The 288,358-nt window shown below is 43.9% G+C and overlaps 1 protein-coding gene across 7 annotated transcripts; it reads right to left on the bottom strand.

Moving 5' to 3' along the window:
• Window positions 1–52,957: 52,957 nt before the first annotated feature.
• IQSEC1 (IQ motif and Sec7 domain ArfGEF 1) lies at window positions 52,958–282,651 on the bottom strand. 7 transcript variants are annotated; one of them, XM_044300549.1, is made up of 14 exons: window positions 282,126–282,651; window positions 116,992–117,271; window positions 110,559–111,811; window positions 99,993–100,154; window positions 92,791–92,913; window positions 89,748–89,914; window positions 88,302–88,441; window positions 82,417–82,446; window positions 79,064–79,189; window positions 77,629–77,728; window positions 72,155–72,328; window positions 69,369–69,545; window positions 57,636–57,685; window positions 52,958–56,780 (listed from the first exon to the last, which is right to left on the bottom strand). In XM_044300549.1, the coding sequence occupies exons 1-14, from the start codon at window positions 282,209–282,211 to the stop codon at window positions 56,226–56,228; spliced, it is 3,423 nt and encodes a 1,140-aa protein (XP_044156484.1). In that variant the 5' UTR covers window positions 282,212–282,651; the 3' UTR covers window positions 52,958–56,225. The 7 variants fall into 7 exon arrangements, with proteins under 7 accessions (XP_044156484.1, XP_044156487.1, XP_044156485.1 ...); XM_044300552.1 differs by having other exon boundaries at window positions 72,167–72,328; XM_044300550.1 differs by having other exon boundaries at window positions 282,135–282,651.
• Window positions 282,652–288,358: the final 5,707 nt, after the last annotated feature.

Genomic DNA, 288,358 nt, shown 5'->3' with positions numbered 1-288,358 from the left:
TAGGATGTTTTTAAAGATATCCCATTTTGTGGCTGTATTTTTATTTTTGAGGACTTTGTCCCAGTTAGTTTGGCCTATGGCCTCTCTTAGTTGGCTAAATTTAGCTTTTTTGAAGTTTGGTATTTTTGTTCCTCCCTGTAGAAACGCTCTTTTGAATGATAATTGGAAGGTTATTACTTTGTGGTCACTATTTCCCAGGTGTCCCCCAACCTGCACGTCTGTTGTTCTGTCCGGCCTATTGGTTAATACTAAGTCCAGTATGGCCGTCCCTCTAGTCGGGTCCTGAACCAGTTGGGAGAGGTAATTGTCTTTGGTTATTGCCAAGAACCTGTTTCCTTTATGAGATATACAAGTTTCAGTTTCCCAGTCTATATCTGGGTAGTTGAAGTCCCCCATAATAACCACCTCATTATGATTTGCCGCCTCGTCTATCTCGTTTAGTAATAGATTTTCTGTGGTATATTAGGTGGTTTATAGTAAACTCCTATTAGTAATTTATTGTTGTTTTTAGCTCCATGTATCTCTACCCACACTGACTCCACATGTTCATGTCCCTTACTTATATCTTCGCGGAGTGTGGGCTTTAGACCGGACTTTACATAAAGGCAGACCCCTCCCCCTCTCCGGTTTTGACGATCCTTTCTAAACAGACTGTAACCTTGTACATTAACCGCCCAGTCATAGCTATCATCCAGCCATGTCTCAGTTATTCCCACTATGTCATAGTTCTCCTCACACATCACTAATTCCAGTTCACCAGTTTTATTAGTCAGACTTCTGGCATTAGTATACATACATTTGAGAGGTTTATGTATATTTTTTACCCTACACCTTTCCTTCTGAACTGTTCTAGTCCCTCCTTCCATTCCTCCCCCAGTCCCATTACCTTGCCCCCGGTCTCTATCTGCGCTATCTTCCCATCCTATAACGTAATTACCTTCCCCTTCAGTCCCTAGTTTAAACACTTCTCCAACCTTCTAGCCATCTTTCTCCCCAGCACAGCTGCCCCTTCCCCATTGAGGTGCAGCCCGTCCCTACGATAGAGCCTGTAGCCGATAGAAAAATCGGCCCAGTTCTCCAGGAACCCAAACCCCTCCTTCCTACACCAGTTCTTGAGCCACTTGTTAATCTCCATAATCTCCCGTTGCCTTTCTTGTGTGGCTCGTGGTACAGGCAGTATTTCGGAAAATACTACCTTTGAGGTCCTTGCCCTCAGCTTTTGACCTAAATCCCTGAAATCATTTTTAAGGACTCTCCACCTACCTCTAACTTTGTCATTGGTTCCGATATGGACCATGACCGCTGGATCTTCTCCAGCCCCTCCCAGTAATCTGTCAACCCGATCCGCGATGTGTCGAACTCTAGCGCCAGGAAGACAGCACACTGTTCGGCGATCACGGTCTTTGTGACAGATTTCCCTATCTGTTCCCCTAATAATGGAGTCGCCCACTACCAGCACCTGTCTGGCCTGCCCTGCTCTCCTGGTTCCCTGCTTACTGGAGCTGACATTCCCCTGACTGGCAGAGGAAGTGTCCGGCTGCAGCAGTGCCGTCCCCGGACTGACATCCCCCTCATCTGCCAAACGTGCAAACTTGTTGGGGTGTGGATGGACAGACTTGTTATTTGGTTTAAGTCACCATCGGATGAAGAACAGACTCGGGTCGGTAAGCCAGATCGTGCACGCCCCGCAGTATATTGTGGGAACCTGGAAGAAAACTAGAGACTGTGATCTAGCCTGCAGTTAGTTAGTCAGTTAGGGACTGTGGGTAAGACAGGCTGCAAGGATTGTGCTGCAAGGATTGTGCTACAAAGATTCTGAAAGTACCCAACACCAGGACCTACTACTAATAAGTTTATAGTTCGCTCCTGGATCAACAAGGGTCTCCACGGCAAACTTCAGCTACTCCAGCGTCTTGACTGGGAGTATTACGGAAACGTGTCACAGTATCGGTTTAGGAAGAAGGGAAGGGAAACTATTGTATAAACCTGTAAGATTGTGAGCTCTTGTACTGCACTGTTGGCCGCCTGCATCTCGCACCCCACACAATTGTTGCCGTTCTCCTAGGGTTATAAGCGGTACAGCGGGGCAGTGTGTCACAAAGAGGGGTAGAGGGTAGTGACCACTGGCTCCACCCACACCCCTGTCCCTGCCTACTTGCACCACTCGTCCTAGGCAATGAAGTACAACTGGACGACGTTCCCTAGCCTGGGTAAGTGCGGAAGGACATACAAGACAAACAACAGATATGTCAGCAAGCCGAGTCAGAACCAGGATGTCGCCAATAAATGCAGGGAGTAACTGGGGACGAAGTCGGGAACGGAGCTGGGAATCAAGCCACATGTCACACAGAACAAGTTCAGGAAGAGACTGAATTCACAGGCTACCTGTGGCCAGCAGGCTGCCTGTTAAATAGTGGAGAAGAGGAGTCATGTGACGTGGCCAGCGTCACATGACTCATTCTCCTGAATCCAGCCGAGCACCGAGTGATCAGCTCGGCGCTCAGGCTTACCGCAGTTGCCATGGACACGAAGGATGCTGACTGCGCCGAGGGAATACGCGCGGTCAGAACTTCCCCGTCCCTCGTTGCTGTGGGCGTAGCGCACGTCCTTGCTCCGTATGAACCGCAGAGCGCTGACGGCGGTGAATGGGGGGAACCTGCCGTCGGCGCCCTGTGACAGTACCCCCCCTTCTACGTGGGGCCAACGGACCCAAAGCCGATGGAGCAGGCTTGTGAGGATGATCACGATTAAACCTTTGAATCGGCCTATTGGAGTGAATTTTATTCATTGGTACCCATGATCTTTCCTCAGGTCCGTAACCTTTCCAATGAACTAAGTATTGAAAGGAATTTCAAACCTTCCTAACGTCAATGATCTTAGAAATGACATACTCCTCTTGCTCATTCACCAGCACTGGGGGAGGAGCACTTTGCAACGGAACCACGGGTGGAACATACTTTTTAAGCAAAGATTTATGAAACACATTATGAATGTGGAACGAATCTGGCAACTTCAACCTAAAAGACACGGGATTAATAATTTCAAGGATTTCATACGGACCAACAAAACGTGGTGCAAACTTCCTGGAGGAGACTCTCAGAGAAAAATTCTTAGTGGACAACCAAACTTTTTCTCAAACCTAAAAGTCCCCTCCTTTGGAACGTTTTCTATTAGCATAGATTTTCAGCCTCAGGATTAGGTGATGGAACAGATGAAACAGAACTAAATCTCGGAAAAAAACTAAATTGCAGAAAAACTGAGAAACCCCTGTGGAGGAGTTCACCCTGTTGTTGATGGCAAACTCCGCCAAAGGGAGATATTTCATCCATAGTTTCTGGTAATCAGAGATGTAAGATCTTAAAAACTGCTTAACGGCTTGATTAAGGCGTTCGGTTTGTCCATTCGACTCAGGATGAAAGGCTGAAAAGAATGACAAAGATATATCACATCTCTGACAAAACGCTCTCCAGAACTTGGAGACAAACTGAACACCTCTGTCGGACACAATATTTTCAGGAATACCATGTAAACGTACCACCTGTTCAATAAACGGAACGAAGTGTACCATCTTACTGAATCTGTCGACCACTACCCAAACCACCGACTTCCCTTCCGAGGGAGGTAAGTCAGTGATGAAATCCATCAAAATATATGACCAGGGTTTACTCGGAATGGGTAGTGGTCGTAGTTCACCAGCAGGACGTGATCTGGGCGTTTTGGACCTGGCACATACCTCGCATGCAGAGACATAAGATTTGACATCCCTGGACAGTGTGGGCCACCAATAAGACCTGGACACGAGTTCCTTGTTGCCCTCAATACCGGGATGTCAGCACAAGACTGAGTCGTTACACTCACTCAGCAAACGGAGACGAAACTGCTCAGAAACAAAGAACTTATCAGTAGGTGTTTGTGGCGGTGCTAGATGTTGCTGCTCTTCAATAAGAGAAGCCAGTTCCTCAGACAAAGCTGCCACAATAATGTTAGCTGGTTCGATGGGTACAGGAGGAATGTCAGGGGGTTGAAATGCACAGAAACTTTGAGACAAGGCATCAGCCTTTACGTTCTTACTTCCTAGTCTAAAAGTAATCAAGAAGTTAAAACGCGTGAAGAACAAAGCCCATCTGGCTTGACGTGGATTCAGGCGTTTAGCAGATTCGAGGAACAATACATTTTTATGGTCAGTGAGCACAGTGATACAATGTTTATCCCCCTCCCAAAAATGTCTCCATTCCTCAAACGCCCATTTGATGGCTAACAATTCTCGATTACCAATGTCATAATTCCTCTCAGTGGGAGAGAATTTCCATGAAAAAAAAGCACAGGGTCTTAAATTGGTGAGATTAGAGGGTCCCTGCGAAAGCGCCGCCCCACCCCATCCTCAGAAGCATCAACCTCTACAATAAAAGGTCTCTCTTGATCCGGCTGAACCAAAACTGGGGCGTTCCTAAAATACCTTTTATGGGTCTCGAAGGCCTCAATAGCCTCTATAGACCAGTTCTCCAGATCCGCCCCCTTCTTAGTGAGGTCGGTCAAAGGTTTGGCAACTACCGCAAAATTTTTGATAAATTTACGGTAATAGTTGGAAAATCCTAAAAAGCGTTGTAAGGCTTTCAGGGATGATGGTCTTACCCAATCTAAAATGGCCTGTACCTTACCAGGGTCCATTTTAAAAGCGTGAGGAGTGAAAACATGATGCAGATACAAGATTTCCTGAACCCCAAAGACACATTTTTCCAAATTAACAGACATTTTTTCTGAGAATCTCCAGAACTTGTCTGGTATGCACAACATGAGATTCCCAACTCGAAGAAAAAAATCTAAATGTCATCGAGATATACAATCATAAATTTGCCAATAAGTTCCCTGAAGATGTCGTTCATGAAATTTTGAAAAACTGCAGGAGCATTACTAAGCCCAAAATGCATGACCAGGTATTCGAAATGGCCCTCCGGAGTATTAAAAGCAGTTTTCCATTCGTCCCCTTCTTTAATACGAACTAGGTTGTAAGCTCCCCTCAGGTCAAGTTTGGAGAAACATGAAGCCCCTAGAACTTGATTGAACAGATCGGGAATCAAAGGAAGAGCGTATTGATTTTTAACAGAAATGTTGTTCAATTCCCGATAGTCAATACAAGGCCTAAGCCCTCCGTCCTTTTTCTTGACAAAAAAGAACCCTGCCCCCATAGGAGATACAGAGGGCCTAATATCTCCTTTAAGCAAACTTTCCTTGACATATTCTCTCATGGAATCACGTTCTGGACCAGATAGATTATATATACGCACCTTGGGAAACCTGGCACCTTCCACCAATTCAATAGCGCATTCATAAGGTCTATGGGGTGGCAACTCCTCGGGTCAGATGAGGTGAATACATCCACATAATCCTCTATGAATGGAGGTAATATTTTAGATTCTGCTGAGACTCCCGCATGGACAATAGACAAACATGAATCACATTTAGGGCCCCATTTGACTAGTTCACCTCTGGTCCAATCAATCACAGGGTTGTGTAATTGGAGCCATGGCATACCTAGCACCACATCAACAGGTAAATTCTCTAAAATTAATAGGGCACAACTTTCAGTATGACACCCCCCCACCGTTAGCGTAATTGTCACGGCTGAGGATGGGGAAAACCCTCAGCCGTGCGATGCCATGAGATGTAAGTCACTGCTCGGCCAGGACAACAGAATAAGGGAGCAGGTCACCTCCTAACGCATCCCTGATCCGACCCTGACTCCTAGCTGCATTAGCCGACCTTGAAGGCAGGAGGGCTCATGCTCAGAAACCTCGGATCCCTACTCACCCTTCGCCGATCCCTGAACTAGGAGCTGGGTAGACCACCTGTTCCTTCTGGATGCGGAGAAACAAGAGTTTAAACTGGCCGAGCTGCAATGGGATATAAACTTAAACAGACTATGGATATGGCAGGAGAGTGAAAGACTTCCACCTCTACCTGCCACAGACACACTGACTGGATCCCTGGACACAAGCGCTGAAGTCCACACACAGAAATAAAAGGACACAGCACACATAAACACACAGGAACCCAGAACCATAGCTGCAATAATAACAGACACCACATAGACATAAACTAAACATCACATAACAACATTTATGACCACAAGGGTGGCCCTCACTGGCAGATGGTATTAGAGACCAGGAGGACACCTCCAGCTACATGCCTGGAGTACCCCTCAGACATCAGGTCTCAACTGAGGTTAAATAGCCCATGTAGCCACACCCACGCAGACACACCCAGTGCTCACAGACTAGGACGGGAATTAACCCTTCAAACACCAGGGAAGGGAAGACAGCAACTTAAAGGGGAATACACACACAATAAACCCTGTGCACACCAGACAAGGAAAGTGCACACATATAAACACACGTTGCAAAGTGCAACCGCATGCACAACATAGCAAGCTGCCTCGCAACAGCTCAGGCTGCTATGCTGCCACATAAATAATGTTGCCAGCGCCAACCACAGGTGAGGCAACATACTACAGCCCTCACCTGTGATTGACAGCCAAACCTAGACCGCAGGCAACTGCCTGCGGTTACAGGAGTCACGACCATGACCATGGTCGTGACAGTAATCTCGGAAGTAGAAAACCTCACGGTACCTCCTAATAATGGGGTAGAATCAATAGCAACAATGTATACAGGATCAGGAAGGGTCAGGAATTCCTACCTGGCGGGCAAATTTGAGATCAATAAAGCTAGCAGCTGATCCAGAATCAATAAAAGCTTTTCCTGAACCCTTATTGAGCCCTGCAGAAACAGTAACAGGCACCGAGAATTTACCTTTAACAATATCCGGGAGTACCTTGTCATTAGATGTCCCAGGTTTGAGTGATTTACTGGGAGGAGGCTTCTTGGGACATTGTCGGATCCAATGGTCAGAACCGCCACAATAGAAACATGTTCCCTGATGGCGTCGTTGTTCCCTTCTGGTCATACCAATCTGCATGGGTTCTTCGGCACCAGGTTCAGATTGGATACCCACGAGACTGACCTTAGATTTAGACGTCACCTGGGAAGAAAGCAAAACCTCCTGCTGTCTCTCCCTAATACGTCTGTCTAGTCTTACAGTAAGTGTCATGGTCTGCTCTAAAGTCTCGGGAAGGGGGTAACCTATAAGCATATCTTTAAGTCTATTGGACAAGCCTGACCTGAACGGACACTTGAGGGCAGGTTTATTCCAGTCGGAGGGAACACACCATTTCCTAAATTGAGTACAGTACTCCTCTACTGGTCGGTCACCCTGTACCAAAGCCTTTAACTGCGTCTCTGCTACGGAGGCTCTGTCTGGTTCATCATACAGAGCACCTAGGGCCTGAAAGAAAGCATCAACTGACCCAAGACACAACGAATCGGGGGGTAATGAAAACGCCCACTCTTGGGGGTCACCTTGTAACAGAGAAATAATAATTCCCACTCGCTGTGGCCCTGGACCAGAAGAAAGAGGTCGTAGCCTGAAATATAATTTGCAGCTTTCTTTAAAAGTCTGGAAGCTCTTGCGGTCTCCTGAAAACCGCTCTGGAAGTGTAACAAAAGGTTCCGTCTGCATGACGGACGGACATGGAACCGTGAGGTTACAGCCCGCTTCTTGGACTTGTAACCTTTCCCCTAATTTCTGAACTATCTGGGCCAAGTTCTGGACATGATCCTTCAGGTGTTGTAGCTGATCCATAGTTGTAGTATGGGCCTGTTAATCTGTCACAAAGAGGGGTAGAGGGTAGTGACCACTGGCTCCACCCACACCCCTGTCCCTGCCTACTGGCACCACTCGTCCTAGGCAACGAGGTACAACTGGATGACATTCCCTAGCCTGGGTAAGTGCGGAGGGACATACAAGACAAACAACAGATATGTCAGCAAGCCGAGTCAGAACCAGGATGTCGCTAACGTACAAAAGGATAATCAAAGAGCAGTCAAGTCCACGCCAAAGGTCAAACCAGGAGGAGCCAATAAATGCAGGGAGCAACCGGGGACGAAGTTGGGAACGGAGCCGGGAATCAAGCCACATGTCACACAGAACAAGTTCAGGAAGAGACTGAATTCACAGGCAACCTGTGGCCAGCAGGCTGCCTGTTAAATAGTAGAGAAGAGGAGTCATGTGACGTGGCCAGCGTCACATGACTCATTCTCCTGAATCCAGCCAAGCACTGAGTGATCAGCTCGGCGCTCAGGCTTACCGCAGTTGCCATGGACGCGAAGAACGCTGACTGCGCCAAGAGAATAAGCGCAGCCAGATCCTCCCCGTCCCTCGCTGCTGTGGAGAAGAGGAGAAGAGGGCGTAGCGCACGTCCTTGCTCCATATCAACCGCAGAGCGGTGAATGGGGGGAACCTGCCATCGGCGCCCCGTGACACAGTGATAGTTGTGCCCGCAATAGGTAAATTATCGCAAGTGGTGTCTGTCGGCCATCTTGGGGTGCCGTGCTGTGTAGCACAGGGGTCTCAGCGTCCAAGCTGAGTGTATGTAACGTTATTATATGTTTACTACATTTGAGATTGTGTTCAATACTACTGTTCAGTAAAGTTTCTGTTTTCATAAAAGCTGGTGTTGCTTTCCTAGTCTGTGACTTCGCTGTATCCTGGGGGGCCCTCCCCGGTTCACGGTCTTACAGAGCCGCACCTGGTTTGGGCTCAAAATCATTGATGGAAATCGCTAACCAAATACTGACGTGTGAATGACGCATATATCTTAGAAAATTCACTATGAATTAAAGGGGTAGTACAGATCACCAATTAAAGGTTATTCTCTGTATAATATAAACTTGTACTATTATACTTTTTGCGGACTGTATACAAAACCATTTATTTCAATAGGTGTGCATTCCGTTTCTGTGTGTCCGTTCTGCAAAAGAATAGAACATGTCCTATTATTGTCCGCATTATGGACAAGAATAGTACTGTTCTATTAGGGACCAGCTGTTCCGTTCTGCAAAATGCGGAATGCACACAGACCGACGTCATCCGTATTTTTTGCTGATCATTTTTTTGCAGACGGCAAAACGCATACGATCGTGTACATGAGCCCTTACCAGAGATAGTTCCTGCATGGTCATCCTATGACCAGATTTATTTATTTACTAGAATTAGTGCCTATTGAAAAACTGCAGAGTTTTTGAAATTGTGAGGAAGTATTCACCAAATATGGTTGGGTTCCTGGAACAATGAAGAAGGGAAAAGCGTTTTTTTCCTCTCGCTGAACTGGGTTCTCTTGTGTTTTTGGTGAATTGTGATTGACAGAACAGATAATATGAATCTTTACAATCCAGACATGCAACATTTCTTCTTCTAAAAAATATCCTTGAACATTTCAGTTTAACATTGACCCTGACAAGAAAAATTACAGAAGACTGTCTGACTTCAAATTACATCAACTACTTGAAATTTTAGCAACGGCTATTCAATTCTACTACTTTATTCTTATAATAATACCCAATTTTGTGTAATTTGTCAGCTTGCGAGAGCACTAAGTAGGTGATCGCAGATGGTTTAAGAGGCTGAAAGGGACTTTATTGAGGCCACAATAGCTTTCAGGAGAATTTTTTTTACTTTGTTATATGTAACAGTAAAAAAAAAAAAATATATTGTGGGGGGGGGGGGGGTTATCTTTATTCTGCATTATTGTAATATGCACCAAAGTTACCCCCTCGCATTTTTAAACCTAACACTTTACGGCTCCCCCAGAGTAAGATTGTGCCTTATTTTGTGATTTTTTTTAACAATGGATGTTGATAAATCTGGCATATATTCAGCTGAACGTACGGGCTCCATGCCCATACTGCGGACTGCAAATAGCCGCCCACAATATATGGGCACTGGCCAGGAGCACCGCGGCCTAGTCACTATTTACCGCAGGCCAAGTGACATCACGACTAGTATCACTGGCTTGGACAGGGCTAAGCCCTGTTCACTTGAATAGAACTCAGCTGCGCCCAGGCCAGTGATACTAGTCGTGACATCACTGGGCCTGCGGTAAACAGCGACTAGGCCGCGGATCTCGGACCCCGCCAATCAGATCCTGATGATATCTAGAGCAGGGGTGCACAACCCGTGGCCCCCAGAGACAAGGTTTGCGGCCCGCGTCCTCCTGGACAGAAACACAGATGGTCCTTGTTGCTACACAAAGCTAAAATGAAGACAGAAGGAGATGCCGGCTACGCGAGCAAGTGGATTAAGGTGAGTTAAATATTTTTTTATTTTTTTTAACCCCTCCAGCGCTATTTTACTATGCATTCTGTATTCAGAATGCTATTATTTTCCCTTATAACCATGACACAAAATAGGGAACTAAATATAATCATTTATTTTGTTGTCGGTTTGCATATTTAAAGAATAAGAAGCTATAGTTTGAAAAAAATACTTTAAAAAATGTTTAATACCGTTTTTTCCCCAAATAAAACAAAAAAATAAATTATATGTCAAGTAAAAAATTGTTACAAAAATTATTTTGGTAGTCCCAACACATAAAACATAAAAAAAAGTTCCAACCGTTTGAACCACCACATGTGCTAAATCACAAAAAAGTGTCTGTTCAGGCCTGGTTATTAAAGTGTTAACCAATAAGTGCTTACTGGTTATTACATAGCGCCTGTCTCTGGGGGGCAGGAGGTGGTAATGACCAATGAGCGCTGGCCTCTGAAGTGAAGAAAAGCGCTGATTTATAATTAGGAGGCAGGATGGAAGGAAATGTCGCCACTTTTCCGTTTTGTTTCCTGTAAAAATGATTGTTAACAAATTCCTCCATCTTCTGGTTCCTGCGCTGTTTACACCTGGCAGTGCATGACCATGGTCACATACACCGCTCCAGTCAATGACTGGCTTCAGCAGTGACTTGCTGCTTGTGGCCACATCAATGGTGGCCACCTGACTGTATAGGGAGGGTGGACAGGGACTGGTGGTCCTTCCCCCCCCCTTTTTCTCCCTCCCTGTTAGCCCCTGCGGGGGTTGTTTATGTCCCCTAGTGATTTTAGGGGTTCAGGAAGATATGAAGGGGTTAATTGCCCGGGAGATGGAGGAGGAGGGGGCTAGCGGTTACTTAAGCCCTGTTCCCGCCTTCCCCTTCCTCTTCGAGTGGAAGCGTGGTGCCCCACCCTCCCTCCCTTTTGGATTGCAGCGGTATAGTTGATGTTTGATTGTTTTGGTGTTTCCTTGGGCGACCCAATTTATGGAAATATTACTACCCGGTTGTTATATTAAGTCACAGCTGGCGGCAGTTCAAGACAACGGAGAGGTATCGGAGGAAACGAGCGGAACTGCCCGCTGGGAGTCCAGCGGCTGGCAGATCGCACGGTTCAAAGGTTTTATGGTTGCCGTTAAAATTATCAGCTGTGGCCAATTACCACCCAACAAAATAAAGGTGTTGAAAGGAAGAACGGTGTCTGTGTCATTCTGTAAAGGGGTTGGTGGTGTTGTTATGGGCCAGTAATAGGGGCGGTCATTTACCCCTCCCTTCCCCCTGGGTTAACCCTAGTTGTACCAGCAGTCTGCTGAAGCCAGTCATTGGCTGTAGAGGTGCATGTGACCATGGCAATGCACTGCCAGGTGAAAACAGCGTGGGGACCGCAAGATGGAGACAGCAGGGGCAGTTCAGAGGACCGAAGCGGTGGGGAGCAGGTAAGTTTAACTCTTCGGTTTCAGGGTCCATGCTGCAGGAACGTGTTAAAAAATCATTTTTACTGGGATATCCCTTTAAGCCCCTAATACAGTGTGAGATATTCAGGTCAATTACTGGGAACAAGTCTTCAAAGGAACGCTCATTCATGACAACTGGCTGCTATAATCGTGCCGCACATCTCTCTGTGTAATTAGGGATATGCTACCGATAATCAATATAACTAAATGAAGGAGAAATGACTGATAGCGATCACTCCTCTCCAATCACTTTACATTGGCCTGTGTAATAGGCCACTGCAAATGAGCGCCGATCAACATTTTTTTATTTTATTTGCGGCCCCTTGAATAGAGCGATGTGACAATGAGGCCCTCATACCAAAAAAGGTTGTGCACCTCTAATTTAGAGGATAGATGGTTGGTGAAGAAGAACTACAGAACCACTTTAAGTATATACTTTGGGGTTTGAGGCTTTTTGTAACAAACCTTAATAAATAATATTTTTCATCAACATATTTATGAAAAGAACTGATTTGTTTGTCTTTTAAACGACAAAATACACTGCTCTGTCTACATCTGATTTAGGGTACTTTCACACTAGCGTTGAAGTTTTCCGGTATTGAGTTCCGTCATAGGGGCTCAATACCGGAAAAAAAACGCATCAGTTTTGTCCTAATGCATTCTGAATGGAAAGCATTCCGTTCAGTATGCATCAGGATGTCTTCAGTTCCGTCCCTTTTACGGTATTTGGCCAGAGAAAATGCCACAGCATGCTGCAGTACTTTCTCCGGCCAAAATTTCAGAACACTTGCCGGATCCGGCATTAATTTCCATTGAAATGTATTAATGCCGGATCTGGTACCAAGTGTTCAGGAAATTGCTGCATTGACGGATTCGGTTTTCCGATCTGCGCATGCGCAGACCTTAAAAAATGTGAGAAAAATTTATACCAGATCCGTTTTTCTGGTATTTCAATGCATTTGTCAGACGGGTCCGGTTCCGGAAACAAATGATATCCGGTTGCATAGGGATTTCTGGATCTGGCAGGCAGTTCCAGCAACGGAACTGCCTGCGGGAATCCAACAACGCTAGTGTGAAACTAGCCTTAGATGCTTTTTGACAAAGAGCAGCAGAACATGCGTTTAACAAGGAGATTTTGGCTTTCGCAGTTTACATTTGACATATATAATGACAAAGCAATAAATAGAAACAATCCATTGAGCAATACAGGTGACATTTTGAAAATCGCTGTTCTGTTGAGTGCTACAATATGTAATCATTTTCTGAAATTTTATTCCAAAATGCAGCAATTTACTAAAATTGTATGTACGTCCTACTGTTCATTGTTTTCTACTTAGAAAGAAGAAGAATCACTCTAAAAAAAAAGAAACAGAAAGCAAATGACAGGAGAGAAAATACAAAATTGTAGAGTATTTCTTTTTTATGTGTTTTTGTAGTTTTCATGTTTGTTTCTCTATATTTTAGAGCAGTTCTCCCTAAGCTTTGGTTCTACAGCTTTTTCAAAACTACAACTCCCTGCATGCTGCAAAGAACATGCTGGGAATTGTAGATTTGAAATAATGTAAAAAAGGCAAACAAAAAGAGGCACTCGTAGGGTATGTCAGGTGTGATGATCCACACAGAGATATGTTATGCTCACCTGTGGAGTACGGTGGTCACTGCAACACTACTGTGAACTGCTGCATTTGAGTGAGGGTTTGGTGCTGCCAAGGTCCTTAATAATCCTCCAGGTTGTGGATGCCAGCCCACCGGAAGAGTACAGGATGAATACTGGATGGTAGGGAGTAGTGGACCAGACTGGTTCCACCATAAATACTCACCAATAAAGTACCTTCGTTTTTCAAATGGTCGTGTTTTGCACCTACTTGCCTACCATTTATGGTGGATGCAATCTGGTCTACTACTCCCAGGTTGGAGACAACTGTCTTAGAATGTAAATTATAGTTTTTGCTAGCACAAGCTTATATATAGTCCAGTTCCATTCTGTATTTTCTATGGCAATGCAGGACTGGAATAGGTAGAAGGAAAGATTTACCTAAAATTAAATTTCTTCCTCTTCTGGTCAGTATCCATATGTGTACTTATAGAGTTAGCTAAAGTATATACTTTTAGGGTTGTCCAACCCTTTACAAGTTATTGCTTATCCTCAAAACAGGACTTCACTATGTGATGGGTGGAGTGTCTAACAACCCGCACCCCCGCTGATCAGCTGTTCTGCAGAAGCTCTGGAAGTCGGCGCTGGTACTACATAGATCTATCCATTGTGCGGTGAACACAGCTAATTACTGCAGAACTACTCCCATTCATTTTAATGGGTGCGGTGCGGCAGTAACCACCTCCAGCACCACCTGCAGTTACCACCTCCAGCACCACCTGCAGTTACCACCTCCAGCACCACCTGCAGTAACCACCTCCAGCACCACCTGCAGTAACCACCTCCAGCACCACCTGCAGTAACCACCTCCAGCACCACCTGTAGTAACCTACCTCCAGCACCACCTGCAGTAACCACCTCCAGCACCACCTGCAGTAACCACCTCCAGCACCACCTGCAGTAACCACCTCCAGCACCACCTGCAGTTACCACCTCCAGCACCACCTGCAGTTACCACCTCCAGCACCACCTGCAGTAACCACCTCCAGCACCACCTGCAGTAACCACCTCCAGCACCACCTGTAGTAACCACCTGTGTAGTTCTGGCACCAACTTCCGGAACTGCTGCAATTGCTTAATTATAACCCTCAATGCCATTTGCTATTAGATAAGCTTCTGGCCCTGCTTTAACCCCTGACATAGTACTTGTCATTACTACCTCTTGGAGTTTGACATTCCACAGTTTGACTACTCTAACTATAAAGAATCCTTTCCTGTATCGATGTCTAAATTCCTTTCCTCCACATGCAAGACAAGACTTTCCCCTAGTCCTTTGTAAACGTTAATCCTTTGCACTGACCACGCATGGATCTGTACATGTAAATTAGGTCACCTCTAAGGCGTCTTTTATCCAAGCTGGACAAGCCTAGTTTTTTTAAGCCTCTCATTATAGGAGAGACCTTCCATCGCTTGTAATAATCTGGTTGTCCTTCTCTGAACCCTTTCTAGCTCTCCCATATCCTGTATATAGAGTCCAAAACTGAATCTTATATTTAAGAAGTGGCCCTACAAACGGTTTTATAAAGAAGTAATAATAAATTCGGATCACAAGATTTTATTTCTTCTTTTAAACACCCTAAAATCTTATTTGCTTTTGCAGCTGCTGTTTGACATTGAGTACTGCTGCTCAGATTACTTGTAACCATAATACCCAAGTCCTATTCTTGTTCTGTTGTCCCCAGTTTTTTACCATTAAATGTGTATGCTGTAATATGATTACTGCAGCCCAAGTGTATTACTTTACATTTATCAACATTAAAATGCATCTGCCACATTCTTGACCATGCTGCCAACTTAGGCTACTTTCACATCTGTGCTTTCCTTTCTGGTATTGAGATCCGTCGTAGGATCTGAAAACCAGAGGAAAACGCTTACATTTTGTCCCCATTCATTGTCAATGGGGATAAAACTAAGCTGAACAGAGTGCACCACAATGCATTCCGTTCCGTTTGGTTGCGTTCCCATGACGCACACAAAAGTGCTGCAAGCAGCGTTTTTGAGTGTGTCATGGGATAAAAAGCAAGACGGATCCGGCATGAAACACAATATAAGTCAATGGTGCCAGATCAGTTTTTCGGACACGAAAAAACCCCAGGTCCAGCGCCCATTGACTTACAATGGATTTATTGCCGTCTTGTTTCTTTGGGAGATAATACAACCGGATCCGTTCTGAACGGATGCAGATGGTTGTATTATATACCGGATGCGTTTTTGCTGATCCCCTGATGGATCCAGCAAAAACGCAGATGTGAAAGTAGCCTTATCTACAGGTGAAACTCGAAAAATTTTAATATCGTGCAAAAGTCCATTTAGTTCAGTAATGCAAATTAAAAGGAATTGCATTACTGGAGCTTAAAATTTGAATTTTGTGAAAAGGTTCAATATTCTAGGCTCAAAGTGTCACACTCTAGTCAGCTAATTAATCCATACCCCCTGAGCAAAGGGGACCTGAGATTAGGACTTTGGGGTTTCATAAACTGTAAACCATAATCATCCAAATTATAACAAATAATAGGCTTGAAATATCTCGCTTTGCATGTAATGAGTCTCATATGTTAGTGTCACCTTTTAAGTTGCATTACTGAAATAAATAAACTTTGAACGATATTATAATTTTTCGAGTTTCACCTGTAGGTCTGTCTGTAATGTATAATGTGCAAAAAAAGAGAATAGGGCCTAAAGACCCCTTTACACTGCCTGATATTCTGGCAGACTATCACTAAAGAGCGTTTGTACAAATGCTTGTTAGTGATAATCTGCCGGTGTAAAGGTGCCGCCGATTTCCCGATTAATGAATAAAACACTCATTCATCAGGTAATAGATAGTTGGTGCAATGACCTAAATCATCATTTTCTGGCAGCAGATCGTGCCGTCTAAACAGCCTCTGCTGTCGGCAAACAATAATTCTGTATGGGGACGAGCGATGGCATTAATGATCACTTCTCCCCATACTGTGGAGGAGATCACTGCATGTAATAGCAGCAGTCTCCTTCACTGACGAGCAGATGATTGTCTAAAAGTACCATCCATTTAAAAACTTGGATCTGAACTCAGCTTTGGTTCCGATTGGTACCTTGGAAGCCGAGTTCGGATCCAAGTTTTAGAATGTTTTTTTCAGTTTAAAAATCAAATACCGAAGTTATTCACCGAAGTCTTGTGAGACTTTTGAAATAACTGATTTCGCCTCATCGGAGGCCGTATAATTTAATGCTGTACTGAGATAGATCCCAAGTTTTGAGCGAAGCGACTTCAGATATAGGATCCAAAGCTCATTTTGCTCATCACTATTCATAATCATTGTATTAGTCTGGAAAACAACTTATAAAATGAACCTGAAGTCATGAATACGGTCTTAGTAGAGTCACTAAAGCATGTCCATGGCTGAACCTTGCTGAGTAGTCACGTGAAAAACAAACAAAAAACAAAGGAGGTTATCCAAGGGCTTCAAAGGACTAGGCTTTGTCCATGAAGGAAAAGGGTACACACAGAGGCGCCAACAGCACCATAAGGTGAAGCAAATGATAGGGATGATGGTGATGTGATAGAGAAGGCTGCTCTAGTGTAGGATTCTGCTCCTGATGAAGGGGGTACTGTGACCCCTGAAACGCGTTGAGCTGTATACTATAGTTATTAAAGAGGATTGATAACGTATTCTTGGATTTGTGTGCTGATTTACTTCCGGGGCTGCACATCCAGTGCGTTAACATCGACCCCCACCATTCTACGCGCGATCCCGGCCGGGGGGGGGGGGGGTGACTTGCCCCAGCTGTTTTGAGTTTATCCTGGTGGCGACCCCCCAGTAAGGTGAGTGGATTACTAAGAATAATATTATCACCAATATTATTTTATTTTATTTTTATATTGATTTTATTTTGTGTTCCATTTATTATCCATTGTTTTATTATATCGTATTTTACTTCACTCTATAACATACAATTCACTCCACATGCGAGTTCCATGTGTTAGTGGCTGTTGCAATCTTTAGGCTATTCCGCTCCTATAATGCAAACAATGGTATCCGTTCAGAACGGATCCGTCTTCATTATATTTCAGAAAAAAGTCTAAGTCTAATTGTTAGTCAGACGGATCCGTCCAGACTTTACATTGAAAGTCAATGGGGGACGGATCCGTTTGAAATTGCACCATATTGTGTCAACGTCAAACGATCCGTCCCTATTGACTTACATTGTAAGTCTGGACAGATCCGTTTGGCTCCGCACGGCCAGGCGGACATGAAAACGCTGCAAGCAGCGTTCGGGTGTCCGCCTACTGAGCGGAACGGAGGCAAAACGGAGCCATACTGATGCATTCTGAGCGGATCCTTATCCACTCAGAATGCATTGGGGCAGTACGGATCAGTTCGGGGCCGCTTGTGAGAGCCTTCAAACGGAACTCACAAGCGGAACCTCAAACACAAGTGTGAAAGTACTGTACCTGCATTTCTAATCTGTTATTCTTGAGACTGGCGCTCACTTCCTCACGTTTTTAGTGCCAACGGTGCGACACTTGGGGTGGGTCCCTTCCCCTTGTTGTCCACCTTGTTGCTGATCCATTGAACCTTGCTGATACAGCCTGCCCTTCCATCCTGCATGCCCAGTGAGCGTTTAAAGCTCACGTGTATACACCGCCGCCCACTACGTATGTCTGGTTCTCGGCCGCCGATGAAGTGGCCCTGCTCCTGCGCGAGATTCGGCAAGGCCAGGTGCTGATGTACAGGATGGAAGGGACAGGCTGTAGCAGTGAAGCGGGTTGGATTGCCGGCAGTATTCAGTGACTTGGCTCGGCAATGACTCCACTAAGACTATATTCATGACGTCAGGCACATTTTATAAATTGTTTTTCCACACTAATACAATGATTATGAACTTCAAGAAAACCAGCTGAGGAAACAAGGCAGCGAGACCAGTGTGAACAAGAAACTAGCTCAATAAGGCTGTTCTGGTGACAAGTTTCCTTTAATGTATTCACCACTATATACTTTTGAAGCTCATCTCTTAGAATTCTTTCAAATATCTTATATGTAGATGACAAATTTACTGGATGGTAGTTTCATTACAATAATAAAAAATTAGGTTCGTTCTATTTTTTACTTTTGCAACCTTTTTACCCCTCATTTTATTAAACTTTACTAACATCTTTTTTTCCCGTCATGAGACTTTCAGTTTTAATTGAAGATTTTCCTAGGTATTGTAACGGAAACTATAGATTTTATTGAATACAGGAGGCGAACATTGTGCATAACTTTCTTTTTACTACTCCAATAGCAGCAAGAACTATTATTACAGGTGAATGAAAAGTTTTTTCAAACAGGTAATTAGTATGTAAATGAGGAATACAGGTAACCAATCGGTGAGCATCTCAGTGGATATAAGGTGAGGAGAGCATAGACCCCGCCTCTTTCTTGATGATGACCAGAGAAGAAGTGTAACCGGCTTGAAGTAATCGGAATATGGCAGCAATGGAATAAATGTAGGTATGGATGATAGAAGACTGGGATAACAGGAACTTCTGAGGATGGATGAAATGATGAAGTATCCAAGATGTTCTAGTATTCTGTGGAGAATAAATATATACAGTTAGGGTAGTGTTAATAGGGAGGGACAATGATCACCTCCTGTCTTAAATAAAATCTATATTTTCTGTTACAATAGCTAGGAAAATCTTCAATTTTATTGCAACAGGAGGCTCACATTGTGCAAGTTTAAAGCTAAATAGTTCATAAAAAACATGATAATAATATTGGTTTATAAAATGGACATAGAGACATGAGAGTCAGGTTTGAAATAAAACATTTTAAAAGTGGATTCTGAAGACCAGTCTGCGGCCTTCAGAATATCAGAGGGAGAGACACCTTTTTAGAAGGCTTTAGTGGATACTGCACCTCGGACTGAATGGGCACCAAAGATTGATGTATTAATCCCGGCCATTTGCATGGTAAGTTTAACCCACCTGGATAGTGTAGGTGAAGATACTGGAAGATGTGGTTTACAAAGGAGATAAGTTGGGAAGATTGAGGGGTGCGTAGAGATTGGGTCTTAAATTCAAATGTCTTTAGACAACGGACAAGACATAGTTTATCATGGAAAGGGAAAGCTGGGTAGAAGACTGTGTGTAGGTTGGTTTTGGTTCGTCTAACAATACGGAAGGTTATCCCGTTAGGGATCTGTGAGTAAAGTCCAAAGCTCTGACGTCTGACACTCTCTTGATGGAGATGAGGGCCGTGAGTTTAAAGGAAAGTAGTTTTAGGGGTAGATGTTCGTTGTCCTCCCAAGATAAGAAGAGGTTTAGAAGGAGGGTAACATCCCAAGTGGAGTGGTATCTAGGTTCAGGAGGTTTCCTAAAACGTATGCCCTTTATAAGTCTGCAGATCATTGGGTGTTTACCAACAGGAATGGAGTTAACGGGGGCATGTTTCATTGATATTGCAGAATGGTAAAGGTTTATGGTCCTATAGGCCTTCCCGATTTCAAAGGATGCAGATAAAAAGTTTAAGATTTGGGTAATACAGGTCCTTCTCAAAAAATTAGCATATTGTGATAAAATTTATTATTTTCTGTAATGTACTGATAAACATTAGACTTTCATATATTTTAGATTCATTACACAACAACTGAAGTAGTTCAAGCCTTTTATTGTTTTAATATTGATGATTTTGGCATACAGCTCATGAAAACCCAAAATTCCTATCTCAAAAAATTAGCATATCACGAAAAGGTTCTCTAAACGAGCTATTAACCTAATCATCTGAATCAACTAATTAACTCTAAACACCTGCAAAATATTCCTGAGGCTTTTAAAAACTCCCAGCCTGGTTCATTACTCAAAACCGCAATCATGGGTAAGACTGCCGACCTGACTGCTGTCAGAAGGCCATCATTGACACCCTCAAGCAAGAGGGTAAGACACAGAAAGAAATTTCTGAACGAATAGGCTGTTCCCAGAGTGCTGTATCAAGGCACCTCAGTGGGAAGTCTGTGGGAAGGAAAAAGTGTGGCAGAAAACGCTGCACAACGAGAAGATGTGACCGGACCATGAGGAAGATTGTGGAGAAGGACCGATTCCAGACCTTGGGGGACCTGCGGAAGCAGTGGACTGAGTCTGGAGTAGAAACATCCAGAGCCACCGTGTACAGGCGTGTGCAGGAAATGGGCTACAGGTGCCACATTCCCCAGGTCAAGCCACTTTTGAACCAGAAACAGCGGCAGAAGCGCCTGACCGGGGCTACAGAGAAGCAGCACTGGACTGTTGCATGTCATTCGGAAATCAAGGTGCCAGAATCTGGAGGAAGACTGGGGAGAGGGAAATGCCAAAATGCCTGAAGTCCAGTGTCAAGTCCCCACAGTCAGTGATGGTCTGGGGTGCCATGTCAGCTGCTGGTGTTGGTCCACTGTGTTTTATCAAGGGCAGGGTCAATGCAGCTAGCTATCAGGAGATTTTGGAGCACTTCATGCTTCCATCTGCTGAAAAGCTTTATGGAGATGAAGATTTTATTTTTCAGCACGACCTGGCACCTGCTCACAGTGCCAAAACCACTGGTAAATGGTTTACTGACCATGGTATTACTGTGCTCAATTGGCCTGCCAACTCTCCTGACCTGAACCCCATAGAGAATCTGTGGGATATTGGGAAGAGAAAGTTGAGAGACGCAAGACCCAACACTCTGGATGAGCTTAAGGCCGCTATCGAAGCATCCTGGGCCTCCATAACACCTCAGCAGTGCCACAGGCTGATTGCCTCCATGCCACGCCGCATTGAAGCAGTCATTTCTGCAAAAGGATTCCCGACCAAGTATTGAGTGCATAACTGAACATAATTATTTGAAGGTTGACTTTTTTTGTATTAAAAACACTTTTCTTTTATTGGTCGGATGAAATATGCTAATTTTTTGAGATAGGAAATTTGGGTTTTCATGAGCTGTATGCCAAAATCATCAATATTAAAACAATAAAAGGCTTGAACTACTTCAGTTGTGTGTAATGAATCTAAAATATATGAAAGTCTAATGTTTATCAGTACATTACAGAAAATAATGAACTTTATCACAATATGCTAATTTTTCGAGAAGGACCTGTAGATGTATGAACGGGATCCAAATCCCGTTGAGAGCACCAATGAAGCCAAATATTCCAGGCTGATCTATAAGCAAACTTTGTTAACCCTTTAGGTGTTCCACAAGAATTAATGAAAAATAGAGATACAATTTCAAAATTTCTCTTTTTTGGCAGATTTTCCATTTTAATACTTTTTTTCCAGTTACAAAGCAAGGGTTAACAGTCAAACAAAACTCAATATTTATGGCTCTGATTCTGTAGTTTACAGAAACACCCCATATGTGATCGTAAACCGCTGTACGGGCACACGGCAAGGCGCAGAAGGAAAGGAATGCCATACAGTTTTTGGAAGGAAGATTTTGCTGGACTGTTTTTTTGACACCATGTCCCATTTGAAGCCCCCCGATGCACCCCTAGAGTAGAAACTCCCAAAAAGTGACCCCCCCTGCACTGACACCCCACACCCCCCCGCTGTGCCCGCCGGCACATAACACAGAGGGCTTCAGGGGGGGGGGGGGGGTTAAACATAAAGTAAAGGCATTTTGAAGTTTCTGATCCCCGCGGTCCGCGGATCAGAAACCTCCCTAAAGCGCTGCAAACCGCAGGTCTGTATTGACCTGCAATTTTCAGCGATCACCGATACGGAGGGCTCACAGGAACCCCTGGGCATTGACCCTGGGTGCCTGCTGATTGATTACAGCAGGCACCGGGTTCCGATTGCCGCCGGCTGAGCAGTGGTGATCGGAAATACATAGGACTGGTACGCCCTGTGTTCTTAAGGACTCGGACATCAGGGCGTACCGGTACGCCCTATGTCCGGAACAGGTTAAGAGGAGATGCTCTGTAAATTAATTTTAAGTTGTGGAACACGGATGACACATGGAGAGCAAAAAATGGACACACAGACCAAACATGGATTCTCACTGACCATCTTATCATGGATTTGACTGCGGACATGGACGTGTGAATGAGGCCTTATAAGTTAAAAGAGTGCTCCTTCCTTTTGCTAATTTTGCAATTGCTATATATGGAGGCATTATGTGGGATTAAACAGACAAGATTGGTATCCAGTCCCATCGGTCATAACCACCGCCTTGCAGGTGACTGTGCGGGCAGCACAGGGTGAGAAGGAACTAATAAACTTTGTAGTTTTACATAATAAACTCTGTAATATAAGATAGATTTAGCTAAACTGCATTGTAAACGTCTCCATTTATTATTTGGGCAGATAGAATCTTCCAGTACATTGTACAGGATTTTTTAGTTATGGTATATAGTCAGTCCATAGAGCAATACCGAGCTCATTACAGTCATTTATTTCCTGGTAATTTGCTTGTAATAATACTCTCTCAATGTGAGTTTTACTGGCACCATGCTATTTCCCCCTTATTTACACTGCAATCGTTCTACAGAAAAAGCAAAAAAAAATCGTAAAAATGGTGTTTATTCTTGTAATGCTACAGTGTAAAAATAAGTAACTTTCTCTCTACGGTAATATTCAGAATAATATACAGGGGAATATAATACACAAGTCCCATTATTATCTGTATTAAAAGTAATACAAGTTTTAATTGTTATCAGCTCTTGTAGCTGAAGAAGCACTTTAAGTGTTATTTCCACAGAGCTGAAATATATACATCTAAGGCCTCATGCACACGTCCATATGTTGTCACCGCCAGACATCTGAGAAGCTCTGACAGACGTTCTTCAGAACCTCCTGCTTGAGGTTCTTTTGTTTTGCTTTCGTTTTGTCATCTCGTTTCCCTCTCTCAGCTGTCATCTAGTTGCACTGATTGCATCCCTTTAAATCCCCTCCCATACTGCATCACTTTGCGGTTTATACAACCTCCTGGAGTGTGTACATGCTGGATGCTACAACTGAGGCTTCTACAGATAAGTCTGTTCAATTATGTGTGTTTTCCTGTTTGCTTGATCCTAGGTGACCCTGACTCCCTCCGTATTAAGTGTAGGGAGCCGGTGGTCGTGTCCCCTCACTATTATAGGGTGTTCAGGTGTCATACAGTCGAGGCATGAGGGCATGCAATTTTCTATCATAGAGATCTTTGCAGGGGCCGAGAAGACAGGGAGAGTTTCAGGGCTTAAATAGGGGTCACCCTTTTGTTCCTTAGTTTCGGATCAAGCCAGTCGGATCCTTATTTGTAACTTCTTGTTTTCTGTTACACCATCCGTGACATTTGTATTTTGCAGTCCTCAAATTACGATACCGTCTATGTTGCATCTGCATTTTTTTGGGACCTATAAACTTCCATGGGTCTGTGGTCTCCATTATGCAGCCAAGTGTAGGACATGTTTTGTCTTTTTGTGGAACCGATGTACGGATGTGGAAAGCACATGGATAATCTGTGTGCTTTGTGCATCCGTATGTCCATTCAACAAAAAGATACAATACGTCCAGACCATGGACCCATTGAAGTCAATGTGTGAAAAAAAAATGGGACCGCATCAGCATTTTTTGAATCTGCAGTTTGCAGACCACAAAACGAACATGGTCGTGTACTTGAGGCCTAACAGAACAAGCATGCATAAAAATATGAGTTATGTATATACAATGTAATATCTTTACAGAAATAAATTAATGGTGGTAGATATATAGGGGTTGTGGCAGTCATAATTTATAAGACATGCAGCCATTTCCCCCCCAATTCTTATAAAGTGAAAAATACTGTATAGCATTACCACATAGAGATGTTTTTTCTATGCTTAGAAGCTAACACATACTACTGGTGTCTTTCTAATCAAATATTGTGCTTGTGAATAAAGCAGTGATATGTATATTAGCTTTCTGAGTAGATCTCAGTGTGGTGAAGCTATAGTACATAGAGTATATGATATGTAGATGCTAGGACACAGCTCTGCCCTCAGCATGTCTAGCCCTGTCAACTAAGGGGAGGGGGGAACGTGCAGCATAGGAAGTGTTACAAAGCAGTGCTCAAAGCATTCAGCCCCACCTCTTGGTGCTCAAACTTCTCATTTGCATATGGATTAAAACGAAGGTTTCTCTGCAGCTGTTTAACATACAGACAAAAGAAAGGTACAGTTGTAATCAGCATGATGAGCCCTACCAGGCAGTATGTCTGGTTTAATATAGCTTGATCCTGGTAACAGAGCCTCTTTATCTAATGACCTGCCAAAAAAGTGAATACCAATCTGCACCCATCCTGTGGTTATAAAGGTCTCTAACAGGTAAACAATTGCCCTTTTGCTCCTCCAACTTCTGTACAACTTTTAAAAAGAAATGTGCCTACTGGATGATGTCAGAACTTTTGAGTATAAAAAGAGTCCATCCTATAAGGCCTATACAGGTATATGAATAGGAACATTAAGAAAAGCCATTTTGATATGATTTTGTCTTATTCAAGAGGGTAATATAAGTTCAAACCCTTGTGAACTTAGAATCACTAACTGGATATTAGATATGTGTAAAGACTTTTGTTTATAAAACTTAGGAGGGTTTGCATAGTCTGCTCTTGTGTGAGAAGAAATGTAGACGGGTCTAATAAAATGTATTTACCCAGATAAGACATTGGAGTAGGAATGTGCTGAGTGTTGGTGATTCTCAGTGAATAGAAAGAATATAATTTTATTATTCATTGTAAGGTTTATATTAATCTTCATATGTATGGATTTTAGGTTATATATGATATATCTTAATATTGCATGCGTTTTAATAATTAGATGTGTGATATATATATATATATACTATCTACTACTAATGTCCTATAGGACTAAATTACACCACTTTCACTGCGCCTACCTACTTAACTAAGACTTAGCTTTTATTTCATATTATTAATACTTATGGTGTAAATAACTAATTGTATTAAAATTCTCAGTGATCACTGGCCATTTGTATATATCTTTGGTTTACCCTGTCAGAACTGTCATCTGGCTGGGTTTGAATATACACTTTTATTAGCAGGCTGCGCGCTTGCCTGTATTTTAGATGTGTTCAGTGCAGTTCATTTTAATATGCTGTTATGGCCCAATGATAAACTGCCATAAAATTCAGAGCCTCACGCTGCCCCCCGACATGTTTCGCCGTATCACGGCGTCTTCAGGGGTTAGGGCAGAGTGTGCACTCTGCCCTAACCCCTGAAGACGCCGTGATACGGCGAAACATGTCGGGGGGCAGCGTGAGGCTCTGAATTTTATGGCAGTTTATCATTGGGCCATAACAGCATATTAAAATGAACTGCACTGAACACATCTAAAATACAGGCAAGCGCGCAGCCTGCTAATAAAAGTGTATATTCAAACCCAGCCAGATGACAGTTCTGACAGGGTAAACCAAAGATATATACAAATGGCCAGTGATCACTGAGAATTTTAATACAATTAGTTATTTACACCATAAGTATTAATAATATGAAATAAAAGCTAAGTCTTAGTTAAGTAGGTAGGCGCAGTGAAAGTGGTGTAATTTAGTCCTATAGGACATTAGTAGTAGATAGTGTTGATTAACACACCACATCTCTGCTCTTAAAGGGGAAGTACAGTTATTGTAATATATATATATATATATATATATATATACACATACATATATGTATATATATATATATATATATATGCACTCACCTAAAGAATTATTAGGAACACCTGTTCTATTTCTCATTAATGCGATTATCTAGCCAACCAATCACATGGCAGTTGCTTCAATGCATGTAGGGTTGTGGTCCTGGTCAAGACAATATCCTGAACTCCAAACTGAATGTCAGAATGGGAAAGAAAGGTGGGCTACAACAGCAGAAGACCCCACCGGGTACCACTCATCTCCACTACAAATAGGAAAAAGAGGCTGCAATTTGCACAAGCTCATCAAAATTGGACTGTTGAAGACTGGAAAAATGTTGCCTGGTCTGATGAGTCTCGATTTCTGTTGAGACATTCAAATGGTAAAATGGTAGAGTCCAAATTTGGCGTAAACAGAATGAGAACATGTATCCATCATGCCTTGTTACCACTGTGCAGGCTGGTGGTGGTGGTGTAATGGTGTGGGGGATGTTTTCTGGGCACACTTTAGGCCCCTTAGTGCCAATTGGCCATCGTTTAAATGCCACGGGCTACCTGAGTATTGTTTCTGACCATGTCCATCCCTTCATTACCACCATGTACCCATCCTCTGATGGCTACTTCCAGCAGGATAATGCACCATGTCACAAAGCTCAAATCATTTCAAATTGGTTTCTTGAACATGACAATAAGTTCACTGTACTAAAATGGTCCCCACAGTCACCAGATCTCAACCCAATAGAGCATCTTTGGGATGTGGTGGAACGGGAGCTTCGTGCCCTGGATGTGCATCCCTCAAATCTCCATCAACTGCAAGATGCTATCCTATCAATATGGGCCAACATTTCTAAAGAATGCTATCAGCACCTTGTTGAATCAATGCCATGTAGAATTAAGGCAGTTCTAAAGGCAAAAGGGGGTCCAACACCGTATTAGTATTTTTAGGTGAGTGTATATATTCGATATATGTAAGAATTCCAGGTGTAAGTTAACGAATTACTTCAGAATTAAGGAATTTATAGCAAAATCCCTAGGGAAGGTCCTATTAGTTATAAAATGATGTCACTAGTTGTTGATTAAACTAGACCAGTCCTATTTTAGATAGGATAAAAAGATGGTATGGGCTGACAGAGGGATCATCAGTTCAGATCAGATCAGGAAGCAGATCATCATCATCATCATCCTCATCCTCTTCTTGAATCAGCTTGGGATGGTCATCTTGAAGAAGACATGTCAATCCATCAGATCCAGCCTTTTCAGCCATTGCAGGCAGCAATACTTTGTATATAGAGCAGTGAGACTATGGAACTCTCTGTCTGAGGAGGTGGTGATGGTGAGTACAATAAAGGAATTCAAGAGGGGCCTGGATGTATTTCTGGAGTGTAATAATATTACAGGCTATAGCTACTAGAGAGGGGTCGTTGATCCAGGAGTTATTCTGATTGCCTGATTGGAGTCGGGAAGGAATTTTTTATTCCCCTAAAGTGAGGAAAATTGGCTTCTACCTCACAGTTTTTTTTTGCCTTCCTCTGGATCAACTTGCAGGATGACAGGCCGAACTGGATGGACAAATGTCTTTTTTCTGCCTTATGTACTATGTTACTATGTTATTTGTCGGCTGAGAGAAATCAGGTATCAAATTGATTTAAAATATAATTGAGGGGTGTTGTTATACTAAGGCATAGTAGTGAATATATATATATATATATATATATATATATACTTAAGAATATTTTGACTTTCTTACTATTTTGCATATCATTGATTGAATTTCAATTGTCACCCATTTTCTTATATATTAGTTTGCACCGTATTATTGTTATTTAATAAATATATATTTTGATATACCACCGCCTTCTTTTTGTCGTCTAACTTAGCGCAGATCACAAGCTTGTTTTAGCTTAGTATTTATGATAGTAGATTTGAATCTCCTTCATTACAGATTCTAATTTAATCACTGGTTTTAAAGTCAGTATAAAACTGAGTCTGCTTATATAGCACCTACCAGTAGCCATTTGGCTCTAGGAGAAGTATATAGTGTGCTCAGTATGCATGTTGGTACTTGCATCCCTGGATACGATGAAAGCTGTAATGGCACCGGACAGGGTTAAAAGCAGAGTGTGCTTGGCGTGCATGCTGTACCTGCGCTCCCTGGACTTTGTGTGCGGCTGTCATGGCCCATAACAGGTAGGAACTAGTGTTAGGGACCACTAATGAAGGCGACCTTGACGTGGTGAGTGGCTTATTACGCTTTGGCCAAAATGTACACCAATGCCTTATTCAACATCCAGCATAGAGGCAGGGCAGAGTGCTGGTTTGCAGAGTGCGATTGCATTTGTGTTTTTGCGTTTGTATCTGCATTTCGCCATAGCAATGTGCACTTGCAAACAGGGTTGTGCGGGCTGAACCCCCCACATAAATAATAGACTGTCAATCGGAGACAGCATAAATATTCCGACAATGAAAATTGAGGATGGAAAAGTGGCTTGTCAGCAATACTTGCTACCAGCATATCTGAATTACAGAAGGTATCTTAGTATGTACATTTCTGAACCTAATTGGCTGCCTATAAATCCTGCCTACTCCCCGTCCCTACAAAATGATCTCTGCATAGATCATAGAGTCAATAAACATCTTGTGTGGCCTATGGTTCGTGTGGCTGTGGTAAAGCATATCTATAAATGTTGTTAATAGCAGCTCAGGGAACATGTCTGCCCCCATAATCATGTACAGAAAATAAAGTTAAAAAAAATCTACAATCAGAAAATAAATACAAATTAGAAAAATGGATCACTGCTTTTAACTAGTAAAACAAAGTATAGGTGATACCTTTAAATATTTTTCTTGGATGAAACTACAAGCTCAGTTTTCTTTTAATTATCAGAAGGTGACCATGTTTCCTCACTCCACAGAATATGTTTTACAAATTTATGAGCTTCAGCACTTGACAGTCCTTTATCAATGTGGCAGAGGTGTTTTTCAGAGACTTCTCAATAACAGCAGTTAAACTCATTTGGATCATCTCATCTCTTGAGTTAGCGTGCATGGACACTGACATACTGTATTATGGATCCCATAGAAAGCTATAACCCCATAGTTACCTCAGTATGCCTCTGATCCCATGCCATATTGTGCATTGCTTGGAGGGGAAAATACGGCGCTGCATGGAGGCACCATATGGCTATGACCATAGGCACTCTTTATGCTAACATACAGGCTCCATGTGACCTTATATATGAAATTATATGATCAGAGTCTGCAGCGCTCATAAGATCTATCAATGAGGTGTCATCTGATATTATATAAGAAATTAATTGAAGAGACTGAGGGATGAGATTTTTGTGATCAGGTCTGCCTGCAAAATAGATCTGTTAATCTAGGACAGGGGTTGGCAACCATTTTTGTACCGAATGCCAATAAAAAATAAAAAGAAAGCTAAAGTGCTCAAGTGTGATGTGCCATAGAGTCATATAACTGAAAGGCTTTTTTTGTTTATGATTGCATTTTGTTCATTTTTGGCTAAAAATCATATTTTTAATTGACCTTTATAAAAAATATTGAACCATTCTGTCAGAAAGGGTTAACTGTGGTCATCGAATTATCCATACCTTTAAACCACTGAGAGGTCATAAACACCTATTTAAGCCACATTCTTATCAGTAAGATAAGAACTGACCTATAATGAGTGTTTATAAGGTCAGAGAGCAGAGATAAGGAGCAGGTCAGCTCCCAAGGCGATAGAAGAGACAGAAAATCCACAGGCTGCTGCTAGAGCATGTCAGCTCTGTACACATAAAAGGGCTCCATATTTTTAATAAATACCAATTGAAAAAATGTTTTTTTAGATCAAAATAAGTACAATGCAATAATAAAAAAAAGGCATACATAGCCTTTAAACATGTGACTTAGGCTACTTTCATATTTGCGGCACTGGGATCCGGACGCCTGTTCCGGCAGCGGTTTGTGTCCATCTGATTCTTTGAGTCTGCCGGACTCAATTATACTTAATGGGGCTGGTGGGCATCTGGCAGTGACAGATCCGGATAATTCTGGCATGCTGTTCTCTGTCGGAACAGATGTGAAAGTAGGGCAGACTAGATGGGCCAAATGGTTCTTATCTGCCAACACATTCTATGTTTCTATGTAAAACCAGGTATTTACTAGGTACATCCCAAAATTCTCAACAACAGTGCCTAAACAGTGCCTTGGTTTAAAGGGGTTTTCAACTTTAGAAAAATTGTCTTCTGACAAACATTTGGATATTAATTCATGTCACTGCTCCACTGAATCCACCTAAGTGACCAGTATATGGGGGACCCGCCACCAACCATGCACTTACTGACGGTGGTGGAGAGCAGCCGTCACTCATTTTAACTGAATGAGGACTGCCCACCCCACCACTGTCCGCCATACACTGGTGCCCCCAACTATATGGTAATAAAATGTTTATCCTATCTAAAATTGGACTGGTCTAGTTTAATCAACAACTAGTGACATCATTGTTTAACTAATATGACCTCCCCTAGGGATTTTTCAATACATTTCTCAATTCTATTCTACCACTAGATGGCACCAGAGGTCCATGTATAAATTTTGGAATTAATTTGGATTTTACTTATTAACTGATTATAAAAACAGGATTTGGAATGTCTAACAGGGAAACAATAAACTGCTAACTCTCACCCAGGACTCATATATACACCTTGTTAACTTCCAGTCTAGTTACACAATCCAAAGTCCTACCCTATTTATGGTTTATCCCTGTCTGTTTAGGAACCACCATAAGTGTTACGCAGCCATTGTCTCTGTGTAAATCCATAGTTTGTTCTTGAACACTTGTGTCTACAAACCCAAGAACAGGTTTCCTAAGATTGAAGTAATTCATTAACTTACACCTTGAAGCTATGGAAGAAATTCCCCTAATTCTTACATATATTAAACATATATATATATATATATATATATATATATATATATATATATATCACACATCTAATTATTAAAACCCACACAATTTTAAGACATATCATATATAACCTAAAATCCACCCCCGTGCACAGAGTAATTAAATTCAGAATGACCATCCGCACCCCCTAAATTAGTCAGATCTTTTTCCCCATCCCTTCAGCAATCATTTTCAGGCTCCCTCCCCCCAAGCCCCCAAAGTAGTCAGAAATATGGCTTCCCATTGTAACCAGTCTCCCCCATCCCCCCAGCACTCGTTTAGGCTAACCATAATCCCGCCACTCTTCCCCCCAACAATCACATGCAGACTTGCCATTCCCTCCACGTCCCTAGTCATCAAAAAGCTTTTTCCTCATCATTCCCCCAGCAAAAAAATTTGAGGATCATCATTCTCAACCCCCAAAGTAGTCAGAAGTGTAGTCAGCTCAGCCTCCCCCCCCCCAGCCAAACTGTCCACTGTGCTTGTTCCCCCATTAGCCCAAGCTCACCATCCTTCCCACCATCACCAAACTGGTCACAGTGCTCGTTCCCTCACCCTTCCAAGCTCACTATCCTCCCCCTACTCTCAAATTGGTTGCAGTGCTCGTTCCCTCATCTCCCCAAGCTCACCATCCTCCCCCCACCCCCAAACTGGTCACAGTGCTTGTTCCCCCATTTGCCCAAGCTCTCCATCCTTCCCCCCACCACCAAACTGGTCATAGTGCTGGTTCCCCCTTCCTCCCAAGCTCATCATCCTATTCCCAATCTCCAGTCCATTCACATATCTATCTTATCTGTGGCCGTCCAGAGGAGGATCAGCACAGCAGCAGCGAGGTACAGCCAGTAGTGTAGCAGCTATTGCTCCTCTTTGGCGGCCAGGGCTGGAAGCGTAAAGGGCGTGCATAATGCACCTGAAACTTTTTCCATTAAAAGGCACAGTGCTGCGGGAGGGCAACTAGGATCTGGTGACAAGGCTGAAAAGTTTGGTGACATCTGGCGTGCCAGCAGAACACAGTCTGCGTCCCACCGATGGCAGCAGAGAAAATAGTGGTTTATGTTTGTTGACTCCTAATCGCTAGGGAATTATACTAACAAATAAGTCATTTCTTTCAGCTATTGACTCTGAACAAACAGTACAGTGTGGAAAGTCTACACGTTGTATATATTTATATTACTATGAAAGAGCCGCATTAAACCTGAGAGTTGACAGTGGGAGACGCCCGAGAAGGAAAGGCTTTCTGTTGAAATAATTGATTTGGCCTTTTCCAGACACAACAGGAGACAGCAAAATCTTTCCAGTGAATGCAAAAGGCATCACAAAATTCGAGACTAATGAAATGCAAAGGTTTTGTTGCCTCTTTTCTGAACCTTGAAGAATGCAGGAAGGTAAAGATCTCTGTTTTAAGAAAAGAATACAGAACCTGGCAGAAGAATCAAAAGACAAAGAATGTATGAAAATTAATAAGCAAAATTTTGCAATGCATTTAATTGGCTGTGCAATATTTTTAACAAGATAGGCGATAAGTATATGATCAACAGGGTGGGCTGACTGCTGGGACCCCCACCAATCTGGAGAATGACGGGTCCTGTTACCCCATTTGCATGCTGCCATTCCATTCATTCTCTGAGGGACTGCAGGCAATAGGTGAGCATGGTACTCCATTACAGTATCTCCTGCGGACACTTATTCCATATTCTCTGAATAGAGGGATGCGTTAAAACCTTGGCAAAACCCCTTTAACCTCAATAAAATGTTAGGCTTCATGCACGTGGCCGTGTGAGTATTTCAGTCGGCAAACAGGATCTGCAGAATACAGAAACCTTCCATGTGCACTGCATGTTTCTCGCTCACATCAATAGAAAGGACTATTCTTCTCCAGAAAATGCACTAGAATTGGACATGTTCTATCATTTGCAAAACGGCCACAAGATTCTGTAAAAATATGGATTTATGCATGTCCCCATAGAGAGGAACGGGCCAATATACTATCTGCAAAAGGTAGCACGAAAATATTGTGTGCATGAGACCTTACTATACTGAATTGAACTACTAGGAGAGTTGAACCCAGACATATCCCCTTCTTCACCCAGGCATCTTCTGCCCAGCAGTGTGCCCGGTGATGTCACTGGCCCTGATGGGCAGGCTTTAGCGCTGCCCTAGCCTGTAAAACAGAGGTGGGGGATATTGGGGTTGGAGCTGACTGATTTCCTTTAATACATGAACAGGAGCTTTTACAGAAAAGCTTTCCATTTCACTCAAGCAGCTATTAGTGGAATATACCAATACAGGCCACCAGGTGGCAGCACTGTATGGTTATATTGTAAATTAAGTGTTCAATGATGGCTATATAGCCATCAATGAACACAATGGGCAATCTAATGATTGCCAGACATAGTAACCCAGGGCGACTTAAAAAGAGTTTTAAAAAAGTAAAAAAAAAAAAAGTTTGAAAAAATATATATAAAAGTTTTTATAAAAAGTGATAAAAAGTCACACACACTTCAAAATGGTATCACTGAAAATCACAGCTCCATATGCACAACTAAAAACAACTTATAGGGGTCAGTATATGGTGATGAAAAACGAAAATTATATTTTTTCAAGTTTTTATTTTATTTTTTCAGTATTAAAAGGCAAGACAAACTATACAAGTGTGGTATTGTTATAATAATACTGACCTGGAGAATTAAGTTAACAGGACCAACAATCCACTGTCAGTAGTCCAAGTAGGAGTAACTGAGTGGTGGATCTTCTGTAATACTACCATAGATATCTGCCTCAGTAAGGTTGTCCACCCCTGGTCTAGAGAATGCTTCCTTTGTGGTGTTTTTAACATCTAAGGCTACTTTCACACTGGCGTTTCTGGGTCGCTTGTGAGATCCGTTCAGGGATCTCACAAGCGGCCCAAAACGGATCAGTTTAGCCCCGATGCAATCTGAATGGATAAGGATCCGTTCAGAATGCATCAGTTTTCCTCCGTTCAGCCTCTATTCCGCTCTGGAGGCGGACACCAAAACGCTGCTTGCAGGGTTTTGATGTTCGCCTGAGGATGCGGAGCCAAACGGATCCGCCCTGACTTACAATGTAAGTCAATGGGGACGGATCAGTTTTCACTGACACAATATGGTGCAATTGAAAACGGATCCACCTCCCATTGACTTTCAGTGTAAGTCAAAACAGATCCATTTGCATTATCCTGAACAAAAAAAACAAAAACAAAATTTATTTATTTTTTGTTCGTGGCAATGCAAACTGATCCGTTCTGAACGGATACAAGCGTTTGCATTATAGGTGCGGATCTGTCTGTGCAGATACCAGACGGATCCGCACCTAGTGCAGGTGTCAAAGTAGCCTAATGGAGATAACCAAGAAACCACATGTTTTACATACAGTACATGATTTTCTATAGCAAAGTACAGTAAAAAGTTCTAAAACACAAAAGTGGACCCACTGATCTATGGCCCTGAAATCCCCCCTTCCTCCAAAGCAGGGCTGGTTTTAGACCAAATGTGGCCCTGCGCAAAATCAAAAGTGGGGCCCCAAATCTTGTAATAATGTGCTAAAAACACAGCCCGACCCCCGGCACCCACGCGATCAGCTGTTTGAGGAGAAGGCACGTGCTGTTCACTGTTGCTGTCCATTAGACATACAGCAGCAGAGCACGAAGAGAGAAGGGAGACGGCACATGCGTCTCCTCAAACAGCTGATAGTAGGGGGGCCCGGGTGTCGGACCCCTGCCAATCTGAAATTAATGACCTATCCTGAGGATAGGTCATCAATATGAAAAAACCTGGAGAACCTCTTGAAGCTACTACTAATACTGTGTCTGCTGTGCTCCCCCCATGTCTTCAAACACTATACTATACCATAAACCCACACTGCCCTCATTAGTAATAGTGCCCCAATAGTGATAATACTCCCCAAGATAGTAGCAATGCCCTCAATATTGCATCAAATAATAATAATGCCCCTACAGTCCTCTAGTAGTAATAATATAACCATAATGCTTCCAGTGGCTCTAATGTCACCCTGTAGTGCCCCCCACTAGTCCCCCCCATTAGTTCCCCCCCATAGTGCCAGTATATATATATAATGTTCCCCCACAGTGCCAGTATATGATGCTTCTCCATCCCTACCCAGTAGTGCCCGGTATATATAATGATCTCCTTCCTCTTTTCCTGGTGCCCCCAGCAGTGCGGCCATTTACTGTACACCTCACTCCCGTCCCCCCGCCGCTGTCTGCAATGCAGACAACAGTATCAGGCTACTTTCACACTGGCGTTTCTGGGTCTGCTTGTTAGATCCGTTTCAGGGCTCTCACAAGTGGCCCAAAATGGATCAGTTTAGCCCCAATGCATTCTGAATGGATAAGGATCCGTTCAGAATGCATCAATTTGGCTGTGTTTGGTCTCTGTTGCGTTTTTGAGGCGGTCACTAAAACGCAGCTTGCAGAGCCAAACGAATCCGTCCTGACTTACAATGTAAGTCAGTGGGGACGGATCCGTTTTCACTGACACAATATGGTGCAATTGAAAACAGATCTGTCCCACATTGGCTTTCAATGCAAGTCAAGACGGATCCGTTTTGACTTAGACTTTTTTTTGAATGAATAATGCAAATGGATCCGTTATGAACGGATACAAGTGTTTGCATTATCGGTGCGGATCTGCACCGATCGCCAGTGTGAAAGTATCCTTATTTGTGGCTTGTGTTGCTGCGTCCTGATGCATGCCGTCCCAATGACATCACTGCTCCTGCTCTGGGTCTCACGTGATGACGTCATCATGCGAGACCCAGCGCAGGAGGTTGCTTTGATGTTATTGCAGCTTCTTGCGCTGTTCTAATGCCTCACAGGCTTGAGGCCTAGTGGCCTGAGGCTTGTAAAATTGTACGGCCATGGGTGCGCCCCCCTTCATGGTTAGCGAAGTGGCGCCCTAGGCGGATGACTACCGTCCCCTATCCATCGTCCCGGGCCTAATTCAGAACACATTACAGCAGGAGGTATAACAGGAGAGGACTATAACTCCCAGCATGTCTAAGCCATTTTAATATCAGAGCACATTACAGGAGGACGTATAAGAGGATGGGACTACAACTCCCAGAATGTCCAAATCGTTATTATGTAATAGAGTACATTACAAGAGGAGGTATAAGAGAAGACTACAGCCCCCAGCATGTCCAGTTATTATGTAATAGAGTACATTATAAGAGAAGAGGACTACAACTCCCAGCATATCCAGGGTGTTGCAATATACCCTGATATTACAGAGAGTTGTAGTCCTCTCCTCTGATACCTCATCTTGTAATGTACTCTATTACATAACAAGCTGGACATGCTGGGAGTTGTAATCCTCTCCTCATACCTCCTCTTGTAGTGTACTCTGATAGTAAATAAAAGGAGGTATAAGAGAAGAAGACTACAACCCCCAGCATTTCCCTGGCTCTTATATTGAATCCATCCTTCACTTCTAACCATGCATCTCTGGTCTTCTTCTTCATTGCTTTACTGCACTGCTGAGCCCCGCCTCCTGTTCTGGTCACATGATGATGAGGTCATCACAGGTCCTTCATCCCCTCTTCTCTGCTGAGCTCCGCCTCCTGCATGTGACATCATCGCAGGTCCTACAGCTCCAGTAGAAGGTGCTGCTGGTGTCCGGAGCTGTCAGCACTGTGGTAATGATTTATCTTATGTGAGGGAGGGGACCTTACCCTGCATTGTAAAGTGCAGCTGTTCAACTGTCCGCCCGCTCCCTTTCACAGACGTTCAACTGAACATCAGCACTGAAGCAGGGGGCCCCTTAGATGATAGGGGCCCTGGGCAATTGCCCAGTTTGAAACCCCCCCCCCCCCCCCCTAACGCCGACCCTGCTCCAAAGCTGCTGTCTTTACCGGTGAGGCTAGCAAAGCATTGATGTCAACCACATGACATCATCATCTGCTCTGAAGCTTTAAAGGTGACAAGCCACATGTGTTCCAATAAGGATCTGACACTGACCCAGGGGCGAACTGGGAACTTAAAAAAACTTTGAAAAAAAAAAATTGGCTCTATATTGTAGGTGGGTCAAAACTGACAAAAGGTGGGGCAACACAAGTAGACAGTGTCACCCTAACCATATACCACACTGAAGCACAATATACTGCCCCAAAATGTGTCTATCTGTGGTGACCATCAATAGATGCCATGTTCTGTCCTCCACGTTGTCTTTGTTTAAAGGGAACCTGTCACCTCCAACAAACATCCCAAGCCGGCAGCAGTACCTTAGAGTAGCCAGCAGCATGTTTGTAGCGATCCTTCTCTTCCTGCAGGCAGAGAAGCAGAAGCTGTAAAAACTTTCTTTAATCCCCTGCCGGCGCGCTTCTCTAGTCAGGCTTGAAGTCACGGGGGCAGCGGCCTTCTTGCTTCAAGTCACGGTAACCACGCCCCCTTCCCTGCCCCTTCGCTGTGACTGACAGCGCTTATGCACGACAGTTCGGCTGGCTTTGCCGAACAGCCGGCTGTCAGTCACAGCGAAGGGGCAGTGAAGGGGGCGCGAAGGGGCAGGGAAGGGGGCACGAAGGGGCAGGGAAGGGGGCACGAAGGGGCAGGGAAGGGGGCACGAAGGGGCAGGGAAGGGGGCACGAAGGGGCAGGGAAGGGGGCGCGGTTACCGTGACTTGAAGCAAGAAGGCCGCTGCCTCTGTGACTTCAAGCCTGACTAGAGAAGCGTGACGGCAGGGGATTAAAGAAAGTTTTTACAGCTTCTGCTTCTCTGCCTGCAGGAAGAGAAGGATCGCTACAAACATGCTGCTGGCTACTCTAAGGTACTGCTGCCGTCTTGGGATGTTTGTTGGAGGTGACAGGTTCCCTTTAAGATATGGAGTAGGGAGCCTAGAAGGCGAGATGCGGCTACAGCAGGTGAATTCAGCAGGGCATGTGCGGTCACTGGCTGGGTACATGAGAACCTGATTCTCACAGCTTTGAGAGCTTATTATGTATCTGGACAGCGGCAGAGAGGGCCTAGGCGGCCCCCTGGGCATCGGGGCCAATCCGCCCCTGCACTGACCCCACCATTGTCTCGCTTTATCAGAATACTTTCATTTATTAAAGGAAGAGCAAAATCTGCATATACAATTCCCTAATAGGGTATGTTATCAAGTGCTAATAGTAGATCTAAATGTTGAAGCTATTTCTACTATATTCAGAAAAACTTACAGTTAATTGATCCTTCTACAGAAACTGGTTACCACCATCGATGAAATAGGGGTTGGGGTTGGACTCACAGTCCTCCCCTGGTCTATCCCAGCCTCAACTTGACAAGTCTAGAGAACGTTTACCCAGATAGCTATAGCCACCCCAATTAGATGACATTATTTGCTGGCCAAATAATATTTATGTTACTTTTTTGTTGTTTTTGTCCCCTTTAAAAAGGGTTAAAATAGAGTTGAAAACAGCCATAAGAATGCTCCCCGGTCACGGTTGCCATGTATATGACAAAACACAAGACAGCTGAGAAGTCGCTGGTCACAACGGCGCATAAAGGTTTCCATGGCAACCCGTGACGTCAGGAGATGTAAGTGACTGACTCAGAAAGACGTTTCCCTGCCAGGAACACATTGCTCTCCATACATTGTGTAGGCATATCTGACTGCGAATCTGTAATGTACAGGCAGGGAAACCTTTAGCCGTGGCAATTTCACAGCAGGTCAAATTTATGCGGTGGACTTCTCCATGGATTTCACTATTTACAATTTGAGTATTTCCACTAGGAATTCCGCCACACAATCTGCACTGTTTGGTGCATATTTTGCTGCTGTTACGTTTCAGCAGATGTTCTACAGATAACCCGCTGCAAACCCGATCTGTGTGGACGTAACCATAAAATTGTCAGGAACAGATAATGCCTGTAATATTGCAGAATAAGCACCCTCTCTTTAGGGGACTAATAAATAAAGCCTGCCTCTTCGGAATCTACACCCTTGGGGTCTCACTAGAGGTGTTAAAAGGGGTTTCCAAGGACTTAAAATCTGATCTGAATACTTTTGTAATTGCATGTAATTAAAAATTTAGCATAGTCACTGAGTTATTCAATGAAATGTATCTGTATAGTGTCACCTGCTGTTAGTTTTTTTTCCTATTCTTTGTCCTGCTCACTGAGATGGCCGCACATGCTCAGTTTCATCTTTCAACTGCCCCCTGAGCTGTTAGAAAGAGATGGTCATGTACTGTATGATGTCTGATTTTCATTTTTTACATTAGTCATAGGATAACCTCTTTAAAGTGTAAGTGTAGTTCTGGTTTAAAGAGTCTTCTATCAAAACTGTAACTGAGCGTTAGGCTACTTTCACACTTGCGTCGCCGGAACTGCCTGCCGGATCAGGCAAAATGTATGCTAACTGATGGCATTAGTAAAACTGATCAGGATCCTGATCAGTCTTAAAAATGCCTGATCAGTCGAAAAAATGCATTGAAATGCCGGATCCGTCTTTCCGGTGTCATCCAGCAAAACGGATACGGCATTTATTTTTTTCACATTTTTTTTCAGTCTGCGCATGCGCAGAACGGAACGACGGATCCGGCATTCCGGTATTCTGAATGCTGGATCCGGCACTAATACATCCCTATGGGAAAAAATGCCAGATCCGGCGTTCAGGCAAGTCTTCAGTTTTTTTCGCCGGAGATAAAACCGTAGCATGCTGCGGTTTTCTCTTTTGCCTGATCAGTCAAAACGACTGAACTGAAGACATCCTGATGCAAACTGAACAGATTACTCTCCATTCAGAATGCATGGGGATAAAACTGATCAGTTCCTTTCCGGTATAGAGCCCCTGTGACGGAACTCTATGCCGGAAAAGAAAAACGCTAGTGTGAAAGTACCCTTACTCAGAACAGTCTGTCTTCAGTCATTTTACCAAGTGCTGAAGACACCAATGTGTAAGAAGTCAGATAGGCAGGGTGATGGACAGTGATAGGGAACATGTCCATAGTCAGGGACTGGGGTAGGGACAAGAGGCGGCTGGAAACCTCTGTATGTTACACACAGGTGTCTTCTGCAGGCTGAAGATAGATTCTGGCGCCGTAATGAATACCGTGTATGCAAGCAGAGCTACAGTACATCAGCGCCATGAACAGCACAGTATACACAGCCTTCTGCTCTGTCTACTATAAGTTTCCAGCACTGCAGCAGCCGGAGACAGCTGATCGTGGAGTTGCGCAGTGTTGGACCCCCACTGATCTGATGTTGATGACTTATCCTTAGGACAGGTCATCAATATAAGACCTGGAAAACCCTCATATTTAGAGTATAATATCACATTATGGGAAACAAAGTAAAGGTTTCCATGGGATTTCTTGATCTACATCCTCATAGATTCTTTAGAATTGTAAAAGACTGTGATGATATTTCACCTTGAGAACATCACACTTACAGTCTTCATTCTAATAATCCACTCGTACCTCCCGCTTACCTTGATTCTGCTATATTTTCTCACTGTTTTCATTCTGCATTCACATTGTCATTCCTCAAGGTGTTCTTCATAAATTTAACATACCCAGTTTCATCCACCGAACATTTCCCTTTTCGTACTCCGGCAGCACATCACGGGTTAATCCCATTCCCTTCAGGTTGTAGGACCGCCCACCTAGATAAATCAGAATAATTAATCAATTAATTAGCTCCCTAATATAGGGCGGCAACCAGAATACATCCTTGTGTTTTTTTATTGTCCTTCTGTAAGCCCACCTAGCGGCTGGTTACCTGGATCAGGTAGCCTGTTTTTGACTTTTTTTTTTTTTCTTTCTCTTTTTTGGCCATGTATATTCCCTGGCCCCTTGCGTTTGCGCCTGTGTTTTTTCAGGACGCACTTTCTGCATTAGAGGCCGGCGACCTGGGTTGGTGATAGTGGAGCGCAGAGAAGCGGTCGGTGAAACGCAGGCGCTGGGCGTCTGACGTTCTCTCACGTGCCTCCTCCTTCATCAGACCTTCCGGTTCGTGGAACGCAAGAAGCGCTGGGTGAAACGCAGGCGCTGGGCGTCCTGACGTCACCCCGGGTGCCTCCTCCTGCGGCAGCAGTATTCCGGTTCCGGACTTCCGGTTTCGTGGAGCGCAGAAGCGCTTGGTGGAACGCAGGCGCTGGGCGTCTGACGTCACCCTGCATGCCGCCGCCTACCTGTAGCAGCTGTGAGTATTTAAACTGGCTGTCTGTAGTGCTCCCTGCCGCATGTGCCTGGCAGCAGAGCTCTGGTATTGTAAAGGTAATTTCTGCCTGTCCTGTGTCAGGCAAATCCTTATATAGCTCCTCTCTTATTTACTGGTTCCTGTATTATGTGTTACAGATGTCCAGCTCCTCAAGCAGACCTGGGAAGAGGGCCAGAAAGAGCAGGCACAGGTTGTGCCATTTATGTGATCAGCCTCTGCCTGATGAATGTCTAGAGGATTGCTGTGAGCAGTGCAGTGGGAACCCTCCTAGGGTGTCTCAGTCTAGATCTGCTAAGAAACGCAAAGCTAAGCAAGCCTTGTGCATCTCTTGTATTCAGCCGTTGCCTCCTGATTGCTCCTCCAATATATGTAAGAATTGTGCTCATTCAGATGAGGCCTCTGATGCAGAGACCAGGAAGATGATGTCTCTATTTAAGAAATTTCTTGCTAAAAATAGGAAGAAGGGTAACAAGACACAGCAGTTATCTTCTGGGTCGTCCTCTGAGCAGTCCTCACGCTCTGAAGGTGAAGTCTCTTCAGACTCTGAGTCCGAGTCCAAGATTGTGGAGGACAACTTTCTGTTTAACAAAAGTAATGTTAACCAGCTCATTAAGGAAGTAAAAAGGAGCATGGAGTCTAAGAAAGAAAAGACATCCGAAAGGGAGGAAGAAAATCTTTTTTATTTCCCTAAAAAGAAAGCCTCTGTGTTTCCTAGTCACCCTGTCTTGAGTTCCATTATGTGTAAAGAATGGGAACAGCCGGTGGGAAAGATAAATCTGGGATCCAGATTTAGAGCAGCGTACAAAACGGATCCTGCTGAATCCACCAGCTGGGAAGTCCCAGCAAGAGTAGACCCGGCGGTTACCCGTTTAGCTAAGAAATCTCTGTTTCCTAGTGACGACTCCTCCTTGCTCAAAGAGCCTATGGAGAAGAAAGCAGATGGGCTCCTAAAGAGACTGCACACCTACCTGGCCTCCCTAAGCAAGGCTGCTATGGCGACTGTCCCTGTAGCTCGGGCTCTCAGGGTGTGGCTAAGCCAACTTGGCAGGGATATAGAGGATGGAGTGGCAAGAGAGGAGTTGCTGCAACAACTTCCATCGTTGAAAATGGCGGCGGAGTTCCTTTGTGACTTCCCTCTTGATACATTAAGGTTGACGGCAAAGAATATGGCCCTATCAAACTCAGTTAGAAGAGCCTTCTGGTTGAAGCTATGGTCCGGGGATCCTTCGTCTAAGAGTAATCTCTGCTCCTTGCCGTTTGAGCCTGGAAGACTTTTTGGCTCCCACCTGGATAAGCTTCTGGAAGCTAATATGGAGGAGAAGACATTGAATTTCCCTCAAACCAGACGTGGAGACAAACGGAAGTTTTTTCGTCCCTATAGAGGACAGGATTATAGGAAGCCAAGTTTTAGAGGGCGCTCAACCAGAGGAAGATCTGACCGCAGATTCAGACCAGCTCCGGAAAAGCCAGGAAAAAAGCCTGACGAATCCAAACAACCAAACATGCAGTTCTGACGCCACAGGTCAGAAAGTGGGAGGCCGTCTGTCAAGCTACTATCCAGAGTGGCTGCGGATCACCTCAGACAGTTGGGGTCTCCAGATCATCAGAGAAGGGTACGAACTGGAGTTCGACCACTTCCCAAGAGACAGATTTTTGACAAACAGAGGAGGAGATCCTCTACTAGGTCGTTTACTAGAAGAATTTCTAGGAAAAGGCGCACTGGAACCCGTTCCTTACCACCAGAGGGGAGAGGGGGTATACTCCAGAGTATTCCACGTACCCAAAGCAGACGGAAGAAGCCGTCTCATCATAGATCTGCGTTACTTAAATCAGTACCTGAAGAAAGTTCATTTCAAAATGGAGACTATAAGGTCAATAACAGCAGTACTCACAAAAGATCTGTACATGGTATCCTTAGACTTAAAGGACGCGTATCTACACATCCCCATAAGAGGGTCATCCAGAAGATTTCTAAGACTGGCTATTCAGAGGAAGGAAGGCATTTCTCACTTCCAGTTCAAGGCTCTTCCTTTTGGCCTCTCCTCGTCGCCAAGAATCTTTACCAAGATTGCGATCATAGTGACGGTGGCTCTTCGTCTCCAGAATATACAAGTCTTCCCCTACTTGGACGACTGGCTTCTGGCAGCCCAATCCAAACACCTTCTGCAGATCCATCTCCAGCAAGCGGTGAGGCTGCTTCAATCCCTGGGGTTTCTAGTAAATTGGAAGAAGTCAGAAATCATCCCTACTACCTCCAAGTCCTTCCTAGGGTTCACGATAGACACGCGCAGCATGACACTTTTCCTGCCAACTGTAAAGATTGGGACTTTAAAGAAGGAGATACGAACCCTGTTATCCTTACATCGTCCTTCGGTTCGCAGAGTCATGAAGACACTGGGACATATGACAGCGACGGCCGATGCCGTCCCTTGGGCCATGATTCATACCAGGGACTTACAGCAGGATATGCTACAAACGTGGCATCACAGCCACCACAGTCTGAAAGCAAGAGTGAGGCTGAAGCCTTCAACAATTCAGAGCCTAAACTGGTGGCTTCAGACCAAGAATCTTTCCTCTGGGAAGAGTTTCGAGTTCATGTCTCCGGTCATAATCACTACAGACGCATCCGGCCAAGGCTGGGGAGCACACCTCCAAGACAAATGGGTTCAAGGCCTCTGGTCCCCGCAAATGAAGAAACAATCTTCAAATTTCAAGGAGCTGAAGGCGGTCCACTTGGCTCTTCACCAGTTTGCAGCAGAGATAATAGGGAAGCCTGTGCTTGTGCGTTCAGACAATCTCCCGGCGGTTTTTTACCTAAACAAGCAAGGAGGAACGAGGAATGCAGTTCTCCTGAGCTTGTGCAAACAGATCTTCACCTGGGCAGAATCCCACCTTTTAGAATTAAGAGCCATGCATATCAAAGGTTGCTGCAATACTCAAGCGGATCGGCTGAGTCGGAGGATGATCAGACCAGCAGAATGGGAGCTGAATCAAGATGTGTTCCAGCAGATAGTGGCCAAATGGGGTCTGCCAGCATGGGACTTGATGGCGTCCAGAAGGAACAGGAAGCTGCCAAGGTTTTGCTCTCTGAACAAGTGGGAAGACCCAACTCGGGTGGATGCCTTTTCCTTCAGCTGGAAACACCTATTCGTGTACATCTTTCCTCCGGTCCCCCTCATTGTGAGAGTTCTTCGGAAGATCCTGGCAGAGAGGCCTCAGGCGATACTAATCACACCGTTCTGGCCGAGAAGGTCGTGGTTTCCCCTTCTTCTCCAGCTTTCCAAGGGGGAATTCTGGAAGCTCCCTCTGGTTCCGGATCTTTTAATTCAAGAGGGTCTGTATCATCAGCATCTGGACAGACTACACCTCACAGCCTGGAGGCTGAAAGATCTGCGCTAGAAGAAAGAGGACTCTCAGATTCAGTAATTAATACGCTTCTTTGTTCTCGTAAACAATCGACAAATATGAAGTATGCCAAGATCTGGAATAAGTTCTCAGAGTGGCTCTGTGAGTCGGGTGGTTCAGTCATTAACATCTCTTCTGTACTGCAGTTCCTTCAAGACGGTTTTCAGAAGGGTCTTAAACCCAATACACTAAGGGCACATATGACGGCGATAAATGCCATGACCGAGAATAGATTCATTCATCACCCCCTCATCGTCAGGTTCTTTAAGGCAGTAAAAAAGCTAAGGCCTATTTTTCGAGAACCCTTACCGGTCTGGGACCTGTCTTTGGTACTTAGAAGATTAACGACTTCTCCATTCGAACCTCTTCAGCAAGCGGATTTCAGATGGCTTACCTACAAGGTGTCCTTTCTAATTGCAATTACGTCAGCAAAACGGTTGGGAGAGCTACGAGCCCTTTCCTCTAAACATCCGTACCTGAGGATTCTTCAAGACGGAGTACTGCTTCGTACCATGCCATTCTTCCAACCAAAAGTCTCATCTTCTTCTAACATTAACAGAGAGTCCTTCCTTCCAGCGTTCTTTCCTGATCCTTCCGATGAACAACAGAGTGCATTACATACACTAGATGTTAAGAGGGCAATTGAAATTTACCTTCTCAGAACCAAGGAGTTCAGAAAGGCAGAGAACCTCCTCCTGTTATATGCCGGTTCAAGAAGAGGGCAGTGTCCATCCAAGGATACCATTGCAAGATGGATTAAGTCTACAATTATGGAAACATACGCTCTTGAGGGAATTTCTCCTCCGTTCCCAGTCAAGGCACACTCTACAAGATCCACTGCAGTATCCTGGGCAGAAAAGGCGCAAGTTTCCCTAGAAGACATCTGCAGCGCAGCATCCTGGTCTTCAACACTGACCTTCGCGAACCACTACCGCCTGGACATCTATACCAAGAGCTCGGCCTTCGGCACTGGGGTATTGAGTGCAGTACTAGATGCAGAAGCCCCCCCTTTTGGATCTATGCAAATCCCGTGATGTGCTGCCGGAGTACGAAAAGGGAAAGGAGAAATACGTACCTGGTATTTTACTTTCCTTGAGTACGGAGGCAGCACATCGATACCCTCCCTAATAAATTTTTTCTCTTTGGAATTGTTTTGTGTCTGGATCTATTTTTTCAACACAAGGATGTATTCTGGTTGCCGCCCTATATTAGGGAGCTAATTAATTGATTAATTATTCTGATTTATCTAGGTGGGCGGTCCTACAACCTGAAGGGAATGGGATTAACCCGTGATGTGCTGCCTCCGTACTCAAGGAAAGTAAAATACCAGGTACGTATTTCTCCTATCTGCAGAAAGTTATTTCATAAACTTCTCAGGAAAATGTAGTAAGTATAGCTGAAAATCACTAGAAATTGTATAATCTCTATTACAGATCCTGCACTTAGTTTTAAGGCGTTAGTTAGGACTTTAAGGGCTTGTCTAGGGACATCAAATATTATTTGGTTAATTTACAAACAGCATTTAATAAAACTTAAATTTTATATATTAATTATGTAAACTGCACCATGGTCACAAATAGGGATGGACTGGCCATATACCCTACAGGGAAATCTCCGATGCCCAGGGAGCCGCCCGAGCCCCCCTCATGGCAAGATACATAACAATCTAACACTCTCAGCATTAAAGGGGTTCTCCAGGCTTTTAATATTGATGACCTATCCTCAGGATAGGTCATCAATATCAGATCAGCACCCGGCACCCCCACTGATCAGCTGTATGAAGGGAAGGCGCGCGCAGTGCACACGTGCCGTCTCTCTTATCGCTCGCTGCTACTATGTCTATAGCGAGCAGGAAGAGAGAAAGGGGATGTTACACGTGCACAGCTCATGCCTTCCCTTCATACAGCTGATCGGCAGGGTTGTCGGAGCCCCACCGATCTGATACTGATGACCTTTCCTGAGGATCAGGGCCGTCTTTAATGTGGGGCAAAAGGGGCAGCTGCCCCCCGGGCCCAGTTGCTCCTGAGGGGCCCAAGGCAGCTGCCTCGTTAGCCCCGCTGGCCACTGGTGATGTGGGGGGCGGCGGCAGGGCACATGGAGATGAGCGCTTTCATTGTGGAAGCGCTCATCTCCATAGTCATCTGTATCACCGTCCTCAGGACAGAAATACAGATGGAAGTGCTGCGGCGGGTCAGGGGAGGGAGAGGCATCTCCCTTCCCCGTTCATCTGATAGGCTGCAGACCTAGTGCCTGCAGCCTATCGGAGGCCAGTGCAGGCCGCGCAATGACATCATCGCATCGCCTAAGCCGTACAGTGCGGTACACAGGCCGGAAGAGGCCTGCATCGCATCACTGCCAGCCTGATGGAGGTAAGTAGAAGTGTTTTTTTTTTTTTTAATGGTACTACTACTGGCACATGATTGGGAGGCATCTATGATGGCACTTGTTACTGGCTTCTATGATGGCACTTGTTACGGGCTTTCTCTCTTCCTGCTCACTTGTTACTGGCACATTATTGGGGGCATCTATGGGGGCACTTGTTACTGGCACATTATTGGGGGGCACTTCTTACTAGAACATTATTGGGGGCACTTTTTACTGGCACCTTATTGGGTGGCACTATGGGGCATCTATGGGGGCACTTCTTACTGGAACATTATTGGGGGCATCTACTGAGGCCACAAAGAAGGGGTATTTTTATGGGGGAAAGGGGTAGAGGAACACTATGGGGGCTTCTACTAAGGCCACAAAGAAGGGGTATTTTATATGAGGGGCTCTGTATAGGGGCATTTTATACTGGGGCACATTATGGTAGGTACTATGGTGAAGGGGAGAGAGGAGTACTATGGGCTCATCTATGGGGGCACTAAGAAGGGGTATTTTATACTTGCAATTATGGGCGACACAGAGGGCATCTACTGGGGCACTATATATGGGGCATTTTATACTGGTACATTATGGGGGCACTAGAAAGAAGTGGGGAGAGGAGCACTATTGGGTATTTACTGGGGGCACTATATAGGGGTATTTTATATTGGCACATTATGGGGGCACTATGGGGACATTAGCTCAACTAGGGGCATTAAAAGGGGGTATTTTTTGTACTGGAACATTATAAGGAGAATTATTACTACTGGGGACATTATGATTGGCTTTATTACTACTGGGGGTCTATGAGGAACATGATTACTAGTATGGGCACTAAGGGAGCATTATTACTTCTGGGGCACAGTGGGGACATGTTGGGGGCACTGTAGGAGCACTATTACTACCATGTGTGCTCTAGCAGAGAATTATTCCTATTGGTGGGACTTTTGGGAGCACTATTACTGTGGGGGCACCTTGGCACAGTATCAGCTTACCACAATTATTTTTGGGGGACGTTATGTTTACACTATTAGTTTCAGGGGCACTATTTGATGAGCGCAGTTATTTTAGGGCACTGTGTACCAATAATTATTGAAGGGCACTTTCTGCATGGTACTACTATTATCAGGGGGTTTATCTGTTTCTGCAGTATAGTATTGGGAAGCACAGCTGCACAGTATTGGGAGTGGTAGGATGATTTGTCCAGAAGATGAGAGGATGATGGAAAAGTAGTAAACTAAGATTTTGTTTGTCAAACTGCAGAGACGAGAGATGGCTAAAAAATCATCATGGCGGTCTGGTCTGAAAGGAGATGAGGAAAAAGAACATCTACATCAAAGAGACGTCACTGGATGTAAGAGGTATGTGGCGCTGTATGTAGGGATGGATGGAGGGTTAGTAGTACAGTACTATCTGCACATTGTAAAAAAAAAAGTAATCTGCAAAATACTATATATCTGTGTCAGAAGTTGTGCTTTTTAATTTTTAGAATAATGATACAGCCATTTTATTTGATACTTTTGTGCTGATTCTTTTTTTTCCTCTATATTAAGGGACACTATAGTCACCAGAACCACAACAGCTAAATGTAGTAGTTCCGGTGTCTATAGCAAACTTTTTCATGTAAACACTGCCTTTTCAGAAAAAAGGCAGTATGTAAATACTGCCAAGGAACACCTCTAGTGGCCACTCATCATTATTAAAGTTTACTACTCTATGAGGTGTGTGGATTTTTTTTTTGTGTGTTGTGGTGGAGGGCATGATTGCATGCTAGGGTGCGGGAAGGCGGGATCCAGGGGGCCCAAGTAAATTATTGCCCAGGGTACAATCAATATTAAAGACGGCCCTGCCGTATAGGCTATCAATATTAAAAGCCCGGAGAATCTCTTTAATGCAAGGAGCATCAGGTACTTATGCACCTGGCTGGTGGCCAGATGCCCTTCTGAATTAACTGTATCGCCGTCCATAGGATAGTGATACACTTGAATACTGCAGCGGGGACGGCAATACTTTTAGCGGCAGTATTTTGTGCTGCACCATAGTATTGTTGGCCCTGCCTGCTTTTGTTGCCTTTAGCTTGAGCAGCCGTGTCTTGTCCCATCTACAACATAAGCTGCTGTACAAGGCGCAGCTACTCATGTGAACTTCACTGTCCTAGAAATAGGCCTCCAATGTTAATGTCCTGGAGCACCCATTGAACACCTAAAATATTTGCAATAAATCTTCAGTTTATTGATATGGGACTATATTGTATGTTACTCCTATGAGGAGTAAAGTCTATAGGAGGAAGGTTCTGCACTTGAATCTATCACTTTGTTACCCAGGGGTGTAGCTATATTGGAAGCAGTGGAAGTGGCTGCTATGGGGCCCGAACTCAGAAGTGGCCCACCCAGGAGGAGGAATACATTTTATGGTCAGGGACCCCTCAACAGTATTATACAATACATTATATACAGTGACATGACATACAGTATATACGTTTAGGAAATGGATGGAGCAGCTGCTGGGTCTTGTCTGAAAGAGCAATCTTGATCACACTATTAGGGGTTGCATGGAAAGATGGGATTACAAAACAATTGCTGGGGGGTGCACCTTTCAAATATTTGTTGTGGGGCCCAGTCATTTCTAGTTATGTCAGTGCTATTACCCATCACTGCTTTGAGATATCCACTATATTCACAATGATCGCCACTGGAGGCATGGACGGTTCCCAGGGCTGGTAGTGCTACAAGCGATGATTACTCCACAAGTCCATGGTGCTGGCATCATCAGAAGTTCATTGATGTTCTGGATCCATACGCATGATCTATATGATTTTTTTGATGTTTTCCATCTGTATAGCTGAATTGTTGTGCTGCAAGCCCCACAGTCTAAGGTCACGTCCACGTGGTCAGATTTCCTGAAGCAGTTTTGGAAGCCAAAATCAGGACTGGATCATAAAAAAAGAGAAAGAATAAAAGCTCAGGTATGACTTCTCTTCTTTTTTCACTTCACCCCTGGTTTTGGCTTCTAAAACTTCATTAGGAAACCTGACTGTGCGGCCGTATCCTAACAGGACCATAAGAAAGAAACATAATGGTCACAAAGCAGTATCCACCATATGTATCATGTGTACCATATACAGTGCCTTGCAAAAGTATTCACCCCCCTTGACTTCTTTCGTATTTTGGTACATTACACCCTTAAATTCATTGTTTTGTTAATCTGAATTTTATGTGATGGATCAGAACACAATAGTCTAAGTTGGTGAAGAGAAATAAGAAAAATATATGAATAAAACTATTTAGAAATAGAAAACAGAAAATTGGCATGTGTGAATTTATTCACCCCCTTTGTTAGGAAGCCATAAAAAGCTCTGGTGCAACCAATTACCTTCAGAAGTCACATCATTAGTGAAATGATGTCCACCTGTGTGCAATCTAAGTGTCACATGATCTGTCATTACATATACACAACTTTTTTGAAAGGCCCCAGAGGCTGCAACACCTAAGCAAGAGGCATCACTAACCAAACACTGCTATGAAGACTAAGGAACTCTCCAAACAAGTAAGGGACAATGTTGTTGAGAAGTACAAGTCAGGGTTAGGTTATAAAAAAATATCCAAATCTTTCATGATCCCCAGGAGCACCATCAAATCTATCATAACCAAATGGAAAGAACATGGCACAACAGCAAACCTGGCAAGACATGGCGGCCCACCAAAACTCACGGACCGGGCAAGGAGGGCATTAATCAGAGAGGCAGCACAGAGACCTAAGGTAACCCTGGAGGAGCTGCAGAGTTCCACAGCAGAGACTTGAGCACATAGGATGACAATAAGCTGCACCCTCCATAGAGCTGGGCTTTATGGCAGAGTGGCCCGAAGAAAGCCATTACTTTCAGCTAAAAACAAAAAGGCACGTTGTGAGTTTGCGAAAAGGCATGTGGGAGACTCCCAAAATGTATGGAGGAAGGTGCTCTGGTCTGATGAGACTAAAATTGAACTTTTCGGCCATCAAAGAAAACGCTATGTCTGGCGCAAACCCAACACATCACATCACCCAAAGAACACCATTCAGTGAGACATGGTGGTGGCAGCATCACGCTGTGGGGATGTTTTTCAGCAGACGGGACTGGGAAATTGGTCAGAGTTGAGGGAAAGATGGATTGTGCTAAATACTGAGATATTCTTGAGCAAAAACTGTACCCCTCTGTGCGTGATTTGAGGCTAGGACGGAGGTTCACCTTCCAGCAGGACAATGACCCTAAACACACGGCTAAAGCAACACTTGAGTGGTTTAAGGGGAAACATGTAAATGTGTTGGAATGGCCGAGTCAAAGGTGGAACAGTTTTTCAAGGAGGAATGGGCACAAATCCCAGTGGTAAGATGTGACAAGCTCATAGAGACTTATCCAAAGCGACTTGGAGCTGTGATTGCCGCAAAAGGTGGCTCTACAAAGTATTGACTTTAGGGGGGTGAATAGTTATGCACATTGACTTTTTCTGTTATGTTGTCCTATTTATTGTTTGCTTCACAATAAAAAAAAAAAAAAACATCTTCAAAGTTGTGGGCATATTCTGTAAATTAATTGATGCAAATCCCCTAACAATCCATGTTAATTCCAGGTTGTAAGGCACCAAAACACAAAAAAAGTTGAGGGGGGTGAATACTTTTGCAAGGCACTGTAAATTAGGGAGAGAAAATGTTATATTACTGAGGTCCATTTACAAGTGAAACGTTGCAGGAACACATTAAAATGCAGTCAGGAAATAACGTTGTCGTCTTTTATGGTTTATTGAGTTAGTCCACATGATCACAGTTATAGTTGTACATCGATAGGGTTTGTTACTACTTACAAACAGAATGCATATTAAAATGAAAGCACTCCTCTCTTTGCAACTTGTGTCCCATCAGAAACCAGTCCCTCTAATGGGATTCTAACAGTCTACTCATTGGAACTAACCCTCTTGCTTGTTTTCTACGATGCAAGTGTTCTAGTCAGGAATCTAGTAAGAGATAGGTACTGTATGCAACCTCGGTATGACTGCAGACGGAATTGTAATATACACACTATGTACAGTAATCAGACACCTAGCTCTCACTTGGTCCTTAAGCCGCCAAAATGTCACCTTGCAGTTAGTTCCTTTTTTTTTATTTTTGTATATATACAAAGCAACTGCTTCTTTATTTGCAGGCAAGAAGTGCAATGATAATTACAATGAAAACATAACAAATTCATGCGGAACTGCAGGAGACACAGCAAGTCAACAAGTAGAGAGTCAATATACATATATGTATAAATATCGGCTGCCAAGTTCAGCTTATATTAAGAAACCAGAGGTCTCCGCTACATGCAGCACCATGGGGAGTGTCATTCTACAATACATGTACAGTATATAATTATCTTGTTATTGTTTACAGTGTACATTTCATTCTTAACTTAAAAAATACATATACATTATGTGGTTATTCCAGGATAGAGCCAGCATTTTCATATTGGCGGTGTAATATCGGAATGCGGTGTATTGCCACTGCTGTGCCAGCCATCTGGGAGGCAGATAATAAATGTGATATAAGAATTCTGATATTCATGTATCATTATATTGATGTCATTTTCTTAGCCTATTACTACATCCTAAATCAATGGTAAATTTACAGTATAACACTTTATTAAATACCAGAATCTAGTAGACACAGTTTGTGCCAAAATTTGCACTTGGTGTTGGTAGATGTAGCATCAGACAGAGCTCTGCAGGTACATCCTCAGACGTCGTATGGTTGCTGAGTCAATGGACCGCCATGTATGAATTGCACATTTTGGCTGGAGATACCGACTATCAGTTAAAGGGCATTTGTCCCTATGACACTGGCTGACCTGTTACATGTGCGCTTGGCAGCTGAAGGCATCTGTGTTAGTCCCATGTTCATATGTGTCCGCATTGCAGAGAAAAAAATAATGTTTTAATATATGCAAATGACCCTCTAGGTGCAACAGGGGTGTCACCATTACACCTAGAGGCTCAGCTCTCTCTGCAACTGCCTCGCCCTCTCCACTTTGATTGAAAGCGCCAGGTGTGATCACGTTTTCACTGCCTGGTCCTGTCAAGTGCAGAGAGCGCGGTAGTTGTAGAGAGAGCTGAGCCTCTAAGTGTAATGCCAACGCCCCCGTTGCTCCAAGAGGCTCATTTGCATATCTGAAAACATCATTTTTCACAGCAATGCGGGCACATATGAAGATGGAACAAACACAGATGCCTTCAGATGCCAAGCACACATGTAACAGGTCAGCCAGTGTCATAGGGACAAATCTTCTGACAGACGCCCTATAAATTACAACCTAACCCTTTATCAAGGAGGCCTTCAAACTACTGTGCGTAAAATTTATTTTTGATCCTCGCAATGTTTTGAATATGCTTATGCCATTGGTTAGCAACCTGTGGTGCAGACTCTTAAGGATTTCCAATTGGCACCAGCTTGTTTGGATCCTCCAATTGAGATATGGAGATGGCCAGCAGCTCCTACTACGGGGATATAGGTTTCAGGACTAAAATTCTCTGGTTTAGTGTCCTATGTTAGCATTTTCCATATGGAAGTAGTGTGCTTATGGAGACATAAATTAAAAAAAAGAATAGTGTCTACGTTAATGAAACCCCACCCTGGTTTTGTGCCATGTACAATTTCTTTTAGCCTTGTTCACTTTAAGGGACCCTGTCATGTAAAAGGCAGCATGTTATAAGCAGGAGGAGCTGTGCAGACTGATATATAGTTTTGGGGGCCAAAAGTTTCAGTAGAGATCATTAAAATGTCTGCACCATTTGGGGTTAGGAGTCCAGTGGGAGGTCCTACTCGGTGACTGACAACCTTCTGTGTACACACAGATAGCAGTAAGTCACTGATAAGGACCACCCACTGGACTCCTTAGCCCAGAATGAGCAGGAATTAGACTTAAAAATGACAAGTTATTCTAAATATTTTCCCTCAAAACTCTGCATCTGCTCAGCTCCTCCTGCTCTATAACCTGCTGCCTGCAGATCAGACATGACAGGTTCTCTTCTACTGGTAGGTGTTTGAATGAACCCTTATTACCAGTATAACCAATATGCCATGTCTCCTCTTTCCTGGAATAATATATAAATTACAGATCATTTCTACTATAAAGTACAGAGGTAAGAAGGGAAGGCTACATATCGTAATATGTTATCACCTTACCTCGGCTAATATGAACAATAATACTGATATATTCTGCAAATATACACTATTTAGAATGTAACATCAGAATATGTACTATAGATTACATGCAAAACTGGTATTTTTGCCTTACTAGTAAGTTCTATAGCCTGTGAGGAACAGAACGGAGCCTTTGACGTGAATGGGAGCTGTGGATTTAAACACGCGATCAATTCAGGAATATTTTGTAAGGGAAATGACCTCTGCAGTGTACAATGTGATGGGATAACCTGCGAAGAACGGCCTCTACAGGTAACAAGCAGCTTATGATTTGCATGTAACTCTATAGACTACCGTGACGTAGGACCGGTAAGGGACTGTAAGTGTGCAATTATAAAGCTGTTCAATCAGCCAATCAAATCGAAGCTTTTATTTGGTTTATTGGACGAGATGGGCAACACAATGACTTCTCTTTTCGCTATGCAGCCAATCAAAATAGGTTTTATCCTTGAAGAACCAGATTGTCTTCTCGGAGCAGTCCCTAGTCAATAAGGAAGCAGCGAGCAATCATTAAGGCTCCACTGAGGTGTCTTTCTCTACATAGTTCCAGTACTCGATACTTTGCTGTTCTTTAAGGGTCTCGATGAAGATGTCATAAATGCAAGATATTAACCTAACCAGGCTGTTTTGGTGAATTGGAGCCATTAAATGAAGATAATGAACAAACACTGAGGTTTATGCTTAAAATCCTTGTAACATTCCCTGGAAATCCAGGACTATGGTTTTATACAGAACATACAAAGTAAAAGTAACAGTCTCCACCTCTCACAATAGCATTGTATAATCTACAAGGCACTGTCTCTGCTTCTCACAGGAACAGAAATTAGGCCCAAACTGTTCTAGGAGTTAACCTTTTAATGGCAGGAGGCTTAGCAACGTACATGTCAGACATGTGCAGCTAGGTCCTCTAAAAGCTCTATGCTCTTACGGGCCTACGAAGAGTGACACAAAGTCTTTCGCTTCTGCTGGTATCAATAAGGAATAGGAAATGGGCAAGGTGCAGAAAAGAAATCCATTGGTTCAGTTGATCCTGTCATCACAGTGAAAAAGATTGGTTTGTGATGTTAATATCCCGGGAAATGTGTCTAAATACAATTTACTCCTGGGGCCACAATGAAATGCGGGAAAAAGCAACGAGATGACACCAAGCAACTCTGGATAGAAGAAACTGTAACGGGGATGGGTGACATAGACCAAGAGCAGACACTCTCAGGAACTGAGATCCGTAGGGTTGGTGGGATAAACCGTTGTACTGAAATCTCCATTCAGTAGCACTTGCCAATTTGAAAATAAAGACAACTTAGAAAAAAAAATAACAAATGAAAAAACACTGCTAAAAAAGTCTGAAAATACATTCTCTGCTATAAAAAGGTTTCAAATGTTTTGCTCATAGTTTTAAAATCAAAATGAACGGTGACAGCAAGACACTGCAGACGATGGAGAGAGGGTCCATGAACGCTGTATTATGCAAGTACATGAAACACACATCTAGTTTTATGTGTTTACAAATCGTATGTATATATATTTATATATATTTATATGTATATAAAAAGGTAGGTAATGAAAATTCACAGTTCTTACAGCCGTTAAAGTGTCCGAGAATTGGGATGGTCAATGGTCAGTTACTCTATAAATTGCAGGGGGTTCTCTGCTACCTGGAAGAAGACAGCATAATACTGATCGGTAGTAGGGTATTTTGATTTTGTTTTCTCTTTTTGCAATAAGAATAATTTATCCTTTTGTACAAGCGAACTGTAGCATAAGACAGATACAGAAACTGTTATGATAATTGGCACATATTATTAGGGATTGCTTGATTTTAGGAAAATACTGCAACCGCTTCATATATTTACTCTTCCTACAAACTAGATGAAAGTGAAAACGCCTTCGAGTCAATATTGCTAGAATTGAAAATATATTTAAATATTGGTTTTTCAAGTACAATAATTTAAGGTACTAATGTGTACACGCTACGCAATATACGGTATTAATAGGATGCTAAATGTACCTGTGTACACACACGCAGTATAACTAGAGTATTAGCTAAGTAGTAGTATGAACCAGGCCAGTGCTGAGAGTTTTTACTTGTTTTTTATGCAGCTACTAGACCGTTCTTCTATTGACTTGCTACCTCTATATTGTAATTAAATAATAAATAATATGCCTCCTCTTGAATTCTTCTTTCCTAATAATTCTAATTCGCCCCTGACGGAAGTTCTTTTAAAATGATACACCTAAACTATTGTGCTAATTCCGCTGTGTTTGGGTTTCACGCTTGTGGACGCAGATGGGACCTGCTGAGAGTGATGGTGCTGTGCATGCTGGGAATGTGCTGAGTGCCCAGAGTGAGGCAATGGTTGGTGGCTGGAGTGAGGGTGCTGTACGTGAGGGTGCTGAATGTACGATGCATGGGAAGAATGTTGTCCGTGTGGGTGGTATTGATGTGGTTGGATGTGTTGGGGAGGATGGTAGTGATGATGGTGGTGATAGGGTGGTGGGTTTTGTGGCATGTGGCAGTACTGTGAGTGTTGTGCGTGTACTTGTGCCTGCGTTTGCCCCTCAGCTTGTGCCGAGTGATGACTTGTTGGATGTTGTTGATGCGAGATCAGTGTAGGATGTTGCTGTTGCGCTTGTCCACCCACGAGATGGCTTTGGGAAGATGGCTTCCCCCTCTTACTACCAAATAAAGAACCTAGGAGGGAGGAAGAATTAGGTAAGCTCTGGCGAGAGGCACATTCCCGTGTTGAGGTGGCTCGTCGACGCATGTGAGGACTGCTAATGATGGACCCCTGAAAAGGAAGCATAGAAAATACAATTATACAAGTGGCAGTGATCTATTAGTATTATAAAAAATATATATATAATATAGGTATAGTCACTACTACAACAAGCTACGTACCTAATCTAACACACACCCACTACATGTCACTTGGTTGTCACACTGTCATTCTGAATAGCTCTTGTGAAAAGCTGAACCAAGCATTACAATTTTACTATGACACTGCAGCTGTCTAAAGGATCACTAAACTAGCTATAGAGGTGAGCTAATCCTATATATGTACTAGATCTAGGCCTGGGCTTAAAGGGACGGGCATTAGGCGGTCATGGGACACAAATTATTGGAGGTGAACACACAGAAGATAGGTGGCTGAGCACATGATCAGTGTAAATTAATGGTTTCAAGATGAATGAAATCTCATGAAATCCACATTGAAGTAATTTATTATATTGACATTGTTTTCTGTCTACCTGAGGACAATCTCTGCTTCCCTTTCAATATACTCAGTTAACAGTGTGGTCATATTATTCATCAAGCTAACAGAAAGGCAAGAGACAGTGAAGAGCTTCATTAGAAGTAAAAGGAAAGAGGGTTAGCAGCCAGTTAGTGGTCCAGAGCCACCAGGAGAAAGAAGCAGACAGTCATGTGTGGTGGAGTCATGCTTCAAGTAGCTGGTAGGGTTACGAGGAGCTAGGATCAACCTCACAAATCTTTAAGTGTTTGTCTGTTTGGCTTGGAATATACAGAGTGAGAATCCCAGGCATGCAATATCTGAGGCAAGCAGAATACAGAGGAACAAAAAAAGTGTTCAAGTGAAAGGAAAGGTTTCAAATGCATATCACATCCAACTAGGCATCCTACTTACTTCCATATTGCTGTCTAGCGATCCTGCACTGCTGCGCCGCCCACGCTTGCCTGCCCAGGACATGCAATACCATAGATTAGATTTCGACACAAGATCTGGGTAACACAAGTCTTCCCCTAGCTGACAACCTACTCATTTTATTCATTAAGCAATGAAACCTGACAAAGATGCTCCCCTAGCTCTGTCTAAGGAACATGGCCTTATACTTCTCTAGAGGTGTAATGCCACAAAACATGGGATCTACCAACAGTGCTGAGGTAGACATACTGTGCTCTCCAGCTGAACTCCATCTTCCAGAATGCTTTGCCAGATTACGTGACCTCTCAAGAAGAATTGGCATAGTATACTGGAAGCTGTTCTTATACCAGAGGTGGAAGGTTTGGGATACCCAACTCTACATAGGGGCTTAGGGCCTTGTGGCATAAGACCGTCTAGTAAATATGATGTCTAATAATTATCAAAACTGAATGGGAGGCCAGAGTGAAAAGCCAAATAGGTCATTTACATGATCAGAATTACATGTGAAGAGAATGCCACATCATCCCTCACTCTCCAACTTTTACGTTTTCTAGACTCGTTCAACATGTATCCTGTATGACTATAGTCAAGACAGAAATTCTGAAATTCTCGGGTTGTGGTGAGAAGATGATTGTTACACACTGAAATCGAGTAGACCATGAGGGATGAAACGTCTGGTTGTGATCTAGTATCTCTACATCAGCAGAACAGGAGCTATGAGCACAGTCCAGGGCCTGGGCTATGGGTAAGGCGGCTAGGCTACAGATGCCAACACATAGTAGCTTACTTGGACGGGTTTTGCCGTTTCTGAACAAGAACATAAAAGCTGCAAAATGACACTGGATGATTAGTGATGCAATGAATGGAAATGAAACATCTTATTCTCACAAACAGTATTTGTAGTTTTAAGCTTCAGTCTGTATACTGCAGGAGGCTAGTTCATACTGTATATAGTTACCATGAAATAAAGAAGGTACGATGGACGTGTACATGTGTGTCACAATGAAAGGCTAGTGTTTGGATGCAACGTCATACAATGTAGCCAACAGAAGTACGTCTCCTACTTATACATTTCATTGTAAATAAAATGTGAGTGATATATCCATTGGCAAAAATAATATTAATAAACCTTGTAACAACAAATGATTACAATACGATAATGTTATATCGCCTGAATATTCCGATTTTAAAGAAAACCTGTCATTAATAGGGCACTCATTACATTAATAACTAGCTATGTCTTGGACCTACGGATCTTCCTTGCCGTGATGGGAGTACTTCAAGGGCATCTGTCAGCAGCTTTGTACCTATGACACTGGCTGACCCGTTACATGTGCGCTTGGCAGCTGAAGGCATCTGTGTTGCTCCCATGTTCATATGTGCCCGCATTGCTGAGAAAAATGTAGGTTTCAATATATGAAAATGAGCCTCTAGGAGCAACGGGGCCAAGCAGGCGTGATCAAGTTTACACTGACACTTCATTTTTCTCAGCAAGATGAACATAGAACCAACACAGATTCCTTCAGCTGCCAAGATCACATTCAGAAGGTCAGTCAGTTTCATAGGTAAAAGGCCCTTTAAGAGTCCCTTTAAAAGGGTTGTCCCATCAGAACGACTATTCTCTATATGCCGTATTAAGGCATATGAAAATCATAGAGGGGGAGGGGGTCCTTATTTGGAACCCCAAATGAGCCAGAGCAAACTAGGACATCCATGTCTTATATACAGTAGGTGACCAGTCATTTGAATGACTGCATGCAATACTACTTTTGACCTGTAGTGGCCACTGCAGAGATAATGAGCAGTGATGGTCAGTTCGCAGTGTTTGCCAGCGAACACATGCAGACTGCCATCTTTAGTAAAGTTAGACTCACCCGTCTGGCGATGCACAGGTAAGCCCTTACCTGTGCCGTGAGCCGGTCTGAAATCAAATGCGGTCACCGGGAGCAGGCAGTTCCGAGAACAGCCCGATGAAGGCCCCCGGCGGCTGTTCTCGGAACTGCCTGCTCTCGGTGACCGCATTTTATTTCAGACCGGCTCACGGCACAGGCAAGGGCTTACCTGTGCATCGCCGGACGGGTGAGTCTACCTTTTTAAAGATGGCAGTCCGCATGCGTTTGCTGGCGAACACTGCGAACTGACCATCACTGATAATGAGCATCTGATAGCAACTTCCCTGGAAAAGTTCAACTGTTTTGTGCCGGTTCTCTGGAGCCAGTGGTGCTCATATTAAAGGATCTGTCTATCTGATAACCTCTTTAATGAGTTGGTCTCTTAAGTAGACAGTCATTTTCTTTACTTTATCTGCACATGAGCCCAAGCAAGTGTTAAAAGATGTCCACCACTTTCTGACTACCATGGTAAAAGTCTAGAGGTCCAAATATACCCAAAGCACCGTGAGAGTACTTCTGTGTTATATGTGTCCTAACATAATGGATGCTCTTCATGTTATGATGTTGTATCTCATGTAGGTTTAATGGCTTTAATTATATCCTATTGCCTGGTTAATATAATTGCTGTGCAAATATAATGAGGTTAAAGAAAGTCACAGGCCCATAATGCATTTTCCAAATTCTAATGATGCTTCATTATTTTTTTTGGGCTAATTTTAAGGATCACGCTAGACAAAAGTGACACACAGTGGTATGCTAGTGGGGCACGGCTAAGACCTCCTTTCTTTGTGTTCTTTAAAAGGGGTTTTCCAGATGTATAATATTAATAACTTATCCTCAGGACAGTTCATCTGTATCTGATCGGTGGAGGTTCGACTCCTGTCACCCCTGCCTCTCAGCTTTTTAAAGAGGCTGTGGCACTCAAGTGAGTGCTGCAGCCTCTTCCTAGGCAAGTGATGTCATGTTCATCGGTCACATGACCTAGACACAGCTCAATCCCATTCACTGCAATACTAAGCACAGCCACTATACAATGTAGGCCGCTGTGCTTGGTATGCACTGAGCCTGTTTGAATAGCTGATTGGCAGGGGTGCCGGTGTTCTGCCAGATTCCTATAACTGGCAGAATGCTATACCCGGAAGTGACGCGGCCGCACCAGAATTAGCTGGAGGAGGGTGTGTGTGGATTCGTAAAAATAATTGCACCTCCATGGGACAAGCACCTACTTCATTTGCATGCACGAAACCGTACACCGCGCGTGCTTGCGCAGATCCACACACCCCCTCCTCCAGCTGATTCCGGTGCGGCCGCATCACTTCCGGGTATAGAATTCTGCCGAGGTATAGGAATCTGGCAGAACACCGGGAGTAGTACCCCCAGTGATCAGATATTGACCTATCCTGAGGAAACGTCATCAATATTCTATTTCTGCAAAGGTTTAAAAGTAATTTCAGGAAGTATTACTTTACTGAGAGAGTAGTGGATGCATGGAATAGCCTTCCTGCAGAAGTGGTAGCTGCAAATACAGTGGAGGAGTTTAAGCATGCATGGGATAGGCATAAGGCCATCCTTCATATAAGATAGGGCCAGGGGCCTATTCATAGTATTCAGTATATTGGGCAGACTAGATGGGCCAAATGGTTCTTATCTGCCGACACATTCTATGTCTGTTTCTATGTTTCTGGAAAAACCCTTTGTATCCCTCACTGAAACTCAGAATGGAATTTACTGAAATCTGAATCAGGTCTTGGCGGTTATGGTACCATATACATGTACAGGTAGTAAAGGAGACCTCACAAGGCAAGGGGATGGGATATTGGAATTAAGTGCAATCATAGAGGGTTTTTAACAAATTTAGTCCACTTTAACTACAATACATAATACTTTACAAAGTATGAAAATATGTATTGTCATAAACAGCCCTACTATGTATAATAGGTGATAGCATGAGTACCCCAGAGGGTACACAACATATCTCTAGAGGGTCACCTGCACTGTTCTCATGCAGTGCTCTTACTACATAGTACAGTGTATAATTAACAGCTTTGGTGGTAATTTGATGCAATTTGTTCAAAGGGTAACTGTCATGTTTTTATCAAAAACATCAATTTTAGCATTGGTTACTGCTGCAGCAGCATTATGCATAAAGAAATCTTTAGTTTCTTCACTGCACTGTTTTCCTTGAGTTTAAACATTTACAATATGAGGACCTTCTCAAGATGGCTCCTCTGCCAGTTCTATGCTTTCCCTCACTTCCCAAACACACTTGTTGTAGCCAGCATCTCCCTGCCAGCCAATCAGATTGGATTACTGAGAGACACGCCTCCTCACTCTGAAGCCTTATGCAGGCATGCAGTGTGAAGGACCGCCCCTCTGTCTTCTTTTTACACTAAAGGCAAGACAGAAAAGACATAGCAACGGTCTTTTAAGGGAGCAGTGGAAAGGGACAGGGGACATTGATGAAAGCTGTTATTATAAGGTAATTACAGATCTTTTGACAATCACTGACAGACTAACTCAGGTATACATGCCTACTTCTAATAAACTAGCAAATAAATAAAAAATGACAGTTGCCCTTTAAGTAGGGGTGTACTTGGCTTAGCAACATTGAGAAACGCCGGTCTAGAACATGTAATAGGCATAATATCCAGCCATGTCTTTTTTCAGGTACAGATGTGTCCTCACCTTAGCTCAAATTTGATGACAGGCACCAATTTCTAATTATGTTAATTAAAGGGAACCTGTCACCTCCCAAAACCATCCCAAGCCGCCAGCAGTACCTGCGTGCAGCCAGCAGTGTGTTTCTGAGTATGTCTTTCTTCCTGAAGGCAGATCCAGCAAAGGTACTGAAAAAGTTGTTTTATTCCGTACCCGGCGCGCTTCTCCACACATGCTTGAAGTCACAGAGGCAGCGGCCTCCTTGCTTCAAGTCACGGTAACCACGCCCCCTTCCCTGCCCCTTCGCTGTGATTGACAGCGCTTATGCACGAGAGTTCGGCTGCCTTTGCCGAACAGCCCGCTGTCAGTCACAGCGAAGGGGCATGGAAGGGGACGTGGTTACCGTGACTTGAAGCAAGGAGGCCGCTGCCTCTGTGACTTCAAGCATGTGTGGAGAAGCGCGCCGGGTACGGAATAAAACAACTTTTTCAGTACCTTTGCTGCATCTGCCTTCAGGAAGAAAGGTATCATCAGAAATACGCTCCTGGCTACACGCAGGTACTGCTGGCGGCTTGGGATGGTTTTGGGAGGTGACAGGTTCCCTTTAAACAAATATCACGAGATGCTATCAAATCCCTTGACAGAATGCAATCTACATCATAACAGATAGTAAAAAAATAAAGGAGGTTGTCTTGTGCCACGCATCTTGGGATTTGTTGAGCCAAGAGGAAAGGTAAAAAAGGGCACATCTGTATACAATGAAACAATTTACACACTGAATACACACCATACCAGTGCATAATCTGTCTTATTGTAATATTGTTATGAATGTTTCAATGTGCACTGTATGTACTAAACATGCCTCACGGTCAAGGAGACCAGATCGGCAGGTGCTCCTGTCTCATGACTCAACATTACAAAACCTGTATTCATCCAAAATAGTAAAAGGCAAATCTGTATACAATGAAAGTACTTAAAGACTGAAAAAAAAACACCATACCAGAGCATCATTCTTCTTATTGTAATGTGCTGTATGTACTAAACATACCTCATGGTCAAGGAGACCAAATCAGCATGAGTCAACATCACAAAAACTGTAGCAAACATGTAATATTCATCCAACATAGTAAAGGTTTTTTTATATGTCATCTCTAGAGCCTTTACTCATTATTGAACAGTACACATTCACATTTCCAACAGCTAAAAAAAGACCAAGAAATGACAGGTATGCAATTATCTACATGCATCTTACAAATGACCTATGATGCAGAGTTCAAGCTAGTGCATTTTGGCCACACTCAACTTCTACCTCATGCTCATCATCTTTGCATGATACATTCTGGCCTTGGGATGTTGGGGTGGGACAAAGATGAGGGGTAATGAGAAATTTTTGCAAATCAGTTGTAGGCCATCCTCTATATGATTCTGAACATCGGTAGTACACCATCTTCTATTTGCTATAATTATTGGCAAAAATTAGGTGCATGAAATTTCTGCAAACCAGTAGTATTCCATACTCTATATGGCACTTTGGACTAGCGAAGATTTGATACTCTACATCTTCTTATGCTTGATATGTTATGGGGGGCAAGTTAGTGGAGCCCATTAGATCAGCTGCTTAACAAAAGGAGTAATCTGAAGCTCTTGAACACCAATAAAAAAGCTTTAATAGCCCAGTGTGCCATGTATAGAACTGGCATTTGCCTATGTAAAAGAGGGACCTTCCCAGACCAGGGCTTGGGGGGAAACTGCTACTTCTGCATCTCCTTTAGTTATGGAAATAAAGAAATGTGTTTGGGCGAGCACTCTACCATAAAGCACACATTTATTCCAAGTAAGTTGCGATAAAAAACAAGTAAAAAAACTGGTTAAAAACACAAATAAAATACATCAATATAACCACAGTGGGGTAGATAAATGTTAGTCAATGTCCATAAAGGGCTATTCAATCCTCTGGCGTGAGTGGTATCTAGAGTTCTTTGTAGGGCCTTCTGATGTGGCCTTAGTTTCCAGCAGAAGTCCACTATGACCACAATAATATGTGATAGGTGTTGTAAATGCCGATACGGCGCTGAAGGGGATTCCTGGAATCGACTAATACTTTTATTATGTCGGACTTCAATCCTGAGGTATTTTTATCAGAGTAAAAGGATAACGGTATTTTCGGCTAATCTGCCGCTTACCTCGTCTTTGTAGGAATGATCCACGTGTGTCCGCACGTATTTGTCGGGGAGCAGGTGATGTGGGAGACACTGAGAAAGGGATAGTTACAATTCCAGAAACGCGTCTGGGTAAACGCCATACACCTGTCGAAATTTCTTTAGTCGCATGGCCATGCAGACAGGACTTTTCGATTCGAAGGTTTAGAATTAGATTTTTCGAATATTATATAGGAAAGACGTCACTACCGGACTAAACAGGAAGCCACGTAAGTGCAATACCGCGAGAACTACTGAACGCGGCCATTGAGGAGAGCAACGTGAGACGCCGGTGTCTCCCACATCACCCGCTCCCCGACAAATACCGCGGACACACGTGGATCATTCCTACAAAGAGGAGGTAAGCGGCAGATTAGCCGAAAATACTGTTATCCTTTTCCTCTGATAAAAATACCTCGGGATTGAAGTCCGAGATAATAAAAGTATTAGTCGATTCCAAGAATCCCCTTCAGCGCCGTATGGGCATTTACAAGACCTATCACATATTATTGTGGTCATAGTGGACTTCTGCTGGAAACTAAGGCCACATCAGAAGGCCCTACAATGAACTCTAGATACCACTTACGCCAGAGGATTGAATAGCCCTTTATGGACATTGACTAACATTCATCTACCCCACTGTGGTTATATTGATGTATTTTATTTGTGTTTTTAACCTGTTTTTTAACTTGTTTTTTATCGCAACTTACTTTGAATAAATGTGTGCTTTATGGTAGAGTGCTTGCCCAAACACATTTCTTTATTTCCAATCTAATCCTGAGAGGTAGGGTGTCCTCTCCCTGGGTTCGCAGCACCATACCATAGGTTATATAGGAGAGTAGCCACCACCACTACTATATATCCTTTAGTTATGGCCCTGTTTAAGTGCCTCCAACCTCTGATAACATTTATTAAAAAAATAATTTAAAAAAGCTTCATCTCAGTACTGGTCAGTCCGATCTCAAGATACAGAGTATGAATTATATATATTGGTCCAGTAAATATTTGTGAGATTTGCATGCTGCCATCTGTTCGCATAACTCTAAGCTTAGTTTAGATAAATTCTCTATAACCCAGTATTATAACCTCTTTGATTTACTTCTTACAGTTCTGATTTGTAGTTATTAATTACCCACTAATCATTAAACTACTTATCTGGCTCTAGATCCTTAAGTACACATTTGCCATTTCTACTAATAAGTAACAAAACCACCATATCGTAAACTTCCAATTAATACTCTGACAAGATACGCAGATAATGGATGCTACAAAGACAACACTAGTCAAAGTAGATCTACAATTACAAACAAATTTCCATAAATCAATAGTGTAAGCAAAGATAAAAAAATATATGCTACTACAGAAAAATGCCTCATTCTACACTTATCAGACCCCCCCCCCACCTTCTACACTGATCACTCACTCAATTCACTGACAAAATCCATCTTTAGAAAAGAGACATGATTTTCAGATTTACTGAGGTATCAGGTTACAGCTACGGCCAAGTTTATAGAGTATGGGGGGGGGGGAGGGGGTTGAAGGAGAGAGCATCTGTAGAGAAAGAGAAACAGACACACAGATGTTGCTGCTTTTAGCAAGTTTTCTATCTCACCCAGTGCTGGATTCACAGCAACCCTACTCCTTTCTGCTGTAGACTCTCCAGCATAGTGCTGCTACTCTGCATGTGAGCGAGAAATAAGGGAGCAAAATCTCCTCTTTTCTCTGAGTTTGAAAAACATCATAGCAACTAGCCTTCTGTTTCCTCTCATCTTTCCTGTCTCCTCTCAATAGACATCTTTTGGCAGCATCTGTAACCTGATTTCTCAGTGTAGAGACTCCTGTGTATGAATTTTATCTGTGAATTCAGAGTAAGTGATCAGTGCAGAAGACGGGGGTTGGGGGTGTAAGGCCCTTCAGACTCAAAGCCAGCACATAGTGGACAGAAGTAACAGTACTATGGAGGACTGCAATCTTTCTGAAACATGTACCAAGTGTTTCTAAGACTAGCTAAGGGAGGACATGGAGACCTCCACTTTATTCCACTTTTTTAATGTTATATAACCAAGAAACAAGACAACCATTGTAAGAGAATGCAGAATATTAGGTTGCAAGACACAATGCACAATCTCTCGTTAGTCTTATGGTACATATTAATTCATGCTCCACGCTATAACCAAGAGACACGCGTTCTATTGGAAATACTGTTATTTTCGGTTACAGTTAACAAGAAACTAAAACCAATCAATTATTTTATGACCTTCCACATCACATGCATGCACTGCACTTTGTAAGCCTAAAACAAAAAACTTCAGACGCTTATATAAATATATATTTAGTATAATGTATCATTACATAGTGTATCATTCATTTCCAATGACACATCCCATAAACTGACTGATAATCTGAGAAAATATGCTAATATATACTCATTTCTGCCATGAGCAGTTACCGTTAGAGACCAACAAATGCTGCAGCCTTTAAACCCAACTTTGTTAAAAGCATACAGTATTGGTCTCCAGGAAAAATAAATACATCATTTTAACTACATTACAGTTGCCTTCTGTTTTGAGGGATATTGCAGAATTTATTTAATAATATGCCATTATTGTATTCTTTAGTTACCAGAGGGAGCAATTCAAATCTAATATTGGGGAGGCTGTGGTGGGGAATGGGGGGGGGGGATCACATTCTATCAGAAGAATACAGAATTTTTGACATTGTTTATAATATGCTTATAATGGGAAAGTAAAAATTCACACTCCTTATTGGAGATTCCAAAAAATAATACAATGTTGGAAAACTGCTCATTAACAACTTTACAAAAATATTCTGCAAGGTAGCTTCCAACAGAGATATACTGGGCATAACATGGAAGCACGGGCTGAATGGTTGTGTATTAGATAAGTGTTCATATGAATGTAGGTTGGGGGTGGGGGCAGGGTTTTAACATGTATAACAGGTCCAAATGCTGTTATAATCATGTTTATGGGATCATACAATAAAAATTAACAATCAGGTATGGAGGAGGATATTGTGTGAAGGTAGAAGTAAAACAATTAAAGGGATTTTCCTGGAAACATCAACCCACCTGCAGAAGAAGGTTTCCAATATACTTACTGTCCCGAAGTTGCGTTGATCGGCAGTTCTAAAACACACCTCTATTTGGACATCCTACATCTGCTGACAGCATGTCCATTGGTCTAAATACCAGACTTCCGGGCTGGTCTTTGGGCGGGCATGTCACATCCGCATCAGGGAAGGACCATTTGCCTCCCTGGCACATGCGCAAGGATGATGAATAGTTCTGGCCCAATCCACAGTACCTTTCCTGTCCTGGGCTGTGGAAGTGATGTGTCCTTCCATAGACCAGACTAGAAACCTGCTATTCAGACTGAAGGATTTGACATTGGTGGATGTAGAATTTCCAAAGCAAAGGCAGGTTCCAGAGCGGCCATTTAACACATCTTTGAGGCAGTAAGGAGATTGGAAAATTACTTCTGCAGGCAAGTTAGGATTATTTAAGATGGATTGTTGATGGATCCTGCTGGGTCTTGGAAAACCCCTATAAAAACTGTAACATGGATTTTGTCTTTCAACCAAATTAATTTAGGTGGAAAGGAGTTTTACAATAACATAGCATAGGAACTTGGGGAATGTAATTAAATTTTATACTGCAATAAGGCTTCATATACCTGGACTTCTTTTGCATTACTTTCTGAAAATATTCTTTTGCTTTAAGGGTTATAAACATTCCTTGGATGGGTCAAACTTGTATAAATCTGTGTGAGCCAAGTCATCTGTGACTTGGAATAAATGAGATTATACATGGCGGATAGGGTGGAATGATCTAGTCCTATGAGTCATTGGAGGGAGCAGCCATTATGAAACAGCGTATGGTTGAATGGGGACAAAGAAGAATGTTGAGTATGGACTGTTGAGTATGTTGAGGTTGGTAATATTGGATGGTTACACATAATGATAGAAAGAAAGATTGAATGATATACTATAAAATTGTTGGGTTGTAAAGTCACGGCTTGAATGGTAGATGGGGATTCCCTGTCCTAGTAATATCTCCTCAGATATCCCGTACTTTAGAGTTGTACATATCAGCGGCCACCTCAAAGAGGCTAAATTGCTTTAGTATTGGGTACAAGGTACTTTCCATCTCACAATGTCAAGGCACGCTGCAAGGCTCATCATCCAAGTAATATAATCTAGAATTTTAAACAGGGCTATTCGGGGCTATTGCGTTGCAAATTACATCAATAATACAAATAGTAATTTGGGGATTTTCACAGTTACAGCTCTGTGTGCAACGTTATTTCTTTTGATTCCTGCATAACTTGATATCTACCATAAAGATGTTGCATATTACATTGCTATCCTGGCGATGGGACTAACCCAGCAGGCCATTAAGGTGAATTTATGAACAGAATAATAATGCTGATAAAAGATAGTGGTCCGGTTTTCTTCAGTTTCGCGTTAACAGACCATGAGTATAAGTAGCTCAATGTCAGTCAGCTGAATTAAAGAGACTTTGAAACGGTAATGCTAAAGAAACATGGGAGAAACAGACAAATATCTAGTACAGCATTGTAAGGCAAAAGTAAATTTAGACGGGCTTCACTCCATTTCATTCATCTAATGTAATGCACGGGTACACGGAAGCACAGGATACACATGAAGCGATCATTACATGAACCTGGGTCTGTCTGCTTCTAAATCTACAAGTCCACTTACGCTTTCCACTGTCTTCACTTCAAGTATACATAGTAATCTATAATAGTTTATTTTCAAAACAAGTAGGCACAAAAAAAAAATAAAAAAAAGGAAAACAGCAAATAAACCAAATAAATATTCATATAAGGGTTACGGCTGGATACAGCACAAATTATGGTATATTTATATTGAATATACATATTTGTGTATATTAAGCTCATAACCAGGTGTACTCAAACCATTCTTACCTGCTTCTGACAGATCTCGGAGGGAGCTGCTGAGAGCGCTGCGCTTTAGTCCTTCGCCAGTGGCGTAGCTGTCATCTAGGCATGTCCTGTTCAATGTGCCGTTACCAGACTCTTTCTTCAAACTGGAGCATTGAGACATACTAGGACGCACCACTCCCTTCTGCTTCTCTAGCTCCGCTGAAGCGAACACAAAAAGTATATAGGAAAAATGAGCTGCATTATCAACTCGGAAATCGGAAAATCCAATACAGAAGAACCAGTAGGCACTGTAATCCATGATATCATTGACAGAAACCCATCGCTAGGACACACCGCGATTAAGGCATGAATAGCCTTCTAATGTCTACCTGGAGGTTGTAATCCAACGTAGCAGTCATCATATGGTCATTTTCATGATTTCCACCTAAGGCTATTTTCACAATAGCGTTAATATTTTCCGGTATTGAGATCCGTCATAGGGTCTCAATGCCGGAAAAAAATGCTTCAGTTCTGTCTCCATTCATTGTCAATGGGGACAAAACGTAACTGAACAGAACAGAATGCTCCAAAATGCATTCCATTCCGTTCTCATAACAGAGAGCAAATTGCTTTTCGTCCTGGGATGCGGAGCAAGATGGATCCGGCATGACCCCCAATGCAAGTCAATGGCGACGGATCCGTTTTCTCTGACACTATCTCACACAATAAGAAAACGGATCCGTCCCCCCTTGACTTTCAACGGAGTTCATGACTGATCCGTCTTGGGTATTTTAAAGCTAATACAACCGGATCCATGCATAACGGATGCAGATGGTTGTATTATCAGTAACAGAAGCGTTTTTGCTGAACCCTGCTGGATCCAGCAAAAACGCTAGTGTGAAAGTAGCCTCCAGGCACCAGGGCCTAAGTTCAACTGTGACCTCTGCAGCGCTATACATACATGGATACTACATATTTGCTAACATATAGGACAGAGGTGGGCAAACATTTTGACTCGTGGGCCACAATGGGCTCATATATTGGGCCCTGGTGCCGGACCAAGAGTAGATGGAATTTGTGTGAATTAATATAAATTAATATAAATTCAATTTAAATTTCGTAACATTAAAGGTTTAGTTTAATTTAAGGTAGAAAAGCATATAAAGAGTTATTGTACAAAACTTTTATGCAATGTATTTCTTTCATAACACAGTATGTATAACTCACCTTCAATTTTAGTGGGAACAGTGTTGTTGGTCTCTCTTTTTTGTTAATGCATCAAAGTCTGGAGTTACAGTAGCTTTGTTGTTGCAATTCGCAGAATAGATAATGTGCCAGTATATAGGGTCCCCCTAGTGCCTCCTATAATGTGCCAGTATATAGGGCCCCCATAGTGCCCCCCATAATGTGCCAGTATATAGGGCCCCCATAGTGCTTCCCCTCTTCTCCATAGTGCCCCCCTATATTGTGCCAGTATATAGGGCCCCCATAGTGCTTCCCCCTCTTCTCCATAGTGCCGCCCCATATTTTGCCAGTATATAGGGCCCCCATAGTGCTTCCCCTCTTCTCCATAGTACCAATCTATATTGTGCCAGTATATAGGGCCCCATCCCCCTTTTTGCCACAGTATACTATAAATAATAAAAACAATAAACACATACACTTACCTTATGCTGCTGTCAGTGATGCAATGCAGGCCTCTTCCGGCCTGTGTCCCGCTCTGTACGGCTAAGGCGGCGCGATGACATCAACGAGCCGCCTGCATCGGCCTCTGATAGACTACAGGCACTAGGCCTGTAGTCTACCAGAGGAACGGGCAAGGGAGATGCCTCTCCCCTGCTCCTCCACACCATTCATCTGTATCGCTGTCCTGAGGATGGTGATACAGATAAATATGGAGATGAGCGCTTCCACAATGGAAGCCCTCATCTCCATTTCTGCTGCCTCCGGACAGCTCTGCGGGCCGGATTAAAAGGTTTGCCCATCACTGATATAGGATCTTCACCACTTTTGGCCTCCAGCCCTCCATGCTTTTAGGCTATACAGCTAGATAGACAGGTAGATGTGATATGCTGCTTAGCAGTAGTCAAGAGAGTGGACCTGGTCCAGGAGTTCAGGGGGTTGTAATCAGCAACATTTTGCATCACTAAATCACCAAATTTAAAGAGCACTGTCCTAGTGAAAGCTTCCCCTCAAAGGGGCTTTCCAGGATATTGATAGTGATGGCCTATCCTCAGGATAGGTTATGAGTATCAGATTGGTTGAGGCACAGAACCCTAGCCAATCAGCTGTTTGAAGAGACAGTGGAGTTCCGATGAGTGCCGTGGCCTCTTCCTCTGGGGTGCTGAAGGTCGGACCTCCGCCGATCTGATATTGATGACCTATCCCATCCAACTCCTGGAAAACCCCTTTAATGTAATATCTAGTGCTTTTTATTCAACCACTGGTTAGACATTCATGATTTGTTTAGTTTTATTATTACATCATAGCTTTAATAGTTAAATGACATGACTTTCACAACCAGTTGATGACTTCCCAGTATTTGGCAATGTATTTATATCCCAAGTGGCAATTAAAATTATTCTGACACTTCTCATGCTGATTCATTTCACTATACGGTACGTCATTCACACTGTACAGAAAATGAACCAATATGGAATGAGCATAAAGCAATATCAAATATTTCCTTTTCTGGGACGGAAAATATTTTTAAAGCTTAGCCATAAGCTGGACTGAGCCGTGTCTTCCAGTTGTCATCCAATCTAAGGAGTGTGACCCTTACTTCAGGAAGATGAACTATTCACAAATAAATCCTGTATTGTATATACCTTTGTACTTACACTCTATTCTGTATTTTTCCATTTCTTGAACTTCTGCAATGGATTCTCTCAAGTCATCTGTGAACTTCTTGCGATCTTGAGGATTTGGTGCATTGAAGTTTATGAGCACTTTAATGTCTGCTCCTGGAATTGCTGATGTGAGTCGGATGCCATTTGGGTAGTCTAAAATGAACAAAAGGTAAAAGTCAGTGAATGAATCCAAAAATACAGCATGCAGCGAAGCTTGGCATCTTGTCTGTAATGTAAAATCTGTAAAGTGGAAGAACCATCAAAGGAGAAAACTTAGGGATTGTCTCACTTTCAGCAAGTGGTATTTATCATGTAGATAAAGTTATTACAGGGCAGTTACTAATGTATTGTGATTGGCCATACTGTCTCCTTTGCTGGCTGGATACATTTTTCTATCACATTATACACTGCTCGTTTCCATGGTTACAACCACCCTGTAATCCATCAGTGGTGGTCGTGCTTGCACACTATAGGAAAGAGTGCCAGCCTCATGGTGGCCAGGGCCGTGGGAGCGCACAGTTTCCTATAGTGAGCAAGTACGACCACCCCTGCTGGATTGCAGGGTGGTCGTAACCATGGAAATGCGCATTGTATAATGTAATGGAAAAACGAATCAAGCCAATATGGACAATCACAATACATTAGTAAGTGCGTTGTATTAACTTTAGCTACATGATAAATGCTATTTGCTGAAGTGAGACAACCCCTTTAAGCTTAAACCTGGTGTTTTATGATTACCAGTGTCTATACATACATAGAAGACCAGGTCTGTTACGTGGTTGTGCCCTTCATGGTGTAGTGTAGGAGTCAGACAGATGTCCAGTGGTTCCTCCTTCTCTATCACAGCATGAAATCTCAGGAAAAGACATTGAGGAGAAGACATTTCCACTGCAGCTTCCTCTCCCCTCCTCCCCATTTTCTAATCACTATTTTACACTAGATGGCTTTTTTGGTGACTGAGGAGGTGTTGGAACATCAGGCTGTTGAAAATGAGGACAATCCAGGTCCATGAGGACTTTCACGTGATAAGAATTAAAGATTTCACAGCTATTAATTTATGGCAAAAATATTTGCTTTAAAGGAGTCTTTCTGTTATAACAAGTATCCATAGGATAGGTGCTAACTATTAGATTGGCGGGGAAATCCGACTACTGGCTGGGATCCCCATGGTGAGAACAGCGGCCCCATACCCTGAAATGAACAGAGCAGCTAGCTGAGCATGCACCATGCCACTCCATTCATTGTCAATAGTGCTTGGCTATATCCAGCAATCCCATAGAGAATGAATGGTAACCAGGAAAGGGGGCTCCATATTCTATTCACTCCCCGTTTTATCTGCGAATTACAGATGACAGTTCCTGAGTTCTAAAGACAGAAGTAATGAGCCTGCCCGCTGTAATTCATGGAGGGCCATCGACACCTGCTTTTATTTTTAGAAATACAAGGTAACAGTCTTCCTTCGATCATAAAAAAACGCCATTTCTGCACACGTTAGTGTCACTTTATAGCACGATATTAATTCCTGGCTGATGATCATATACTATCTGATGGCTGTAAATCTGTCAGATATGCCCAGGGGGTAGCAAATGTCCTATAATGATGGTTATTGGTGTCATCTATAACTTCATAATCCCAAAAGAGAGATCTGTCGTAGAGGAGAGAAATATGTAATATTCTCCTGAGTAAACTGTCAGTGAGATATAACGCTCTGCGTGAAATAGCGGGCGCTCTGTATTGTGCTAAATAAACCTGAGTTATCTCGGTTTCAGCGGAAGGTCACGGGTAATATATATAATAGCCGTCCCGTTACTTGTGGGTTATGAGCATAGACAAGAATATATATGGGAAGCTAAATGAATCTTGCGGCTGGTGATGGTTAATCACAATCACGTAATAAAAGCGAGGCTTAGTATGGAAGGCTGCTGTTACAAACAATAACGTCACGCCTGCCAGGACTCCTTAGCATTTGCAGCCTAATAGACTCCACAAATACTCGGCACTGCAGTGACCTGACGGAGCTTTTGTGAATAATGCGGTTTAAGACTTGTGTAAATTGACATTTACTGGACAATTTGCAGCTTTCACACTTGTCTTCCCGAGAATTTATCTCATTTTCTTTCGTCTGTGCATTAGAAGCCAGATCCGAAAAAGACCTCATGGTTGCCTAGCAGCTGCACCCCTATAACCTAAGGGCAGGCACACGATGGTGCTGCCTACCAAAATATACAGCATATAATTCAGCTCTGAAATAAAAACAAAAAAAAAACATAACTGCTGGCAAATACAGAGAAGTAGCGAGAGTTTAATATCTAGGGGTCGCTGCACCAGGACAGAATTACACAGGGTTTTTTCCGTGCCGATTTTCATGCAGACAATCCGCAGTGTAAGGCCTCATGCACACGACTGTATTTTCGGGGCGGATCAGGTGCGGACACATCCGTTTGTTCGTTCCGTCGGACCACAAAAAACACAGAGCATGTCCTATTCTTGTCCAGCTGGGATATGTGTTTTTTTGGGATCCCTGGTTTGAGGGATTTAGGGCTTATGCACACAAACGTATTTTCTTTACCATGTCCATTCCGTTTTTTTGGTGGCCCATATGCAGAATCATTCACTTCAATGGGTCCGCAAAAAAATGGAAATAACTCCATGTGGATTCTGTTTTCGTATGTCCGCTTGGCCATTCCTCAAAAAAGACAGAACATGTTCTATTCTTGTCCGTTTTGCATACAGGGATAGGCACTGTAACAATGGATCCAGGCTGGTTTTCCAGGCTTTTCATATTGATGACCTACTGTATCCTCAGAATAGGTCATCAATATCTGATCGGCGGGGGTCCGACACCCTGCTGATCAGCTGTATGAAGAGAAGGCACGCGCCATGCTCGTGTGCCATTTCCGGTCTCTCTTCCTGCTTGCCATAGACATAGCAGCAGCGAGCAGGAGGAGAGACTTGGCGCATGCCTTCTCTTCATACAGCTGACCGGCGGGGGTGCCGGGTGTCAGACCTCCGCCGATCTGAAATTGATGACCTATCCTGAGGACAGGTAATCAATAAAAAAAAAGTCTGGAAAACCCCTTTAAGGAATGGGAAATAGGGAGCTGGCAGGGCCTATCCTCTGCATACTAGAGGCCACCAACAGGCCATAGTTGCCAGAAGGCTAAGGCCGCAAACACGGCCTAGGTCAATGGTGGCAAACCTATGGGACAGGTGCCAAAGGCGGCGCTCAGAGCCCTCTCTGTGGGCACCTGCACCCTGGAAAAAGTCTAAGGTGTACCAATATGCTTTACTCTTTCTCTGCCATTCATCAGTCACACTATGAACAACACAGGCAGCGCAGGGCGCACTATGAACAGCACATACAACGCAGGGCGCACTATGAACAGCACATGCAGCGCAGGGCGCACTATGAACAGCACATGCAGCGCAGGGCGCACTATGAACAGCACATACAACGCAGGATGCACTATGAACAGCACATGCAGCGCAGGGCGCACTATGAACAGCACAGGCAGCGCAGGGCGCACTATGAACAGCACATACAACGCAGGGCGCACTATGAACAGCACATGCAGCGCAGGGCGCACTATGAACAGCACATGCAGCGCAGGGCGCACTATGAACAGCACATACAACGCAGGGCGCACTATGAACAGCACATGCAGCGCAGGGCGCACTATGAACAGCACATGCAGCGCAGGGCGCACTATGAACAGCACATACAACGCAGGATGCACTATGAACAGCACATGCAGCGCAGGGCGCACTATGAACAGCACAGGCAGCGCAGGGCGCACTATGAACAGCACAGGCAGCGCAGGACGCACTATGAACAGCACATGCAGCGCAGGGCGCACTATGAACAGCACAGGCAGCGCAGGACGCACTATGAACAGCACATACAGCGTAGGGCGCACTATGAACAGCACAGGCAGTGCAGGGCGCACTATGAACAGCACAGGCAGCGCAGGGCGCACTATGAACAGCACAGGCAGCGCAGGGCGCACTATGAACAGCACAGGCAGCGCAGGACGCACTATGAACAGCACAGGCAGCACAGGGCGCACTATGAACCGCACAGGCAGCGCAGGGCGCACTATGAACAGCACAGGCCGCATGGGGCGCACTATGAACAGCACAGGCAGCACAGGGCGCACTATGAACAGCACAGGCAGCGCAGGGCGCACTATGAACAGCACAGGCAGCGCAGGGCGCACTATGAACAGCACAGGCAGAGCAGGGCGCACTATGAACAGCACAGGCAGCGCAGGGCGTAGTATGAACCGCACAGGCAGCGCAGGGCGCACTATGAACAGCACAGGCAGCGCAGGGCGCACTATGAACAGCACAGGCAGCGCAGGGCGCACTATGAACAGCACAGGCCGCATGGGGCGCACTATGAACAGCACAGGCAGCACAGGGCGCACTATGAACAGCACAGGCAGCGCAGGGCGCACTATGAACAGCACAGGCAGCGCAGGGCGTAGTATGAACCGCACAGGCAGCGCAGGGCGCACTATGAACAGCACAGGCAGCACGGGGCGCACTATGAACAGCACAGGCAGCGCATTGAATGTAGGCAGGTTATTATACATAAATGATAAAAGTACATGGAAGATATACTATATTGGTAATCAGATTAAAATTGCTGTGTTTGCACTTTGCCATAAATAAGTGGGTTTTGGGTTGCAGTTTGGGCACTCGGTCTGTAGAAGAATTGCCATCACTGTTCTAGGTGAAGGAAAGTCTAGAATTCTGATATAGTCTGGTGCTCCAACTTACAATGAAGGAATCCACCATATTTTAACATGGCTGCATTATAGATGCTGTGAGGTTAATTAACAGCATATAGATGTATAGTAGGCAGTAGTAAATAGTGTTAAGCCAGAGCCCATGGATTAGCATATAGGGTACTAAGATCTTTTAAAAGTACATTTTGGGAAAACCCCTCAAGCATTTTGGAGGTTGAATGGCTCAGGCCAGTATAAAATAGACTACAGGTAAACAAATTGTAACGATTTGATTCATCTTATCAACAGGACTTCTTCACCTGTGGTGGGAGGGGAGTCCCCGCAGGGGAAGAAATGCCCGCCCTCGGCTAAAATAACAGGGCCGGACATTTAGCCTGGCCCGTACAATTTCCTGCCTGCGACGCCGCTTCAATTAGCTGAGCAAGGGCAGAGGCTCTGCTATGGAGCAGTGCCTGCGCAGGTGTGGTAGCTCATCTCTAACACAGACAATTATGTTTCATAATAGAATAATACACAGATTACATGGGTTCTATGCAAGTATAAAAAGGGTCCATTTTTTTCCAGACACAGTACTAACGCTGTAACAAGTAAAGGGGCTTACGCCCAGTTGCGGCTCGATCACAAGAATGACACTGATATTGCTCTTAAATCCAGTATGGGACATTTACATTTACAGCCCACAAGAGTTAATAGAAAACTTACACTGATTTTCAAACAGCATAACTTGCATTCCATAGAGGGAGAATGACTGCCGGAAGCTGTAGGTTACAGAGTTTTTCTTCTTCTGGAAGATTTTTGTTACCTGGAATGTAGATAATAATTGAACATTCAGTGTCTGAAGGAACATTACTGGACCTTATGTAACAAAAAATGTACTCAGTTTCTAAACACTATTGGAAAAATGTAATGTTAGAAAAGACTGCCAGATTTTATTTGTTTAAATGGTCAAGCTGAAATATTAAAGTATTTAAAACTGATGACCTATCCCCAGGATTGGTCATCAGTATCTGAGTAGTAGGAGTTTGACTTCCAGCACCCCGCCGATCAGCTAACTGGAGCTCCGCGGCCCCATCCTACGACAATGACGTCACATACATGGGTCCCATGGCCTAGGAGCAGCTCAGTCCCATTCAAGTGAATGGGGTTGGGCTGCAACTCCAAGCACAGCCACCATACAACGTACAGCTCTGTGTTTGGTAAGCTGTGAGAAGCGCTGCAGCCTCTTCAGACATTTGATTGGAGGGTCGTGGGTGTCAAACCTCCACCAATCTGATAATGATGACCTATCTTGAGGATAGGTCATCAATATCAGAATCTTGGAAAACCTACAGTATAGGCAATCAATGTTTGATCTTTGGAGATCCAACCTCAGGTATCCATTGATCAGCTAACAACACACTTGTTGAAGATTCCTGGCTCTTCTTTGTTGTCTGGTGCATCCATACATACAGTATGGCCGTGCCTGATATCACAGCTCAGCCGTATTTATTTGAATGTACAGATGAGCCGCGGTGCCTGGAAGAACATCTAAGGGGCCCTGCCACTCGGGCAAGTGCCATAGACCACTCATCTTGTGGGGGTTCTAGATTTCAGATCCCTACTGATGACTAATTAATACCAAATATCTTAGTATAAAATCTGAGAAAATTTATATTTTCTGATTATTACTTTGTTAACTTCCAGCATTTCCATGAAAGGACTTAAGGCTGAATTTGTGCCTTTTTCAGTGATGTGATGTCTAATGATTTAGGAGTTCTATTAAACACAAGTATATGATTTGTATGAAACCCAAGCATCAATTTCACAGAGCTTCCTGCTTCTCCTATTTATCTATAGTTTTACAAAGCTGCATTTATAATGCCGGCAGCACAAGCCTTTCATAAGTGTATAGATTAAGGAGAAGACTCATCTCTTTGATCTCCAAATCTATTTTGGGGAAAAGATGTTTTGGAACGCTTCAAGCTGTACAAATAATACGTTGTGTGAACACCCCACCACTTCCATCAGTCCTAAAGAGAAGCAAGCCTATCTCCTCCTGATCCCTACAGGCAATCTGTATTAATAATACAATATCCTGACTAAATGATAAAATTGTCATTTCCTGTGATAGATAGGCTTCGCTTATCCCGGTACATACCACTAGCAGGTCATTGAACAGGAAGATTTCTCTCTGATGTAAACCAAGTTTTTGGGGTTTGTTTGGATCAGGGACTTCAAAAAGACGGCAATAGCAGACCAGCCTCCGGTGTGGTAAGGAAAGGACCTGTAGGCAGACAAGCCAAAATTTCACATGAGGTTGTCAGAATCTAAGGCTAATGTGTGTGAGCAACAGGTATAAGTGTATGATTGATCCAAAAGTGCATGATAGGTTAGATGGGGGTAGAAAAAAATAATTAGCTTTAAGAAGACCACTGACAGCCAGCACCAGAACATTGGCCTGCTATCTTTCACCTAACTTAAGGGCTATGTACACATTAAAGGGGCATTTGTTATGATTGCATGTTACTCATTTTGGGTAAAAATATTTTTTTCAATTGGTCTTTATTAAAAAAGTTCTGCCATTTCTGAGTGCAGGGATTAAAAATCAGTCTATTTTTGCAAGCTGTCATTTTCTGTTTTCTTTGAATTCAGTCATCTGACAGCTCATGTGTAGCGCTGATCTCATGACCTCATAAACACTTATTAAGTCTTATTATCAGTTTGATAAGAATTGAGCTACGTATAATGAGTGTTCATGATTATGAGGTCAGGAGATCAGAGGTAACTACACAGTTAGCCTTAAGATGATTAAGATGACAGGATTCAAAGAAAACAGAAAGTGACAGCTTACAAACAGACTGGTTTTTACCCCCTGTATCTCAGAAATGGTTGAACATTTTTAATAAAAAACAATAAAAAAAATAAGATTTTTAGCCCAAAATGAGTAAAATGCAATAAAAAAATCTGTCCATAGCCTTCAATCAAAAACTTAATTCACTAATTGATATATCTGGAATGAGCAACCATAGGCAAAACCATCAGCATCCATGAACCTACGTCAGCCAGCGCAGACTTTCCTTCTGATATGTATTCAGCTGTGAGAATATACCCCAACAAAGGCACTTTGGGGGAAAGTATTACGCCAGTCTTAATAACAAACCTCGCTGGCATACAACGTGCCAGAATTATTAAGAGGTAATAATCCTGGAGCTTCGTCAGGATTTCCATGCACCAGAAAATGAAACATGTGCCAGCAAGAGAGCTGGTGTGCGCCTGGCACACATATTGGTAATTGTGGGTAACCTATCCACAGACTGCCCCTCCTGCCCACTATTTGTAAAAGTGGCAAGGGTGGTAGAAAACAACAGAAAGTCACAAGTGTTGGTGCAAAATGGAACTTGCGTCAAAATGTGCAACTTTTGCATGTTAGAAAACTTGAGCATAAGCTACAGTATACAGGACAATTGTCCTTTTCAGATTCAGGACTACATCTCACCAATGTCAGGTATTTCTACGTCTACCCATTGAGACTTATTACTGAACCTACATAAAGACATGTAAACATGCACATTAATAAATGGAGCATAGAAAAATATCCGGTTTGACAGATGTAAGGCAGATATATATAGCCACTGCCGACATATACTTACAGAAAACAAACATAAAAACCATCCAATAGTCATAAACTTTGCTAAATGACATGGGTTGTCTCAACAAAAACATATGCCATCAATGTCCAACCGCTAGAAAAGTAAAGTGCCATTTTGTCACATGTTAATTATGTTTTTTTCTGGAGACATCTTTGCTGTTGTGATCAGCGGAGGACTAGCGGTCAATGATCGGACACTGATGGCATATCCTAGCAATATTCTATTCATTTTTATGCTGCTGTGATAGGAGCCAGACATTGGACATCTAGAAGCAGTCAGCACTGGCTGGAATACACAAGTACCACACAAGTATCTTCTACTGACTAAAAGAAGATAAAATAAAGCACTGCTCTTACAGTGTTGGCCAATTATAGTATGTACTCAAACAGGTGAATACAATTGTAATAATATCATTAATCCTTTGGGACTCCTGATCTAATCTGTGGCATGCAATCAGGGTTTTAACTGAGATGTGGTCTAAGAAATGCAATGTAGGTTACTAATGTCACAAGTAAAACTGATCATGATCATGGTGTGCCGTATTTTTAGACTGAAAATGTCTGACATGTTTTATGTCTGATTTCAGGCTTATGCCGTTTTCTAAGCATGCTATATGAACTTTTCTCCAAAGGCGTCTTCTGCATCTTTTCCGTAATACATCTCTATATATATTAAAAGACATGTTGCAGAATAACCAGGAAAAGTTTTCCAACTTCATATTCACACTGAACACTACGGGTATGTCCACACAGGGCGGATGTCCTGTGGATTCGCCGTCGCACATAAGGGTACGTCCACAGAGTCAGGTTTCCTGGTGAAGTTTTGGAAGCCAAAATCAGAAGTGGATCATGAAAGGAGAAAAATTATAAAAGACAGATACGACTTCTCCTCTTTTTTGAATTCACTCCTCGTTTTGGCTCCCAAAACAGCATCAGTAAACCTGACCATGTGTTTGTACTCTTAGTATCAGTACAAGAAAACATCTGCTGCATAATCTGCATGTAAAGTTGGCCATACACATTCACTGTCTCTCCCGTGTCCCTCCCGGCTACCCATACACATACAAATTCAGCTTGGCCGAATGTGTCTGTGTATGCTATGGGGAGAGCGGAGAAAGCCACTGCCAGACAGTTCTGGCGGCGGTGGCTTATCTCCCTGGAGAACAAAAGGAATCAGACAAAAATATTTATTTTGCACAATCCTTGTCTCCCTCGATATCATCTGTTGCGGGACAGCCAGAAGCTCCCCACACACATTAGGGTGTCGGCCGACCATGCCGTTCTCAGATGGTTTGGTCGACAAAAGAATAATGTGTATGGCCAGCTTTTCTCTTGCTTGCAGATTTTTACACTGCAATTCACATTCCATGTGGACATACTAAAACTGATACCATACAGCTTACTCTATGGATGAGTCTTCTACATAGAGCTCAATCTATGCAGAACAGTGCACGGATGAACCACAAACCAGCTGTGTACAGTATAGATCAATGGAAGTTGCTCACCCGTAGGAAAAAAACGTGAATGGGCAACACCGATTGGTGGGAATTTGGCTTCAGAAACCTTGACAGATCCTGAGAAGACGATGGTCCAATCTTTTTTTTTATGGAGCGTGACCATGAATGCGCATATACAGCTCACTGTTGGCACCAGGACTAACTTCTTCTCTGGATTGCCTGGGGTCTCAGCAGCTAGAACTCACCAATCAATATCTTACCGGATGTCCTAAGGACATGTATGTGGAAAACTCGTACACGAGCATACTTTTACATTAGACACATTTCGAACAGTTAAGAACAAATTCAAGACAGACGGGTTCTACTGGAGTTTAGCTAAGAAGTGTTAACAAAACAAATACATACACAGCCAAGTCCATGGTGTAGGGATCCGATCTACAGTAAAAAGACACACATAAATTAATTAGCAATAAAAAAAAAAAGACATGAGAAACAAAGAAAATGCAGTGACAAGACAACCGGGCTGTGAAAAACTCCAGCATGCATTATGGAGAATTGGACCAAAAAAAACGCTTTACACATTTTTATCTGAAAACTTTTAACACCACAAGTGAAAACATAATGGGTTTCAATATAATGCAGTGCACTTTACGAGCTAAAAGTTTCATTACGGGTTATAATGAGTCCCACGAGGAAGTTATTGCTATCACTTGGAGAAGCAAGGCTATGGAGTGATATTTTCAGGGATCTTAAAAAAGGACCCGCATCCTTGGCTTTGTGATATTAATACTGCAAACTAAAGTAGAGTCAATCCGAAAGCCAGGGCCCGAGGGATGCGGTCATTGCAGCGATACTGACATTTCAGAAGACACTTATAGGCAGGAAGCAATAAAAAAATTATCTTTTCATCATGATGTGTAGAGATGCTGATGACGTCACTTATTACAGAGATCATAAAATCATAAAGTCAACACATAAAACCCCACAAATAAAGCAAAGTCTATCGATGCATCAACAAAAAGGACTGATTTATCCGGGTAGCGGATGTGTTTGCTGATTGGCATCTCTCCAAATTTCCAATAGAACTGAGTGACCACGACCAAGGACAGAATCTTAATCACAATAAAAAATGTATATAACACATAATAGGACTATTACAAGAAAAAACTGTTGTAGCACAGATACTACAGATTTTGGGATACCCCTACTAACACTTACCATCGATCCGGTGGATAGGTGATCAATGTTAGAGTGCTGGGGGCGTGCTGCTTAGATGGTGATGAGAACTCATCTGAAGCCATACATGAGCCTGGGAGATACTTTGATAAGTGGACAGGAGTGGGTAGTTCACTTTTAACCACTTTTTGTTTTTGCTTTTTTGATTTTTCCTCTCTATATTCCAGGAGCCATAACTTTCTAAATTTTCCATTCGCATAGCCGATATCAGGACTTTTTTTTTTTTGCTGGACAAGTTGTATTTTTTCAATGGCAACATTTAGTTTATCATGACTTGTATTAAAAAAATAAATTTGTGGGTGGGAAATTGAACCCCCCCCCCCCCCCCCCCGCCCACACACACAATTCAGCAAATTTTTGGGTTTCGATAATATGGACTGTGCGCTAAAAATGACATAACCTCCTTATTCTGCGGGTCAGTACAATTACGGCAATACCAAATTTGTATAGTTTTTATTTAGCTTTACTGCTTTTAAAAAAATATTTATTTTTGCTTTTCTTTTTTTTTCTCGCCATTTTCAGACATAAGTTATTTTATTTTTTTGTCCACACAGCTGTATGAGGGCTTGTTTTTTTGCAGGGCAAACTAAAGTTTTTATTGATAACATTTTGGGTTACATATGACACTTTTTATACAAACATTTTTTGGGGGGACAAGGTGACCAAAAAAATGATGGATCGTGGATTTACATTTTTTTCCCATTACCTGTTATGTTTTTTTATTGTTTATTTATTTTTATATATGAGATTAGAAAAGGGGGAAGTTGGTCATTAGAATTTTTTTTTACCAGATTTTGCCGTAACAGGAGAAGGATTGCAACTTGTTCTAAAAGGTACCTAGGCTAACTTATCAAAAGTCCGAATGTTCGTGAACTTTTTGTGAATTATCTACGGCAGTGATGGCGAACCTATGGCACGGGTGCCAGAGGCGGCACTCAGAGCCCTCTTTGTGGGCACGGGTGCCAGAGGCGGCACTCAGAGCCCTCTTTGTGGGCACGGGTGCCAGAGGCGGCACTCAGAGCCCTCTCTGTGGGCACTTGCACTCTGGAAAAAGTCTATGGTCTACCAATATGCCTTAGACTTTTCCTGACATTCATCAGTGCAGGCGCACTATGAACAGCACAGGCAGCGCACTGAATGAAGGCAGGCTATTATAGCTAAATGATAAAGTACATAGAGGATATACTATACTGGACTGTAGTATTCAGGGTAAATTGCCGCGCTGGCACTTTGCTATAAATAAGTGGGTTTTGGGTTGCAGTTTGGGCACTCGGCCTCTAAAAGGTTCGCCATCACTGATCTACGGTATATCGGATACATTCATTGCTATACAAACAAGTGGCATTCAAAAGGACACGCAAAAAACTGTTACTGTTATGGACATAGACTAACAGAGGCTGGATTTCAGTGTGGAAGCATTGTTGCATTAATCGCATGTTGCAAGAGATACAAGAATATTATTGCGAATATATTATTTAGAATATACAAGGATTGTTTTACATGCCTATTGTTGCGAATATTTTATTCTGAATATACAGGGATTGTTTTGAATGTTTTTTATTTTTCCTTTTTAGTACAGATTTATCCAAAGTTGTGTACATATTATCTATATTATATTTTTATAGGTGTGTACACAATTACCGGTTTTATTAGGAATTAACTGTTATATTGGGATTGCATTTATTAATAAATTGACTTTATTTTAAGAACACAAGTTTTTTTTATATGAATCCAGAGAGAGTGTGAATCATTATATTAACTATTTTAAACTGTGTGTGGGTGAACCATACTGATTTGAGCACCTGCATCCTGCTGGTGAACAGGTGAGCCACCCTATTCATTCCGTTACATTGATTTGAATTTTTACCTGTAATTTTTTTTTTTACACAGTAACTTTTAGTCGCCATAGGGACTTGAATATGTGATGTTCTGAACACTTGTCAAATAGACTGCAACAGAATACTATTGCAGACTATAGGATTCTGAGAGACTGCCTTCCGAGCTGTGCCTCAGGCAGTTAGCCATGACAGACCTGGGAACGCAGAGCGACCTCCCTTCCTCTGCCTAAAGCCACAGATGCCATGGTCACTAATGACAGCTTCATCTGATGGGTTAAATTACCGAGTTCGGCATCATCATTGGAATTTCAGTTCTTGTCTATCAGCTTTTGCACAGTTGGTGTCACATGAGCCACTGCAGCCAATCAGTGGCCTCAACAGTGACGTGTCCTTAAGCTATACATGTCAGGATAGGCGCCACTTTTGAACATGTCACTGCTGAGGCCAGTCATTGTCTGCAGCAGCACATGTGCCCTTTTGCAGATGTTGACAGATGGGGACTGGAAGTCCAGTGAACAGAGCAGCATAGGCAGGTACGTATGGATTTCTTCATTGGTACCAATGGCTGTGGAGCAAATACAAAAAATAAAAATCGGGATAACCCCCTTTACGTATTGTGCATCCCTTTAATTAGGAACACATTTACTCATTGATTTTAGTACAGCTGGTGATCAGAAGAAGAACTTAAGAACATTCACTTACCTCAAAATGTTTTATAAATCATACGCAATTATGGTAAGGTACTGTACTATTTTGGTTTCCTGTAGTCTATAATATGGTGACTAATCTCCACGTTCTATATCTATAGTGCCTCCTTATGAGAAATATTCATTTTAGGAATTTTAGTCTTAAGCAATTGTCTAATAGTATTTGTGAAGTAAAGGAAGGATGTTTCAATAACGTCTTGGTGGCTATTGGTCAACCTATTAACGCACATGTATCCATTTATTTTCTTGTAAAGATGTACAATGAATTTGGAAAGCCTTCAGACCCTTTCACTTTTTTCACATATTGTTATGTTGCGGCCTTGTGCTACAATTAAAAAAAATCTAGTCTTCCTCCATCAATCTGCATTATGTACACCGTAATAATAAAAACTGAATTTTAGAAAAATTTTGCAGATTTATTAAAAAGGAAAAACTAAAATTTTGCATTGATATATGTATTCAGACCCTTTGCTATGACACTTGAAATTTAGTTCTGGAGGCCTCCCAATTCTCTCATTCATCTTTAAGATGTTTCTACCCCTTAATTGTGAGACCACCTGTAATAAATTCAGTTGATTGGCCATGGTTTTGAAAGACGCACTCTGTCCATAATGGATCTCACAGCTGACAATGCATATCAGAGCGAAAATCAAGCCATCTATCACCGTTTTCAAATTATATTGAGACAGGATATACAAGTCTATTATCACCATCAAAAGAGGATGCCCTCTCACTAAAATATAACTTTTATTAAAAACACAAAAAAAATCCCCCCCCAAAAAATAAAAACATATAAATAATAAACATAATGCTTCAACAGTAATCACTTATCATAGATACTCTGGATACTGTAACGATTAGCCTGGTTATTACAGGTGGGATCAAAAGTACTGATCCTTCTTACTCACTGTTTGTTGATCAGATGGGCTCGCACAGGTGGTTTAGGTGGACACTTAAGCGTAGATCACCAGATGGAGTCGAAGAATAACAAAAGATAGTTTAGGTATCTACTCTGGGGCGCAGATGATAGATTGTAGCCAGGACCACCAGTTTCTATCCTTATGGTTTCCCTCCAGTACCCCTGCCTACAGACAGAGCACCTGCCCCTAAAGTAGTCACACTACCTCTCAGTAGCTAAACCCTTACTGGTCAATACAGTATCCCTTAAAGACGCTGTCTCTGGGTGTCCTGATGCGTTTCCCTAACCTCCAAAACAAGCTGGTTCATCAGGGGAGAAATCTTCAGATGCAGCTGTGCATGATAGCACCATAGATATCTATAGATACTGGTGGTCCTGGCTACAATCTATCATCTGCACCCCAGAGTATGTACCTAAACCATCTTTGGTTATTCTGCGACCCTACCTGGTCACCTGAGCCTCAGATTGTCCACCCATGCAACCCTATCTGGTCAACAAACAGTGAGTAAGAAGGATCAGTACTTTTGATCCCACCAGTGATAACCAGGCTAATCATTACAGTATCCAGTGTATCTATAAGTGATTACTGTTGAAGCATTATGTATATTATCTATATTTTTTAATATTTTTTTTTGGGGGGGGATTATAATTTTTTTTATAAGAGATTAATAAAAGTTATGTTTAGAGAGAGGGGTCCTCTTTTGACAGTAATAATAAAAAATAAAAAAAGCCATGATGAGAAACAAAAAATGTCTATAGAGCTCAGAGACAGGTGTGATATGGAGAATGGTACAAGAAACTTCTGCTACATGGAATGTTGCCAAGAGCACAGGGTCCTAGTGGCTATACTAAAGTTTTAATTCCATGCAATTACAAAAGTATTCAGATCCAGGTGCTCGTTTCAAAACTGTCGAATATTTTTCGTGGGACAACCCCTTTAATGAAAACCTGATCCAGAGCACTCTGGACCTCAGACTGGGCTGAAGGTTCCCCTTCCAACAAGACAATGACCCTAAGCACACAGCCAAGACAACACAGGAGTGGCGTAGGGACAACACAGGAGTGGCGTAGGGACAACTCTGAATGTCCTTGAGTGGACCAGCTTGAACCCAATCAAATATTTAGGAGAGACCTGAAAATGGCTGTCCACCAACAGTGCCCATCCAACCTGACATAGCTTGAGAGGATCTGCAGAGAAAAATGGCAGAAAATACCAAAATCCATGTCTGCAAACCTTGTGGCAATAAACCCAAGAAGACTAGAGGCTGTAATCTCTGCCAAAGGTGCTTCAGCTGTCCTAAGAAAAGGGTCTAAATATCTATGTCAATGGAAGATTTTAGTTTTTCCTTTTCAATAAATTAGCAAAGATTTCTAAAATTTTGAATGAGTTTAAGATTGATGGGGAAAACACTTTATTTTTTATTTGCGACATGGCCGCAACATAACAAAATGTGAAAAAAGGGTCTGAAGACTTTCCGAAAGCATTGTACTATTTGGCATATTACAAGTAGATGAAACTAGTACACTGTAGCATTTTAGAGTGCATAGCAACATGCCGACCGCAAGCACAAATCATTTTCAATAACTTACCGGCTTCTTGCCTACAATAAGTTTTTCAACCTTCTGAACTTGAGATACATGATCTTCATTAGTCTTGAGTTCACGCTTTCGGATGCGCTCATAAATGCCTATCAGCATCTCTCGTGGGATGTCCTCACCATCGTCCACACCTGCAGAGAGTGACAGTTCTCATTACTGAAGGATGGGCCATTACAGCTTGTTACTGCTGAAGTCTCTGCAAGGTCAGATTCAAGGACAATGATCACACATATGGATGTTTTTCAGGGATGGACAAGCAGGTACTGAATCGACAATCAGCCCAGGCTCCACAACAGTGTTTCTCTGGATAGCTGGATCAGCGCACAAATGATATTCACACAGTTAACGGTTATGCATTAATTACCAGACATTCCAGCCTTCAAAGTTTAATTACCCAGAAGTATATAAAATCCACATTATGCACTGAAGGGGATTCTCTTTCTTTATCATTAAAAAAGGCTATTCATCTGCCCTGTGAGCCTCAAAGAATTACTTCACCAGATCACTGGAATATCCAGATAAATGGACTCATGTTCTTAAAAATATCAGTACAAGTTATGTCATCAACTTTTATGTTTCAGTTTCTATGTGGTCATGTTCCCAATAGATTTTAGTCACTTGTGGCATTGGTTAGGGAACAGACAGCCAATATCTGTCTATCTATCTATCTATCTATCTATCTATCATCTATCTTTTTATCTATCTGATCTCTCTATATATCTATTTTCACATACCACAACAATCATATTCATGCATTTTATCCAGTTTTTTTTGTATGAATTGTAATCATGTGACCACTTTGATGAATTGCACATGTGTATATATATACTCAGGCACATGGCTTGCTAACTATGCTTGACAAATGCCTCATTGTGCTCGGCTGAAACATTGCAGGGGAATAAACTGGGTCCATCACCCTTTTTTTTCCCACCGCATTTTTTGGAGTGCTGCCTCATTTTTCTCTTGGTTTGATATTGAGTGGACGTGTGGCCCAGGGCCCCTGAGGATTGCACCTGCTCTTCTACTAACTGTGCTGCTGTCTCTTGTGTTTAGTATATCTATCTATCTATCTATCTATCCTTTTCTCTTTATTCCATATGTCTATCTCATATCCATCTATCACATATCTACTTATCATGTGTCTGTACAGTTGAACATAGTATTGAAAAGTAAAGGCAATAACTAATCACCTATCCCCACGACTTCATCCATATCTATAGGACTGACAAATAACATGCTTGACTATTCTCAGCAGTCCCATAGAAGTAGACGTAGTCTTGCACTGCACCACCACTTCATTCACACAGGGAACTCTGGGACCCCAATTCTCCTGACCGGTGGGAGGTGCAGCGATCTGAACCCCCAGCCATCATACATTTATCATATTTCCTGTGGATAAACGTTGATAATGGGAGAAGTCCTATTAACAACTGATACCTCTTAAATTCTTCACAAAATCCTCCAGCTTCATCTTTCGCTCAGGCTTCACATTGGGGCTATACATGTCAGTGTTGAGAAGGATGATGGCAAATGCCAAGATGAAGATAGTGTCTGGATTCCGGAACTGCCTGACCACACCCGGGTTACAGATGCAATACCTCTGGCTGTAAAACAAGATCAGAACATGATGTATGTAACAAATCCACTTCCTTGTTTACCAAAAATATACATCGAATCAGTCATAACCTATTGAATTGTCTTTTGTTTTATTATTGTGAAACTGGAATGTAAAAGCAAAACATGGTTTAGTATGTACTGTATAAAGTTTCTGTGTTTTCCTGCAGGCCATGGTGGGGTCAGGTCTAGTGAGCAGTAGGGTCAGATAATTATACAGTAGGAGGTCCGAGTCTCCATGATAAATAGTCACAGTGGGAATCTCCAATGATTGCTAGTTTCCCTTTAAAGGGAACCTGTCACCTGGGATTTTGTGTATAGAGCTGAGGACATGGGTTGCTAGATGGCCGCTAGCACATCCGCAATACCCAGTCCCCATAGCTCTGTGTGCTTTTAGTGTGTATAAAAAACGATATGCTACATATGCAAATTACCTGAGATGTGTCCTGTCCCTGAGATGTCCTGTACGTGAGATGAGTCAGGGACAGGACTCATCTCAGGTTAATTTGCATATGTATCAAATAGTTTTTTTTACACAATAAAAGCACACAGAGCTATGGGGACTGGGTATTGTGGATGTGCTAGCGGCCATCTAGCAACCCATGTCCTCCGCTCTATAGACAAAATCCCGGTGACAGGTTCCCTTTAAGTATGGTTGATCCTTATGTCAATCTATGTAAGCTCCTGTGGTTTGTTGATATGTATCCACCACTGGGATGGCTAGTGAAGGAAAGAGTGACAGATTCGGAGCCACGTCCGTTGAGCTGAGCACTTTTGACATATATATTATGTCAGGGTCTCCAGTAAGCCCCCCTTAGCATTGGGGCATTCAAAAACAGGTATTTCAAGAGGAAGTAAAACCTAATGTAAACATACAGTTATTAAGTTAATAATTAGTGGAGGGAGAAAGCTGCTGCAGATGGTCTCGTCCAGTTGCCAGGTTGCACAGCCCTGCTACTTTGTATTCACTGCATGTTGAGTTGCTACGATAACTGGTATCTGAAGATGATGTCAAGCCTGATTTCAGGACAATCATTCTCCCATGTCTTGCCCAGTGTTCGAGGTTGATTTCTGTCCTTGCTCACATTCCATATGCTACTGTTCCTGATTTGACTCCTAACTAATCCTGGTCCTGACCTTGGCTTTGTTCCTGACCTTGCTCCTTCAGATTGTTTGCCTGCTACATGTTGTTTTAATCTGGGTTCTGATCCTTGGCTTTGTTACTGACTATCCTCACATCTACTCTGGCTTGTCACATTCTGACTGCTCTCCTGGTGATAATCTTGGCTATGTTCCTGACTATGCTACAACTATATCAGAGCTACTGCAGCCAATGCTTGACTTTTCTAGAGACCACAACTTGTGGATCTTCCTGCAGCAAAGTCCACACCTCCTTGCTGTGGTTAAAGAAGCACTCCCATAAAATCTGTTATTCTGTGGTGGTAATGTACATAAGTCAGGTTGATTTTCTTACCGGCAGTTTGAATTAATGTATTATCAGCTCCGTTCCAGTACTCAAGTGTATCACATGACCTGTATTCTAACTGTCCAAATCCTACAACCCAAATTACTGTGGCCAGCAGCAGAGATGTGTGAATCACAGAGTCTGTCTGTGGGTAATGTGATACACTCGAGGACCGAAATGGATCATATAATGCATGAATAAAAGTATTCTGGGAGTACTTCTTCATGGGTGAAGACCAGAAGTCCACTTAGACTCTGCACCCCACCCTAGCCCGACACCAAATAGATTATGGTTTAGTGTAAACTCACTCTAGCATGTGATTTTAAATTATACTGTATATCTTGAAGCCATCCCCCCAACCAAGTAGGGATCTTATTGAAAGTGGTTCACAGCTGAGGTTAGCTTTATTTCAGAACCTCCAAGGTCACTACACCTTAGCAGATCAAGCAGCTGGTGAACTAGCCCAAGATTTGCACCACATTCTAGTATGTGATCATAAATTATATCTTGCAGCAACTAGGGATCTTGTAGAAAGTGGATCCCAGCTAAGGTTAGCCTTCAGTCAGAACCTCCAAGGTCATTACACCTTAGCAAATGAAGCAGCTGGTTAAATAGTCCAATATTTCCACCACAATTTTCTCCTGGAAGAGGAACACATCATTTAGACTTCTGTTAATGGGGCCCTCTCTCTACCATGTATGCTCTGTCAGTTTCTCTTTGTTATTATTGACCAATATAAATAGTTATTCCGGTACTATGCAAGTACAGTTTACAGATGGTGGGTGTTCTATATGAATGCCTGCAACATCAGCATCTGCTAGTGGGCTAGTTGAGAGGGCATCATATGCCTTGTAGAGCATCTGGAAGAACATACAATGCAAGTTGTCCAATTATAGTCAGAGAACCCCAGATTGCCACATCTTGCTGTCATGACTTCAGCATATGTCCTTATCTGTGGTTTTTAGCTTCATGTTCCATGTTAAATGCACCACACATAGCAATTTATTCTACGCCAACTGTTTACAGTATCCGCCTGCAGTTCAATGCTCATCTTCATGCGAGAGCAGAGATCAGCCCATGAAATATATTCATCATCCCTGACCTTCAGATGCAGGCTCTTTATTTCCAGGGACAGCTCATCCCTCCCTAGTGTTTTCACACATGCTGTTTAAATTCCAAGCGACCGAGCCATGACCATCTGACTCTGCTTAAGTCAAACTGCAAGAGCTTAGTGAAGCTTAAATCTGTAACTAACTGTGTGCAGCTCAAAATATTCTGCATTCCTGAAGTGTTACTTCCACCTGCCAACCTGGTGTACCGGCTCCAAAAAATAATCTTACCCCTGTGTATATCACTGGAACACAAACAAAATACAGTGTAAAGTAAATCATGAATCCATACCTATAGGCTTCAATGAGTCGCTCCACTTTCTGGGCTTCTCCCTGGACCCGTATATGAGCTTGGAACTTCCTGAGAGCTTCATCTAACTCCATGGCTGAAAAATCCATCTCATCAACCACACAGCTGGAACACAGAATCACATTTGCTTTGTTTAGACTCCCAGCTGGGAAATAAGGCGGTTAGGAGATTAGGCAGTTTTAAGTATAATATTAGTATTTTATGCTATTTTGTAATTAACGGGAGCCAAATGCTTTATAAGCAATTTCAGGAGCTTTGGCCTATCCAAAAGGAAATATGGAAATCTCATGACACATGCAAATCTGTGAAAGTTTGATTGTTCAGGGATCTATGATAAGTATCATTTCAACCACCATACAGTACAATGAATGTGCTTCCGATACTGATAGGGTTATCCAAGACTGGTAAAAGGGTTTTCCAGGATTATTATATTGATCACCTATCCTCAGGATAGGCCATCAATAGGATATCAAACTCCTAGGACCTCTACCAATCAGGTGTTTGAGTAGACCGCAGTCCTCATCAGAGCTTACCAAGCACAGCTCTGTCCATTTGAATGGTACCTGAGTTAAGCATTGGCCATGTGACTGATGAATGTGATGTCATATGGCCTAGGAAGAGGCCTAAGCGCTCATCGAGTTCCGTGGCCTACTCATACAGCTGATCAGTTGGGCTGTCAGGAGTCGGACCCCCACCAATCTCATACTGATGATCTTTCCTCATGATAGGTCATCATTATGAAAATCCCAGAAAACCCCATGTACATGCACAGTGGGTTTGGCCTGGTATCTAAGTGAAAAGAGACTCATCTTCAGATTGGGTTGCAAACCAGCTCCAAGCTCCAATATACATTGTTTCCCGCTGGACTGAAGGTATGACGTGCCATCTACCTGAACGTCACCACTTCTTGCTAATCGATGGCCTCTGACGCGATCCATCTGTAACTGCATGTGACTGCTAAGTGGTGAAGTGCATGTTATATGGCATGCCACCCATCGGGTTCTGTGGTGTTGAACATGGGAACAATCTGAAGATGTGTCTTTAAAAAAAACATGGCCATGCCATTGAGGTGGGTCTGGGGCAAGCCCTTAAAAGACCTTTGCAGGCATAACGTCCCGCATGAACGTACATTGGTTGTGGAGAAATGCAACTGCACACTAGGCAGGACAACTGGTGAAGCAATTGTCCGACACCCAGGAAGTATCATGCACGGGTCCCATTATTTAGAATAGGACCCTTGCATGATACTTTCTGTTCATCAGACAGTTGCCATTAAGGCCTCATGCACATGGCCGATGGGTGGCCGTAGCCTTATTGCGGCCCGCAAATGTGTCACGGATGCGGACCCATTCACTTGAATGGGTCCGCAATTCCGGAGATGCGGAACGGAGTCACGGAACGACACCGAAAGCACTATGGAGTGCTACTGTGGTGTTTCTTTCCGTTGTTCCGCACCGCAAATAAATATGACATGTCATACTTTTTTGCGGTGCGGACAGACCACGGAGCCATTCAAGTTGTTGCCCGTGCATTGCGACCGCAACTGTGGTCCTCAATGCACGGAACGGCAGCACAACGGCCGTGTGTAATGAGGTCAAAGTTGGATGTAAAGTGGATCTATTACCACAAAGTGCTGCCCCGGAGACAGGTTGATGCAAATGGACTAAAAATATTGTAGCAATTTGGCCAACAGCAGCTATCAAAAAATACAGTGGAAGTATACAGTATGCACTGATGAGGGGACCCCCCGCCCTTCCTCACCTTCCCGGGCCCTTCTTAGCAGTGATTTCTGGATACTCAGCACTTGCATTTATTAATTATTATTATGGCAGCCATCAATCGCTGGTGAAAATGGTGGTGGTGGGGTGTAAGTGAGGAGGTTTGGGTAAAGAGGAGGAATATTGTGAACTTTATTTTGCCTACTAGCTCACCAAACACAATGTTGAACAGGCTGACTTTTGAAAGCATAGATTTTTGAAAGCATGGACTACAAATAAGGCTGACTTGCCCTCACCATGGAGAGTCCATATACAGGACAGGCAGTGAGCGACCTGTGCCATTTTAGGTTTTGTGATATGTGCAAGGACATTATTTAACGGCACATTATGGGCAAAATGAATACCGTGTGTTTGCCGAGTGCAGGTCCCGAGGGTCCCTGTGTCATGCACAGCCTGCTCAGGACCAGCGCTAGGCACAGCACCTTTATCAGCATTGTCAGGAATGTTCCTTTAAATACACAGGGTCATATTAATGATAACCAGCAAAAAACAGGATATATTACATATAATTAATCCTTCATGGTGCATTACAATACAGAGTGAATATAATACATAAAAGAAAAAGATGGGACTAATTACAGTGCATTGATCTGTTACCCAGCATTAAACAGTGATCAGTTTTGCTCTAAATTGCTGGTAATACCCATAATGAAGAGTTTCTAATAATCTCAGAGCAATAATGTAATTTCTAGTGAAACTATTTAACACCAGCTTACCTCTTGATAATATATTAATATATATGAATAACTTCTTAAAGAGGACCTGTCATCGCTCCTGACATGTCGGCTTTACTGAATACTTGTATTCACCGTGCAATGTCAATTCTGGAGCATCTTTTCTCAGAATATGGCACTGTCCCTCTGTTATTTCTCCTGGAAATCTATGAGTATTTCTCGTAGGGGCCTGTCTCCATTCACAAGGGGAATGGTAATGACCAGATGTCAATTTATTCATCCATGTCAACCATATGTCAACCAGGGGTGCACCTAGCTTTTCTGCTGCCTCAGGCAAAAACTGAAACAGCGCCCCCGTCCCATGCCAATTTCTTAACTTAACCCCTTTGCCACAATGAAAGAGCTCATTCCCCATGGCCCTTCTGCTGCCCCCCTCTTGCCCCTACCTGGTGCTGCCTGAGGCAGTCGCATTGGTGGTGCACCCCTGATGACAACAACAGGTCCTCTTTAATTTTTGGCTACTTGTATTATATACAACATGAAATGGATTTCCCTAGGCTGCTATTCACATTTCAGATGGCTGACACCCCTTAACCCTTCCCATCATAAACAATTTTCGAATTTTAGAATTTTCATTTTTTTTTACTCTCTGCCTTCCAAGAAGCTTCATATTTGTGGGACAAGTTGTACTTTCTTACAATTTTCTTACACGTCTTAATATTCTATATACAGTGTTGGGAAGCTGGAAAGAATTATTATTAGGGTGGAATTGAAAAAGAAACGCAACGGTGTATTATTTTACAGGTTTCATAGTTGGCGTGTTCACTGGGCAGTAAAATGCCTTACCTTTATTGTACGGGTCATAAAGATTACAGCAATGCCAAATGTACCGTATATGTTTTTATCTTTTAATGCAACAGTTCTTTGCATCTTCATATTCTGACACCCATAACTTTTTTATATTTCTGTCTACGGAGCAGTAACATTTTTTTTTTTTTTTTGTTTGTTTTGCAGGATGATCTGTCGTTTTTTTCTGCACCATTTTGGGGTATGGATTACTTTTTGATGACTTTTCATAATATTTTTTAGGAGAAGTGACCCCAAAAAAAGAGGAGATTTGCCCATTTTTTGCCTTCTGTTGTGGTGTTCACCACACGGGATAAATACATTTAAATTATGATTGTCCGGGCATTTTCCGAAATCGTGCAACCTTTAAATGTAAAAATGGCAGAAAGGGAAGTGTATTGAATTTGTAACTTTTTCTTAAAATATTTTTAAAAAACGTTGCCATGTTCACGGCTCAATAGGACCTGTATTATTTCAGGCCTGGGAGTCTTCACAAGACTTCTGGTTGCCATAGCAACCAAATGTCTCCTGCAATTTCACCGTGGGTGAGCCCATTCGGACGTTGGAAGCAGTCCAATCCCAGCTAATGACCTCTCAGATGCCTGGGCTGCAACTGACCACAAATTTTGAAGGGTTAAATGTCTGTGATTGGAGTTTTCTCCAATCACAGACTCTGCCAGCAGATGTGTAAAACAGCCAGCTATGGCACATGTACACCATATGTACATACATGTATAGGAGTTAACTAAATTGCTAATATCGGGAGTAGCTGTTGCAACTAGTTTTCTGCAGTGAGGAACAGGATCATGGTACATACCTACACAGCCCTATACTCAATAAGCTGCAATGTCCTGTGTGTTCTGACACCTTTCTATCATAGCCATAGTCTAGTTTCACATGTGCGTTAAAGCTACTGTATCAGGCAGGCTGTTGTGGCAGAGGAACAGCCTGCTGAAGTTCAGCCTATCCAGATACTGCCATGCACTGCCAGACCCCAATGACTATAATGGAATCTGACAGGGATTTGGCTGTTTTCCCGCATAAGCGCCAAGTTTGCGCCATATAAAAACTGGTGCACGCCTGAACAGCCTACCGGATAGCTTTACCACAATTGTGAAGCTAGCCTAACTATTCTGTGGGATTGAACTAGATAGGCTAAACTTCCTTCTCCACACACATCGATTAGCCTTTGGGCACACATGACCCTGCCACCATTTCATCGGTTGGACTATTATTGGTAGATACTAATCACTGCATACTGGGAATACCTCACAAGACCTGTGTTTATTATATATGTACAGTGACATCACAGTTTTTATTATCCCTGTGCTGTGACATCACTGTTTATTATCCCTGTACTGTGACATCACTGTTTATTATCCCTGCACTGTGACATCACTGTGTTTATTATCCCTGCACTGTGACATCACTGTTTATTATCTCTGTACTGTGACATCACTGTGTTTATTATCCCTGTACTGTGACATCACTGTGTTTATTATCCCTGCACTGTGACATCACTGTGTTTATTATCCCTGCACTGTGACATCACTGTGTTTATTATCTCTGTACTGTGACATCACTGTGTTTATTATCTCTGTACTGTGACATCACTGTGTTTATTATCCCTGTACTGTGACATCACTGTGTTTATTATCCCTGCACTGTGACATCACTGTGTTTATTATCCCTGCACTGTGACATCACTGTGTTTATTATCTCTGTACTGTGACATCACTGGGTTTATTATCTCTGTACTGTGACATCACTGGGTTTATTATCTCTGTACTGTGACATCACTGGGTTTATTATCTCTGTACTGTGACATCACTGGGTTTATTATCTCTGTACTGTGACATCACTGTGTTTATTATCCCTGTACTGTGACATCACTGTTTATTATCCCTGTACTGTGACATCACTGTGTTTATTATCCCTGCACTGTGACATCACTGTGTTTATTATCCCTGTACTGTGACATCACTGTGTTTATTATCCCTGTACTGTGACATCACTGTTTATTATCCCTGTACTGTGACATCACCGTGTTTATTATCTCTGTACTGTGACATCACCGTGTTTATTATCTCTGTACTGTGACATCACTGTGTTTATTATCCCTGTACTGTGACATCACTGTGTTTATTATCCCTGCACTGTGACAGCACTGTGTTTATTATCCCTGCACTGTGACAGCACTGTGTTTATTATCCCTGCACTGTGACATCACTGTGTTTATTATCCCTGCACTGTGACAGCACTGTGTTTATTATCCCTGCACTGTGACATCACTGTGTTTATTATCTCTGCACTGTGACATCACTGTGTTTATTATCTCTGTGCTGTGACATCACTGTGTTTATTATCCCTGTACTGTGACATCACTGTTTATTATCCCTGTACTGTGACATCACCGTGTTTATTATCTCTGTACTGTGACAGCACTGTGTTTATTATCCCTGCACTGTGACATCACTGTGTTTATTATCCTTGTACTGTGACATCACTGTGTTTATTATCCTTGTACTGTGACATCACTGTGTTTATTATCTCTGTACTGTGACAGCACTGTGTTTATTATCCTTGTACTGTGACATCACTGTGTTTATTATCTCTGTGCTGTGACATCACTGTGTTTATTATCCCTGTACTGTGACATCACTGTGTTATTATCCCTGTACTGTGACATCACCTGTGTTTATTATCTCTGTACTGTGACAGCACTGTGTTTATTATCCCTGTACTGTGATCATCACTGTGTTTATTATCCTGTACTGTGACATCACTGTGTTTATTATCCCTGTACTGTGACATCACTGTGTTTATTATCCCTGTACTGTGACATCACTGTGTTTATTATCCCTGTACTGTGACATCACTGTGTTTATTATCTCTGTACTGTGACATCACTGTGTTTATTATCCCTGTACTGTGACATCACTGTGTTTATTATCCTTGTACTGTGACATCAATGTGTTTATTATCCCTGTACTGTGACATCACTGTGTTTATTATCCCTGTACTGTGACATCACTGTGTTTATTATCCCTGCACTGTGACATCACTGTGTTTATTATCCCTGCACTGTGACATCACTGTGTTTATTATCTATGTGCTGTGAGATCACTGTGTTTATTATCCCTGTACTATGACATCACTGTTTATTATCTCTGTACTGTGACAGCACTGTGTTTATTATCCTTGTACTGTGACATCACTGGGTTTATTATCTCTGCACTGTGACATCACTGTGTTTATTATCCCTGCACTGTGACATCACTGTGTTTATTATCCCTGCACTGTGACATCACTGTGTTTATTATCCCTGCACTGTGACATCACTGTGTTTATTATCCCTGTACTGTGACATCACTGTGCTTATTATCTCTGTACTGTGACATCACTGTGTTTATTATCCCTGCACTGTGACATCACTGTGTTTATTATCCTTGTACTGTGACATCACTGTGTTTATTATCCCTGCACTGTGACATCACTGTGTTTATTATCCTTGTACTGTGTTTATTATCCTTGTGCTCTACGTTTAATGTATATGCTATGATGTATGCATTAAATAGATGCCTATGAATGGCATCCTTCACCCATAGGGTTCCATTATAAAAAAGTAACTCCGATGTTTTTTACTGGATGCTGCTGTATGGACCAGCGCAGTCTACTGCACTATTCCATACTGTATTTAGGTGGTATACTGATGCCTCAGATCAGAAGGAGGTGAAAAGTATACTCTTTCAGATTCCATCAAGGTAATGTAATCCTATGGACACATTGAGCATGTAAGTCGGAAGTTTTCCCAACGCAGACGGTAAATGAAGATACAAAACGTGATGTGAACATAGCCTAATAATTATGATAATGTTTTACTTACTCAAGGACATCTCTGTTGAACTGTTTCTGCCTGTTGCCCAGAAACTCTCCGATCATCTGGCGGCTGAGTCCCTTCCTCTGCAAGAGAAAATGAGCCACTCCGACTGGGGTGTCTGGTACAAAGCCTCGTTCAATGAGATACTGGATCCCCTTTTCAGGTTTTCTACAAAAACAGAAAAACGCCATTGAGTTGGAATACATTATAACTGGAATCACAGAGACGGCATGATTACATTGTTTTACATTTTCATATTCGACAGAGACCAGTCATCTTTGTAATCTGTAAGTAATATTGCGGTAAGTTTAACATGCGGCTGATACTGTGTTGTTTATGTTGTACGTTCAGCCATTTTCCCCGTTTAGAAATGACATTCCCAATCGACTTGGCTGATGAGGTAGACGGGAAAATAGCTGAAGAATTCTAAACACCAGTTTAAAGAAAACATAAATTGTTATCTCATTAAAACAGCAAACAATAAAAAAAAGCTACTGAATAAAAATAAACAATAATAATAATAATATAAATATAACTCATGGTTATAAGAACAGTCATTTCTATTGCTGAGGTGTATGGAAAGATCTGTAAATGGAATATGAATACAAGCTCTCAGTCTGCCCCTCTCCCAGCAGGAAGTCCCAGCATGAGAGCGGGCACAAATCAGCAGCCAATCAACTGTGTGTAAACACAATCTTGTCTGCAGCTGAGGATAGCTACTTTCACACTAGCGTTTTTACTGGATCCGGCAGGGTTCAGCAAAAACGCTCCCGTTACTGATAATACAACCATCTGCATTTGTTATGAACGCATCCGGTTGTATTATCTTTAACGTACCCAAGACGGATCCGTCATGAACTCCATTGAAAGTCAATAGAGGACGGATCCGTTTTCTATTGTGTCAGAGAAAACGGATTCGTCCCCATTGACTTGCATTGGGGATCATGCCGGATCCTTCTTGCTCCGCATCCCAGGACGGTAAGCAAACTACAATATGTTGCAGTTTGCTCTCCAGGCTGGGAACGCATTTTGGAGCAATCCGTTCTGTTCAGTTTAGTTTTTTCCCAGTATTGAGCCCTATGACAGAACTCAATACCGGATAAGTAGAACACTAGTGTGAAAGTAGCCTTATTCCAAACTATTTCACACATTATACAAGGCTCAGAAGTAGCAAACACTCTCTGCTCAGAATGTAAAGTAAAGCGGCTCATACACACTAGGAGAGGTGTAACTAACTCACCGGCTCCGGTGCAACAGTTCAGCCTGTGCACCTTTTCCATACCTTGCTGGGTCTTTTGACCCGTCGATTCGGTACTAGCAGCCAGGTTCACTGCTAGGGTCTTGAAGGGGTTGTCCAGTTTTCTCATATTGATGATCTATCCTCAGGATAGGTCATCCATATCAGATCGGCGGGGATCCAACTTCCGACACCCTCGCTGATCCACTGTTTGAATAGACATAAGCTCGCTCTTTGACATTTTAGCAGCCGAGCAGTGTAATTACAACTGCTCTGTCCCATTCAAGTGAACACCGGACAACTCCTTTAAAAGATCAGGGGCACAAGTCTCAAGGCATATGTTTTGACCCCTCTTCCCCCCCCCCCCCCAAAAACATATACAGTGGAGACATAATAAGATAATGTTTCTAATAGGACAGACCTACCTCTATGCAAAGTAGTATATCTCTACAATGCCGTCACCAAATGTTGGTCTGATACCAACCAGTTCTTCACAATGAAAACTGATTACATTTCTGCATTCTGGAAGGGTTCCAAATGCTTCCGCATCCGTGCAGCAAAAGATAGGACACGTCCTATACTTTGTTGCAAAATGCGGACCCCTGACCTATGGAAGTCACCTGGTGATGTGACATGCACACGTCCAGGATTCGTGTTTTGCAGCCTTGCCATCACTTTACTGGTTACAGTCCCTTTAATTACCAACAATTATTTCTGGATCGTTTCATTTTCAGGGGTTGTCCTAGTTATTTTTATTGACCACCTATCCTCCAGGATAGCTCATCGATATTAGACAGGCGGGGGTCCAACACCCAGCGCCCCCGCCAATCAGCCGTTTGAATACAAGGCGCGCACCGTGCCAGCGCTGCCTTCTCTTCATTGTTTACCTGCTCGCCGTCGCATCCACAGCGGTGAGCCGGTGTAATTACACCTAAGCTGTCACATTCATTTCAATGGGAGGGCTTGTTCCTATACAAGTGTGTAGGAACAGGCCGTCCCATAGAAGTGAATGGGGCGGCTTCTTGTAGTTACATGGGCTCACCGCTGTGGTTGTGACGGCGAGCAGGTAAACAATGAAAAGAAGGCAGCGCTGGCACGGCGCGTGTCTTCCCTTCCCCCAGCTGATAGGCGTCGGACTCCCATCGATCTGATATTGATGAGCTATCCTGAGAATAGGTCATCGATAACAATAACTTGGACAACCCCTTTCACAAGGAACACAAGTAATGGCTCATTTAGACTGGCCAATTAACGGGCAGATAATCGGATAATGTGCCACAGATCATGCTCGATTACTGGGTAAATTCGTCTTTTGTGCGGACACCAGTAGGTCGGGCTGGGTAAATAGCACTATGCCGCCTGGAAACAATACATTTGTATGAGGATGAGCGATGGCAGCAGCCACCACTCATCCTCATACTGTGGAGGTGATCGCTGCAGGAAAATGCAGCTCTTCGCCTCCACTGATGAGCAGACAATTATCGGGAAGAAACACTTCCTTCCCAATAATTGTCTGCTCATCGGCGAAGTGCAAATGCACCTTAACATTTCATTTCCAGACACTAAAACAATTGATTTCCAAGACAAGGTGACCTACAAACATCCACAGACTACGCTGAATACGATTTCAAGAGCGAGGATGACGAACTGAAGATTAAAGGCTTTTGTCTGCAGATAAGAATGCTTCAGCGTGATACTGAGATACAGGAAATGTGCTGAAATCTGTTCTATAGGAGGATGTTATGCCTTTCATTCAATGCCAAAAATAATATAGAATAACTAGTACCGACATTTAGCTTTTACTATAGGAAGAACACAACTTATGGTTGCAGTGCAGCTAGCTAAGAAGTCAGTTTAGGAGAATAGCTCAGACAGCAAAAACATAGGAATGGAGAATATACAGAAAAGTGTTAACATTTTTCAATATGATATGGTATAAAAGGCCAGGACAGGTTGCCTTTAAAATAATTCAAGTTTTGCACATGTAATTCCATGCCTTACCACACGGAGCGCTGTTACGCAGCGGTATGGCATACAATAGAGACTACACATATTTATTTGGTGCAGTAAATTACAGTTCTGCAAATGAAACAAACGCAACGTGAACAACTGATAAGTAATACCTCTGGGACAGGTTATGACTGAGTAAAAATTGAATTAAAGGCGATTGCCTAGGATTTAAGATTGGTGAAATGTTCTTAAGAAAAGCCATCATTATCAGACCAGTGGGGTTTGAGTCTTGGCACCTCCACCGATCAGCTGCTTGAATAGGATGGTGCGCTGAGTGGTACTGCAGCTCCGTCCCATTCAAGTGAATGGAGCAGAGCTACATTTAGCACCATGTATGGCTGCTGGCACTGTACCTGGTAAATGATAGGGCCACAACACTAACCAGAGCACCACAGCACATTCCAACAGCTAATCGACAGAGGAGCCAGGAGTCAGACCCCCCACCTATCTGATATTGGTGGACCATCCTACGGGTAAGCCATCAATATCATAGTCCTGGATAACCCCTTTAATTTGAGAGAGTTGAGCAAGTTTGACCTGTTGCCCATGTGCTTCACTTTTTCCAGACAATATCCTCTAACATAGACATGAATATATTGCTCATTGCTAGGCAGAACAAACTCAATAAGGCTTTATATGATACCAGACCCCAATGGTTGTCTGAAATAATGTTGTTCTCGTGGCACAGGGTGGAGTGGACATTTCGTCAATTCTGTTCATTTGCCTGGTCTGAACCAGCACAAAGGTTCCTCTGTGGTGATACAGCCCCTAACTGACTGCATGAAATTAACATGAAAATAATGTTCCTGAGAAAGGATGGTTCAATGTGAGCCTGAAGTGACCTGGAGAATGGCTTCTGGGTAATGTGACAAGAGCAGATGGTGAAGATCCTCTTTAAGCGGCCTGTCTTGCTGAGGTCTAATTGATGTTGTCATCTTCAGGTAAGACTGGTTCACACATTCAGCTTAGGAGGAGGCTCATAAAAGAGACACAAATCTACGGAGAGCTGCCACAAGTACTATTGGTTCCTTCCACGTCTTTATATATGGCAACCTGACTCAAAGTTTCCAGTTGTAGTACCAAAGCATTTAGATAATGAATGGGAAGTGTACAGATGTAAAACTGTGTTGGGTCAGTTTGACACAAGTGTATAACTGATGCAGTTTTGCTCCGCATTATGGCGGATGGTTTTGGTCTAACTACGGGTCTGCTGACATAAATTCCTATCAGACTTTGCATATAGTATTTTTCATGTTTTTTAACACCATGAATTTTGCCATTTTTTGTGTTTTTTTTCCGTGCATTTTTTTCAGTCTCTTTTGTAGTTTTCCAACTCACATATGCCCAAGGGAAAAAAACCTAAAGGGGTTTTCTGGGAGTTTCTGGACTGATGACCTATCCTCTGATTAGGTTATTAGTATCTGATTGGTGGGGGTCCAACACCCGGAAACCCAGCCAAACAAGTGAAGAATAGCGGTGGAGCGCCAGGAGAAGATTTTAAGGATCAGGTCGCACTTGTAGGTGTGTCAGGTATAGCTAGAGGAAGCCCCTTATGGGTTTGAACAGGAGATACCGAATGCCATGTGGTAGAGGATATCTTCATCAAGGTGGGACCAAGAGGACCCAGAAATGATGATTTATAGTGCAGATTGTGGACACAGGGATTTAGTAAATTTTCAAGAAAAAAAATTGTGGTGAATACTAGGTATAGAGCGTATGCAATAATATAATATTAGATTGATGAAATTACATCGCTAAGGAAACTGTCAATAAAATCCCAAATTATGTTCGCACAATATATGTGTCTTACTCACTTCACGAGGGAGGGTGGCGCAAGATAAGCTCAAGACACTTGTCGCTAAGCCCTCCTTCGCCTGTAGAGTGGTTATTCCCTTGTTGTCCTTCTGATAGATGACCCAGTGGACTCCATCATAAATACAAGGTACTTTTTATCCAAAAGAGAGATTGATGCATTTCGGGGTATTCATAAACCTCTTCCTCAGGAGCATAATATAATATACATACATTTACAAGAATTTATAGTGTGGAGAGAAACCTACCCTCGTGGTGGGGCTTTCACTTCCGGTCACGTAACCCCGGAACCGGAGGTGCGCTTCACTTGTAAAATATACATAAAAACCAGATTAAATTAAGGCAAGGTGCTGGGTTTAAATACATAAATAAATAATTTAGTTGTATATTGTTGCCCTGCCCGTCCCATATTAGCACTAATGCCTGAGCGATTTGCATTCTACGGTTGAAACGCATTTCCGGCTTCCGGGTGCACCTGACTGGAAGTCGGTGCACCGCTATCTGGACGCTCCCCCATGAGCACAGGATTGTAGGATAAACAGCCCCTACATGTGCCCCATAAGTATTTATTTATTTATGTATTTAAACCCAGCACCTTGCCTTGATTTAATCTGTTTTTTATGTATATTTTACATGACCACGAGGGTAGGTTTCTCTCCACACTATAAAATCTTGTAAATGTATGTATATTATATTATGCTCCTGAGGAAGAGGTTTATGAATACCCCGAAACGCGTCAAGCTCTTTTTTTTGAATAAAAAGTACCTTGTATTTATGATGGAGTCCACTGGGTCATCTATCAGAAGGACAACAAGGGAATAACCACTCTACAGGCGATCTCAGCGAGGGAGGGCTTGGCGACAAGTGTCTTGAGCTTATCTTGCGCCACCCTCCCTGGTGAAGTGAGTAAGATGCATATATTGTGCGAACATAATTTTGGATTTTATTGACAGTTTCCTTAGCGATGTAATTTTATCAATTTATATTATATTATTGCATACGCTCTATGCCTAGTATTCACCACTATTTCGATTCTTGAAAATGAACAAAATCACTGTGTCCACAATCTGCACTATAAATCATCATTTCTGGGTCCTCTTGGTCCCACCTTGATGAAGATATCTTCTGCCACATGGCATTCGGTATCTCCTGTTCAAACCCTTAAGGGGCTTCCTCTAGCTATACCTGACACACCTACAGGTGCGACCTGATCCTTAAAATCTTCTCCTGGCGCTCCACCGCTATTCTTCACTTGTTTTTCTCTCACTCAGTGTTTATTGTTACCTGCAAGTCAGGCCGGTTTGAACAATTTGTTCATTCATGTGTGAGCAGCCTTTCCACCAATACAATTTTCGTTTCTTTATTTTTTAGCCTCACCATCCCTTGGCGCCCTATATTCCCTCTTTTTTCTCTCTTATATTTCCACTCTTGCACCCCCTTCCTAAACCCTTCCTTCCAGCCTCCCCCCCTTTTTTTTTTATTTCCCCTTTCCACCTTTTCTTTACTAGTACATCTACTTATGCTCCTTTTTTGTATTTGAAAATTTATTTTGCAACCAGCTATTTGAGAAGGCAGCGGTGCTCCTGTGAACGCCGCGGCCTTCTCTCTGCTTTTCCTAGGTTGAGTGACGATCATCGATCACATGGCCTAAAAGTGGCTCAGCCCCATTCAAGTGAATGCAATACCAAGCACAGCTGTTATACGATGTACGGCGCTGAGCTTGGTAAGCTGCTCACAGGAGCGCCACCGCCTTCTCAAACAGCTGATCGCTGGGGGTCCCGAGTCACCAGACCCCCACGATCATATACGGATGACCTATCCAGGGGAAATTCTTGGAAAACCCTTTTAATATATGCCACACCCAAAGCATGGTAAAAACACAAAAATGTCTGTACTGGATTTCATAATTTTCTTTAGACGTCTCAAAACTGGTGAGAAAAGTAGGTAGGGCTTAACAGGAGGAGCATGTCCTCTAATGACCCACCCGAAACCGACATAATTTATAGTTAAATCTAGGCTAAATCATAGATGGGAAATCCTGGCACGGGGACTGCAGTCAGAGGTGCCAGGTTTATTAGGCATGTGCCCCGTAAAAGGGAATCTGTCCCATATGTGTAAAACAAGCCTCATGCTGTGAGGTCAGGTCAGTAGACCAGCAGCTGGGTAGGAAAAATTGTCTGTAAAAGATGGGCACAAATACGCCAGTGAACCTGGCCTAGCACAGATTTTTATAGCAGCATGCGTCTCAAGTGATTTACTAAATTCTTTGGTACTACGAGTGGAGAATTTGAGTCAGAGATATCCTGTATAAGGAGACCTAGTGAGTGAATACCATGCTTTGTCTGTCTGGAAATCAAGCAATGAGAATTTTAAATGATGGTTCCTGCCTGACCGTGAGTCTACTGTACTGTATGCGCGGCATTGTGTGAGCACAGTACAGTAGGCCTGCAGTCAGGCAGGAGCTCACACTATCATAAGTCATCATGATGCTGTGAGTTCAGGTCAGAGGAACAGTGTTTGGGTTGTTACAATACAAATAATCAGCTGTGTCCTCATACCACAGTTTGAAGAAAACCTGTGAACATGGTCTTTGATCTGTGGGTAGTGTGTTATTGAGAAGTGTCACTGTGCAGGTAGAAAAATCAGAAGCCCGAAGATGACTCTGCTCTTTATCTATTCAGATCCCAAAGGTAGTACCACCACCAGTCAGCAGAGGTGGCTACAGACATTAGACAAATGTTGGATCCTCTGGACTAAGTATACGAGGGGTCTGGCTTTCTCCTGACAGCAGATGCTGGTGGAAAGTTGGGGACTGGATTTCAACGCGGCTGTCTCTTTGTTGTCAATTTTTTTCTGAACATTCAGTGACCCTTTAAAGAATAGCGTATTGAAGTGACATTAAATCCAGCATCTTATAATGATGAGAGAACATCTTTAACCAAATGCAAAACCAAATCTGATATTCTAGTGATCATATTTTTACTTGTTTTTAGTCCGTCTCTGGGATTACGTGTCTGCTTGTATCCAGAGTGGTGAGATTCTCTGTATGCTCTAAGTCCTGTAAATATCCCTTTACAAATGCAGAGATATTATCTACAAAAATTGCTCAGAGGACATGATTTCATTCTTCAAACAGTCTTTTCTATGGACACAGATATTAACCCAGAGTTACTATGGTTCACACACATGAGTGCACAAGGTACGCAGGAGCCAGTCATCTGATAGCCGATGAGAGAATACGATTGTTTCCTCTTAGGCCTAGTTCACACAATCGTTTTTTTGCGAGTGTACGGGCCGTTTTTTTGTGTTCCGTATACAGAACCATTCATTTCAATGGTTCTGCAAAAAAAACAGAATGTACTGTGTGTGCATTCCGTTTCCGTATTTCCATTTTTCCGTTCCGTTGAAAGATAGAACATGTCATATTATTGCCCACAAATCACGTTCCGTGGCTCCATTCAAGTCAGTGGGTCCGCAAAAAAAAACAGAACACATACGGAAATGCATCTGTATGTCTTCCGTATCCGTTCCGTTTTTGCGGAACCATCTATTGAAAATGTTAAGCCTAGCCCAATTTTTTCTATGTAATTACTGTATACTGTATATGCCATACGGAAAAACGGAACAGAAACAGAAACACAACGGAAAAAAAAAACGGAACAACGGATCCGTGAAAAATGGACCGCAAAAAACTATAAAAGCCATACGTTCATGTGAACTGGGCCTTACTGTGCCATAACAGATAGATAGATAGACAAAGAGATAGATAGATGTGCTGGATCAGACTAGACTTATTTTTAGATGGTATGAACTTAGACTAGACAGTCCAGAATTGTGCCAGATTTATCTGATGATGGATGATAAATTCGGGCACCTTTATACTGTCCAGTCTAATTTTACACCACCTATTGGTTGGCTTACTTTTTGGCAGAATTGATCGCCTAACTTGCACGCATTGTCTGTTAAACCACTACCCCTTATCAGTCAAAAAATAACCTGTCACCACAAATTGCAGTGGAATCAGAAAAGACTATGTTATACAGCGGATTGATATATAGTTTTTGCGGAAAAGATTCAGTAAAACCTGTAATTTATACATTTATATCTCTGCCTTTTCCACCTCCTGAGAACAGCTATCGGTACAGGAGGGAGGTGTTACCAGTGACTGACCGCGTTGTGTGTATAAGTGTGCATAAGACATAGCTGTCAGTCACTGGTAGCACCTCCCTCCTGTACCGATAGCTGTTCTCAGGAGGTGGAAAAGGCAGAGATATAAATGTATAAATTACAAGTTTTACTGAATCTTTTCCCACAAAACTACATATCAATCAGCTCAGCTCCTCCTGCTCTGTAACATGCTGCCTGCAGACTGCACTGTATTTTGTGGTGACAGGTCCTCTTTAATAAAGCTACTTTCACACTCGCGTTTTGGGCAGATCCGTCATGGATCTGCAAAAACGGATCCGTTACAATAATACAACCGCATGCATCCGTCATGAACAGATCCATTTGAATTATCTGTAACGTAGCCAAGACGGATCCGAGATGAACTCCACTGAAAGTCAATGGGAGACGGATCAGTTTTCTATTGTGGCAGAGAAAACGGATCCGTCCCCATTGACTTAAATTGTGTCCCAGGACGTATCCGTTTGGCTCAGTTTTGTCAAGCGGACAGCAAAACGCAGCAGGCAGCGTTTTGGTGTCCGCCTCCAGAGCGGAATTGAGACGGAACGGAGGCAAACTGATGCATTTTGAGCGGATCCTTTTTCATTCAGAATGCATTAGGGGAAAACTGATCCATTTTGGACCGCTTGTGAGAGCCCACGACGGATGTCACAAATGGAAACCCAAAACGTAAGTAGCCTAAATGTGTTACAAAGCATGTAGCCAGTTTTTTTGGCTCCATTTGAGCCAGAATGTAAATGCAATTCCTTTAAAGGGTAACTGTCATGTTTTTATTAAAAAATCAATTTTAGCATATGTTACTGCTGCAGCAGCATTATGCATAAAGCAATCTCTAGTTTCTTCACAAACCACAGTTTTCCTTGAGTTTTTCCCTTAGTTACGGCTGTTTAAACATTTACAATATGAGGACCTTCTCAAGATGGCTCCTCTGCCAGTTCTCTGAGCCAAAACTGCTTTCCCTCACTTCCCATACACACTTGCTGTATCCAGCAGCTCCCTGCCAGCCAATCAGATTGGATTACTGAGAGACACGCCTCCTCACTCTGAAGCCTAATGCAGGCAAGCAGTGTGAAGGACCGCCCCTCCGTCTCCCTGTCTTCTTAGCCAGAGACAGACAAGTCATAGCAACTATCTTTTAAGGGAGCAGTGGAAAGGGACAGGGGACATTAATGAAAGCTGTTATTATAAGGCAATTACAGATCTTTTGACAATCATTGACAGACTAACTCAGGTATACATGCCTACCTCTAATAAACTAGCAAATAAATAAAAAAATGACAGTTACCCTTAACTCCTATTTGACCATGCTCATTGTACTTTGTACTTACTTATTGAAAAGGTTCAGCCCGATCCTGTAATGTCTTTTCCTGATCACGTCATTACTGAATGCCGGTGAGTCCCAGCTGTTGCGTGTCTCTTTGTGGTAGGTCTGTTTGCTCAGGGTCTGCTCCCGGATACTGTCTCTGGAAGACTCTGAGCTGCAGTTTATTGTATCGTTGGAATTAGAAGTGCTATTTATGCTGTCGTTGTCGCCATCCGAATAATCAGATTCCGATTTACTCTGTCTGTTTACAGTTCCATTAATTATCAACTGCGCATCAATAGGCCTTGGCCGGTGGCGGCTTTGGTCATCCTCCCTAGGGATGATTTTGGTTGGAATATGGGTGATATGTTTGGGACTCCCTTGCTGACTGTGAATCCCTCTTTCATACACGTTCTGTCTTTTTATAGATCCCCTTTCAGAACGATCACTAAGGTCTACTGAACTGTCACTAGGTGGCTCAATGGTAAGCAAAGGAAGATGGTCTATTCTTGACCGATGGTCCTGGCACTCCAGCGATGGGGTGCTCCGACAGCTAGTATCTGTATCTAACTTATCATCCTTATGAGTCATGGACCAATACTCTTGAGAAGAGTTCATTGATCTGAGTCTCAAGTCAGATTCTGTGCTGGACGGCCTGTCCACAGACTGAGAAAGAGGAAGAGGAGGGGAGAGTTCTTCCTCGTCAATATAGAGGGTAACATCACTGTAAGATGCCGTCATTTCATCAAGTTTCCTGTGATCAAGGTTATGTGCTGGCTTAATCTGACTACTTCTTTCTAATTCCCGACCTCTAACTTGTTCAGATGCTTGGACTTCATCACCATGTAAACTACGACAGTTCAAAGCATCATCGATAGATTCTGCAAGGGACTTGACCTGCCTGGAGAAAGCATCTTCTAGTTCTGTGATGGCATCAGCAAAATCGCTGGATGCAGCAGGAGATTTAAGTGACGTCTGCTCGGCGAGATCCCCACAATCCGATTGCACAATCCGGTGCCCTACTTTTGCGCCATCGTTTGACAGAGACATCTGCTTTCCTTCAAAATAGGAACTATGGACTTTCTCTGGTCCTTCAAAGGAGAACTGCATTCTCATATTGGACAAAACAATCCGTCTCGACATGCGGTTTTCGGACATGGAACTTCGAAGCCTCTCAAAATTCTTGTTCATCTGATATTGCCGGAAGGCAGTTTGGATAGTGCGTGCTGCATGTCTGGTTATGAGACGGCCTCCATATTTGCGCTCCAGCATTTCCACCTTAAGAAATTAACACAAAGTGATTATCATAATAGAGTGACAGACACAGAAAGTGTCCTAATAGCAAATCTCCATTAAAGGGGTTGTCCACTCCTATACTATTAATGGCCTATCCTCAGGATAGGCCATCAATATGTGATTGGCGGGGATCCGACACACAACTCCCCCCCCAATCAGCTGTTTTAGCTTTGCTCCACCTCTACATATCTCCACCCATTGTGCAGGGGACAGGGCTTGTAGCCTGCAGGATACTCCCATTCATTTCAGTGGGAGCAGCACTGCACTAACTGGCATCACTAGGATATGCCACCAATGTCAGATAAGTGCAGGTCTCTAGAACAGAGCTTCCAAAGTGAACAAGAGGGCAACCGAGCATGGGCGGCTGCCCTCCATTCATTTCTACGGGAGTGCCAAAAATTTCCAGCAGTTCCATAGAAGTGAGTGGAGCAGTGACCATGCTTGCGTGGTGCGCTCTCCTTCACTTTGGGGTCTACGTTCTGGAGATGGGAGCAGGTCATAAAGGTGCAACAAGTACCTATCTAAAATTGGTGGCATAGACAACCCCTTTAACAAGAAAGTTTCCTATTAAATGACGGCAAGCAGGGAACTATGGTATGACTTTTTATTATACAGTGAATAAGCCTTATACCTCTAAAATGTGTTCCCATAGCCATCACTTGGACGTGTTTAAGGCTCCTTTTCCTTTAAAGGGGTTTGCAAGTTACATTTGTAATAGGCCAACAGCAGGAACATTGTTAAATAATTTAAACAATCCCTTTAACACACCTTCCAAGCCTCCCCAATCCAGCACTGCTGCTCGGACTCCCCAGCCAGGCTGCAGCGGTGACATGTTGTTGTGGTTGTGCTATCCTGTATACCGCTGCAGCCAATCACTGGTCTTGGTGGTGTACGGCAAGAGACAGGTGAAGCCCAGTAATTGTCTGCAGCAGTGTATGTGACATCACCACTGAAGCCAATCACTGGTCTTGGTGGTGTATGGCAAGAGACAGCTGAAGCCCAGTACTTGTCTGCAGCAGTGTATGTGACATCACCACTGCAGCCAATCAATGGCCTCGGTGGTGTATGGCAAGAGACAGCTGAAGCCCAGTAATTGTCTGCAGCAGTTTATGTGATGTCACCCCTGCAGCCAATCACGGCGTTAGTGGTGTATGAGAAGAGACAGCTGAAGCCCAGTAATTGTCTGCAGCAGTATATGTGACATCACCACTGCAGCCAATCAATAGCCTTGGTGGTGTATGGCAAGACACAGCTGAAGCCCAGTAATTGTCTGCAGCAGTTTATGTGAAATCACCCCTGCAGCCAATCACGGCGTTAGTGGTGTATGAGAAGAGACAGCTGAAGCCCAGTAATTGTCTGCAGCAGTGTATGTGATGTCACCACTGCAGCCAACCAATGGCGTTGGTGGTATACGGCAAGAGAAATCAGAAGCATGGTAATTGTCTTCAGCAGTGTATGTCACATCACCCCTGCAGCCAATCACAGCGTCAGTGGTATACGGCAAGAGACAGCTGAAGCCCAGTAATTGTCTGTACATGACGTCACCCCTGCAGCCAAAACTATTCGTCACTGCTGAAGCCAGGCTGTGAGAACTGAGCGGCGGAGCTGGATCAGGACTGGGAAGGAGGGGGATCTGGATCTGGGAAGGTGAGTTGAGGATTTTAATTTTTTTATCATTTCAACAATGTCCCTCAAGTTGACCCATTAAAAATCTAGTTTGGAAAACCCCTTTCAGTCTTGTGGTTATTGGTGGATTGAGCAGGCACATTCTGAGGTCTCTGCTATATAACAATGACATCCCACCCTATGAGACGCAGATAAGAATGATTACTGCAGATTTTCTGTGGCAATAGTGAATTTAAAGTCGATGACATAATGTTATTTTCAAAAACAATCCTAAAATATCATTGGAGGCGCTGGGAAGTGTGCCACAGAGTGCAGTCACATTAGCTTTATAAAAAAATATTTCACGGGGAAAAAACAAAAACCATACTATTAACCCTATCATGACTAGGCCTATTTTGGTTTTAAAGGAGTTGTCCTATTACAAACAATTATTCCCTATCCAAATAGTTGAGGGTCTGACCTCTGTGGCCCCTGGATATCACATGAAGAGGAGCTCTGTGGTCGCCTGTTTAAATGGAGCAGTGGTCACCCACAATTGCACGGCTGTCTCTGGCAGTCTCATAATGTTGAACAGAGTGGCAGCACGCATGCGTGACCACAGCTCCATTTAAACAGGAGAACACAGAGCCCCTGTTCTCCTGATTATCGGGGGCCACAGCGGTCAGAACCCCGACGATCATACATAGAAACATAGAAACATAGAATGTGTCGGCAGATAAGAACCATTTGGCCCATCTAGTCTGCCCAATATATCTGAATCCTATGAATAGCCCCGGCCCTATCTTATATGAAGGATGGCCTTATGCCTATCCCATGCATGCTTAAACTCCTCCACTGTATTTGCAGCTACCACTTCTGCAGGAAGGCTATTCCATGCATCCACTACTCTCTCAGTAAAGTAATACTTCCTTATATTACTTTTAAACCTTTGCCCCTCTAATTTAAAACTGTGTCCTCTTGTGGTAGTTTTTCTTCTTTTAAATATGCTCTCCTCCTTTACCGAGTTGATTCCCTTTATGTATTTAAAAGTTTCTATCATATCCCCTCGGTCTCTTCTTTCTTCCAAGCTATACATATTAAGGTCTTTTAACCTTTCCTGGTAAGTTTTATCCTGCAATCCATGTACCAGTTTAGTACATGGATTACATACACTTATTTCCTACTCTGTAGATAAGAGATAATAGTTTGTAATGGGACCTGCTTTTTAAAAGGGGTTGTCCCACCTAGACAATTATGGCATATCGATAGGCTATAGTAGGTGTGAATGCTGGGTCACAGAGCAGTAAATGGAGAAAGCAGCTCATGCGGGTCTTGCTCTCCATTCATAGTGAGGCCCAGTTCTTGAGATATTAGCATGTCCCGCACATTTACGGCATATCCTATCGATATGCAGACTGGACAAGCCCTTCAGTGCCAAGCAACTTTCTTTTTTCTCCTTGCATTTCGAGAGCCATTGATGTGCGATTTTGCCATTTTTGCATTTTAAGTGGCATAAATAATGTTAACTTTATTCTGAAAGTCAGTACACTTCACTACTGTGCATTAAAAAAACTGCAAAATATAGCAATTTGTTTTTGTTTTTCCATATTTTGAAAATTGGTAGGAAAGCAGGCATGGTTAATTAGTTTCCTTATATTTATCATTGCAACTAAAAAAAAAAATTGCATAAAAAGTCACAAACTCAGAACTCACTCCAGTAGGCAGGCTGAGTTTTTTTTTTTTTTGCAGGATGAGTGGAGGTTTTCATTGGTACTGGTATATTGAGGTACATATGACGTTCGCCTTTTATTACATTTTTTTTCTGGAGGCGGGATGAACAAGAAAACCTATTCTGGAAGTGATATTTATTTGTTGTGCTGTGTGGGTTAAATAATAAGATAATCTAAAAGGTCATAAATGAGCACTAACCAGTATAATTACATTGATACATGACCCTTAATATGTAATATGATAAAACTACATAACCACACTATGTCCCCTGATGATTTTGTAATAAAATGTAATAAGATTAGTAGTGCAGTAAAGCCACTTTATAACATGTTGTGTTTTATCATTTCAAGATTTCTGTTTCCTTTCATTCAACAGGAAGATTTTTGCTAACATTCAAAGGATCCATATAGAGCTGATACTTCTCACAGCTAAAGCTCTGGCCATACACATTCAGCAGTGGTCGGCCAACCACTCGTACCTTTGGTGGCTTATCTTTGGTACGCCCCATACACATCATATAGACATCCAGTCCTGCTAAAATTGGCCAACCTTGTCTATGGGCAGCTTAAAGAGGTTGTCCAACCTAGGAGCCCAGGCCACTCCTGGTTCCTGCTGGACCAGGAAATGGCTCAGTCCCGTAACCGATGCAGCCAATCATAGGCCTCAGCGGTCACATCTGCTTGACCGATGCGTCACTAATACCTGTCTCGTTCACACAAGTGATATGGACCATGTCAAAGTCTGTTCAGCGAAAAATGCATAATTTTGCATGCACGTTAAATAAGTTTTGCCTGCAACTGCGTTTCCGGTTTCCATTTATCCTGTCCGACTCCGTATTGCACCAGTTTGACAACCATTTTCCAACCATGTGAAAAAAAGAAAAACACACAGCATGTTCTATTAACCATCAGGAAGAATGATGCTGTCCGTGAGCGGTCAGTTTTGTTTTTTCACTGACCCAATAAATTGAACGGACCAGTCCTGCGTGAAAATGGATGAAGATAGAACATGCTGTGATTTTTCCTGAATGGACAGATGGTTGGTGAAAACGAAGGTGCAAATACACCCACTGAAACAAATGGTTCAGGGTTCAGTCCGGATGCTGTCCGTTGTAAACATCCGAGCGGAAACATTGCTTGTGTGAGATAAGCCTAAGAGCTGAACTCCATTATATCCATTCAAGCCAATCCTCTGTGTACTATATACAGCATATGTGTACTATATACAGCTGGAGCACGAATCTCTCCCGATCCGATGGTTTGTTACAATGGATCGCTGTAGGTAAAATGTATGGGCCTAAGGTCCAGCCTGGTAATTATATAAGGGGTTATAAAGACTTGCTGCAGTTGTATCCACCTCTCAGCTGTATCCACTAACAGCAACCAGAGATCTTGAAAATGTTCATTATCCAATGCTTGATTTACATAAAAAAAGTAGAGACTGAATATTAAAGAGATTATCAGAGAGTCAGAAAGACCACCCCGAGTGGCCTATTCTCAGTGGAAATCATTCTGGTCTCCGCCACTGGGTTCGGTGTGTAATGTTCCATGTGTGTAATGCTTCATGGAGCAGGTCACTGGTGCAGCCAGTGATTGGCTGCAGTGGTCACGTGTGTCCCCCCCCCCCCCCCAACGATGGATGTTGATCTCAGTGCAGCAGAGAGAAGAAAAGGCGGCCTGGGAGTGACAAACAAACACTGAACCCAGCGGTGGGGACCAGAAAAGTATGATCTCCATCGTAGGTCAGCCACCCTGGGAGGTCTGTCTAACTCTTGGATAACCCCTTTAATCATATGTATATAGCATTACAACAAGAAACAGTGTTACCTGCTTGTCCTGCAAGTCTGAAGACAGCTCATAGCTCTCAGAGAGTGATCTTGAGCGTTTGATAGCCTCCTCCTCGGCCTGTTTCCGCAGAATAGATGTGGAATGCTGTAGTTTTGGTCTCCGTGACCGCTGTCCAGGGGACACTGAATAAATCCCATACGAAGGATGGTCGTACTGGTCGGGGCTTATAGATGAGCTGTGTGTTATAGCTCCTTGGTGGTAGCCCGATGAGCCGTCTAAAGAAGCGCCAGTTTCACTTCCAGGGACCTCTCCTTCAACACTAAACAGGAAAAAATAGAGAAAAACCCATAAGTCTAGGTGGGCCACCAGATAGTGGTCTTCATCCATTACATAAAACAGCAGCTATTACTGATCTGATCTATTTAGTACGGCAGGGTTTCATCGAAATCCATGTCCTCACACCTAGCCTGCAAGGAAGTAGAAGGTCACATTCACGGATCTCACCTGTTCCATTAACGCGCAGTGAAGTACCTGCCTTTCATCTTGCTCGTCAGCAGAACTACCTTCGTGCATAGAAACCGAATGCAGGCATGTACTGGGCGTGTAGGAGACATTTGTGTCAGTCTTATCCTGAGGTCAAAGTCCTGACTGATCACACACTGAACTGATCAAAGTTTCTACTGTCAGAGCCTTAAAGGAGCCTCCATGAAAAAAATAATCCTTTTCATTCTCTGTGACTAAATGACAAGAAAACTAAAACAAATGTATGGAGCTCCTTTCAAATACACGTAATAAAGGCATCAATGCCAGCGGCAAACTCCTTCCTTGAGGTGGTCCAGCTGGTGCAGGGGTCAGCAACCTCCGACACTCCAGCTGTTGGGAAACTACAACTCGCAGCATGCGCCATTTACTTCTATGGGAGGTCCTAAAACAGTTCAGCAAATGTTCATGCTGGGAGTCGTAGTTTCAGCGCAGTTGGTTGACCTCTGAACTAGAGGTTGATCAGACAGTCACGCTTACCATCAGTCTGAATAACCACAATTTTAAAGGGGCTGTCCAGTACTAAAACAAGGTGCACCCCCTACGGCTACGCCCCTGGTTGTACTGTATGTCCAGGAGTCAAATGCACATTATGTCCATATGAATGGAGTAGCTGGTCGAAGACACAGAAGACATAGATTAACCTGTAAGAAATAGACCCTGGTGGCACACGGCTCCAGAGTCAATACCTCATTGGGTTGTCTTCTGCTGAACCTTTGGGGCCCATTGTTGTGTTACAGCCTGGAGGATCCTCTGGTAGGACATGTCCAGCCCTGATTAATAATCCTATATCCGACACATATTTTTATATGTACAGTATATGTCATATCAAAGGACAACAATACTTTGTCACATGAGAGTTTTTATGCCATTCTCAGGCCAGGACTTAAGCCCCGACAAATTTACTAAGATTTATGTCTGAAAACAGGTGTAAAAGAAGAGTAAAAACTACCGCCGTCAGGAGCTTGATTAGATATTATATCAGGCACAAGGACTGCCAGAGGTGCGCTTAAAGGTGTTGTCCGGGCTTTTTCTATTGATGATCTATCCTCAGGATAGGTCATCAATATCAGATCAGATCAGCCGTTTGAGCGCACGTGCCACCTCCTTTCTATCTTCCTGCTCGCCGCTGTATGTCTATGGGGCAGCAGTAGTGGACAGGAAGAGAGAAGGAAGGTGGCACGTGCGCACAGCATGCGCCGTCTACTCAAACAGCTGATTGGTGGGGGTGCCGGGTGTCAGACCACCGGCGATCTGATATTGATGACTTATCCTCAGAAAAAGCCCAGACAATCTCTTTAATTTATGACGACAGGAGAGAAACAAAGACCAGCTTTTCACGCCCCCCCCCCCATTACGTTGCCCTATAACCACAGTATTTGACAGCAGTACTCGAAGTAATAGACATTATATAAGGGCACACCAGAGTACTGTATGGGAGAATGTCAGTATGCCTGAATTCTCAGAGTACCATTTTGTCAGGACACACCCAAGGCGTATATGAGTGCAGACATTTTTACAATCTTATTATAGAAAGTGGTATAAAAAGAAAAGAGGAAAAGGTCGCCCTGCGCTGTACACTAGACCCTGCGCTCACAATGACATGAAATATGAAATACCAGCCCTGAGGGTGATCGTGGCTCTGTGGCTTTGAATTTTTCTGAGAAGCTGCTCAGATTTATGTTTTTCCTCGCGGCTGAATTCTCACTTCAGAGCTAAAGCGCCGTGGGATTCACAGAGCGTGATAATGAAAACTTCACGGAAACATTTAATTCTGTAGTCACTGTAAAGCCGCAGAATATACAGATTTTCTTAAGAAAAAAAACAACCAACTAAACTGGTAAAGTTTTAGTGTGCTGCAACTGCTTTCCCCACTGATGGTACAGTAAAAAAAAAAAGTATACCGTATGGCTGATGCATTTACAGGGGCACACATCGGAGGCTTGTGTTGGAGGTTGGAGGTATACACTGGGGAATACTGGATATGAACTGAGCCAGAGCCAGTAACCTGTGTCACATCACTGTCTGGGGTAGAGGTGGTACATATGAATGGGTGACATCTTTGAACTGTGTAATTACACTTTTTGATTTCTTTAGGTTTCAAGCAGAAGTGACATTTTTCTCAAACTAATTGGACGAGAGTATCTTCTTACTTTCCAGAGGAACTGTCACCACTCCTAACATACATTTGCAAGAAAAAGTATGTGAACACTTTGGAATTATATGGATTTCTGCACAAATTGGTCATAAAATGTGATCTAATCTTCATCTAAGTCACAACAATAGACAATCACAGTCTGCTTAAACTAATAACACACACAGAATTAAAGGTTACCATGTTTTTATTGAACACACCATGTAAACATTCACAGTGCAGGTGGAAAAAGTATGTGAACCCCTAGACTAATGACATCTCCAAGAGCTAACTGGAGTGAGGTGTCAGCCAACTGGAGTCCAATCAATGAGATGAGATTTGAGGTGTTGGTTAAAGCTGCCCTTCCTATAAAAAACACACACCAGTTCTGGGTTTGCCTGATCTAAATGATGCATCGCACAAAAGAGCTCTCAGAAGACCTACGATTAAGAATTGTTGACTTGCATAAAGCTGGAAAGGGTTATAAAAGTATTTCCAAAAGCCTTGCTGTTCATCAGTCCACGGTAAGACAAATTATCTATAAATGGAGAAAGTTCAGCACTGCTGCTACTCTCCCTAGGAGTGGCCGTCCTGTAAAGATGACTGCAAGAGCACAGCGCAGACTGCTCAATGAGGTGAAGAAGAATCCTAGAGTGTCAGCTAAAGACTTACAAAAGTCTCTGACATATGCTAACAAGCCTAACATCCCTGTTAGTGAATCTACGATATGTAAAACACTATACAAGAATGGATTTCATGGGAGGATACCACAGAGGAAGCCACTGCTGTCCAAAAAAAAAACATTGCTGCACGTTTACAGTTTGCACAAATGCACCTGGATGTTCCACAGCAGTACTGGCAAAATATTCTGTGGCCATATGAAACCAAGGTTGAGTTGTTTGGAAGAAACACACAACACTGTGTGTGGAGAAAAAGAGGCACAGCACACCAACATCAAAACCTCATCCCAACTGTGAAGTATGGTGGTGGGGGCATCATGGTTTGGGGCTGCTTTGCTGCGTCAGGGCCTGGACGGATTGCTATCATCGAAGGAAAAATGAATTCCCAAGTTTATCAATACATTTTGCAGGAGAACTTAAGGCCATCTGTCCACCAGCTGAAGCTCAACAGAAGATGGGTGTTGCAATAGGAAAATTACCTAAAGCATAGAAGTAAATCAACAACAGAATGGCTTAAACAGAAGAAAATACGCCTTCTGGAGTGGCCCAGTCAGAGTCCTGACCTCAACCCAATTGAGATGCTGTGGCATGACCTCAAGAAAGCGATTCACACCAGACATCCCAAGAATATTGCTGAACTGAAACAGTTCTGTAAAGAGGAATGGTCAAGAATTACTCCTGACCGTTGTGCACGTCTGATCTGCAACTACAGGAAACGTTAGGTTGAAGTTATTGCTGCCAAAGGAGGTTCAACCAGTTATTAAATCCAAGGGTTCACATACTTTTTCCACCTGCACTGTGAATGTTTACATGGTGTGTTCAATAAAAACATGGTAACATTTAATTCTTGGTGTGTTATTAGGTTAAGCAGACTGTGATTGTCTATTGTTGTGACTTAGATGAAGATCAGATCACATTTTATGACCAATTTGTGCAGAAATCCATATCATTCCAAAGGGTTCACATACTTTTTCTTGCAACTGTATCTGTTTCAGCAACCACTTGTATCCCCCATGTAATAACTATTCTGGAACATCTATTGTTATGTCTGTATGTTGTGCCATTCCTTTATTATTCCTGCTAGAAGTTAGAAATGAAATACTAGCAGATGGGTTTTACCAGTTTTGGGAGGTGTGTGCCTGCGCACTCTGACAATATCCAATCCGTGCTGTCAGTGTCAGATTGTGCAGGGACACACTCGCAACTAGTAACACCCATGTGGACCTTAATTGCAGACTGTCAGCAATTCATTCATAACTTCTAACAGGAATAATAAAGGAACGGTACTAATGTAGAGTCATAAGCATAGATGCTCCAGAATTGTTAATACATGGGGAATGGAAGTAGTTACTAAAATAGACATGTCAGGAGAGGCGACAGGTCCTCTTTAACGTTCTATGTTTGCAGTCTCTCTGTAAATGTTCAGAAACGTATTCAATCCCTTACTGAGGCAATACCGTAATAAACATAATGGAAGGATGGGGGAAGAGGGGACGCAGCTGCAGCTACTCTCTTGCTCTATTTCTGCGCAGCTGCACGTAGAGAGATACCATAAGCTGCAGGAATCGCCACCTAAGTTTGGACAAACATCACAACAGGAGGACCCTTCCAATTCAAAGTATGCAATGAAAACCGATACACTTACAGGCAAAGGAACGTAAAAAGACTATACACAAAACGGGCAGGGTTGTTAGGTAATACACATCAACAACTGCCTAGGGAGGGAGTTATATTCACATAGAATGTACGATCCATAAAATTCATATAATGTCCGTGTGGACGCATTGACTTTGATGGGTCCGTGGTCCGCCAGGTATAGGATATGTTCTACCCCTTTGCGGAATGTCCTTTCTGCAACAGATCGAACATGTCCTATTCTTGGCTGCAAAAAAATAAAATAAAAACATATGCTGCACAGACGTCACACAGACATCATCCGTATTTTGAAGGTCGGCTTTTTGCGGACTACAAAATTCATACTGTTGTGTGCATGAGGCCTAAATAAAACCAACAAGAACAAAAGTAAAAAAAAAAAAAAAAAAAAAAAAAAAAAAAATCCAAACCTTTATAAACTAGAGAACTCTGCAGAATGTGGCAGACCTTAATACCTATAGTGCTGTGCAGAGGAAATCTGCTACAGTCCTATTTCTGGAGGCCTGCAGCCTATATATAGCGGTAAGTACAGTACACGCTCGTGTTCTTTTTATATTCATCCACTGAGGTTCCTGTTCTTTGATTACTCCTGTCCTGTCATTCTGCTCACCCTCCTCTCACAAGCCTGGGATGACGACATATCACCAGTCATACGTTTAGTACATACAAGCCAGGCCCTCTGGTGGTAAATACCGGCCTTCTAGAAACATCCTATTTCCCAGAGCGTCATAGTATTTGCACTGCAGGACAGGTTTGCATCTGACTGTGTACAGACTAACAACAAATCCTTCTTCTCTATACGTTGCAAATTACGAGCGGTTTTTCCCCCGTGCAGGTTCTCTTGCAGAAAACAGTAATACAGTACGAGCAAAGCGTATGAGATTGTACACTTGGCTTTTTTGTTCCGTGCAGAAATTCATCTGAAGTGCGTTTTTTAAAATCTGCAGGATGTCACTTCTTTGTGCGGTTCTTTTGTGCAGATTTCGCCCATTTCATTACAAGAGTGAGATCTGCATCAAAGCAAATATCCGCATCAAATATCCACATTAAAAATTCTCACAGAATTTATGTCAAGACAGTCCGTATCCATGTGCCGGTATCCTAATAGGTGGTGCTTGGTATACTGTGAAGATGATGTCTGTCTGAGAATTGCAGCCCCTTCAAGCAGCCAATCAGCAGGGATGACTGCAGTTGGACCACCACTGATCAGATATTGATGACCTATCCTAAAGTTCTGACCTGCTTTTGTCTGACTACCCCTTAGTCAGGAAAGGGACTGTCACCCAGTTGGGGCCTGCAATTTAGGGCAGATCATCCAAATAGGTAGACACGGCGGTTTTCATGGAGATTAGGGGATTCTCTGTATCCTACCTACACAAGAGGGTCAGTATTACAGAGTAGGGTCTCAATAGGCAAACATTTAGCAGTATTGAGGGTCAGAGTGGGGTGTTAGTGGGTGCCAGTGGAAAGATTCAGGTAGAGGTAGTTAGGGTCAGCTGTCTGTCTCTTTGTTCATCTTTGGGTATCTTCATCTGTCTGCTTTAGTATTCAGTGCACCATCATCATTTGGTTGCTGTCATCTAGCAATGAGTATCTACCCCTGTACCTTGGTTCCATGCCATTGTTGATACGGGCTACATAATAATATTCTTGCGACCATCCAGTTATACAATTCAGCCCTACTGTAAGTCCTGGGGGTATCTGAGTACTGGAAGACAACACTGGTAAGTACCTGGAAAAGGCAACTGATATATAGTAAGTGAAGTCCAGATCTGCAGTCTTATAAATAACCAGCGTCGTTACAGTAACATCCTGTCCAGGAGGAATAACGGAGGAACAGCACAATCCAGAGTTCTAAGAAAAGATGCTCCAGGATTTTGAGGAATAGAAGTATTTACTAAAATGGAAATATCAGGAGAGCAGATATAGTATTCCCTAAGATGGTCCTATTCTCCTGTTTAGCAAGCGGTATCGGCTGTACAACTGTGCAAACCTTACATAGACTAGGATTTTACTTCCCTGCTTATTCGATCCATCTGGAATAATCCAAATATATTATGCAATACAGTGCTGCATAAAGAAACAAAAGTTTAACTGTACTGTGAGAACATGATTTATTGTGTGCCTCTAGGCACGCTGCCCCCCACAGTCATGACAAAGTATTACTGCTGCCAGTGCCAGCTCCACTCGTATGAATCCACATTTGTTGGCGCTTGGCATGCTGTGAATATCTGATCATCTGCGGGCTAAGGGCACCGAGCTGTGAAATGAAGTTCACCCAGAAACAATGCACCTTGCTCGGTTGCTTCTCACTTTCGTGAATTACATTACCTGACTTTTTTTTTTAACCGCGTTCTTCAGACAGAAAACGCTTGCCGCCGTCTGCCTGACACATGGCATATGGATTTGTCTATTAAATCTAAAGCTAATGTGTAAAACGAGACTCAACTAAATATATTTAACATCACATTTTACGTTGGAGCAGTCATAGGAAACTCCAACATTTTTGGGGCTGTGACGGAAACAGCAATAGGACTGGCAAGCGGCAACCAAAACTATATACAAAAAAAAAATAATCGCTATATTTTGGGTCATCCCCTTTAGATGGATACACAGTGGATTTGCGTGTGACAAATCTGCAGCACTTTATAGTAATTTATAGTAAATTGAAATGTCATCAATGTGATGCAAAAAAAATAAAAAATCCACTGTGTAAATTGACCAGAGGTGCCAATGTCAATTCATGCTTCGGATATCGACCGCGGATTTGACCCTTTACAATGCATGGGGTAAAATATTTGGCAAATCTGCAGCAAAAACCGACACAAATCCAATAGTTGCAAAAATCGGCTCTGTGTGTCCGTACTCTTATTCTTCAAGGTACTCCAGCTTACTCCCACATGGCACAAAAAAAAAGGGGCGGATGTATGAACTGTCTGAGGCCTCATTCACGCGAATGTGAAAAACGGCTGTGCGACGGGCGTTTCTGTAACGTCCGTCACATGGTGGTTTTCAAAGCCTATTAAATTCTAGTGAATAGTGGCTGTTCAAAAATAGGATATGTGCTATTTTGGGCCATTTTCACAGCGAGACTGACCCCATTGAAATCAGCGGGACAGTTTTTTGCGGCCGTTTAGACAGGAGTGCACTCGTAACACAACCGTTAAAAATGGTTACACCGAGTAAAAATTTGGCCTTTCAGGGTTAAATTTTTTTTTCTACTACTCACATCATTCACTTGCACGTCTGGGGGACACTCACTCCTTATTGGAGGCAGCAGGACCTGAAACACCTAGTGTGGTGACATCACATGATCATGCTGGGAGTGTAAGGTACACCCCCCCAACCGGTTACCTCCCCTCTGTACCCTTACTGAAGGCTAATAGCAATTCATTCATAACGTCTAGTAGAAATAATAAAGGAACGGCACAACACAGAGCCATAAGAATAGATGTTCCAGAATTGTTACACTGGGAATGCATGAAGCTATTAACACAGGCATGTCAGGAGCGGTAAAAGGTCCTTTTTAATGGCGTTTTTTTTAAACTGTTGCCTGAATATACCCTAAAAGACATTTTTCATCTCAAAGCAATTCAGCGTGCTCCAACGCATGCCTCTAGATGAAGGCATTCTTCCTTAAAAGTATTGCATTGTTCCTAGGGGAGAATATTATACCTCATTAAAGGTGCTAAATGGCAACACACAGAATTTAATATGGGTCAGTAACCCAGACATGTTGTGCAGTCTGTGTACCATGTGATTATTGCACATGACATTACTGTGTGCATGAGCCTGTAGGAAGATTACATTGTAAGTCCCATTGAGGAAAGGGATTGACATAAGTGAATATGCTCAATGAATACAGTGCATTTATAAAGTCTTCAGTCAGACCCTTTCACGTTTTTCACATTTTGTTATGTTGTTGCCTTGAGCTAAAACTTAAAAAAAAAAATATAGTTTTCCCCATCAGTCTGCACTAAATCTCCCGTCTGCACTAAATCTCCCTTAATAAAAAAAATATGAAATCAGAATTTTAGAAATGCTTGCAAAATTTTACATGGACATAAGTATTCAGACCCTTTGCTATGACCCTTGACATTTTGCTCTGGGGGTCTGCCATTTGATCATGTTTGAGATGTTTCTGCACCTTGATTGGAGTCCACCCGTGGTAAAAAAAAAACAATAATTTGGCTATTATTTGGAAAGACACACCACTGTTTGTATAATGTCTTACAGCTAACAATGCATATCACAGAAAAAAACAAGCCACAAAGAGGAAAGAATTGCCTGTAGAGTTCCGACACATTATTGTGTGAAGGCACAGATCTGAAGAAAGGGACAAAAAATGGCTGCTCCGCTGAAAGCTCCCAAGAGAAAGTAACCTCCATTATTCTTCAATGGAAAAAGTTTGGAAACAACTAGGACTCTTCCTACAGCTCGCCACCCCTCCAAACTAATCAGGGGAAAAGGACCTTGGTAAAAGAGGTGACCAAGAACCCACTGGTGACTCTGGCTGAGCTCCAAAAGACAGGAGAAACTTCTAGAAGGCCAACCATCACTGCAGCACTCCACAAATCTGGGCTTTATGACAGAGTGGCAAGAAACAGAAAAGATTGAAAAAAAGCACCTAAAGGACTCTCAGTCTCTGGTCGAATAAAACCAATATTTAACTTTTTGGCTTGAACTCTAAGCATTATGTCTGGAACAAAACCAGGCACTGCTCATGACTAGAGTTGAGCGAACACCTGGATGTTCGGGTTCGAGAAGTTCGGCCGAACATCCCGGAAATGTTCGGGTTCGGGATCCGAACCCGATCCGAACTTCGTCCCGAACCCGAACCCCATTGAAGTCAATGGGGACCCGAACTTTTCGGCACTAAAAAGGCTGTAAAACAGCCCAGGAAAGAGCTAGAGGGCTGCAAAAGGCAGCAACATGTAGGTAAATCCCCTGCAAACAAATGTGGATAGGGAAATGAATTAAAATAAAAATTAAATAAATAAAAATTAACCAAAATCAATTGGAGAGAGGTTCCATAGCAGAGAATCTGGCTTCCCGTCACCCACCACTGGAACAGTCCATTCTCAGATATTTAGGCCCCGGCACCCAGGCAGAGGAGAGAGGTCCCGTAACAGAGAATCTGTCTTCATGTCAGCAGAGAATTAGTCTGCATGTCATAGCAGAGAATGAGGCTTCACGTCAGCCACCACTGCAACAGTCCATTGGCATATATTTAGGCCCAGCACCCAGGCAGAGGAGGGAGGTCCCGTAACAGAGAATCTGTCTTCATGTCAGCAGAGAATTAGTCTGCATGTCATAGCAGAGAATGAGGCTTCACGTCAGCCACCACTGCAACAGTCCATTGGCATATATTTAGGCCCAGCACACACACAGGCAGAGGAGAGAGGTCCCGTAACAGAGAATCTGGCTTCATGTCAGCAGAGAATCAGTCTGCATGTCATAGCAGAGAATGAGGCTTCACGTCAGCCACCACTGCAACAGTCCATTGGCATATATTTAGGCCCAGCACACACACAGGCAGAGGAGAGAGGTCCCGTAACAGAGAATCTGGCTTCATGTCAGCAGAGAATCAGTCTGCATGTCATAGCAGAGAATGAGGCTTCACGTCAGCCACCACTGCAACAGTCCATTGGCATATATTTAGGCCCAGCACCCAGGCAGAGGAGGGAGGTCCCGTAACAGAGAATCTGTCTTCATGTCAGCAGAGAATTAGTCTGCATGTCATAGCAGAGAATGAGGCTTCACGTCAGCCACCACTGCAACAGTCCATTGGCATATATTTAGGCCCAGCACACACACAGGCAGAGGAGAGAGGTCCCGTAACAGAGAATCTGGCTTCATGTCAGCAGAGAATCAGTCTGCATGTCATAGCAGAGAATGAGGCTTCACGTCAGCCACCACTGCAACAGTCCATTGGCATATATTTAGGCCCAGCACACACACAGGCAGAGGAGAGAGGTCCCGTAACAGAGAATCTGGCTTCATGTCAGCAGAGAATCAGTCTGCATGTCATAGCAGAGAATGAGGCTTCACGTCAGCCACCACTGCAACAGTCCATTGGCATATATTTAGGCCCAGCACCCAGGCAGAGGAGGGAGGTCCCGTAACAGAGAATCTGTCTTCATGTCAGCAGAGAATTAGTCTGCATGTCATAGCAGAGAATGAGGCTTCACGTCAGCCACCACTGCAACAGTCCATTGGCATATATTTAGGCCCAGCACCCAGGCAGAGGAGGGAGGTCCCGTAACAGAGAATCTGTCTTCATGTCAGCAGAGAATTAGTCTGCATGTCATAGCAGAGAATGAGGCTTCACGTCAGCCACCACTGGAACAGTCCATTCTCAGATATTTAGGCCCCGGCACCCAGGCAGAGGAGAGAGGTCCCGTAACAGAGAATCTGTCTTCATGTCAGCAGAGAATTAGTCTGCATGTCATAGCAGAGAATGAGGCTTCACGTCAGCCACCACTGCAACAGTCCATTGGCATATATTTAGGCCCAGCACCCAGGCAGAGGAGAGAGGTCCCGTAACAGACAATCTGGCTTCATGTCAGCAGAGAATCAGTCTGCATGTCATAGCAGAGAATCAGGCTTCACGTCACCCACCACTGCAACAGTCCATTGTCATAAATTTAGGCCCAGCACTAGTGTTGAGCGGCATGTCCCATATTCGAATTCGCGAAATTTTGTGAATATTCGAAAGAATATTCGTAAAATATTCGCGATTATTCAAATTCGTTATTATTTCGCATATGCGATAATTCGAATTATCGCATAATACATATGCTATGCAAAATTCACATGTGCGCTAATGAAATCGCCTTACGAAGATTCGCAACTCAATTCAATCACTAATGTATGAATGCAATGCCCTTTGCCTCTGTTCTGGGACAAGTGTAGATATTCGCATGTGCGCTAATAAAATCGCCTTACGAAGATTCGCACCTCAATCACTTTCTAGGGAATGTGAGACTTTTGGGAATCAATCGAGATACAGTGGGGGGTGATGACAGTAGTTGACAGAGTACAGATCAATGTAATCTGTAAGGTGGAAAGTAAAATAAAAAATACGAATATTCGTAAATCGAATTTTACGAAGTTCTACGTATTCGCGAATATGGTGCTATACTATATGAATGCACAGGCCTTTGCCTCTCTGTTCTGGGGACAAGTGTAGATATTTGCATTTGCGTTAATAAAATCGCCTTACGAAGATTCGCAGCTCAATTCAATCACTAATGTATGAATGCAAAGCCCTTTGCCTCTGTTCTGGGACAAGTGTAGATATTCGCATGTGCGCTAATAAAATCGCCTTACGAAGATTCGCAACTCAATTCACTAATGTATGAATGCAAAGCCCTTTGCCTCTGTTCTGGGACGTGCCGATATTCGCATGTGCGCTAATAAAATCGCCTTACGAAGATTCGCGCCTCAATCACTTTCTAGGCAATGTGAGTAAGATCTGAGCTGTTGGACCTTTGGGAAACAATCAATTATATGTGTACTGTAATTTTGTGGGGGGGGGGGGGGAAACAAAAAACGAATATTCGTTTTTACGAATATATAGCACTATATTCGAAATATTCGCGAAATCGCGAAGTTGCGATATTCGCGAAAAAAATTTGCTTTTCGAATATTCGCGCTCAACACTACCCAGCACCCAGGCAGAGGAGAGAGGTCCCGTAACAGAGAATCTGGCTTCATGTCAGCAGAGAATCAGTCTTCATATCATAGCAGAGAATCAGGCTTCACGTCACCCACCACTGTAAGAGTCAATTTTCATAAATTTAGGCCCAGAACCCAGGCAGAGGAGAAAGGTCCCGTAACAGACAATCTGGCTTCATGTCAGCAGAGAATCAGTCTTCATATCATAGCAGAGAATCAGGCTTCACGTCACCCACCACTGCAACAGTCAATTGTCATAAATTTAGGCCCAGCACCCAGGCAGAGGAGAGAGCTCCCGTAACAGAGGATCTGGCTTCATGTCAGCAGAGAATCAGTCTGCATGTCATAGCAGAGAATGAGGCTTCACGTCACCCACCACTGCAACAGTCCATTGGCATATATTTAGGCCTAGCACACAGGCAGAGCAGAGAGGTCCCGTAACAGACAATCTGGCTTCATGTCAGCAGAGAATCAGTCTGCATGTCATAGCAGAGAATGAGGCTTCACGTCACCCACCACTGCAACAGTCCATTGGCATATATTTAGGCCTAGCACACAGGCAGAGCAGAGAGGTCCCGTAACAGACAATCTGGCTTCATGTCAGCAGAGAATCAGTCTGCATGTCATAGCAGAGAATGAGGCTTCACGTCACCCACCACTGCAACAGTCCATTGGCATATATTTAGGCCTAGCACACAGGCAGAGCAGAGAGGTCCCGTAACAGACAATCTGGCTTCATGACAGCAGAGAATTAGTCTGCATGTCATAGCAGAGAATGAGGCTTCACGTCAGCCACCACTGCAACAGTCCATTGGCATATATTTAGGCCCAGCACCCAGGCAGAGGAGAGAGGTCCCGTAACAGACAATCTGGCTTCATGTCAGCAGAGAATTAGTCTGCATGTCATAGCAGAGAATCAGGCTTCACGTCAGCCACCACTGCAACAGTCCATTGTCATAAATTTAGGCCCAGCACCCAGGCAGAGGAGAGAGGTCCCGTAACAGACAATCTGGCTTCATGTCAGCAGAGAATTAGTCTGCATGTCATAGCAGAGAATGAGGCTTCACGTCAGCCACCACTGCAACAGTCCATTGGCATATATTTAGGCCTAGCACACAGGCAGAGCAGAGAGGTCCCGTAACAGACAATCTGGCTTCATGACAGCAGAGAATCAGTCTGCATGTCATAGCAGAGAATCAGGCTTCACGTCAGCCACCACTGCAACAGTCCATTGTCATAAATTTAGGCCCAGCACCCAGGCAGAGGAGAGAGGTCCCGTAACAGAGAATCTGGCTTCATGTCAGCAGAGAATCAGTCTTCATATCATAGCAGAGAATCAGGCTTCACGTCACCCACCACTGTAAGAGTCAATTTTCATAAATTTAGGCCCAGAACCCAGGCAGAGGAGAAAGGTCCCGTAACAGACAATCTGGCTTCATGTCAGCAGAGAATCAGTCTTCATATCATAGCAGAGAATCAGGCTTCACGTCACCCACCACTGCAACAGTCAATTTTCATAAATTTAGGCCCAGAACCCAGGCAGAGGAGAAAGGTCCCGTAACAGACAATCTGGCTTCATGTCAGCAGAGAATCAGTCTTCATATCATAGCAGAGAATCAGGCTTCACGTCACCCACCACTGCAACAGTCAATTGTCATAAATTTAGGCCCAGCACCCAGGCAGAGGAGAGAGCTCCCGTAACAGAGGATCTGGCTTCATGTCAGCAGAGAATCAGTCTGCATGTCATAGCAGAGAATGAGGCTTCACGTCACCCACCACTGCAACAGTCCATTGGCATATATTTAGGCCTAGCACACAGGCAGAGGAGAGGTTCATTCAACTTTGGGTAGCCTCGCAATATAATGGTAAAATGAAAATAAAAATAGGATTGAATGAGGAAGTGCCCTGGAGTCCAATAATATATGGTTATGGGGAGGTAGTTAATGTCTAATCTGGACAAGGGACGGACAGGTCCTGTGGGATCCATGCCTGGTTCATTTTTATGAACGTCAGCTTGTCCACATTGGCTGTAGACAGGCGGCTGCGTTTGTCTGTAATGACGCCCCCTGCCGTGCTGAATACACGTTCAGACAAAACGCTGGCTGCCGGGCAGGCCAGCACCTCCAAGGCATAAAAGGCTAGCTCTGGCCACGTGGACAATTTAGAGACCCAGAAGTTGAATGGGGCCGAACCATCAGTCAGTACGTGGAGGGGTGTGCACACGTACTGTTCCACCATGTTAGTGAAATGTTGCCTCCTGCTAACACGTTGCGTATCAGGTGGTGGTGCAGTTAGCTGTGGCGTGTTGACAAAAGTTTTCCACATCTCTGCCATGCTAACCCTGCCCTCAGAGGAGCTGGCCGTGACACAGCTGCCTTGGCGACCTCTTGCTCCTCCTCTGCCTTGGCCTTGGGCTTCCACTTGTTCCCCTGTGACATTTGGGAATGCTCTCAGTAGCGTGTCTACCAACGTGCGCTTGTACTCGCGCATCTTCCTATCACGCTCCAGTGCAGGAAGTAAGGTGGGCACATTGTCTTTGTAGCGTGGATCCAGCAGGGTGGCAACCCAGTAGTCCGCACAGGTTAAAATGTGGGCAACTCTGCTGTCGTTGCGCAGGCACTGCAGCATGTAGTCGCTCATGTGTGCCAGGCTGCCCAGGGATAAGGACAAGCTGTCCTCTGTGGGAGGCGTATCGTCATCGTCCTGCCTTTCCCCCCAGCCACGCACCAGTGATGGACCCGAGCTGCGTTGGGTGCCACCCCGCTGTGACCATGCTTCATCCTCATCCTCCTCCACCTCCTCCTCATCCTCGTCCTCCTCGTCCTCCAGTAGTGGGCCCTGGCTGGCCACATTTGTACCTGGCCTCTGCTGTTGCCAAAAACCTCCCTCTGAGTCACTTCGAAGAGACTGGCCTGAAAGTGCTAAAAATGACCCCTCTTCCTCCTCCTCCTCCTCCTCCTCCTGGGCCACCTCCTCTTCCATCATCGCCCTAAGTGTTTTCTCAAGGAGACATAGAAGTGGTATTGTAACGCTGATAACGGTGTCATCGCCACTGGCCATGTTGGTGGAGTACTCGAAACAGCGCAACAGGGCACACAGGTCTCGCATGGAGGCCCAGTCATTGGTGGTGAAGTGGTGCTGTTCTGTAGTGCGACTGACCCGTGCGTGCTGCAGCTGAAACTCCACTATGGCCTGCTGCTGCTCGCACAGTCTGTCCAGCATGTGCAAGGTGGAGTTCCACCTGGTGGGCACGTCGCATATGAGGCGGTGAGCGGGAAGGCCGAAGTTACGCTGTAGCGCAGACAGGCGAGCAGCAGCAGGATGTGAACGCCGGAAGCGCGAACAGACGGCCCGCACTTTATGCAGCAGCTCTGACATGTCGGGGTAGTTGTGAATGAACTTCTGCACCACCAAATTCAGCACATGCGCCAAGCAAGGGATGTGCGTCAAATTGGCTAGTCCCAGAGCTGCAACGAGATTTCGCCCATTATCACACACCACCAGGCCGGGCTTGAGGCTCACCGGCAGCAACCACTCGTCGGTCTGTTGTTCTATACCCCGCCACAACTCCTGTGCGGTGTGGGGCCTGTCCCCCAAACATATGAGTTTCAGAATGGCCTGCTGACGTTTACCCCGGGCTGTGCTGAAGTTGGTGGTGAAGGTGTGTGGCTGACTGGATGAGCAGGTGGAAGAAGAGGAGGAGGAAGCCGAGAAGGAGGAGGTGGCAACAGGAGGCAAAGAATGTTGCCCTGCGATCCTTGGCGGCGGAAGGACGTGCGCCAAACAGCTCTCCGCCTGGGGCCCAGCTGCCACTACATTTACCCAGTGTGCAGTTAGGGAGATATAGCGTCCCTGGCCGTGCTTACTGGTCCACGTATCTGTGGTTAGGTGGACCTTGCTACAGATGGCGTTGCGCAGTGCACACTTGATTTTATCGGATACTTGGTTGTGCAGGGAAGGCACGGCTCTCTTGGAGAAGTAGTGCCGGCTGGGAACAACATACTGTGGGACAGCAAGCGACATGAGCTGTTTGAAGCTGTCTGTGTCCACCAGCCTAAATGACAGCATTTCATAGGCCAGTAGTTTAGAAATGCTGGCATTCAGGGCCAGGGATCGAGGGTGGCTAGGTGGGAATTTACGCTTTCTATCAAATGTTTGTGAGATGGAGAGCTGAACGCTGGCGTGTGACATGGTTGAGACGCTTGGTGACGGAGGTGGTGGTGGTGGTGTTGGTGGTACATCCCCTGTTTGCTGGGCGGCAGGTGCCAACGTTCCTCCAGAGGCGGAGGAAGAGGCCGAGGCGGCAGCAGCAGAATAGGCCGAGGCGGCAGCAGCAGAAGAGGTAGCAGGGGGAGCCTGAGTGACTTCCTTGGTTTTAAGGTGTTTACTCCACTGCAGTTCATGCTTTGCATGCAGGTGCCTGGTCATGCAGGTTGTGCTCAGGTTCAGAACGTTAATGCCTCGCTTCAGGCTCTGATGGCACAGCGTGCAAACCACTCGGGTCTTGTCGTCAGCACATTGTTTGAAGAAGTGCCATGCCAGGGAACTCCTTGAAGCTGCCTTTGGGGTGCTCGGTCCCAGATGGCGGCGGTCAGTAGCAGGCGGAGTCTCTTGGCGGCGGGTGTTCTGCTTTTGCCCACTGCTCCCTCTTTTGCTACGCTGTTGGCTCGGTCTCACCACTGCCTCTTCCTCCGAACTGTGAAAGTCAGTGGCACGACCTTCATTCCATGTGGGGTCTAGGACCTCATCGTCCCCTGCATCGTCTTCCACCCAGTCTTGATCCCTGACCTCCTGTTCAGTCTGCACACTGCAGAAAGACGCAGCAGTTGGCACCTGTGTTTCGTCATCATCAGAGACATGCTGAGGTGGTATTCCCATGTCCTCATCATCAGGAAACATAAGTGGTTGTGCGTCAGTGCATTCTATGTCTTTCACCGCTGGGGAAGGGCTAGGTGGATGCCCTTGGGAAACCCTGCCAGCGGAGTCTTCAAACAGCATAAGAGACTGCTGCATAACTTGAGGCTGAGACAGTTTCCCTGGTATGCATGGGGGTGATGTGACAGACTGATGGGGTTGGTTTTCAGGCGCCATCTGTGCGCTTTCTGCAGAAGACTGGGTGGGAGATAATGTGAACGTGCTGGATCCACTGTCGGCCACCCAATTGACTAATGCCTGTACCTGCTCAGGCCTTACCATCCTTAGAACGGCATTGGGCCCCACCATATATCGCTGTAAATTCTGGCGGCTACTGGGACCTGAGGTAGTTGGTACACTAGGACGTGTGGATGTGGCAGAACGGCCACGTCCTCTCCCAGCACCAGAGGGTCCACTAACACCACCACGACCATGTCCACGTCCGCGTCCCTTACTAGATGTTTTTCTCATTGTTATGGTTCACCACAACAACAAATATATTATTTGGCCCAATGTATTGTATTCAAATTCAGCGGGATATAAATTTGAGGCCTAGTATTTAGGCGCTGGGTGACCGGTATGGATTTAGTGACAGAATTAGACTTGGAAATGCACAGAAGCGTGTGTGTGTGAAGTTATTCTGAATGACCCTATGTGCACCTTCAATATTATATACCCTTTTAGGGATAGATTTCAAATAGCTCTGATATAGCAGAAACCACTAAATTATGAAATTGCTAAATTGGGAATTGTACTTCAACCCAGAACAAAAAATGTGCTTTGACGGACACTAAATATCTTGCCCAGCAACAACAGTACACCGGTGGGTAACGAGAGATTTAGAGGGAATTAAATTTGAGGCCTAGTATTTAGGCGCTGGGTCACCGGTATGGATTTAGTGACAGAATTAGACTTGGAAATACACAGTAGCGGGTGTGTGTGAAGTTATTCTGAATGACCCTATGTGCACCTTCAATATTATATACCCTTTTAGGGATAGATTTCAAATAGCTCTGATATAGCAGAAACCACTAAATTATGAAATTGCTAAATTGGGAATTGTACTTCAACCCAGAACAAAAAATGTGCTTTGACGGACACTAAATATCTTGCCCAGCAACAACAGTACAGCGGTGGGTAACGAGAGATTTAGAGGGAATTAAATTTGAGGCCTAGTATTTAGGCGCTGGGTCACCGGTATGGATTTAGTGACAGAATTAGACTTGGAAATGCACAGAAGCGTGTGTGTGAAGTTATTCTGAATGACCCTATGTGCACCTTCAATATTATATACCCTTTTTGGGATAGATTTCAAATAGCTCTGATATAGCAGGAACCACTAAATTATGAAATTGCTAAATTGGGAATTGTACTTCAACCCAGAACAAAAAATGTGCTTTGACGGGCACTAAATAACTTTCCCAGCTACAACAGGACAACGGTAACGAGAGATTTAGAGGGATTTAAATTTGAGGCCTAGTATTTAGGCGCTGGGTGACAGGTATGGGTTTAGTGACAGAATTAGACTTGGAAATACACAGTAGCGGGTGTGTGTGAAGTTATTCTGAATGACCCTATGTGCACCTTCAATATTATATACCCTTTTAGGGATAGATTTCAAATAGCTCTGATATAGCAGAAACCACTAAATTATGAAATTGCTAAATTGGGAATTGTACTTCAACCCAGAACAAAAAATGTGCTTTGACGGACACTAAATATCTTGCCCAGCAACAACAGTACACCGGTGGGTAACGAGAGATTTAGAGGGAATTAAATTTGAGGCCTAGTATTTAGGCGCTGGGTCACCGGTATGGATTTAGTGACAGAATTAGACTTGGAAATACACAGTAGCGGGTGTGTGTGAAGTTATTCTGAATGACCCTATGTGCACCTTCAATATTATATACCCTTTTAGGGATAGATTTCAAATAGCTCTGATATAGCAGAAACCACTAAATTATGAAATTGCTAAATTGGGAATTGTACTTCAACCCAGAACAAAAAATGTGCTTTGACGGACACTAAATATCTTGCCCAGCAACAACAGTACAGCGGTGGGTAACGAGAGATTTAGAGGGAATTAAATTTGAGGCCTAGTATTTAGGCGCTGGGTCACCGGTATGGATTTAGTGACAGAATTAGACTTGGAAATGCACAGAAGCGTGTGTGTGAAGTTATTCTGAATGACCCTATGTGCACCTTCAATATTATATACCCTTTTTGGGATAGATTTCAAATAGCTCTGATATAGCAGGAACCACTAAATTATGAAATTGCTAAATTGGGAATTGTACTTCAACCCAGAACAAAAAATGTGCTTTGACGGGCACTAAATAACTTTCCCAGCTACAACAGGACAACGGTAACGAGAGATTTAGAGGGATTTAAATTTGAGGCCTAGTATTTAGGCGCTGGGTGACAGGTATGGGTTTAGTGACAGAATTAGACTTGGAAATACACAGTAGCGGGTGTGTGTGAAGTTATTCTGAATGACCCTATGTGCACCTTCAATATTATATACCCTTTTTGGGATAGATTTCAAATAGCTCTGATATAGCAGAAACCACTAAATTATGAAATTGCTAAATTGGGAATTGTACTTCAACCCAGAACAAAAAATGTGCTTTGACGGACACTAAATATCTTGCCCAGCAACAACAGTACAGCGGTGGGTAACGAGAGATTTAGAGGGAATTAAATTTGAGGCCTAGTATTTAGGCGCTGGGTCACCGGTATGGATTTAGTGACAGAATTAGACTTGGAAATACACAGTAGCGGGTGTGTGTGAAGTTACTCTGAATGACCCTATGTGCACCTTCAATATTATATACCCTTTTTGGGATAGATTTCAAAGAGCTCTGATATAGCAGGAACCACTAAATTATGAAATTGCTAAATTGGGAATTGTATTTCAACCCAGAACAAGAAATGTGCTTGAACGGACACTAAATAACTCGCCCAGCTACAGCACTAGGGACAGATTTAGCTGGATATAAATTTGAGGCCTAGTATTTAGGCGCTGGGTGACCGGTATGGATTTAGTGACAGAATTAGACTGGGATATGGCCAAAAAATGAACAGACTATTGCTGGTTAAATGCACTTGGTGTGACAGCTTCACCCTGATGTAGGCTTTAGCCAAAAAACAACCACACCATTGAGGGTTAAATGCACTTGGTGACAGGCGCAGCTTGCCCCTGATTTTGTATATGGCCAAAAAATGAACAGACTATTGCTGGTTAAATGCACTTGGTGTGACAGCTTCACCCTGATGTAGGCTTTAGCCAAAAAACAACCACACCATTGAGGGTTAAATGCACTTGGTGACAGGCGCAGCTTGCCCCTGATTTTGTATATGGCCAAAAAATGAACAGACTATTGCTGGTTAAATGCACTTGGTGTGACAGCTTCACCCTGATGTAGGCTTTAGCCAAAAAACAACCACACCATTGAGGGTTAAATGCACTTGGTGACAGGCGCAGCTTGCCCCTGATTTTGTATATGGCCAAAAAATGAACAGACTATTGCTGGTTAAATGCACTTGGTGTGACAGCTTCACCCTGATGTAGGCTTTAGCCAAAAAACAACCACACCATTGAGGGTTAAATGCACTTGGTCGCAGCTTGTGCTGGCGCACCACAAGACACAAAATGGCCGCCGATCACCCCAGAAAAATGAGACTGACAAACGGTCTGTGCAGCCTAAAAACAGTGAGCAATTGAGGATCAGCAGCTCAATGATCCACAGCTGCAGATCGATCAGTTAATCAAGTCCTTTGGAGGAGTTAATCTGCCTAATCTCGCCCTACTGTCGCAGCCGCAACCTCTCCCTACGCTAATCAGAGCAGAGTGACGGGCGGCGCTATGTGACTCCAGCTTAAATAGAGGCTGGGTCACATGGTGCTCTGGCCAATCACAGCCATGCCAATAGTAGGCATGGCTGTGATGGCCTCTTGGGGCAAGTAGTATGACGCTTGTTGATTGGCTGCTTTGCAGCCTTTCAAAAAGCGCCAAGAAAGCGTCACAAAAGCGCGAAGAAAGCGACGAACACCGAACCCGAACCCGGACTTTTACGAAAATGTCCGGGTTCGGGTCCGTGTCACGGACACCCCAAAATTCGGTACGAACCCGAACTATACAGTTCGAGTTCGCTCATCCCTACTCATGACCTGTCCAATACCATCGCTACAGTGACGCATGGTAGTCAGAGTTGAGGGAAAGCTGAATGGTGCAAAGTACAGAGATATTCTTAATAAAAACCTGATTAAGTCTGGATTTCAGACTGGGCCAGAGGTTTACCCTCCGACAAGACAATGACTCAAAGCACACCGCCAGGAGAACACAGGACTGGCTCTGTGAAAGCTCTTTAGTGGACCAGCCAAAGTCCCGACTTGAACCCAATTGAACATCTCTGGGGAGAACAGAAAAAGGCTGTCCACCGATGGTCTCCATCCAACCTGACAAAACTTGAGGATCTGCAGAGAAGAATAGCAGAAAATCCCCAAATCCAGGTGTGCAAACCTTGTGGCATCAAACCCAAGAAGACCGGAGGCTGTGATCGCTGTCAAAGGTGCTTCAACTACGTCCTGAATAAAGGGTCTGAATACTTATGTCAATGCAATGTTTTAGTTTTTTCTTTTCAAAAAATTAGCAAAGATTTTGAACATTCTTTTTACTGTTGTCATTATGGGGGACTGAGTACAGAACGATGGGGAAACATTTGAACTTTTTAGCACAAGGCCTCAACATACCAAAATGTAAAAAAAAAGGGAAAGGGTCTGAAGACTTTCTGAATGCATTGTAGACGCAGCATAAGCAACGAGAAAAAAAAAAACATGCACTCTATTGTGTTAACCGGCATTCTGTTAACGGTTGTAATCCCAGCACCTCATGAAGAAATGTCTGACAGTGAGAAAAAAATTCCATTCCAGCTCATATGGTTAAATCATTAAACCCCAGCCTCACAACACAGAGCTCATTCACTTGCACAGAAAAGCCAGCAATCTGACAGCAGGGCTCAGACTAAGGGTCCATTCACACGTCTGTTTTTTCTTTCCTGATCTGTTCCGTTTTTTCAGGAACAGATCAGGACCAGATCTGGACCCATTCATTTTCAATGGGTCCTGGAAAAAATCGGACAGCACAATGTGTGCTGTCCGTTTCCGTTGTTCCGTTCCGCATGTCCGTTTAAATATAAAACATGTCCTATTCTTGTCCTGAAAAATCGGATCCTGGTACAATACAAAGTCAATGGATCCGCAAAAAACGGATGACATTCGGATGTCATTCCGTATGTCATCCGTTTTTTGCGGATTCCGTTCCTGGAAACACATAACAAATTTTTTTTTTATTTTTTATTTTTTTTTTTTTTCAATTTTTTTTCAAAGAAATCCAAACAACTTTATTTGATTATTGAAATGTATACATGTTCCCGTTTTTTGCGGATCCGCAAAAAACGGATGACATACGGAAACATTTTCAGGAACAACGGATCCGCAAAAAACGGACCGTTTTTCAGGATGAAAAAAAACAGGACGTGTGAATGGACCCTTAGCGGGAGATGCCAGGAAGTGTAATCAAGACTCCAAAATGTCTGCAGCCCTGTACGGAAAGAGCAACCTATGAAATATTGAGGGCTATTTCTTCAGTCTCGCAGAACACTTAGGGCCATAAAACCAGCAGCTGCCGGGAATTAAAAATCTGTCTAATGAGCTTCCCAAATCTCTCTTTTTGGAATTAAAGTTCAGAGCGAAAGCTAATTCTGGAATAGTAACATTCCTCGAAGACTCCTACAGTTCTTCCAACAGCTGACTCCTGGAATGTGAGCATTCATCCTAAATAAAGTAGTAGACAGATAGAGAAGCCTCTGGCCTGGCAGCTGGGAGCTCGCAAGCCTTAATATAGTATGACTGCCGCAGCCGCATATACAAACATTCATTTTCCCTTACCCTATAATTACACAGCTTCCATAGAAATGCTGTCAAGTCAAAAACAAAAATAGCATTTTGAGGCATTTATGATAAATTGCATTCATCTCCGTGCATTTAATCTTTGTACATCAATCTACAAATAAATGTATTATGCAGCAATTAAAGGACAATGGGAAAATGTGTGAAGCTGGGCATGCCATTTATACCTCCCGCGGTTCTAGGGAATACAACTGGATGTAAGTTCAGTTCGATACGGCTGCAGGGCTCCGGGCGCTGTGGTCCTGGCATCATAAAAACTGTAACGCTAACCTATTGATGTGTAATTCAGTTAGATCAGTGTATGCTTGTGTGATTTAAAGATATCATTCCAGCTTCCGTAAAATACTGAACAGGACAGTAAAATCCAAGAAAGAGGACAAATGCAAGCAGCTAACGCGTTTCAGACCAATGATATGATGCCTATAAAACACACAGCCAGTCGCACAGTGATGAAGATATATATATATATATATATTTTTTTATTTTTTAATTTTTTTTATTTGCAGTAATGCAAGCCTTAAACATACTGATAATAAGGATTATATGAAGCTTGACCCCCGCACACATATACACTCACTTTTCAGTGGGGAGAGAGAAGAAAGCTGCTGGCAGATACTTCTGGTGGCGAATTTTCCCCGGGAGAAGAAAAGGATCGGGCGAAAACATTCCTGGTCTCCCCCAAAGTCATCTTTCGGGGGAGAGTTAGGAGCTCCCCAACATTAGATTGAGGTTCGGTCCCAGCCCACAACACACTAATGCAGGGATGGCCAACCTGAGGCTCTCCAGCTGTTGCAAAACTACAACTCCCAGCATGCCCAGACTACCAACAGCTATTAGTCTACTGCAGGGCATGGTGGGAGTTGTAGTTTTGCAACAGCTGGAGAGCCACAGGTTGCCCATCCCCGCACTAATGTCTATTGGGGTCTGTACACTTTGCTGTAATGGAAATCACAACATCCACTGACTTATAATGGGGTCTGATGGGGATCTGTTGTGGCGTCTGTTATTTCAACAAGTTCTTCCTGTCTAATGTGATGAAACAGTAGTGTGAACGCAGCCTAGTGCCTCTATGGTGATGAGATGCAAGCGATATGTAGCAGGAAGTCCATTCGTTTCCTTGAGAGATTGCTTTTGTCTTAAAAACACTGAGGATCCCCAGACATTAGTGAGCATTGATACTACATACTGCAAACGGATAGGACATCGGACACATCTGAAATGCCAACCAGATCCTATTGTATCCACTGTAGGCAGACAGCAGGAATTATATTGGAGGAAGTGTATATAAGCTGGGCGAGATATTAAAATCCGGATAATGTTGTTTTGTTGCTGAACTGTTGGTAAATGATAAAATCTGGGCCGGCTTTATTGGAGTGGTGAATAGGTGGTAGTGGGACGGACTCGCCACTCCCGCTCCACTACAGTGTGGGAGACTCAGTCCGTTCAGCGGAGAAAGTGTGCGTCATTAGGCTAATTTCACACTAGCGTTCGATCGGATCCGTTCTGAACGGATCCGCTCATATTAATGCAGACGGAGGCTCCGTTCAGAACAGATCCGTCTGCATTATAACTTAGAAAAAATTTCTAAGTGTGAAAGTAGCCTGAGCGGATCCGTTCAGACTTTACATTGAAAGTCAATGGGGGACGGATCCGCTTGAAGATTGAGCCATATGGTGTCATCTTCAAGCGGATCCGTCCCCATTGACTTCCATTATAAGTCGGAACGGATCCGCTCGCCTCCGCACGGCCAGGCGGACACCCGAACGCTGCTTGCAGCGTTCAGGTGTCCGCTCACTGAGCGGAGCGGAGGCTGAGCGCTGGCAGGCGGATGCATTCTCAGTGGATCCGCCTCCACTGAGATCGCATTAGGGCCAGACGGCTGCGTTCAGGGCCGCTTCCGAGCCCCTTCAAACGGAGCTCACGAGCGGACACCTGAACGCAGGTGTGAAAGGAGCCTTATAGGTGCATAAAAGCCTGAGGGCACCAGCAGTAGGTCTCTGTAAAAGAAGCTAGCTGAGGGACACAAGCGGTCTGCAGGCTGGTAACAGAGCCGAGTATTACCAGCACCCCTGGGAGCGGGAGGCAGGGGTGCTCAGTCACTATACGAGCCGAGCCAGGCGAACGCTTTTGGTGTTTCTGTTCTGTTGTTTAATCCGTTTGGAGCTGAACTAAATCCCTACGTTACTTTTTCAGGACTGTTGCGTCTGTGTCTCCGCCACACTGCCCTACCACGCTTCAAGACTTTACACCACTTAAAGGGGTTGTCTCACTTCAGTAGGTGGCATTTATCATGTAGAGAAAGTTAAAGGGTTTCTACCACTTAGGTGTCACATATTTGGCTGTCAGACACTAGCGATCCGCTAGTGTCTGCTCTGGCCAACCATCCTAATATAATTGCTTTTGGGGCGGTGGTTTGGCTAAAAAAACTACTTTTATTAATATGCTAATGAGCCTCTAGGTGCTATGGGGGCGTCATTAGCACCAAGAGGCTCCGTCTACCTTCAGAAACTGCCGCCGCCGAGCGCGTCCCTCCAGCCCGCCCATCTCCTCCTGAATGCGATCCTCGTATGTATTCTGCGCATGCGCAGTGAATGTCTGACCGCTTCCTTGCTCAGACATCTCCACTGCGCCTGCGCGATGACGCCATAGTGCTCCGAGGAACAGGCGCAGTGGAGATGTCTGAGCAGGGAAGCTGTCAGACATTTACTGCGCATGCGCAGAATACATACGAGGATCGCATTCAGGAGGAGATGGGCGGGCTGGAGGGACGCGCTGGGGGCGGCAGTTTCTAAAGGTAGACGGAGCCTCTAGGTGCTAATGACGCCCCCATAGCACCTAGAGGCTCATTAGCATATTAATAAAAGTTGTTTTTTTAGCCAATGAGCCTCTAGGTGCTATGGGGGCGTCATTAGCACCTAGAGGCTCCGTCTACCTTTAGAAACTGCCGCCCCCAGCGCGTCCCTCCAGCCCGCCCATCTCCTCCTGAATGCGATCCTCGTATGTATTCTGCGCATGCGCAGTAAATGTCTGACAGCTTCCCTGCTCAGACATCTCCACTGCGCCTGTTCCTCGGAGCACTATGGCGTCATCGCGCAGGCGCAGTGGAGATGTCTGAGCAAGGAAGCGGTCAGACATTCACTGCGCATGCGCAGAATACATACGAGGATCGCATTCAGGAGGAGATGGGCGGGCTGGAGGGACGCGCTCGGCGGCGGCAGTTTCTGAAGGTAGACGGAGCCTCTTGGTGCTAATGACGCCCCCATAGCACCTAGAGGCTCATTAGCATATTAATAAAAGTAGTTTTTTTAGCCAAACCACCGCCCCAAAAGCAATTATATTAGGATGGTTGGCCAGAGCAGACACTAGCGGATCGCTAGTGTCTGACAGCCAAATATGTGACACCTAAGTGGTAGAAACCCTTTAATACAAGCCACTTACTAATATACGGTTATTATCCATCTTGCCTCCTCTGCTGGCTGGATTCATTGTTCTATCACATTATACACTGCTAGTGTGCAAGCATGACCACCACTGATGGATTTGAGGGTGGTCTGTAACCATGGAAATGAGCGGTGTATAAAGTGATTGAAAAATAAATCCAGACAGCAAAAGAAGCAAAATGGACAATCACAATACATTAGTAAGTGCCTTGTATTAACTTCCTCTACATGTTAAATGCAACTTGCTGAAGTGAGACAAACCCTTTAAAGGTAATGTATCATTAGAAAATTACCTATTGTTTAAATTATGTTTTGATGTTAAACATATATTTTTTAGAATTTTTGGCGTGTTTTTTTTCCCCCATTTTTCCATCTCACTATCTATATATATTTTTTCATGTATATAATCCTGCAATTTTCACACTGGTCACTAGGCCTAAAATACCATATGTTAAAACTTCCTGTCTTTTGAGAGCAGTTACATGGTCCATAGACACAATGGACAGGTGAGGACTCATTGACTTCCATAGGAGATTTTTCTTGGCATGCTCTGTGATCTGTGCAGAGGCCAGAGGGGAGTAGATAAGCTGTGATATCCCCCTATTGTGTATGGTAGATCCTATGTTATCTATGCAGAGGTGTTACTTGTCATTGTAATTCTTCCTGTGGTGATAATGAGATAGCTACTGAAAAGTTATTTTTACAGAACAATAAATCATGACTTATTAGGCCTAGCGTCCAGTGTGAAAATTGCAGGATTATATATATTTTTAATATATAATGACATGGAAAAAATAACAAACAAAAAACATTTTAAAAAAAATGCTTTACATTAAAACGTGATTTAAACAGTAGGTCATTTTCTGATGACACATTCCCTTTAATTCTGTAATATCTGTACTTCTTTCAATATTTCTAGAAAAAACAGGTTACAGCATCTCTGAAGTTGCAGTATGCATTGTACATGCTGGACATCCTTGTATCATATGTCGTGAAGCTCTCCACGTCTTCTAGCTTTATGACATTACACAGTAATTCCATGCATGGTATATGATAGTTACTACAATGGGCTCCTTTAGGAATTACCTGAAAGAGCCCATTACATGGAACTACAAGCTGCAGAAGGTGAAACAACATTTTGTGTCCAAAGAATCTTTCTGGCCAATGAAATACCATACGTTACTAACTGAAGGAACCAAGACACACAATACAAAACCAGAACCAACACAAAAAATCATGTTGCTCTATCAAACTTCACCATCCAAACTGCACGATTTCAACCCCCAAGGTAGTTCAGATGGTGCGGTATGACTGACACCTACTGTACTCCACATCAAATGTGCTCACAGGGTTGCCACTTCCATTCCACCACATGGCTTGGAGGAGCATCATCTGAAAGAAACTCAGAGTAGCAATCTAAGAACTAATAGGGGAATGTACTACACTCTGCACTACAGAATTCTGGCTTCAAAAAGTCGCAAAATCGGGGCTTGAAACTTTTTGGGCCTATTTGTGCAACAGTTTACATCTTTACGTCACTCACTCCAATTTTGAAAAGTGGGCAGGGAAGTTAAAAAAGACGTAATCTTACTCCAGTAGGAGGAAGGGGTAGAAAACTGCAGTAACATCTAGACAAATGTCATGGCCCAAATTACGCAAATGCAGACTCAGAAAAACTGATTTAAAAAATTCCCCTCATGATAAATTCTCCTAATATGTATACATACATGAACGCTATGTAAGCCACTGATGAAGGGGTAATTTCTCTAAACCCCGAAACGCGTTTGGTATTACCCCTTGTCTTCAAATAAAGAAAAAAAGCACATCGACCGGCCGAGGAGGCGTGGATTCTATTACTGAAAATATCGAACCGCTCATAGAACTTTCGTTACACGGAGGGAACCCTGACTCATCGCGGGGTCACGTGTACTTTAAAGGTTCGGCGCGGAATTTGAACACAAGTAACAGCCCTTGAGACCGGAACCCCGATTTCCATAGGAGGCTTACCGTGTCGAGGGCAACGAAGTCCACTGAAGACCCCCCAGTAAGATTGTGACAATTTGTTCAAAAAGCAATCGCATCTTGTGGATTATACAGTGGGACGCAGCTGTTTGTGTTAAGTGAGCAGGACGCCGCTCTGCATGTTATCAGCGCTTGCCTGCGCTTGAGATTAACAACCACCTGGTGTACTTCTTTGGCTCTTGGAAGATTGAGGTGCCATTGTATTGCGAACATTTCATACCTTTAGAGGTCTGGTTGACTGTTACTTCCCAGAGATTGAGATCTCCTGATGAATTGGTCAATTGGATATATTTTTTAACAGTATCGTGAAAACACATATATATATATATGTATTCACCTTCTATGACTGTTGCCATCAATTTTAGCATTTAGTATCTGTCTTATTCACTTATTTATACCATTAATTGTATTATCTGAATTTTATCCCACATCAATAAAATCCCAATACTACAGGGAGTGCCCCACTATTATTTATTTCTTCATTTGTCAGACTGGGTGTTGTCTAAGCGATTCCCCATCACCCGTGTGTGACATAATTCCGAAGCTATGTAATTTGTGTTGAGATTTTTTGAGGAGGGCTTCTAGAAAGTTCTCGTATATTTGAGGTGGGAACTACTGTGTAATTGTTTCATTAGAAAAACAAGAACTTGGCCAAGAACAAAAAGTTCCAAATACAAAGCTCGAATTAGTTTAGTACTCCAAATGACCCAATTTCATTTCCCCATGCACCTATAGGATATATAGAAGCTGGGGCCCATTCCTTTTAATATAAATTTAATATTGGGGTCCTCGGATCTATGGAGTTTATACCGTGTTGGCGGGCTACAGATCACCCCTTGCATCTGGAACCGACACTCCTTGCCCTGGGCCTAACACCACCTTCTGCACCAAAAAATACCAATACCATGCATGGAGCTTGGGTTCACTAAGCTTTATAAAAGCACCACATATTTACTGTTAAAAAACATCTAAAAATTTAATTTTATTTTGGGAGAAATTTAGTGGATGTGAAGCAGCTCAGCTCACATGGATTGATGGAAGCCTTTCTGTGTTTACTCAAACCTGGAGCAAAATGTTTCATGTTTGTTGAAGAGGAGGATGAATCATTGGCTGATTTGCATAGAAGAACACAGGGTGCTTTGTGACATAAGCCTGGCAAGTAAATGGAAGCGCTCTGGATGGAGGGATCACATGGAAATATCACGCTCTAGCAGGAGACTCATCATGAGTGCACCAAACAGGATCATAATAATGATGATGATATGCTATGATGGCGCTCATGCCCATACTCCCCGTTCCAGGTCTGAGACCAACAAGGTCCACCCAACCACACCCAGCCCCTCCCCCATTCAAAATAAAAATCCTGCCGATTTAAAGCTGCAACACGCTGATAAATGTTCCCCAATGGGAACAAGCAGCAAATGTGTCAGTAAAGAGGGGTCAGAGCTGCATTCACACTCAGGTTCAGGGCTTTTCGCTTTTCAGGAAGGTGACTATCAAAAATTGATAAGAAGCCATTGGCCAACGTTTTGGTCTAACCTAGACCTTGTTCACGGCCAGTAATATTGGCAGCCAAGTAGTTGTAGGGAGTACGCCATCCTCCCTACAACTACTTGGCTGCCAATATTACGTCCGTGAACAAGGTCTGGGTTAGACCGAAACGTTGGCCAATGGCTTCTTATCAATTTTGGATGGAATAAAGAATCATCACTATTTCGCAATACAACTGAGTGCCGTGGTTTACTATATCTGACTTTGAATACCATTAACCACTGAGCACCCCCTTCAGCGACTAGGAGTGCCGACCAACTCTTTCTCTACTGCGCCTCGGCATCACATACCATATCAATGTTGCAGCAGTAGCCCCAACATAACACGCCATGATCTAGAACTTACTTAGCTCCAGTTCTCACGACCCCCCGGCATGTCATGTTTTCAGGATTTCCTTAGTACCGAGCAGGTGATCCTATTAGTGTCAATGCATCAGGACTTACCCCAGGTATTCATTATGTGGGATATTCTCAAATCATGACCGGCTGGTGGGCCCTGAGGCCTGGAGTTAAGGAACACTGCTCAACAGGATCTTCCAAATGACGCAAACCAAAAACTGAAATTACCAATGGAATAAAATAATCGCCAAGAACGAGTTATCGCCAAGAACTGATCCATTGATCCAGCATGTAACCCCAAAATAAGTTAGCCGCCCATCTATGAGCCAATTTGGCCACGCAGAGGGGACTCGTGAATGATGTGAGACATCTTAGACACCTGTGAAGCAGCATGTCATGGAAGCCATCATAGTCAAGCAGGAGGAGCGACCGCATATGCATTAGGTTATGTGACAAATTTTATTCTAACCAGGGATTGTTGTCCCCTGAGTCACCACTTTGGGAGCCCATTTTGGAGGGGTGCATTTACACCCATTGGTGCAGTGTTATTATGGATATCAAACAAATCTGTTCTGCAAAATTTCCAATGGTATAAAAGCATAAGAGAAAACGTGACTTGCCCTTGGTGAGTAGCTGCTTCTGATCCAGCCGCATGTAAGAGGTGAAATGGCTGGCCGCCCTCACACAGCTATGTGGCTGGTGATAAATCTAAAGCTGTCCCTCGCTCACGTCACTACAAGCACTGACAACTTGGGACAGCACTAAATATTTTTGGCAGATGTTAAAATGTTCAGAAAAAACTACATGACATGCCAGTATGACAGAGGTCTGTAAATCATAAGATATAAAAAGCCAATAAAAATTCAAAAAATCAGGTAGACTATCTGGAATAGTTATATGCATTTGACCCTTTCATCTCTGGAGGATTTTCCATTTTGACGTTTGTTTTTTTACTTCCTGCCTTCCCGGATTCATAACTTTTTTATTTTTCCATTCACATAGCCATGTGAGTACTTTTTTATGGGACAAGTTGTACTTTCTAAGTACCAGTTAATATGCAATGTATTGAGAAGCTGGAAAAAGAAAATCCAAATGTGGTGGAATTGCGAAAAAAACACACAATTCCAACACAGTTTTATGGGTTCTGTCTTTACGGCATTCCCCCTGCAGTAAAACTGACGTGTTACCTTCATTATCGTCAGGACAATTACAATACCACTTATATTTTAATTATATATTTTTTTATGTCACCCTAGGTGACTATAATGAGCAATTTTTAGATTACTTCTCCATTACATTGCAATGATTTGCCATTGCAAATCCATGCAGATTCGCTAAGTTCTTATGGAGCCTTGCCACCTGCAGGGCTCCATAGCAACTACAACTGCACGAGCATTGGTTTCTTCAAAAAGACCCAGGCTATTGTAGACAATTAATTCCGTTCCGTTTAGTTGCGTTCTCATACCGGGGGAGCAAACCGCAACATATTGTAGTTTGCTTTCCATCCTGGGATGCAGAGCAAGACGGATCCGGCATGACCCACAATGCAAGTCAACGGGGACGGATCCGTTTTCTCTGCCACAATAGAAAACGGATCCGTCCTCCATTGACTGTCAATGGAGTTAATGACGGATCCGTCTTGGCAATGTTACAGATAATACAACCGTTTATAACAAATGCAGATGGTTGTATTATCAGTAACTAAAGCGTTTTTGATGAACCCTGCCGGATCCAGTAAAAACGCTAGTGTGAAGATCGGAGAATCTAGAATCGGAGCTGTGCTCTAGTACCCGTCACAGCCGCTACAGTCTATGACGTTGCCTGCCTCCCGCTCCACACACTGTAGAGTTCCAGATGCTGTCGCAGCCCATTGGTGGTAGTGCTGGGAGTCAGATCCTACCTTTCTCATATTGATGACCTATCCGGAGGACAGGTTATCAATATCTGTAGCTTAGAGAACCCCTTTAACTCATTCTTCCCTAAGGAAGCGTTATCTTACTCATAGGTTTTCTTTAACCCACAACAATGGGTTACATGAACTTGTACCATCGTATGAGATTACATAACCTGGGTGGGTGCTGCCTTGAATAATACTTCTATTATCAGAAATTTTGGCGGGTAGAATCTGATCGGGCACGGCTGCACGAGATAAGACCTGCCACAAAACAGCAGCATGCATTCTACTGCCAAATTTGCAAGGCAAATATGGGTAATTTGAAATACACAGCAGCCTGCCATGATGTTATTAGACTCGGCCTGAAATAACATTGTATTAGGGAATTACTACTTTTGCAATTCCCAATTGCTTATGAAGGAGAAGATTCAAAGCTCCAGTCAGACCAAGAAAAAAAAAAATTCATAGATTTTTTTTTGAATTGCAGTAACACAAAGTTGTTAGGTTCTAAGGCAAACATTCCACATCCTATGGCTTTCCTGCTATTCTGAAAACTACAACTCCCAGCATGTCCAGACAGGTGGGAAAATTCAGTATCATGTACAAATATACAATTCTTTTGATGGCTGCCAAGCTGCTCTTGGCCAAACTATTAGCGACTGTTCGAGAGGTTTATTTATACCCGGTATAAGTGGCATTTTTCAGTAGGACGTCACACGTGCCTTTAGTTTCCATTTTAAGTGATTCTTGGTAATGAGAAACACAGATGTGGGGTGATTTTACAAATTCTTTGGAAACAGCCATGCATTACATCATGGTTTCTGGCAGTTGTTCTCATTTGGCCAGTAATGCTGTAAAGGTTCCATACAGCGATACAAAGGAAAACTCAGTTTTTGTGTAGTTACAAGCACTTTTTTGTAAACTGCAATTCTATTTATAATGCTAAGGTTCATGCACCAAAAAATTATAAATCGGCATGGAGAATGGAACAGTTAGGGTGGCGATTTTGCATTGCCATGCATCAGGTCTACCATAGGAATGAATGGGGTCCAGTACTGTTGGATATTTTGTCATTGGCGTGAGTTGTGCTGCGACTCCATTCATTCCCATGGTAGCCCTGCTACAATGAGATACTTGGGTGTGTGATACATGTCAAACCCCAAAATCGATGTGTAGCCTCACCCTTAGGCCTCATGCACACGACAGTTTTTTTTTCACGGCCCGCAAAAACGGGGTCCGTGGGTCCGTGATCCGTGACCGTTTTTTCATCCGTGGGTCTTCCTTGATTTTTGGAGGATCCACGGACATGAAAAAAAAGTCGTTTTGGCGTCCGCCTGGCCGTGCGGAGCCAAACGGATCCGTCCTGAATTACAATGCAAGTCAATGGGGACGGATCCGTTTGATGTTGACACAATATGGTGCCATTTCAAACGGATCCGTCCCCATTGACTTTCAATGTAAAGTCTGGAGTTCTTTTATACCATCGGATTGGAGTTTTCTCCAATCCGATGGTATATTTTAACTTGAAGCGTCCCCATCACCATGGGAACGCCTCTATGTTAGAATATACTGTCGGATATGAGCTACTTCGTGAACCTCAGATCCGACAGTATATTCTAACACAGAGGCGTTCCCATGGTGATGGGGACGCTTCAGGTTAGAATACACTACAAACTTTGTACAAGACTGCCCCCTGCTGCCTGGCAGCACCCGATCTCTTACTGGGGGATATGATAGCACAATTAACCCCTTTAGGTGCGGCACCTAAAGGGGTTAATTGTACTATCATATTCCCCTGTAGGAGATCAGGGCTGCCAGGCAGCAGGGGGCAGCCCCCCCCCCTCCCCAGTTTGAATATCGTTGGTGGCACAGTGTGCCAACCACCATCGGCCCCCCCTCCCTCCCTCTATTGTATTAAATCGTTGGTGGCACAGTGTGCCAACCACCATCGGCCCCCCTCCCTCCCTCTATTGTATTAAATCGTTGGTGGCACAGTGTGCCAACCACCATCGGCCCCCCTCCCTCCCTCTATTGTATTAAATCGTTGGTGGCACAGTGTGCCAACCACCATCGCCCCCCCCCCCCCTCCCTCTATAGCAGTAACATTGGTGGCAGTGTGCGGTCTCAACAGTAGAAGATTCATACTTACCGGCTTGCTGCTGCGATGTCTGTGTCCGGCCGGGAGCTCCTCCTACTGGTAAGTGAAAGGTCTGTGCGGCGCATTGCTAAAGAACTGTCACTTACCAGTAGGAGGAGCTCCCGGCCGTTCACAGACATCGCAGCAGCAAGCAGGTAAGTATGAATCTTCTACTGTTGAGACCGCACACTGCCACCAATGTTACTGCTATAGAGGGAGAGGGGGGTGGCGGGGTGGGCGATGGTGGTTGGCACACTGTGCCACCAACGATTTAATACAATAGAGGGAGGGAGGGGGGCCGATGGTGGTTGGCACACTGTGCCACCAACGATTTAATACAATAGAGGGAGGGAGGGGGGGGGGGCGATGGTGGTTGGCACACTGTGCCACCAACGATATTCAAACTGGGGAGGGGGGGGGGTCTGCCCCCTGCTGCCTGGCAGCCCTGATCTCTTACAGGGGAATATGATAGTACAATTAACCCCTTTAGGTGCCACACCTGAAGGGGTTAATTGTGCTATCATATCCCCCTGTAAGAGATCGGGTGCTGCCAGGCAGCAGGGGGCAGTCTTGTACAAAGTTTGCAGTGTATTCTAACTAGAAGCGTCCCCATCACCATGGGAACGCTTCTGTGTTAGAATATACTGTCAGATCTGAGTTTTCACGAAGTGAAAACTTAGATCAGAAAAAGCTTTTATGCAGACGGATCTTCGGATCCGTCTGTATGAAAGCAACCTACGGCCACGGATCACGGACACGGATGCCAATCTTGTGTGCATCCGTGTTCTTTCACGGACCCATTGACTTGAATGGGCCCGTGAACCGTTGGCCGTGAAAAAAATAGGACAGGTTATATTTTTTTCACGGCCTCGAAACACGGGTCACGGGCGCGGTGTAAAAACGGTGCACAAGCCGAGTTTTCTACGGCCCCATTGAAAGTCAATGGAGCCGCAGAAAAAAACGGAAAACGGCACAACGGCCACGGGTGCACACAACGGTCGTGTGCATGAGGCCTTAGTCAATGCTTGTCCCCACCCATCTGTGTGGCTGTCATCAGGAACAAAACACAGAGATTCACCATGAACAGAGGAATGGGCTCCCAGGCAAGAATACCCTCGTCATCTCCTGCCTGGACTACTGCAACATTCTCCTTTGTGGCTTACCATCTATCACTCTCACACCCCTCCAATCTATTCTCAACTCTGCTGCCCACCTCTTAAGGGGGTTTTCTAAGAGTCTGGTCATCAGTATCTGGTCTGTGGGGTCCGCACGCCCAGGACTCCCGCCGATCTGCTGTTTGAGAAGGCAGTAGAGCAACGGACTTCTCAAGCTTTGCCTAGGTCATGTGACGACACGTTCATCGGTCACAGGGCCTAGGCACAGCTCAGCCCCATAGAAGTGATTGAAGCTGAGCTGAGATACCAAGTACAGCCGCTATACAATGTACGACGCTGTGCTTGGCGAGTTGAGAGAAGGCCACGGCGCTACTGTGAGCTCCAGTGCCTTCTCAAACAGCTGATTGGCGAGGATCCCAGGTGTCAGACCTCCACAGATCAGATACTTTTGACCTATCCAGCGGATAGGTCATCAGTATTAAAGTCTGGGAAAACCCCTTTAATCCTCCTTTCCGGTTGTTTCTCCTCTTTCTCTGCTCTCTGACAGTCATATCACTTTCTCCCCCTTTGTCCAGAGAATTCATCTTTAAAATACTAACTACATAAAAGGTCGTCCAAATATCTCTGTTCTCCTCTCGTCTGTTCTTCACAAAACAGTCTACAAGATTTCTCATGTGCATCCTCCATACTCTGAAACTCACTACCCCAGCATATCAGACGCTCCCCCAACATTCAAACCTTCAAATGTAACCTGAAAACCCATCACTTCAGGTGAGCCTACCACCTACAATGAGCATGCTCCCACCACACAGCGGTATGAGCAGCCTTGACCCTAACCTACTGGGTCCTTATTTATTTATTTTATGCACTTATATAGCGCTACTATATTCCGCAGCACTTTACAGACATTACCATCCAACTGTCCCCAATGGGGCTCACAATCTAAGGTCCCTATCAGCATGTCTTTGTAGTGTGGTAGGAAACCAGAGAACCCGGAGGAAACCCACTCAAACACCGGGAGAACATACAAACTCCATGCAGATGTTGTCCTTGGTCAGATTCGTACCTAGGACCCCAGCGCTGCAAGGCACCTTTTCCCTTCCCTTATAGATTGTAAGCTCTTGTGGACAGGGTCCTCTACTCCACTGTTCCAGTCTGTTAATAGTTTCATGTTTTTCATATTTGTATTTTTTATATTATGTATGGAATTAATGGTGCTTTGAAATAATAATATATTCGACTATGGCATACTGCACACTGTTTCTGGGGAGAAGAAGATAACTAGATAGACACCATCACCATAGTATATACCGATAGGCACTCACTCTGCTGCCATGCAGTGTCATGGCCGTGTGCATGAAGCCTTAGAAATGTATTCATTACTCCTCCATTTTTTGCTTGCATAAATTACTGGAAGTAGTGATATAACTTTCACATTACATAATTATGATTGTCCCTTTGTGCTAAGATGGTGTCAATACTAGTCAACAATAAAACACAAAACAAAACAAAAAAAATCTGGTAAAATATCTCGATTTTATCTGAGCTGATAATTAAAGTTGCCCTTTAAGCTAAATAATAAGCCAACCGCGTGCTCACCACCTCCATAAGACATGACGGTACCTGCATCATCGGGATCACATGGGCTCCTTACATGAGTAACCATGGTCAGCAATAGTCAGAATATAGTACTTGTGCCGCAGCTGCTGCTGATTACACAGGCTCTGACTAAGCCAATACTTCGCTTTTCCACCAAAATAAACATAAAATCTATTCAGCGTGTGATATACCTGGACCGCTGCCGTCTGACTCATGGCGATGATCAATGGCTAGTTTTATATGCTCTATATTTAAGGCTGGCTGTGGAGAAAGCAGACAGTGAACGCTCAGTTCTAGCGAAAAGTTGAGTGTAGTGACAGGATGCGAGGGGTGAGATTCAAGGCTGTAAAACGTCTTGGCGCCAGCCCTGCACAGATCCTAACACAGCGCCTACAGTGCCGCTGACGGGATGAATTAATTTCTAGGTAACAAGTTAAAAAGGGTTCAGAGAGGAAAATATGTAAGGGTGCACACGCGACCGATTTTCTTGCAAAATATTTCTGCGACTGAAAATCAGTTCTATTCATTTGAATAGGGCTGAGAGAAATCCATGTGCTTCTCATCAAAACAACGCCATTTAGATGAATGGAACAGATTTTCACTTGCTGAATTTTGGCATCAAAACTGAACATGTGAAGGAGCCCCAAGGCTGCATTTACACTATCTTGCTATGTCCATTCCAAGGCTTTCCAGGAGCATATGTCAAATGTATCCATAGGCCCCGATTTACTAGAAGGAAACCAAAGAGTCTTTCTGACCTCCGACAGGTTGGTACACATTGCTATACTCTTCCTTCTGCTGCATGGATGAGCACAGTCCGATAAACTACTACCTACAGAGGCAGGGTCGGACTGGCCCACCAGAGTTCCAAAGGATCCTCTGAAGGGCCCAAGCTCTGACAGTAATGGACCCCTTATAAAACAGATCTTGTATGTACAGAGGATGGGCCGTCTGAATAATTTCCTCTGGTGGACCCAATGGACATGAGTCCAATTATGCACAGAGGCATCCAGTCACAAAACATGTCTTTATTTTAAACATGGAAGCCTATGGGCATCAGAAGCCACTGTATCACTATACAGTGGCATCTGCAGGACACATCCGTCAAAGGTATACACCAGGAACTCCTCCAGACATACACAAGTAGCCAACTTTATCTTGACTGGCTTAACGCATTAATGCAACAAAATCACATAACAGTAATACAACTAATCACATTAAAGTCAGCATCCTGGTGCACGTGAAGTCAAGATAACATTGGCTAGATCTGTATACTTCCATCCAGCACTGCAAAACACAATGGGAAAGTTCTTCAAAATTCCACATTGGGTGTTATTTTAAGGATTATTCCATGGCAACTAGTTTCCCTATGCCATTATTCATCAACCTGGCCAGCTGTCACAAACATTTATCACCCATGGGACTCACACCTATAGAATATGAATACACCAACAGTGCGCATACTTGACGACTGCTTGATTGACATTCTTTGCCAATCAACTGGCCAGTTGGAAATTAGATGCCACCTACATGCTCTACTGGTCTCAAGTAGAACCATAAACTGTAATGGAGGCAGTAGAAACCCACTTGAAAAGTATGAAAAAAATAAAAATAGTAAAGAAATAAAAAGAGATGTCTTCTCGGTTTTACGGCTTGGAGTGTCTAGTAAATTATTAAAAGGTTTTTCATCACATTTCGCTGTGCAGTTTTTATTTGCTACCATAAATTAGACAACATTTTAAGCCATATGGGAGAATTACTGCATTCAATTTAATACTAAACAGATGACATCATTAAATAATACCGATGGCATCATCAGTCACAGGTATCAGACATTTACATGTCACTGGTGTATTATAGTTACAGTATACCGTATGTCATGTGTTTTCACTGCATGACATGTTACTTATACAGACCCCCAGACAAAGACTAAATGAGGAATAGATTTTAATGTAATTGTAGGAACGTGATGTTTTATGTATTGTTCTGCTGCCGAATCTCGTCAGCGGGAGGGTCACATGCCAGTTGTTTGTTTGCTATGATTAATGCAAATTCATTATTTATTGGTGACAAATCATGAAGATGTCTGAAAATATAGAGATCGTATAGCTGTAATGTCTTGCCCTTCCCCACCAATGTCTGTGTTTCTTCCTTGAAGTGGAGAAAACTACAACCCAACCCTGATTGGTAGATATGACCACCAAGCTCACTTTTTCACTGAAAAGTCTGTGTAGTCCGTGTACCGGATACACTCCTACTTTAGGAGTTTACTATTACACAAGTGTTTTTCAAAAACTTCCCACCAAGCTAGGTCCGATATTCCTAGGTCTATTTTAATTGCAGTCACAATTTTTATCATAAGATCTGACTGAATTTTAACCAGATGGTGCTGGACCTAAGAATATATTTCTAAAGGTTCCTGCATTGTGGTACATGGACTATGGAATGTGGAAATAACATATTCTAGTAAGTCGGGTTGGTCTACTGTTACAGAGGTAGCCCATGTCTCCACTGCTCTTCTCACCTCTCCCAGCATCCCAGACACGACTTAGATTGTTTATCAGACTTCACATACTCTGCTTTCCCTGACCTTGGCTTATCCTTAACTACAGTTCTGCCTGATCCCTCTGTGTCTCTTGAAACCCAATTGTCAATCACTCCAGGAGGCAGCAGTCTGGTTTGTTCCCCTGCAGCAAAGTTCAGATCCCCATACAGGGTTTAAAAGGTGAAAACCAGGAGACTGCAGAATAACAAATCTAAATGTGTTGGTTGACACAGTGGTTCCACACCCATTACTGTAACATTTACATTCTACCTTTTGGATAAAAGGTGAAGAAACCACTTTACACCATATTCATTAAGAGAAAGAAAAAAAAAAATCAGGAATGAATGCAAGTGTAACCAGATGTGACAAATATACAAGTTGTAATAAAAGAAATATAAAGCTGATCTGGGATTCTAAGAAGAATGTCACTTGTGAAGGCACCACTTTTTCTTCTGGTTAGATTTCTAAATTTGGTGCTGCATAGTAAGATTTGGGGATTTTCTGAGAATATTTACCTGATGACCTATCCCATGGATAGGCCATAGGTATCTGATTGGTGGGGGTCTGACACCCAGGACTCCTGCCCATCAGCTGTTTGAGAAGACACAGGTGCACACAGTAGTAGCCTTCTCTAAGATCACCAAGCACAGAGCCGTACATTGAATAGCGGCTGTGCTTGGTATCGCGGCTCAGCCCGATTAACTTTAATGGGGCTGAGCTACGCCTAGTCCAGGTGACAGATGAATGTGACATCACATGGTCTAGGCAAAGCCGCGAAAAAGGCTGTGGTGCTAATGCAAGCGCCAGTGCCTTCTCAAACAGCTGATCAGCAGACCACCACAGATCAGATACTGATGGTTATCTAACTATCTGTGTTTGTGGGCTTCCCTCCTTTCTGTCCATTAAAATAAATATGAATGTTCAGCTAAGGCAAGCATGCTCGTTTATGGTGGATTCTGCAGAAATTGGTGTCAGACATACAAGCGGTTGGCATGACCCATCTTCAGTTAATGGTGATTGTTTTTCATAAAGCAATGTAATTTTTGATCACCTGCACTCATTCACATGGAGGTATGCTTAATAACCCCATCTATTTTCAGTACATACCGGCCATGTTTATCTGTAACCTCACCACCCAAAACAGTTAGTCATTCTACCTCAAATTCAGCATTTTTCCTACCTAGTTATGTCAAACTTCTGAGATGCAAAAACAACAAATACATATTTGCACGAGGAGAATCCCAGGAACCAGATGTCCAAATGAGTGAGTTTCCCTCCTTAGTGAATACTGATTACATCATACAATTAGACTTCTTGAAAAAGCTCCAAAAAAACAGGATTACCACAGCAACCATAGTACGTCCATTGCCACCCGTTCTCCTCTCACAATCCATCCACATAGCTTCAGGAAGTTGAGATGCTTCAAAAAGGTTCAGTTTGTTGGCAAGCCCCCGTTGGCAAGCAGAAAATCAGGCTAGGAGCCTGCTTTTACTAGCATGAAAGTTTTAGGACATGTTTAAAGAGACTGAGAAGCAAGACAGTCTTTGCTAATGATAATAGAACTGGATGGGAACTTGGGGAAAAGCTGGCTTTAGACATGCAGCAATAGGTGGCCAAAAGTCCCCAAATTACATGCACATTTGACTTGGTTAATTCTAAATGGTCGGTTGTGGAGGAAGGGGGTGAGAAAAGCTGACAGACCTCTGTAGGGCAACTTATCATGGAGTAAAAATGTTAAGTCCACGTTAAGTAAATGTTATTTGCCCCACAAGAATACAGGCCCAAAAGTGTCTGCATCTGTCTGATAGCCCCCACAGACAGTGAATGGGTTGTCTGGTATATAAAACCTATTTTCAGATTCCATACTAGGGAGTTTGAGTTCATAGAGTAGTGTCCCCCAAGTCTGGACCCTCACCTAGCAGACAGTGGTAACAGAAGAGGACGAGGCATGTCAGTGTACCAGAGGCTCAGCCCATTGAGATGAATGGGAACTGTTCAGCAGTTACAGATGTAGTAGGGGTAACACTCAAACCCTTAACTCAAATTTCATTAACTCATCGCGTTATCTTGAAACAAAAGCCATTGAAAAGCAATTGCTTAACGCGTTTAGTTAACTTTAGTTTAGTTAACACATCTCATAAAGCATGAGTCTAAGGCCTCTTTCACACTTGCGTTGTCCGGATCCGGCGTGTACTCCACTTGCCGGAATTACACGCCGGATCCGGAAAATCGCAAGTGTACTGAAAGCATTTGAAGACGGATGCGTCTTCAAAATGCTTTCAGTGTTACTATGGCAGCCAGGACGCTATTAAAGTCCTGGTTGCCATAGTAGTAGTGGGGAGCGGTATACTTACAGTCCGCGCGGCTCCCGGGGCGCTCCAGAGTGACGTCAGAGCGCCCCATGCGCATGGATGACGTGCCATGCGGTATTTTCTCCAGCCAAAAAACGTTCCGTTCCGGAACTGAAGACATCCTGATGCATCCTGAACGGATTTCACTCCATTCAGAATGCATTAGGATAAAACTGATCAGGATTCTTCCGGCACAGAGCCCCGACGACGGAACTCTATGCCGGAAGAAAAGAACGCAGGTGTGAAAGAGCCCTTAACCCTACTACATCCGTATAGTGCATGCAGCCTCCATGGATTATAGCTGACCCAGCAATGAGCTGACAGCTACAGTACCTCTTCCGATTCCCCCATACACGTACAAGATCGGTTTGGCCCAGAGTGTTTCAAAGGGAGCAGAAAACCTCTGCCAGAAACCTCAGGTGGCAGCCTAGGTCCTGGAAGAACAAAAAAATTAGGCCAAAAAGTTCAATTTGTCCAATTCTGCTCTCCTTCAAGCCCTCCTGACACACATTAGAGTGTTGGCCGGTTCTGCCAAAAATGGCAGCTTTGACTAATGGATATAGAGGCCTTTAGATATCTCAATGACACTACGAAAATTGAAATATCAGTCAATTCATGCTAAAAAATCGACTTTTAAAGATATTGAGCACTTCCGCTTGCCTGTTCCGCTACAGATAATGTCCCTCAGGAAAGTCAGGAGCATGAGAAACCAAACTGTAATAATACTCAGTATCTTATGCTGCATACCACAAGGGTAGTATGTTGTGTGACTCTCCTGTGTAGCTGGAAAAGCCTAATAATAATAGTACATCCCAACCATGTGTGTGACCTGGGCTATTTTTGTCCAAATTAATACGTGATTTAGAGCATGAAGGCACACGAAGAAGTTCAACAGTGATCTAATGTTCTTTTACGATGCAGACTTAGAAATTGTTGCTTTTAAAAATTTTGAATACTTTTTTTAAAAGAAATACTCAGGACTAGGAACACAACGCTCCATGTAGTTCCACCCTTCAATCGTCTCAAAAACATAGGAACTGTGAATTCCTCTGATGTCTTTGGTCACTAGCAGAATGTTTCCCAGCATTACCAGTCTGAATTTTAACCCATAGTATCCTATTGTTTCCCCAGATAAGCAGCGCCAGAGGAGTTTAAGTATGCTTATCCTCAGACATGTGATATGTTGTTCCTAGCCTTCATCTGTGAACGAAACGTATGTAAACCAAGGCTGCCTCTCCTTCATCTAGAAAGCTAGATAAACTATAGCATGCTGGTTTCCATAACTTCCACAGGTTTCTCCAACGAAAATAAGGACAGGTCCCTGGTCTGATGGAGGTCCTGGATACAATCTGATCCTTATTACATAAGTCAGAAAAGTCAACACTGGTACACTCACCCATGCTAATGCTATATGATGAAGATGATGAAGTAGTGTTTTGATGTAAACTCACAAACATGTACATGGCATGTTCTCAGATATAATATACAAGATATCTATCCGTGGCTCAAATCCTGTACATACAGCACAGATATTCCACCAAATACACCACAGAAATTAAAGGAATACAACAAGTTTGGCAACATTGGGCCAAAAAGTTCTGTAAATGCATCCCAGCACAAAGCAAAAACAGGAAAATAAAAACCCACAAACCTATATTTATGGAGGTGGTCTTCTGAAGCAGTAGTGATATACCCAGGTTGGCATAAGATCGCTAATCTCACCAAACCAATCAGTCTAAGGAGCAAAGAAGTCTAATAAAATGACTACAACCAGATGCAGTGATGCCTTCATTCACCTGGGCATCGATCCCGTTAGTTGCTCTAGCCCTGGGCAAAGAACACCCAGGGCTCTTGCCCCACCGATGACCCCCTCCACCCCCTCCTCACATATGCCCTTTGCCTAAAAAAAAGACCCAAATCGCATTATATGTGTCCATGTATCTCCCTGACGCCAGTGCTCGATAAAGCCTCATGTACACGACTGTATTTCGTATCCGTGTCTGATCCGCATTTTTTGCGGATTGTATGCAGACCTATTCATTTCCATGGGTCTGCAAAAAAAATAAAAAATAACAACCCTGTGTCCGTTCCGCAAAAAGACAGAACATGTCCTATTCTTGGCCATAAAATGCAAAGTATCCCACCTCGTATGGCAAGAGAATTGTACAGTACATAACACCAAAATTGAGTCCACAAACTGCACCCCTGCCCTCTCGGGGATCAACACACTCTCTGCATGTTTTGTACATGTTTTACGGTAAATCATCCATAGATGAAATATCTGGAACTGGTTTACTGAAAGTGAAGGCATAATTTTCATCTTTACAGTGCAGCCCGATGACCTCATCCAGTTTAACCATTTATCCCCCCCCCCCACACACACTATGCCAGAATAAAAGTATAGTACATACATACACATACTGTACTTATAAGAGTCATACTGTGGCGGCACACATTTACTATTATTCCAGAACGAACATATATTACAGACATGGACACAAACTTATAAGAGTCATTCTATGGCGGCACGCATTTACTCCCTACTATTCCAGAATAAACATATTACAGACGGACACATACTTATGAGAGTCATACAGTGGCGGCACACATTTACTACTTACTATTCCAGAATGAATATAGATTACAGACATGGACACATACTTATGAGAGTCATACAGTGGCGGCACACATTTACTACTTACTATTCCAGAATGAATATAGATTACAGACATGGACACATACTTATGAGAGTCATACAGTGGCGGCACACATTTACTACTTACTATTCCAGAATGAACATATTACAGACATGGACACATACTTATGAGAGTCATACAGTGGCGGCACACATTTACTACTTACTATTCCAGAATGAATATAGATTACAGACATGGACACATACTTGCACCAGTCATAAAAAGCATTCACTTCTATTCTAGACTAGTGCAATATACAGTGCAAACAAATTATACTTACAAACAGTACAGCAATACGATATGTATGTAAAATAATAGCTTTAACTTACAGTATACTATATAGCGGTATATGTACTGTACATCGATGTAGCAGTGAGTTTAGCAGTAAAGAGTCATATGCCACCGCTGCCTGTTCTTTTACATAAGACAGTAGTTAAACCAACTAAGTTACCTAAACAGATTCAGCTCAGCTACATCGGTCTACAGACAGTTTATAGTTTACACAGTCCCGGTGATATATACACTATATTTCATGCACAGGACGTTATACGACGTAGCTATGGATGGTGTAGATAGTCTTGTGTGTCTTTGCAGAGTCGTCTTGTAAACTGTGTACAACTTTGTGTCCTGTGAGGTTTGTATAAGGTGACGTATATATTTGATGTAGTGGTGAATTATTACACAGTATGGTATATACGTCTGGGGCATTGGCAGCAGACACCCCCTGTGTATGTCGTGTGCAGGACTGTACATGCAGTGTTGGGTTGGGGTCTATAGACAAGTATACTGTATTACCAGCTGTCCAGTTCAAGCTCCAGCAGAGACTGGGTCCTCTCCGAATTACACTGCAGACACCACATGGCTCAGTGCGGGGACAGTACAAGTGTCACATCACCCCAGCTGGGACCCCAACATCCTGTGTCCCCCCTGACCCTCTCCTTGCTGCTACTGCAGTGATCCGGAAGAATCAGCAGAGAGGTCCACCCTTCCAGTCCAGGGGAGGATGGGGGGATGGCTGGAAAGCTGGGAATGGGGGGGAGAGGGGGAGGAGGGACTCAGGATTAAACTGCTTTCATTTGCTGCCCATTGCTTGTGCTTTCCTAGCAAAGGAACAGGAAACTGCTAAAGCGTACAGAGAGCTCAGGGAACAGAGCCATGTATACCGTCAATGCAGCTCTGTTACCGAATGCTTGGAGACACTTCGCTTCTGTAGTTTCACATGAACATGGGAACAACAGCACGTCCCATTCTCCTATCATTTCATGGAGAGAGAGGATTTATCAATATGTCATAGACAGAAAACTGCTGTAAGAAAATTCCGAAACTGGCCACTGATTAGGGTACTTTCACACTTGCGGCAGGCAATCCAGATGCAAACGGATGCATTTGCGGATCCGTCTGACAAATGCATTGCAATGCCGGATCCGTCTCTCCAGTGTCATCCGCATAAACGGATCCAGTATACATATTTTTTGCATTTTTAAAAGGTCTGCGCATGCACAGACCAGGAAGCCGTATCCGGCACTAATACACTTCATTGCAAATTAATGCTGGATCTGCAAGTGTTCAGTATTTTTGGCCGGAGAGAAAACTTCAGCATGCTGCGGTATTTTCTCCGTCCAAAAAATGTAAGAGGGACTGAACTGATGCATCCTGATCGGATTGCTCTCTATTCAGAATGCATCAGGATAAAACACAGATCAGTTTTTTTTCCGGTATTGAGCCCCGAGGATGGTACTCAATACCGGAAAACTAATGCAAGTGTGAAAGTACCCTAAGAATTTTTAAAAAAATTTAAGACCATAAATGTATGTCCTACTACAGCTGATATAGAGTGTGCGCTATTTCAGAACTTCTGGAACAGGGATTGGCAACCTTCGGCACTCCAGCTGCTGTGAAACTACAACTCCCAGCATGTACACTTGCTCTTGTAACTTGTAACTCCCATAGAAATGAAAAGAGGATTCTGGGAGATGTAGTCTCTGAACAGCTGGAGTGCCAGAGAGTGCTGATCCCTGTTCTAGAAGGATCAGAGGCATTTATTTAAAGCTTTGAGACACTCTTAGGCCTATTTCAGACGGGCGTTGCGGGAAAAGGTGCGGGTGCGTTGGGGGAACATGCACCATTTTTCTGTGTGAGTGCAAAACATTGTAATGCATTTTGCACGCGCGTAAGAAAAATCGGCATGTTTGGTACCCAAACCCGAACTTCTTCACAGAAGTTCAGGTTTGGGATCAGTGTTCTGAAGATTGTATTATTTTCCCTTAGAACATGGTTATAAGGGAAAATAATAGCATTCTGAATACAGAATGTATAGTACAATAGCGCTGGAGGGGTTAAAAAGAATACAAAATAATTTAACTCACCTTAATCCACTTGCTCGCGCAGTCGGCATCTCTTCTGTCTGTCTTCTGTGCTGTGTGCAGGAAAAGGACCTGTGGTGACGTCACTCCGGTCATCACATGATCCATCACCATGGTAAAAGATCATGTGATTGACCATGTGATGACCGGAGTGACATCACCACAGGTCCTTTGACTGAAATCAGCAAAGAAAGAAGACAGAAGAGATGCCGGCTGCGCGAGCAAGTGGATTAAGGTGAGTTAAATTATTTTAAATTTTTTTTAACCCCTCCAGCGCTATTTTACTATGCATTCTGTATTCAGAATGCTATTATTTTCCCTCATAACCATGTTATAAGGGAAAATAATAATGATCGGGTCTCCATCCCGATCGTCTCCTAGCAACCGTGCAAGAAAATCGCACCGCATCCTCACTTGCTTGCAGATGCTTGCGATTTTCACGCAGCCCCATTCACTTCTACGGGGCCTGCGTTGCGTGGAAAACGCACAATATAGAGCATGCTGCGATTTTCACGCAACGCACAAGTGATGCGTGAAAATCACCGCTCATGTGCACAGCCCCATAGAAATGAATGGGTCCGGATTCAGTGCGGGTGCAATACGTTCACTTAACGCATTGCACCCACGCGGAAATCTCACCCGTGTGAAAGAGGCCTTAAGGGTCCATTCACACGTCCGTAAAATGGGTCTGCACCCATACCACAATTTTGCGGAACAGGTCCGGACCCATTTATTTTCAATGGGGCCGGAATGTGCTGTCCGCATCTGCATTTGCGGATCCGCACTTCTGTTCTGCAAAAAAATAGAGCATGTCCTATTCTTCTCCGCAATTGCGGACAAGAAAAGGCATTTTCTGTGAGTGCTGGCGATGGGCGGTCCGCAAAATGCAGAACGCACATTGCCGGTGTCCGTGTTTTGCATATCCGCAATGAATGGATCCTAAGGCCGCCTGCCCATGACGCGGGTGAATGCACATAAGATCCGTCTGAATTTCCGTGTGGATTTATGTACGTTTCTGCAGCATATCCGCACCAAAATCCACAATTTCTAATTGCTGATTTTGGTGCGGATTAGAGGCGGTTTTGCCGCAGATCTCATCCTTCCATTAAAAAAGGGTGAAATCTGAAGCTAAAACCGCAAACATAATTGACATGCTGGAGATTTGGAAATCCGTAATACAGAAAATATCCGAAAAGTGTACAAAAGATTTGTGTAATCTCATACAGTTTGGTGGTACTGTACCACGATGCGTTTTTTTTTTGCGTGGGAATCCTCACGGAAAAAAACCTATTCGACAATGTGTGCAGGGGGCCTAAAGGATGTGGATTACATGTGGTATTTAGTGCGGAAAAAACGCAGCATAATACATTACAAGAAAATACAAATCTCATGTACATTTTACTTTTTCTCTTAGGTGCAGAATTTGACGCGATTTAAAATCTGCAGCATGTCAATTGTTTGTGCGAATTCCACCTTCTGTAGAGTGGCTTTCCCCATTGACTTCAATGGGGTTGTTAACAAACAGAAAATCTGCAACAAAGAACACATAAAAACCGGACCAAAAACGCACCAAAACTGCAATAAATAGCGCAGATTTTTGCGCATTTTTTTGTGTAGTATTGCTGTGGATTTCATGCAGATTTTCTGCACACAAATCTGCACCATGTGCAGGCACCCTAAGGCAATTTGCAGTCTCCAATGCACGGGCAATATCCGTGCGGCGGCCGGGACGGTTTGAGAGTCCGCACTGCAAAAAATAGTTCTATTTTTTTGCTGTGCGGAGGCACGGACAGAAACACCATGGAAGCACTATATAGTGAATGGGTCCAAATCCGTAATGCGGGGTGCACAGGGCCGGTGCCAGTGTTCTGCGTTTTAGATTTGGATGAGATTTTAAATCCACATAATTTCTGCACCAAAATCTGATGCAAACTCCGCACTATGTACACTGGACACTATGAGAAGGCAGAAGACATCGGCATAGGAAAGCAGAACATGCTGTACTGATAAAGCAGAGATCAGGGAAGCAGAGCACAATGGGCGAGGAGGCTGCGGCATGTCCCTCTGGCTGCAGAGCACAATGGGCGAGGAGGCTGTGGCATGTCCCTCTGGCTGCAGCGCACAATGGGCGAGGAGGCTGCGGCATGTCCCTCTGGCTGCAGAGCACAATGGGCGAGGAGGCTGTGGCATGTCCCTCTGGCTGCAGCGCACAATGGGCGAGGAGGCTGCGGCATGTCCCTCTGGCTGCAGAGCACAATGGGCGAGGAGGCTGTGGCATGTCCCTCTGGCTGCAGCGCACAATGGGCGAGGAGGCTGCGGCATGTCCCTCTGGCTGCAGAGCACAATGGGCGAGGAGGCTGTGGCATGTCCCTCTGGCTGCAGCGCACAATAGGCGAGGAGGCTGTGGCATGTCCCTCTGGCTGCAGAGCACAATGGGCGAGGAGGCTGTGGCATGTCCCTCTGGCTGCAGCGCACAATGGGCGAGGAGGCTGCGGCATGTCCCTCTGGCTGCAGCGCACAATGGGCGAGGAGGCTGTGGCATGTCCCTCTGGCTGCAGAGCACTTTATAAATATATCAAGACATAGCAGAGAAAGTAAACCCAGGTGCAGCTTCTGGGCGTTCCCTCCATCATGCCATGACTGTCCTCCTATAGGGTGGAGTGGCCCCTTCAGGTAACAGGTTCTGGTCCGACTGCTCTGCAATCCCTGTAGCTATGCCATTGAAGTCAGAGCAGAAGATGAGCTGCCGGCTGCACCGCGGGAGGGAGATGCACATTCTGATGGAATGAATGCATTGTGCAAGCAGAGCATGTTACACTGACAGCAGCAGGAGAGCTCGCTACATGCTGGTAAAGCATGTTACACTGACAGCAGCAGGAGAGCTCGCTACATGCTGGTAAAGCAGGTTACACTGACAGCACTGGGAGAGCTCGCTACATGCTGGTAAAGCATGTTACACTGACAGCACCGGGAGAGCTCGCTACATGCTGGTAAAGCATGTTAAACTGACAGCACCGGGAGAGCTCGCTACATGATAGTAAAGCAGGTTACACTGACAGCACCGGGAGAGCTCGCTACATGATAGTAAAGCAGGTTACACTGACAGCACCGGGAGAGCTCGCTACATGATAGTAAAGCAGGTTACACTGACAGCACCGGGAGAGCTCGCTACATGCTGGTAAAGCAGGTTACACTGACAGCATCGGGAGAGCTCGCTACATGCTGGTAAAGCAGGTTACACTGACAGCACCGGGAGAGCGCGCTACATGATGGTAAAGCATGTTACACTGACAGCACCGGGAGAGCTCGCTACATGCTGGTAAAGCATGTTACACTGACAGCACCGGGAGAGCTCGCTACATGCTGGTAAAGCAGGTTACACTGACAGCACCGGGAGAGCTCGCTACATGATAGTAAAGCAGGTTACACTGACAGCACCGGGAGAGCTCGCTACATGCTGGTAAAGCAGGTTACACTGACAGCACCGGGAGAGCTCGCTACATGCTGGTAAAGCAGGTTACACTGACAGCACCGGGAGAGCTCGCTACATGCTGGTAAAGCAGGTTACACTGACAGCACGGGAGAGCTCGCTACATGCTGGTAAAGCAGGTTACACTGACAGCACCGGGAGAGCTCGCTACATGCTGGTAAAGCAGGTTACACTGACAGCACCGGGAGAGCGCGCTACATGATAGTAAAGCAGGTTACACTGACAGCACCGGGAGAGCTCGCTACATGATGGTAAAGCATGTTACACTGACAGCACCAGGAGAGCGCGCTACATGATAGTAAAGCAGGTTACACTGACAGCACCGGGAGAGCTCGCTACATGCTAGTAAAGCATGTTACACTGACCGCACCGGGAGAGCTCTCTACATGCTAGTAAAGCATGTTACACTGACAGCACCGGGAGAGCTCGCTACATGCTGGTAAAGCAGGTTACACTGACAGCACGGGAGAGCTCGCTACATGCTAGTAAAGCAGGTTACACTGACAGCACGGGAGAGCTCGCTACATGCTGGTAAAGCAGGTTACACTGACAGCACCGGGAGAGCTCGCTACATGCTAGTAAAGCATGTTACACTGACAGCACCGGGAGAGCTCGCTACATGATAGTAAAGCAGGTTACACTGACAGCACGGGAGAGCTCGCTACATGCTAGTAAAGCATGTTACACTGACAGCACCGGGAGAGCTCGCTACATAATAGTAAAGCAGGTTACACTGACAGCAGCGGGAGAGCTCGCTACATGCTAGTAAAGCATGTTACACTGACAGCACCGGGAGAGCTCGCTACATAATAGTAAAGCAGGTTACACTGACAGCAGCGGGAGAGCTCGCTACATGCTAGTAAAGCATGTTACACTGACAGCACCGGGAGAGCGCGCTACATCATAGTAAAGCAGGTTACACTGACAGCACCGGGAGAGCTCGCTACATGATGGTAAAGCATGTTACACTGACTGCACCGGGAGAGCGCGCTACATGATAGTAAAGCAGGTTACACTGACAGCACCGGGAGAGCTCGCTACATGCTAGTAAAGCATGTTACACTGACAGCACCGGGAGAGCGCGCTACATGATAGTAAAGCAGGTTACACTGACAGCACGGGAGAGCTCGCTACATGCTAGTAAAGCATGTTACACTGACAGCACCGGGAGAGCTCGCTACATAATAGTAAAGCAGGTTACACTGACAGCAGCGGGAGAGCTCGCTACATGCTAGTAAAGCATGTTACACTGACAGCACCGGGAGAGCTCGCTACATAATAGTAAAGCAGGTTACACTGACAGCAGCGGGAGAGCTCGCTACATGCTAGTAAAGCATGTTACACTGACAGCACCGGGAGAGCGCGCTACATCATAGTAAAGCAGGTTACACTGACAGCACCGGGAGAGCTCGCTACATGATGGTAAAGCATGTTACACTGACTGCACCGGGAGAGCGCGCTACATGATAGTAAAGCAGGTTACACTGACAGCACCGGGAGAGCTCGCTACATGCTAGTAAAGCATGTTACACTGACAGCACCGGGAGAGCACGCTACATGATAGTAAAGCATGTTACACTGACAGCACCGGGAGAGCTCGCTACATGCTGGTAAAGCATGTTACACTGACAGCACGGGAGAGCTCGCTACATGCTGGTAAAGCATGTTACACTGACAGCACGGGAGAGCTCGCTACATGCTAGTAAAGCAGGTTACACTGACAGCACGGGAGAGCTCGCTACATGCTGGTAAAGCATGTTACACTGACAGCACGGGAGAGCTCGCTACATGCTGGTAAAGCATGTTACACTGACAGCACGGGAGAGCTCGCTACATGCTAGTAAAGCATGTTACACTGACAGCACCGGGAGAGCTCGCTACATGCTGGTAAAGCAGGTTACACTGACAGCACCGGAAGAGCTCGCTACATGATAGTAAAGCATGTTACACTGACAGCACCGGGAGAGCTCGCTACATGATAGTAAAGCAGGTTACACTGACAGCACCGGGAGAGCTCGCTACATGATAGTAAAGCAGGTTACACTGACAGCATCGGGAGAGCTCGCTACATGCTGGTAAAGCAGGTTACACTGACAGCACCGGGAGAGCGCGCTACATGATGGTAAAGCATGTTACACTGACAGCACCGGGAGAGCTCGCTACATGCTGGTAAAGCATGTTACACTGACAGCACCGGGAGAGCTCGCTACATGCTGGTAAAGCAGGTTACACTGACAGCACCGGGAGAGCTCGCTACATGATAGTAAAGCAGGTTACACTGACAGCACCGGGAGAGCTCGCTACATGCTGGTAAAGCAGGTTACACTGACAGCACGGGAGAGCTCGCTACATGCTGGTAAAGCATGTTACACTGACAGCACCGGGAGAGCTCACTACATGCTGGTAAAGCAGGTTACACTGACAGCACGGGAGAGCTCGCTACATGCTAGTAAAGCAGGTTACACTGACAGCACGGGAGAGCACTCTACATGCTAGTAAAGCAGGTTACACTGACAGCACCGGGAGAGCTCGCTACATGATAGTAAAGCAGGTTACACTGACAGCACGGGAGAGCTCGCTACATGCTAGTAAAGCATGTTACACTGACAGCACCGGGAGAGCTCGCTACATAATAGTAAAGCAGGTTACACTGACAGCAGCGGGAGAGCTCGCTACATGCTAGTAAAGCATGTTACACTGACAGCACCGGGAGAGCGCGCTACATCATAGTAAAGCAGGTTACACTGACAGCACCGGGAGAGCTCGCTACATGATGGTAAAGCATGTTACACTGACTGCACCGGGAGAGCGCGCTACATGATAGTAAAGCAGGTTACACTGACAGCACCGGGAGAGCTCGCTACATGCTAGTAAAGCATGTTACACTGACAGCACCGGGAGAGCGCGCTACATGATAGTAAAGCATGTTACACTGACAGCACCGGGAGAGCTCGCTACATGCTGGTAAAGCATGTTACACTGACAGCACGGGAGAGCTCGCTACATGCTGGTAAAGCATGTTACACTGACAGCACGGGAGAGCTCGCTACATGCTAGTAAAGCAGGTTACACTGACAGCACGGGAGAGCTCGCTACATGCTGGTAAAGCATGTTACACTGACAGCACGGGAGAGCTCGCTACATGCTGGTAAAGCATGTTACACTGACAGCACGGGAGAGCTCGCTACATGCTAGTAAAGCATGTTACACTGACAGCACCGGGAGAGCTCGCTACATGCTGGTAAAGCAGGTTACACTGACAGCACCGGAAGAGCTCGCTACATGATAGTAAAGCATGTTACACTGACAGCACCGGGAGAGCTCGCTACATGATAGTAAAGCAGGTTACACTGACAGCACCGGGAGAGCTCGCTACATGATAGTAAAGCAGGTTACACTGACAGCACCGGGAGAGCTCGCTACATGATAGTAAAGCAGGTTACACTGACAGCACGGGAGAGCTCGCTACATGCTAGTAAAGCATGTTACACTGACAGCACCGGGAGAGCGCGCTACATCATAGTAAAGCAGGTTACACTGACAGCAGCGGGAGAGCTCGCTACATGCTGGTAAAGCAGGTTACACTGACAGCACCAGGAGAGCTCGCTACATGCTGGTAAAGCAGGTTACACTGACAGCACCGGGAGAGCTCGCTACATGATAGTAAAGCAGGTTACACTGACAGCACTGGGAGAGCTCGCTACATGCTGGTAAAGCATGTTACACTGACAGCAGCGGGAGAGCGCGCTACATGCTGGTAAAGCAGGTTACACTGACAGCACGGGAGAGCTCGCTACATGCTGGTAAAGCATGTTACACTGACAGCACCGGGAGAGCTCACTACATGCTGGTAAAGCAGGTTACACTGACAGCACGGGAGAGCTCGCTACATGCTAGTAAAGCAGGTTACACTGACAGCACGGGAGAGCACTCTACATGCTAGTAAAGCAGGTTACACTGACAGCACCGGGAGAGCTCGCTACATGATAGTAAAGCAGGTTACACTGACAGCACTGGGAGAGCTCGCTACATGCTGGTAAAGCATGTTACACTGACAGCACCGGGAGAGCGCGCTACATGCTGGTAAAGCAGGTTACACTGACAGCACGGGAGAGCGCGGTACATGCTGGTAAAGCATGTTACACTGACAGCACCGGGAGAGCTCACTACATGCTGGTAAAGCAGGTTACACTGACAGCACGGGAGAGCTCGCTACATGCTAGTAAAGCAGGTTACACTGACAGCACGGGAGAGCACTCTACATGCTAGTAAAGCAGGTTACACTGACAGCACGGGAGAGCTCGCTACATGCTGGTAAAGCATGTTAAACTGACAGCACCGGGAGAGCTCGCTGCATCATAGTAAAGCAGATTACACTGACAGCACCGGGAGAGCTCGCTACATGCTGGTAAAGCAGGTTACACTGACAGCACCGGGAGAGCGCGCTACATGCTAGTAAAGCATGTTACACTGACAGCACCGGGAGAGCGCGCTACATCATAGTAAAGCAGGTTACACTGACAGCAGCGGGAGAGCTCGCTACATGCTGGTAAAGCAGGTTACACTGACAGCACCAGGAGAGCCCGCTACATGCTGGTAAAGCAGGTTACACTGACAGCACCGGGAGAGCTCGCTACATGATAGTAAAGCAGGTTACACTGACAGCACTGGGAGAGCTCGCTACATGCTGGTAAAGCATGTTACACTGACAGCAGCGGGAGAGCGCGCTACATGCTGGTAAAGCAGGTTACACTGACAGCACGGGAGAGCTAGCTACATGCTGGTAAAGCATGTTACACTGACAGCACCGGGAGAGCTCACTACATGCTGGTAAAGCAGGTTACACTGACAGCACGGGAGAGCTCGCTACATGCTAGTAAAGCAGGTTACACTGACAGCACGGGAGAGCACTCTACATGCTAGTAAAGCAGGTTACACTGACAGCACCGGGAGAGCTCGCTACATGATAGTAAAGCAGGTTACACTGACAGCACTGGGAGAGCTCGCTACATGCTGGTAAAGCATGTTACACTGACAGCACCGGGAGAGCTCACTACATGCTGGTAAAGCAGGTTACACTGACAGCACGGGAGAGCTCGCTACATGCTAGTAAAGCAGGTTACACTGACAGCACGGGAGAGCACTCTACATGCTAGTAAAGCAGGTTACACTGACAGCACGGGAGAGCTCGCTACATGCTGGTAAAGCATGTTAAACTGACAGCACCGGGAGAGCTCGCTGCATCATAGTAAAGCAGATTACACTGACAGCACCGGGAGAGCTCGCTACATGCTGGTAAAGCAGGTTACACTGACAGCACCGGGAGAGCTCGCTACATGATAGTAAAGCAGGTTACACTGACAGCACTGGGAGAGCTCGCTACATGCTGGTAAAGCATGTTACACTGACAGCACCGGGAGAGCTCGCTACATGCTGGTAAAGCATGTTACACTGACAGCACCGGGAGAGCTCGCTACATGCTGGTAAAGCAGGTTACACTGACAGCACCGGGAGAGCTCGCTACATGCTGGTAAAGCAGGTTACACTGACAGCACCAGGAGAGCTCGCTACATGCTGGTAAAGCATGTTACACTGACAGCACCGGGAGAGCTCGCTACATGCTGGTAAAGCAGGTTACACTGACAGCACCAGGAGAGCTCGCTACATGCTGGTAAAGCAGGTTACACTGACAGCACCGGGAGAGCTTGCTACATGCTGGTAAAGCAGGTTACACTGACAGCACCAGGAGAGCTCGCTACATGATAGTAAAGCAGGTTACACTGACAGCACCGGGAGAGCGCGCTACATGCTAGTAAAGCAGGTTACACTGACAGCACCGGGAGAGCTCGCTACATGCTGGTAAAGCAGGTAACACTGACAGCACCGGGAGAGCTCGCTACATGCTGCTAAAGCAGGTTACACTGACAGCAGCGGGAGAGCTCGCTACATGCTGGTAAAGCATGTTACACTGACAGCACCGGGAGAGCTCGCTACATCCTGGTAAAGCATGTTACACTGACAGCACGGGAGAGCTCGCTACATGCTGGTAAAGCAGGTTACACTGACAGCACCGGGAGAGCGTGCTACATGCTGGTAAAGCAGGTTACACTGACAGCACGGGAGAGCGTGCTACATGCTAGTAAAGCATGTTACACTGACAGCACCGGGAGAGCACGCTACATGCTGGTAAAGCATGTTACACTGACAGCACCGGGAGAGCGCGCTACATGCTGGTAAAGCAGGTTACACTGACAGCACCGGGAGAGCTCGCTACATGCTGGTAAAGCATGTTACACTGACAGCACCGGGAGAGCACGCTACATGCTGGTAAAGCATGTTACACTGACAGCACCGGGAGAGCGCGCTACATGCTAGTAAAGCATGTTACACTGACAGCACCGGGAGAGCTCGCTACATGCTGGTAAAGCAGGTTACACTGACAGCACCGGGAGAGCTCGCTACATGCTGGTAAAGCATGTTGCACTGACAGCACCGGGAGAGCTCGCTACATGCTGGTAAAGCATGTTACACTGACAGCACGGGAGAGCTCGCTACATGCTGGTAAAGCATTGGGTGCCAAGGGATAGCAGAGCATGTCTTATGGAAGAGCACAGTGTTGCACATGACAAGGCCAAATTATAGAGGAGCAGAATGGTGTAATGGATATAAAAGTGTATTATTGGCACTCCCCTACTTAAAGGGGGTGTCTAGGACTAGAAAACATAGCTGCTTTCTTCCAAAAACAGCACCACACCAGGTGGTGTGTAGTATTACAGCTCAGTCCCACTCACTTCAATGGAGATAATCTGCAATACCAGGCACAACTTGTGGACAGGGTGAAGCTGTTTTCAGAATAAAGCGGCCATTAATTTCTAATCCTGGACAACCCCTACTGATAAAATATTATCCATGCTAGTTAAGATTCTTACAATAAGAATTTAGCCTGAGAAAAAATGTTTTTTTTACGAAAATATCTTTGCTCATAACTGTAGACTACTACAACTAATGGGGGACAATGGGGGAGGCGGTAGTCTGAAACCATCCCAAGGGACTCTATGGAGCAGACGGAGAGAAAGGCAGGCAGCTGAGACGTCTAGGTCCTTATGTTGGCACACCTGTAGTTAAGGCACTAATGAGGGCAACTGTAGCTAAAGGTCCTTTTACACGGACCGATTATCTGTCATATGATCAGGGAAGAGTCTTAGGTCTCATCGTATGGGCCCCCACTGAAGAGGGGTCCTGTGTCTCACCGTGTGAATGGAGTAGCATGCGCACTACTACTCCAATTATCTCAGACTGCTGAAGAGAAGCAGACCACACTGCTTGGCAATCTCCGGCAGTTCCATAGAGGTGAATGGAGTGGCAGTGCCCATACTTGACCCCCGCTTTTTTTCATACAGGGAGACACAGGACCACCTTTATTGTGATCAGCAGGGGTCCCACCGATCATACACTCAGCCCCTATACTACGGACAGGGGATACATTGGAAACTTGGCACAATCCCTTTAAAGACAGATCATAATGTTCCAAATTCATTAAGAGGTGCATTTCAGACTAGCCAGTCTAAATAAGTCTGCCCTCGTGCGAGCGTTCATTGCTGAATATTTCCAAAGATAACATTAGAAAGAAAAATGTAGTAGCGGCACATCATAAAGCTCCGCTGTCTGAACAAAAGGAGAAGGATGTGATACAATCACAGATAATATATTATCCTGTCAAATAAGCAGCTTTGAAGGATGAACAGATCAGTCCTATGTCTTCTAACTTTCAATGTCATTGGAAAATAATCAGGTTCCTAGGCACTGGAGGCAGAACCAATCCTCGATCTGTAACGAGGGACACTGGCCGGGTGCCAGGAGCTGAAACATTTCAGGGAGAAATCATCAATGGGGCATTGTGAGGAAAGAGATTTTATTTGCCATTTTCTTCTACTGTAGTACTACAAAATAATCCATAGGGAAATTTCCGAAAACGCAGTTAAAGGGGTTATCAGTAGGATAGGTCATCAGTATCTGATCGGTCTCTAATCTGATGTCATAGCAGAGGTTTACTCCACTAGCGAGCAGCAAATCGGGCTTACAGAAGGAGGGGTCTTAAAGGGGTTGTCCTACGAAAAATATTCTACAGTTTTCAAACCAGCAACTGGATCTGAATACTTTTGTAATTACATGTAATTCAAAATTTTGTATAGCCACAGAGTTATTCAATAAAATGTATCTGCATAGCGCCCCCTGCTGTTTGTTTTCTTTTTTCTTTGTCCTGCTCACTGAGAAGACCGCACATGCTCAGTTTCATCCTTCAACTGCCCCCTGAGCTGTGATAGGGGGAGCATGGACACGCCCCCTGAGCTGTGATAGGGGAAGCATGGACACGCCCCCTGAGCTGCAGCAGAGAAGACACTCCCCTTGAGCTCTCAGCTTGATATAAATCTAGCAGAGCAATGACTGGGGAGATCTCTGGACCCATGTAAGGTACACGGCTGGTTCTAGCTTTGTTAGAAAGAGGTTGTTGTGTTCTATATGATGCCTGAATTTCATTTTTTTTTACATTAGGCATGGGATAACCCATTTAATTTTGTTCTCTATGGGACCCTCGCTGCACAGTTTAAATCCCTAAGTGGCTTTATCATATCACAGGAAATTCACAGTTCATAAACCTGGCCCGGTTAAGCTACATTCACATATACGGCACAAAATACTGCATGCAGCCAGCTGGATTCCCATTGAATCCCATTATAGTCAATGAGGGTCCAGTGGGCGGCAGTATCTGGCTATGCCAGATATGGTTAACTCCAGTTCCTCTTCCGTAGTTTGTGCCACATATGTGAATGTAGCCTAATACTAATATGTTTCTCTAACCATTCCAGGATCTCCTCTTCTTTTAAGGAAGGGGGGGGTTATCATAGTTTAAAACAGGTATGCTCAACCTGTGACCCTCCAGCTGTTGCAAAACTACAACTCCCAGCATCCCCTAAAAGGTGTAGGCTGGCCAGGCATGCTGGGAGTTGTAGTTTTGCAACAGCTGGAGGGCCACAGGTTGAGCATCCCTGGTTTAAAAAAACATGACTACTTTTTTCCCAAAACAGCACCACACTTGTCCACAGGTACTGGTGCCTAGTACTGCAGCTTAGCCCCATTCACCTTAATGAAGCTGAACTGCAATACCAGAAACAACCTACGGAGAAGAGTGGCACTGTTTTTAAAAGAAGGTAGCCATGTTTTTCTAATCCTGTACAACTCACTTGATGTGAACCATTATCACTTCACACATGTGATCAAATGTGAGAGATCACAGACACATCCAGGAATAATATTCTTTAACAGTCTACAGAAAACCCTGGGGAGATGTTCTCAGTTATAATTAAATAGAACGTAATTAGTAAGGAAAATAATGAGTATCAACATCTTAATTGTTTCATATTTCTGTACAGCTATCGCATCCCTCTCATCTGTCAGTCTTTTACGGCAAGCTTCACCGCACTGTAAAATCTGCAATGAGATACAATAATTAGAATCAAAGGAAAATTATATTTAAAGGGGTTATCCAGATAAAGATAATGATGACCTATCCTCAAGATTATCAGATTGGCGGGGGCTCAAGTCCCAGCACCCCGGCGGATCAGCTGTTACATGGAGCCACCGCGATCACCGGAGCTCTGGTGAACGCAGCCGCCTCCCGTCATCTGTCCAAGCACAGAGCCGTACATTGCATAGTGGCTGTGCTTGGTATTGCAGTTCAGCCCGATTCACTTCAAAGGGGCCGAGCTGCAACCAGGCCATGTGACGTTGCATGACCTAGGAAGAGGCCTCTTTTAACAGCTGATCGGCAGGGGTGCCGGGTGTCAGACCCCAGCAGATCTGATATTGATGACCTATCCAGAGGATAGGTCAATATAAATTACCGGACAACCCCAGTAAGGGGCAGAGAGATTGCCAGTAACAAGTGCGACCAACGATGTAGCTACGGTAGTTGATCAGCGCTCGTTTACTTGCTTTAGGGGCCTCCTCTGGGTAATCATTCCTACGATGATTTCTCCATGTAAACAAGTCCAGAGAACGATGAACGATAATTTATTAGTTTGTCGTTGATCCCATCTTTTCTGATGACATTCTAATCATCGTTTGTCGGCAACACTTCCCCTCACATAAACAGGAGGTGTGCTGCCGACAATAATGGAAACTGTATGGGCGGCCGAACAACTGTATGATCGTATGTATGGAAAAGGGCCGGAAATTTAAACATATGCATCCAATTAAATGAGCGCTGATTGACTTACGGCAATTTATCTGTCCGTGTAAAAGGACCCTTACATTATAATAAGGCCTCATGCACACAACAGTATTTTTTTGCGGTCCGCAAAAAGGGGTTCCGTTGTTCCGTGATCCGTGTCCATTTTTGTTTCTGTGTGTCTTCAAGTTTGCCATGCAAATGATAGGAAAAAAAACGGACGAGCGTGACGGATTAGGTCCGGATGCGTTCAGGGTGCGTTCAGTGAAACTCGCACTATTTTGCAAGCAAGTTCAGTCAGTTTTGTCTGCGATTGCGTTCAGTTGTTCAGTTGTTGTTGCTTGCAAAATAGTGCGAGTTTCACTGAACGCATCCGGCCCCAATCCGCAACGCCCGTGTGAAACCAGCCTTAGGGTTTCTACCACAACTCCTAAGGCCTCTTTCACACGGGCGTTGCGGGAAAATGTGCGGGTGCGTTGCGGGAACACGCGCGATTTTTCTGCGCGAGTGCAAAACATTGTAATGCGTTTTGCACTCGCGTGAGGAAAATCGCGCATGTTTGGTACCCAAACCCGAACCTCTTCACAGAAGTTCGGTCTTGGGATCGGTGTTCTGTAGATTGTATTATTTTCCCTTATAACATGGTTATAAGGGAAAATAATAGCATTCTGAATACAGAATGCATAGTACAATAGCGCTGGAGGGGGTAAAAAAAAATGTTATAAGGGAAAATAATAATAATCGGGTCTCCATCCCGATCGTCTCCTAGCAACTGTGCGTGAAAATCGCACCAGATCCGCACTTGCTTGCGATTTTCACGCAACCCCATTCATTCCTATGGGGCCTGCGTTGCGTGAAAAACGCAGAATATAGAACATGCTGCGATTTTCACGCAACTCACAAGTGATGCGTGAAAATCACCGCTCATGTGAACAGCCCCATAGAAATGAATGGGTCGGGATTCAGTGCGGGTGCAATGCGTTCAACTCACGCATCGCATCCGCGCGGAATACTCGCCCGTGTGAAAGGGGCCTAAGACCAGAGTTTGAAGGACTCTATACTGTGCCTCACATGCAACTGAAAATGGCATTTAGGATCAGACAAAGTGTTCAGAATGATGATATATGAGCAAATGTTTTTTGGCAAGTGCGCGCGGGGGGGGGGGGATGGGGGGGGGGAATTGTCAATTGTTGGTGTTGTCAGAGTTGGCAGGGGCTCCATTCACACGTCCGCAATTTCATTCTTCATTTTGCGGAACGGAATTGCGGACCCATTCATTCCTATGGGGCAGCATGATGTGCTGGCCGGACACGGAATTGCGGATCCGCACAAAAATAGAACATGTCCTATTCTTGTCCGCAATTGTGGACAATAACAGGCATATTCTATTAGTGCCGGCAATGTGCGGTCCGCAAAATGCGGAACGCACATTGCCGCTTTCCGTGTTTTGACGATCCGGGGTCCGTGTATCCGCAAAACACGTTGCGGACGTGTGAATGGAGCCTTAGTCTGAGCTTTTCAGCGGTGGCTCCATCTTCAAGTATCGCTCGTATTATCTGGTTGCCCTGCAGAACAATGTTGTCGAAACTACTTTTGTCTGCTACCTGGTCTGCAGAACAATAATGGAGGCTTACAGATCTCTGCAGCCCTTCATGTTGCTAGGTGTGAAACATTAAGAAGGGAAGTAATAATGCATAACTTGCAGAACTGCGTATTGTGACTTACTGTGAAAGTAAACTGTGATTTACTGATTAGCAAATACAGGTAAGACTGTACAGAAAACTGTGCTACAAATGCAAAAAATTACAATAAAAAAGTAATACTTTTTAGTTCCATATCATCCGATGTTGATCTGCCTCCAGTTATGCCTCCAGGCAGTGCTGTCGGAGTGGAAAATATTTACTATGCAGAAATATATCCTGTATCCTAGAAATTCCGCTTTTGCTTCTCAGTTGACACTTTATGTGTTAGAAGGCAGCAATATGTCGATGTGCTGGAGTTTCAATTCAGGTCTTTACTGGTTTTTTAATGGCAAGCGTACTTCTTATCTTATGCAGTACTTTTTATATTAAAGGGGTTGTCCGAGATCATTTAACATCTCTGACAATAGCCCTGCAATAAACTAAAATAATAAATCATCCCAATACTGACTGCTTTCTCTGGTCTGGTTCTCCTCCTCCAGCGGTGACGTTCCGGTATAAACCATGCGACCTCTGCCGACAATCAATTTCCTCAGTGGTATACCGCTGAGGACAGTGATTGGGTGAAGTGATCACGTGACACGTTACCGCTGCAGTTTGTAAACAAGCAAAGTCAGGAGGGCGGAACCAGCAATGCAGAGAATGATGCTAGAAAAAAGGGTGAGTATGAGATTTAGATTTTTTGATTTTAGGCTATTGCAAAGCTTGTATGAAACGTTTAATTATCTTTGACAACCCATTTAAAGGGAAATGTACAAGAGGAAACAGACACCAAAATGTAAAATTTTTACATGGGTCGATCATCGGGAACGAATATTCAAGTGTACGTTCATTCAGCTGAACATCAGCACATCTAAACATCTTCGAGATCAGCCGATAAACGAGCAAACACTGATTTATCGGTTGAACACATCTTTTTAACACAAAAATAATTGTTTGTCGGCAGCACATCTCTCGGGGTAAACAGGGGACATGCTGCCAAAATGATTCAAACTGTATGGGGGAAGAACAATCGTACTAATCATGTTCATCCCCCATAAATTTTGCGCAAAAAGGCTCTTTAAAGTGTAACTGCCATGTTTTCATCAAAAACATCTATTTTAGCGTATGTTACTGCTGCAGCAGCATTATGCATAAAGCAATCTTTAGTTTCTTCACATACCACTGTTTTCCTTGAGTTTTTCCCTTAGTTATGGCTGTTTAAACATTTACAATATGAGGACCTTCTCAAGGTGGCTCCCCTGCCAGTTCTCTGAGGCCAAAACTGTTTCCCCTCACTTCCCATACACCCTTGCTGTAGCCAGCATCTCCCTGCCAGCCAATCAGATTGGATTACTGAGATACACGCCTCCTCACTCTGAAGCCTAATGCAGGCATGCAGTGTGAAGGACCGCCCCTCCGTCTTCTGTTTATACTAAAAGGAAGACAGACAAGCCCTAGCAACGGTCTTTAAGGGAACAGTGGAAAGGGACAGAGGACATTAATGAAAGCTGTTTTTATAAGGTAATTACAGATCTTTTGACAATCATTGACAGACTAACTCAGGTATACATGCCTAGCTCTAATAAAATAACAAATAAAATAAAAAAATTACTGTTACCCTTTAAACAAGCACCGATCGGCATCTTAAATCGTCGATCAACACATGTTATGCAAAGTGATCAGCCCATGTAAAATGAGCCTCAGTTATAAAATACACATAAAATGTTCTGATTTTTCCGTTCCACCATATATTATGCATAAAGATCATCTTGTCCGAGAAGACTAACCTCAGAGAAGACCACTTTTCTATGCAATTTTGGGTGGTAGTCTCTTTGAGGTCTCTATGTACTTATATGTGTATACAGTACATACATTAAATACTCAATACATAGAGAGCCAAGAAGAGTACAGCTAGTTGAGCTGTTCCAGATGCCGCCCATGACTGTGAATGGTCCACCAGGCACAGGTCAAGCATCAAGAAGAACGCTGCCCCCATCTAATGACTACAGTCGGGAGAGGTGGGACTACTGGCTACAGCATAGTTTGGGACACATCGCTTGGTGGGATCCAGAGTACGAGCTCTGCGTAATTTTTCATTAATAAAATGTGAATATCTATGAGAGAAGATGCTTATTATCAGTGCCAGCAGACAATGGTGAACAGATGGCTGCGTTCTCCTAAAGGCTCCAAACACGCTATATAATATTTTTCTGGTAGAGGATATACCATGTGCCATATACAATCCTATGTCACAATGGAGATGGGTATTTTACGGTGTGAGCCAACATCATAAAAGTACCTCACCATTGTGATCTGTAGTTACTGGTGCAAGGAATTACCACCACACACAATGCTGAAAAGAACTGGAGCAATTGCCTCTTCCATAAAAAGAGCACCTGCTGAAACTCAGATGGACCAGCCAGATAACTCTCTGCAGGGACACTTGTGCTCCAAGTAATTATTCTCACAGAAAACCTCCATTTCCAATAGATACTAACTCCATATACAGCTTCATAAAGGACACCCCCCCCCCTCAGCTCCTGTAATCCAGATTATTAGAAGACAGCGCCGATAATATTAGCTGTTTGGAATAAACCGGGATGGAGAGTGGAGCCTTATCACTAGTTCAATTTTCACATATGGTCTTTTTCTGGTGTTTCTGCTGGGGTTTTTTATCCTTATTTTTGCGTTATTTTACATATCCACATTTTACTTGAAAGTTTATAACCAATTATAAAATTCACTACAGACAAAGCATTTTTTTTTGCATTGCATTTGTGTTTTTTTTTTCTTTTATCAAAATGCAGCTGTTTTCTCAGGCATTTTTCTCTTTTACATCTCTATGGCAGGTGAAAAACACCAGAACAAATGCCTGTTTAAATAATTATATATTATAAATTTATATGATTATTATTACACCTTTACAATTTTGAAACAAAAAACACTACAACAAATGCATAGAAAAAATTAAAAAACAAAAACAAAAAACTTTTTTTTTTTTTTTTTTTTTTTTTACCAAAATTGTGACAACTCATGCCCAGTTCTAGATACAAAGGTCTGCCTGTGAAATGTAAACATGTACTGGATTCACTGAATATCCCCCTTAAGATACTGATTAGATTACACCAAGATACAGCATCCAACAAACCATTAGGAAGAACCTGCGAATGAAGCAATTCAGCGAGGAGGATCCGCATACGAGCTGCAAAAAACGCCACGGAAACTGAATAAAAATACATTCTGATCAAGAATCGTGTAATTTTCTTTCAGTTTCCGTGGCGTTTTTTGTGGCTCGTATGCGGATCCATTCACTTCAAGGGGTCCGGAATTTAATCCTTGTGCATTCCATTTCCGTATGCCCGCATGGCCGTGCCGTAAAAAAATAGAACATTTCATATTATTGTCTGTATTACAGACAAGGATAGGACTGTTCTATATGGGGCCAGACGTTCCGTTCCACAAAATGCGGAATGCACACAGCCGGTATCCGTGTTTTGCAGATCCGCAATTTGCAACAGGCAACAGTCGTGTGCATTGAGCCCTAACATATAGACATAGCATTAGTCATCTATGCCCGACACATCAGTTCAGAGCTGTAGCTACTATGGGCAGTTTGGTGCAGTAGCCCTCTATTTAAGTACCCTGCAGAAGGTAAAATGACTTGTTGGTGCCCCCACCCAAAACCATCTCCAGGACATCAGCCCCTTCCCAGTTACGTCCCAGTCTTGGCTGGTGTCTCTCACCTGTGCTCCAGTTACAACGAATCTTCATTCTGGATTTTTACCACTTTGCTTTACTTAGCGTTGGCATTTGTATGAAGCAGAGTCCATTGTGTGCGTATAATCTGTGCTGTGAGCCGCGGGAATTCCTCACTTCTGCTGACACAATCAGTTTGCTGCCCAGAGTCAACAAGTCACCCAAAAATGCAATCTCTTAATCAAAGCTGCTAGTGGTAGTATTCGGAGGATGGCTGAAATTTTCCTTCGTTTCAAAAGATCAGGGTTTTTGCGGAGTAAAAAAAAAGGAGAGAGAGAGACGTGCAGTGTACTATATCATGCATTTCCGGCTGGACGGTGAATGAATATCGACTGTTAAACAACCCCGATCAATGTTCTCAGTGTTGCATGAAAACCGCACAGGACAGAAAAAAAATATATTGGAATAAACCACCGCGGAAAAAGGAGAGAAGTACGAGACCTCATAACCAACCAGACCCCATAAATAAATTACAATGAAACCCCTTTGACAAGACCATATTAGATGACATTGAAAACTAGTCTTCCTGAGGTGGTCTTGCCAAAGAAGACTGTCCGTTTACAAGGTGAAACTTAAAAATCTGGATAAGGGTTCATTCACACGACCGTGTCCATTTTGTGGACCGAAAAACATGGACATCGGCCGTGTGCACTCCATTTTGCGGTGCTGACCCATTCACTTCAATAGGTCCGTGATCCACAAGATGCGACAAAGAATAGGACAAGTCCTATCTTTTGCGTCCCGGCCACATGGACCGGAAACACAAAGGGCAAAACAGACACAGTTGTGTGAATGGGCCGTTGGCTTCTCAAGTGCATGATCTGAGGAAATTTCATTTCATGTGGTTATATATATATATATATATATATATATATATATAAAAGAAACGGACAGCACTCCCAGTAAAAAATACATGGTGGTTTATTCACCCATGTGGTACAGTGAGGCAATGTTTTGACTCATACAAAGAGCCTTTCTCAAGCTTGAGAAAGGCTCTTTGTATGAGCCGAAACGTTGCCTCACTGTACCACATCGGTGAATAAACCACCATGTATTTTTTTACTGGGAGTGCCGTTTCTTTACTTACTACATTGGGTGAGAAGCCATACCCCTGGACATAGCACCCATTCTATTCCTTGTTCATCAGTGCCTCCTTTCTTCTATATATATCCATCCAAGACTACCTCTTTGAGAAGACCACCCTTTTATTTAGACTGGACTGTTACAACATATTTTTTGTTCCATCATATATACAATGCATACTGGCCATCTTCTTTGAGAGGACCACACCACCACAAGACCAGTTTTCAATGCAATTTTAGGTGGTGGTCTCATGGTCTTAAAGGCGTTCCAATGTGTATAAGGGTACGACCACAAGGTCAGGTTTCTGCGGTTCTGGAAGCCAAAACCAGGAGTGAATTCAAAAAAAGAGGAGAAGTTGTATCTGTCCTTTATACTCTCTTCCCTTTTATGATCCACTCCTGATTTTATCTTACAAAACTGCATCAGGAAACCTGACCGTCTGGCCGTACTCTTACTCTGCGAGTTGTGTGGACTCTTAAATGCTTCTTATGAACATAACCTCTTTCCATATTAAATCTGGCCCAACAGTCAACATATTGGTCATCAATGCAGATAAAAGACGCTAAGTGATAATCATTACAGTGACAGTAAGGTCTTCACTCCGTTTTTTTTCATATCTTGAATGGTATATAATGCTGCATTGTTATGGGGAGCTACATCCAACTGCTGAGCAGTAGTTCGGCCATTATACAGTATTCATGAACCCTGGGCCCCAGTACAAAATCTGTAACAAGGCTCTAAGGCTTAGCTATCATGTAACATTCACAGCACTGAGACCCACAGAGGGGAGAGCTGGGAGGATGGGAGTGGTAGTTGTGGCACTGATAGGAAGGGTAGTGGTTCACTCTGGCTGTCCTCTCTCCAAGGGTCCATAGAGCCATGCAGTGCCTCGGGGCACACCCTGGACTTTCTGGGGCTCCTGCCTGCTGTTAAGTAGATGGGTGCAAAGCAGAAGGGCAGAGGTAGGGGCCTGTGGATGGATGATGGAATCAATGACCAGGCCCGTTTGGGATTTGACACCTGGCATCCCCACCGATCAGCTGGTTCAGGCAGCTGCTGGTGATGAAACTAGACAGTGGACGACAGGCTCGTGGAGTTTCCAGCGCAGCTCAGGTCCCATTTGGCTGAGCTCCAGTATCCCGCATGGTCACTACACAGTAAACAGAGCCTTGTGCCTCTTACTGCGTCCACTGTATGGTTTCTGCTGCCAGGGACCGTCTGAAAAAGCTTCTCGTGGGGGTGTTGGGTCTTAGACCCGAATTAGTCACACGACTTCAATGCAACATGAAAATCACACACATTTTAAGAGACCAAAATCACCTGGCATCTCTAGCCTAAGGGCGCCCAAAATGCCCCTGTGAGGAAACCAGCACTATGAAGGTTTACATGGTATTTTATGGGAATATTCCCAATAGGGTTTATTGCCATAAGAAGCACATGATGTTTTTTTGCTGATAACTGGAATATCTTCAGCCGTTCAGTGCAGCGGCAACAATCAATGATCTGTCACACGATTGCGCAGATTTTCCACTAAATCCCTGGTCACGGTCCATCTTTCACCGGATCAAATGACACTACCAGTTCACTGCAATAAGTCAGGATGGACAAATGATCAAATCAGTTTCACAAGTTATTACGCAGCAAATTTAACAAAAAAAAATACATGTTGCTTAAAAGTATAAAAATGCAATTTAGCATTTTTATAATGTCCATGTATACTTTGCTAATGAAAGTATCTAAATCCAGCAGTCCTTGCACAATGGCCCCACGGTCCTTTCCCGAGTCAGGGCTCATGCACACAGCAGTAGCTGTTTTTGTGGTCCTCAAATTGCAGATCCACAAAAAAAATCCGCATTTTACGGAACATCCTGCCCTCTGTAGAATTGTCCTCTGTAGAATTGTCCTATCCTTGTCCGCAAAATGGACAAAAATTGGACATGTTCTATCTTTTTTGCGGGGCAGCAGAACGGACGGACGGATGCGGACAACACGCAGTGTGCTGTCCGCATCTTTTGCAGCCCTATTGAAGTGAATGGGTCAGCATCTGATCCACATAAAATACGGATCGGATGCCGACAAAAACCACGGTCGTGTGCATGGGCCCTCAACCTGATACTGTATATAACTGTAGCCGTATTTCTTAGATTTTCCATTTATTTTTTTTGCATTTTGATGTGCCCTTTTCTTGCATATGGAGATGTAAATATGGGACAACTGGTGCTCAATAGTGTATTATTGCTGAACAGGATGGACGAGGCTTGGCATATAGATCTATCCAAATAATTGATATTTTGCTGAAAATCTTGTAATAGGCATGAATGGAATCAGCAAGTTACATTGTACATACACCCACACTGTGCCGCAGAAACCACCGACATCCAGAGGATGGCGCTTTGACCACCTAACCTCAAACTATGTGAGTGAGGCTGCATACTGGCGGATACCCCAGGACGGGATGTATTCTGGAAAACCGTTTCTGAAGAGCTGGCAGCAGCTGAGAGGAAATGAGGAAGCAATGACTGTGTTATTATCTGGAAGAGGAGGAAATGCTGACCAGCAGCTCGGCCTGGAGCACATGTACAGGCGGCAGAAAATATTCCATTATCAGTGCTCTGCAAGGACAGGTCATTTCGCAAGTTATTTATCATGCTCTCCTTGGCCAAATATAAAACCAGGATAATAAACCAGCACCGATCTGTCCTGGCAGATGTTGTAAGGAAGTATATTCAGGCCAAAGCACAGTCAACAATAGGCTCTTATGGAAAATTAGAGGGACCGAAAATCCTTGTAGACCCTTATCCAGGCCACAGATATTCAAAGACAGAAGGGGGGGGTTACTCCATGATGTATGGAGGCTAAATCTATATTACGTATGGAAGACACTGTTCGTACTTTAAAACATCCTACTATATTTGAGATCCAACTAAAGGGGTCTAACGAGATTTTTTTTAATTGATGACCTATCCTACTGGAGGTGAAAACTTGGTCAGGACTCTACTCTCTAAAGAAACAACTTTTAGCAAATAAGGCGGTGGAAAAATGGCCCGAGGGTCATCGAGAGGGATTTAGGCAGAAACCCTTCTGTCCTGTGTGGGGGGCCTGGTTTGATCCTTGCTTTGGGGCCCTTACTTCTCTATGTACACCACTGCTTAGCCCTATGCATTAGAGAAACCAATCAAAATTTTCTCAACATGCTGCTGAATGAGGTCATGGTGGAGTGGCGCTCCATTTGCTATAGTACCCAGGTTCGGACTGGCCCACCAGAGTACCAAAGAATACTCCGGTAGGCCCAAGCTTTGGCAATAATGGACCCCAATAAAACAGGGCTCTTAAGGTCCTACATACACGGAGGGTGGGCCCTCAGAATAATTTCCTCTGGTGGGCCCAAGAGACTTCAGTCCTACATTGATGGGACCCCAATGTTTTCTTACACCCCTGCATACTGTTATCCACAGTGAACAATTCCACCCCACAATCATATAGAAAACGGGTAAGACTTCCTTAGTGGGGTCTCTAGCTGGTTTGGGGAGAAGTTTGAGAACCTGACATGGAGAAGTTTGAGAACTGCTGTGCTACGCCATTTGACTTTGCATTAAAGATCCCAAACTTCTGTTTCTCAATCCAGTTAAACAAAAGGAAACAAGGGCTGGTATAGATTCCCGATGTAACATTGACCCATTGAACAGTGGGGGGGTGGCGCGTTCTTACATCTCTGTGAAATAACCATTGCAGTACTATGGACCTCTCGGCCCTATGAGCAGCACGCTCGCTGCAGCAGCAGGGGGATTAGCCTCTATACAATGGTCAGAGAGCGAAGGTAACAGCTGAAATAACAGTCTCATTATGTACCAGAAACAAAGAGAAGCGGCTCAGGCCCGGGATAATTTATCTGTATTGTGCTCACTTTCATCTGACGTTTTCAATTCACAAAATGTCTCAAATAGTCAATCAATCTCCTGTGAATAACTCTCAAACATACCTGCCTTACCGCGCATCCCACAGCAGCTCAGTCCGCAAATGCTTTTTATTGTTATTTTCAAATTGCTTTCCATTTTCCAATGTCAATTGACCCTCTGTAAAGAGCAGCTAGATATAGACAGGAGCTTTTATTGTGAGCTCTGTGTGTCTGATCAATTCACATAAAATTCTACAAAAGTGCAATCTAATGTAAGGTGAAGAATCAAATACGCACTTTCTTCTTCATATATTGTTATAGAAAGATTTTTTATGTATAATGAGCAGCTGCAAAGCGTATTGTAAATCCCAGCCGCAGCCATTCATTCTTCATGCATCTATGTTCATAGATTTATCTTTTTAAAAGGATTATGCCATCAGGACAACTTATCCCCTGTCCCGGTCTGGCCTCCGGGACGCCCGATGATCATGACAGCGGGGACCAGTGCTCCACCGTTTCATTGTAGCAGTGGTCAAACACAGGTGCTACTGCTTCATTCAGCTCTATAGGGTTGCCGGAGATAGCCCAATGCTTGCACTCAGCTATCTCTCGCAGTCCCATAGCGTTGAATGGAGTAGTGGACATGCATGAGTATGCCGCTCTATTGGAGCATGGGCCCCTGTTCTCATGATCAGTGGGGACCCCAGTGGTCAGAGTCAGACCCTTGCCATTCAGACACAGGACAGGGGATAAGTTGTCATATGGGATAACCCTATTTTTTCAAAAGGATTCCTACAAATCTTAATTGATACAATTGACTTCTATTAGGGTTCGTCAGATGCTCTACCTTTCTCTTGCAGTCAAAAACTGTGGAAAACCTGATAGAATGGAACAAAGCACAAGCATTATCGCCTATCCATTACATTAAAGATGATAAATGTATGGTTACTGGACTGCTGGGACCCCACAATCATGAGAACAGGGGTCCCCGAGTCCCCTGTGTGAATGGAGTAGTAGTACACATGTTTGACCATGCCGGAACAGCCTGTCAGATGTCATTAACGCCAGTGTGAAACTAGCCTTACCTTTTTTGACCAAGTCATTTCCTTAAAATCCCTCGTCAGAGCTTCAGCACAAGCCAAGCGTTGGAGTCCACGAGCTGCGGCAAGCTGACTACCAGCTATGTTCCTCTACAGTGTATAACCGGGAGCTCATGAATATCGGGACTCTGGCACTTGGCTCACACTGGGGTAAGCTCAATAGTGACTAAAAAATGACTGAGTCAAAACAAGAAAATGATCCAGCATGTCAACTAGGATCTCTTCCACCAGGTTATGTTGCCCTTGGATGGGTCAACATAAGCTGGCGATAGGTTGCCTTTTACAGGGAACCCATGCACTAGTCCATAGATACTACAGTAGACTGATCATTGGGTGCTGTGGTGCCCTTAACTAGTACATCTGCAACAAACACCCATGCAATGGAGCCCTTTGACAGTATCCCATAGACCCATCCAATATGGTCCTTGGCAGTATACGTATGTATAAACTATAATCCAGTTTCAATGTGGCCTAATGGTTCTCCACAGATATTAGAGCTCATAGAAAACATGTGAGGGCATGTTCACATCTGCCTTGGAGGCTCTTTTCGGGGCCTTCATCACAGATTCCTCTAAAAAGAGCTGAAAAAAAAGTTCCTCCATTATTCTCGTTGTTCTGCTCCAATAATGGAGTGAAAAAACAGCGGAAATAACAAGTGGTGATGTGAACATGGCCTTAAAGGCGAAAAATACTGTACACGAAGAATCTGTAACAATTCTCCATATTTACTTTAATCCATTTATAAACTAAATAGAGTCATGTTGCAGTCTACAAATGTCAAGTGCCGCTCTCATGGAAGGAGTCTAGAAAAACTCCTTAGGAAAGCAAATATTGTCTCTTTTTACTAAGTCAATCAAGGTCACACGATAAAACAGAATGTAAGGTTTTAGAAAACAGGAAAAAAATTATAAAGATATCAGAGGAACATCAAGGGTTGGATCCTCCTCGATGTTGTCAGTCTGCAGGAGGGAAATCAAAGGTACGAAAATAAATGTTCTTTTTTACATTAGCAAGAAAGGAAACTTCAAAGAAGCTTCCCAATGAGCCCGTATTATGAATTATTCACTGTCTGCACTGCCTAAAAACACTAATATTCAATGAGCTGAGATACAGGTGCAGGATCCAGGAGGAGGTTTGAGGGGACCTGTTGTAGTTACAGCATTTTTGTTGCTGCTAAGATGTATGAACCTTACCTCCTATAGGGTATAAGAAAAATAACTTACCTAATATAGCTGGTGATTGGTATGTCAAATATTTGCCCAGAATAAGCCGAGAAACCCAACGCCTAGGCCTGCAGTGAAATACCGCCTTCTATGATTATGTAAAACACTAATGTTTGAATGAACATCTGGTTGAGTGCGGACTCCACTTCACAGAGGGTTACATCAATCGAAATACATCATTCTTTGATTAGTTTATCCATTGTTTCCCTAATTTACAAATGTAGAGGACAAGCTCTCTTCTATGTTAAAGGTTTATTTTTTGCCATGCTAGAATTCATTACCATAAACATATGGTGTGTAAACAATCCTTAAGGATATGTTCACACACAGTCTTGGATTTTGGCAAATTTTGGGCACAAACACTGCCTAAGGCCTCATGCACACGACCGTTCCGTTATTTGCGGAACGGAACGGGCGGCCCATTACAGAAGTGCCTATTCTTGTCCACAAAACGGACAAGAATAGGACATGCTATATTTTTTTTGCGGGGCCACGGAACGGTGAGAAATGTCGATTGTGGGACAACCCTTTTAATTTCATTGACTTTCAACGGAATAATGGAGTCTCCAAAATTCTTTCAAGCTTTCCAGTCTTATTAGTATCAAAAGTCTTCTTCTGACTCCCCATGAAATCTCTTTTGATCTTGTCAAGTTGTACTTCAACAGAAATGCTTTTGTTAAGAGCAGACATCCAAATTGCTTTCTGATAAGGCAGAACGGATCAAACCCACGCCTGAGCTGTGCGGAACACGACTCAAATCACTGTTTTCAGAAATCAATACTTTCAGAGCCTCGATAGGGCAACCTTTGTGACTTTTTAATGCCAGTTTTCTAATGTACAGGGGTTAACAAATGTGCCCCATTATTTTTAAAGTGGCATTTCCAGCACTTCTGTGTTATTTTGTGGCATTTTTTGCAACTGAAGTTACGGCTGATACAAGATGCATTTTTACACTGCAATATCAAATCAGGGCTGCTGGCGGGACTGGAGTATAGGGAAGCAAAAGGGGCAACTGCTCTCGGGCTTCCACAACCTAACGCCTCCTTCTCGTTCTCTCCAGCACTGTTCCGACAAGACCTGATAAATTGTTAAGAATACCTCACAATATTTTACAAAGTTTTAGGCTAGTTTCCCACTAGTGTTTGAGAGCTCATTGCCGGAACAGCCTGCTGGAGCTCTCTGGATCTGGCATTGCCGGAAGCTGCCTGAATGCTCGCCGGCCCTATTAACTATAATGGCAACTGGCAGACATCCAGTGTAACCCAGCAAATATGCGGAGAATCGGCCGGACTAAAACTGCTGCGCGCTGGAACAGCCTACCGAAGCATCTTCTAGCAACGATCCATGAAACACGGATTCCATCCCTGTTGTGTCTGTATTTTTTCACAGTCCCAAAAATAGGACGTGCTCCCATGGTGTAACCCCAGACTGTGGTAAATCACGGATGTTTGCATACATACATTGTACTCATCCGTGATTCATTTGCGTGTCAATAAGGCCTCATGCACACGACCGTTGTTTTGGTCTGCATCCGAGCTGCAGTTTTTGCGGCTCAGATGCGGACCCATTCACTTCAATGGGGCCGCAAAAGATGCGGACAGCACTCCGTGTGCTGTCCGCATCCGTTGCTCCGTTCCGTAGACCCGCAAAAAAAAATATAACATGTCCTATTTTTGTCAGTTTTGTGGACAAGAATAGGCATGTCTACAAAGGGCCGCCCGTTCAATTGCGGAAGGCACATGGGCGGCTTCCGTTTTTTGCGGATCCGCGGTTTGCGGACCGCAAAAAACAGCACGATCATGTGCATGTAGCCTAATTAGGGTACATTCACACGTCCGTGTGTGTTTTGCGGATCCGCAAAACACGGACATCGGCGATGTGCGTTCCTCATTTTGCAGAACGCACATCACCGGCACTTAATAGAAAATGCCTAATCTTGTCCGCAATTGTGAAAAGAGAATAGGACATGTTCTATTTTTTTCGGGAACGGAATCGCGGACCCGGAAGTGCGGGTCAGCAATTCCGGATCCGGGCAGCACATCGTGCTGCCCCATAGAAATGAATGGGTCCGCAATTCCGTTCCGCAAAATGCGGACGTGTGCATGTAGCCTAAGGCTGTATTCAGGTTTGGGGCCCACAGCAAGTTTTTGCCCAAGGCCTTCATTGAATCTGATCGACCCACAGGTGCTAAGCTCCTATGAAGCAGTAATACAGTAAACCAGGGATCAGCAACCTTCGGCACTCCAGCTGTGGTGAAACTACAACTCTCAGCATGCACACTTACTCAGCTGCTCTTGTAACTACCACAGAAGTGAAAGGAGGATTCTGGGAGTTGTAGTTCCAGAACAGTTAGGTTGCTGATCTCAGCAGTAAACGGTTGTTGTCCTGGTGGCTTATAGAAGCTTAGGAAAGGCGAATAGTGATGCGTGTATGACCCATTTGTATCTGTCGCACTTCCCCCAAAAATGGTGGCATCTGTGATATTTAAAAAAAAAACTTGTGCACTGCTTATGACATAGGGCTCAGTTTGTCACCATCAGCATAATGGCGCGATATAGACATTGCACTATTATATATCGTATTATTGAGGGGAAAACGGCGCAATGCATGGATGACAAGGGTCATTCTCTATGGACTACCTTTCAGAGACGTATCTTTCTGCAAATACCGGATACAAACTCTAACAATACTCAACATAAAACATCTTTTCTATGGAAATATAACTGAATGGTAATAATAAAAGGAAAACATAACGAAAAGCTATCACGAACACAATGAGAACAGTTACAGAGTAATAACCATCCCTTATGAACAGCACTAGTGTCATAAACCTGAATCAATCCTGCAATAATACAAAGATTCCGGATGTACAATTCCGTGATAAAGCCATAGGCCCGATACACAAGGTCTCCACAGATCAAGACACGGAAAAAGGCTATTTTTTTACCCAAGTCCACCGAACGCATTTCTTTGATAGGGCAGATTCCTACTGGTCTCAATCAGTCAGACAAGGGTTAATGGATGAGTAACAACACTCTGCATTCGTACAGAGGAGTCTCCTCCACGACATGCAAAGCAGCAGACATTGCAGACGCTCACTGCTGCTAAATCATTGTGTCTCCTGCGGCACAGCGTCCTGCACTGCATCAGTCACCTACCTCTAACCCCATCCTTGCAAAAGTCAGGCGGCGAAGAAGCGAGAGGATCTGCCGTTCAGGTGGAGCGTTGCAGTGGATACACCGTAATGACGACGCTTTGTGCTTGCCTAGGAGGATGCAGCTAGGTCAGTCCCTCATTGTCGAAGCAACGTGCAAGACAGACCATACGGTACTGCTCAGCACATTGTACAGATGGGGCTGGACCGTAGAGCTTTCCTGCTCCACCGCTCGTCCACCACGGCAAGGTAATTCCCAATCTGTAGGGTGGCTGCAGATGTTAGGCAACCTCACGGCAAGGTCAAAGGCCTTCTCCTCCTTGCAAGACATAGTCGGAGGCTTAAGAGATTGGAGCTGAACTGTACATAACAGATGATGCAGCACGTAACTTAATGGAATTAAACGGGTCTTTCCTTCACGAGGATGGTTACTTAATGGAATTAAACTGCTCCGAGCGGCTCAAAACCTAATAGATCGACACCAAAATTTCATCCCGGAAAGAAATTGTACGTAAGAATCTGTAGTGGAGGAATCCCTCGCTGACAATGTATAGGATGCAACCATATTTGTGTCGTGGGGATAAAGTCTCCATCGTAGACACAGATTAGAAGTGACACTTACAGGACGTCCCCATAGGTCCACCCTCCCATTGTGCTTAGTAAATTAGAGAAATCTCATTACCTATGCAGGTAGAGGACACGTCGCGCCGACGGCACAGGATTACGGACAGTGCAGCATTACAGAGGTGTAGGATCCTGTGAGTTCAGAGATTTCGATAAGTGCGGCTGACTCAGGCTCCACTTCCTTCAAACTGGTTTAGCTACACAGGAGATTAACCCCTGCCTCACCCATAGAGTCAAGCCGGCTGTGCAGATGCAGACCTGTGCTCCTCGTCAGCTTAATTCTTTCAGACATGATGGTTCTTTAACCCCTTAAGGGTATGTTCACAGGACAGATTTTGGAAAATCCGCCTACAAAATTCAGCAAAAGATCTGTGCGGGTTTTTCCGAACATTTTTAACCTGTGACTTCAGTACCAAACTGCATTTTCTGCTCATGGTGTTTGGTGCGGATCTGCACCAAAAAACGCGCACACTTGTATGGAGCAGTTTTCTGACGCTTCCCATTGATTCCATCACGAGAGAGGGCATCCTGCAGCAAATGTTGCTTCCCATTGAAATGAACAGGAGGCTGTTTTGAGTTTTTTTTTTTTTTTTTGGGAGCCGATTTTGAGGAGGAAACGCGGTACGTGGAAATAAGATGCAGCATGCCCTATTTTGGGGCAGAATCCACATTGAATCTCCTATTGAAATCAATGGGAAGCGTCACAAAACAGCTCCACTACGTGTGGAAAAAGCTGTGTCGAAAAAGTACATACAGAACTGCCCAAAAAAACACACCCAAAAAAATTGAAAAGAAAAAGCCGTGGATTCCACACTGAATTTTGTAGGTGAATTTTTAAAAAATTTCACGTGAACATACCCCAAGGGTGTTTTTTTGTGTTTTATGGTGTTCTTTGTTGCTTCAATTTTTTCACATTTTTAGACAAAAAAGTCAGCTCCAGATGTTGCATGGAAGTCTATAGGAAATATAAAACACAGAACAAATATTTTTGTTGTGACGTTTTTCTCATCCTTGAGGTGGGGTTTTTGTGTCAATGGCTCCATAGGCCTTGGAGCATTTAGAAGGCCCAAGGCTGCTACAGCAAGCAGACGCCTCCCCTGTTCTCAGCACAGAGGAGAGCTGCACACCCGGGGAAAGCCCTCTCACATGCCATGGTTGCAGATGACCACGGCATCTAAGAGGCTAAATAAATATCCATGATCGGCGGTATCACCGATAACAGACATTGCATTGCGCGTACAGCTTCTGATGGAACACCGTGTTTAAAGACCCGACTTCTGCCTGTATGGCAAAGGTCAGAAGGGGTTAATATATTTTAATAAAAACACGGCAGGAGTCAAAAATGTCGCAAAAATGCTTATCAAGTCAGGCTCTTTTTGGCCAAAAAGAGCCAGGGACAAAACTATATGTGAAGGTGCCCTAAATGGGAACTTGTCGCACGCACGTACATTCCAGTCCATAGGCAGCATGACAGAGCAGGGATCAGCAACCTCTGGCACTCCAGCTGTTCTGAAACTACAACTCCCAGAATCCTCCTTTTACTTCTGTGGGAGATGCAAGAACTGCCGAGTAAGTGTGCATGCAGGGAGTTGTAGTTTCACAGCAGCTGGAGTGCCGAAGGTTGCTGATCCCTGACATAGAGCATAAGGAGCTGAGGAGATTGATATAGAGGGGGAATGTATCATTATGGGATTTTTTTTAAGTCCGTTTGGCTTTGGCTATGAGTTGGTGGAAGGTGTGCCAAATTTATTAAAAGCTGCATGACGTTTGTTAAAGGATAACTGTCATATTTTCATAAAAACAAAAACAATTTTAGCATATGTTACTGCTGCAGCAGCATTATGCATAAAGCAATCTTTAGTTTCTTCACTTGCCACAGTTTTCCCCTTCGTTACGGCTGTTTTGAATCCTACATTATGAGGATCTTCACAAGATGGCTCCTCTGCCAGTTCTCTGAGGCCAAAACTGCATTTCCTCAGGTCACATACAAACTTGCTGTAGCCAGCAGCTTCCTGCCAGCCAATCAGATTGGATTACTGAGAGACACGCCTCCTCACTCTGAAGCCTAATGCAGGCATGCAGCGTGAAGGACCGCCCCTCTGTCTTCCTAGCCGGAGAAAGATGAGCCATAGCAATGTTCTTTTAAGGGAGCAGTGGAAAGGGACTGGGGACATTAGTGAAAGCTGTTATTATAAGGTAATTCCATTCACACGTCCATAGTGTATTGCGGATCCGCAATACACCCGGCCGGCACCCCCATAGAACTGCCTATTCTTGTCCACAATTGTGGTGACGTCACTGCGCTCATCACATGGCCCATCACCATGTTGATGGATCATGTGAAGGACCATGTGATAAGCGCAGTGACGTCACCACAGGTCCTTTTCCTCACAAATGAATACAGAAGAGAAGCCGGGCTGCGCGAACAAGTGGATTAGGATGAGCTAAATTATTATTATTATTATTTTAACCCCTCCAGCCCTATTTTACTAAGCATTCTGTTGTAAGAATGCTATTATTTTCCCATATAACTATGTTATAAGGGAAAATAATTACATCTATACAACCTTGAACCCAAACCTGAACTTCAGTGAAGAAGTTCGGGTCTGGGTACCACATTCAGTTTTTTATCACGCGTGTGCAAAACGCATTGCACCCGCGCGATAAAAACTGAACAACGGAACGCAAATCGCAGTCAAAACTGACTGAAATTGCGTACCTACTCGCGCAGGTTTGCCGCAATGCACCCGGGACGCACCCTGAGCCAAAATGTGACGCCCGTGTGAAAGAGGCCTTACTTGTAATTTACTCATTTAAACCTCTGTGCTTTCAATGCCTACGAGTCCAGTGGGCGTCCTAATAAGTGGTGGACAGCTATCTCTGTATGCACAGTCATACAGGGAAGGTTGCCAGTCATTGATTGAGACTACCCACTGGACTCCTAAGCAAGAGTAGAGATTTACACGCATATAATACAGGTTATTCTGAATCCTTTCCCACAAAACGATATATCAATCTGCTCAGCTCTTCCTGCTCTATAACATGCAGCCGGCAGGTTGGACTGCATTTTCAATATGACTAATTCCATTTAATGACCATTTGTGCCACATACATCTCATTGATAAAACATTTCTGTAGTCTCCGGAGATTATAATTAACATAGAACATGGATGAACACATTTGATGTCTTGTGATCTAAGGTGCAGTCCACAAATCTTACGTCAACATTCACGCAAGTTGTGCATGTTTTTCAGAAGGCGTGGATGACCAAAGTTGTGTGACTGTCAGCAGAAGGTCAGTTTGGGACACATCAACACTAGAGTTCTTCACTCAACAGAGTTCTTCAGCTATGAGGGGCAGTCCCCACTGGTGTAGAAGCTCTCCCTGACGCTTGAACAGCTGCTGCTCCAGAAGCTTTGGTAGAACTACAACGCCTATGCCACTACTTGCAGGAGCAGCGCAGGTGCAAAATTGTCAGGGCCGGGTGAGATTTTCGGCCCTGTCAATCAAGCAGCAGGGGGAGCTTCTTAAACAGATGGGACAGCCCCTCGCAGGAAAAGAACTCTTGTTAATGAGACAAATCGATTTCTTCATCTCTGGTCAACACTGAGGCCAGTCACTGGATGCAGCAGCGTACATAACCACATCCATTACTCGGACGAAAGTAGACAATATGACCACCAGAAGATCGCCCAACAGAGCTAGTGGATCGAGCCAGAGTGGCTGGGAACAGGCAAGTATGATTCTTTCCTTAAGTAGCACACCCTAGGAGCCCTAATTAACCCCTTAACGCCCAGCCCCATACATGTATGGCGCTGGCAGGGTCTCTAAAGATGGCGCCCGCTCCTGAGTGCTGCAGGTGGCCGCCTGCTTCTTATAGCAGACACCCGCGGCTCATGTCTGCAACCGGCAGTAATGCTGATTGCGGACATTTAACCCCTCAGATGCCGTGGTAAATCCTGACCACGGCATATGAGCATGTAAAACACCAGAAGAGCGCGCTTTCAGTGATGCTCCGGCTCTCCCATGTGGCGATCGGAGGAGCCGAAGCGTGTGTGCAGCAGCCCCTGTCTTTGTGAATGACAGGAGGCTGCTGCATAGTATTTCCATAGGAAAGTAGTAAAATCATCATAGATTCTAATACGTGTTCATTGGAGTCTATGATAATAGCAATCAGATGATTGCATGTTATAGTTCACTATGGGAACTATAAAAAAAGTGTAAAAAAAAAAAAAAAAGTTTATTAAATAAACAAACATCTAAATTCAAATCACCCCCCTTTTTCCAAAATAAAAGAACTAAACAAATACACATCATGGGTGTCACAATGTGCGACAACGCCCATAGTATAAAGATATATTCCCCATACGGCAAACAGCAAAACGGAAAAAAGCATCCAAATGGCCGATTCGCCGTTTTTGGACGCTTCATTTTCTACAAACAAATTTTATAATAAGTGATCAAAAAGTCATACACACCCCAGAATGGTATAAATGAAAAGTGCAGCTCGCCAGGCAAAAAATGAGCCCCCATACAGATTCGTACACATAATGACTAAAAAGTTATGGGGCTCAAAATATGGCGACAAAAAATAAAACAGATTTTTTTTCCCACTTTTTTTTTATCACTATCAAGACGCAAGAAAAACTATACATATAAAAGGTATTGCCGGATTCGTACTGACCTGTATAATAAAAGTAACCAGTCGTTTTTATCGAACGTCGTAAATAAAAAAAACTTAAAACTGTGGTGGAATTGCTTTTTTTTTGCAACTTCACCCCATTTGGAATTTTTTTACCACTTCTCACTACATCATATGCAATATTAAATGGTGGCGTTGGAAAGTAAGACTTCTCCCGCAGAAATAAAGCCCTCATATGGCTATGTGAACCGAAAAATTAAAAAGTTATGGCTCTGGGAAAGCAGGGAACTTAAAGCTAAAATGAAAATAAAATAAAAAACATCCGGGCTTGAAAGGGTTAAAAAAGGAACCAATATTGGAAACCCATTTACAGGAAGACTACACTTTTGACCAATAGACCACGGTTCATATCAACATAAAATGTTTATACAGTCTGGTGACATTTTGCTTTGTGTACTGTTGATTTTGCTTTCTTCTCCGGTCAGCAAAATAGTTAAACCACATACAGATTGCCAAGAAGGATTTTCACTTTAACATTGGGAAATGTTGCTCAAAAGGGAAGGGTTCCTTTAAAAGTTCCTCTTAACATGATATATTCTAAAGTATACATCCATTGAGCGATGTTGTGTGCAGTAGGAAAGGAAGGTCAGAGCTTGTGTGCCCTGTTCTGGTTGGGCCCTTCTGCAGCTGTGACCCCTGTTCCTACACCATAGGCATAGTAGGTGGTACCATACATGACATCAAAGACAACATGCAAACAGCCGGAATTCATTCTTTATCACTGTATATGGAATTTCCTTGCCAAATGTAGCTAAAGAAACAGTCAAAAGTGTGGTATTTCATGACACAGCAAATATATACAGAAAAAAAGGAAACCTCCTAGAAAAGAAGAGAAGCAGATTTCATGTCTACAGAGAGCAAGAACAGCAAGACTGCAATGTAATCCATAGAAGTCCAGGGGGGAGATTTATCAAGACTGGCGCTTTTTGCTCTGCACCGCCAGAAGATGTAACTTATTGAGGTGAGCACCTCATCATGTATTAGGCGCATCCTCCGGTAGCTCGTGCACATAAACAGATATCAGGGGACAGATTTCTGCCTTCATTTGCTCCAGAAAACTGGTGAAAATTAATATAAATTTGTCATGTTTGCTGGCCAAGCCCACTCCGCGTCCCACCCCGTTTTCGGAAAAGTGGCGAGGGTCGTGTAAAAACGGCACTTGCAGCAATATTGTTTTGCAATGGCGTCTAAAAAGTCACAAATACAAGATTTGCAAATTTTTTGCACCAGAAATTAGGTGCAGAGAGATGATACATCACCCCCAATGATGTCAGACCACCACTGGTTTCCAGAGCAAGACGCCTTTATAGAATGATTAAAGGAGTTCTTGGGGTACGGCCACAAGACACGGTTATGACCCATTCAGGTCGGGGCCAGCTGTGGTCAAGAACTGCCGGACGCCACCATCAATACTGTGCGGCCATTAACAATGAAGACTGGCTATACAGTGTGGTCTTCATTACTTAAATAAAAGGCAGCCGCAGCCTAATTTGCTGGCTGCGACCCAAACACGAGTGCGCTGTGTGGCCGTACAATCATAGCTATTATAATGACCAGAGCAGAAAGATGCTAAGAAAAGGTGGTTCCCGCTTTGGCATATCCATCTCATCCATGTATCACATAGTTGGCAATTTGTTTGAATGGGTAGCATGTAAAAATAACATTTGTCGTACATTGGCTGCTGCAAGGGAGATTTAGGGCCAGCTGAAACTTCTATGGGCGATAACAGCTGATGTCCAGGGCCTACTGGGATCAGGACAATCACTGGGGCAGCTTCCATCTGAAAAGATGGGTTTTTTTGCAACGCTGGAGTTGTGCTAACTTGAGAGTCATGTTGCAACCCCATACAGTCTCTGGCTGCACCTCTACACATCGATCTTTGGCTGTGCGACGGGTGTGATGAAGAAAGCACCTATTTTTCCAAATCCTGACACTTGCTCCTTGACAACTGATGATGAATTGCCACTCTGGTCACGCAATGTGTGTTGTGGCCAAAATCGCCTTAAAGGGGTTGTCCTGCAAAAATATTCTCGAGTTTTCAAATGAGTACCTGTATCTGAATACTTTTGTAGCTACATGTAATTAAAATATAGTATAGCCACTGAGATATCCAATGACATCTATCTGAATAGTGCCACTTGATGCTTGCACTTTTTTAGTTTCTCTGTCCTCCTCTCTGAAGTGGACACACATGCTCAGTTCCATCCCTGAACTGCCACCAGCTGCAACACAAAGAACACGCCCCTGACAAAAGACACTCTCCCTGAGCTGCACACTTAAAAGGGTTGTCCGGGTTCAGAGCTGAACCTGGACAAACCCTTATTTTCGCCCAGGCAGCCCCCCTGAGGCTAGCATCGGAGCAGGACACAGGCTCTTTTGTTTATCATAAAACAATGCCGGGCAGAAGCTTCTGCCCGGCAGTGTGTTCGGTGATGTCACCGGATCTGATGGGCATGCTTTAGCGCTGCCCTAGCCGTTTTACTGGCTAGGGCAGCACTAAAGCCCACCCATCAGTCCCGGTGACGTCACCGGACTTCCTGGCAGCCCCATGGAAAGCCCCGGTATGTCACTGGAACTCCTAAAAATGCCTTTACCCTGCGCGATTTAGCACAGGGCAAAGGAGAGCATCGGAGCATGAACTGCTCCGATGCTCAAGTCAGGGGGGCTGCCGGAGTGAAAATGGAGCATTTAGAAAGCATTAAAAAAATCTGCTTTACGGCAGCCTCATGGTCTGGAGAGGACCTCATTGACTTCTATGGGAAAGTTTTCTAGACATGCTGTGTGACCTAGTGCAGAGGTCATTGTACAAGGAAAGAATAGAAAAGCTTTGACAATCATCTATTGTGATGGTGGATCCTGTCTTATCTATACACAGAGGTGATATCTCCTTATCATTAAAGGCAGGTTTAGAATATATAACTGCAGTAAAGTGATCTGTACAGACCAAAAAGTGACCCATTATTAGGCTAAAAGCTGTATTACACCTGCCGATTCTCCAGGTGATTGTTGGGAGGGAAGCGTTCCTTCCCGGCAGTCGACCTGGTCGCTAGCAGAGGAAACCGCTGCTTTTAAATGCAGCGATCTCCATCACAGTATGGAAAGGAGGCATCACTAATGCCATTGCTTGTCCCCAGGCTGTCTAGTTATATGCCGGCAGCAGATCGCGATTAGACAGTACTATCTGCTGCCGGCAAATGGCGATCTTTCCAGCATGCTGAAAGATCATCATTGCCCGATGAACGAGTGTTTGCTCGTTAATCGGGTAATTGGCAGCAGTATTAGGGCTTATGTACACAAACGTATTTTTTTTTTATCAGTGTCTATTCCGTTTTTTTTTTGTTGTGGATCCTCTGCAGAACCATTTACTTTAATGGGTCCGCAAACATTTTTTGTGTATTCAGAGCAGGAAGGGATATGAGCTTCCTGTTCCGGCCCGGCGGTCATGTGATTGCCGGGGCCGGAGAGTGCAGAAGCTGTGAGGTCTTTCAGAGACCTCAATCAGCCCCGCACTAAGGCTGTACAGCGCTGAATTGTGCTGTACAGTCTCTCTGGGGGGTGTATTTCTCCTGTAACTGGGGCTACTATGTCAGCCCCAGTTACAGGAGAAATCAACAGTGAAAAAAAAAAAAGTGAAGTTAAATGTCCCCCAGAGGTCTTGTATGACCTTATGGGGGACGAAAAGTGTAAAATAAAAAATAAAAAGAAATCTTAAAAATAGAAAGAAAAAAATAAATTAAATATACATATTTGGTATTGCCGCATCCGTGACAGTCGGCTCTATAAATATATATCACATGATCGACCCAGTCAGATAAACACCATAATATTTTTTTTAAACTGTCAAAAAAAGACAGACATTTTCGTCACCAAAATTACGGTAGCCCCTACATAAGAAAATCGCTAAAAAAATAAAAAAAATATAGATCTCAGAACATTGAGACACTAAAACATGATTTTTTGTTTCAAAAATGCAATTATTGTGTAAAACTTAAATAAATAGGAAAAAGTATACATATTAGGTATCGCCACGTCCGTAACGACCTGCTCTATAAAAATGTCACTTGACCGACCCCCTCAGATGAACGTTGTAAAAATAAATAAATAAAAACTGCTAAAACAACCAATTTTTGGTCACCTTGCCCCATAAAGTGTTATAATGATTGATCAAAAAATCATATGTACCCAAAAATAGTACCAATAAAACTGGCACCTTATCCCCTAGTTTACAAAATGGGGTCACTTCTTGGGAGTGTCTACTGTAAGGGTGCATCAGGGGGGCTTCAAATGGGACATGGCATCTAAAACCCATGTGGCGCTCCTTTTCTTCTGCGCCCTACCATGTGCCCATACAGCAGTTTATGATCACATGTGGGGTGTTTCTGTAAACTGCAGAATCTGGGTAATAAATATTGAGTTTTGTTTGGCTGTTAACCCTCGATGTGTTAAAGAAAAAATTGGATTAAAATGGAAAATCTGCCAAAAAAGTGAAATTTAATCTCCATTTTCCTTTAATTCTTGTGGAACGCCTAAAGGGTTAACAACGTTTTTAAAATCTGTTTTAAGTAACTTGAGGGGTGTAGTTGCTACAATGGGGTCATTTATGGGGGTATCCACTATGTAGGCCCCACAAAGTGACTTCAGACCTGAACTGGTCCATAAAAAGTGGGTTTTGGCAATTTTCTTTAATTTTAAGAATTGCTTCTAAACTTCTAAGCCTTCTAACAGTCCTAAAAAAACAAAATGACATTTCCAAAATGATGCTAACATAAAGTAGACATATGGGGAATGTTAAGTAATAAATATTTTATGAGTTACCACTTTCTGTTTTAAAAGCAGAGAAATTAAAATTTTGAAAATTGCAAATTTTTCAAAATTTTGGGTAAATTTGGGATTTTTCCATAAATAAAGGTGAAATATATTGACTCAAATTTATGAGTATCAATAAGTACAATGTGTCACGAGAAAACAATCTCTGAATGGCTTGGATAAGTAAAAGCGTTCCAAAGTTATTACCACATAAAGTGAGATATGTCAGATTTGCAAAATTAGGCCTGGTCAGGAAGGGGGCAAATGGCCCAGATGTGAAGTGGTTAAATAGAAAATTAAAATGTGATTTAAACAATAGATGATTTTCTGATGACACATTCCCTTTTTACATTAGTCATGGGATAACCTTTTAAGTACAGTGTCCATAATTGCCTATGGCCCATAAATGTCACTTTAGGATCTGGGGCCTCGGCTGACTCTTCACACTGATTTAATAATCACCAACGATTTTCATGTTTCAAGGTGCGCATTGAAATGACAGATTTTTTTTTTTTCTGTAGGATCCAGAATTACCCATGACTACACGGCCGCCTCGGGCGCTGCTTGTTTTTATGCGCATTAAGCAAGGCCTGAGTAATTACTGCACATCAGCTTGCACGTCAAAAAATGTCATGGATCACAGGTTAGTAATAACCAGCAATGTTTTAATGAGAGGAGAAAATGTGATGAAAGCACTGATAAAACATTGCCATAAATTAAGTGGATAGCAAATTTATAACACGTCCTAAATATATCGCAGGATTTTATCACTCTGTCTGACATCAGTATTTTGCAATAAGCAGATTGTTAACCTGAAGACACGTTATGTAGGGAAAAGGAAATCTCAAACTGCTAAACATTATACTGTACAATGCCTTAAAGGAAAAAGAAAGAACCATAGCAAATCTGTGATGTCTTTATTTGACCTGGCTCTTCTTAAAGGGGTTGTCCAGCTTTAGAACTGGACCAAATCAATACCCAATTAAAGAGAAAAATGCAAACACTCTCCTGTCCACAGCCCTGCATTTTCACTCTACTGCCCCATACCCAGACACTTCCATTCCCCGCTGGACAGAAAGTGGCTGTGCCCCGACACTGTTGTGGCCAATCACTGGCCTCAGTGTTCAGGTGTGCTTGAACGACTCTTTACTGCTAGTGACGTGCCATTCAAGCAGATGTGACCACTTAGGTCAGTGACTGGCTGCACCTGTCATGGTACCAAGCTACTCCGGCAGAGACTGAAAGCGGCCAGGAACTAGGCAGCGGCATGGGAACAGCAGGGCTGAGGACAGGCGAGTGTTTTCTTTTTTTCACTGAGCACCGGTTCCATCCATTAGGGTTGGCAGCTCCTATTTTTCCAATCATGCCAGTCTTGCCAGTGCCAATAGCCTTCCCCGGCCCCACCATGTCCCTGCCACTCCCAAGTGGTGAGAACAGCATAAAATCGCCCGTGCAATATAATATTGTCGCACGGCCGTTTAAAAAGTAGCAAAACAGGGTCTTGCGACTTTTTTTTTTTACGCCAAAAACTGGTGCAGCCTTCCTATGACCTGAACAGCCACACAAACAATGAACTTCCATGCAGCCCCTTGCTAAGGCCATTATTATAAATTTGACTAGCACTCATTGCCTGGTGTAACTCTGTCCATGTAAAAGGACTCTTATGTGGCATTTACACGACCGTATCAGTTTTGGGGTCCGCAAAACACGTCTCACCCTTTGTTAGTAATGCCTATTCTTGTCTGCAAAACGGACAAGAATAGGACATGTTCTGTTTTTTTGCCTGGCCACAGAATGGACAAATGAGAGTGGACACGGAGTGCTGTCCACATCTTTTGTGGCCCTATTGAAATGGCTCTGCATCCAATACGCAAAAAATGTGGATTGGATGTGGTCCGGAAAAACAGTGGTATGTATGCCCCCTTAGACATTGCCTAAGTGTAAAGCTGGCCAAACAGCTTAAGGTACTTTCACATTAGCGGCAGGGGACTCCGGCAGGCTATCTGATCCATCCTGCCACTAGTTCACGTGTGCCCCCGGACTGCCGCTCCGTCACCATTGACTATAATGTGGGCGGAGGCGGAGTTCCGGCCACGGCACGGCAGCGCACAATGAGAGGCAGCCGGACTAAAAGTACTGCATGCAGTACTTTTAGTCCGTCTGCCTCTCGCTGTGCGCTGCCGCTGGAACTCCGCTCCCATTATAGTCAATGTGGACGGAGCAGCAGTCCGGGGGAACATGTGAACTAGTGGCAGGATGGATCCGACAGGCCGTTCACCCGCCGGAACAGTCTGCCAGTGTCCCCTGCCGCTAGTGTGAAACTAGCCTTACACATACATACACCTCTATTCCTCCCAACAGTCATATCCATGCACGTGCATATACCACTAATCCTCCCAAACTCTCATAAACATACATCAACTAAAAGTAACAAATGGTTGGAATCCTCTGGTGGCGGCTTCTCTCTGTTAAGAAACAAAAAATGAAATCCAACTGCCCTATCCTTATCTCCACCAGAATCTGCTGATGAGCTTGATTCAGGACACCCCCATACAAACTGGATGGTTGGCCAGCTGGCAAAATCGGTGGCTTTGGCTGACACTCATCTATTGTGTATTTGCTTCTTAAAACAGAGAATAGAAGAAAGGTAAATATACAAAATTGCCATATCCTTACGTTTTTGAGACTTAAGCCTCAAATTGAGCTCTTCAGACTCCTCAGGAACACCATGTAACATTGTCGAGGTAAAGCTTACCGGGGAATGGAGAGCGCCTCACCAAAGTTTTTAAAAGGAAGGATTCACATTCATTTGGAAAGGTGGATCAAATATTCTGTGCACGTTCAATAAACACGGTGCCGCAGAGATCAGATCTTAGAAGATGTAACCCCCAGGTAGAAATGGCGTGAGAGCTTTACTAACCACTGTACTGTTCAGACTTAGTCCTTCTTAGGTTTGACACCTGAGGCTCCAAACTCGTTCCTTGTGTCTCTAGCTGTGAGCCTTGTGACCTGCGTATGATGTTCTATCTACACCATGAAGTGGTATTGTCTGTCACTCAGGATTAGCAGACGTTCCTCCTGACCTTCTCGTTGAGCATGAGATAAATATTGGTGCTTTAGTCAGCTGACCTCAACAATTCAAAATTTACCATAATCAAGTTTATTTTACATTTTTTTTACTTTCATATGATTTAAAAAACAAACAAACCTGTGGCTTATAGGAAGTGTTGGGACTATGGATGTGAAAGGAAACCCCTGGGAGAACGTGTTTTTAAATCATAAATTATGGATGACAGATAGAAACTCTTCATACAGAGGAAAGTAGATAGGGACCGAAACTGTATATTCCAAAGCTGAACTACTACACGCACATTTAATGTATTTATTTTTATGGACGAATGAGCTTTATTAGCAATATTATAAAATTATCTTTTGTATCCCAGGCCAGTCGGTATAATGACTTTTTGTCAGCAATACAGACCAGAATAGGACATGTTATACAAGTTGCGGAATGTCCACACAGATCCACAAAAAATATGGCCCCATAGAAATGAATGGGTCAGTGGACTATCCACTAATATGGATAATGCATAGATGAAAAATATGGTCGTGTGCATGAGGCCTATGGATACAGACATGCCTGTTCAAAGCAGCAATCCTTTCTACACAACGTTTTGACCCATTCCTGATCATTTTTCAAGGCTTGATAAAGATCCAGTATTGGGCTAAAACGTCGCTGTTCACATTTACGCATAAAACATTGCAGCTTTGAGCGGTAGTACTGTGGCCTCTGCTACATCCTTCATTGGGGGGTCTGTTGGACCAGGACACTTCATCTCTTGGCCCCTAAAAGAATCAAAGACAAAACAAAGAATCCCGCAAGGACCTACTGACTAAAAGAAATGCGCTATAAGTGGCACCACCTTATAGTACAAGAAGAATGGTGTTACTGGTAGTACTCAATATAGTAACTGCCGTATAATAGCGGGATATACAGTACACAGTTCAAACTAGGCTAAAATATTGAACCATGTATGTCATCTTAAATGGGTAGTCCAGTCAAAAATGAGTTGGTCTCCCATCAATCTGAAGACCAGGGGTCCTATGTTCCCCATTGCTGTCCCAAAGTTAGGCCAAAGGAAGAGGAGATGGTTGGAATTCTTGCTACATAGACCCAATGGAGTCTATAGAGCAGTGTTTCCCAACCAGTGTGCCTCCAGCTGTTGCAAAACTACAACTCCCAGCATGCCCGGACAGCCAAAGGCTGTCCAGGCATGCTGGGAGTGGTAGTTTTGCAACAGCTGGAGGCACACTGGTTGGGAAACACTGCTATAGAGAATGAGTGAAATGATGAAAACCAAGTGCATATGGACAGCGCTATCTGTATCCTATCTCTCTGACATAGATGGATTTTGGCAGAGTAACCCCTAACATTTCTTTCACTAGTTCTGTGTTCTCATTTTAACTAAGCAAAGATTTGACAGCAAATAACCTGCACCATAGAGTATAGGTGCGACAGCATAAACGCTGACAGCATTGTCAAAGAAACTGATCATTAAAGCATGCACGCTCAGCAAATGTTCCACCACTTCATTTTCTAAGGTGTATGCTTTTACTAAGATTGTACCATTGTTTTGCAGAGCTAAGTCACACAAGCTGATTTACGAAGCAGTCAGCAGACAAGGAGAACTGAGCTGAAAAACGACACATATTGTAAAATGACATATGAAGTCTTCTGTTCATATATCATAGAGATGGAAATGGAAAACAATCTTTATCTTTTCCTACAGGTTCACATTATGCTTCTCGGAGCCTTTTTTTTATTAGATACTTAAAGGGGTTTTCCGAGATTTTTATACTGATGACCGACACCCGGGACCCACGCCAATCAGCTGTTCTCACAGCTTTTCCTAGGCCAGTGACGGCATGATGTTCATCGGTCACATGGCCCAGGAGCAGCTCAGCCCCATTCAAGTGTATTGGGCTGAGCTGCAATAATAAGCACAACCACTATACAATGTACGGCACTGTGCTTGGTAAGCTGCGAGATGGCGGCGGTGCTCACAGGAGTGCCGCTGCCTTCTCAAAACAGCTGATCTGCGGGGTCTCATGTGTCGGACCCCCGCCGATCAGATACTGATGACCTTTCCTGAGGATAGGTCACCAGTATAAAAATCTCATAAAACCCTTTTAATGTCCCAGTCCAAAAGACTGGACTGGAATATAACAAGATCCTTGCAGCAAGAAGCCACCTACCCCCTCTGTCCCACATACAGTGCCTTGCAAAAGTGTTCACCCTCTTGACTTCTTTTGTATTTTGGTACATTACAGCCTTAAGTTCAATGTTTTGTTAATCTGAATTTTTTGTGATGGATCAGAGCACAATAGTCTAAGTTGGTGAAGTGAAATGAGAAAAATATATAAATAAAACTATTGTTTAGAAATAGAAAACACCTAAGCAATGTGTTGGAATGTCCTAGTCAAAGCCCAGATCTCAATCCGATAGAAAATCTGTGGTCAGACTTGAAGATTGCTGTTCACAAGCGCAAACCATCCAACTTGAAGGAGCTGGAGCAGTTTTGCAAGGAGGAATGGGCAAAAATCCCAGTGGTAAGATGTGGCAACTGCTCATAGAGACTTATCCAAAGTGACTTGGAGCTGTGATTGCCGCAAAAGGTGGCTCTACAAAAGTATTGTCTTTAGGGGGGCGAATAGTTATGCACATTGACTTTTTTAGTTTTTTTGTCCTATTTTTTGTCCTATTGTCCTTTACATTAAAAAAAAAACATCTTCAAAGTTGTGGGCATGTTCTGTAAATTAAATGATGCAAATCGTCAAACAAGCCTCAAATCACGCACAGAGTGGTACAGGTTTTGCTCAAGAATATCCCTGTATATAGCAAACTCTGACCAGTTTCCCAGTCCCGGCTGCTGAAAAACATCCCCACAGCATGATGCTGCCACCACCATGTTTAACTGTGGGGATGGGGTTCTTTGGGTGATGTGATGTGTTGGGTTAAAATTCAGATTAACAAAACATTGAACTTAAGGCTGTAATGTAACAAAACACGAAAAAAGTCAAGGGGGTGAACACTTTTGCAAGGCACTGTATATGCTCTTTATTCCACAGGCAACATATACAAACAAGCAAATATTAGAATTACTAAAATAACACATACATTGCGTAGCACACAAAGAGGGATGCCATGATTAACACACACCCTCCACTAGTACCCCACCCAGCAAAAACAATATACTGTATAACCATGGTGACAGAGGGCGAAAAAAAATATTTTTTTTATTTTATATATATATATATATATATATATATATATATATAAAAGATACACTGTTAAAAACCAAGGTTACCCTAATATCTTAGTAGAAATAGTGTACAGAGAAACTGTGACCCAAAATAGAAGTATACCAACTCCGAGGTGGGGGGACCCCCTATGTGTATCGCCAACTAACTTGGTGGCAGGAGGCATCTGTAGAATATCACAGCGCATGTTCCAGGGTATGGGACAAGCCCATAGAAAAATGACATGATAATGATGATGATGATGTATGAACTGACTCTTTCTCTGGGCTTTCCCAATAACGTGGTGTATTTTATAGATGCTGTATATGTTCGAGATTCCTTCCTCCCTCCTGCCGCCATCGCAGGTAACTCACTTGCTTGCACATATTTGTTCTTTAATTAAGACATTTTTCGTAGAACATGTGTACACTATATGCAGAGCATTTAAGGGTGGTATGACCATGAATGCCCACACCCCTGAAGAAGCCAATTTAGTTGGCGATACGCATGAAGCGATTGCACCAGTCTCCCAATCCGGTTGCACCTGGGTGTTGGTACATTTCTGTTTCGGGTCATAGTTTCTCTAAGATGTTAGTGGTTTTAATGATCTTTAATAGCTTATCTTATATTAGCATTTCTTTATTATTGATTGGTATTTATTTGAACATCTTTTTTCCATTTTCATCTTATGTTTTGTCAGCTTGGTTATATATTGGTTTATTGCTGGGTGGGGGATTGGTTGAGGGCCTGTGTTTATCATGGCATCCCCGTGTGTGTGTGTGTGTGTGTGTGTGTGTTACACATTATAGGTGTTATTTTAGTGATTTTAACTTTTGCTTTTGTTTGTATATGTTACTCATGGAATAAAGATTATATATACGTATAATATATATATTTGTACATATTTAGATGTGCTTACTTCCTATACTCGTACTTCTTTAGTCTTGTCTGCACACTCGCTGTTCTTGCATTTACTGTTTATATTGGTTTGAAGATCTGCAAAACCTATAAACATATTTTAAAATACCGTATATAATAAAAACATTTAGAAAAATAGAAAATCGATAAACACCTCTCAAATTTTTTATTGGTTTTCTTTATGATTTCTTTTTAGCTATCATTCCTCATATTCATAATGTCTGCATTGGTTAATAACCAACAAGAGGCAAACGGCAGCATCTCCAGTTCTTTCTTTATTAATCGTACTTCAAAGAATGTGTACACAAAAAGCCAGACAGCAACGTTTCGGCTACATGGTAGCCTTCATCAACCATGTAGACGAAACGTTGCTGTCTGGCTTTTTTGTACACATTCTTTGAAGTACGATTAATAGAGAAAGAACTGGAGATGCTGCCATTGCTGATCTGAGGACTGCCGAGGATCTGCGGTCTTGGCTGATGCCTTCCGGTGTGGTCGGTGAGGTCCGTGAGTCCTGCATTGGTTAATAGTCATCAGTACGTTAGTGACCAGACATTACTGCAACATGTTGTCCTCTTCTCCATTTACTGTAGGAAGGTAATAGCTCCCGATACGCTGACAGTGATAGGACCCATTTCAGAGAAGCAGAATGTAATGTAAACCGTTCTCGGCAGGGGTCTTTAAAAGGACATGATGCTGAGCTAGAGATATCTTTGACAAGGTCACCTGTTAAAATTTCCACTGTTTGTGTAACACATGAGATGACAGAGACATGACATCTGACGTGATGAAGTAACCGGGCCTGAACTCTACTATAGATTATAAGCTCTTGTGGGAAGGGTCCTCACCCGTCTCTAACAGTCTGTTAATGGCTTCCTATTTCTATTTCTATATTATGTAGATGTAACTTATGTTAGTTTAGCCTTTCTGCTGCCTGAGGCAAAAACTGAAAGGGCGCCCCCACTCCCCAATGCCAGTTTCTTAGGGATTGGCCACTATATAAGTACTTTCCACTATATAGTGGGAGGTAGGGTAAAACAAGAGTTTCCTAATATACTTTATTAAAAAAATCTGAATGGTAATGTTTTTATAATGGGTCCCACCCCCTCAGCCCCGCTCTGCGTGCAGCCAGTTCGTCCATGGCTGCACGCGACATGGAGGAGCTTTAGAGAAAGCTTGTCCATGGCTTTATTCTAACTGCACATGCGCTGCTTTTCCTAATAAGAGCAGCGCATGCCCGGTCTGCCCCTAGCGCGCTCCGTGCTCCAACTCTGTCTCTACAACCGGCTTATTCATGTCAGAGTTCGGAGAGGAAAGAAAAGTAAGAGCGCGTCTGATCCCCGATGCACTCTTACTTTTCTTCCCGCTCTGAACTCTGGCAGGAATAAGCAGGTTGTAGAGACAGAGTCGGAGCACAGAGCGCGCCAGTGGCAGGGGCAGACTGGGCACGCGCTGCTCTTATTAGGAAAAGCAGCACATGTGCAGTTAGAATAAAGCCATGGACGAGCTTTTGGCTACCCCCCTCTTGCCCCTACCTGGGTCTGCCAGAGGCGATCGCCTCACCGGGCTTCATTGGTGGTGTACCCCTGTCTACAGCCCCATGGAATTAATGATGCTTTTAAAGAAATCATAAAATAATATTATATACATGATTATGAGAGCATCACTATCTGAAGACATTCTGTGAATCCTCATAGAGGACCTGTCACCTCTCCTGACATGTCAGTTTCGGGAAATAATTGTATTCCACATAAAACAACAAAATTAGGGCACCTTCTCTTATACCTGTATGCTGTACCATTTTTCTATAATTCCTACTAGAAATTTATGAATGAATTGACAACTGGGTGTTACCATTCTCCTTGTCAGTGGGGCGTGTCCTGGCATAGTCTGACACCACCCGCAATGATTGGACAGTGCCAGACTGTGTAGAGACACACCCCCAACTTGTAATACCGGTTGTCAAATAATTAATACATTTCTAGAGTGAATGCTAGTGGAACGGCACAACACAGAATTGTAAGAAAAGACGCTGCAGAATTGTTATTTTAAGTGCATTTTCCATGTCAGAGGAGCCCAGAGGTCTTCTTAAAACTGGAAGTCCAGATAAGGTCTTCAAAATGATATGCAAGTCAGTGGTCACGGGTATTGTTCACCTTGCTGCTTTTCAGCTCAGCTCCTTAAAGGGATTGTGCCATGATTGATGTAAAATATGAAAATCAGACATCACATAGGACATGACAATCTCTTTCTAAAAAAGCTAGAACCAGCCCTGTGCCTCACATGGATCCAGAGATCTCCACAATTATTGCTCCAATTGTTCTGCTAAATTTATTTTAGGCTGGCTGCTCAGGGGAGTTTCCTTTCTGCTGCAGCCCTTTCCCTCTTACTGCCACAGATTCTAACAGTAGATATGGCTGATGGTGGCAGTTAAGATTAAAACTGAGCATGTGCGACCACCTCAGTGAGGTGGACAAGAAGTCAGGAAAAGAACAAACAGCAGGTGGCGCTATACAGGTATATTTTATTGAATAACTCCGTGGCGATGCTGAATTTTTTATTACATGCAATTACAAAAGAATTCAGATCCAGGTGCTGCTTTGAAAACTGCTGACTATTTTTCGTGGCACAACCCCTTTAATGTCACAGCTATGATTTGTCACTAATGCTTGGCTTCACCGGTGTTGGAGATAATACAAAATCCATCTCCTGTCTAGGCTCATACAGATGACCTGCTTAACCTTCATGCTTTACACTGCATCTCAACTTCTTGGTTGCCCTCCATACGCACAGGCCCATCACAAGCGTACTGGAAACTCAATTGGTAGAGAGATATTTTGCCACATACTGAAGTCAATGGCTGTACAGCTGACACCGGTAGCTATGGCAAGGGGTCTTGTGCAGGGGATTCATCTGTATTACTAAACATTCACTATTTTTTCAGGCTTATCAGAAATTTCAGATTGTTGAATTATTTAACAACAACAAAAACTGGACAGGAAGTTTGCACACAGTTTCCTGGAAACGCAGTTTGTCGGCTTCCTTTTGTCCATGGTTGTGTTGGTATTGTACCTCAGCTGCACTGAAGTCAATGCGGCTGAGCTGCAATGCTACACACCACCTGTGGACAGGTGAGACACTGGTTTTGAAAAGAACACCCATGTTTTTTTTAGTCCTGCACAACCCCTTTAAGATTCTTTACATATTCATGATAGACTAGCAGTTTGCCCTATTTGACTTTCATTATATGAGGCCGTATGCAAAAATAGATATTTTTATCTTCATAAAATAGGTTTCATCTGTCCTTCAAAGCAAGAGCAGATGGCTTCCCTGGTTCACTGCATTCACGGCTTGCACGTCTAAAATATATATATATCCTGGGACAAATGTAGAACACCTATTGTAGAGCTAACTTTTACCAAATAAAAGAGAAGACTCAAAGCACAGTGCACCCTGGCATGATAGTTTTAGAAGCCAATGGAGTTAGGGATACAGCTTAGGGCATCTTCATCCAATGGTCTCATCTAGACCAACTTACGTAGAGTGCTTGCCCCATAGTGAGCAGCTAATGTTCCTGATGAGATATTGCCATCATACCTAAAAACCAAAGGTCTCCATACATCACATTAGTGTACTGTTGGCCAAACATGCCCTTTTAAGCTGGACCAGCCAAGAATTGAATGTACATGGGGAGCCCCAACTCTCCTCCATCAGGAATTAACTGTTCTCGAAGGATAAGTCCCCACCAGAGGTGTCTTGTAGCTCCCCATTAAAAACAAATACAGGTATGGAAGAGTCAGGAAGGACTATTGGACGTGCATGAGCGCTAGGATGGCCTGATCAGTACTACAACCTGGGTTTATGGTTCAGTTGGTCGTGGTTACTCCATAGAGTAGATGTAAGGCCCTAGAGGAGGAAACGTTTTATGGGATCACTAGTATAATCACAATCGTTAAAAATGACCCATGTGTTTTTGCTCTCAGTCTTGTCCTGCCTACTGCGTTTTGGCTATAATAAAGGAATTTCAAATTTTTACAGATTGTCATGAAAAGCTGGCGCTCAGGCGACTCACATAAAAATGCTTTGATCCTTCGCCTTGGACTCCCGTCCGATAATCTGGGGCTCTTCCTACAGATTTCTGACTTTCCATCACTAAGCAGAGTCATCTCATATAACGCGGATAGAGAAATGTGGAATTTCATTTTCGCAGCCTGAAAGGAGCTGTAATGCCATTTAAATAAAGGCAATTTAGCCTCATACGAGGTGGTATAACACTGTAATAATTGCAATTAAATATGTTTTACTGTTCCATTACATCCTAATGGGGAAGGGATGTAGCATGCTGTTAAAACACCAGTATTTCATTAAGCAGCGCTATGACTTCCATTCTTTACAAGTGTCACAAATACCAGAATATCACTGCTGTTTCCACAACGCTCATATGGGGTCAAATTGCTATGTTTATAATTATATGAGAGGGCTGGGGATTGTGAGAATAGATCTCAGTGGTCTGGTTTAGAGGCTGGGGATCAGTGACGTCAGTAATGACTCTTATTTTTTTTTTTTATGTATTCCCCTGGAAAACCCAGTAAAAGATTGCTACATGTAATATGTATATACTATGTGAAATGCTCCCAAAGTATTCCAATTAAAGGGCATGTTACATGTGCACTTGGCAGCTGAAGACATCTGTGTTGGTCCCATGTTCATATGTTCCTGCATTGCTGATAAATTGTAATATATGCAAATGAGCCTCTAGGAACAACAGGGGCGTTACCTTTACACCTAGAGGCTCTGCTCTCTCTGCAACTGCTGCACCCTCTGCATTTTCATTGACAGGGCCAGGCAGGATGACGGTAATTTAATTGCCTGGCCCTGTCTATCAAAGTGCAGAGGGAGCGTCATGTCTATATCGCTTCATTTAAAAAAAATATGCCTGCATCCACTTACAAAAAAGGCTGTAAAGTCATGGCCACTTCCACCTAACTTGCAGTCCACTACCTGTTAGGCTAGATCAGGGATCAGCAACCTTCTGCACTCCAGGTGTGGTCAAACTATGACTCCCAGCATGCATACTTGCTCAGCTGTTCTAAGAACTCCCATAGATGTTAAATGGAGCATGCTGGGGGTTGTAGTTTCACAACATCTTGAGTGCTTGAGGTTGCTGACCTCTGGGCTAGATCCTTCACTAGTAACAGAGACACAGGAAATGGGGGTGTTTCAGAGTTAACTGAGATCCTGAGAGCACTGCTTCTACACTGCATCTAAAGAGCAGAGAAGCTCCTGTGTGTATGTAAGTCGGATCTCTCCCTCCTTATCAGCTTTCCACAGAGTTCTACAGAAGAAAAAAACAGTGGGAAGTAAAGAAAATGAGGTCACTGCATACAGTACTGGCAGATTCCAGAGAAGGGAGACACCCCTTGCTTGTGAGAGAAATGCATCTAGCTCTGCAGCTGAAACAGGGAATAATATAAAGGACGACTTTAGGGAAGCCCAAAAAGACCTACTTTTTCACAGTTATGATTCTACAATGAAGCACAGCCATTATGTAACCTGTTTTTGAAAACTCAGGTACGTTTTAAGAAAACGGTGGATGAAAAAGATGGACAGCAGCAAAAAGTAAACATTTGTCATGTCAAAGCTTTTATAGCTTTGTGTGTTATAGTGGAGTTACATATGTTGTTAATAATATCTACATTCTGTCGTATCACCCTCCACAGTAAGAACAGCGCCTGTATTTCCAATAGCATTCATAATCAGAAAGAATTCATCACACGATGCAGCCTTACATTTTAATTGACACTTCTTCTAGGCGGCTGATGGCCTTTTAATGAAATATAGTTCTGTCATGTTAATGTTGCACAGAGCCTAGAGAAGTCCCCTCAGGAAGCAGTCACCCTGCACGAGGTTCATGAGCCCAATGGCAGAGAAGACTTCACATTATAAGCTAATTACGCTGGTTATTGGCTAAGTAATGAAACCCTAATCTGCCCCGCGCCTCCAAGATTGGAATATTAATCAGTATACTGGGGTCACAAGGCTGTCCCTGCCAGTCAGGTGCCAGGAGCGGTGGATCACCAGCTTCATAACTACAACCACTGTATTCCGGGTCACCGCTGCAGCCCATCTTTGGCTGGGCAGGCATCTCCAGGTGTTTGCTGCATGTTGAGCAGGGACCAGAAAGTGGAGAGAAGCCCTGACCGGTAAGTGCCGCAACAGCAGTGGATTGGTAAGGATGAGTATGGCTGCTTTTTACTTTTAGCCCACTGTGCGCCATATATACAAATGTAATACTTCTGGATAATATCGTAAGGGGTACTTTCCAGCTTATAAAGTGAGTGCATATCACTAGGCTATGTGATGACTTTATGATTGGAGGGCGGGGGTCTTACCGCTGGGACCACCATTGAGCCAGAGAATGAAGAAACCACAGCGCTGGTGTAGCACTATGTTCCCATTACTTTTTCCCCGTACATGGCCCCTTCCAAATAAATATATATGTTTAACTGCATCAAAGCATTTTTTTCACAGAACAGGAAAAGGTTAAAGAAGTTGTTCAGGATTTTAATATTGATAGCCTATCCTCAGGAGTCTGACACCGGGCACCCCCGCCAATCAGAAGTCAGTGCTGGCACTGCACAGTTCAATTTTGTTGTGTTGACTTCAATGGGAACAGCACTACAATTACCAGCTCCCCGTCGATGAGACATTGATGGCCTATCCAGAGGATACGTCATCAATATTAAAATCCTGGTGTACCCCTTTAATAATTAATGTGCATATAAAAATGTTACAAAAACCATTTTTTTTGTGATGTGCATACATGCTATTACAAAGGATGCAAACAAAGCCTGCAACAGAATAAAAAAGGGAGGTTGTGGGTTACAGCAAAACTAGCACGTAAAATATTTTATTTTTCTTGAACTTTTTAATTTTACAATTAATTCAAAGTAGTGCAGAGGCATCAAAGGAGCAGCCGAGCAAGGTTGCTAAAATGTGTCTCAAATGTGCTAGGACTGTCCCTGATTTTCAGAGATAGTCCCGAACCTAATGAATATGATATTGATGGCTTATTATAAGGATAGGCCATCAATACTGAAGTCCCAGACAGCCATTTTTAAGCCCCAGTACATTTGTGCCCTGTCTCTGCCCTAAGGTCTACATTCTGCAGCTCATGATGTAGACCCCCAGCAGGTCTCCTAAATATACAGTAGTGTGGAAATATTAATAACTGGAAAAAACACACATCATACTGCTCACAATACTGATTACACTGATAGAATAATACCCACATTGAGTACGCGTCACGTAAGCTGCACCAAAATACACTTCCATTTCTTGCCACCAGGGGGAGAAAACAGAGAGCGAAAAGAACCAGACAAGAAAGAAATGGAAAATCAGGCGACAATAGGCAAGCACAAAGCAAACAATAATAAAATACAGGATGGGCTGCATGCGTCATATACTGTGAGGGGGACTGGGACATGCCAGATCTACACTGGGACTGGGAAATGAAGAATAGATACTACTGTACTACAGTATGTACTGCATATAAGATATGCCTGCGCTGTAAGGCTACTTTCACATTCGTGTTTGGTGCGGATCCGTCATGGATCTGCTCAGACGGATCCGTTCAGATAATACAACCGCATGCATCCATTCAGAATGGATCCGTTTGTATTATCTTTAACATAGACAAGACGGATCCGTCATGAACTCCATTGAAAGTCAATGGGGGACGGATCCGTTTTCTATTGTGCCAGATTGTGTCATAGAAAACGGATCCGTCCCCATTGACTTACATTGTGTGTCAGGACGGATCCGTTTGGCTCAGTTTGCAGCGTTTTGGTGTCCGCCTCCAGAGCGGAATGGAGACTGATCGGAGGCAAACTGATGCATTCTGAGCGGATCCTTTTCCATTCAGAATGCATTAGGGCAAAACTGATCCGTTTTGGACCGCTTCTGAGAGCCCTGAACGGATCTCACAAACGGAAACCAAAACGCCAGTGTGAAAGTAGCCTAATACAAAGAAGCAGTTCATTTTGTGGGGTTGTAGACCATCTTTCCTGCATGATCACTTAAAGGGCATCTGTCAGCAGCTTTGTACCTATGACACCGGCTGACCTGTTACATGTGCGCTTGGCAGCTGAAGACGTCTGTGTTGGTCCTATGTTCATATGTGCCCGCATTGCTAAGAAAAATTATGTTTTAATGAAGTTATAATTTCCATATATTAAAACTTCACTTTTCTCAGCAATGCAAACACATGTGAACATGGGGCCAACACAGATGTGTTCTGCTGCCAAGCGCACATGTAACAGGTCAGCCAGTGTCATAGGCAGGGGCGGATTGGCCATAGACCCTACAGGGAAATTTTCCGGCGGTCCGATGCCCAGGGGGCCACTTAATGGCTGCAGACCAGATACATAATGATCTGATGTTCAATGGCCGCAGGTGCCCTCCTGAACTCAACTGTATTAATGTCCTCATGATGGTGATACAGTTGAATACTATGGTTGGGGTAGGCAGTATTTTGTGCTGTCCTATGGTATTTGGTTCTGCTGGGGCGGTATTCTGCGCTGTACTACAGTATTGCAGACCCCACCTACTTCGGTTGTCCCCGCCTACTTGTTTTGGCTCCTCTTCTGTCAATTGAGACCCGTCCGCAGCATGGGGCCACGTTTAGTTTTTTTTCCAGGGCCACTTCAAGTTCCCAATCCGCTCCTGTTCATAGGTACAAATATGACAGATGCCCTTTAAACAGGCTTGTGGTGGTTCCTGGACGTTCGCTGACTGGTATTGACTTACATAGAGTTTGGTCATAATATGTGACATGCTGAGTTTTAGGTTAAAAATCTTTTTGCACATGGTGCAATATAGGACCATAAACCTGTCAGGGGACATTGTGTCTCCAGTGTCACCACATATCGCGTTACAAAGGAGGATTTACTGACGAGACCCCATAAAGCATCCAAATACAAATAAAGAGTTAAAAAATAGTTTTTATGGGAAAAACGTCCAGCAAGATTACATCCTGTTCAGATTCTTCCGTTTTAAAAGGGCCCTTTGATATTTCCTTTCCTAAAGGCATTCCTTAGGCACACTAGCTCATAAAAGCGGAAGTTATTTAACACAGAGGGGGCGGACAAGTTTTTGGATGAGTCTCCTTGAAAATATCTAATTAACGTACAACTAATTAAAAAATGTACTGTTGGGAGCGTTAAGACATCTTAGATGTCCCATGGCTGCTAGAAGTAGAATACTAAACATCCAAGTCACGTCTTTCCAGTATGTGATACTAAGATATGTCTATTAAAGTCAAGTCTCACCTTTGATGCCACTTAAAGGAGCACATCAATAAATCACTACAATAGCAACAATAAAGACACCCCTGGCAGCGGGGGCAGGGCAGGTGGTGGTCTACTATTCTTCTACACAGGTATATGGTGTATCTAGAGGCACACTACAGTATATTTTATCTAGTATTCCATATGAATATTATAAAAATTATGGCATATTCCTGTATTCAGTATTGTAGAAGCATTGCTGGTTGGGGAGAATACGGTGCCGCATGGAGGCTCCATACAATAGCACACTACATCATCTTAAGGCACCAGTGACCATCTGGCTTGAAATCCTTGACACCATCATCGCCCCAATCCTCCTGTATGGCAGCAATGACTGGGCCCAGACACATACCCAAACTGAGCAAAGTGGGACTTTGGGCCAACAGAACTTTTCCACCTAGAATTCTGCAAACACCGTCTCCAGGTCCACAGGGACACCTCAAACAGCTCCTGTCGAGCAGAACTGGGCAGATTTCCCACTCTACTTTGATGTTCAGAAGCGAGTGCTATCATTCAGCAGCAGTCCCAGCTCCTATCATCACAAAGCCTTGCTACACCAAGAAGCCCCAGAAAAACAAAGCACCCTGCTACAAGTCACCCAAAGCCAGCCTGCCCAAGCCACCAAACAATACAGCCTGGCAAAGGGGGATACACAAGGGCCAAGGGGAGTATTTCAGCATCTGGAGGAACGACATACGAACATCACAGAAGCCAACAGTATACCAGAACCTGCAGAGGGAGTACAAACTGGCTGCATATCTGGAGAAACCCCCCAATCCAAGAGACCGACAGAGGTACAAGCCCAGAGAGAGCAGACTGTGCCAGCAGTGCAACCAGGAGGCCAGGGATGGTGCAAGGATTTTTGCCAACACAAGTGAAGCTACATTTTGCCGCCCCCCCAGAACTCGGTGGGGGTGATGTAAAAAGGAGGAAGTGATGTAACATGGAGGGGGAGAAGTGTGACATGCAGGGGAGAAATGTGACAGAGCGGGTCAAATGTTACATGGAGGGGGTCAAATGTGACATGGAGGGGGAGAAATGTGACATGGAGGGGGAGAAATGTGACATGGAGGGGGAGAAATGTGACATGGAGGGGGAGAAATGTGACATGGAGGGGGAGAAATGTGACATGGAGGGAGAGAAATGTGACATGGAGGGGGAGAAATGTGACATGGAGGGGGAGAAATGTGACATGGAGGGGGAGAAATGTGACATGGAGGGGGAGAAATGTGACATGGAGGGGGAGAAATGTGACATGGAGGGGGAGAAATATGAAACATGGCCTGTGTCATGTGTCAGGCCAGTGATTGGCTCAGCGGGAAATCACTGGCCTGACACATAACACAGTTGCGGCCACTGATTGGCTGAGTGGAAAAGGTCCTCAAACTTGTCTGGAGCCCAGAGAGAAGATACAGGACCACACAGAAAAGAACAGCCGCGGGCGGGCGGCCGGCGGAGAGCAAGTAATCATTTTTTATTTTTTTTAAGTTTCATTTTTGGCTCGGCGTCTCTGCGTCCTAAGGCAGCCGATTGGTCTGCCTTACTATAGCGCCGGGCCTGCAGGAGGCCGTGGAGGATGAGGCTCATTTCCTGCTGCGGTGCTCCAAATACTCAGCAGTGAGGGTTTCTCACTTCAGGAGACTGTCTGATCTCTGGCCAGACTTCACCTCCATGGAGGAGGAAGAGAGACTCTCCATACTGCTGGGGGAAGAGAAGAACACAGCGGCCATAGCAGCACAATATATTACTGCCTGCCATAGACTGAGAGGAGCCTGATATACCATGGACTCCCCATCCCCCAAACTTACCCTATACCCCTACCCTGGACGTGCCCCATCCCCCAACCCTACCCAATTATTTCCCACTTGCTTTGGGAATGCTAAGATGTACCGTATTTTTCGCCGTATAAGACGCACTTTTTCTCCCCCCAAAATGGGGGGAAAATGCCCCTGCGTCTTATACGGCGAATGCTGTCAGTTTTACATCGCAAGCTGCGATGTAAAGCGAGCGGGGACTCGGGGAGGGACTGGGAGGAGGAGCTGGGGCCGGCAATAGCGGCGGGGCGGTGCAGTCACTGTACTATAGCCCCGCCGGTATACTAATATAATATGTCATATTAAATTAATGGTTATTAAATATGCCTCTTTATTCCTAATAGTACCTTAAATCCTAAGCGCTTCTGTACAATGCAGGCCGGGCGGGCGGCAGCGTAACTCCCTGATGTCACGTGCCTGCGCCGCCCACTTTATGAATGAAGCAGGCGGCGCAGGCAAGTGACGTCAGTGAGTGACGCACCGCGCCGGCCGCCCGGCCTGCCTGCCGGCATTGTACTAAAGCGCTTAGGATATAAGGTACTATTAGGAATAAAGAGGCATATTTAATAACTATTAATTGAATAAGACATATTATATTAGTATACTGGAGCGGCGGGGGATCTGTGGATGGCACAGTTATGGGCTGGGAGGGTCTGTGGATGACACATGTATAACAGTGCCATCCACAGATCCCCCCCTGTAACAGTGCCAGCCACAGATCCCCCTGTAACAGTGCAAGCCACAGATCCCCCCATAACAGTGTCCGTCATCCACAGATCCCCCATAACAGTGTCTGTCATCCACAGATCCCCCCATAACAGTGTCCGTCATCCACAGTTCCCCCCATAACAGTGTCAGTCATCCACAGATCCCCCCCATAACAGTGTCCGTCATCCACAGATCCCCCCATAACAGTGTCCGTCATCCACAGATCCCCCCATAACAGTGTCCGTCATCCACAGATCCCCCCATAACAGTGTCCGTCATCCACAGATCCCCCATAACAGTGTCCGTCATCCACAGATCCCCCCATAACAGTGTCCGTCATCCACAGATCCCCCATAACAGTGTCCGTCATCCACAGATCCCCCCATAACAGTGTCCGTCATCCACAGATCCCCCCATAACAGTGTCCGTCATCCACAGATCCCCGGTAATAGTGCCATCCACAGACCACCATTAGTTCCAAACCCACCAAACATACAGCACACCTTTTGGTAAAAAAATTTTTTTTCTTATTTTCCTCCCCAAAAACCTAGGTGCGTCTTATACGCCGGTGCGTCTTATACGGTGAAAAATACGGTATTTAGTCCTGCCAATAAAGCTGATTTGAACTTGAATTTGTTAGATCGATGTTAGGGTGGGTTCACGTCGTGTTTAGTAGCATCTGTTCACCATAGAGTTCCATTGTAAAAAAAAGTATATATACACATTTATTTTTTTACAGGACTGTGCAGCATACAAGAACATGGTGTGCGGCGTTTTTGTGGCCTTTTTTTGTAGCGTATACGTAAAACAGAGGCATAAAACGTGATGTGAACCCACCCTTAGGCCTCATGCACACGACAATGGGGCCGCAAAAGATGCGGACAGCACTCCGTGTGCTGTCCGCATCCGTTGCTCCGTTCCGTGGCCCCGCAAAAAAAATATAACATGTCCTATTCTTGTCCGTTTTGCGGACAAGAATAGGCATTTCTACAATGGGCCGTCTGTTCCGTTCCGAAGGCACACGGGCGGCTCCAGGATTTTGCGGATCTGCAATTTGCGGACCACAAAAACGGAACGGTCGTGTGCATGAGGCCTTAGATAGATAGATATGAGATAGACAGACAAATAGATATTAGATAGGAAATAGATATGAGATGTAGTCTATCTAGCCTGTAGAAAATATGCGGTCACTAGATTAGATTAATTGGTTTCCTAAATCTTTATTCCTTTTTGCAGTTTTTGTATTGTTATTCCTTCTCATACTTGTTTAACTGGAGCAGTTTACTCCATCAATACATGGGGTCAGTGGCCGAGGAAATAGCATCGCTCCTCCAGCTGCCCAAACCACTGCGACGCTTCCACGCTCCATCCGCTTATCAAACACTTCCATGACGCATGAGCGACCAGCACGCTCTGCATGCCGAGTGTGAGCGCACGAGACGCCATCTGTACAGTCGGCCATTCATCCCGGGCAGCTCATTACCCTGCGATCTGTTTATTATCTCAGACCTCCTTAATGATACTCTGTGCAAGGCACTCATTAAACAGGATTTCCAACATGTAATAATGTGCAAGATGGTTCCAAGGAGCACAAAAACAAATCTGTAAAAATTAAGATCCAAAAGTAAAGGAGTCACATTTGGCTGCAATTTGGAATTAATTGGTCCGTTATATACCGTACACAGTGTAGCGCTGTCCTAAGTCCGTTAATTACAGGAGAATTTCGGTAATCTGGACAGTAGAGCATTTGCTCTATTGGGGGCAGAATATTGTACTGTTATATTATGATGATATGAGGTGTAGTAGCATCACACTCACCGGTATCATCACTACCATCACTGATGTACAGCCCAGCTAGTCATGGAGGCTCAGGTGCTGTCCCCGCATTACCATGTGCACTGGAGTACGACATGTGTGAGGCGGTCTTCCATTCCTGATTAATATGTGGACCGGACACCTCACCAGCTGCTTCTTGCGGTCTAAAAATCAGTGTCGGCTCAAGTCCAAAAGTAAACTGAAGAAAAACACGTATTGTCTGAATTGATGGTATTTTATTTTAAAGGGGTTTCCCCACAAAAATATTCCGCATTTTTAAAACCAGCACCTGGATGTTAATTTTTCATGTAATTAAAAATTTCGTATAGGCCTAAGGCCTCATGCACATGACTGTTGTGTGCATCCGTGTCCGTTGTTCCGTTTTCCGTGATTTTCTGCGGACCCATTGACTTTCAATGGGTCAGTTGAAAACTCGGAAAATGCACCGTTTGTCATCCGTGTCCGTGATCCGTGTTTCCTGTCCGTCAAAAAAAATATGACCTGTCCTATTTTTTTGACGGACAACGGTTTGCGGACCCATTCAAGTCAATGGGTCAGTGAAAAAACACGGAGGCACACCAGATTGTCATCCGCATCCATGATCCGTGTCCATTTTTTTCCTATCATTTTCAAGGCAAACTTGACTTAGATTTTTTTCACTTTTCTGGTCTGGTGATCCTCCAAAAATCAAGAAAGACACACGGAAGAAAAAACGGACACGGGTCACGGAACAACGGAACCCTGTTTTGCGGACCGTGAAAAAATACTCATGCACACGACCGTTGTTGTGTTCCGTTCCGCAAAATGGGGTTCCGTGATCCGTTTCCGTGTGTCTTCCTTTATATTTGGAGGATCACCAGACATAATGGAAAGTAAAAAAAAAGACAGGCTTGCCATGCAAATGATAGAAAAAAAACGGACGCAGACGCGGATGAAAATCTTGTGTGCCTTCCTGTTTTTTAGCGGTCCCATTGACGTGAATGGGTCCGGCGAACCATTTTCCGCGAAAATAATAGGACAGGTTATATTTTTTGGACGGACTGGAACCACGGATCACAGACGCGGATGACAAACGGTGCATTAGCCGAGTTTTCAACGGACCCATTAAATGTCAATGGGTCCGCAGAAAATCACGAAAAACGGCACAACCGACACGGAGTAAAACAACGGTCGTGTGCATGAGGCCTTAGCCACTGAGATATTCAATAAAATGTATCTGTATAGCGCTGTTTGTTCTTAATTTCTCTGTCCACCTTAGGGTGGTTTCACACTAACGACAAGGCAGGCTGTTCTGGCAGGTGAACAGCCTGTCCGATCCGTGCTGCCGCTAGTGCACGCGTGCCCCCGGACTACCGCTCTGGCCCCATTGACTATAATGGGGCGGGCTGGAGTTCCGGTGGCATCACGGCAAACATGCTGAGAGGCGGCCAGAATAATACGACGTGTCGTCGTTTTATTGCTGCCGCTGGAACTCCGGCCCGCCTGCCCCCATTATAGACAATGGGGCCAGCTTAAAATAAATCTAGCAGTGTAATTGAAGCAATAAATAGACCTCTTAATCCATGTGAGGTATAGGGCTGGTTCTAGAGACTGTCGTGTACTGTAAGATGTCTGATTTTAATTAAAAAAAAAGTTTTTACATGCATTTTTTTTAAATTATATTTACTTATATAGCGCTACTATATTCCACAGATACAGATATTAGCATCGACCTTTCCCCAATGGGTCCCACAGTTTTATATGCAGTTTCCTGCCCTATGGCGGCAGTTGTGATGCTGGATGTCTTGCTGAGTCAATCATCCACATTTAGTAATACGAGTGCAGTAAAATTTGGCGCTAAAGGGGAGAATTATCATCATAATTTTTAATGCAGCTTTTTAATACATTTTTACGCTGCGCTCGCCACTTTTTAGAAAGGGGACGTAGCCCGGGTGGACAGCAGCCATGACAAATGTGTCTTCATTAATGCTGGGACCAGTACTGATCTCATTTTAGGCAACACCAGATCAGGAGTACAAGATGTGGTCCGACTACCCGTGTGTGCACGAGCCCTTATATACAGGACACACTGAGATAGTAGGAGAGGCTTATCATGGGGGAAGAAAGAATAAAAGCGGATTTATCTAATTGCAGCAGTTTATATGTCATCACCATTTTATATCCATAATACCGCTTATCCATATGGAGAGAGCAGCGGCGCCTCCTTCATAAATACCAAACTGACAAGGATCCCTGAACAAATAGTAACGTATCATTTTGTTTGAAGGCCATCCAAAGAAACAATACCCTTGGCAGCGTTTCATACGATTCCTTCAAGTCATTGTTGCGGCCTGTAACCCTCCCCCATTTTACAGCCTGTCTAACACTTGAGCCTCGGCCAGCTGTCCCAATTAGTGCCCCTGGTTTGGGAGACCCCCGGCTTCCATGATAAAAGCAGCCCTTTCCCTGCCAGATTTCTAGTATATGATTTATTTCTCAGCTTTCAAAGGAATTTACTTATTTGTGAAATGAAATGGAAATGTTTTATATGCAATTTACTTAGTCCCACATTTCATAAACCAATGGATTAGAACAAATAGATAGATAGATAGATAGATATTAAAGGGGTTCTGCACTTTGTTTTAACTGATCTATCCTCTGGATAGATCATCAGCTTCTGATCGGCGGGGGTCCGACACCCGGGACCCCCGCCGATCAGCTGTTTGAGAAGGCAGCGGCGCTCCAGTATTGCCGCGGCCTTCTTACTGTTTACCGCAGGCCCACTGACGTCACGACTAGTATCAACTAGCGTGGGTGGGGCTAAGCTCTATTCACTTGAATGGAGCTTAGCCCCGCCCACACTAGTTGATACAAGTCATGACGTCAGTGGACCGGCGGTAAATAGTGAGAAGGCCGCGGCAATACTGGAGCGCCGCTGCCCTCTAAAAAAGCTGATCGGTGGGGGTCCCGGGGTGTCGGATCCCCGCCGATCAGATGCTGATTATCTAGATCTAGATCATCAGTTAAAACAAAGTGCAGAACCCCTTTAATATCTATATCTATCTCATATCTATCTATCTAACCTGGACTATAAGGGTACAGCCACATGGTCAGGTTTTCTGATGCAGTTTTGGAAGCCAGAATCAGGAGTGGATCATAAAAGGAGAGGAAATATAAAGAACAGATACGACTTCTCCTCCTTTTAGAATTCACTCCTGGTTTTGGCTTCCAAAACTGCATCAGGAAACCCGGCTGTGTGGCCATACCCTTATATATTTAGTTTCCAATGGTCGGAAGTAACCAGGAGCTCCCCGGCCTATGTGTGCTCCCACAGTCCCTGCCACCAGAGAGGCTGGAGTTTTTTCCTATATTGTGCAAGCACGACCACCATTGATGGATTGCAGGGTGGTCATAACCATGGAAGTGAGCAGTGAATAAAGTGATGGAAAAAATGAATTAAGGCAGCAAAAGAGGCAATATGGCCATTTGCTGAAGTAAGGGTACTTTCACATTAGCGTTTTTCTTTTTCGGCGCTGAGTTCCGTCCTAGGGGCTCAAATCCAGAAAAGAACTAAGTTTTATCCTAATGCATTCTGAATGGAGAGCAATCCGTTCAGGATGCATCAGGATGTCTTCAGTTCAGTCTTTTTGACTGATCAGGCTTTTCAGAAAACCGTAGCATGCAGTATTTTTACCTCCGGCCAAAAATCCTGAACACTTTGACTGAACGCCGGATCCGACCTTTTTCTCATTGACTTGCATTAACGCCGGATCCGGCGCCGTGTGTCCAGTCAAATCGGATCCGGCTTTTGCATGTTAAACCCGAGAAATGTGAAAAAAAGTTAAAGTCCATAAATGGCGGATCCGTTTTTTCCAATGCATTTTTTCATTGTGATCAAAATCCTGATCAGGATTCAAATGTAATCCGTTTTCACACGTTTTTCCGGATCCGGCGGGCAGTTCCGGTGTCGGAATTGAACGCCGGATTTAAACAACGCTAGTGTGAAAGTAGCCTAAGACAGCCCCTTTAATTATACGCTTATACCTGGCTCCCCAGTTATCAGCTGTTTGCGGTAGCCACCAACGCCAGAACTACCACTGAGCACAGAGCGGGAAGCACAGCTCCATTCAAAGTGTAGTGGCCGTGCTGGGTTACTGCAGCTCAGCTCTCACTCACCTGATGTAGATGCAGGATATTAATAACTATACACAGCTGTGTTTTCTGATGGAGAAGCATGAGAACGCTGGACCGTCTGTAATATGTGGCACAGAATATTAGAATCCTTCCTCTTCGTATTACAAACGATCCTCTAAAATTCCATACATTTTGTTCAAAATCGCTGCAGTACTGTACAGAGTCAGTAGAAGCAAAGCGGCAGAGTCCGTGACCTCATGGAGCACACCGGGACTTTCTAATCTTTGCCCCATAAATATTTCACACTCGATTCAATGAGTTTTTGCAAATAAATAGGAGATAATTACATGGCGCAGCTGTTGAGGGACAGCGTCAGTCCCTGTGGGACTGGTCTACACTACCACAGACATACTGTTTATGCTTCAAAGCCATGTCTCCGGTATTATGGATATTAAATGGTTCTTCGAATTAACCCATAGCATACCATTAAATAAAAAATAAATCATATATTCAGCAATGTCTACTCTCAGCACCACCGGTGAGCACAGTTTGCAGACAGGAAAATGGTCAGTATAAGGCCTCATGCACACGACCGTTGTGTGCATCCGTGGCCGTTGTGCCGTTTTCCGTTTTTTTTCGTGGACCCTTTGACTTTCAATGGGTCCGTGGAAAAATCGGAAAATGCACCGTTTTGCAGCCGAGGCCATGATCCGTGTATCCTGTCCGTCAAAAAAATAAGACCTGTCCTATTTTTTTGACGGACAACGGTTCACGGACCCATTCAAGTCAATGGGTCCGTGAAAGAACACGGATGCACACAAGATTGGCATCCGTGTCCGTGATCGTAGGTTACTTTCATACAGACGGATCCAAAGATCCGTCTGCATAAAAGCTTTTTCAGATCTAAGTTTTCACTTCGTGAAAACTCAGATCCGACAGTATATTCTAACACAGAGGCGTTCCCATGGTGATGGGGACGCTTCAAGTTAAAATATACCATCGGATTGGAGAAAACTCCGATCCGATGGTATAAAAGGGACTCCAGACTTTACATTGAAAGTCAATGGGGACGGATCCGTTTGAAATGGCACCATATTGTGTCAACGTCAAACGGATCCGTCCCCATTGACTTGCATTGTAATTCAGGACGGATCCGTTTGGCTCCGCACAGCCAGGCGGACACCAAAACGTGGATCCTCCATGTCTGTGGATCCTCCAAAAATTCAGGAAGACCCACGGACGAAAAAACGGTCACTGATCACGGACCTACGGACCCCGTTTTTGCGGACCGTGAAAAAATACTGTCGTGTGCATGAGGCCTTATAATAAGCTTTACATGAGTAAAAACAATTGTGTCTTCTCCTGGGTTGCATTGAACCCCGCTATGGTCTCTGGAGCATCCTGTGTAATATCGCCAGACACAAAGGATGTGACTACTGTGCGACATTATTTAAAGGGAAATCCCATCCTATAAAGTGATGGCACATAGGTAGAGTATATCATCACTTTATGATTGGTGGGGCTTTGACCTCTAGGACTAAGGGTACATTCACATGAACGTAAGACATCCGTGCATGTGAATCCTGTATTGTGGCGTGGACCCATTGAATGGTTCTGCAATCCGCAATATATGGCAAAAGTCAGGATATGTCCTATCTTTTGCGGTGCGGAGGCATGAACCAAAAAGCCCGATCCATGCCTCCGCACCGTGCCGTATCTTGAGGATTGCGGACCCATTCAAGCCAATGGGTCCGCATCCGTGATTCACAAGGCCGGTGCCCATATATTTTGCGGAACCATTGTTTGCGGTCCGCAGAACCGGTACGGACAGCTTGCACAGGGTCACATACTGAAGGGGATGAAATACTACATAAGAACTGCAGCCCCTTTATTCTTAAAGGAGCTGGGACCCCCTAAGTGATAAAGATGTCATGTCACTAAGACCTGATCCAACGCAAATGCCAGCTGTCACCAGACAAAAAAAACATTGCATGCAACTGTCCAGCCGAAACCTGACATTTACAAGGGAAAGCGGCCGAATCACTGCCTGACCTTATTGCAGTCAATGGGGATCTGGCAGTGACGCAGAGGATTTAGCAATGCTAGATCCTGTGAGATCCGGCAGGGTGCTCTGTCCCGGAATAGCCTGCCGGATCTCCTAACAGAGATGTGAAGGAGGCCTTAAGGGCATCACACCTTACACTGATAAATACGATGTTCTTCTGATGACATTTTTATCCAGGCCTAGCGCGAGAACAGTAAAGCTGCCATAATGTTATCCTTATTCTACTAATCTACTATTTTACTAACAGATATCATCTTTCTCTTGCAGCAGTAATAAACTGGCAAAGGGTTACTTATCCATATAGGAGTTTTACCTCTCTGTGCTGAAGGACAGTATTTTTTATTTAACTTTCAGTGATGTAGAACTTCTGAAATGAAAAGAAAATTCTATTCGAAAAAAAATAGCTTTCTATGAATATTGAGTTTTAAAAAAAGCCCCCATTCTGATAGAAGTGTCCTTGCAATGATAAATCTACCCGAACTGTAAAATGCTATTCCAAAACACAGGTCTCACGAAAATCACTTTAAGGCCTCTTTCACACGACCGTATGGCTTTTTCAGTGTTTTGTGGTCTGTTTTAAACGGATCCGTTGTTCCGTTTCCGTTGTGTTTCCGTTTCCGTTCTGTTTTTCCGTTCCGTTTTTCCGTATGGCATATACAGTATACAGTAATTTCATAGAAAAAATTGGGCTGGGCATAACATTTTCAATAGATGGCTCCGCAAAAAACGGAACGGATACGGAAGACATACGGATGCATTTCCGTATGTGTTCTGTTTTTTTGCGGATCCATTGACTTGAATGGAGCCACGGAACGTGATTTGCGGGCAATAATAGGACATGTTCTATCTTTCAACGGTACGGAAATACGGAAACGGAATGCATACGGAGTACATTCAGTTTTTTTTGCGGAACCATTGAAATGAATGGTTCCATACACGGACCGTATACGGAACGCAAAAAACGGACCGCAAAACGGAAAAAAAAACGGTCGTGTGAAAGAGGCCTAAGGAAGACGGGAGGTGTGATTTCTTTTTTTGCTTTCACGTTTTACAGGAGGCATGTAGAAGACAAGATTAAGGCTTCTTCCACACATGTTATCCACCTTTGTATTTGGCTTGCCATGATTTCAAGTTTTCTTTGGGTGGCATTTTGTTATACATTTGTTTTTCCAGATATTATCCCAGTCCTAAAGTGAAGAAAAACACAAAAAGAATCTGAGCTATTTTAAGTGCATTTTATATTTTACCATTAGAGAGGAGCGGAGCAGATTGATATGTAGTTTTGAGGGAAAAGTTTACAATCTCAGCTTTTTCACAGCTTAGTCACCCTAGTGGGCCATCGTATCGCTGATTGACAGCCTTCCCTGTATAAGAGCTCACGCACACGACCGTGATCAGGCCAGGAAGCATGGTCCGTGTGTCTGGTGGATCTCCCGGCCAGACCACGGCTCCCCTGAACTGACTGTATCACAGTGTTTTATGATGCAGTCAGTTCATATCTGATCGTGGATCTCCTGTACTGTGAAGAGGACCACATTGGTGAGGTACCTATCAGATGGTGGTGAGGCACAAGGTTATCTTCTTGGTATACCTATTAGGCTACTTTCACACTTGCGTTCGGGGCTCCGCTTGTGAGTTCCGTTTGAAGGCTCACACAAGCGGCCCCGAACGGATCCATCCAGCCCTAATGCATTCTGAGTGGATGCGGATCCGCTCAGAATGCATCAGTCTGGCACCATCTGTCCTCCGCTCCGCTCAGCAGGCGGACCCCCGAACGCTGCAAGCCGTGTGGAGGCAAACGGATCCGTCCAGACTTACAATGTAAGTCAATGGGGACGGATCCGTTTGAAAAAATTGAGCCATATTGTGTCAACTTCAAACGGATCCGTCCCTTATTGACTTTCAATGTAAGTCAAAATGGATCCGTTTGCATTATCATGAACAAAAAAAAAAAAATGGTAATGCAAACGGATCCGTTCTGAACGGATCTCAGCGTTTGCATTATAGGTGCGGATCCGTCTGTGCCTTAGGAGACTTAGGAGACAATAGACACATTTTTTTTTATTTAGGTTGGATTTTGACCAGTGGTGAGGCCGAGGCATATTCATCTTCTGGCTGGGGAGGGCACAGTAGGAAAAGGTCATGAAGCTCCTCTCTATAAACCATCCTTAGCTTTCCTGTATGCCAGTACGCCAGGGCTTGGCCACTACTGTGCCAGGGCTGAAGAAAGCCTGAAGACTCAACGCTGTTTCTTGAGAACTCCACAGTAATCCAGGAGACTTTGTACGAGGCCTGTCACAATCACTCGAGACTCAATGAAGTTGCAAAGTCATAAAGAAGAGGAAAATTGCCTATTATGTTGTAACCAACGCCTGAGGGGAATAGTCAGCAGGGTGCACCGTGCATGAACTGCAGCTAGATAGTTATAGGAAAGGAGAGATCTGTGTAATTTAACTGCGCGTCTGCCGTACAAGGCACAAGGGTCCTCCTCCCAGGCTCTTTTTCCTTGCTGACCTTCTGCACATATCCTTCCTTGTATCAGGGCACCCTTGGGAGCGTCCGGTGGTAATACCATGAGCTCTGCAGATCTCCTGGCATATATACTATACATCAGACATCTCCTGGGACTTTTATGGACCCAACATATGTCAAAATGGTGTTCTTTTGGCATACATCTTGATGGTACTTTGTTTTGTAGATGATCTGCCAGCTCTCCTGACATGTCTGTTTTAGGGCTCTTTCACATCTGCGTTATAGTCTTCCGGCATAGAGTTCCGTCGTCGGGGCTCTATGCCGGAAGAATACTGATCAGGATTATCCTAATGCATTCTGAATGGACAGTCCGTCCTTCAGGATGCATCAGGATGTCTTCAGTTCCGGAACGGAACGTTTTTTGGCCGGAGAAAATACCGCAGCATGCTGCGCTTTTTGCTCCGGCCAAAAATCCGGAACACTTGCCGCAAGGCCGGATCCGGAATGAATGCCCATTGAAAGGCATTGATCCGGATCCGGCCTTAAGCTACACGTCGTTTCGGCGCATTGCCGGATGCGACGTTTAGCTTTTTCTGAATGGTTACCATGGCTGCCGGGACGCTAAAGTCCCGGCAGCCATGGTAAAGTGTAGCGGGGAGCAGCATACTTACCGTCCGTGCGGCTCCCGGGGCGCTCCAGAGTGACGTCAGGGCGCCCCAAGCGCATGGATGACGTGATCGCATGGATCACATGATCCATGCGCATGGGGCGCTCTGACGTCATTCTGGAGCGCCCCGGGAGCCGCGCGGACTGTAAGTAGACCGCTCCCCCGCTCCCCGCTCCTACTATGGCAACCAGGACTTTAATAGCGTCCTGGCTGCCATAGTAACACTGAAAGCATTTTGAAGACTGATCCGTCTTCAAATGCTTTCAGTACACTTGCGTTTTTCCGGATCCGGCGTGTAATTCCGGCAAGTGGAGTACACGCCGGATCCGGACAACGCAAGTGTGAAAGAGGCCTTAGTAAATTTAGTAGAACGCGCTGTAAAACGCTCAGGTGTGAACCCAGCCTTAAAAGTGTTTGTTGTGCTATTCCTTTGCCATTTCTTATAGACATTTATAAATGAGCTGACAACTGGGTGTTACCAAACACACAAAAAGTGTAACGCCCAGCTGTCTATCTACTTATACGTTTCTAGAAGGAATAACATAAGAATAGACTAATGACCAGTTCTAAGAAAAGACGCTCCACAATTATTATTGAATAGGCAATATGCATATTTACTTGCATAGACACATAGCTGTGGTTCATCTGATTAAAACACTTTGGTGCAATGAGGGTGTTCCGTTGCTCTTGTTGCATCCAAGCTCTGCTCCTTTTTGTGGCCAGCCCCTACATGGCTGCTTTGATTGACAGGTCCAGGCAGTGGCAAAGCAGGAAGGGGCTAGCCACAGAAAGGAGCGGAGCTTGGGTGCAACAAGAGCAATGGTGACACCCTCATTGCACTAAAGCTCAAATTTGCATATTAAGAAAAAGGATCATAACTCAGGAACAGAGCCTTGGATCAACAAAAGAAAAACTGTGTGTTAGCCTACTTTCACACTAGCGTTAAAAATTTTCGGTATTGAGATCCGTCATGGGGTCTCAATACTGGAACAAAAGCTTCGGTTTTGTCCCTATTCATAGTCACTGGGGACAAAACTGAACTGAACAAAATGGAACGCTCCAAAATAGATTTTGTTCCGTTTAGTTGCGTTCCCATACCGGAGAGCAAACCGCAACATGTTGTATTTTGGTTTCCATCCTGAGAAAAAACTGATCCGTCATGACCCCAATGCAAGTCAATGGGAACGGATCCGTTTTATCTGCCACAATAGAAAACGGAATGGATCTGTCCTCTATTGATCCGTCTTGGCTATGTTACAGATAATACAACCGGATCCGTTCATAACGGATGCAGACGTTGTATTATCAGTAACGGAAGCTTTTTTGCTGAACCCTGCCGGATCCAGTAAAAACGCCAGTGTGAAAGTAGCCTTATTCAGGCTACTTTCACACCTGCGTTCAGGTGTCCGCTCGTGAGCTCCGTTTGAAGGGGCTCACAAGCGGCCCTGAACGCAGCCGTCTGGCCCTAATGCATTCTCAGTGGAGGCGGATCCACTGAGAATGCATCCGCCTGCCAGCGCTCAGCCCCTGCTCCGCTCAGTGAGCGGACACCTGAACGCTGCAAGCAGCGTTCGGGTGTCCGCCTGGCGGTGCGGAGGCGAGCGGATCCGTCCAGACTTATAATGGAAGTCAATGGGGACGGATCCGCTTGAAGATGATACCATATGGCTCAATCTTCAAGCGGATCCGTCCCCCATTGACTTTCAATGTAAAGTCTGAACGGATCCGCTCAGGCTACTTTCACACTTAGAAAAATTTTCTAAGTTCTAATGCAGACGGATCCGTTCTGAACGGAGCCACCGTCTGCATTAATATGAGCGGATCCGTTCAGAACGGATCCGATCGAACGCTAGTGTGAAAGTAGCCTTAGGTGAACCACAGCTATGTGTCTATGATGAGATAGGGAGGTCACTGGTGACAGCTGGGGCAACGCTAAAGTCCGCCCATTAGTGTCGTGATGTCACCAGATCTCCAGAAAAAGCCTTAAAATGCTCCGATGCTCATGTCAGAGAGGCTACCTGGGTGAAAACGGGGATATGTCCAGGTTCGGCTCTGAACCTGGACAACCCCTTTAAATGGCAAATGCATTCTTCTAGGCCATATGCTTGGGAGAAATCTATGGTATCTGAATTCATCCTAACACAGGGGTAGCTCAGGATCAGTACAGACCCAGGCAAAATATGTAATGCAGCAAATTTACTAAGTTATTAATTCTATATACAAACTGTAAAGAATGTCACAGATGGGCAGACACTTAGAAGTGCAGCACTGGCTGACACTGGCAGTGGGTGGCAGGAGGGCCACTTTCCCCTGCAATTTCTATTGCCATATAAATGAGGTAATAACGAAGTACAATATTATATAATGCAATAATGCTGCTCCATGTTGTGCTCATCATCAGCTCACGTCAAAGCATTCTTCCTGGCCTAAACATGTGCGGATTAAACTGTGCACCCCACCCGCCCGGTATGGAGGTAAGCATCTCAACCCCACGTCGACAAGACGCTGTAGAATAAGAATACTTTCAACAATAGAAGTGTTAATATTTTAAATGTAAATTGATTCTGTAGCAGGACAACAGCCCCAAACATACAGACAATGTCATTAAGGGCTCATTCAGACGGCCATATGTGTTTTGCGGTCCGCACATTGCAGATCCGCATAACACGGATACCGGCCTGTGTGCGTTCGCCAAATTTGCGGACCGCACATGGCCCCCACTCTCATATTCTTGCGGACAAGAATAGGACATGCTCTATATTTTTTGAAGGGCCCCAGAACAGAACTACGGGTGCAGACAAGACACTGTGTGCTGTCCGCATCTTTTGAGGCCCCATTGAAATGAATGGGTCCGCACCCGTTCATATAGCCATGTAAATGGACCCTAAGACCCATCTGCCGCATAAAGAGGAACAATTAGTCCTGGAAGTGATGATATGGCCTCCGCAGATCCCCAATCTCAACATCATTGAGTCTGTCTGGGATTACATGAAGAGACGGAAGGATCTGAGCAAGCCTACATCCATAGATGATCTGTGGTTAGTTCTCCAAGATATCTTGAACAACCTCCCTGACGAGTTCCTTCAAAAACTGTGTGCATGTGTACCTAGAAGAAATTATGCTGTTATGAAGGTAAAGGATGGTCACACCAAGTATTGATTGGATTTAGATTTGTCTTTTGTTCTTTCACTTTGCATTTGACGTTTTTTTACTGGTTACCTAGGCCATGTGACCAATGAACATAACATCACATGGCTGGAGAAGGCCGCAGCGCTACTGTTAGTGCAACGGGCGGCCTCCCCCCGGGGCCCTCTCTATAACATGCGTCCCAGGTGTAAGAAATGCAGAGTGGTATGTTGCTGCCTAAATGTGTGTCACGGTGCTCCTACCTGGATACAACTGGACCCCAGGCTTTGGCTCTGAAGCAATAAATAGGGGGATAATTGAGGGATTTAAAGAAATAACTTGAGTCCAGACCTGGAGATGAAGTTCAATGGCAGCTTTACTTTAAATAAACGTTTCTTCAAACTGTTTACAGACTTTGTCTTGGTTACAGCAGGCTTTAGCATTAAACTGGCAGGCAAACTCAACTCTGCTATATCCTTCTCTCACTCTGCTGTACTGACAAGCTGACTTAGTAACTTGGCTTCTTTTTTATGCTGCACTTCACTTTTTAGTTGGACTTATCTTCAGCCAAGGAACAGGTTATAATCCTGGCAGCTCCAACATAGAGTCTCAACTAGAACAAACCAGAACTGCCCCAGCTCCTTTTGGTGGCAAGCAGGACTGGCCCACTTCTGACCAAAGGGGGGAGAATGGAATAGCTCTGCTGTGTTTTCTGCCACCTGCTGGTGAACCAGGCACATTACATGGACAGTTACATAACATTATTATAAATGCACAGTGTTGAGGGACCTGGAAATAAATATATAGGTGACATACAGGTTAGACCATAAAAGATAGTAGCAAGGTGCAGAAGTGGTACCACCACTCTGGGGCGTTACATTAGTGCAGTGGTCGGCAAACCGCGTCTTGCGAGCCACAAGCGGCTCTTTAGCCCCTTGAATGCGGCTCTTACAGGTGCGGGCTCCCACATAGCCGAAAGACCAACCCCTCCTACTGATTTGTAAAGCATGCACTGCAGTCTTCTTGCCTGTGGAATGCATTTGCGTTCCGCAAAGCTGGAGAGGGCGTGTACATCTCATATCACATGCCCATATTTCCTCCCACTATTAGCACACGCGCATCATCACACAGGAAGTCGGAGTAATCGCCTTTACTTGGGTGTACACACCTCCTTCCAAACGTCGGAACGTGCTGTGTCACAACAGGAAGTGACGAGGGTAGTGAAAGTTCCCAGGTAGGGAAATATAATGGAACATCACCACAGGCGCATGCTGTGCTACGAGCGTGACGCCATAGTAGGCATAGTCAAGTGTGTTACCTCCTTCTACAGGGGACTCTTATTTATTATTTGGCATGTAAACTATTTAAACAGAAAAAGTTATAAAATAGGCGTGCACACCTTGCACCTGCTCTGCAAACAAGTTTAATAAAAGTAAAAAAATTATAAAGATAAAATGAAATAATCAAGATCAAAATAACAGAAAGTACATATAAAAATATGTAAAAACACACTAATAGTCCTCACTGGCACTGTTGACGCAATAAAAATATAGAAAACATGAGACATAGAAGTCATTTATGTCATGCCCAAAGTCCGATGTCAACATAAAAAGTGCAGACTCCAAAGGCAATGCAGTGATGTATTATAATTTACCAGTGGACAATGCAATGATCAAACTGTAGAAAGGTGAGAAATTGTAGTTTAGTTAATAAGCCCCCAAAAATAGGGTGCCGCCTGAGGCAATTTCAATATAGTGTGTCTTTTGCGGCTGATAGTCTTTTTATGTTTTATGAAGTTTATGTCATCCTGATGGATTTATGCGCATACAATGCTAGTTGTCTTCTTCGTATTGATTATCATCAGCGGAGTGTCCGGAATTTGGCTCTTAAAAGAAATTTCAATTGCGGTTTTCTTGATATTTGGCTCAGTTGACTAAAAAGTTTGCCCACCGCTGCATTAGTGCCACTGCCTTCTCAAACAGCTGAACGGCGGGGGTCCTGGGTGTCAACCCCACCGATAAGATACTGATGACCTATCCAGAGGACAGGTCATCATCAAAAAAACTTGGAAAACCCCTTTAATTGATAAAAATAAACTATTAACACTTCTATTTTTGAAAGCATTCTTACTTTACAGCCATTTTCCCACAAGTGCCTAAAACATTTACACAATGCTGTATATAAGAAAGAACAAACTGTATAAGTAAAGCCATGATATGTACTTACCGCTGCCCTGGATATTATCCCATACAGCAGGCGAGGTAGATCCAGCTTAACTATTGACACTAAACATCTCTTCCCTCCCCATAGCAATTAAATGTCTTTCCTGCAACTTCTTGATCCCTAAATTAACCTCCCTGAGAAGAGATTACTGTTTGCAGGAAGAAGAAAGGGCCTTTGAACAATCCGCCCTTGAAAACAAAGCAAATCAGAAAAAAAACAACAAGATAATCTTGAGGCTTGATGGATACTGTGAGCGAGAAGAACCCTGTGTCAATGTGTTCAGCATCCTAATACAGCATGCCTAGGAACACGAAGGTCACTCGGTAAGGATAGGTGCCCTGCAATATCATGGCTCTTCGGAAAGATGCTGCTTGTGGACAGGGACACACACAATACAGGAGCCGGATCATGTGTCTGTGGTCTAAGGTTTCACAGCACACCAGGACTTCATTTCAGATGACAGAGCTAAACTTACCATCCTGGGAAACGACACATTTACTCAAAGTTTCTTTATTTAAGGTCAACAAAACCAGCCATACATGTTCAAAAGGACTCAGGAAGAAGGCAGAAACATGGAGTGCTTGTCAAAGAAAGCACACAAGGGAAGAAGGCCTCCGCCATCCCTTCCTGATGCACACTACATTATTCAGTAGGCTAGAACTGTCAAGGGCTAAAAGTGATATGGGCATAAAATGCCTGCCAACACGGGCGCTCAACTCTACAACAGATCATTTACACTCAGTAGTGCTCCACTTGTCTTGATGGGGAGTTTTCTGTATTGGTTAATTTAGTGCATTCTTGACCTTTGTACAAAACAAAGGGGTTATATATGTTGGGGGAGACAAGGATCAGGCAGTGGAAAATCCCTTTGTTCTGAGGGGAGAAGTCACCACCAGTCATCTGGCAGTGGATGTCTTCTCCATTCCAGCTGAGGACACATGCATTTCTATTGGGGGGAGTTAGAAGAGAGAACTGTCTTTTGAACATGAGTTTGGCCGACAGTTATCTAACGTGTATGGCCAGTCTAGACTTCAGAAGACTAACTACAGATTATCAGTAGTGGAGATATACACTGTGTTGGAAGTTCCCCATAGAAAAATAAAAATGGGGCAATCTTCTTGCCTATTCCTCTAGTTGGTACCAACCAACAGACACTCTGTTGCCCACAACACACTCTGCAATACTGCCAATGCCCTCCAATTTCTCTCCATGTCCTACAAACCACTTATCATCCTTGCCCAAGTCCAACATTGTGATGAGACAGGAGGGAGGGCTCCAGAGTTGGACGTTTGTTTTTAGGCTTGGCACAGGGAGAAGTTCCATCTACCTCTATGGAACACACCACTCACTAGGGCATCAGTCTTTGAAATATAAACTTATTATACACATTAAGCACTGCACGCCAGATAAGTGCAATAATCCGGCAAGGACACGTCCCTGTCTTTAGAGGATTTGCCCAAGAACTTCAAGGTCGTAACTGAAACAGTGAGGCTTGCAGAGCACGCAGCTCATATGGATACAAATAGACATACAATTAGTTGCGCCACTCAGTGAGCTACGCCAACATGTTTTGACTCTTTCCACCTGTACTATGTAGCAGATCCTGTTGGTCTGGAATTTACAAAAAAACATCACCTTGACAGTCAAGAACACTAAAATGTTGCCTATACCTTCTTACTAGCCCAGGGGTCAGCAACCTCTAGCACTCCAGCGGTTGGGAAACTACAATTCCCAGCATGCTCCATTCACTTCTAAGGGAATTCCAAGAACCGCTGCGCCAGTGTGCATGTGGGGAGTTGTAGTTTCACAACAGGTGGAGTTCCGGTGGGTGTTTTTTTTACTTAACCTAAAACGGGGGCACCTAACTACCTCCACTGCAGATGTGACCCTAGTCTAAGAAAGTTTGAGTCCAGTCTCACTTTATACACTATATTCAAATAGCAATTCCCCAATATAATAAAATGTAAAATATTATTAGAATGTTATTATAGAAGATCTGTTCCCTTAAGCCATGGGATAATTCAACTACCTTGCACAGTGGAGGACATTTTTTATATTTGCCCTCACTGACCCACAGCATCATTTATTGTAGCCTGTATTCAAGCAATATAGATTTAAAGGGGGTTTCTACTGTTGACCTATCCTGCGGATGGGTCAGCAGTATCTGATTGGTGGGGGTCAAACTCCCAGAACCCCGAACAATCAGCTGTTTACAGACACTCTTCCTAGGCCAGTGACGTCACGTTCATCAGTCACATGGCCTAGGTACAGTTCAGTCTCATTCAAGTGAATGCGTCTGAGCTGCAATACCAAGCACAGCCACTATACAATGTACGGCGCTGTGCTTAGTAAGCTGTAAGAAGGCTGTGGGGCTCTAGTGGGAGTGCTGGGATTCGGACCCCCATGGATCATATAATGATGACCTATCTAGAGGATAGGTCATCCATACAAAACATTTAGAAAACTCATTTATACAACAGGCTCTCAAAAATCAGGCAGTGTCTGCTACATATTCTACAGGGTAACCTTTGAAATATAATGGGGAAATGTTATTGATGCAATTGACTATATTTACTTAACGTTATTATACTGTGAAGCTTTAAAGGGTTTGTCTGGGTTTGGAGCCTACAACTCCGGGTTCCATCCCTGTCCCCCTGAAAATAATAAAAACAAACAAACATTCACCTGTCCACATTCCCGCAGGTGCACCATTCCCAGCAACTTCTGGTCTCCATAGGACTTGGCCGCAGCTTGGTCCCATGACCTCTATGACCAGTCACTGCTGTGATGTAGTCTTCAAGCTGCTTTGGCCCCAGTGGTCAAAGGACCAACCCGCTTCCTGGTCCTGCAGGGACGGAAAGGGTCCGGGAACAGAACAGCAGCCAGGGGAGTGTTTTTTTTTTTACTTCACCATCATCTACCATATAACTGTAACTGGTTTGCCATTCGTAAACCAAGTGAAGATGAATGTCCCGCCCTTGAGCAGGACAGTGTTACATTTATTACAGGTTCAGACCTCAAAAATTGTAACTAGTTGAAAAATTCCTGGTGACCTCAAGAACTCAGCAGTGTCAAATAAGCCCCCAACCTCCGTTTTCCTCGCAACTTTTTCAGAGTTTTTGAAATACCACAGGTTCATTAATACTTGATTTATGAGGATCCCAATACTGTGCACTGTCGTTATGTAGCCCGTCTCTTTCAGCTTACTATCAGCCAGAACTTTATGGCTTTAATGCATTCCCTTCATGCCAACAAGGCATTGGCACAGGTGGACTGACAAGAGGGTAAAGAGGTCACGGACCTCCTAACTAAACTCCAGTAAGTATCTGCTCCCACCCATCACACTAGAAGAATTAGCTACAGTATGTATGTGCTTGGATCCTGCTGGTTACAGCCTGTGTCCTGCTTCAAAGTCATTCTACAGGTTACATACAGAACTCAATTACATAAAAATGTATCTTAATACCAGGCACAGTACAGTAACGGGATTTTTAAAAAAAAATTTGGGATGTCTTTGACAACAAGCTTGTTGACTGATTCTGATGATGACTAGCAGAACTGTTAATGCAGCTCTGGATTATAAGTCCCCTTTCACAAGAGCGAGTATTCCACGCGGGTGCAATGCGTGATTTGAACGCATTGCGCCCGCACTGAGTCCGGACCCATTCATTTCAATGGGTCTGTGTACATGACCGTTGTTTTTCAATCAGCAGTCCGTGCTGGACTATCTTTTCTACTGCTGCAGATTGAAGAACTCCCCTGGCTCGGTCCACGCACAGGAGATTCAACATGCAGGGTGAGCTGGATTTGCTTTCTACGTTGTTTTTCAAGTGTTGCGTAAAAAAAGCAGCATGTTCTATATTCTGCCTTTTTTCATTAAACGCTGGCACCATAGAAGTGAATGGGGCTGCGTGAAAATCGCATTGCATTCGCAAGCAAGTGCAGATGCGATGCTAAGAGATGTTGTTTGTAAACCTTCCGTTTTTTATCACGCACGTGAAAAACACATCAATGCACATTTCACCCGCGTGATAAAACTGAACACAATCGCAGGCAAAACTGAATGAACTTGCTTGCGAAATTGCACATTTTTAACTGAATGCATCTGGACCTAATCCGTATCGCTCGTCTGCAAGGGGCCTAATACAGGCCATAACTCTCAATCAGTGCAATGTAATGTACATTAGTTTTATATACAAGTTGTTCAGTGCACAGGTCTCCTTTTAGGTGAGGGAGGCATTGATACTGTAGGAAGTTCTCCAGTTTGTATAGTCTCCTATACAAATATGCAGCTGCACAGGGGCCCCGCAGGCTAGTTGTACATTCTCTCAGATCACATGTATGGGTCTAGGACGAGCACTTAAGCAGCCCTCTTTTGTTGGTGTTTGCCTATAGATAAGCTACCGTGAGAACACAAGTTTCAGCCCGTTAAGTAGCTGTGACATCACAAATGTCTGTTGGGTATACTGCTGTGACATCACAATAGGTTTCCATTGGGTAAGCTGCTGTGACATCACAAGTGTATTTCCACTAGGTAGACTGCTGTGACATCACAACTGGGTTTTGATCAGGTAGGCTACCATGGTATTACAAGTGGGTTCCTGGCAGGTAGGGCTTGTTTCACATTAGCGGCAGAGATCAGCCTGCCGGACCTCTACGCACTCCGGCATTGCCGTTGGTATGTAAGCCTCTGTCCACCCCCATTAATTATAATGGGGAGCGGCGGAGATCCGGCAGCATTCCTGCGAGTATGCGCGCATCGGTTTTCTTCTGGACGATTCTTGACATATTTGAGAGAATGCGACTGGATCTCTGCCAGTCCCCATTATAGTTAATGGGGCCGGACGGAGATTTACAAACCTCCCGCAATACCAGAGTGCAACGACATCCAGCAGGCTGGAAAAAGTGTGCAACTAGCCTAAGCTGCTGTGACATCACAAAAATGTATGTGACATCACAGCTGTTCAGTTAAACAAGCTATGGTGACATCACAAATGAGTTTTAGTCATTTAGCTGCTGTGATAGGAGGGTTTCAGACAGTAAAGCGGCTGTGATATCACAACTAGTTTCAGTCAAGTGAACTCTGGGGCGTACATAACATACATACTGCCAAATTAGGAGCTGGAAAAGAAGGGGCCCATATACTGTTCTTGCACAGTGGCCCCTCTGTCATTGGTTTCTGCCCCTGTAGGAAGTAGATCGCGATACAGTACAGAGACTGATTAATTAATTTACATTTTCAACATAACCTTCTACTTCAGAAGGCGTGAGGTTTATAACTATTGTCTCTGTGTTCACGCTTTCTCCTCTTTACGTAGTCGTCAAATTTTAATGACTTTTGCCGATTTTAATCCTGCTCCGGAGAGATGCCGTCCTTGGTTACTTTACTGATGGGACACTTCAATTGCCTCATCTCTTAAAATGTATCAATTACAAAGTGGAAAATAAAAACAAGAGAAAACAGATACGGTTACAAACGTCCCGTAATGCCGGTTATTTCCCCTATAATTAGGGCTTCGCTGGAACAAGACTGTCAGTCATGAGTAACATTGTGGTTGTGCAGATTCCTCTGAGTGAAGTAACTGTTTTCTGGCTGCCAATTCCACCATCTGGTAATTATATAACCAATAAAATAGATGCAGTACTAAATAAAAAATGAATTCACGACGTTCTGCAGAATAACGCAGCAGTTCAGTAGGATCCATTGGAGACTTCATCTGGTGTAACGCTACTTTCAGACTTGCGTTGTTATAGTCCGGTATTGAGATCCACCAGAGGATCTCAATACCAGAATGAAACAGATCCGTTTTGATTTTGCACATCAGGATGCAACTGTTCCGTTAGGATGCGGTTGTGTGAAATAAAAACTGAAAAAAACGGATCTGTCACTAAATACATTGAAAGTCAATGGGTGATGGGTCTGGTTTTTTAGGCTCCTAACTCACCATTGAATTGCATTGTTTTTAGTGCCTGCCCCCCCCCCCCCCCCGTTATTATGACTTGACGCAAAACCACAGTTTGCTGCGTTTTTGTGTCCGGTCACAAAATGGAATGCTGACGGAACAGAAGACGTCCTGATGCATCCTGAATGGATCTGTTTCCATTCCGAATGCATGAGGACTAAACGGAAACGTTTTTTTTCCGGTATTAAGATCCTCTGCCGGATCTCAATACCTGAAACAAACAACACAAGTAGCCTAAAACCTGCCACTCTGATAGAGCAGTATATGGGCTACAATAAGCAGCAGCTTGAATTCCACCGATGGGCCTGAAGTCTACGAAGCCTGAAACATATATGTCCAAATCTACAGGGTGGGCCACAAAAAAAGCAATGTCCCCCCCCCCCCCCCCCCCGTGTGGTTTGTACAGGATAAGGTTGGGTTCACATTAAGTTTTCCCCATCTGTTTAATGTATACAAAATACATATACGTTAAACGGATGCCTCAGACTTATGCCATACAGTATCTGTTTACCATAAAGTTCCTTTGTAAAAAAAAAATATATATATACGTTTTTTTTACCGGACTGTGCAGGATACCAGAACATGGCGTGCTGCGTTTTTGTATCCTTTTTTTTTCTAACATATGTCAAACGGAGGCAAAAAACGTGATGTAAACCCAGCCTAAGGCCCCTTGCAGACGAGTCAGTATTCCACGCGGGTGCAATGCGTGATGCGAACGCATTGCGCCCGCACTGAATCCAGACCCATTCATTATAATGGGTCTGTGTACATGAGCGTTGTTTTTCACGCATCACTTGTGCGTTGCGTGAAAATCGCAGCATGTTCTATAGTCTGCATTTTTCACGCAACAATGACCCCCCTAGAAGTGAATGGGGCTGCGTGAAAATGCGTTTTTCACAGGTGGTTGGTAAGAGATGCCGTTTGTAAACCTTCCGTTTTTTATCATGCGTGTGAAAAATGCATCAATGCGCATTTCACCTGCACGATAAAAACTGAACAACTGAACGCAATCGCAGACAAAACGGAATGAACTTCCTTGCGAAATCGCCGCATTTATAACTGAACGCATCCGGAACGCCTCCGGACCTAACCCGTATTGCTCGTCCGCAAGGGGCCTAATACTCATCAAGCCTAACTGTCCTACAATAAAACAATAAAACTAAAGGTTTGTGGCCTCCACGGTCACCAGACCTATCGATGTATGACTTTTTCCTGTAGGGTTACAGTATCTGAAGGGTACGGTTTATGAAACTAACCCCCAGACAGTGTCTGCAATTCACGTCCAGAAAATGGAACACGTGCTGTAGAAGATGTCCCTGAATAATAAGTCGGCACAACTTTGCATGGTTAGTGGAAAGAAGAGGATAGCTGCATAAAAGTATGATGCAGGATCAGACCGGACAGCCTTTGTTTGTAGTATGTAGCCCTGGATACATGTACAGTCCATCTTTTCAGTAATGCAAATTAAAAGGAATTGCATTAATGCAGCTTAAAATTAGAGTTTTGTGAAAAGGTTCAATATTCTAGGCTCAAAGTGTCACACTCTAGTCAGCTAATTAACCCATACCCCCTGAGCAAAGGGGACCTGTAAGCCGTAATCATCCAAATGATACCAAATAAAGGCTTCAAATATCTCTCTTTGCATGTACTGAGTCTATCTCATATATTAGTTTTACCTTTTAAGTTGCATTACTGAAATAAATTAACTTTTATTTCTTTATTTTATGCACTTATATAGCACTACCATATTCCGCAGCGCTTTACAGACATTAGCATCCAACTGTCCCCAATGGGCTCACAATCTAAGTTCCCTATCAGTATGTCTTTGGAGTGTGGAGGGAAACTGGAGAACCTGGAGGAAACCCACACAACCAGGGGGAGAACACACAAACTCCATGCAGATGTTGTCCTTGGTCGGATTCGAACCCAGGACCCCAGTGCTGCAAGGGGAAGTGGACTCAGCCACCGAGCTGCCCAACTTTGCACGATATTCTAATTTTTAGAGTTTCACCTGTAGATCTGCATAGGGGCCGTAGGCATAAATAGTTGTACATTTTTAACCAGTATGTGGAAAGTTGCTTAATAGGTTTTTAGATGTATTCTAGAACTGCCATACAGTTGCAAAGAAGGACATGCTGTGTAATGTGCATAGTTCATCCACACTCTACATCGTGAAGGTCACACCAATGAACGTCACATGGCCTAGGAAGAGGCCTAAGTTCTCAGGGAGTGCCTCGGCCCATTCATCAATATGGAAATCCTTGCACCGTTTGCTGAGGCCCCAAAAAGGGGAAATCTATTAATAAAGTATATTGCAAAAATTATTATAGGGCAATTAGGACATTTTTAACTGAAGTTGCATAAAACTTTAGTTAATCTTTATAGGTTTAAATAGGTAGATATGTGTCATGTGTAGTGGGTCTATAAATGCCCGTTTTTATGGGAACAATAGGTTTTTTAATTAAAAAAAATAAAAAATAAAAAAATGATGTGAAGTAGGTACCTATTTTTCAATGTTAATATGAACATTTCGGGGAACATTTATTAAGCGTTTTAGACACCAGTCTTAATAAGGCCCTGAGCTGGTGGTGGATCTGACTGAGTTTTAAAGAGGCGCCGGCCTCTGCATAAGTTCAGCTGGTCCTCCACCAGTTCTAAACTTACGAAAGCTCCCTTGCTGGCGTAGATTTAGACCATTTTCTATGCCTAAAAGAGGCGTGGAAAACGATGAATGAGATGGGCCTGCCGGCCTGTCCCCTTCCTTGTCCATGTTTTTAGACCTGGCATGAGCTGGGAGAAGTCACAGATTGTGGCGCCGCAATCTGCTCCAGAAATACGCCTAATTTAGGCGTATTTCTGTTTAATAAATGGCCCTCTTTTTCTGCAATAGGACTTTTTTGTAGTGCACCACTTTCTGCTCACATATTTATCCATGCTGTAATACTTCCTCTTCTTAAGCGATTTCACTTTGCCCTTCACTATAAATTGGTCTCTTCATTCGTTTTATAAATGCACAGTGCACGGTGCCCAGGCTTTGGCTCAATATCCTCCACACAAATGTGCTTTTATGTTGAACAGGAACATATTCCAACCTCCCACCTATTAATCTCAGGGATGGTTTCAAAAATTGTGAAACTAAATTTGAACTAAGGGTGTACGGTGTGTCCGCTTGTGGACATCCCACCGACATTTTTATCACCGTCTATTAATAAACCAAGCTGATAATGTGTTATATTGTACCACAGGTTCTTTATAAAAGCAGCGTGTTCATGTTAAGCCTCTCTAGTCTCTAGCTTAGGCCCCCTGCACACGGACATGTGCTTCCCGTTGCCGTATTGCGGACCGCATTTGCGGATCCGTGATGCACGGGTGCCGTTCCGTGGGCATTCCGCATCACGGATGCAAACCCATTCACTTGAATGGGTCCGCAAATCCGGAGATGCGGAATGGTGCGGAACGGAAGCACAGAACGGAACCCTACGGAGTGCTTCCGTGGTATTTCAGCCCGTACTTCCGTTCCGCAAAAAGACAGAACATGTCCTATCTTTTTGCAAAACGCCCGGATCGCTGCGGCTGCCCCACGGACATTTTGCGGGCCGCAGCACGACCATGGGGTCTGTGGGTCCTGCGGTTTAAGAAACGTAAGTAATTCCCTGCTGCCCTTCTTGTTAAGATCCAAATGAAGCAAATGACTCCTCCCAGGATTGCAAGATTTCTTTATAATTATCTGACAAAATATGAATAATCCTATATAAACCACACTTTAATCAATCAAGGAATTCCATATACACTGTAACATAATTTATAATGCTGTCAGAAGGGGGCACAGTGAAATCTGGTACGCCACTTTTGGACACAAAATGTCACAAGTGTGCAACATTTTGTGCATTTTTGCAACTTTTGGTGTCATTTTGCGACATTTGATAAGCTTCACCACCTATAGTGTGCAAGCACGACCGCCACTGCTTCTTCTACATAATAAAAGCTATTTGCTGAAGTGATACAGCCCCTTTAAGATCTGGCAAACGTGGAACTAAGACAGAGATGAGATCCGCGTGTGTAGTCTGAGACCTGACGGAGACCCATTTTTGGGCAGGGATTCAGAGACAACCCTTGTCGTACAGAGGCTGAACACAGTCAGCAATGTTCTGATGTTCCCTTTTGTGTTCTTGCCGAGTTGGATGATGTGAAAGGTTTTATAAACATTATCTGCGCAGAAAACTCAGCACTGCTTATGCAAATGCTGAACCGCCTGATCTCTCGCCTTGTACACTTATCATCCGTCTGAAAGGAGGATAAAGGGAAATATCAACACGAAACACAAAGTTGAGCCGTCAGATGTAAATACAGAATCACGTACGTGCGGCAGACTCCTATATACCGTGCGACGCAGATAATATGGCATTTGATGGATCTCAGCAATGCGATACAAGAAAAACTGAGAGCCAGATAGGAGCGCATTGTACTGCAGATAAGCTGTACTTTCTGGTGATCATGTACGGAATCCATACAAAGTGTGTGTACGGAGGTCACATCTTCAGAAAACGGATAAAAAGCCACGGAGCAAGGGCTTACTGTTAAAAATGTAGATATGAGTCTCTGCCTTATAACGCCATGTTCTCTTTAGGTCTAATATCCTGACCTGGTTGTAGGGGTGGGCGATATGGCCTAAAATCTATAATGCGATATAATTTGAAGCATGTGCGATATATATTGCGATATATTATTTTCTTCTGTATGTATACAAAAAATACAAAATTACAAAACTTTTCAAGAAATTTTTAATATGTGTATTGTGTAACAGATCTTTTTCCAAACAATGTAAAGATGAAGACTCAGTGTTAGTAAAATGATTGCCATCATTATTATACATGTCACCCAGCCAGCACCATCAGCCCCATGCCATTTGCCATCATCATACATGTCCCCCAGAGCCAGTGCCATCAGCCCCATGGCATTTGCCATCATCATACATGTCCCCCAGAGCCAGTGCCATCAGCCCCATGGCATTTGCTATCATCATCATACATGTCCCTCAGAGCCAGTGCAATCAGCTCGATGGCATTTGCCATCATCATCATACATGTCCCCCAGGGGCCCAGAGCCAGTGCCATCAGCCCCATGGTATTTGCCATCATCATCATACATCTCCCTCTGTCACGGTGGGGAGTGGGGGAAACCCCCCACCGTATAATGGGTACTGATACTAGGCCACAAAACAGGGATAGGGAGCAGGTCACCTCCTACAGCCGCCCTTATTTTGACCCTGATCTCCTAACCGTATCAGCGCCCCCTAAAGGTGGGAGTGCTCATACACTCGAACCTGGATCCTACTGACCCTAACAGTCCCTGGCATAGGGGTCAGGAATAGGAGACAACTGGTTCCTCAGGGACTTAGACGAACTGGAGTCTCCAGCTGCCTAGTAACAGGTGGAAGGGAAAAGACAATCAGCAGCAACTGAACGGCAGGTCAGCCCCTGGAGAAACAACAGCACACCAGAAGATAAAACACTTACCTGCCGCAGCAAAGAAGGAAAAACACCAACACAACCTGGACCCCCATGCGGCCACCGATGCAAGGTGGCTCCAGGCAAGGCTGCAAATATCTTTAGGTTCAACAACAGACTGGGAAAATATCAATCATCCATGCAGATCACAACACCAAACCGACCTGACATGGAACACCAGACATGACATAAACCACACCAAACAACATAACAGGTGAGGAGGAGAAAGGAGACAAACTGCTGTCTGACTAGGATGCCCTCACACAGGTAACATGACACATCCAGAAAGGAGCAGAGCTCCTACACATATACAGGCAAACAACCACCTGACCTTCAGGCTCACAACACAGTATAAGAGCCAGAGGCAACACCCAGCTCCACCAAGCACACATCTTAACCCCGAACACACCAGGATGGGAAGGGACACACAACTTAAAGGGGAAGTGTCAAAACATGCGAAACAACATGTTGCCACTAGCAACAAGCATGCACGGCAAAAGTGTCATGGTCCACTACACCAGACCATGACACAGCCGTGACACGCGCAGAGCCAGTGCCATCAGCCCCATGGCATTTGCCAATTGCCATCATTATACATGTCCCCCAGAGCCAGTGCCGTCAGCCCCATGGCATTTGCTATTATCAGACATGTCCATGTCCCCCAGAGCCAGTGCCATCAGCTGCAGCAGCCATCTTAAAGTGAGACAGTGAGAGACACTGAGGAACTGTGTGAGCAGTGAATCCGACGGCATCCAGGTGTGAGAGTGACCAGAACTGCAGCTAAGTGAAGCTGATCGTGTTCAATACCCTGATCCTGTCCAGAGGAACCAGGATTGCTTCCAGGAATGCTGATGAGAGCGGAGGAGCAAAGCTACATACACTGCGGTACCGCATGCTTGTTGGAGAGGCATTTGTTCTCTTCAGGGGCACCAGCAGAGGCAGAGCAGACTCGGGTCAGTAAGCACGCGCCTCATCACAGTGTTGGCGCCTAGGGACTGAGACCAGGCCTGTAGTTAGTTAGGGTGTCAGGCCACAAGTGTTACTACTGTTCATTGCAAGGACTCCATAACTTAAAGTGACATTTCACATTGGAGAGCTGATAAACTTCCCACAAACTCAAGCCAGGCTGGCGTTTTGCTGAAAACAAATACTCAGGCACATGCTACAGGACCAGTTATGGGAGGGGGATACTTTAGATCTGTGTAAGATTGCAAGCTGTTGTGCTGCACCGCAGGCTAGCCCGTACCACACACCCTTTCAGTGATTCTTGTTCTTTTAGGGTAAAAACAGGTAAGGTGTGGCAGTTTAGTTGTGCCCGCCAGTAGGTAAATTACTGCTCTTTCCTCCTGCATCCATTGGAGGGCACCGTGCTGTGCAGCACAAGGGTCTCAGCCTTCGGGCTGGTTGTATGTAAATTTATTGTATGTTCTCAGCATTTGTGGTTGTGTTTATTGCCACATTTAAGTAAAATTCTGTTTTGGCAAAAAGCTGATGTTGGGTTGCATTCCTCGTTCGTGACTTCACTGTATCCTGGAGAGCCCACCCCGGTACACGGCTTACAGATATATTAAAATTGTTTAAAAAATTGACTTTAAATGTGGACAATTAGGATAAGGATCCAATGATTTGTTCCTCACACTATATAGACAGTAGGGGAGTTAATGGGTCACCCCAACTTTTGGACCCTCAGGCGCTTCCCAGTTGCCCAGCCACTCAGCACCAGTTTAGTGCAGAATGCTATTTTTCTATTTGGAATCTGCCACGTTGACGTCTCAAATGTTTCTCCACTTATTATTATCTCGGAATAATTTCTGAACCGACACATTTCAGGCATCAAACCACCGCAGACGCATTAATCTAGGCCTGTCTACACCACTAAATTATCTTCCCACTAACAGATCATTTATTTCTCTTGGCTTGAGTTCCTCTATTGTATTCTGTTGACTTCATGGTGTTAATTATAAGCTCCGTACCAGGCCATGGTTTCATTTCTATTATGGGTTTTGACCACACGTCATACAAAACCCACGTCCATAGGGTGGAAGTGATTTACCTAAACACCAGCGAGACTACCTTTCACCCTGACAAGTGGTAGGAGGTTATACTATGCCAGCAATGTATACATTTCCTTACATAGTAAGCGCCTGGGATACAATAAGGAGCTGTCAGCATGTCCGGACGACTCCCTGTCACCGCTATGACTTCATCGGCTGCTCACATACCTGTTTATTCTCCTTCCACCAGAAAAGACCAGAGAGAGCGTGGCACAGAGCACAACACTCATCATAGTACTGGGATGTATGCATTACAACGATGTGTATGTGCTCACTTGCTTCGTAGGCATAAAAGCAATCTTAGACATTTGCTAGGCTACACCGTCAAAAACCTTGTGGTCATTGTGCAATATACACATATGTGAGCAAATAGCTGTATGCACTCTCGTGTAGGGGACATTCCCCATTCATGGACGTTTTTACGTGTACGTTATACTACTTTGTTGTTTTTTTTTTAAAGATTGAACATATTACTTCTCAAATTTTCTCCTAATGGTGAGAGCTCAGAGTATTTTAGCTGTGATATGGACACTATATGTCCCTATAGAAACATTATATATCAAAGCCAAAATAGTCTGACCTCCCACTTTTCTGCTTAGTGGAACTAGATCACTATAGGATCCTATGATAATTTAAGTCCAGGACAGGTCTACAGCGGGAGATCCAGGTATTGTGGCCGTATATATGAAAACGCCTTTGATATGGTGCTGGTACATTTTGTACTGTATAGGATGGTCCCTATTTCACAATGTAATTTGTCAATCTAGAGGCCATTCATACCGACATACATTAAGAATGTTACTACTGCTCCAGTCCGCAATGGTCGCACGCTGTAATCTCAATTACAGAAGCTCCTCTGATGCCTTCAGTCAACGCCGTGCGCTCCTGCAATGCCAGTCCGGTATCTCACGGACCAGTGTTCCACGGACGTCTGCTTGAGGCATCAAGTAAAATAGCTCCAGGTTTGGCGACCCATCTGCAGGACAGCACTTACCCCATATTGCCCCCACCAAATGCTATTGACGGTCGCTATGAAAAATAATTATTCATAAAATAGGACCCTACCTTATTGTTCTGACAGACAGGCAATATTTCCACATTAGGTTCCACATGGGTCCTCCATCCCCCTTCATGACCGCCCAAGATCTCCTGCAAAATCCACTTAGTAAGGTACAACTGAAGATATAAGGCGAGATCAGTTCAGGACTCACAAAGATGCAGTAGATTCCATAACTTGTAGAAATCCCCAGACTTCTGGGACCAAAACTTCAGTTGGAGCCTGGTCTCATGTTACCTCTTCATGGTTTACAGGAATCTGTGTTACGCTGAATATTATGTACATTTTCCGAGGAAGGAAAAAAAACAGATAACCTCAAAATGACTGGTTTGGCTTTTTTCCTTTAGCCAAGATTTCATCCAAAGGTCCCTTTATTAGGTTTCTTCAGCGTCTCCTCTCAGAAACTGCAAGTGAAATCATCTACTCGAGGCTGCACAAGACCCCAGCTGTCTGCACACTATCTGACTTGACGGCTGTGTAATAAACTCTTTCCCATGCCGAGCGCCCTAATGAATCATTTTCCAATAAGCAAACAAGCAGCCTGAAACTTAAATGAACCAGGGAAATGTGAGGCTGCACCGCTCAATGTACTAGGCGCAGTAATCTGCTTTTAGTACAAGGAAATGAAGCCATATTAAGGACACGCCAGTGATTTTCTGAAATGGAAAATACAGCATCTAGAATCCTTTTGTCTTAATGTTCTTCTTCAGGAACACTGGATGAGAGACCTGGAGGGCACACCTTAGGCCTTGTATAGGCCGCTGTGTTACAGCCCCATGTACAAGAAGCACATCTAGCGCCATCTAGGGAAAAGGCTCCCTGCCTTCCAGTGACAGCATCTATTCCCGTTTTTGGATATAGACTATGTGAATAAGACCCAAGAAGAATTTAATGGAGTATTAAATATAAAAATACTGAAATATTTTTTTTATGAATTCTAGTTCTTTGTCCCTTCATCTCCCCACTTCCTTTGAGATCATCTTACAATTAAAACAGAGAAACATAGAAAGAAACTTTCTCTGTATCCCAGGAGATCAGCCATGTCCCCTCACCTCCTCCTCTGTAAGACAACTGGCTGCAGCAGGATCCTCCCACCTCTGTCCTGTCTACAATTGGGACAAAGCGAGTTGTAAGCTCCACCCCCTGTCCTGTTCTCTCAGCCAATCACCAGCAGAAAATGGAATAGATCAGCCTGGGATTAACCCTGTATTCTCCACAGGATTTCTTTAAGGGTCCATTCACACGTCCGTTTTTTCTTTCCTGAGCTGTTCCGTTTTTTGCGGAACAGATCTGGACTAAATCTGGACCCATTCATTTTCAATGGGTCCTGAAAAAAATCTGACAGCACAATGTGTGCTGTCCGTTTCCGTTGTTCCGTTCCGCATGTCCGAAAAAATATAAAACATGTCCTATTCTTTTCCGCAAAAATCGGATCCTGGTACAATACAAAGTCAATGGATCCGCAAAAAACAGAAGACATTCGTATGTCATTACGTATGTCATCCGTTTTATGCGGATTCCGTTCCTGGAAATTAAATCCTGCAAACAGAAACTTTTTTTTTTTTTTAAATTTTTTTTCAAAGAAATCCAAACAACTTTATTTGCTTATTGAAATTTATACATGTTTCCGTTTTTTGCGGATCCGCCAAAAACGGATGACATACGGATGACATACGAAAACATTTTCAGGAACAACGGATCCTCAAAAAACGGACCGAAATTCGGGATATTTAAAAATACTGACGTGTGAATGTAGCCTAAGACTGTTTATTTCAGGAACATGTAGAAAATTCTGCAGGCTGACAAATCTGACAGACAACTAGAATTCCTTCTTGCAGCTTAGTTGAGGTTCATAGAAGGGTATCTCAGTTACAACAAGTTATCCTCAATCCATTGGCTAAAGGATGACTGTGACTGCTGGGATCACAGGGAGAACGGGGGGTCCCATGTCCCTCATTTGAATGGAGGCTGTGCCCTGTTGTTCCATTCAAAATCCATGGGACTGCTGGAGACACCTAAGCACTGTCCTCGGCTATCTCCAGCAGTCCCATATAGATATTGTCATACAAGACGGCACAAAAAAGATAGATTGCAACCAAAGAACCAAAATAAAGCCTAAAGGAGGATTTTCTTAGTGGCCTAAAAATAAGTAGAAAAGGGAAACTATGATAAAAAAAATAAAAAATTAGGGCTCATGCACACGAACATGTGCCAGCCTGGTCCGCAATGCACGGGCACCGACCGTGTGCCCACCGTCTGCAGACGTGGACCCAGTCACTTGAATGAGGTCCTCGATCCGTATCCGATGTTCCGCACTACTTTTTTGCGGTGTTGAGGCACGGACAGAAAACTCATGGAGGCACTTCAAGTTAATGGGTGATATGGTGCACAAGTTGCCGGTGCCCGTATATTGTGGACCCGCTGTTTGTGGGCTGCAAAACGGGGACGGCTGGGCAACGGCCGTGTGCATGAGCCCTTACAGTCTTTCTGAAGGATCCCTGGCCGTCATGGAGGCCTAAGAATACTAGTTTCTGCTACTTAGTAACAGTAGAGGCAGCCTAATGGTAGGAATATTATATCTGCCCTTGTACCCACCCAGCATTGTCAATCACATAGACAAGTCGGGGCAGCTGCGAAAAAACATACAATGATCACTGGGTCTCGATGCTGGATTGGGGAATGCTAGGTAAGTAATAGAATTATAGTACTATAGTATAAATATATATCCCCACAAAACCTGAAGTCTATGTACTAACTCATGTATACACGCAGACATACATTACTTGGCTCAGTATATGAGATGAAAACTCTGCTCTTAAAGGGGTTGTCCCATGAAAAATATTCTACAGTTTTCAAACCAGCACCAGGATCTAAATACTTTTGTAATTGCTTGTAATTAAACATTTAGCATAGCCACTGAGTTATTCATTAAAATATATCTGTACAGCGCCACCTGCTGTTTGTTCCCCCCCCCCCCTTATTTCTTTGTCCGGCTCACTGAGAAGGCTGCACATGCTAGGTTTCATCCTTCAACTGCCTCGTGATAGGGAGAGCTGAGACACACCCCCTGAGCTGTGATAGGCAGAGCTGAGACACGCCCCCTGAGCTCCAACAGGAACGACACGCCCCTGAGCTGTCAGCTTGATATAAAACTAGCAGAGCAATGACTGGGGAGATCTCTGGATCCATGTGAGGTACAGGGCTGGTTCTAGCTTTGTTAGAAAGAGATGGTCATGTACTATATGATGTCCGGTTTTAATTTTTTTACACTAGTTATTGGATAACCCCTTTAAGCCCTAAGTTCTCAAAAGATTTAAACAAGCGAGTTCCCTGGACACATTCCCGAATGATAGTGTAAAGGGTAATTGACATACATGGTACTCTGAACTGCCAAGGCATGACTACACAGATTTACAAAAAATGAAAGATCCTAAAAGGACGTTGTTGCCAGCAGATTGTATTCTTCTAACAAAAGCACTGGAAGATCTGGAACTAATTAGAAATGAGCTCACCAGGAGTGAAAACTGGAATTGTTCTGCTCCAGCAGTCGCCCAGATGAAAGCACTGACAACTCTGAAGACTACGAAAGCCATAGTGATGGAGGTCACTCAGAGTCCAGTTGTTTCCTCAGCACTAGCATACAGTATTACAGTGCTAGTATACAGTACTCTAGGATGTCCTAATACCCCACTGCCTGGATATGTAGGGGAGAAGGGCTGACGCAGCAAAAGTCAAAATGGGGGCCGTCTGCTAGTGTGGGTTAATGTCACAATGCATCTCATCTAGAATAGGGTGACTTAGTATTACCTCTAACACTCCATTTCTGGTAGGGGTGCAAGGGTTTTGTGCCTGTTCTCTTTAGGGCATATTCACACAACCATAGTGATTTTGCGGATAAGCAAAACACGGATAACGGCTCGTGTGCGTTCCACAATTTGCAGACCGCACATGGCCGGCACTGTGATAGAAATACTTATTCTTGTCCGCAATTGCAGACAAGAATAGGACATGCTCTATCTTTTTTGCGGTGCCACAGAACAGAACTACAGATGCGTATAGCACACGGTGTGCTGTCTGCATCTTTTGCGACCCCATTGAAATGAATGGGTCCGCACCCAATCCGCAAAATTGTGGAATGAGTGCGGACCTGTTCATACGGTCGTGTGAATGAGCCCTTAAAGGGATATTCCCTAACCAGGCATGAATGAATGAAGAAGGGGCAGCACTCTCCATTCACTTCTATGGGACCAGTAGACATTCACTTCTAAGAAACTCTGGAGAACAGCTGAGCGCACTTGCTTGGCCGATTCCATAACTCCCATTGAAGTGAAAGGAGAGAGCAGTGTACATGAAGGGTCACCTCTCCATCCCATACGTGGATGCGGCAGCTAGGAGGGAGATATAATAGAACCACATAGAAGTCAATGGGCACCATATTATGGTATATTTTTGTGCATAGGCCCCTAATCGTGTTTGTTTTTATGGAGGTGACATACTGGACACCTGCGAGAATACTTGATGCATTGAGCTATCCCTGAAACTGTCCAGTTTAAGGGCGCATTCACAGGAACAAGTGACAGGTGTGCAAAACACGCGCAACGGCCATGTGCACCCTACAACACAGTGCGGACCCATTGACTTCAATGGGTCTGGCATCCGCAAGATGTGGTCAAAGACAGGACGGCCTTATCTTTTGCGGCGCAGAGGCACAGACCCGGAAGAATTAATTATCAGGTTTATGGTCAGACCTATAATTTAGAAACCTGAATAATCAGTGTTTGACAATTTACACCACTTTTTTTTTAAATTACCATTGTTTGTCTATTTTTCATAAAATTAGAGGCGCAATTATTGCAACTGGAAAGTCCTCAGTTGCATGCAGATGAAGTGATTAGAGCGTCATTAGCTAAACGAAATGGCTACAAGCCAAGAAGTACGGCAATTACCCTGCTTAAGTCATTATACCGCTATAATAATGGTATCGAGCAGGAAACATCCCAGTTACAGATAAACTCTGACCGGTTCCTGGGTATATCAGGCCGAATGTCCAGTATTAATTATTTTATGCAAAACATTTATTGTCATTTTTTAAAACAAATAAAATAATTATTTGTATTATACACAAAGTAGAAGTCTCCTGGATATCTGAGGAGGTTCTTCCCTGAGAAGACAAGGACCGTCTGCACAATCCTGATAAGCGTTCTCAAATCCATGTATTCTAGGGCGTAGCTATAGGGGAAGCAGCTGCCTTGGGGCTCAAACTCAGAAGGGGCCCACCCAGGAGGAGGACTAAAAGATTTTGTCAGGGCGCCCTCAACAGCATTATAAAAGGACATTATATACAGAGACACTGTAGGAAAAGGACAAAACGGCTGCTGAGAAAGCGATCTTGACTAACCACAGGAGTGGGGGTTGCACAGAAGGGGGTTGCGAAGAAATGACTGCAGATCAGGCTGTGCAACCAGCGAAACATTGTATGAGGACAAGAGACAGCAGTAGCCATCGCTCGTCCCCATATAGCGGAGGTGATTGCTGCATGTGAATGGCGCTCTTTACCTCCACTGACGAGCAGGCAATTATTGGGAAGGAACGTTCCTCCTTCCTAATAATTGCCTGCTTAGTTGGTGCGTGTAGATGTGCCTTTATATTCATGTACATGCCTTAAACCTCAGCATACTGCACCATGGCATAGGTCTCATGTCCCACAGACTAGAAAACGCCAAGGAAGGTAGTGGGGAAATATCCCTAATCCTTGTAGAATTTTCTTTTCACTGAGATAATAAGTGACATTTAAAAGGAAAAATCCAGTTAAAAATAAAAAAATAACTATTTTCTGATGTCATACATACAGTATCTCCAGAGTATCTGACCACCGCCAGTTTCCAGAATAAACTGCAGAGTAAATTAACTCCTTAGGCGACACTGGAATTCAATTTACTGTAAATCTACTGTAAATTTACTCTGACATTACTTCGAAGCAAAGACCCATTCATTTAATTGACAATTTGTTCAGAACAGGGGTCAACAACCTCCCAGCCCTTCAGCTGTTGTGAAACTACAACTCCCAGCAAGCTCCATCCACTGCTAAGGGAGTTCCGTCAACAGCTGAAGAAGTGCAAGCCGTTTGTTGCAGTTTCCCCATTAACTCCTTCCTGCTCAGCGCTTTAATATTACATTGATGTAATATTATGCAATTTAACATTGTTTTCATGCCATCACTTGCTGGTGCTAGCTGTATTATACACCGTGGCACCCTGCTCTCACTGCCAGGATTGGAGTTATCTCTTAGCCCGGCAGTTTAACCCCTCAGATGCCACAGTTAATAGCAACCATGGCACCTGAGCAGTTAGACAGAGGGATGGAGCTTCCTTTCTCCTCCCAACAGCATTGTACAAATAAATATATATATATATATATATATATATATATCTTATATAAACATAATTGGTATCACCATATCACAAATGGCATTCAAATATAATGTTACAAATACCCAAAGCCAGAATTGGTCACCTTATCGCCAATAAATCCTGAATAAAAATTTATCAAAAGGCTGCATATACCCAAAACGGAATAAATAAAAACTATAGCTCGCCCTGCAAAAAAAATGAGCCCTCACATAACTCCATCAGCAGAAAAACAAAAAAGTTTAAAGTTTTTTCATAATCAACCCAAAGTTTTTTTTTAAAACTTATACATTAGAGGTACCCCAAAATGGTACAATTAAAAGTACTTCTCGTACTGCATAAAACAAAACCTCATATGGCTATATCGACAGAAAAAAAGTTATGGCTTTAAAATGCAGAGATGAAAAAAACAAACAAAAACTGCTGCCCGTGAAAGGGTAATCTGGTTGCTACAAGGGGATAACTATTAGATCAGTGGGGGTCCTACTGCTGAGATCCCAACCAATCATGAGAATGGGGACCCAGGACCCATACTCGACCTGCCGATCTGTTCATTTCAGGGAGCTCCAAGGATGCCATTCTCATGATCGGTTGGGGTCCCAGCGGTAGTACTCCCAACTACCTAATAGTTATTCCCTGATAAGGGAAACTTGTAACAGGAATATCCCTTTAAGGACCAAACTAGGCTACATCCTTAAAACGGTTTTCCTAGATCTTTTTACAGAAGACCTATCCTACCATCCTGGATAGGCCATCGTTATCTGATAGGTGGAGGTCCGAAACCCAGAACCTTGATGATCAGCCGTTTGAGAAGGCACTGGCACTCAAAGTGGCGCCACGGCCTTCTCTCTGCTCACCAAGCACAGCGCCGCACACTGGAAAGCGGCTGTACTTGGTATCGCAGCCCAGACCCATTTACTTCAATGGGTCTGAGCTGCGCCCAGGACACTTTACCAATGAACGTGACATTACATGGCCTAGGGAAAGCTGAGAGAAGGCCACTGCTAGTGTTGATGCCTTCTCAAACGGCTGATTGGTGGGAGTCCCGGGTGTCTGACCCCCACTGATGAGATACTAATGACCTATCCAGAGGATAGGCCGTCAGTAAAAATATCTTGTAAAACCCCTCTAAGGGTTTAAAGTGAACCCATACCAGAGCCACTAGGCACTTGTAACACTATCCCTCTTTTATAAAATTCTGCTCTCATTTACAATTACAATTTAATGCTTATAACTGAAATCCATTTTAATAAAAGTTTTCACATAAGTGAGACATCCATCTTATTTTGAGTAAGATACGGGAAGAGAATGATTTTGCGTCCCCTGTTTACAGCGGAGCATCTGAAGCGCCGCTCAAAACCATTATTCACATGAACAGACTGAGCACAAATGGCTTCAGCAGCAGTGCTGCAATGCACCGCAATCTCCCTGCCTAAAAATAGAAGACAGAAAGAGAAACATCAATGAGATGAAAGGGACGACAGCACAAAGCCCTCATCCACAGCAGAAGGAGCCCTTCCCTTCACTGAGCTAAACCACAATCGCCAATCTTCCTACCTACAAGAATCTGACATTCTAACACCAGAATATTCACCATTACGTCTAACCAAGAAATCTCCAAAGGGTTTTAATGCACAATCTCTGATGGGGAGTGCCAAAAGGAGACATTTTCCATCAGGGCAATCATCAGGGTTAAGTTTTCTCTCTTCTTAAAGTGAACCTGACAGCATTTTATAGAACAGGAGGAGCTGAGCAGATTATATATACACACTTTACTGGGAAAACACTGAGCATAATTAGTATTTTATTCATTTAAATCCTTGCTCTCCCAGGGCTTATGAGTCCAGTGGGCGGTCCTACTGAGTTACTGACAGGTATCTCTATGAACAGTCATATAGGGAATCTTCTGGGCTTATGAGTCCAGTGGGCACTCCTACGGAGTTACTGACAGGTAGCTCTAGGAGCCATGGGGCATGCACCTAGAGTCTCTGCTCTCTCTGGAACTGCCACACCCTCACTTTGATTGACAGGTCCAGCCATTATAATGTTTTCAGTGCCTGGTCCTGTCAATAAAATGTAATGACCAGGAGTGCCATTACCACTTCTTTTTGGCACCTTGCTACCGTCTCCTATGTGTTAATGTATAACATTTAATGTACCTCTTGTCATCTCCTAATAATGTGCATATTTATTCCTGAAACTGTTATGTTCAAGTGTAATTAACTGGTCCACCAGCAGATGGCGGCATCAATTGGCAGAGATAGTTTCTCTGGAGAGGAACCTTCTGCTTCCTTCGAGCCTTCTCTAGCGAGGGAGAAGTTCAGAAGTTAGTGAGCAGTTTAGCCTTCCCCTCCGTGGGGACAGGTTGTGTGCTGGCTAGCAAAGCACTGCCTGCTCTGCTAGGCCCAGAGGCCCTGTCTCTGAAGTCTACATGGGTGCTTGTCCCCTCCTGGGCTTGCATAAAGTCTGGAAACTGTATGGAATACCGTTTATTATCAAGTAAAAGCAGCTGTTCAACGTTACTACAAAGTCTGGACTCCATTTATTCTACTCACTCATCATCCAAGTTCAACTACCCTTTTTGCACTGCTTCGGACCACATCACGTCTGGGATCCATGAATATCCAGGTAGGAACACCGTGACAAGTGTACATAACATCTACAGAGATTGTAGGCCACCCTGCACCACTGTGGCAATCCTACCTCTGGGTACCAACATTCTCATCTACAAAGGGAGCAATGCGCTTCCGCTGCCTAACCGCAGCTGGCGTCACATTTACTTGCTCTATAAGAGGGACATATTTCATAAAAACCTCCTAAGGGGCGAGGGATACCCCAGACGCTGAACCGGGCCATCGCAAAAAGTGCAGCAAGCATGGCAGTTGCAGAGAGAGCTGAGCCTCTAGGCGTAACGCCAACGCCCCCATTGCTCGTACAGGCTCATTGCATATATTAAAACATTTTTCTCAGTAATGCGGGCACATATAAACATGGGACCAACACAGATGTCTTCAGCAGCCAAGTGCACATGTAACAGGTCAGCCAGTGTCATAGGGACAGATCTGCTGACAGAAGCCCTTTAAAAATGTATTTTTCATTGTGTTTCCATCATCTTTTTTTTTTTTTTTTTTTACTAATAATTGATAGAAACTACCCAAAAGAATCACTGCAAGTCAACATCACCTATATCAGAAAACTGAAGCACTCTGCAAACACATATACAAATACATCAAATATATCTTTATTGATTAATTAAAAATACAGCTTAAAATACAAATAGGCAAAGGCATTGACACTCCAAAACCACAAGTGGGTGCCGCTTTGGGTCTATTATAATATCACATAAGATATGTAAAAAGGGAAAATATGCCCCAAAAGTGACAAGTACCATATGGTATTCCCTAAAACGAGTACATACAAATCAACACAAGTAAAACATGTCAAATACAGAACCGGATGGGCACCTCCAAAAAGAAAACACCCCGACACGTATTTCGCATCAGCTCCCTCAGGGGAGACATGTGACAAACGTGTTTACGGCTCCACATCATGTCTGCACGGCCTGTTATACATGAGGCCCTTGTTCTGGATAGAAACTGTAGAGGAGAAGAAAGGTGGAGTAGAAGGAGGCAGGAATATCTGACCAAGATGTGAACTTTCTCCTTAGGAACACAAGAGATTTACAAATACTTTCCACTAACCTAGCATCTGACTGACTCAAGGATATGGAATTCATCCAAACGCTGTTTTATACTTGAAAGTGCCAGCGATCAATTAGACAAATCATTAGTGAGAACAGAGGAACCGAGCTCTGTACATTAATTATAAACACGTTTAAAGGTTAACATTGGAGCAGTCAATAACCAAATCTACGCAATGGGAAGAATACTGTAAAAATTGTTCCGGATTAAGGTCCCTTTATAAAAACAGCTGAACTATCAGGGGGTCCTCTCTGCGTGCGCCTCATCTCCTGGATCTTCTCAGCTTGGCAATGAAAATCACACACGGAAAACAATCAGTAAGTAGGCCAGCTAATTCCTGATTAACGTCCTGTTAGCAAATTGTTATGAAATATCTTAAAGAGGAAATCCATAAAAAAAGAGAACTAAAAGAACCAAATGTTAGGCCCATTGAATAGCAACAAATACCAAATCCGTCTGTCTCCTTTACTATTGCAATTCTTTGACGGGTCATTTGAACGTTTTCTCAGGCGTAGACACAAAGATGTGCCGTAGATGAAACAAGCAATTTATTATCTTTTTCAGCTTTTTGTATTAACCCATAATAGAATTCAGAAATATCTGTTGATGGCCTTTCCTTAAAGGGGATGTCCAAGATTTTTTTAAAAAGTGCAAGAAAGTTCGGGGCTGAATGAAAACAAAAACACCTTTTAAACGTCTCACTGCTCCCATGCTGACAGGTCCCTCCTGCTTCAATCTCCACAGGGCCTGCTGTGGTCACCCGTGGTTCATGATTCATGTGACCACTACAGCCGATCACTGGCCTCAATGGTCATGACTGAACGACATGCGACTGCTGAGGCCAGAGAAAAAATTGTGATGTAGAAATCCAACCATATAATTAGTTGGACCCCCGCCGATCAGCTGTTTGAGAAGGTACCAACGATTGCAGTCATGCCACAACCTTCTCACAGCTTTTCCTAGGCCATGTGAGGTCATCGGTCACATGACTTAGGCGCTGCTCAGTCATATTGAAGTGAATGGGGCTGCAATACCAAGCACGGCCACTATACAATGTACGGCGCTGTGCTTGGTAAGCGCAGAGAACACTGTGCTACTGCGAGTGCCAGTGCCTTCTAAGACAGCTGAACATCCGGGGTCCTGGGTGTTGGACCCCACCTATCAGATACTGATAACCTATTCAGAGGATAGGTCATCAGTAGCAAAGTCTCAGGAAACCCTTTTAAGGCTACGGTCCCATCTGCGTTCGGTAGACGCATGTTCTGGCAGAGGAGCAGACTACTGGAATCACCGTAATCGGCATAGCCAGACACTGCCGTGGCCAACCAGATACCTATTTACTGAAATGGGAATGCTGGCTTTCTGCCGGAAAAAAAAAGCTAAATGCAGCGGTATTTGTGCCGATGGATCCCATTATAGTAAATGGATATCCGGAAAGCCCTTGCGGTGTCTAGCTATGCCGGATATAGTAATTCCGGCAGATTTACCGAACATAGCTGTGAAGCTAGCCTTATATAGCACTTGTATATTCCGCAGCGCTGTACAGAGATTGTCGTCAATCACATCAGTTGTCGTCAAAAATCAGAATTTGGTATTAAACCATCTGTATGGTTTTGGAGAGGCCCCAGGGGAAACATACACAAACTTCATGAAGGTGTTGCTCTTGGCTGGATTTGAACCCAGAAGCTCAGGCAACAGCGCTAACCACTGAACCACTGGGCAGTCTATCCCATACAGTAAGAACATACCTGTGAATCCACTCAGGGCTGTGGCGGGGCGGGGGGATGTCTTAAGAATGGCATTTCTGGTGCCAGCCTTAACAAGAAATCTTGCTGGAGTATGATGTGCCCAAATATTGAATAATTATGGTGCATCCTCAGGAAGTATGTATACCAAAAAATTACATCTATCATCAGGTGTACTGTAATATGGCACACATACTGTGTCAGGCAGAGATCCTGCCGGTGACCTGCCCCTTCCTGCCCACTTTTTGTAAAAGGTGAGAAAGTTGCATATTTTGGTGCAAATTTGCAACTTTCCTACATAGCACGATGATACATTTCCCCAGAGGACCTTAGGTGGTGCAACATTTTCTACAAATTGCCCATCCACTCCACCACTAAACCCAGTAAGACTTTCTACACTCTCTTTTCCCTGTGATCCATATAATCCCCAGATGGTACCATGATAATGAAGAGAAGCAAAGTGGAAGCACTGGACCACAAAGCTTAGGGTCAACAGAACGAGATGCCTAAAACAGGACGGAAAACATTCACTCTTACAAAGTGAGAACATGACTGAAAAGTGAAGCCTCAGAAGATTGCATTTTAAAATAACCATAAAGAGCAAAACTACGTTTTAATGATAATTCTCCTTCACGCTTCAGTGGTCTCCATGTAATTAATGCAGCAATCCCCCAGCCATCAGTCTATCCGGTTCAAAGAGATGACAGCATAAATCACCGAACTACAGAGGCGAGGTCTGCGAAATCTAAACACATCATTTATAATCTGTACGGAATTTGGGGCAGGACAATCGACAGTAAACCGAAAACCCGAACTTCACTTTAATTCCTCATTATTCTAGCTGCAGTCTCCCTGCTGGCATAGACCGGAACTCATTCAGAAGCAAACTGCAGAAAATTGTCTTGAAAGATTTGGATTGGGAGTAAGAAACGCGTCGTTTTCTTCCCATGCTCTCAGAGCACTTTCCATTGTACACAGCTAGAGGGAAAGAACTTTGGCCTAATTCCTGGTCCTGCGGCAGAGCATCACTCCAGAAACTTTTGTTAATGGAACAGTGATCAGTAACAGAGATTAATGTATTGACCGCCGGGACGGAACCAGCAGGACGGGAACTTCACAGAGATGTGTGGATGGAAGTGATAATAAATTATATGTATTACAAGCTGCTCCTGATAATGCAGCACATTGCCATGGCTGCATCTGTCTCTATATTGACTTTGCGTTTTAATTAGAAAGTCCTTTGTGTAGTATATACTCCTGATCAATACCATCCCCAGATGGAACCATCATAACTAGGAGGAGAGAAGCAATTTCACACTGAAATGGGAACACAGGCCCTTGTGCAGAAAGTAACCAATGTTTTTTTATTTATTTTTTATTTTAAGGGTGCCATTAAACATGTGTGCCAGTGGACGCGGGTAGCTCTTGCAGTTTACTGCCATTGTTTCAACTTGCAAGTCCAAGACTACCACTCATACAAGTCTGTCTACTTAAAGGGGTTATCCAAACTATAAAACATGGCCCCCAATGCCTGGGCCCCTCATACAGATTATACTTACCCCACTCCCTATCACCCATGTCGCTCCTGATCCCCACATGGGCGCCGCTGCATCTCCCTGCCTTAAAGTATATACACACGACATTATATGTTATGCAGATTTTCATGCCGCGTTTCCGAATACCTGCATATTGTGTTGCAGATTTCTAAAGTGGATTTGCCCCAGATCTTGCAAAGGGTGAAATCTGCACTGAAAATCCGTACAAACAATTGACATGCTGCCAATTTCAAAATCCACAATGCAGGTCAATTTCCGCACCGTGTACCTGAGATTTAGAAAATCATGTTTACTTCTCTGGTTCTGTATTATGCCTAATATACACCATGGGCAAATACCCTTAGGAAGTCAAGCCCTTCATAGAGGTGTGTGTGGGGGGGACGGGGGGGGGCTGTCCTCCTTTCAGAACATCTATTAGCCAGAACGAAGAACAAACAGCTGCTCTGTACAAGAGGCTCCCGTTCTGGCAGATTCAAGCTCTTTTATATTGGGGCTCAGTGGTTAGCACTGGTGCCTTGCAGCGCTGGGGTCCTAGGTTAGAATCCGACCAAGGACAACATCTGCATCGTGTTTGTATGGCTTTCCTCCAGGTACTCCGGTTTCCTCCCACACTCCAAAGACCTACTAATAGGGAACTTAGATTGTGAGCCCCATTGGCGACAGCTTGAAGCTAATATCTGTAAAGCGCTGCAGAATATAGCAATGCTATATAAGTGCATATTAAGTAATTAATCTGAATGGCTGCCATGTAATACTCCATTTCCCCTGCAGTGTCAGCTGGAGATGCCTGTCTGGCCAGGAGCAAAACCTGGAGCAATCAGCTGAATTCAGAATGCGGCAATATCTTTAATAAGACAACCCCATTAAGGGTGTATTGAAATGGAGAGTTGGACTGCACTTAATATACCTTACTGTATCTAACTGCACCCACACCTCGACCAAAACAAATTACCAAAAATATCTAAAGCTACCTCATCCAAACCCAAATTATATACTAGAAGTTTGATAATTCAACTATTTACAGACAGATACATATATTTGATAGTAGATCCAAGGTGGTATAGCCTGTGAGAGTACGGCATGTTGCACTGATGTCATGCTGACATAAGGAGAAAATGGACAACTTGTCTTAATATAGCCAAGAGAAAGACATCTGGAGACCACGGTCAAAGAGAACCGTCCTTTCTGCAACGTAAGTACCAAAATGGTGTAAATCGACATATGCCCTATTGATTGCCTTCCATCATTTTCTCACTCAAGTAGCATACAACAAATCCATCAAATCTAAGGCTGGTCTCTAGTTTCATTTGGGGCTTTATATTTTTCTGACAACTGTGTTTTTTATATAAACTAAACAAGACCATGAGAACATTCCCAGCTGTAGGAAATGAAAGTGACCTGTCTACTCATGTCATAATGCCAGTGAGGATGGGACACCCGATGACCAGGATCCTCGGCATTAACTGTGTGTGGACAGAAATGGAGGCAAAAAGCCAAAGACTAGCTGAAACAGCACACTCGGCCGACAACTCTTCCTCCTGACTCCTCCATAAGCATGCACAATGGGCTCAACCACAGCACGCACGTGTTTTCAATGGGGTGAGGAGTGCGCCATTGCCAGTCACCTCTGCTAGTGGCTTATCTCTTGTAGGAAAAGGATCAAGCGTGTTAAAATCCAACATAACTAATTCTTCTTTAGTCAGGATCTCCCCATACCTCAGAGATAGTCCTCCACACCTAAGAGATAGTTGGCCAATCCCACTGAAATTGGGCTCAGATAACTTTTCTCTAACATCAAATTTATTACAGCAGAGATATATTGCATTATCTATGTGAAACACAACCTGAGTTGTCCATAGTTATCTTCCAACTACAATTTCCAAAATGTATGAGCACGGCTGCGATCAGTACAAGGTTACAATTTTTGCACAAGGAATCCTCTACACACTTCAACGTATGGTAAATTGCCCAAAAGTGACTGAAGCAGCAGCTACGGGTCTTGGCCACATACAGGTGCTGGAGTCTCCAGTCTACAGTATCGCTGTAAGTGCTCTAATAGCAAAAGCCACAAAGCAAGTAAGAACAGCTCTGGCAAAGCCATCACTATGACAGAATTTCGTTGACCTGTTTGAGTTGTCCTAAAGGTGGCCATATACATTCAATAACTGTTGGCTGAAAGCTCTTTGGTCAACATCTATTCGTCCTACCACCCTCATACAAGTGTAGGCTTGATTCTCAATGGGGATGGCGGGGGGAGAAGTTGCCAGACTCCTCCAGCACAAGTTTATTTTGCTTGAGAACAAGAGGATCAGTCAACATTTGATACACATCAACCAACATTGGATGCTTGACTGGTCCCACCAAAATTTGCGAGGTTCAGTTGACTAATGTGTATAGCCACCTTCACTCTTGAACTTTTTATGGGACAGTTCTTGAAGAAGATGATGAAAGATGATGCCTTTAGGTCTGTGGGATATTTCCAGGTGGTGTTCCAGTCCCATTTTATCTCATCTTATTTGCACAGCTACCAGTTTTCGTACATGTCCAGTTAATAAATACACATTAACTCTTCACCAACACGTGGCCTCCTAAGAAACAAACTACATATTGATATTTTTCTTCAGAACATGCTGATGTAGATGGGACGACGAGGTCTTTGCAGCCTGATGAGCAGTTTTAACCATGCTCCGAGCTTGGATTTCCTTCTGCCTTCTGAGAAGAGCCATTCATTTTCCTGATTCCCTCTTATAATAATCTGGCTCACATTACACAGACGGTTTTATGCTTTATTTACAGGGCTGTCAAAATATTTGTAAAAATCCGTCAGTGGGAAAACTTCAATGACTAGCATAATAGCTCATGAATATGCAAATATGCTAATGAGAGCACTGCAGTTCCCATTCCACTGACACTTGTACTCTGGCCAAATGGTACCAATTCCTTGGGAATAGCATGCCCCTGCCAGATACATCATATGGAGCTAAATCCGCCAGCTTTACCAGCATGCTGGCGATTCATTAATTGCTAATGGGAGAAGCAGACTAAATATTTTAGATAAATTGCAAATTAATCAAAAGATGTTATAAATCTGCCACTGCTTACACTAGAAAAATGCTATACTGTTCAGTCCGTGAGACAAGGCTGTCATACAACTAGCAAAGAGGGCTACTTGTCATGAACTTGGCTAAAATCCAGCGCCTAACAAATACAGCTGGGACTCGATAGCACAGGGGATCTCTGCCACCTTTTTTCGGGTCAGTGTTGTCACCATTTACATTTTGCAATAAAATGAGGTAAGTGACAGGATTCTAGAGAAGACACGTCCAATGCAGCACCATGTTTAATTCATAGAAGCATGTTCTCCGAAAGGAATTCTGACTGTACGGACAGGGCATATAAACGAGCTATGTTCTATGCGGCCTCCCTGAGTAAAACATTTCTTGTGCTTTTTGCCTAAAAATCCCCATACACAAAGGCAGGTGAACGCATATAAGAGCCGCACAAATTTCTGCGCGTTTCTGCACCATATCTGCACAAAGAAATTTAAATGCTAAAACTGCAAACATAATTGGCATGCTGCGGATTTGGAAATGTGTACATGAGATTTGTGTATTCTCATACACTTTGCTGGTACTGTTCCATGCTGCGTTTTGTTCAGAATAAGAAAATAAGTGGAAAAAACGCTTGTATTCCGCAATGTGTGCAGGTGGCCTTAGGGTGGGTTCACACAGTTTTGAGGGATTTTTTTCAGCATTTTTGTGGTGTTTTGAGTTTTCAGGTGAATCGTTATTGCTCGTGTTTTTGCCACCTATTTTAGGAAAAAAACTGCCAGCTCTAGAAGTTGCATAGAAGTCTATGAGAAATGAGGGCTCATTGAAGGAAAATTGTGGATCCGCAAAACATGGATACTGGCTGTGTACGTTCCGTATTTTGTGGATCAGTCCCTCCTGCCCTCTGTTAGAACTGCCTATTGTCCTCAAAACGGACAAGAATAGGACATGTTCTATGTTTTGTTTTGCGGGGCCATGGAATGGACATACGGCACACACCGTATGCTGTCCGCATCATTTGTGGCCCCATTGATATGAATTAGTGCGCATCCGTCGCCGAAACTGCCTGCTGGATCCGTCAAAACGTATGCCAACTGATGGCATTTGTAAGACTGATCAGGAAAACGGATCCAGCATTTATTTATTTTCACATTTTTTTCGGTCTGCGACATTGCGGTATTTTGAATGCTGGATCCGGCACTAATACATTCCTATGTAAAAAAAATTATGGATCCGGCATTCCGGCAAGTGTTCCGGACTTTTGGCCGGAGATAAAACAGAGGCATGCTGCGGTATTTTCTCCGTCCTGATCAGTCAAAAAGACTGAACTGAAGACATCCTGATGCATCCTGAACGGATTGCTCTCCATTCAGAATGCATGGGGATAAACTGATCAGTTATTTTCCGGTATTGAGCCCCTAGGACGGAACTCTATGCCGGAAAAGAAAAACGCTAGTGCGAAAGTACCCTAAGTATTTAAACACAGGACAAGCAATTTTTAGCACCCTTGATGTGCATTCTTGGGTTAAATCACAGCATGCTCTGGAATCGTTTTATGTTTATCCCCTCATTGCCTGGTGATTTTCTCCTATAGACTTTTAAAAACAAAAAACACCAGGCATGCATAAGATGCCATACCAAAAAAAAAAGTTTTGAACCAAAGCCAAAAGAGGAGACAGCAGGCAGAAGAAGTACTGCAGAAGTCATTCCTTTATATTACTTATTCCGTTCCAACCCAGTTTTTCTTATGGCCCAAAAGAAAAGCATCAAAAACTGCAACAACAAAAAAGCTCAAAAGTAAGGGCTTATTCACATATCAGTGAATCACGGACAAGTGCAGACCATGTTCACCACTGGCAGCATACATTTCTATTGACTTCAGTGCGTTTATTCACTCATCCTTGCATTTCCAGTAGAATAACAAAGGAGACACATGCTATTTTTCTCCCTGATTCAAACCAAATACAACCATTGGAGTCCATGGGTCTGTGAAAACCAGACAGAACATGGATGGCCTTCGTGTTATTAGTGCTTTTCACTAACCGTTGGGAGGAGATGCTGTGAAAATCCCTCTTTCCAGTGTAAGTGAAATACAGATAACACAAGGAGGGAACAAAACAGACATATGGACCAAAAACCGACCCTCCGCGGACAGCGTCACGGATAAGACACTGGTCATAAAATGAACATGGACATAATTATAGCCTAACCAATTCTTTAATTAATTTATTTTTATGGCTTGTAAACATTAGGACAACACATGTCGATATGCCCTATCAGGTCATCTCAATGGCATCATCATGGCATCATCAATGGCATCATCATGGCAGGTGTCCCCATTTACTATACCTCTTTACGCCAAAGTAGGAAGCCGCTAGAAGAGCAGCTCTTGCTCTGGAGGACACAGTATTATTACATGGTCACCAGTTATCAATGACTAGTACGACACTGTAAGAGCTCATACCCGTCCATGCCCGTACTGCAGCCCGCAAACAGAGGATCCACAGTATACGAGCACCGGTCGTTTGTGGGCTGCATCACGGATGCGGACCCATTCAAATTAAGTGAATCTGGTAGGTGCCTAACAAAGGCACGGAACCCCGTGGAAGCACGACAGAGTGCTTTGTGGGGTTTCTGTCCGTGCCTCTGCACCACAAAAAAGTGGGGCATGAACTACTTTTTTGTGGTGCGGACTGTTGGATGTGGATCACGGACCTGATTCAAGTGAATAGGTCCTGCGTCCGTCCGCATATGGCGTTCCTACGGTTGGCGCCCGTGCATTGTGGACCGCAATTTGCAGTCCGCAACACGGGCCCAGCCGACACACGTTCGTGTGCATGAGCCCTTAGAACTAGTAGCTTCCTCTCGTTACATAAAAGATGGTTGTCCTGACTAGCCCCTTTAAGGCCTCTTTCACACGAGCAAGTCTGTCACGGACGTTCCCATGGCAGGTACCAAGAGGTCAGAGAGACTGGCAACTCGTGGGTTAAATTGACAAGTTCACTGTGGATCTTATTGTGTCTGTGTTTTGGTGAAAGCTACACCCCTTGCTTCAGGTGTTGCTTGTTGGTAATTTACCTTTCCCATAAGTAGCTGCTTCTCACTCTTGGAGGTGCGGTTTATAGATTTTCTGCCTGTCTTCTAACTAGCTGGTTGGTTGTACTCTTTAGTGCTTCTGGAGTTGGCAGTTTTCTACTTTCAGATAAGTCTTGTCTTTTCTTATTGTTTTGTGTTTCTTATATTCCCTGTTGTTTGCATCTGGGCCTGAGACAGAGACTTCCATTCGTCCATCTGGGGAGGAATAGGTTGTCTCTGGTCCTTACCTCATTCCAGGGCCGTATAGGGATATAAGGGCCTAGGTATCCAGCATATGAATATTCCTACCTTCAATGTCTATTCATATTGATAGGTAGTTAGGGCCCGGATTAGGGCTGTTTAGGAGAAGACCTGTTTCTTCCCTAGTTTCCAGGCCCAGTTACTGTTCCCCTTCCCTCCTGTGCTCAGTGTGGAGTTTTCCCCCCACACTGATAGTGACAGAGTCTTCCACGCGGGTGGAATGCGTGACGTGAACGCATAGCACCCGCACTGAATCCTGACCCATTAATTTCAATGGGTCTGTGTACATGAGCTTTTTTTTCATCAGTTCTGCGTTGCGTGAAAAATGCAGCATGTTCTATATTCTGTGTGTTTTTCACGCATCCCTGGCCCGATAGAAGTGAATGTGGCTTCAGCAAAAAACGCATTGCATCCGTAAATATAACACATAGACAAGTAAAACTAGAATAGAAAAAGGTTTTGTATCTTTAGACCAAATAGGTGAACATAAGGTAGTTTAAGGAAAATATATATGTCTGGGACCACAGCTGTGGGGGAGGGCTAAGTTATTTTTGCCTACACATGGGATAAATCTCTAGGGATCTATCATTTATGTACGTATCGAATGCCCAAGGGAGAGACATAATTACACAATCACACCCCTCGCGCCTTCTGCAGCTGTGTTCCCCAAGATGGTAGTCCGGAGGGCACATTTATAAGTAGAGTATAGCAGTAAGGCCTCGTTCACACTTCAGTGTTTGGTCAGTGATTTCCATCAGTGATTTGTGAGCCAAAACCAGGTGCAGCTCTAAACATAGAACAGGAGCAGATCTTTCCCTTCTACCTCATGTCTATGGAGGCTCCACTTCTGGTTTTGGCTCACAAATCACTGATGAAAATCACTGACCAAACACTGAAGTGTGAACGAGGCCTAAGTGTGAGCCTAGTGCTCTGGGAGTTTACTTATATTTTGCCAGACATCCCCTTTAAGAAGGAGGGCAGTGGGTACCATACCAGTCGTAATTAAGTAAATGTTTTATTAACATTTTACATATGGTATTATTACATTGTCATCTGGTTGACTACCCAATACTGTATGCATCACCTGTATCCTGTGTTTAGTCTGCTTCTCTTTTGAGCCCCCTACTATTAAACCACTTTCTAGGTTTTAATTGCCGGCAAATTGGATGCGTTAGTAATTTTCCAGTCTTCTGTTCTACATCTTGTCCCTAATTTCTTTCTCCACTCGGAGTGGCTTTAAACCTCACACGTGCAGCACAACAAAGGGTAATTGAGTTCCATCTCTGCACAACAATGAGCGATGACACAAGCAGCTGGTGCTCCTCCTGAACCCTGGGAGCGTGAACAAACGAGGTGTTGTTTTAGAAGGGGGGGGGGGGTTTGACAATTTCAGTGCTTTAGACCCAGAGGCCATATTTAAAGTGTCTTAAAGAAAATGACTACTAGATTTGTGGATGGATACACCTGTGCTCAAGCAGAGGATGTCCTTTAAATAAAACGGATATCGAATTAGGATTATCCGAAGGGTGGATTCAGATATAGGTATTTTGTGGTGTTTATCCGCAGTTTTGCCTTTTTAGTGCTCTATTTTTTTGCACCTGTGTTTTAAAAAAACAAAACAAAAACAAAACGCCAGCTCCAAATGTTATGGGCGGGGGACACACTTATTTTTTTTTGGGGCTAGTGGCACTTTTTTGCAAATTTTTATCTCTCTCTCTCAGGAGTTTTTTCATCTATGTACATATCCATTTTTTTTAACAAAAACAAATAAAAACACTAAAAATGTGATTGGTTTTTATGTACTATGTTTGTTTAATGGTCAAAAATGCCAGAGCAGCTTTGTATGTGTAGGGGCTCTAAGGTTTCATGCACACGGCCGTTGCCTGGCCATGCCTGTGTTGTGGCCTGCAAACAGCGGGTACACAATATGCGGGCACCGGCCGCTTGTGCACTTGAATGGGTCCGGAAAGTGCGGTGCGGAACGGAGGCACGGAACCCCACGGAAGCACTGCATGCACTAATTTTTTGCGATGCGGATCGCAGACCCCATTCAAGTGAATAGGCCCTGCGTCCGCATGTGGCGGTCCTACGGTCGGTGCCCGTGCATTGCAGACTGCAATATGCGGGCCGCAGCACAGGCCTGGACAGCACACGTTTGTGCGCATGAGCCCTAAGGCTGAAATCACACATGCAGTTTTTGATGCAAATTTTGGTTATCCAAGCCAGCAGTGGATTCAAAAGTTATGGGAAATATTCATCCTGCTGGATACACCTTTGGCTCAAAGAAGCTGAATATCTAACTGCATCAAAAACTGCTTGTGTGGTTGCAGTCTTAGGCCCCTTTCACACGGGCGAGTTTTCCGTGCGGCGAACGTATGGCACCCGCACTAAATCCTGACCCATTCATTTCTATGGGGCTGTGCACATGAGCGATGTTCTTAACGCATCACTTGTGCGTTCAGTTGAAATCGCAGCATGCTCTATATTGTCCGATTTTGACGTGACGCAGGCCCCATAGAAGTGAATGGGGTGTGTGAAAATCGGATGGCATCCGCAAGCAAGTACGGATGCCGTGCGATTTGCACGCACGGTTGCTAGGAGACGATTGGGATGGAGACCCGATCATTATTATTTTCCCTTATAACATGGTTATAAGGGAAAATAATAGCATTCTGAATACAGAATGGATAGTAAACCAGCGCTAGAGGGGTAATAAAAAATAATTTAACTCACCTTAGTCCACTTGCTCGCGAAGCCCGGCATCTCCTTGTGTCTCCTCTGCGCTGAAGTTGAACAGGACCTGGGGTGAGCTGCTCTATTAAATATCGGTTAAGGACCTTCGATGACGTCACTCCGGTCATCACATGGTCTTTTACCATGGTGAATCACCATGGTAAAAGATCATGTGACGTACCATTTGTCGCGCGACAGATAAGACACAACTACACTGCAACATTTGTCACGCAACATTTTGCACCAATGTCGCGCGGCAAATTTTATAATGGCTAGGTCTACACAACGACATTTGTCGCGCAACATTTTGTTGCACTAATGTCGCGCGACAATTTTTATAATGGCAGTCTATGGTGTCGCACTGCAACATGCGACATGCTGCGACTGCGACGTTACAGTCGCTGAAAATCCATTCAAGATGGATTTTTCTGCGACTGTCGCACTGCAACATGAGACATGCTGCGACTGCGACAGTCGCAGAAAAATCCATCTTGAATGGATTTTCAGCGACTGTCACGTCGCAGTCGCAGCATGTCGCATGTTGCAGTGCGACACCATAGACTGCCATTATAAAAATTGTCGCGCGACATTAGTGCAACAAAATGTTGTGCGACAAATGTCATCGTGTAGACCTAGCCTAAGTCCAGCTAGATTTGCCCATAGCAACCAATCAGATTCTACCTTTCATTTTCCAAAGGAGCAGTGGAATCTGATTGGTTGCTATGGGCAACTAAACCAGTTCTACTTTACAACAGTTTGATAAATCCCCCCCACCCCCCCAGGGGGACTAAAAAATGAACAACATATGTGCAGTCCATTTTTCATGGGTTGTTCTTAGGCCTCATACACACGACCGTGGTGTGTTTTGCGGTCCGCGGCACGAACAGCCTTCAATATAAATGCCTATTCTTGTCCACAAAGTGTGGACAAGAATAGGACACGGAGTGCTGTCCGCATCTTTTGCGGTCCCATTGAAGTGAATGGGTCCGCATCCGATCCGCCAAAACTAGGCCCTAAAGGTGTATTTATGGGTAGTGGATGAGCGCAGCAAAACCACGTCAGAAAAAAGCAGGTGGTTTTGGCGCAAACCTCCATGTGGTTGTGGTTTCCACAGGTGATAAAGTGTCAGAGAACGCTTGAGAAAGCGCCAAAGGATGCAAAACGATTGTTGGTCACATGCCGCAGAGTTTGTCCCGTACTTGTCTACCATTGCTGTGTATCCACTAATAAAGGAATCGGAATTGCCGTGGATGTTTTTACAGGTGAGACACATTTATTCCATATGTTTCACCTATAAAAACTGTGCAAACACATCAAAAACCATGGCAAAACCGCCTGTGATCTTCCGATGTGCTTTTAACCGCACCTCGGCTGCTAATTGTGAACCATACCCTGAGGGCTCATACACACGACCATATTTTGCACCTGTGTCCAATCGGCATTTTTGGTGATCTCATACGGATCCATTCATTTCTATGGGTATGCAAAAAAAATGGACAGCACACTGTGCCATCTACGTGCTGTCTGCTTCCATATGTCCGCAAATTATAGAACATGTCCTATTCTTGCATCTATCTCGGACAAGAACAGTCATTTCTAGTGACGGAAGAGAGAAAAATGTGCAGACCTCAGTATGGACAAGGTCATGTGCATGAGGCCGAAAGCCTGTTTCACACGTCATTGTTCTGGTCAGCGATTTCCATCAGTAAGGCCTCATTCACAAGACCGTTGTCTGGGTCCGCATCCGAGCTGCATTTTTTGCGGCTTGGATGCGGACCCATTCACTTCAATAGAACCGCAAAAGATGCGGACAGCACTCAGTTCTGTGGCCCCACAAAAATTATAGATCGTGTCCTATTCTTGCGGACAAGAATAGGCATTTCTATTATGGGCGACCTGTTCCGTTCTGCAAATTGCGGAATCTACACGGGCGGCATCCATGTGGAGCCGCAATTTGCGGACCGCAAAACACAGAGTGGTTACAGACGTGGACAAAATTGTTGGTACCCTTTGGTCAATGAAAGAAAAAGTCACAATGGTCACAGAAATAACTTTAATCTGACAAAAGTAATAATAAATTAAAATTCTATAAATGTTAACCAATGAAAGTCAGACATTGTTTTTCAACCATGCTTCAACAGAATTATGTAAAAAAATAAACTCATGAAACAGGCATGGACAAAAATGATGGTACCCCTAGAAAACACAGAACATAATGTGACCAAAGGGACATGTTAATTCAAGGTGTGTCCACTAATTAGCATCACAGGTGTCTACAACCTTGTAATCAGCCATTGGGCCTATATATATGGCTCCAGGTAATCACTGTGTTGTTTGGTGATATGGTGTGTACCACACTCGACATGGACCAGAGGAAGCAAAGGAAAGAGCTGTCTCAAGAGATCAGAAAGAAAATTATAGACAAGCATGTTAAAGGTAAAGGCTATAAGACCATCTCCAAGCAACTAGATGTTCCTGTGAGTACAGTTGCACATATTATTCATAAGTTTAAGATCCATGGGACTGTAGCCAACCTCCCTGGACGTGGCCGCAGGAGGAAAATTGATGACAAATCTAAGAGACGGATAATCCGAATGGTAACAAAAGAGCCTAGAAAGACTTCTAAAGAGATTCAAGGTGAACTTCATGCTCAAGGAACATCAGTGTCAGATCGCACCATCCGTCGTTGTTTGAGCCAAAGTGGACTACATGGGAGACGACCAAGGAGGACACCATTGTTGAAAACGAATCATAAAAAAGCAAGACTGGAATATGCCAAACTACATGTTGACAAGCCACAAAGCTTCTGGGAGAATGTCCTGTGGACAGATGAGACAAAAATCGAAGTTTTTGCCAAGGCACATCAGCTGTATGTTCACAGACGAAAAAATGAAGCATATCAAGAAAAGAACACTGTCCCTACTGTGAAACATGGAGGAGGCTCTGTTATGTTCTGGGGCTGCTTTGCTGCGTCTGGCACAGGGTGTCTTGAATCTGTGCAGGGTACAATGAAATCTCAAGACTATCAAGGAATTCTAGAGAGAAATGTACTAGCCAGTGTCAGAAAGCTTGGTCTCAGTCGCAGGTCATGGGTCTTGCAACAGGACAATGACCCAAAACACACCGCTAAAAACACCCAAGAATGGCTAAGAGGAAAAAATTGGACTATTCTAAAGTGGCCTTCTATGAGCCCTGACCTCAATCCTATTGAGCATCTTTGGAAGGAGCTGAAACATGCAGTCTGGAAAAGGCACCCTTCAAACCGGACACAACTGGAGCAGTTTGCTCATGAGGAGTGGGCCAAAATACCTGCTGAGAGGTGCAGATGTCTCATTGACAGTTACAGGAAGCGTTTGATTGCAGTGATTGCCTCAAAAGGTTGCGCAACAAAATATTAAGTTAGGGGTACCATCATTTTTGTCCATGCCTGTTTCATGAGTTTATTTTTTTACATAATTCTGTTGAAGCATGGTTGAAAAACAATGTCTGACTTTCATTGGTTAACATTTATAGAATTTTAATTTATTATTACTTTTGTCAGATTAAAGTTATTTCTGTGACCATTGTGACTTTTTCTTTCATTGACCAAAGGGTACCAACAATTTTGTCCACGTCTGTATGTGCATGTGGCCTAATTGTGAGCCGAAACCAGGATTGAAGCCTCCACATAAGGCCTCATGCACACAACCGTATGTATTTTGTGGTCTAAAAAAAATACAGATGACGTCCGTGTGCATTCCGTATTTTGCAGAACGGAACAGCTGGCCTAACGGAACAGCCTAATAGAACAGTCCTATCCTTGTCTGTAATGTGGAGAATAAGGGTCCATTCACACGTCCGTAGAATGAATGAGTCTGGATTCGTCCCGCAACATTGCGGAACGGATCCGGACCTATTCATTCTCTATGGGGCCGGAAGACATGTGGACAGCACACAGTGTGCTGTCCGCATCCGCATTTCCGGAGCGCGGTCTCGATCTTCCGGTCCGCAGCTCACAAAAAAAATAGAACATGTTTTATTCTTGTCCACAATTGCGGACAAGAATAGGCAGTTCTATGGGGGTGCCGGACGGGTGTATTGCGGATCCGCAATATACTACGGACGTGTGAATATACCCTAATTTCAGCGGAATGGAAATACGGACATACAGAAACAGAATGCACATGGAGTAACTTCCGTATTTTTTGCGGACCCATTGAAATGAATGGTTCCGTATACGGTCTGCAAAAAAAATTAAGCGGGCACGGAAAGAAAATACGTTTGTGTGCATGAGGCCTAAAGGAAAGATCTGCACCTGTTCTGTGTTTAGCGCCACACCTGGTTTTGGCTCAAAATCACTGATGGAAATCACTGACCGAACACTGACATGTGAATGAGGCCTAGGGCTGGAATCCCAAATTTTTGTGGCAGGAGTGGATACAAAAGAAAGGAGAAGTGCGATTCCTTCCTTCATACATTTCCACCTCTTTGGATGCACCAAAAACTGCAAAGACAAACTGCCTGTGTGATCCCAGCCTGAGGCCAGCCGCTTGTCACGGGTACAAAGAGATCAAGTGGACCTCATCACATGGCTTCTGGAAGTCACCGAGGTCCACGTGACAGTAGATATGCTAAGTGTTATCACACATACAAGTTCCCAGGCTAAATTTAGTTTGGCGAGTGGTGGCGGTGGCGGCGATACTTCCCTGCTCGACCTCAGCACTAACAGCAGAAGAAGACAGAGAAGCGGACGGCCTGTCATCTATTGTGTGGAGGGTGGGTGTGTAATCTGCTGATATCTGCTGATATAAAGGATGGGTTGGTGCTCATGAATATGAATGCACGGCTCCCTCCTCCCTGCTCACCATCAATCACAAAGATGCTTTGTCACAGGACCGGAGCCTCCTACAGATTAACTATTTATTAGCCAACGCCTGAGATATCTCCATCTTGTCGACATCCTCCGATCGGTAACCCTTGAACTTGATGCTTTAGGGGACAACATATTATAGCGCGGATTCACAAAAAGAGGGTAACATCCACCAAGCCGATTTCTGCTCTACATATAGTCATTCATTGGAGGCATAGACCAAATCTATTCAATTCCAACACACACATACTGTATAACATCTCACATATTGGTGATACTGACATGTCGTACCTCTTGTAGAGCCCATGGAGGGGTTGAAGACACAAAAACTGCCAATAATCCAGACAGAACGCTTTTAACTTCATCATTTTGATAGCGAGAGGTGAAGAGCACCTAGATGGCACTGCCCAAAACCAGAGGGTGCCTTGCTGCACATTGGCACAGAAGAGTGGGAGAACTAACTCCAGACAGATCCAGAAGGACACCTCCAACTGACTGCTCCGACCGCCTCATATTAACTGGAAGTTATTGAGATCTTTTTCTGGGAGAAGAAACTAATCCGCACAGGTTCCGATCGTCCTCAAGGGTCATTTTCCTGTTAATCCTCGGGCAAAGGCGTTCCAAATTATAGCTCAGAAAATCCTCTTTTGTAGAAGAAATCAGCAGGACGGCTCACTTCGCTGTCACCGGACACGTCCAGTCCATTGTACCAGGACATGTGAGCCCGGGACAAACAATAAAAAGATACAAAATAATAAAAATGAAATGTCACCAGGCGTCCCTCCCTGATTCTTATTCCCTGCACACGTTGACGGTCAGGTCTGTGTGAACAGCTAATCATCACAGCCACATGCTGCAGAGAGGGACAGGCTCCCAGCCAGACATGGGGGCCCTGGGATTGGCCCTTCTTGGTTTCTAAGGAAACAGGAACACATTGATAACAGCCAAAAAGGGACCTGGATGACAGCCTTCCCTGCCGTTCAGGGGAATAACGTCTGTGTAATGTGCAGACCCTGACAGAGACCCCTCCGCACAAAGACAGGTCTGGGAGGGGCCAGCTACACAAATGCTGAAGGCTGGGGAAACATAGAAGGGCTTCTAGGGTAAAAAAATAATAGAAAAGAAAGGCATAAGAATAAGAATACCCCATTAAAGTACAACAACAAATCACCAGTATCTAAGAATTTAGACAAAGGATGCTTAAGGCACATCAATGGGATATGTCTGAAGAACGGGGGTCACAGACTCAAGGATAGCCCCTTTAAGTTGTTGGAAAACTGTATTTGGAAGCATCTTCATTATATATCTGCTTCTGGGAAGGTTAGGTGACAACATGGCCAGTGATGGTCAGTTCGCAGTGTTCGCCAGCGAACACATGCGGGCTGCCATCTTTAGTAAGGTAGACTCACCCGTTCGGCGATGCACAGGTAAGCCCTTACCTGTGCCGCGAGCTGGTCTGAAATCAAATGCGGTCATGGGGAGCAGGCAGTTCCGAGAACAGCCGCCGGGGACCTTCATCGGGCTGTTCTCGGAACTGCCTGCTCCCGGTGACCGCATTTGATTTCAGACCAGCTTGCGGCACAGGCACAGGTAAGAGCTTACGGGTGAGTCTAACCTTACTAAAGATGGCAGCCCGCATGTGCGAACTGTCCATCACTGAACATGGCCATCATTACAGCTCCCACTGCTTTCTGAATGGCAATTCTACCTACCTACACATTAGTGGTTTTCCATGGACCGTGGGGCCGTTGTGACACCATGGAAGCAGGCCCTATTTTGTCCATGATTGTGGATCCCTCACACACATTATAGTCTATGGGTCCGTGAAAACCAGGGACACAACACGGATGGCATCCATGTTCGTTCAGTGGTTTTCATGTATCACTGATATGAGACGCTCTAGAAAAAAGGTTTCAAAGGACACGCGGGGGGGAAACACACGGATCATGGATGAACAACGGACCATCTTGCCATGGATGTCATCATGGACACTGAGTAATACAAGAGCAGAGAATTACTGCATGAGAAGGCAAAGCCACCATTCTGAAATTAGGAAAAGCTGAGTGACTGCCAATGTCGCAGACATATTGGTGGCTGTATTGTTTGTCACACAGCTTTCCCAGGAACAGATATAACTAGAGGAGATCAATTTAAAGTTAAAGCCTTAGGGGGTCATTTATGAATAGATATACAACAATTTTTGCAGATTGCGCACTACACAGATACATTTTATTGAAAAACTCAGTGACTGTGCTAAATTTTGTATTACATGCAGTTGCAAAAGTATTCAGATCCAGGTGCTGGTTTGAAAACTGTAAAATATTTTTTGAGGGACAATCTCTTTATTGAGGAATGTTCCCCACAGCACGAACAAATGGCAATGAAGATGTGTGCAGCCCATGTGCCATATGATAAAAGACTGACGGACAAATTCAGCTGGATCTGCAAACAATTTAGTCTTTGGAAGATGACGGGGGAAAGAGGGTTGGAGAATGTGGGGTTTCAAAGTTCCTGATCCCTAGTTATTACAGGAGACAATGCGCTAGGGATCTGGCAATGGCTATTCCTGCACCCCATCAACATAAACAGGCACAATTATTATATCTTTGCATGGGGAAGTTCAGAGAAGCAGCTCTCAGCAGAAGTCTTCGGTGGACAGCAGTCCTATGAGTGTGACCAGCGGAAAAAGTTAATTATTTACCTTTCAGTTCATGGTTAAAGGGGAAATCCATGATTTCTTCACCGCTCCCAGTTACAAACTCACTCAATAAGAAACGTGTACTGCATAAAACGTAGTAAATACCATATAATGCACACTACAAAAAAAAGTCAATCTTACATATAATAGCTCTTAGGCTATATGCACACGGCCGTTGTCTGTTTTGCGGTCCGCAAATTGCGGATCTGCAAAACACAGATGGCGACCGTGTGTGTTCCGCAATTTGCGGAACGGCACGGACAGCCTTTAATATAACAGCCTATTCTTGTCCGCAAAGCGCGGACAAGAATGGGACATGTTATATATTTTTTGCGGGGCCATGGAACGGAGCAACGGATGCGGACAGCACACTGAGTGCCGTCCGCATCTTTTGCGGCCCCTATTGAAGTGAATGGGTCCGCATCCGAGCCGCCAAAACTGCGGCTCAGATGCGGACCAAAACAACGGCCGTGTGCATGAAGCCTTAGTCTGTTTTATCTCCTTTGCATGAAAGGCCGGTGGTGGTAAAAATTACCAACCAATAAAACTAATGGGCAGTAAAAATGTGTAATTGTAGTAATGTGGACATTTACAATTAGGGATTGTCCGTTTTATTATGTTATGTCCATTATATTCTTTTTCTAGCAGAATACAATGCATTTTTCTATCCGACACAGTTACTGGCATTTAGGCTCCCTGCACACGTATGTGCGCTTAGAGCTTCCATTGCTCATTTATAGTCGGTATTGTACCACTTTTATCTAGAATGACCCCCATTCGGTCTTGTAGAAATTCAGCATTGAAAAGGGTGAAATCCACACAAAAAACTTCATAAAGAACGGACGTTCTGCAGATTTCAAAATCTACACAGCTGGTGAATTTCTGCACGGAACGAAAAAGCTAAGTGTACGTGAGATTTGTGGAATCTCCTACATGTTACTGTATTAGGGTACGTGTCTACTATCAAATCTGTCTGTCTATCTCTTTATTTTCTATCTATCTAACCTTTACTGTTGGCCCAGGTTGGTCTTAACTGTGAGACACCATCTTTTCCCGTATTGTACACTACTTGAATGGGTCTGTATAATGACAGGAGGGTTGGTAGGACGCCTGACCCTAAGTTTCCGTAGATCATCGGTGACCTATTGGTTGTCTATGCGATCCTGACCCGTAGTCTGCCGCTCAGATCTTTTATATATGTAGGATTTTGTTTACCTGGTTTCATTTGGATCATGTGACAAGGATCACATGATTCTCGAGTAGGTGGCCTCTATTGCATAGACATGCGCACATGTGAGCACTGTCGGATTAGGCCATCTTAGATGTGGCCTCTATTGAGTTTTCTTGCGCCTGAGATATCGTGAGATTTATTGTTCTCGCTCATGCGCAGTAACCGAATGTGGACGCCACCGAGATCCGCTATGCTCGGCGCGTGCAATCTGTCAGCTGATTGTGTGAGTCTTTTAATACACATTATGTAATGGCCACACCTGTATTTTTTTAATAATCAATTATACTTTATTATGTATTGTCACAGTATATTATGCATTTTTTATATGGCACTGTCACTTTATTCCAATATTATGTATTTTTCACATTGACATTAAGATTTTCATATGTTGTAAATGCGATTTATTATCGCATTTATTTATAGTAAATTGATTCTTTTGTATTATGAATTGATACACCTATATATATTGTGGTTGTAACACATGTGCACATAGCTTGAGAAAGACCGCAACAAGCGGTTGAAACGTCTCTGCTACATCACACTGGGTGAATAAAACCGCACGTGTTTTTTTTTTTTTATCTTAATGGTGTGCTGCTGGCTTTTTCCATCTTATCTATCTATCCATCTATCTATCCATCTATCTATCCATCCATCTATCTCTGCACCAGATGCGGTTAATACAAGTAGTATTCTGTATTGGTTGGAATAAAGCACAGAGTCTTACAGGTCAGAGGTCTCTCTGTAATAACTGTGTGCCGGGCATTTATAACTAGGCTGAAGATTGGAAAGTTCTCATTATACTGTGAAAAGTACTGATCCTCTTTTAGCCGCAGCTCTCCATCTGTTGGCTTGTAGTAAACCTGTTCAGCAGCTCCAAAAAGCATTTCTGTCTCATTCTGTATGATCACTACTGTAATACACTATCTGCTCAGGACCCGAGGACACTGTGAAGCATCTCTGTAGACCACCATGTATACACTGATCCTCTATACTGATGGGCGGTAAGTTATATAATTCAGGGGAGTCAGGTCCAGCAATTCCCATCTCCAGCCTCTATGGCTAGGGCTACACGACGACCTGTGTCACATGGGGCACAACTACACTGCGACATTGATGTCGCACCAATGTCGCGCAACAATTTTAATAATGATAGTCTAAGGGGTCGCACTAAGACAGTCGCACAAAATCTATCTTGGATGGATTTTTTGCTACTGTCGTGTCGCATTCGCAGCATGTCGCATGTCGCGAGACTATCACTATTAAAATTGTCGCTCGACACATGTCGTCGTGTAGCCCCAGCCTATTTGTCTGCAGTTAGAAGTCCTTCCTTCTTCTACTATCTATTTAATGAGATTGTTCAGTCAGGAACCTTTCTGGATGAGAGGATCAGGACCTCAATTGCGACAATCCCACGTTCTGATGAGGATTTAATCATGAGGCTACAATACATGAAATATTCATCCATCCTTATAGTTTAAGTTATAATTACTTGATTATAAGTTTCTACTGAACAGAGGTCTCAGAGAAACTCTCTTAAAGAGTTTGGGGGTCATTTACTAAACCAAAATATGACTAAATTGGGCGTATTTCAGGCGTAGATGGTGGCACAACTGTTAGTTGCGCCGCTATCTGAGACTTCACCCCGCTCATGCCAGGTCTAAAATTGTGAGCATGGAGTGGGCGGGGGAGGGGACGGGATGGCAGGGCCATCTCATTTACCATTTTCGATGCCTGGTTTAGGCATACAAAATGGTCTAAATATAAGACAGTTCGGCTGTAAACTTGAATATGTGGGAGGCAGCGCAGAGGACCGGAGCGGTGGGGAGCAGGTATCATTCTTCTATTTACGGAGGCAGACTGGGGGCATTACAGTCAGGTTTCTGCAGGCAGTTTTGGAAGCCAAAATCAGGAGTGCATCTTTTTTTAAATTCACTCCTGGTTTTGGCTTTCAAAACTGCATCAGGAAACCTGATCGTGTGGTCTTACCTTAGCAAAGCTAGAACCAGCCCTGTACCTCACATGGATCCAGTGATCTCCCCATTCATTGCTCTGCTAGATTTATTTCAAGCTGGAAAGCTCAGGGGCGTGTACTTTCTGCTGCAGCTCAGGGGTGTGTACTTTCTGCTACCCCTCAGGGGCGTGTACGTTCTGTTGCAGCTCAGGGGCGTGTACTTTCTGCTGCAGCTCAGGGGCGTGTACTTTCTGCTGCAGCTCTCCCCCTGTAACTGTCACAGCTTCTAACAGTACATACGGCTGGTGACAGTTGAAAGATGGAATTGAGCATATGTGACCACCTCAGTAGGTGGACGTGCACATTACTATTATGGATTAAACATCAGGGGGCGGCATTATAATAAAGTAAAGAGAATATCACACAACTGAAGCATTTTTGTAACTGAAAATAAATTACAAAAGTAACCATTTAATCGTGGCGCAGACCCTTTAAGGTACAGTATATATGTGAAATTATTAAAATTATGCATGGAAATAGGTGGCTTCCATCCACTGCCCCCAAACATAAGTACATCAGATTAGAAACTTTTTGAGACCTATACAGTGAAAGAAATCTTACCGGCTATCAGTATT

This window comes from Bufo gargarizans, chromosome 7 (genome assembly GCF_014858855.1).
Source record: "Bufo gargarizans isolate SCDJY-AF-19 chromosome 7, ASM1485885v1, whole genome shotgun sequence".
In the NCBI taxonomy this organism is placed as follows: Eukaryota; Metazoa; Chordata; class Amphibia; order Anura; family Bufonidae; genus Bufo; species Bufo gargarizans.
The sequence above is the reverse complement of the archived record's forward strand: the minus strand, read 5'-3'. Positions and strand labels throughout refer to the sequence as shown.

What these genes read in the sequence shown, in the direction of transcription:
- IQSEC1 (XM_044300549.1), bottom strand. Translation starts at nt 282,211, where the DNA reads ATGATGAAGTTAAAAGCGTTCTGTCTGGATTATTGGCAGTTTTTGTGT. An exon ending in CAGACTTGCAGGACAAGCAG is followed by an intron (nt 111,812 to 116,991) that starts GTAACACTGTTT and finishes TAATTTCTTAAG; the next exon opens with GTGGAAATGCTGGAGCGCAA. An exon ending in TACACCATGGACTTGGCTGT is followed by an intron (nt 79,190 to 82,416) that starts GTATGTATTTGT and finishes GTCTGCCTACAG; the next exon opens with GTCCTTTCCTTACCACACCG.